The 288,358-nt window shown below is 47.5% G+C and overlaps 2 protein-coding genes across 3 annotated transcripts; one reads left to right on the top strand and one right to left on the bottom strand.

The window, feature by feature from the left end:
• The first annotated feature begins 96,466 nt into the window (after positions 1 to 96,466).
• Positions 96,467 to 211,491, top strand: ANKH (ANKH inorganic pyrophosphate transport regulator). The gene is made up of 12 exons (XM_066579195.1): positions 96,467 to 96,835; positions 157,079 to 157,295; positions 159,062 to 159,180; positions 159,363 to 159,446; positions 175,527 to 175,697; positions 178,629 to 178,763; positions 180,375 to 180,467; positions 181,929 to 182,024; positions 193,912 to 194,041; positions 203,096 to 203,219; positions 207,357 to 207,456; positions 208,896 to 211,491. The coding sequence occupies exons 1-12, from the start codon at positions 96,719 to 96,721 to the stop codon at positions 209,010 to 209,012; spliced, it is 1,503 nt and encodes a 500-aa protein (XP_066435292.1). The 5' UTR covers positions 96,467 to 96,718; the 3' UTR covers positions 209,013 to 211,491.
• Positions 211,492 to 222,094: 10,603 nt separating this feature from the next.
• On the bottom strand, positions 222,095 to 255,316 carry OTULIN (OTU deubiquitinase with linear linkage specificity). Of its 2 annotated transcripts, none has more exons than XM_066579193.1 (10): positions 255,229 to 255,316; positions 253,690 to 253,848; positions 252,286 to 252,513; positions 249,512 to 249,799; positions 247,130 to 247,215; positions 242,763 to 242,860; positions 235,550 to 235,693; positions 228,373 to 228,492; positions 224,304 to 224,570; positions 222,095 to 222,861 (listed from the first exon to the last, which is right to left on the bottom strand). In XM_066579193.1, exons 1-10 carry the CDS (start codon positions 255,231 to 255,233, stop codon positions 222,670 to 222,672), a joined length of 1,587 nt encoding a protein of 528 aa, XP_066435290.1. In that variant the 5' UTR covers positions 255,234 to 255,316; the 3' UTR covers positions 222,095 to 222,669. The 2 variants fall into 2 exon arrangements, with proteins under 2 accessions (XP_066435290.1, XP_066435291.1); XM_066579194.1 differs by lacking the exon at positions 255,229 to 255,316 and adding an exon at positions 254,057 to 254,764.
• Between the last annotated feature and the right edge of the window lie 33,042 nt (positions 255,317 to 288,358).

Here is a 288,358-nt window from a genome sequence, read left to right as displayed (position 1 = left end):
GCAGTTGGAATCCGACCCGGCCTTGGGCAGGAGACCTAAAAGTAAACAAGTCTGGGTCACTATAGATGCACAGTGCCCATTGCACATATACGCTCGTGTGACACCGGTCTCATGGATGCTTTCAGGGTCCCCAGTAGTGAGAAGACAAAGTTTGATGCCTCCGCTGCGGGTGCTCAGGGGTTTCTCCTGCCCCCCCCCCCCCCCCCCTCCTGCTGACCTACTCCCTTTAGCATTTCGGCCATGTTTGGATCACTGATCCATGTTGGATCTTCCCAACACTATCTGCAGTGATTATCAGTGGATTTCTAATGCGGACTTTCATTTCTTGCAGCCATCGATCAGGATATGGATTTCGCCTAGTCAATGGAGCCAAAAGTGCAATGTTTCTGGCATTTCCGCAGACCCTGTCACTTTTTCAAGGCTTTGGTGGCTCAGTTGTATGTTGCCAATCACATTTACTATAATCAATGCCAGAAACTTGTGTAGATTATAGCAAAGACCAACTACGGCTCGGACTGGTGTATGTAGGCTTTCATCTGCCGCGTAGAAGTGCTGGCAGATGTGACATGTATTATGAGGTTTGCGCCTCTTAATGTATTTGTCTCTCTTTATTCGGTTGCTGTGCTTACTTAGACCCCGTAGTATGTAGAGGTCACGGTAATATATTGCATGTGACTTGTAGGGAGAATTTATGTGTTTATCAAAGAGAAGGCACTCCCAGATCTCATGTAGAAGTCTGGGCCCAGGAGAAATACATATCACACCAGCCTTATTGCGGTATCAGATGATTTCTAATTTATTCTAAGGTGTGTGTGGTTTATATACCATAAATGACATCACAGGAAAAGTACATACCTCCAAGATTAATAATAATACATAATAGGCTGAAACTAAAATGATTAACATAAGTTACACCTTTTAAGGTGTAACTATAACATACAATGAGACCGTTATGAATTCAGTGAAAAGGAATGCAAGGGGGGGGGGGGGGGGTCTGTGAGACTCTTATCTGCTGTCTGTCTACCAGGCACTGGTATAGAAAAACTTTCGTTTAACCCCTTCACTACTTATACTAGCATTATGCTATATCCTTCTAGTCTACAATCTAATAGAGGAACAATTAACTGATACATTGATCTACAATTTTCTTAACATGACTACAACATAACGAATGGTAGACATAGCTGCTAGCTGTGTGTTTAGTTGAATTTCATTACGGGAGATGGAATAATACCTCCACAGTGCCACCTATTGGAAGGCAGTATTCCTTCAAGCCAAAGTTAGATCCTTTATACAAGCCTTGTAACAATGACTGGGAATTAAAAGCAAAGCTAGACTCATGTACAGACAGCTGTTTCAGGGTTTTTGCCCTTCATCAGTGTACAGTAGGAGTCTGGCTTTGCTAGTGAGAGGCCTGGGACGGGGGTCTTGACAATCAGGTTCAGAAAATCCCATATAAAATCCCAAATGAAAAATGTATCGTTTAGGGGCTTAAACCGATAGGCGCATGCACAAGCGGAGGGTGTTTTTTTAATTTTTTCGACTATTCAAAGTCCGCACTATTGCACTTGAGTTTGAAAGAAAAATGCGGGAAGATAGATCCTGCCCATCTTTCTCGCACGTAGGAAACTAGTCCTGTCGTTTCTCGCATAAGCGCAAAAGAACTGATGGCTTCACTTCTGGACAAAATCACAGGTGTCTGGAGACATTCTAAAAGGGTAATCTAGAATGTAAGAGATGTGTTACCAGAGGCAAAAAGTCACTTGTAAATCAGATGTAAATTTCACATGCAACTTCCTGCAATCCTAGCAGTGTTACTCCCCGCTCCGCTGGTCTCACATTGACTTTTAGCGTGTAGTCTTTGTGTAACTGAGCTGTATAGCCATGCCTGAAAAGACTGTGGCTCCCTATAGGCACCAGTAGTCGGACATACGGTATGTATGCTGATTTATTCAGCCTCCATTGATCTCTATATGTGGCGCCATGCCCTATCCAGGATGCCAGAAGATTTTGGAATTGGTGGGTTTGGAGTTCTATCACTGTAGAGCTCTGACCCCTATACTTACATGTAAATAATCAGCAGATAATATAGTATGTTAGGCTGCAAGGAGACAATGTCCATCTAGTTCAGCCTGCCCCCCCCCCCCCCCCCCTTCCTTGTTGATTCAGAGGAAGGCAAAAAACCCCAATGAGGCAGAAGCCAATTTAGCCCATTTGGGGTAAAAACATTCCTTCCTGACTCCATAATGGCAGTCAGAAAAATCCCTGGATCAACGCTTACATGAATGTATGCGTATCTGCACGCGCATGAGCATAGTGTTGTTGCAGAACAAACAATGTTCTTTTGCTGTATTTTGTGCACAGCAAACAAAGATGCACTGATTATAATGACTAATTAGTCTTAATGAGTTACAGATGTGTTCATTTTCCAGTGAAATTACGCAGTGTTATCTGCTATAGCCCATGTAATGTCTGGTAAACCATGCGAGACTGCAGCTGCAAGCAGAGAGGGGAGCGAAGACCATTGCGGAGAGGGGAGAGGTGAGTAGATCACCATTTGTTATCTTAATGCATGGAGAAGGGGCCATCCGGAGTTCATGCAACTTGAACAACTACTTTAAGACTTTCTGCTCAGGAAACCACCCGGCATGTAATAATAGTTCACCGCCCTTGATCATTCAATAGGAACCCTCATTGCTTCCTTCAGGGGTTAACATTACAACTGTTGTCCGGTTACTTTTTCAAACTTTAACCTGTGACCGACAGGAATGCAGAGAGAACAGAACCAGCAAAGGTGTTGTCAGATTGTCTGCATCCAGTCCTTCTGTAGTCTCTGGTCCGGTCCCCAGGTTCCTCTCTAATGACAGATCTACCCACGTGCAAGCAGTGGGGTCACCCTTCTTGGGGTGAGTGCTTCATGACAGGTCCAGTCCGGGATGTACAGGGGGTTCCATTCTGTCTGAAACATTAGTGTTGTCTCCTGTCACCTGTCTAGCTAAGAGTCTACCAACTCATAGTCCCCCCGCTAACACATCACTCTGACTGCCGTTGTGTCTAGTCCTCTATAGTTATTTTTGAAGTAATCACTTAAAGGGGTTCTGTCATCAGAAAAAAATCAATGCTTACTTGTTCCTTCTTACTGCATCTTCTCCTGGGTTCTGCCATTACCCCTGGTCACCTCACCTCCAGCCGTCCGATTCTTCTCCTTCCGATGACGAAGTGTCCATTGCTGGCATTCTCCTTTTCTGCAGGGCAATGTGTGCTACATCACTAATGCAGCATCCGAGGAGCGGGCCCATAGCCGAGGAAACAGTGGGGTAGAGAAGGACCTTGTCCTACCATCTCCTCCCCTGGGCGTAGCTCGGCACCCAACCACATTACTGCTGGGGAAGGTCACAGGGATAGTAACTGAGGGTTACCTTAAGTCCAGTTGTCAGTTGTGACGCCAACATTCCATCTCCAGGGCTGGATCTTGCGAATGAATAAAGTAGTCCAACACTAGAAAAGTATATTTGGGAACAAAACCGGGAACTGTCGATCTTGTCCATTTACTGAAACATTGAATAAAGTCACTAACAGTTGTATAACAGTTGCTGAACAGTTGTAGAAGTCACAGTTCACACTTATAACCTCTCGGTGGGACTCACAGGGTAATTGTACAATCCACAGTCCAAGTTATCTGTAGGCTCTATTACTCCTGGTACTCACTTTGTAACATCCCAGAGGGATGACCCTGGACACTTGACTAATGTGCAGAGCTGGAAGAGATAAGTGCTGGCTTGTCATGGTGGCACTTACCAGGCTCTGGTCCCAGAGGGATGACAACCAGCCAAGACCAGAGCAGGATCGCAGGCCACCTTCGACACCCCTAGGATAGGGAATGCCAATAAATAGGATGGGGGGAGTAGTAGTACTTATCACTTGTGACGCCACCATTCCCACACACCGGTATACTACGCGGCTGAAAAAGAACACAGAGACTTGTATACAGTACCTCGGGTCCTCAGGAATGGTTAGGGCCCTGTATAACTTTTACTGAATGAATTAACTTTACAAAACCGGTAGTCACGGAAATGCAGGTACAATTCACTTTAAGTAACAGCAGACTAAAGCTCTGAGGTAGGGAGGATACACAGGATGAAAACCGGTCCTACAGTCTATGTTATCTGTATATCACCATTCCTGGACTGGGAGCACTCCATAGGAGGAAGGTGGTAGGGCTCACTCCGCAGACACTCTGGCAGACAATTATTCAAATGAAGGCTCACACAATAAACACCCCACATGGCAGACGCGTGGGTGTGACTCAGTAGAGTACTTCTGTGCAGTGATCCTGACTTTGGACGTCCACACAGGAAAAGCCTGTAGTGTGAACTGTAACCTGTGCGATGGGTTCCTTGATACAGAATTATTGTGAGGCTCTCTTTCTCTGATGGTGGGACTCACTCCATTCACATCTGCACTTCAAACGCTACAGGATATCGCTCCTCTTCCTCCATCTTCACCTACATGGAAGCTGAAGGTGCTTCCATGTGGTTCTGTGTTAGCACTCTGTAGCAGACAAGATCTCCCTTCCCACTCGCAAGCACTCCTATTTATACCTTCACTTGTACCACATGACAAACTGATACATCTACATGCAGACTATGATTTTATTACTGTTAACCTCTCAGGTGCCGCAGCTGTGCAACACACACACTGGATATGACAGGACAGCTTTGCACAGTGCATCTACTTAGGACAAAACATGTATGACATTTATGGAGGGGATCAGGATGGTGTTCTGGGCCACTACAAGTTTCTCTCTCTCCACCGGCAACCACTCACATTCTCTTCTCTTCGCTTTAAAGCGGTCTCTCTCTCAGCACTCAATGGAAGCACTGAAGATTCCTGGGTTGAACGGGCCCAGGCTAAGCATAAGGAAGTCGCTTAGCCTCCTCCAAGCTCCACACACACCGATCTCCATCTGTGTGCTAACTGATTGACCAGACTCCTAGACTGGACTGGACTTTCTTGCCTTGCATTCTTGCACAACACATATACCAAGCATGACCACATGACCACAAGCGATACACAGAATACGATACATTTTCCAGACAGGACAGCACATACCAGACATTAATCCTTTCAGTCCTGCAGACATCCAATACACATAAATCTAATCCGTTCCACAAACAAGACACTGACAAGACATTGACCCAAGACAGATATGGAACATTATGGAGGGGCCCCACTAACTCTGGGCCACTACACTAGTTACGTAGTGTTCATAACTTAGCAGGGAGTGCCGAGCTATTTCTGAGACTGCACATGCACACTGTCTCTCTGCAATAGTATATGAACACTCGCAGCAAGACATTTTGCCTGTGCAGTCTTGGCAATAGATTGGCATTCCTCACTAGGCAGTGAATGATACATCAGAGTAAGTCCTGAAACAGCTAAGTAGTAATACTAATACAAACCTTTATTTGTATACCGCCAGATTATTCTGCAGCGCTTTCAAAAACATGGGGGAACACAGCGCCGCTTCAAGATTTGCTTCCTCCTCTGAAGCTCTTTATAGAGTAAAAAGAATAAATAGGCAAACACAATGTAGCGGGAGCTGATCCTGAGCAGACACCCCCCCCCTTTCAGTCCTGCAGACATCCAATACACATAAATCTAATCCGTTCCACAAACAAGACACTGACAAGACATTGACCCAAGACAGATATGGAACATTATGGAGGGGCCCCACTAACTCTGGGCCACTACACTAGTTACGTAGTGTTCATAACTTAGCAGGGAGTGCCGAGCTATTTCTGAGACTGCACATGCACACTGTCTCTCTGCAATAGTATATGAACACTCGCAGCAAGACATTTTGCCTGTGCAGTCTTGGCAATAGATTGGCATTCCTCACTAGGCAGTGAATGATACATCAGAGTAAGTCCTGAAACAGCTAAGTAGTAATACTAATACAAACCTTTATTTGTATACCGCCAGATTATTCTGCAGCGCTTTCAAAAACATGGGGGAACACAGCGCCGCTTCAAGATTTGCTTCCTCCTCTGAAGCTCTTTATAGAGTAAAAAGAATAAATAGGCAAACACAATGTAGCGGGAGCTGATCCTGAGCAGACCCCCCCCCCCCCCCCCCCCCCCGACTCTCATCCAGTCATCGACAAATGGGTGGGGTTTTCCCAACTCAGCAATAATCATCAAATTATTGTAAAAGTTACAATTGGGGTAGCAGTTATTTTATCTCACATTTACATGTGAACATAGAAAACCAGCTAAATGCTGAAGCTGGCAATTATCTTATCTTTGGCTGCAGAGTGAACACACATTCTGCTCGAGCCTCGCCCGGCCTCACCCTCCGCGGACTTCTGCTTTAGCAAGTCACAGTAATGAACCATGAAATCAAATAATGTGTAAACACTATAACAAGTTACTCTTTCACACGACCGTATGCATTTTTACACTCTGCTGCACAAAGTAAAAATAAAAAACGCATGAAAGAAAATAGCCGCGATCGAGTCCCGATCTTAATTAGCGTTTTGACGGTCATTCACAGCTGCTTGTGAAGGCAAAAAAATACGCTGCAGTGCGAAAATCCCTCGGTCTGCAGAAATCGTCGACATGACTGCTAATGCTTGAAGAGAGGCAGCTGTCTTCTTTTTCCAGCATTGGACGCAGCTAAATTCCTCCCCTTCCCCTCACTTTTTTTTCAGCTCCCATAGAAGTCCATGGGAGCTTCCAGCGTATCTTTCAGCAAAAGATAGGGCAAGACCTATCCTTTCATGCACCGTATAAAATCGGTTGCTGTTTTTGGTCGCCGATGTCCTGTTTTTCCGGGCGTGATTTCTTTTTTGGACACATCTTTAATAGCTGCATAAGGCCTTAGGCGAGATTCACATGGGACGGATTTGCTGCTTTTATTCTACGCAGATTTTCAGTCGATTTTCTGCGGGTACATTCTGCGAACAAAATCAGAGGCCGACCTGAGCTGAAGCACCGCGTTTATTATTGTGTGTTTTAAGCGTATCTTCTATCCGCATTTCCATGTTTGTATTTTGCGATTAATCGGATCTGCAATGTTTTTCTGCATCTAAATGCCAGCATGCGGAATCTGCAGCGGGTTTCACGATTTCTATTGAAGCCCACGGACCTACAACTACCGCAAAAAAAAACACGCGCCAAAATTGACATGCTGCGGATCGTACACCCACACTGCAAGAACATTTCTGCACTGCGTTCATGTGTAAATTTTCCGCTACGTGAGAATGACATTTTGCGGAACCACATTGACTTGTTTTGCACTGCAAACGCTGCAGATTTTTCGTGCGGCAGATCCGTGCGCAAGAAAAGCAGCAAATGCGCCCGTGTGAACCCATCCTAACATTTTCATCTGCATTCGTTGGCAGTCCTGGACAGCGATCTAAGGCTAACTTCACACGGGCGATGAATCACAGCCCGATATCGCCATCCATGTGAAGACAGCCTCACATCCCTTTTGGGAGGCAGGGAATCCCGCGGTGGAGGTTCGCGGAGTTTCTCCCATTGTTTGTGCACCTGGTGCGATGCGGTCGCCGGCCCCATTGTACACGAGAGCACGCACGAGATAGAATGTGCCGCAATTTGATTCACACATTGCATTGCGGTGCTAAGCGGGGAAACAAAGAATGGCTTTCATATTTGTGCGTCTCGCAACACACAAATCTTGCGTGATTTTCTTGCCCCGTGTGAAGCCGGCCTTAGCTTAATTCATCTACATTTGCACTGGGGGTTTCGCTTTCCTGCTCCGTTCAGAGAGCAGAAAAGTGAAATCTCTGCGGCTAGATGGTTCCGTCTCTGGCCGGGCCGACCCTTATCGACTATAATGGGGTTCGCTCACTTTTCATCCAGCTGGCCGGCCTTTGGAGGAAAGAAGAAGCGCTGCATCCGGTATTTTCAGCCGCCCCCGTGACGGAACCTCTAGATGGAGATTCCGGCGCCGATATGAAACCATCGTTGGTGGACCAAATTATCAGAAAGTATGGTGGAATGTAAGTATATATAATATCAGTAAACTCAGGAAAACCCTCTCTAAGTTGCTCTCTTTTCTTATCTCCGAGACGTTCCCTCGCTTGTTGCTTATTATTCGCTGCTGTTTACAGAAGTGCTGACCCCGATTCCAGTTCACCAAACATGTCAAAATATATTTTGGACATGAAAATAACAGGAAATGATCCGACTGGCACAAACTGCTGGATAATGGACTCGGTGGCAAGTGGGCTTGGGGCTAACCATCTGCAGATAATACATCACATCCTCCTGGACACATGAAAACCACAGCAGGAAGCCGCCTCCACGCTCAGCACCCGCCGGATATTTATAACCCTCTCTGCGGGCTGCGAGCAGAGAAAATACTATTGGTGTGACTCTGTTGAAATTGTAATGATACTCTATTCTACTAGTCTCACTTGTGGTTGGATGCGGGCCTGACAGCGACTGGGAGGTGAAGTCTGTTTTTGTCGCATGTAAAACAAACTTTAATATACTTTTTCTCATAGTTTGTATAAATCATAATTTTTGACAGTTATTACAGATATTTGGGGTGGCAAAATCTATCATGAATAAATCTACTAGGCTTCAGCTTCTACTGCATTTATATATACACTCATTGTCAAAATAATCCAGCCCCCAGGAGAAGCTGTAAAACCCGTCCTGCAGTTCCATCTCAAGCAGATCTGTAAGGGTGACTACCCACTACAGTTTTTTTTCACTGCAAAATTCGCAGCGTTTTTTTTCTGCAGGGGTCTATGGGACTTGTAATGTTAAAATCGCAATCGCGCAAAATTGCGATTTTGCGCAATCGCGATTTTAACATTACAAGTCCCATAGACCCCTGCAGAAAAAAACGCTGCGAATTTTGCAGTGAAAAAAAAACTGTAGTGGGTAGTCACCCAAAATGATGAGAGTTGTGGTGATTAAATGAACGGTCTTGTCACCGGAGGTCCTAAAAGTGGTTCCCCCCTTGGCCTGTAAAAGGCTCTTGGAGGATCCTTGTGTGTAGTGACCTCTTCTTCCGCTTGTAGAGCTTGTTGACAACTAGATGCCTCTACGACGCAGAGAAGAGATTTCACCCCGTTACCAGAATCTGAGAGGGGCGCATTATTGGGGTGTGAGAAACTGGATGGTCGTATAAATGAATTGTCCCCCAACTTGTGTTGGGACCAGTGAATGTGTGAGGGCACACAAGGCGACCGGGCTCAGGACGCCCCCTATAGACCACCAGTAGAGAGGAGCATCTGACCAGACTGTTGGGACGTGTTGGAACCACTGGATGTGTGAGGGCACACAAGGTGACCGGGCAGAGGATGCCGCTACAGACCACCAGTAGAGAGGAGCGTCTGACCAGACTGTTAGGAGGTGTTGAGACCAGTGGGTGTGAGGGCACACAAGGTGACTGGGCTTAGGGCGCCACCTACAGACCACCAGTAGAGAGGACCATCTGACCAGACTGTTAAGAGTGTTGGGACCAGTGGATGCATGAGGACACACAAGGTGACCGGGCTCAGGACACCCCCTACTGACCACCAGTAGAGAGGAGCAACTGTCTAACCTGTTAGGAGGTGTTGGGACCAGTAGATGGGGGTACACAAGGTGACCAGGCTCAGGACGCCCCCTACAGACCACCAGTAGAGAGGAGCATCTGACCAGACTGTTAGGAAGTGTTGGGACCAGTGGATGTGTGAGGGCACACAAGGTGACCGGGCTCAGGACCCCCCAACAGACCACCAGTAGAAAGGAGAGTCTGACCAGACTGTTAGGAGGTGTTGAGACCAGTGCATGTGTCAGGGCACATAAGGTGACCGGGCTCAGGATGCCCCCTACAGACCACCAGTAGAGAGGAGCGTCTGACCAGACTGTAAGGAGGTGTTGGGACCAGTGGATGGGGGCACACAAGGTGACCAGGCTCAGGATGCCCCCTACAGACCACCAGTAGAGAGTAGTGTCTGATCATCTAACAAGCACCAGCAGCTTCAACTGTTTAATTGTCTACCATCCAGAGAAAGGGGGCGCCATCGTTACACTCCTGTGGCTGTCGAAACATTTCCAGGTACGTGGCTGAAGGATATTTGGTTTCATGGTGCTTGTTATATGCACTGCCTCTGACAGCAGCTTCAGATCCCTAGTGATTAACCCTTTACATGTCACGGTCAGCACAACCATGGCATGTTAAAGGCTGACAGAGGGAAGGGGATATTTCTGTCACCCATTGGATACCCTCAATGTGATCGCGGCTCCTGAAGGGTTGGATATAGTCTCCGGATTTTCCAGCTACCATGGCCTATGAGGCATAGCCTCTGGCTGAGCCTCATAGGCTAACTGATGCACTATTATACTGATGCATAGTGGTGTATTAGAGGATTCATAAAAGATGCTGATAATCAAGTCCCCTAGTGGGACAAAATAATAAGTTGAGAAAGATTTAAAGAAAAAGACAAATGTAAAAAAAAAACCTTTACTCCTTACTATGTAAAAAAATACCAATACCAAAAAATCAGATATTAGGTATAGCTGCGTTCATAATGACCAAGAGAAGAAAATTAGCACATTATTTAATCTGCACAGTGCACACAATGAAAAAAAAAAAACAGGGCAAAAATAGTTAATTTTGGCCATCTTGTCTTGACAAAAAATGGAATGGAATGTGATCAAAATGTTGCATAGATCAAAAAATGGCACCATTAAAAAGTACAGCCTTGTTCTCCTATCATCCAAACATCGTATGACAGATAGGGCGGGCTTTCCCCAACTCAGCAATAATCATCAAATTATTGTAAAAGTTACAATTGGCGTTGCAGTTATATCATCTCCCATTTACATGTAAGCATAGAAGATCAGCTAAATGCTGAAGCTGGCAGTTCTATTATCTCAGGCTGCTGTAAACATATACAATTACTAAAGGCTGAAATTGGCAATTATCTTATCTTGGGCCTGCAGAATGAACATATATTCTGCTAGAGCCTCGCCCGGCCTCACCCTCCGCGGACTTCTGGTATTGACTGCTATTGGACGTACATGGACGTATATGAGTGTGAATTTGCGATCAATGTGCAAATGCCCGTGAGACGCCGACCAGAGGCGTGAATGCATTTATCCGCTCTAGTGCGCTGTGCATTTGTGCAATGGTATTGCATATTTGCATGCATGAGCATGTTTTACTCTACTGTATGGGAGCATGCTTGTGTGTTTTTGCGTGCACCAGGCATGTGTGCACAAAAAATACAGTAAAATACGCACAACTGTGTGCAAAACCCCCCACTAATTACACAAATATGTAGTGCAAATGCGAGCGTAAGTATGCTTTGGCCCATATGAAGCCAGCCTAAAACTAGTAGAAAGAAACTAAAGAAACGTTAGCTGCAGCGTCAGGTGTGACAATTGGATTGTCGTCTAGATTGTGCCAAATAGTCATACCTGATGCGGCTGTGTTTATGATCCCGCCGCGGTGACCACGATGGCACAACCTCTCAGAAATAACACAGCACTCTGGATTATAAACTGTTTCCCATGAACTCGGCCTTCTGGCTCTAATAAACTCTCCTGCCGGGAGATCTGTAACCACAGGAGGGGCGGCAGCTCTGCCCATGTAATAAGGAGTCGCCGGAGGAGGCGCCATATACAACTTAGTATTCACGTTCTTTAATAAAGGCTCTTCAATAAGGAAGACATCAAAAATGAGAGAAACAGAATGTTGTCATAAAGTAAAAAAGACCAAAACTGTTATTATGGAGATGAGAAACCAAACTGGGGGAATCCTGCCGGACAGCAAGGAGGTCATCTATGTATTTCCCGTACCAATGTACCTCATGCAGAAACCGGTAATGGGAGACATGCAGAAATAGAGATTAGCGAGGGACGAGGAGAATGATGAGCCCATGGGGAAACCACAGACCTGAAGACAAAAAGTTATTGTCAAACATAAAAAAATTGTCAGTAAGTAAAAATCTAACATCTACTCTTCTAGATCATCTGAATAGTTGCTATAAGTATCCAGATGATATCTGAGGGCATTAATGGCTCCACTGGGTGGAATAACTGCATAAGGAGAGGAAACATCTCGGGGCATCCGAGAATAGCCAGCAGACCGGTCTCGTTTATCTACAACCTGTAGGGCCTCGGTATCTGGAATGTAGCCAGGAATTCTGGTACCAATGGTTGTAGTAGATTATCAAGCCATATACTGAGAAGTTCATATAATGAGCCATTACTAGCTATAATTGGGTGTAAAGGAGGAAAGACACTTTTTATGAATTTTGGGTAATGCATGGAATACAGGACAGACTGGAGAGTCCACCAACCAATAATCATGTAGTTTTGGTTTAATATCCCTGAGGACAACCCTTCCTGGAGTAATTTGGATAAAGCCATTTTAGATGTTTCTGCTGGATCAATATTTAGAGACCGGTATGTGGAGGTGTCAGATAACAGCATAAGTACTTCACCTCCATATAACGCTTGGTCAAGTATCACAATAGAACTGCCCGACAGTCGTCCCATATAAACAGATCTTAATGTGGTACTATACAGTACACGGTGCAGGAGGCTGCGGAGCACTTATTGCACTTATTACAGCAGACAATCTAGTACCTTCCCAAGAAGCTTAACCCTTTCCAATCCAATTTGTATCCTGGTTTTCCTAGGGGGCTTACTCTTTTTCTGCCTTTATACAACAACACTATCTGCTGGCTAAAGCCAGTACTGCATGAGGTGACATGTTGGATAGACTCCGACAGCAGAGACGCTGGCAATATACAGTAAGAGAACCCCGACGGATGCCTTCCAACATCGGAGCTGTACAGCCTTAAATCATATTGTCTTCAGTCGTCAGACAGTGGATTGGAAAGGATTAAACCAGACAATGTTCGGTCAGTACTGCAGAATAAACTGTATTCTATAGCACTGGTTCAAAGGGGCTGTATAAAAATTTAAAATTATCCCCTACTACACAGGATAGGCTCTTCTACACTGGATGACCTGTTGTACACAGATGCCCAAGTGATAAATGTTCTTGTGCTTTTACACAGGAATGAGCATCACTGACTGAATATAGCGGAGCAGGTTGGGATCATTCCGGCCCACTTGCCTCCATTCACAGTAAGCAGGCAGTCATTCATACATATAGAAACTGAATGACGAATGACAAATTCTCATTTCTCATTCAATTGGGCCATGCATTTAGACTGAACGATAATCATTCATATTCCCACTGGATGTAGGAATCTTGTATTGGCTCATTAAAAAGGACATTACGAAAATACCACCATGCAGCGCTCAAATAACACCAAGATACGGTACCTAAATAAAAGCTCCATACACAAATGAATCTAATAACACTGTACAACAGTATTACAATATTAAGACATTGTATGGCAAGTAATATTAAGAAGTGTGAAGGTGCAAAGCCATCAGCAGGAACAGCTAATGCATCGTGTGTGCTCGCATAGGCCACACTCATAAGGCTAGTCCTGACTGTATGCACTCTTTGTAAAAACACTTACGCCCCCAGAAGAAATTGTCATTTTGCTGCAAAACTCGGCATGCAGTTCCATCTCAGGCAGATGTGGCTTCCAATGAACGTGCAACCTCAATAACATAAATAAAAGGCACAACCGTGCAAGGAAAACACAAAATAAATTGGGCAATTCTCTCCCTATACTCCCCTAGCCCAGGAGGGGGCCCTGCCTGCTCGGCAGACCGACCGCACTGATAAGTGCGAGTCTGCACTCATGCCTGGGCCACTGACCAGTCCCTATCTGGGAGCCCTAGCACAAAACAAAAGGAGAAACAAAACCAAACCAAACAGCCAAGAACTTAGCTTAGAATGGAGAGCTTCCACCACTCTGTGTTGCTCCGACACTGTCCAACATAGGACTGAAGTGATTGACCAGCACAGGGGTCAATGCTAACACAGTTTAAATAGCATCAGAGCTAGTCAGCACCAGGTGCTGAATGACATCACACTTGCCACTACCACACCCCTTAGCTCCGGGAGGAGCAAGGGCACACCCAAAACCTGGTCTGGCTTGCCAGCAGGGTGCAGGCCTCAGAATGGCTGCAACAGCAGATATGTAAATGGTTAGAGTTATGGCATAATTAGATGAACGGTCTTGCCAACTGAGTCCCTAAAGTACTTCCACCCTTAGCCTGTAGGGCACTTTACTCCATGTCTTAAGGACTTACTGGTGGTCTAGCTCTCAGCTCTGCACTGCCTCAGCTCCAGCCCTTTTATATGTCCAGGAGGGCACCAAAAACTTCCATGCTGGGTCTTCATAGTGGTGACACTCTAGCTAGCCGCTCACATAAGCAGCACTGGCCAGTCAGAGCAGCATGTAGTGTCTACCATCTTTCTTTGTCCAGGACTGGAGGATTGCTTTAGCGATTATGACCTATCCTCAGGACTGGTCATCAAAAGTTGATTAGTGGGGATCTGCACTCAGGATCCCTGCCAATAGCTAGGCCAACTGTCCGTGTGGAGAGAGTCAGAAGCAAACACAGCTGTGTTCACATTGCAGTGGCATGGGCTGGTAATGCAGGCACAGCTCCCTTTGAACCCCCACTGATCAACTATTGATGACCTATCCTGACTGATCAGCTCATTGCCAAAGGTCCCAAGTGGCGGATCCCTGCCGATCAACTACTGACGACCTATGCTGAGATACTGGAAAACCCCTTTAAGTCCTGGGAAACCCTATTTAAAGAGTTTTTACTACTTCAATGAGCTTCTGAAAGCTGGGATCCCCACTGAGATAGCAAAGAGATATCACCATCATGTACTAGTATCATTTGAGTTGCCAAGGGTAAGACCCAAAAAAATCAGTCCATTATTCATAGCCTGGTCATGTATGATTATTAACAGTTTAGGAAAACCCCTGTAAGTAGATGTCATTTAAAAAAATAGTATGAGCAGCTGATGACTGACTAATCCGTCTGTGTCTGTGTGGTCAATATCGTAAGGCTGTCACAAGGGCATTGCCAATATCTTGGAAAGCGTGACACAGTAGGGGGTAAAGTTTCCAAACAATGTCAGTCTGCAGTAATTTTCTGAGCCTACTAACTTAGTCATTAAATTAATGGAATATTTTTCTTTCTGCGGTCGCATTAACCTTGTTAAAAAATAGTGATGAGGAATATATAAAAAGAAGGAGATATTATTAGGACTGTCAAGAATCATGGCTAAGTGCATCTGTAGGAATAGAAGCTTCTCTGCACCTCTAAAGAAGGGGAGAAAAGTTCAAATACAGCTTCACATGTAAAACATCTCTTTGTGAGGATTGGGTGGAGCACAACCAGGTTGCAATCGGAACACCAAAATGGTAGGACGATGTGGGGGTGCAGGTGACAGTAGTGTTGGCGTCACCCAAGGGTCACGGTGGACAATATATATAGAAGTCCTATTCCCATGCAATGAGGAGTATAGCAAGAGGTGACATCAGGAGCACAGTGGGGAGGGGGTATCAATGGTTCTCACCAGGGACGTAGCTAAAGGCTCATGGGCCGTGGTTTATCTTGGGGCCCCCCAACTTTTCTTAACCCCTTAACGCAGAGACATAACTTGAAGCTCTTGGGCCCCAATGCAGAACCTGTAAAAGTGCCCTCAACTATAATGCTTCATTCATAGTAATGGGCTCCCTATATGGAGAAGAGAGGCCTTATGGGCCCCCTAAGGCTCTTGGGCGTGGGTGCAACTGCATCCCCTATAGTTACGCCACTGGGTAACACAGTAGATTGCATTGCAGAGTCCAGAAGCATTGTGGAAGGTGCTACTGAAGAGCGTAGAGTCCATGGAGTAAGGCAGTAAAGGTCCAGTAAAACTTCTGCCCATGTGAAGGGTCCTAATAGTGTCTGAGTCAAATGCTGGAGTTTGCACCTGGAGACTAAAGAAGAGTCAAAGAAACACATAGGGTGACCTAAGTAGCTGTTATTGTATGACCTATGTGCAAATACCAAACCTACCTCCAGCCAGAAGGACAAAGTTCAGAAGACGTCTTGTGTTGCAGTTCCCTTGCCCGGTATTGAAATACTCTTCCTGCATAAAAACACAGGTTTTTGCATTTCCTTGAATGACATTCTGCATTGCGGCTGGAGAAGCACCTGGTCACATTACATATTTACTGACTCATCAAACCTGACCGTTCTTGGAACGTCTTATATCTTCTGTAGGGCAGTTTTTCATTGGCAACTAAAGATAGTTAAAATGGGAATAAAGCTGCTGCGTGATACACAACATCACAATGCGGGGATCTGAATCCAGAACTGAAGACAATGGAAAGCAAGTAGGCATTGATCAAAATACTCCGTGCAGACTCTTGTAAGTCAAGTCTGGAACAATGTGTAGAAATTGTGTCTTTTCTAAAATTTCAGTCACTGCAAAACTCATTTGTGTGCAAGTGCTTTTTTCTTGCACACCATTAACTCCATGTGTGGATGTGCCCTAAAACCAAAACATAATATCGGGTATAAGAGAGAAACTTTACAGTCAGCAAGTAGGATCCGAAAAACGTTCACAGAACGATTGTTTGCCCAGGAAGACAAATGGTTAACTACTGAAAATATGTTTACAGAACACAAACTGGCCACATTGGATAGGTCTTTTAGGTCTTTTGGCCCTATTAAGGGACAAACACTCATTTTGTGTAGCAGTTGGTATGTTGCCAAATGTCATTGGTTACACATAGTTCATTATAAAGACAGCTCCTCCATAGGACAGATTGGCACTTAAGCCAGTTTATTGCAATGGTTCTCGGGTTGGTGAGCTCCGTGCTCAATCATAGCTCCCCCTCTCGTTCTGCACCCTTGGTCACTTTTGTGTCTCTAATGTCTCCGACCAATGTCTAGAAGCCTGGCCATAGTCCCCATGTACTTCAGTCACTCCTGTAATCTCAGGCCCTCTAGTAGCCACTACATTAGTCCAACTCCAAGGGTGTATGGTAGCAAGGGTACATGCCCATGAAAGCTCCGGCACCATTACCCCCCTTGGATACACACTGCATCACACCTCACTGAAGAAGCAGGTCTTTCGGCCGTCAGCTATCTCTCCTGATAACCCTATATACAAGCACCCTTGGCCGAATGTTGATGGGTCTTGTATGTTGTGAGGGGAGAAAGACGCTTCCAGTAACAAAATGATTGGACAGTTGAACTGCCGAATCCTTTTCTCACCCAACATCTGCTGCTGTGGAACAGTCAGGAGGCCACGAAACACAATAGATGCCTGTCCAGAACTACCAAGCTTGGTGGGTTTGAATGATCTAGATCTAATGTGTATGGCTACCCTAAATGTTGCAATCAAGAGAACAGGTGCATCAGGTGACTGTGTTAATCCCTTAGTAATCAGTTATATGTGCTTTTATGGTGGCCACTAAGGGGCCTTAGGCTAGGCAAAAATAAAAAAGTTTGGTACCGTGTTAGCCAGTAGAGCATTAGGCTAGGCCAACATGTTTTTACGACAGTAGAGAGTCGAATGACAGCTGGGCTTCTGCTCTAACTGCCTGGATCAGTTAAACCTCAGATTCTGATCATTTAACCCCTTAGATGCCACAATCAATGCTAACCACAGCATTTATGCAGATTCTGAGAGATGGGCTCCCATTCAGACTGATTGGGCTCCATGTGATGAAAGGGCACCAATCAGTTACCATGGCAGCCAGAGACCCAATAAAGGCCAACAGTTTTGCTATGAACTCAATATGATCTCATCTTCAAGTCCATTTACGTAAAAAAAAAAAATATTAATAACAAACAGATCCACATTTTCTATACAAAATCCTTTTTATGGGGAAATAAAAGAAATTACATACATATCGCCACATCTGTAATGACCTGAGTTATATAAATATGTTAGTTATGCCACACGATGAATGGCGTGAAAAGAAAAACAATGATAGAATTGTTGTTTTTCATCAATTGCCATTCAAAAAGTGCAATGAAAAGTGATCAAAAAGCCCCTCGTCCTCTAAAAATGTTACCAATGTAAACTGCAATTTACCCCTGTAAATGTAAGCCCTTCCACAGCTCCGTCGGCAGGAAAAATAGAAGTATTACGGCTCCTGCTGTGATGAGAAAAATAGTTTTGTAAAGTGTTTTTTTTATTGTGCAAAAGTAGTAAAAACCTAAATAATAACGTAAATTTGGTATCGCAGTAATCATACTGACCCACGGAATAAAGTTAAAAGTCACTTATATCATGTGGTAAAGAATAAAAAACATACCAGAATTGCTGTTTTTTGCTCCTTCTGACTTCCAAAAATGGAATTTAAAGTGATCAGAAATCTGCGCGTACCCCAAAAATGGTGCCAATAAAAATTATATCATGTCCCAAAAGAAAGCGCCAGGGCGCAGTCAGACGGGCGTTTTTTGCTGCGCATGTTACTTGCGTTTGCGATCCGCATCTATTAGAACCTATGATTTTTACAAGCGCACAAAAATGCTTCTCTTCGTCAATCCCATAGAGATGAAAGGAGCAGCAGCACAAACGTCCGTGGGCATGAGCCCTTAGAGCAGCGGTTCCCAAACTGTGCTCCACGGAGCCCTTGGGGTTCCGTGCGCAACAGTTAGGGCGTCCGTCGAGAACATACGGCAAGCGTGTCGGGAAGGGCCCACAGAGCCCTCTCTGCTGGCATGTGCGCCATCAGCCGCTCCCCACTGTAGTGATTACCGGCGGGGTGCCACAGCTTCCTGTTGGTAATCACACAGCGACGCTTATCCTGGTGCACACTCTGACGTCAGTGTGCAGCCCAGATCCTCCTCCTGAGTCCTCTCCTCCTTGGTTCTGCAGGAGAGGACAAGGGAAGAAATGTTCCAGGCTCACACAGTGATGTCAGTGTGCACCTGGGAGCAGCTCCAAAAAGAGGAGCGCTGAAGTATATGGGTTGGGGGGATATTATTACTGGGGCTACCTACACTGGGGTTAATATTACTGGGGCTAGCTACTGTGGGGTTAATATTACTAAACTCCGTGTGGACACTTACATGTGGTGTGGGATTTAATTTTGCGGCATGTTAATTTTAAATATAGCGTGAATCAATAGCCCACCCAGCACTCCAGCAAAATCCCTGTTTAGTTTTTTGGTTTTTTTTTAAACGGCCCTGTCCTATACAACGACAGAGGTAAAAATAATATGTTGTGATAAGCCACGCCCCTAACCCCTCCCTGACCACACCTCGGAGCTCCACAAGAAACTTTAGCTTCAAAATGGCTCCATGGCTGAAAAAGTTTGGAAACTACTGCTCTAGAGAAACAGTTGCAGAAGAGATCGATTGAACAGCAAACTTCCCCTCTCTTTGTTAGGGCTTTTACCCACTAGCGTTTTTTTTTTTTCGCTGCGCTTCTTTTCCCCAAATGTCAATGGGACTTTCTAATGTTAAAATCGCATCGCCCAAAAATTGCAAGCCTGTGATGAAGAATGCAGATGTGTCTGAGGACATGCAGCAAAATGCAGTGGACTAAGCCACACACTCTGTGCAGAAATATAGCATTGAGAAAGATGTAGCAACTTATATTCGGAAGGTCCTGGAACTTACTAGGCTCTGCAGAGGGAGCTCCTCACCCCCTTCCTCCTTAAAGAGCAGGGCCAGCACAGAGAGCAGCTAGTGCAGTAGCGCAAGCACGGAGTGGCGGTGCTGTAGACTATTGTATGACTAGCACAGGGACTGCTCTGGAGGAGAGCACAAAGAAGCCTGTGACCAGAGAACCATAGTAGCTGGAGCGACTGTGAGGTGCTACATGGACTACTGCCTGCATCTGCCCATGGACTGTAATGGAGAGTGCCAATGCTGTGGAGGCGCAACATGCCGCAAGCGAGAGTTTGAACTGTGCTACAAGGTCCACCGGACTGAGATCCGCAGGACGACAGTGAGGATTTCTTCAGCATCAGAATCATAAGTGAGGCCGGCCTCAATAAAGGCTGAATCGAGAGTGCACTCAGTGTGACTTTCCCGGATTAGCAGGCCTGCTAAGAGTGTAGTAGGACAAGTGAGGTTTGAACAACTGGTTCTAACTGTGGCTGGGATTTATTACTACACAGAGCCGGAGAACTTTAGGATAACATTATTTGGAGTTACTGCATATACCGAACCAGTGTGTCACTATTCATGATTTTGTATGATAAGGCCCCCTGTCCACGGGAGAGGCGATATTCCACCGCAGGGAAGAAGGGGGGAGAGTTGACAGGTCTCAGCAGTGATAGATAGGCTCACCGCGGAGAATTGCGGCATGCTGCAATTTAAATCCCAGGAGCAGAGAATCGCTATGATTCTCCGCTCATGGATGCCGGCGCTGTGCTTTCCAAAGCTTGGAAAGCTTTGCAGAGCGTCACCCGCTGGCGATTTATCACCCGCGGATCATCGCCCTTGGACAGGCAGCCTAAGTTGCGACGGACTGTTGGAACATTCTATATAGAAGAGTGGATTGCTTTATGATAGCTGTGTGATGTCAACGCAGATCTTATTCTATATGAAGCGCAGCATATTGTTATTCTTTATTACGCGTTCCATAATGGCTGCTGCACACTCGCGTTTCTCTTGCACTTTTTTTTATGCGATATCGCTGCGTTTTTTCCACGCGATTGTCAATGGGACTTTCTAATGTTGAAAACGCATCGCGAGTTTGTGCTTTGAGATTTATGCACAATGCGTTTTTAACATTAGAAAAATGCAGCGATATTGCGTGAAAAAAAAAACGCGCAAGAAAAACACAAGTGTGCAGGAGCCCTTAAAATAAAAGTTTCTATTTCTGTATCTCCCTTGTCCACATGTCCCACTGCAACACTCATCACATCTTCACATGTCAATGATACAAAACTCTTGAAAGTTCTAATTTTCAGACAAGGCACAGAACTTAAAGGGGTTGTCCCGCGAAACAAAGTTGGGTTATACACTTCTGTATGGCCATATTAATGCACTTTGTAATATACATCGTGCATTAAATATGAGCCATACAGAAGTTATTCACTTACCTGCTCCGTTGCTAGCGTCCCCGTCTCCATGGTGCCGTCTAATTTTCAGCGTCTAATCGCCCGATTAGACGCGCTTGCGCAGTCCGGTCTTCTCCCTTCTGAATGGGGCCGCTCGTGCTAGAGAGTGGCTCCTCGTAGCTCCGCCCCGTCACGTGTGCCGATTCCAGCCAATCAGGAGGCTGGAATCGGCAATGGACCGCACAGAAGACCTGCGGTCCACCGAGGGTGAAGATCCCGGCGGCCATCTTCGCAAGGTAAGTAAGAAGTCACCGGAGTGTGGGGATTCGGGTAAGTACTATCCGTTTTTTTTTTTTCAACACATGCATCGGGTTTGTCTCGCGCCGAACGGGGGGGCTATTGAAAAAAAAAAAAAATGTTTCGGCGCGGGACAACCCCTTTAAATAATCCCCTCACTGTGAATCACCTTCTGGTAATATGATAACCAATGTGATAACAAATCACTGTATTTGCCTGAAATTATATTTTTGTGCACAAAAATCACTCTAAGGACCCTGCTACTAGGAGTCTCCCTTCCTACCGACTGTCTGTTGTCAAGTGAAGTCCATCTCTAGTAACAGACACCAAGATAATATAAAATAAAGGTTTGGTCCGGAGTCACCAGTAGAGTAAAGTGTGATCGTTCTCAGTAAAAGAAACCAAGTAATCTTGTAGATATGAGACCTTTTAATGGCTCTAAAAAATACATGATGTTATAGCAAGCTTTCGGGATATTGCCTTCCTCAGGCTTATGAACGCCAAGATAGAATACAGGAACTAGGGGAATGTGTTGTCTCATGCTTCCAATAGAAGTCTATGAAAAGTAGAGGCAGGAGGAAGAAACTGCTGCAGAGCAAGAGACGTGGCTACAGTTAATAGTAAGTGATTTATTATTTCTAATAGCTACTAGAGATGAGCGAGCATACTCGCTAAGGACAATTACTCGATCGAGCATTGTCCTTAGCGAGTACCTGCCCGCTCGGAAGAAAAGTTTTGGCTGCCGTCACGGGGAAGCGGTGAGTTGCGGCAGAGAGCAGGGGGTGGCGGGGGGGAGAGAGGGAGAGAGAGATCTCCCCTCCGTTCCTTCCCTCTCCCCCCCCCCGCTGCTCCTCACCCGCCGCCAGCAGCCGAACCTTTTCTTCCGAGCGGGCAGGTACTCGCTAAGGGCAATGCTCGATCGAGTAATTGTCCTTAGCGAGTATGCTCGCTCATCTCTAATAGCTACTGAAATCATACCTACGCTGCTCAGCTTTTCACTAGAGTACTCTATAATGCTGTTATCTACATGTGTACGTGCTACAGAGGTGTAGAGAGCAGAATCTGCTGATTTCTCCTTGCGCAGTGTTAAAACGACATCACAACATCAGTCTGCTCTCACCAGCTCAGGGAAGACTGAAAATTACAGATACCATGTGCAGAGGGGGAAAAATTGGTGAAACAGAACGGATGTATCATGTTATTCTTCTTTCCTGTAGTCCTAACAGCAGCTACTATATATATTGGGTTTTATTCCCCTACCTCAAGGTTTGGACAGCTGACATGAAGTGTTAAAAACTAAAGACCAACTCTATAAAAAGGTCCTAAGCGTCTTTGCCATTGAGTATTTTTAAAGACCACATCAGGAAACAAATTCTTTGCTCTATTCAATTTCGCAATCAGGTCAAAAGGAAAACGGACCTAAACTGACTCCTCCTCATGAGAAGAAGAGAAACCCACTTCATAAATAACTTGTAGATCTTCCTCAGAAGGGCGTGAGGCTGTTTCTACTCCACATCTGCGACTTTGAGAAAATCCTTGGCATTGTAAGTCTTCATGGAGAACCTTCATAGATCTTCAAAGTCCTTTACCCTAGACATCATTTCCTGAGAAAAGGCAGAGGAAGTTGGAGCTAATTTACATCTCAACTCCTACAGAAGTGCAGCAAGAATAGAAGAAATGGTTATTCATATTATACATTCTATAAACCTAATGATGGGTTCTTGAGAAAAACACTAACTGCAGAGTTGATCCCCTGAGCTATCTGGCAAAGGTACATCACAATTTCTGCAAGACATATGAGGCCTTTTTGAAGTTCTCTTGCAGAACTCTTGCTGGTGGGAACCGTTGGGATCCTCACTAGACGTGATTCTAGAACCAAACAAATGGTCAGCAATTAATAGGCCTTAATACCCTTAATTTGTGCCCCGCACAGTAATATTTCCCCTTTGTGCCCCACAAACAAGGTAATAATGACCGCTTGCTGTTCCTGAAAAGTAATAATTTCCCTCCAGGCTCCTCCACTGTTATAGTTGCCCCTTCACCCACTCTTTTATAGTGGCCCCTCTTCAGCCCCACACTGTTATACTGGTCCCTCCATGCCCCCACTGTTACCATACAGCGCGGCACGGGGTCCCGCGGTCGGCGCGCGTCGCTCCGGCGTCGGCTCCAGCAGCCTGGAGCCCTGTGTCGAGGTTATCCCAGCAGCTTGGGACGGCCGGTGGGCGGCGGCATGGGCGTGTCCACCCGTAGGGTGCCGCCCGCACTCCTCCGTTCTTCTTATACAGCAGTGGGTGGAGTTGCCTCCTCCCACTCTCCGCCCGGGGGCGGAACCTTGTGGTTAAGAGACTGGCAGTGATGTGAGCTCACTGCCAGTTATTGGTTCTGCTTTCATCTAGTCAGTCTGTCTGCAGTTTACCTCAGCCAGTCCCTAGTTGTCTGTCAGCCCTGCTATCCTTTCTCAGCCTGTTTCTGTTGGTCCTGTTAGCTCCTAGTCTGGTCTGTCCCAGTCAGCACTAGTTGCTATTCAGGTCCTGTCTATCTGCCTGTGAGCTCCATCTCCAGCCCTGCTTGTACTTGTAAGTTTTGTTGGTTTGTTCCACCTGCCTCTTCTGTCGGCACTCTGTCCCCTGTTAGTAGTTCCATCTAGGCAGTCGCCAGGTCCCTAGCCAGTGCAGGGACTGCCGCCCAGTTGTCCGCCTGGGGTTAGCCAGGGCCGAGGCAAGTAGGCAGGGACAGTGGGGTGCAGGAGATCAGGGCACCCCAACTGGCGCTCGGGGGGCAGAGTGCCGTAACACCCACATTGTTATAACAACCCTATAGCTACACCACCGTTCCTCAGGCTGGCACAGAAACACAACATTCCAGCTTTAGCCTATACAAGATCTAATGCCTCACGTAACCCAACCAAGCCTGGTTGCACATTGGGATGAAGGCTCTCAGAGCCTCAACAGACCCTCCAGAATTGAATTCTCCCAAGGAGAACAGCACACTCAGCCCATTCCACTTCAATCACAGTTTATATGGAGCCCTGCAAGCTATATTTTTCCACTGGTAGACTTCCCTAGCACACTATTCCCAAGCAGAAGCAATTCCTTGGTGTACTTACCGTCTGCCCCTGTGACTTTCTCCAGGCCTTGCTAAGTTATATCATGATGACACCTTTCACCTTATAGATCTCCAGCCCACCACCTCTCTTCCAATGAATGATCTGCTCCAGCCTTCAGTCTACTGACTCAGACCCAATGAACAAACCTGCATTTCACTGATTTGCCATCGCAGGCCCAGGCCTTCAATTTGCACAGGCAACAGGTCTTTTAGGCACCTCACATGAACCATCTGCACCCTGTCCCTTGGGACCAAACCACAGTCTTTCATCAGCTCCTCTGTACTTCCTATCAGTTGCTGAATGCAGTATTCCAGCATCGCAGTGCCCATATGTATATATACTACCACATCGTATTGTTAGCTGCCAACTACATTGACAGGCCATGGTGGCGATAGCAAGAACCACAGCCCACTATCCTGGGCAACCCAAGACCCAAAGGTGTACAGTCAGGCACACCATCGCAACATAAGGACTCATTCGCGCAAGTGTTTTATTGCTGCTATTTCGTCCGTCATAAAACATCAGCCGAAAATCAAGACCGTGTGAAGCATTGGATTCTACTGCATGCCATCATGAGGTGTATATGTGTTAGGCAGGGCGCATGATCGTAGAATATTGTGCCCAGCTCAGCGCATTTTATGGTACTTTATTGCGCTGCTGAGATCGCTCACATCATCGCAGTCCCAGCAGAGCCATGTTTGAGTAGGGGCAGCCTACCTAGCAGGCGTGTCAGCTGACTTAGTAGGCCCAGGTGCTATTGTTTAGCCCTGCAAAATTGCAAAACTCCGTGTGTGATTTCATGCAGTTGGAGGCCCTCGGTGCGCAAATGCACCCGAAAATAGAGCATGTCGTGTTTTTTTCCGCCTCGGGAAAAATCTGCATGTGAAGGAACCCATTGAAGTCAATGGGTTCTATATGGGTCAATGGGTTCTCACATTGCGAGCGCAGATCTTGATTGAGACCACTCTAAGGGTTCCTTTAAAGTGAGACACACAGTCTTTTACCGCAAGGGGAGAGAATAATGTTTTCCCCCCTTATAGCTTCATAACCCCTAAATCAGCTCAGGTTTAGAAAACAATCTAAAAAATCCTCATAGGGAACTAGTTCTCCTAGATTATAAAGGGATTCGAATTCTGTAATGCAATCCTGATGTATTCCATATATGAACTTAAGAATTGACTGAACAACATCTTACATTTTTGACATGAATTTCCGACATAATGGACAAACTTACATAAGCAGTAAGTATGTAAATAATGAATCTATCATTTTGGATGGTGGTTTTGGCCGGTGAAGTATTTTCTGGTTGGACAGCTGTTACACCTTCAACAGGAACTCATAGTCATGTAGGCAGTCATCCAAACCTCAGGCAAGGAGGATTTCTCCTTGTGGTCAGACTAAATGAATGGCCATAAAAACAAATTGAATAATCATATGCAGAGGGAAGATAAATCCACACTTGCCATGACTCACAGTTGGTGGAAAATGGATCAACAAAAACATAGAGAAAAACGGGTGGAGAAGAGAGGGCGCTTTCTAAGGCAGGAGACTCAGGCTGGCCTTCCTGGAAATCAACATGAAAACACATGTATTCGCACCTGGTAGAGTTGCACAAAGTTTGGGCACAACTATATATAGTATATCTTGGTACTAAGAGCTGCAAACAGGACCTGTGATCCTCGAGCTACAGTATGTTGTTGACGACATTAGAGGCTCGTCCTGTGGTGCTTCACACAAATCCATCCCGAAGTGAGAAAATGACCATGTAGACAGCCCTGCTGGTGGAATTGTTGTGCTTGAAATTCCCTTATCGGCTCAAATGCAGTATAACGTGTTTTTAGCCTAAATATGGGCCTTAACACCCTTAAGGATGTGGGACTATTTTTAAAATTTTCTTCTTCTTTTGATTTTTGTTCTTTCCTCCCCACTAAAAAAAAATCATTCCATCAATGTAACTGTATGAGGGCTTGTTTTTTGCAGGACGAGTTGTATTTTTCATTGGTACTATTTAATATGCCATATAATGTACTGAAAAGCTTCAAAGTGGAGTAAAATGGAAAAAAACGCAATTTTGCCATCTTTGGTGGTTATTGTTTTTACTACATATGCACTGCAGTAAGGCCGTTTTCACACGGGTGAAAAAAATCGCACGACTTTCTCACGATGCAACAGTACTACAGATCGCATGTATGTGAAGCCGATGCTTTCCAATGGGTTCCTTCACATTAGCGATGTTTTGTCGGCTACTACATTGCGAGAATACAAAATTGCATCATGCTCTATACAGTTGAGATTTGCAAAGTTTTGTAGCCCATGTTTCCCTATGGAGCCTTCCCATATGTTGCATCACACGAAAACGCGGTTTTCGTGTGGTGTGATGCAACTTTCACAGCAGGACGTATTACTGTAAAAACCCTAAAATAAGCGCTAGCCACATATAAAAGAAAAAAAAATCACCTAAGTGGCGCGGTCCGGCTCCGCCACATGTCTCTTCTGCATCTCCGCCAGACTTGCTTGTAGTTTTCAGCAAGCGCTTCCTGGTTTGGAGGTTCAAAATCCCCGCCTCCAGGAAGTGCTGGTTTTGATTGGTTCTCGAGCGCCGTGGCTCAGCCAATTAGAGCCAGCACTCGATGAACCAATCACAGACATCACATTGAATGGCTGTGATTGGTTTATCAAGCACTGCAGTGATTGGCTGAGCCGCGGCGCTCGAGAACCAATGCGACAGCTTGCCGAATTCTGTATGGGCTGTCACTATAGCGGTGTGACCATGTGCATTTGTTAATCTGGGAGGTTTATTAGGGCTGTAAAAGATGTTATGCCAGGAGGAAGCCAGAGTGTGTTGGGTAGTGCTAGACTCAGACCAAGGAAAAATGAAAGTGAGAGAGTCATCCACTTGAGGAGGGTTGGTAGAGAGCATGTAGCTCGAGATTGGATGTCCTGAGGCCTGATGTGTAGCCTGATTAATTCCCATTTATAACATAATGAACTTAATGAGAGTGCGATATGTGGAGTCAGTGAAGAACGGCTCCTTGTGGACAGGCCAGCCTAAAGGAAAAACCTTCACTGTGTATGCACTGTGATTTGCATTAAAGTTGAGTTACTGTTTGATTGCGTCAAGTGTTGAGGATCAGTGTGAAGTGAAGATTACTGTGACCCAACAGAGAAAGAGGGTTATAGCAGCTCAAATGCTACTGATTCCTCAAGTGTGTTCTGGAATGTACAAACAATTGTTACGCAGCACATCAGTGGCGACCTCAGCTGCAGGACAGGCAGCCGGGGTAGGAAGAGAAGTCAGGAAACGGGGAATGAGACCAGAGTCCACAGCCGCAACCATAACCCCAGGTTCCAGGATATTTTCGGGGGGCAGTGACTCACATTCTGGCACCCTAAAACTCCGCGAGAGGGCATCAGCCTTGACATTCCCCTTAGGGATGGGCTTGTTTGAAATAAGCTCTATCCCACAATCCCACTCTCTGTGAGGAGGCAGGGTCTCTGACAGGCTTTTGGAAAACACATCCCGGGGGTCCGACAAGTATTCCAGAATGAGCGTGGTATCTACTGAGCAGAGAGGAAGGGGAGCAAGATGGCTCTGGCAGGATGGTCCCCAATGAGTCAGTTCCCGGGTGGTCCAATTGAATTGGGGGTTGTGCAACACCAACCACGGCATCCCTAGTACCATGTCTGCCGACATTTTCTCCATCACCAGGAATGATAGTTCTTCCGAGTGGGAATTCCCCACCGTGAACTGTAAGACTGGGGTCCTCCATCGTACCAAGCCCGTAGCAAGAAGGGTAGCATCAATGCTAGTAAAACGAATTGGCGCCACAAATTCAGCCATCAGGGGTCTAACAAAACGCATGCTTATCAGGTTAGCGGCTGCTCCGGAATCAATAAACGCCTGCCCGGGGTGGGAAAAGTTCCGGAATCTAACCTGACAAGGTACCAGAAGTTTAGGAGGTACCTGTAGTCCTAGGCGATCCTCTCTGCAATCGCCTAGGACTTGGAGTTCTTCCGCCGGTTCAGACTGTGAGCGCTGAGCTTCAGGGGGCAGGTTATCACCCGATGTCCAGCTTCCCCGCAGTAGAGGCAGAGACGATGCAATAAACGAATCCGGCGTCGCTCTTTGGGGTCCAGCGGGTCCACCTCCATTGGCTCGGGAACAGAGACTGGTACGGAGGAAGAGGGAACAGGAAAAACGACTTCCCTAACTCTACGGGCCAGTCTATCTTGCTTCCTAGTCCTGAGCCTCCTATCTGCCTCCACCGCTAGCTGCATAGCCTCCTTTAAGGACCCAGGAACGGAATGGGAAATCAACAGGTCTTTAACCGCGTCCGAGAGGCCCTGCAGAAAAACGTCTTTCAGAGCGCTAACGTTCCATGCTGTATCACCCGCAGAGCGTCTGAAGTTGGAGCAATAATCCTCCACACAAAGCGACCCCTGATACAATGCCAACAGCCGAGAAACCGCCAACCCCACTCGGTCCGGTTCATCAAAGATACCCCCGAGTTCCTGAAAAAAAGAGTCCACTGACTGTAGGCAGGGGGAACCCTCGGGAATGGAAAAAGCCCAGGTCTGGGCAGAGCCCTGCAGTAGGGACATTATAAGCCCGACCCTCAGGGCCTCCAACCCGGAAGAACGGGGACGCATCCGAAAAAACAAGCGACAAGCTTGTTGGAAAACGAAAAATTTGTTCCTCTCCCCAGAAAACACCTCGGGGAGAGGGCACTTGGGTTCTGGACTGGTTGAGGCGTTCGGCCCCTGCGACAACCCCCGCTGCTACTGGGCCGCCATGCGAGCGGATAAATCCTGGACCACCGGCACCAGGGCTTGCAGCTGGTTCGCCAGGGAGCTGATCGCCTCCATGGAAAAAACAGTTTAAAGGGCCAGTTATTATATTACGGCACTCGGACCCCCAAGCGCCAGATGGGGTGCCCTGAACTTACCGCACCCCACTGTCCCTGCCTACTTGCCTCGACCTGGCTAACCCCAGGCGGACAACTCGGCGGCGGTCCCTACTCTGGCTAGGGACCTGGCGGCTACCTAGATGGACCTAACTACCGGGGAACAGAGTGCCGACAAGGAAGGCAGATGGAATTACCAAACAGGAAAATGCTGAGCACTAGACAGAGCTAGGGAAAGGAAGCTGACGAGCAGTTTAGCAGACTGACTGGAGGGAACTGCAGACAGACCTAACCAGGAGCTGACAGAACCAATAACTGGCAGTGAGCTCAGATCACTGCCAGTCTTTTAACTACAAGGCTCCGCCCAGGGGCGGAGAGTGGGGGGAGGCAACTCCTCCCGCTGCTGATTAAGAAGGCTGGAGGAGTGCGGGCGGCACCCTACGGGCGGGCACGCCCACGCCGCCGGGAGAGCCCCGACCCCAGAGCTCCAGGACGCTGGCGCCGACGACGCCGACCGCGGGACCCCGCGCCGCCCTGCATGGTAACATCAATAGTGTCACCTAGAGTGAATCACAACCATCAAGCTTCTATGCCTTAGATGAGAGTTGTAACCACAGAGTGTATTGTCTACTGTGAAGCTGTGAACCGAGAGCAAGACAGGTGGTTTGGTCTCCGCAACCAGAAAGGATGCACACGGGGTGGTCAAGTTAAGAAAAATGTATTTACTACAGGTTAATAAAGGCAAGGTAATGGTAAAAGAACAGGAATAAGGACAAGCACAATACACAGTATAGTTTGAACAATTCAAGTTAGATTTCACAATATATTCCACGTTTACTATGTCCACCTCCACAGCACGGACACTGAAAGAACAATAGTCCCAAAACTATCCCTAACTGACCCTAACTTCACATTTGGGTGCGCACCCCTCTTACCAGTGGTCTGGGTGGACTGCTTACAGTTTGTAGAAGCGCGCGTTGGGGCCCAATGTCGTCCCTCTCTTGTACAGCGAAGTGTCCTCTCCTCACGGTTATCACAATATCCGAGGCAATAAAATCCTTCTCAGCAGGCAGGAAAACAAAATGGATGAAATGGGATCCAACAGCAAGTAGCTCAGCACACTGACAGTCCTGCAGAATCCATACCCGGGTGTGATATAAGCCAGGGTTATGCAGTTACCGTCCGGTACTCAACAGCACTGCCAGTCTATAACTTTGGTGGCAATGTCCACAGCCACAATATCAGTATTACTGGTTAGCCACTGGGCACAGTCCTTTCAGCATGGCTCCACTGAACATACTGTCTCTTTACACTCTGTCTGCCTCTGGACTGAATTACATACAGGTTAGCTGCACAGGACAGTCCTATAAGATCTCCACACACTCTCAATGCAGCACAGGCACTTGGTTCTCTCTCTGCAAAGATGGCTGCTGCTCTCTCTGTGTCGTCACATCCTGCTTCCTTCTCATACTGGGTCTGCAGACAGGCAGGCTGACCTCATAGGGGTGTGTCCCTCCAGCATCACATTCCCATTGCAGGGGCTGCTGACCAGAATCACAGAAACACATATACACTCAATTTTAACACAGTATAAACAAATGAAACTTGGCACATCATTGGGCTGTATATTAGGACAAGTATATGCACAGAAGCAGCACTCCTATTGCCATAAGGCTGGGACACAGTCTGTATATTACATATTCCCCCCCCCCCCCCACTTTAAGATTGGCAGTCCCTGCCAATGACTGAGTATCCAGAGGGTTGTACTTTTATGCGCAAAGTGGTAGTGTACTGTTGTATGGCAGGCCAAACAAACTCATCCTGCAAATACCGAACAGGGGGGGTGCCAGCATTTGTCCTAGTGGTCCGTCTGAGGACCTGTGAAATACTCTGGGGCACTTCAGCCATGGGCTGAGAAGTACTAGCAGGCTCCGCACCAGTGAGGGCACAGGCTGGAGGCTCAGTAGTCACCGGTGGAACATCCTCAGGAGCAAGGATCGGCCAGCAATCATCCTCATCGTCATAGGTCCATTCCACACCACCAGTCTCTGACTGCGGGACCTCGTTGATGTTGGCAGTTCTGGTACAATTTGTTTCTTTAGAATGACATAGGCGCAGCATATTTCTGTGAAGTACTCGAACACAATCAGCTCCTTCCTTCTGGACTTGGTACACTAGCCCATTGGCATACTTGCGGCAAACAACACAATATGGCACAGTCTCCCATCTGCTTTCCAACTTCCCTTGGGGCTTCTTGACACACACCAGAACCAGGTCACCTGGCTGCAATGGTGCTTCTTGCACTGGGGTCTTATCAGAATGAGAATGTTCTCATAGACGCTGCCGCACCAATCGATGGATCGTCTCAAGTCTCTGCCGATGTGCTCGTACCCAGGAGTTTGGATCCCTTGGAGGGAACCCATCCACATCAGTCAGCTGTAATTCTCCCATACTTCGCCCAGAACGCCCAAAGAAGAGAGTATAAGGGGAGTACCCCGTTGTAGAATGGACCTGATTATTATAGGCCCAGACCATCTCAGACAAGAACTGAGGCCATTGTAACTTCTTGTCTTCCTCCAGCGTCCGCAGCATCTGTAGCAGAGTTCTGTTGAATCTTTCACAGGCCCCGTTCCCTTGCGGATGGTATGGAGTTGTGTGCGACTTCTTTATTCCATAGATACGTTGAACTTCCTTCATTACATGGCCCTCAAAGCAGGCTCCCTAATCGGAGTGGATGCGTTGAGGACACCCATACACTCAAATGAAATCTTGACACAGAGCCCGAGCTGCTGACTTAGCTGTCTGGTCCTTGGTGGCGGTTACCACTGCAAATTTGGTGAAGTGGTCCACCATTACGAGGCAATACTGATGCCCGCTGTTGGATGGACCCACCATTAGATAGTCTATCATGACGATTTCCAAAGGTTCCTGGGTCACTATGGTTTGCAGGGGAGCCCTCTGTTCTATTGCCTTATGGATCTCACAAGTTCAACAGCTGCGGCATACTTCTTCAACCATTTGACGGAGACCATGGCAGTAAATCAGACGCTGTAACCAACTAAAGGTCTTCTCGTGACCAAAGTGACCATTCTTGTTATGAGCCTCCATCGCCAATGAGCGAGCCAGTTCACTAGGCACCACAATTTGGTATCGAACGTCGATTTCAGAAGGTAGATAAACCTTTCGGCATAGAACTCCATTTTTCATCTCCAACTTCTCCCACTAACTCAGAACTGATAATATCTCCCGTGTCAGTCGTTCTCTTTCCTCTCTATAGGGCTTCTTGCCTTCCTCAACAAACTTGATCATCCATGCCAGCCCCTCATGGGCCTGCTGCATCTGTGCCCATTCCTGTCTTGAGGGACCAAAGAAAGGAGCCACTTCAGTCCCTTCCATTTCACACTGGTTAGCGGTGGCCGAGGCCTGTGAAAATCTGCTGAAGTCAGGCACCTACACATGCTCTAACTCGTGATCCACATCTCCTGTGGGGGTCTGGGTAGTTACCCTAGAAAGTCCATCAGCTTTCTGGTTCTCTGTCTTGGACCGATACTTAATGTGATAATTGAACTTCGGGCTATCCACCTCTGCTCTAAAGCCCCAAGCTTGGCATTTTCCAGATGAGCTAATGGGTTGTTGTCAGTCAGTACTAAAACTTCAGCCCCAGTCAAGTATTCAGAGAATTTCTCAGTCATGGCCCATACTAGTGCCAACAGCTCCAACTTAAATGAACTATAATTCTCAGGATTTCTTTCAGAATCCCGCGAAGACCGGCTGGCGTATGCTATAACCCGCTCCTGGCCATCCTGAACCTGGGAAAGCACTGCTCCGAGACCATACAGGCTCGCATCCGTATATAGCTGGAACGGTAAGTGGTAATCAGCGTACGCCAAGATTGGGGTCGTTGTCAGAGCATCCTTCAATTCCCGGAAGGCTTTTTCCTGTTCAGTTCCCCATTTCACAGGCCGGTTCTTCGGACCACCGGATGTGCCCCGTAGGAGGGCATTTAGTGGTGCTGCTACCCTGGCAAAATCCTTAATAAATCGTCGATAGTAACCGGCTACTCCAAGAAACGCCCTCACTTCTCGCAGGGTAGTTGGTGTTGGCCAATCCTGAATAGCCGCTATCTTGTCCCTCGACGGTCTCACCCCTTCTCCTGATACGCGATGACCCAAGTAATCAATTTCAGATTGGAACAACCGACATTTGCTGGGTTTTAATTTGAGCCCGTGTTCCCGCAATCGTCGAAATACTTGACCCAGTTGGTAGAGATGGTCTTCAAAGGTTGCAGAATACACTATAATGTCATCCAAGTAGATGAGAGTGAACTCAAAGTTGAAGTCACCGAGACATTTCTCCATCAATCTCTGGAACGTTCCGGGTGCATTTGTCAGCCCGAAGGGCATCCGGTTAAATTCATATAGTCCCATGGGCAAGATGAAAGCTGTCTTCTCCTTGTCTTTCTCAGCCATCGGCACCTGCCAATACCCACTAGCCAGATCTAGTGAGGAGAAGTACCGAGCTCTCCCTAGCGCTGAGAGGGACTTCTCAATCCGGGGTAAGGGGTAGGAATCTCTCACGGTGCAGGCATTTAACTTCCGATAGTCTACACAAAACCGAAGAGACCCATCTTTTTTTTTTACTAACACCACTGGAGCTGCCCAGGGACTTTGGCTTTCTCGGATGATCCCACCTTGCAGCATCTTAGTCAACAGTTCTTTCACTTCCTGATACAACCGTGGAGGAATTTGTCGGTAGTGCTCTCTAATTGGAGGGGTGTCTCCTGTGGGAATCTCATGGCAGACCCCAGTTGTACATCCAAAATCTTCAGCGTAACGCGTGAAAGTGGCTCTGTTTTCCCACAACAGCTCATCTATCTTCTGGACCTGTTTTGGAGAACACGAATAAGTCTCCATCTTCATCTGTTCTCGAATTGCACAGCCATTCCATTCAGAGGAGGGACCCTCATCTTCTCCCATAGACACGGTTATGGTCCACTCATCTCTTTCAGCCGGCTTCAGATGCATCGGCGTTACCCCCTTTACTTCTTCCGGAGTTACATAGATGTTAGCCAGCATCCTTCCTGGTGTCAGATCTACACTCTGGTCCCGGGTGTTTACACATTGGAGTGGTACTTTCCCATTGCGAACTATTGCCAAGGAACGGCTACTAGCGGATCAACACCTCCTTCGGCTGCCGGCAGTGGTTCTACCAAGACAGCTATGCCTTCTAATTTCCGACAGGTGCCTACAGGCATGGACACTATCATCTCCCGACGGGGTGGCAGTGTAACTTTTGTATGCATAGGGACAGAAATTCGTGCCAGAGGACGCTGTGCATCCGAGCTTTCCTGTAAGCCACATATCCGGATCAGCCGCTGGAACGCTGCTCGAGTAGGCCGATGGGTGGTAGTTTGTTTCCAATTACCATGACCTTTCTTTACAAAGAGGATCTGATCCAATTCTTTTAGCACATTCATCCCCAAAATGACAGGGGTCTTTACTTCATGTGGCTCCTGTACCACCACAATGCCTTTCTTACCTAGATCTTGACCACATAACCGGACATTCATCCAGGTCACTCCCACTACTGGGACTGGTAACTGGTTGGCTGCGACCACTCGTACGAATGTATGGGGATCATATTTCACATGTTGTCGGAAGTACCGTTCATAACAATCTCTACTCAAAGTCGTTACTTGAGAACCCGTGTCAATCATCCCGATAACCGGAATACCCTCTAATTCCATGTGGATGACAGGACTTGCAGCAATTAGGTCATCATCACGGCATTTTCCCCACATAATCTCCTTCTCAGTCTCCCCTACTCCGTGCCCTACAGCAGCAGGGGACCTTAGTTTAACGGCAGTCTCTAATAAGCTTGTCGCTGGTCTGGACATCTGGCAGCAACGTGGCCCATCCGTCCACACTCCCAGCAGCGTATTTCCCGTCATTCTGGACATCGATTTGGGCCCCTTCGGTAAGCCCCTTCGGTTTCTCCTGAGCGCTGTACTAAATTATTGGGACCCCTTCAGTAGGTCCTGTTCTCATCCCTCCAGCGGGGTTGTGGGTGGTTCTTACCTTCTTGGTGTGGACGGCCCACTCCTTCATCTCTAGTTCTCTGGAAGTCTGCAATTCTCATAGAGTTTTCATCACAACAGGTTTGCAAGCGTTCCATTTGCTCTTGCAATTTCTGCATTACTGTTAGAATTTCTTTAGCTGGCACTCTTTCTACTGTTTCTAGGCTGGAGCTAGCCCCCTGCGACAAAGTGACTCCAACTGCGGTCTGGGGCTTTGGGACAATACTATTGGCACGTGAGATGGCCTCTACCTGCTCTCATGAAATTTAGCATTAGTCTCTCGTCCTGCATAGCAACAGTCAAACTACCGTCGCGAATCCCCAGAACAAACTGGTCACGGAGAGTCCGATCAGGGTTACAGAAGGCCGGTGAGCCTCTTTTCTTCCCTTGAATATCTCGGATCTGTTCTTGTAGGGCATTTGCATATTGGGGGAGACTTTCATTCTCCTGTTGCACTCTCTGGAAGAATCGAGCCTGCAGGGATCCCAGCAATGCTGTTTCTCCATAGATGGTTTCTAGAATCTGTACCACTTGCTCAAATGTCTGCCTTTGATCGAATGGCCTTAATATCACTGTGGTCTTAGCATCACCTTGTAACGTCAATATTGCTAGCTCTACTAGTACTTCTGGTGCGGTCTGGTACATTCACTGGACCATTCTTATCTGCTCCACCCACATACTCACAGACATATTATTGCCATCAAATTTAACTAACTGACTCACTATAGCCCCTGCTGGCATTCCTCCTCTGGCACCATCCCCTCTAACTGGTGCGTTGCCGTCCATTCTGGAAAGCGGATCCTGCCGACTAACGCCAATTTGTGAACCGAGAGCAAGGCAGGTGGTTTGGTCTCCGCAACCAAAAAGGATGCACACGAGGAGGTCAAGTTAAGAAAAATGTATCTACTACAGGTTAATAAAGGCAAGTAAATGGTAAAAGAACAGGAATAAGGACAAGCACAATACACAGTATAGTTGGAACAATTCAAGTTAGATTTCACAATATATTCCACGTTTACTATGTCCACCTCCACAGCACGGACACTGAAAGAACAATAGTCCCAAAACTATCCCTAACTGACCCTAACTTCACATTTGGGTGCGCACCCCTCTTACCAGTGGTCCGGGTGGACTGCTTACAGTGTGTAGAAGTGCGCGTTGGGGCCCAATGTCGTCCCTTTCTAGTATAGCGAAGCGTCCTCTCCTCACGGTTATCACAACATCCGAGGCAATAAGATCCTTCTCAGCAGGCAGGAAAACAAAATGGATGAAATGGGATCCAACAGCAAGTAGCTCAGCACACTGACAGTCCTGCAGAATCCATACACCCCGCTGTGATATAAGCCAGGGTTATGCAGTTACCGTTTGGTACTCAACAGCACTGCCAGTCTATAACTTTGGTGACAATGTCCACAGCCACAATGTCAGTATTACTGGTTAGCCACTGGGCACAGTCCTTTCAGCATGGCTCCACTGAACATTCTGTCTCTTTACACTCTGTCTGCCTCTGGACTGAATTACACACAGGTTAGCTGCACAGGAAAGTCCTATAAGATCTCCACACACTCTCCATGCAGCACAGACACTTGGTTCTCTCTCTGCAAAGATGGCTGCTGCTCTCTGTGTGTCGTCACATCCTGCTTCCTTCTCATACAGGCAGGCTGACCTCATAGGGGTGTGTCCCTCCAGCATCACATTCCCATTGCAGGGGCTGCTGACCAGAATCACAGAAACACATATACACTCAATTTTATGTTCAAATAAATTTTATTGCACATCGACAGCTTGGTCTCACTTGTAAATCACTTCAACCTTATCAAGACAAGCAGTGAAATAAACTTGGTACACCATTAGATATGTCTGCTTCAGAGTCTTATTATCGAGCAGAAGGTTAGCAGAGACGAGGGGACAGAAAACAGGGTATCATGGGGGATTAACGTTGCGCTTCCCCCAGTAATCCTAAAGCATCTGGTTTGCATTAACTCCTTGTTGAGTATTTTCCCCTTCTCCCTTCTCTGTCTTGGTCTATGTTGCAGGACTGGGACAGTCTCCAGTCTCGTCTCGTCCTGTATTTCTGATTTGGACCTTTCTTTTGCTGTCGACATTAGTTTTACTTATTCTATGACACACAGTGGGGGGGGGGGGGGAGTAGGGTAGGGAAGGAGGGAGGAGGAAAGAAGGGGACCGGGGGGGGGGGGGGAGAGGAGAGATGTGTGGAGTTAAAGGTAGGTATGGCCGCGTGTGTTACGCCCAGGGGGTCTTTCTTACGATCTCACTGATCTGTAGAGCCTTGCTCTATCCATTTTCTGAGATTGTCCGTTCCCCTGAACGCAACCCACGGCTGCCAAAGCTTGTAGTAGGCATCCCATAGTTTGGGCTCGTCTGCCCCCAGCTCGTCGAATCTCATGAGAGTATGTAATTCTTCCACCCACATGCCCCTGGTTGGGGCGGTGGCTGAGCGCCACAGTCTTGGAATGAGTCTTCTCATTGCTATTATAAAATGTTTTAATAGACTTGCTTTCGCCTCCCTCACGGAGCCCGGGAACAGTGAGAGCAGGGCAAGCTTGGGTGTCATCGTAATGTCCGAGTGATTGACTTGGTTGTACAGGGTTGTCACTTCTTTCCAGAGCTCGGCTACTGGCTGACATTCCCACCAAATATGTATCATGTTGCCTCTGCTCCCGCTGCATCTCCAGCATTCCGAGGAAACCTGGGGGAAGATCCTCTGCATTTGGTCAGGGGTTCTGTACCACCTTGAAACTATCTTATAGTTAAGGTCTTGAATTCTACCTGCCGTGGAGACCTTATGGGTCAGATTCCAGATCCTTCCCCAGTCCTCCTCTGTGAGGTTGTCCCCCAACTCCCGCTCCCAGGACTCCCTATACCTCAGGGCCTCGTCCCCCGTCTCCCGACCCAGCAGCATCTTGTATAGCTTAGAAATCATGTGCCTTTGGGTTGTGCCTGAAAGACATATTTGTTCAAACTCCGTAAGGGACGCTGTTAAATTCACTTTCGGCGTCAGCGAGCTCACAAAACCCCTTAACTGTAGGTATTGCAGCCAAAAACCTGGCTGTGGTGGAGCATGGTCTAGAATCTCTGTCAAAGATTTCAATCCTGACTCTGTCACTACGTCTCTTAATCTGGGGGTTGGTGTAGCCGGGAGGGACAGGAGACCCGTCCTATTTTTGGTGGTTTCAAATAAGGGATTTGCAGTAAGCGGTGTTAGCGGCCCGGGAACCGTGACCAGGCCGGTGCGAGACGCGAAGCCCGCCCATGTCGTAAACAATTGGAGACTGAAGGGGGAAATATTAGGAATATATTTTATCCACCTGGTTGGTATCCAGGGGGCTCCGTATAGGCCATCCGTCTCCCCCGCGTGCTCTATTTCCACCCATAGCCTTGAACTCCTGTTTTTAATAATGTCAAGGGCACAGTTTGCTATGTTGGCTTTATGGTATAACGAGAAGTCTGGTAGGCCCAGGCCTCCCTTTTCTTTTTCCCTCGTCAGTATGGAGTGGCGCAGTCGTGGTTTGCACCCCTTCCATACAAAGTTAATGATCAGGGATCTAATTTTTTTGAAAAATACTCTTGGGAGGCCTATTGGAATGGTTTGGCAAATGTATAGAAATCTGGGTAGCACGTCCATTTTTACCGCATTAATTCGCCCATTCCATGAGATGTAGAGGGGGTTCCATTTACCCAAATCCTTCTCCAGGCCCTCGACGAATGGGATGAAGTTTAATTTATAGGCTGCCGTAGGCTCTGCTGAAATATTTATTCCTAGATATTTTAAGTGCGAGTCGACCCACCGAAAGGGGAATACTGACTTCAGATGCGAGACCTCGGCCTGCGGGAGTGTTATGTTCAGGGCCTCTGATTTCTGTGCATTGATTTTGTAGTTATTAATTCTCCCGAATTTCTCGAATTCCTTTAAGAGCACAGGCATGCCGATTCGGGGGTTAGACAGGTATAGCAGCAGATCATCGGCGAATAATGCCATTTTATGTTCTGAGGTGCTAACCCTGAAGCCCTTTATTGAGTCGTTGCTGCGGATAGCGTTCGCTAGGGTCTCCATAGTAAGAATATAGAGAAAGGGGGAGAGGGGGCACCCCTGTCTCGTCCCGTTGCTCACTCTGAGCGTGCCGGACAACGTCCCGTTCACCCTGATTCTCGCGGTCGGGTCCTGATAAAGTGCCATGATCCACTGGAGCATCCGTGGGCCCAGTCCGATTTTCTCTAGTGTGGCAGAGAGGAAGGTCCAACTCACCCTGTCAAAAGCCTTCTCTGCATCGATCGACAGGAGGCATAGTGGGGTGTTAGTCGATTTGGCCCTAGCTATTAGGGACATTGTTTTGATAGTGTTGTCCCTTGCCTCTCTGCCAAACATCTTGAGATCGACGTTTATCAGTGAGATTGGCCTGTAACTCCCGCAGGCCGAGGGGTCCTTACCCGGTTTAAGTATAACTGTGATGTGGGCCTGCAGAGCCTGCTTGGGGAACGGGTGGCCTTTGTTTACCGCGTTAAATGCGTCTAAAACTATTGGGACAAGTTCTTCCGCAAATAATTTATAGAATCTGGCTGTATATCCATCTGGGCCCGGGCTCTTATTTACTTTCAGATTTTGGATTATATCAGTCAGTTCTGGGGATGTGAAGTCCTGCTCCAGGGCCTCGGCCTCTGTTGGTGCCAGGCTCTTAGGTGCATATTCAGAGAGGTAGGTATCAATCTCGTTTTTGAGGGTCTGATGTGGAGTATGTGTCTTTATCGGGATGTTGTAGAGTTTATCATAGAAGGATTTAAATTCCTCCAGTATATCCTTGGTGTTGTGTACTACTTGGCCTCTGGCGGATTGAATTTTAGGGATATATGTTTGGGGGGATATGCACTCAATTTTAACACAGTTTAAACAAATGAAACTTGGCACATCATTGGGCTGTATATTAGGACAAGTATATGCACAGAAGCAGCACTCCTATTGCCATAAGGCTGGGACACAGTCTGTATATTACAAAGCAACTAAAAGTACATTTTCTGCTTTGACTCATTTTGGGCTGCTACTTTAAAGGAACCATTAGCATAGCCATGCTACATATATTTATAACATGTTTATTTCATTCTATGGAGTGTTACAACTACAGTAGTAAGAAATACACATAGATTTTTTTTCACATTTTGTAACCCCTTCCCACCACCAAGCTCTTCACATGCAGTACATTCTAGATGCTGATGCCCTGTGCACCCAGAGTGTAGATCTGCAGTCCTACATTTAATGGCAGATTGAGTTGTATAGCATCCTGCCAAAAAAGAGATGAGGTTGAGTGTCAGCCTGACTTTTCCAAAGTGACCGGAAGCTGGAATAATGAGCTCCTTTTCACAAAAAGTGGGAATTGTGATTAGTACAGGGGCTTGAATGCAGCGAGCTTCCTTCCTACATTTGGCCCTTTTGATGAAAACTTGTGATGTCACAATAACATCACAGGTCCCCAACTGTTGTAAGAAGCGGATGCTGTGAAGACATGACTTGTGCTCATAGTGATTGTGTTCTAATGACTAACAACTATGAGATTACTATTATTTGAGAAATGTTTTCCCCACAGCAATGGGTATACAAAAATGAGTTAAATACTATAATTTAATAACTAAATAAGTTAAAATTGTAAAACAATTTTTTTTAAACGTACTTTCTGTCAAATGTATTCCCCTCCCCCATTGTATCTATTGTCTTTTGAAATTTTGGTTTAAGTGTTTTATTTGTCATCTACAATAATTTCAGGATTATTCTATTCGCTGTCTATAGACAGCAGCAATGGCCTGGCTGGTTCTCTCTTGTTTGTTTAAATGAGAACAATCTAGTTTTTTAGTCATTATTTGTGATCTAGGGTTGGCTACGTAGTATGGTCTCCTGGAGTAGAGGTGATTATGAGGAAACTAGACATTGGAGTGAAGATCGGAGAAAGAACCATCAACAGCTTGAGATATGCCGATGATACGTCAAGAAAACAAAGATCATGACCATTAACAATGAAGAAATTGAATCAGCTCAGGAATTCATCTTCCTTGGATTAAAAATTGACCGCGATGGTGAATCCACCCCAAAAAATCAGACGTAGAATCACATTGGGCCACTCTGCAATGGCTGGCATGAATAAGATCTGGAAGGGCAAAGATATCACTCTAACCACCAAAAGCAGACTAGTTAGAGCCATCATCTTTCCTATGACGATATATGGGTTCGAGAGTTGAACGCCAAGAAAGACCGACAGAAGAAGAATCGATGCATTCGAAATGTGGTGCTGGTGGAAAGTATTAAGAATATGATGGCCAGCCATGGTAACAAAGAGAGAAGTGCTGGATTGCATAAAGCCAAGGACATCGCTAGAAGTTAAAGTCACTAGTCTGACTTACTTTGGCCACATCCTGATTACAAACCCACAAGAGAAGTCAATAATGTTGGGAATGACCAATGAAACCAGAAGAAAGGGCCGCCAAAGAATACGCTGGCTCGATACCAATATGTGCATCCAGCAGTAAAAGAAGTCATGCTTGACAGGAAGCATGGAGAATGTTTGCCTATAGAGAGTCAGCGAGAGTCAGACACGACTAAATGGATAGTTTGATTGGAGTAGTAACTTCTATTTTGAGTTGTTCTGTTTATATCACCCAAGGCGACTTACAATCTTCAACTCTGACCATATGATCTTAGAATGGTTTCACATCTGCACTGGAACCTCTAGTTGGAGGTTCCATCGCAAATCCGCCACAAAATACCATTGAGCACTTTTTCTTTTGGTAAAATACCAGACATCCGAGCAGAAACCGAAGGGACCCCATTATAGTCAATGGGGTCTGTTTGGCGGTGTTCGACTCCGTCATAAGACGGATTCATTCAGCCAGGGAATTTCCCCTTTCCTGCTTCCCGAACAGAGCAGGAAAACAGAACCCCAATGTAGATGTGAAACCACCCTTTTTGTTTTTTCTATATTTTCTGAGAATTTATATGTTCCTTCTTTGGTATTAAAAACTGATAAACAGCTTAATTTAAAAAAAAATTACTTTCAATGGTAATTATATCTGTTGTCACTCATGGAAATGAGTAAAGGCAAAAAAACAATAAACGTAGAACTGTGACCACCTGCTTGAATACAGGTAAAAGATAAATACTATTAGTGGATCAATACTGTTCTTGTAACGCTCTCGGTGGTACTTAGGTGCAGCTAGTTATTTTGCAAACACAATTTACTAAGTCGCCATCGCTAAATCACTTGTTATTACTTTTTATGTATTGGTTCAGAGATTAAAGTTGTTATTCTAATAACAAGCTTATGCGAGCATGAGTAATGTACTGGAAAAGAACCTGCTAGAGGAGCAAGTACTAGACTTCAACATAAACAGTGCAGCGTTGACTTTGAGTTTGTCAGTGGGCAGACATGGACAACATCTCCATAATACACGATTTCACATGGTTAGAGTAGTTCTAGAAATATTCTAAACACACATAATAAAAACTAAAAGAAGTGAAGAAAAAAAACTAGACACCTATGTAAATTTATTTTTGCAGCATACTGTCTGCGGACTTACCGTCATATTTGCTCTTCATTCAAAAGGTAATTTAATTGAACAGGAACAATAACAATTTGACAGGGATACATTATATGATACTCATTTGGAAAAATGGTGTGAGTAGATGAAAGGTTTTGCCACCTGAAGCCCTGACAGTGGTTCCCCCTTTGGCCTATAATAGGCTCTCGGAGGCCCCTTGTGTGTAGTGACCTCTTCTTCCACTTGTGTAGAACTTGTTGACCACTAGACGCCTCTACGATGCAGAGAAGAGATTTCACCCCGTTACCAGAGTCTGATGCCCCCTTATTGGAATGTGAGAAACGGGATGGTCGTATCGATGAATTGTCCACCATGTTGGTTGTTCTGACTAGGCTGTTAGTAGATGCTGGGACTAGTGGATGTGTAAGAGCATGTACACGAGGAAACACCCACTGCTGGTGTGATGGTCTGGGGGGCCATTGCATATGACAATTGGTCCCCCCTAGTAGTAGTACGAGGGACAATGACAGCTCAGCAATATGTTTAGGACATCCTGCAGCCACGTGTTCCTCTCATGGGGGCTTCCAGGAGGCAGTAGGATAATGCTCAGCCGTACACACAAGGGGGTCACAGGAATGTCTCTATAACATTGTCACACTATCATGGCTGCCTGGTTGCCAGATTTATCACCAATAGAACATGTATGGGACCATCTTGGATGCCAACTTTAACAGCCTATGACTTTGCCGATCTAGAGGCTCAGTTACAGCAAATGCGGAGCGATATGCTGCAGGATATCATATGACCGGTGCCCTCACTATATTTCACAGTTCAAGAAACATTGTCCCATTTCTGTAGTGTAGTGGAGAATGGAGCCGCTGGTCTGTAGTGTAGTAGAGAATGGAGCCGCTCTTCTGTAGTGTACTGTAGAATGGAGCCGCTGGTCTGTAGTGTACTGTAGAATGGAGCTGCTGGTCTGTAGTGTAGTAGAGAATGGAGCCGCTCTTCTGTAGTGTACTGTAGAATGGAGCCGCTGGTCTGTAGTGTAGTAGAGAATGGAGCCGCTCTTCTGTAGTGTACTGTAGAATGGAGCCGCTGGTCTGTAGTGTACTGTAGAATGGAGCTGCTGGTCTGTAGTGTAATGGAGAATGGAGCTGCTGGTCTGTAGTGTACTAGAGAATGGAGCCACTAGTCTGTAGTGTACTAGAGAATGGAGCCGCTGGTCTATAGTGTACTAAAGAATGGAGCCGCTGGTCTATAGTGTGCTAGAGAATGGAGCCACTGGTCTGTAGTGTACTGGAGAATAGAGCCGCTGGTCTGTAGTGTAGTGGAGAATGGAGCAGCTGGTCTGTAGTATAGTAGAGAATTGAGCTGCTGGTCTGTAGTGTAGTTGAGAATTGAGCCGCTGGTCTGTAGTGTAGTAGAGAATTGAGCCGCTGGTCTGTAGTGTACTGGAGAATGGAGCCGCTGGTCTGTAGTGTACTTGTTACCATACAGCGCGGCGCGTCGCTCCGGCGTCGGCTCCGGCGGCCTGGAGCCCTGTGTCGAGGTTGTCCCAGCAGCTGTGGGCGGCGGCATGGGCGTGTCCGCCCGTAGGGTGCCGCCCGCCCTCCTCCGTTCTTCTTATACAGCAGTGGGCGGAGTTGTCTCCTCCCACTCTCCGCCCCTGGGCGGAACCTTGTGGTTAAAAGACTGGCAGTGAAGTGAGCTCATTGCCAGTTATTGGTTCTGCATGCACCTAGCCAGTCTGTCTGCGGTTCGCCTCAGCCAGTCCCTAGTTGTCGGTCAGCTCCCTCTGGTCCCCTATTACTCTGTCTGTTTGTGTTGGTTCTGCTAGCCTCTAATCTAGTCTGGCCCAGTCAGTACTAGTTGCTATCCAGCACCCTGCCAGTTTGCCTGTGAGTTCCATCTCCAGCCTTGTATGTTTTGTTGGTCTGATTCATCTGCCTCCTCTGTCGGCACTCTGTTCCCCCCATTAGGTAGTTTCCTGCTTGTCAGTCGCCAGGTCCCTAGCCAGGGCAGGGACCGCCGTCCAGTTGTCCGCCTGGGGTTAGCCAGGGCCGAGGCAAGTAGGCAGGGACAGTGGGGGTGCGGGAGATCAGGGCACCCCAACTGGCGCTCGGGGGGCAGAGTGCCGTAACATAATAACTGGCCTTTAAAATACTGTTTTTCTTTTCATGGCGGCGATCAGCGCCCTTGCAAACCAGCTGCAAGACCTGGTGCCGGTGATCCGGGATTTGTCAGCTCGCATGGTGGCCCAGGAGCAGTGGGCGTTGTCGCAGGAGCAGAATGCCGTTACCAGTCCCGAACCCAAGTGCCCTCTTCCCGAGGTGTTCTCTGGGGAGAGGAACAAGTTTTTCGTTTTTCAACAGGCGTGTCGCCTGTTTTTTCGGATGCGTCCCCGCTCATCCGGCTCGGAGGTCCAGAGGGTCGGGCTCATCATGTCCCTGCTGCGGGGCTCTGCCCAGACTTGGGCCTTTTCCATTCCCGAGGGTTCCCCCTCCCTGCATTCGGTGGACTCCTTTTTTCAGGAACTCGGGGGCATCTTCGATGAACCGGACAGAGTGGGGTTGGCGGTTTCACGGTTGCTGGCGCTGCATCAGGGGTCGCTTTGTGTGGAGGATTATTGCTCCAGTTTCAGACGCTATGCGGGTGATACTGCATGGAACGATAGCGCCCTGAAAGACGTTTTTATGCAAGGTCTCTCGGACGCGGTCAAAGAACTGTTGATCTCCCATCCCGTTCCCGGGTCCTTAAAGAAGGCTATGGAGTTAGCAGTGAAGGCAGATAGGAGGCTCAGGGCTGGGAAGCAAGATAGACCGACCCATAGAGTCAGGGAGGTCATTTGTCCTGTCCCCTCCCCGCCCGTACCAGTCTCTGTTCCCGAACCTATGGAACTGGACCTGCTGGACCCCGAGGAGCGACGCCGGATTCGGTTATTACATCATCTCTGTCTCTACTGCGGGAAAGCTGGACATCGGGTGATAACCTGCCCCCGGAGGCCTCAGCGTCCACAGTCTGAATCGGCAGAAAGACTTCCAGTCCTAGGCGATTGCAGGGAGGGTCGCCTAGGACCTCAGGTACGTCCTAGACTTCTGATACCCTGTCAGGTTACATTCCGGAACTTCTCCCGCCTAGGGCAGGCATTTATTGATTCCGGAGCAGCTGCTAACCTGATAAGCATGCGTCTCGTTGAGCCCCTGAGGGCTGAATTTGTGGCGCTAAAGACGCCAATTCGTTTTGCTAGCATTGATGCTACTCCTCTTGCTTCGGGCTTGGTACGATGGAGGACCCCAGTGTTACAACTCACGGTGGGGGGTCGCCATTCGGAAGGTCTATCGTTCCTGGTAATGGAGAAAATGTCGGTAGACATGATACTAGGGATGCCGTGGCTGGCGTTGCACAACCCCCAATTCGATTGGGCCACTGGGGAGCTAACCCAGTGGGGGCCATCCTGCCATAGCCATTACGCTTCCCTTCCTCCCTGCCCAGTCGATACCGCACTCAGTCCCCGAGGTCTCACTTACCTTCAAACCCCGTCCGCCCGCCCTGCTGCTGATGTCGCCACCGATGCCCTGCATAGGGGACGGAAGAAAGGGGTGGGGTCTCGTAGGCAGTTGCGTTGTGAGGAGAGTCTGTCGGTATTTGAGCCGTACAGGGTGGGACAGAAGGGGTACCGGTCCTCTGGAAATCGCAAAAGGAGGGGTCGCAGGGGGTTCCATAAGTCATTGTCGAAACCTGTTGTCTCTTCGGTGATGCCCACCTCCGGTCCCCCGCCGCCCACCCTGGTCTGTGATGAAGTTGAACACGAGGCTCAGGAGATCCCGGATTGTCGCCGGGGTACAGGAACCTTACAATATTTGGGGCCCCGGAAGAGTTTTTTGGAGTATGATAGCTCAGATGACAGTGATTTTAAAATTGGAGTTGCCTCATATTTTGAAGGCAGCGTCATTGGGAGCGAGGATGGGACAAGAGATAGTGGTGAACGTTCGGGCATTGACTCGGAAGACGACCTGAAACACGACGATATGTCAACGGTTGGTCCTGAAGAAGATGTAGAAAGGAGAGCCCCTGAAGGAAATGGGGCAGCCACAGGCTACCGAAGTCATGGACCTGAGGATCAGTCCATGGTGACCGCTCGGGAGGGTCACATTCTCGGGTTGGTACAGCGTTTTCGCAGCCGTTTTTTGGATAAGCCTGGTCGAGCTTCCGGGGGCCCGGAGGTCCCCCGTCAGAGGGGGGGTAATGTTACCATACAGCGCGGCGCGTCGCTCCGGCGGCCTGGAGCCCTGTGTCGAGGTTGTCCCAGCAGCTGTGGGCGGCGGCATGGGCGTGTCCGCCCGTAGGGTGCCGCCCGCCCTCCTCCGTTCTTCTTATACAGCAGTGGGCGGAGTTGTCTCCTCCCACTCTCCGCCCCTGGGCGGAACCTTGTGGTTAAAAGACTGGCAGTGAAGTGAGCTCATTGCCAGTTATTGGTTCTGCATGCACCTAGCCAGTCTGTCTGCGGTTCGCCTCAGCCAGTCCCTAGTTGTCGGTCAGCTCCCTCTGGTCCCCTATTACTCTGTCTGTTTGTGTTGGTTCTGCTAGCCTCTAATCTAGTCTGGCCCAGTCAGTACTAGTTGCTATCCAGCACCCTGCCAGTTTGCCTGTGAGTTCCATCTCCAGCCTTGTATGTTTTGTTGGTCTGATTCATCTGCCTCCTCTGTCGGCACTCTGTTCCCCCCATTAGGTAGTTTCCTGCTTGTCAGTCGCCAGGTCCCTAGCCAGGGCAGGGACCGCCGTCCAGTTGTCCGCCTGGGGTTAGCCAGGGCCGAGGCAAGTAGGCAGGGACAGTGGGGGTGCGGGAGATCAGGGCACCCCAACTGGCGCTCGGGGGGCAGAGTGCCGTAACAGTACTGGAGAATGGAGCCACTGGTCTATAGTGTAGTAGAGAATAAAGCTGCTGGTCTGTAGTGTAGTGGAGAATGGAGCCACTGGTCTGTAGTGTACTGGAGAATGGAGCTGCTAGTCTATATGTAGTGGCCCGGAGGGTCCTTCAGAATAGTCACACTAACATGTGTCCTGTTACGCCTGTCTATGCGCTTCCAATTGGCAAAGTAAAGGGTCGCAACTTGATTTTTTAATTCTAAGTGCAAAAGTAAGTGACCCCCAATTTTATGTAACTTCCCATCGTACAAGCGTGAAATTTGGCATGAGCATTCTATGGGTGCTACACAGGAAAAGTAAAGAGGTTGCAACTTGATTACTCAATTTTAAGTGCAAAAGTAAATGACCCCCCCTATGTAATGTACCTAATCAAATTCACTAACTTCCCAGTATCATAGAAGCGTGAAATTTGGCATGACTATTCTTTAGGTCCTACATAGGAAAAGTAAAGGGTCTCAACCTGATTATTCAATTCTAAGTACAAAAGTAAGCGCACCCCCCATGTTATGTACCTAATTTAATTCTCTAACTTCCCGGTGTTGTACAAATGTAAAATTTCACACGACCATTCTTTAAATCCTAAATAGAAAAAGTAAAGGGGTTGTAACTTGATTGTTGAATTCTTAGTGCAAAAGTAGTGCAAGGCAATTACCCTCTATACAATGCTGGTGCCGTCTGTTTCTTAGAGCTGACGTCCGCCCGCAACAGCTCCAATACGCCGCGTCACTCATCAGAGCTGTTAACTCTTTAAATGCCAGCGTCAATCCTGACAGCACCATTTAAATCCCCCGACCAATGTTCGGGGGTCCTGTACAGCCCCCCGGCAATAAGATCGCGAGTTACCATGCAGGTGTCATGGCAGCTGGGTGCCGTCTGAAAGGCCCCAGGGCTGCCATTGCAGAGTGCATATCAAGCCATGCTTGTGGGGTGGCTTCATGGAATGCCTGCCAGATCGCCGTATAATGTAATGCTATGACATTACATCATACTGCAGGACCAATCAAAGCATCGCAAGTTCTTGTTCCCACTGGGGACTAAAAAAAAGTGAAAATCAGTTTTAAAATGTTTTACTAATTCTTAAAAAAAATAAAAGGTAAAAAAAGTTTAAAAAAAAACCCTTTTGCCATCTATATATATAAAGACGAAAGCCCTCACTGACTGACTGACTCGCCACTATTTCTCCAACTTCCTGATGTTGTAGAAACATTAAATATGGTACAAGCATAGATTGTGTCATGAATAGGAAAAGTTAATGGGTCCCAACTCGATTATTCAATTCTAGCGCAAAAGAACTAGCGTCCAAATTTTACGTACGGAATCTAATTCTCTCACTTCCTGATGTCGTAGAAACTTGAAATTTGGCACAAGCAAAGATTATGTCCACAATAGGAAAAGTTAATGGGTCCCAACTCGATTATTCAATTCTGAGCGCAAAAGAACTAGCTTCCAAATTTTACGTACGGAATCTAATTCTCTCACTTCCCGATTCATAAAAACTTGAAATTTGGCACGGGCATTGATTATGTCATAAATAGGAAAAGTTAATGGGCCCCAACTCGATTATTCAATTCTAAGCACAAAAGAATTAGCGTCCAAATTTTAAGTACATAATCTAATTCTCTCCCTTTCCGATGTCATAGAAACTTGAAATTTGGCACGAGCATTGATTATGTCATACCTAGGAAAAGTTAATGGGTCCCAACTCGATTATTCAATTCTAAGCGCAAAAGAATTAGCGTCCAAATTATACGTATGGAATCTAATTCTCTCACTTCCTGATGTCATTTTATATGAAGGAAACGTCGCATGGTTACCTCCACATGGTGTTTCCTGGGTAACACAAAGAACCATGCAAAATGCTGAACATATTTTTTTCCTCTGTATCTCTAAAGTAACCACGACTTCATAAGATTTTCCCTGTGAACACCAGATAAACACCAGTACCAAATTAACTCGGACGAAGTCAGGTATATCAGCTAGTATTTATATAAGGGTGAAAGTCCTCATTGACTGACTAATTGACTGACTCTCCACTAATTCTCTAACTTCCTGGTGTCGTACAAGCGTGAAATTTGGCACAACAATTCTTTAGGTCCTAAATAGGAAAAGTAAAGGGGTCACAACTTGATTGTTCAAATCTAAGTGTAAAAGTAAGTGACCCCCTATGTTATGTAACTTCCCAGTGTCGTACAAACGTGAAATTTGGCACGACCATTCTTTAGGTCATACATAGGAAAAGTAAAGGTGTCACAACTTGATTATTCAATTCTAAGTGTAAAGTTAAGTGACTCTCTATGTTTTGTAACTACCCAGTTTCATACAAACGTGAAATTTGTCATGACCATTCTTTAAATCCTAAATAGGAAAAGTAAAGGGGTCGCCACTTGAATATTCAATTCTAAGTTGAAAAGTAAGTGACCCCCCCCCCCCCATGTTATGTACCTAATTTAATTCTCTAACTTCACGGTTTCGTACAAGCGGGAAATTTGGCACAACTGTTGTTTAGGTCCTAAATAGGAAAAGTAACGGGTCGATACTTGATTATTCACTTCTAAGTGCAAAAGTAAAGGCCCATTTACACGCAAAACAAATTATCAAACGATTGAAAGATTGACAGTTTTAGCGATCATTTCGCATGAAGTTTTAATGGACACTAATGTTCATTAACACGTTATAATTAGAGATGAGCGAGCACCAAAATGCTCGGGTGCTCGTTACTCGGGACGAAATTTTCGCGATGCTCGAGGGTTCGTTTCGAGTAACGAACCCCATTGAAGTCAATGGGCGACCCGAGCATTTTTGTATTTCGCCGATGCTCGCTAAGGTTTCCTTGTGTGAAAATCTGGGCAATTCAAGAAAGTGATGGGAACGACACAGCAACGGATGGGGCAGGCGAGGGGCTACATGTTGGGCTGCATCTCAAGTTCACAGGTCCCACTATTAAGCCACAATAGCGGCAAGAGTGGGCCCCCCCCTCCCAAAAACTTTTACTTCTGAAAAGCCCTCATTAGCATGGCATACCTTAGCTAAGCACCACACTACCTCCAACAAAGCACAATCACTGCCTGCATGACACTCCACTGCCACTTCTCCTGGGTTACATGCTGCCCAACCCCCCCCCCTCCCCCCCACAGCGCACACCAAAGTGTCCCTGCGCAGCCTTCAGCTGCCCTCATGCCACACCACCCTCATGTCTATTTAGAAGTGCGTCTGCCATGACGAGGAACCGCAGGCACACACTGCAGAGGGTTGGCACAGCTAGGCAGCGACCCTCTTTAAAAGGGGCGGGGCGATAGCCCACAATGCTGTACAGAAGCAATGAGAAATAGAATCCTGTGCCACCGCCATCAGGAGCTGCACACGTGGGCATAGCAATGGGGAACCTATGTGCCACACACTATTCATTCTGTCAAGGTGTCTGCATGCCCCAATCAGACCGCGGTTTTTAATTCATAGACACAGGCAGGTACAACTCCCTATTGTGAAGTCCCTGTGGACCCACAGCATGCGTGGCTCCCTGGAACCCACCGGCGGTACATAAAAATATCCCATTGCATTGCCCAACACAGCTGAGGTAGTAATGTCGTGCTTAATGCAGGTGGGCTTTGGCCCACACTGCATGCCCCAGTCAGACTGGGGTTCTTTACAAGTGGAAACAGATGCATTTATAATTCCCTGTGGACCCACAGCATGGGTGGGTGCCAGGAAGCCACCGGCGGTACATAGAAATATCCCATTGCATTGCCCAACACAGCTGAGGTAGTAATGTCGTGCTTAATACAGGTGGGCTTCGGCCCACACTGCATGCCCCAGTCAGACTGGGGTTCTTTACAAGTGGACAGATGTAGGTTAAACTCAGTGTGCACCTACAGCATGGGTGGCTCCCTGGAACCCACCGGCACAAAAATATCCCATTGCATTGCCCAACGCAGCGGATGTAACGTCAGCTGTAATGCAGGTGGGCTAAAAATTAATTTGATTACACTGTAGGCGAGGGCCCACAAAAATTGCTGTATCAACAGTACTAATGTACATCCAAAAAATTGGCCATGCCCAACCAAGATGGCAGGTGAAACCCATTAATCGCTTTGGTTAATGTGGCTTAAGTGGTAACTAGGCCTGGAGGCAGCCCAGTTTAACGAAAAATTGGTTCAAGTTAAAGTTTCAACGCTTTTAAGAGCATTGAAACATATAAAAATTGTTTAGAAAAATTATGAGTGAGCCTTGTGGCCCTAAGAAAAATTGCCCGTTCAGCGTGATTACGTGAGGTTTCAGGAGGAGGAGCAGGAGGAGGAGGAGGAATATTAGACACAGATTGATGAAGCAGAAATGTCCCCGTTTTGGATGGTGAGAGAGAACGTAGCTTCCATCCGCGGGTGCAGCCTATGTATTGCTTACGTATCGCTGCTGTCCGCTGGTGGAGAAGAGAAGTCTGGGGAAATCCAGGCTTTGTTCATCTTGATGAGTGTAAGCCTGTCGGCACTGTCGGTTGACAGGCGGGTACGCTTATCCGTGATGATTCCCCCAGCCACACTAAACACACTCTCTGACAAGACGCTAGCCGCAGGACAAGCAAGCACCTCCAGGGCATACAGCGCGAGTTCAGGCCACGTGTCCAGCTTCGACACCCAGTAGTTGTAGGGGGCAGAGGCGTCACGGAGGACGGTCGTGCGATCGGCTACGTACTCCCTCACCATCCTTTTACAGTGCTCCCGCCGACTCAGCCTTGACTGGGGAGCGGTGACACAGTCTTGCTGGGGAGCCATAAAGCTGGCAAAGGCCTTGGAGAATGTTCCCCTGCCTGCGCTGTACATGCTGCCTGATCTCAGCGCCTCCCCTGCTACCTGGCCCTCGGAACTGCGCCTTCTGCCACTAGCGCTGTCGGATGGGAAGTTTACCATCAGTTTGTCCACCAGCGCCCTGTGGTATAGCAACACTCTCGAACCCCTTTCCTCTTCGGGAATGAGAGTGGGAAGGTTCTCCTTATAGCGTGGGTCGAGCAGTGTGTACACCCAGTAATCCGTAGTGGCCAGAATGCGTGTAACGCGAGGGTCACGAGAAAGGCATCCTAACATGAAGTCAGCCATGTGTGCCAGGGTACCTGTATGCAACACATGGCTGTCTTCACTAGGAAGATCACTTTCAGGATCCTTCTCCTCCTCCTCTTCCTCCTCCTCAGGCCATACACGCTGAAAGGATGACAGCCCAGCAGCATGTGTACCCTCACCAGTGGGCCAAGCTGTCTCTTCCCCCTCCTCCTCATCCTCCTCATGCTCCTCCTCCTCAACGCGCTGAGATATAGACAGGAGGGTGCTCTGACTATCCAGCGACATACTGTCTTCCCCCTGCTCTGTTTCAGAGCGCAAAGCGTCTGCCTTTATGCTTTGCAGGGAACTTCTCAAGATGCATAGCAGAGGAATGGTGACGCTAATGATTGCAGCATCGCCGCTCACCACCTGGGTAGACTCCTCAAATTTTCCAAGGACCTGGCAGATGGCTGCCAACCAGGGCCACTCTTCTGTAAATAATTGAGGAGGCTGACTCCCACTGCGCCGCGCAAGTTGGAGTTGGTATTCCACTATAGCTCTACGCTGCTCATAGAGTCTGGCCAACATGTGGGGCATAGAGTTCCACTGTGTGGGCACGTCGCACAGCAGTCGGTGCACTGGCAGATTAAACCTATGTTGCAGTGTCCGCAGGGTGGCAGCGTGCGTGTGGGATTTGCGGAAATGTGCGCAGAGCTGGCGCACCTTTCCGAGCAGGTATGACAAGTGGGGGTAGCTTTTCAGAAAGCGCTGAACCACCAAATTAAACACATGGGCCAGGCATGGCACGTGCGTGAGGCTGCCGAGCTGCAGAGCCGCCACCAGCTTACGGCCGTTGTCACACACGACCATGCCCGGTTGGAGGCTCAGCGGCGCAAGCCAGTGGTCGGTCTGCTCTGTCAGACCCTGCAGCAGTTCGTGGGCCGTGTGCCTCTTCTCTCCTAAGCTGAGTAGTTTCAGCACGGCCTGCTGACGCTTGCCCACCGCTGTGCTGCCACGCCGCGTGACACCGACTGCTGGCGACGTGCTGCTGACACATCTTGATTGCGAGACAGAGGTTGCGTTGGAGGAGGAGGAGGAGGAAGGTGCTTTAGTGGAGGAAGCATACACCTCCGCAGATACCACCACCGAGCTGTGGCCCGCAATTCTGGGGGTGGGTAGGACGTGAGCGGTCCCAGGCTCTGACTCTGTCCCAGCCTCCACTAAATTCACCCAATGTGCCGTCAGGGAGATATAGTGGCCCTGCCCGCCTGTGCTTGTCCACGTGTCCGTTGTTAAGTGGACCTTGGCAGTAACCGCGTTGGTGAGGGCGCGTACAATGTTGTGGGAGACGTGGTCGTGCAGGCCTGGGACGGCACATCGGGAAAAGTAGTGGCGACTGGGAACCGAGTAGCACGGGGCAGCCGCCGCCATCATGCTTTTGAAAGCCTCCGTTTCCACAAGCCTATACGGCAGCATCTCTAGGCTGATCAATTTTGCAATGTGCACGTTTAACGCTTGAGCGTGCGGGTGCGTGGCGTCGTAGTTGCGCTTGCGCTCAAACTGTGGCACTAGCGACGTCTGGACGCTGCGCTGAGAGACATTGCTGGATGGGGCCGAGGACAGCGGAGGTGAGGGTGTGGGTGCAGGCCAGGAGACGGTAGTGCCTGTGTCCTCAGAGGGGGGTTGGATCTCAGTGGCAGGTTGGGGCACAGGGGGAGAGGCAGTGGTGCAAACCGGAGGCGGTGAATGGGCATCGTCCCACCTTGTGGGGTGCTTGGCCATCATATGCCTGCGCATGCTGTTGGTGGTGCCTCCCCAGCTGATCTTGGCGCGACAAAGGTTGCACACCACTGTTCGTCGGTCGTCAGGCGTCTCTGTGAAAAACTGCCACACCGTAGAGCACCTTGACCTCTGCAGGGTGGCATGGCGCGAGGGGGCGTTTTGGGAAACAGTTGGTGGATTATTCGGTCTGGCCCTGCCTCTACCCCTGGCCACTGCACTGGCTCGGCCTGTGCCCACACCCTCACTTGGCCCTCCGCGTCCTCGGCCGCGTCCACATCCTCTAGGCCTACCCCTACCCCTCAGCATGCTGTATTACCAGTGATTTGATTTCCCAGGCAGGAAAGAAATTGGCGCAAGGCTGCACTCAACCGTAGCTGGTTGCATCTGATTTTTGTACGTTGTCCACGCAGCACACACGTACACGGAGACCTTAGGACTGACACAGGCTGGCCAAATATAATTTTTTGTCCTTTTTAGCAAAGGGAAGCACCCACTGCGTATATTCAATGAACAAGAAGTTTAATATCTGTGGTGTGGCCCTCAAAAAGTGTCACACAACTATAGTGTAGCAGAGTTATTAACTCTAGCAGAGCAGGTATTTGCCAGTCAGGAAAGACAATGGCGCAAGCCTGCAGTAAAGCGTAGCTGGTTGCGTCTGATTTTTGTACGTTGTCCACGCAGCACACACGTACACGCAGACCTTAGGACTGACACAGGCAGGCCAAATATAATTTTTTGTCCTTTTTAGCAAAGGGAAGGACCCACTGCGTATATTCAATGAACAATAACTGTGTTGTGGCCCTGCCTACACAATTCTGTCCCTGTAGTATCAATGGAGGGTGCAATGCTCTGCACAGCCGGTTTTTAGAAAAAAAAAAATATGCAACACTGCTAACAGCAGCCAGCACAGTACTGCACACGCTTAAATTTGGCCCTAGAAAGGACCGTTGAGGTTCTTGAAGGCTACACTCACTCCTAACACTCTCCCTGCCTATACACTACTTCTGTCCCTAATACCGGGTGCAATGCTCTGCACTGCCGATTTTGAGAAAAAAAACAAAAAAAACACTGCTAGCAGCAGCCTGCACACAGGTAGATGTGGCCCTGAGAAGGACCGTTGGGGTTCTTGAAGCCTACACTGACTCCTAACGCTCTCCCTACAGCAGCACCAGCACGATAGTACTTTCCCTCAGCTAACTCACAAGGCATGTGTGGCGAGCCGCGGGAGGGGCCGACTTTTATACTCGGGTGACATCTGATCTCCCCAGCCACTCACAGCAGGGGGGTGGTATAGGGCTTGAACGTCACAGGGGGAAGTTGTAATGCCTTCCCTGTCTTTCAATTGGCCAGAAAAGCGCGCTAACGTCTCAGAGAGGAAACTGAAAGTAACCAGAACACCGCGTGGTGCTCGTTAAGAGTAACGAGCATCCCGAACACCCTAATATTCGCACGAATATCAAGCTCGGACGAGTATGTTCGCTCATCTCTAGTTATAATCTTGATTTGCATGTAAAAGGGCCTCAGGGAGTTGTTTGCAATTCACCGCATGTGGTCTGAGCTCTGCACACAGCTCCACTGTTCTGTAATCTCTGACTCATGTGGAGAATGCAGTGTGCGGTCCCTGCTATCTCCGTGCAGCTGAATGATGGATTTTAAACTCACCATCATTCAGCCGAGGAGTGAGTGATGGCAGCGTTTACACGCAACGATGATCGCTCATTTGCAGTCGTTTGATCAAATTTTGAGCGATAACCGTTGCATGTAAATGGGCCTTTAGTGACCCCCTATGTTATCTACCTAATCTAATTATCTAACTTCCCAGTGTTGTACTAAGGAGAATCTACCTCACCTCTATGTGTATATACTGAGAAGAATTTAACGCTCCTCTATGTGTATATACTGAAGAAAACCTACCTCACCTCTGTGTATATACTGAGGAGAATCTACCTCACCTCTGTGTATATACTGAGGAGAATCTACATCACCTCTATCTGTATATACTAAGAAGAATATAACTGAACTCTGTGTGTATACTGAGGAGGATGTACCTCACCTCTATGTGTATATACTGAAAATCTAAATGACCTCTGTGTATATACTGAGGAGAATCTACCTCACCTCTGTGTATATACTGAGGAGAATCTACCTCACCTCTGTGTATATACTGAGGAGAATCTACCTCACCTCTATCTGTATATATTAAGAAGAATATAACTGAACTCTGTGTGTATATACTGAGGGGAATCTACCTCACCTCTATGTGTATATACTGAGGAGAATCTACCTCACCTCTATGTGTATATACGGAGGAGAATCTACCTCACCTCTATGTGTATATACTGAAGAGAATCTACCTCACCTCTATCTGTATATACTAAGAAGAATATAACTGAACTCTGTGTGTATACTGAGGAGGATGTACCTCACCTCTATGTGTATATACTGAAAATCTAAATGACCTCTGTGTATATACTGAGGAGAATCTACCTCACCTCTGTGTATATACTGAGGAGAATCTACCTCACCTCTATCTGTATATATTAAGAAGAATATAACTGAACTCTGTGTGTATATACTGAGGAAAATCTACCTCACCTCTATGTGTATATACTGAGGAGACTCTAACTGACCTGTATATGCATATACTGAAATGCTGTAAAGTACATAAGGAAGCCGCCATGGACTGCAGGGATGGAGCCTTTAAGACTAAGAAGGGGCTGCAACCTCCAGTCTAGGGGTAAATTTGAATAGGGGTATTACCTTTAACCCCTTGAGTGGCACGCCCGGAAAATTTCCGGGACGAGCTCCACTGCCCATAGTGATATACCCCAGAAGATTTCCGGGCTATGTATCACTATGGGAGCTGCAGAGCACAATGCCACAAGCTGTGACAGTGTGCTCTGCCTGCACAGACCCAGAGAGAACAAAGCAAGGGCTTTGAAAAACCAGCAGAAGATATTGCCGATATGTCGGCAATCTCCTGGTTTGTTTACAGGTTGCCATAGAGACCATCGGCTTGTCAGAAGCAAGCGGATGGTCTCTGTGGCAGGGAGAGCTGGTTGTTAGCTGTCAGAGGACAGCTAGGTACTAGCTCTTACAGCAGAGATCAGAGAAAACCTCCGATCTCTGCTGTGTTAACCCTTTACATGCTGCAGTCTATGTGACTGCAGCATGTAAAGGGCTGTCACTGCAGCATGTAAAGGGCTGTCACCATCGGATCCCCGGAATGTGATCAGGGGTTCTGATGGGTCCCTGTGGAAGTCCCCTAAAGGGACAAAAAAAAAAATAAAAAATAAAAAAAAAAGTTAAAAAATTATAAAAAAAATAATAAAAACACTTGTCTCCCTTTACTTTGTAAAAAAATCAAAAATACAATCACACATGTGGTATCCATGCATCGTAATGACCCAGAGAAGGAAGTTAATACATTATTTAACCCCTTAATGACATGGCCCCTTTTTTTCTTTTTTCCCCATTTTTTTTCCCCTCACCCCTGTTTAAAAAATCACAACTTGTCCCGCAAAAAACAAGCCCTCACATGGCCATGTCAATGGAAAAATGAAAAAGTTATGGCTCTTGAGACGCAACTGCAAAATTAGTTGAAATTCAATGATTAGACCATTTTAAAAAACCTGCCCTGGTGGGCACGACAGGGTGGTAGGAAACCCGCCACTCAAGGGGTTAAGGGTAAAAAGTGAGGATAGTGGGAGTGGTGGCACATTCTGCAGAGGGACATCTGTACATGCAGTCTGAGGAGAATCTAACGCTCCTCTATGTGTATGCATATTTTATTTCTCAGTTCCTCTGAAGTAACCACGACTTCATAAGATTTTCTGCGGAAACAACAGGTAAACACCTGTACCAAGTTAACTCAGGTGAAGTCGGGGATATCAGCTATTAGATAAATATAACAGAAAGGGACTCACCACCAATAACGACCAAAGCCGTCGCCGTATGCGCCTTGTAATCCAAAACTATACAAGTTATATCTCAAAACGTTTGGAAAAAAATGAGGAACTCATTCCTGTACTTTATTTTAGTGTAAGTGTACTAATTTCAAAAGTCCACTGCTATAAATTAAAATCTTTCTCTTTAGCTTTTTACCCCTATTAAACCAAAAAAACTGGAAAAGAAATCTGTGAAAAAGATTTTTAAAAATAGCTCTATTTATCAAGGGAAAAAAAACACTGCAAAGGTTTGCTAGCTGAGAAAAAAATAAATCGGGCCGTAAAACCACCAGATGGGTAAAATCTCTAAAAAGTGTCAGGTCCTTTTGGATCGAAACACCCTAGTCATTAAAGGGTTAAATAAGGTTCTAAAGCTTTTTAAAGCCTTTTGTCTGTGGTTCATCTTCATTTGGGCTTAAAGTACTTGAAAGCTCTACTCATGCTTTGCATCTTGTCATTGCATTTATTACTTCCCTCTTCATCCAGGTCTCAATCGCTCTATGCATGATGGGGAGATATATTCTGATATTGACACGCCAGACGTCTAGAAAATGTCAAGTCTGCAATAAACTAGCTGTACTGTTTTCCCACTATTACTAATAGTTGTATAAGAGGAAGGCACTTCCATGTCCACCCCCATTTTGTGGTCGCTCTTGTTTTCTATGACTTCACCTTCTAAATAACTTTTGTTGACTTGGCTACATGGGTCTTCCTGACTGCATTACTATCTGTAGGAGTACCCGTGTCAAAGAAAAGCAAAGGAAGTCTTGTCCCCAGATCACCTCAAAGGCAATTTTAGATATAAGAATATTGGCATGGATGTTGCCTTTACATATTACGCTAGGCATGTCTCTTTGTTATTTAGCTCCTGGGGATCTTTCCTACATTAAGCTTTAAGAATTATTGCTGTGTAAACATGTGGGAATCTGAATTCAGGATGTTGCATGTAACTTGGATGGTTATAATTGATCATCTTCATCATAAGTCGTCACAAAACTGATTGAATTGGTGTGTCAGGACTCGAACCCAGGTACTCTTCCTGCTGAGATATTCAGGCTCTCTCGATAGCTCCTCTGCTGAATCCCATCCTTGTCCCCTGCTCCTGTTTACTTTATTAGCTCCACTTTGCTTCTTGTTTGAACTCACTATAAAAATCTTTCTTTGTCAGATTATTTTTCTCTCAGCATGTAATCAAGCTTCGCTACTTGCATGCTCCACTATACTATGATAGCTGTTCCTGTGTACCAACCTCTGGCTTTCCCTGACCACACTACCTGCCTGCTTCTTTATACTATGATAGTTGTTCCTGTGTACCAACCTCTGGCTTTCCCTGACCACACTACCTGCCTGCTCCTCTATACTACAGTATTTTTTATTGTGTGCTGACCTCTGGCTTGCCCTGACCATGCTACCTGCCTGCTCCTCTATATTACGATATCTGTTCCTGTGTACTGACCTCTGGCTTCCCCTGACCACGCTACCTGCCTGCTCCTCTATATTACAATAGCTGTTCCTGTGTGCCAACCTCTGGCTTCCCCTGACCACACTACCTGCCTGCACTGATTGCAACAAGAGGCTCCAAATCCGAACTGGACCATTACATGGTGTTTCACCAATAGTACTTTATGACTTTATGACTATGAATTTAAGAAATAACGATTTAATTAAAGGGGACGTGTAGCATTCTGGGACCCCCTGTATGTCCCAGAAAGGAGTGCCACTCAGTGAGCATGGCTCTGTCCTGGTGGACCTTCTGCTGTCTTGTTATTGCAGAATAGCCATTCATGTGGATGGCCATCCTATAATACTACATTTTCCATGCAGCAACCATTTCAGGGAAATGTCAGGCTGGCCACAGCTTTCCGTGGCAGAATCAGGTGTTTGCCGGGGTGCCATGAGTGGAACTGAGGGCAAGCAGCCCATCACCCCAAGCCCTGCATTCTCAAAGGGGTTTCATACAGTGACACAGAACAGCTATGAGGTTAAGATAATCAATAAGGCCGCCATCACACATCCTGTAGACGCTGAGGAATTTCTACGGAGATTCCACAACATCTACAGTACAAGACATGCGGGGCAGATTTCAGAAATCTTCACACGGTGTGGGAATTTCCATAAAGAATCCCACACTGCTTCCATACCTAAAAACGGGGCCAAATCCACACCGTTTAGGTATGGATCTAACCACCATAGAATTCCTGCGGAATTTGCGGGTATTGAGTTCTGAAATTACTTCTGGTATTCCGTTGCTCATAACCAACAAATATCTGTCAGCTAAAAGCTAATTCGCCCAATATCTTTCTCTGCCAACCCCAAGCCCATTTGTGTTTAGTGAGGGGAGAAAGCAAAAGACCAACACCTCTGACATTGGCTTATTTCCAAACCACAAAAGGATCAGGCAGTTGTAATCCAACTTCCTGATCCTTACCTTCTCTGACATCTGTCATTGGGACAGAATCAGTAGGCTGCAATATACATCAGATGATCGACTGGTCCTGCCAATTGAGTGATTCGACCCCTCTATATCTAATGTGTATGGCTACTCTTAACTTCAAGTTTTTTAGGAGTCCTTAATGTTGATAAGGACAAAGCTTCCACCATAGAAGAACTCCGACTAACTATATCATTGTTCTGCTTTATATACAGTTTTCTCATTGCAAACTTTTTCCTCCTCGGCAACAACCTGTTTAAAAATTAGCCAATCGTAATAAATGCTACATCAGTACGATCTGAGCTTCATTTAGGTTGGATTCCATCACTGCAGTCTTAGCTTTGTATTAAGATGTATAAATGTTTGCTTTCTTTACCTGCTATTAATTATTACAAAAGACTAAGATTGCAAGATGACAGAACGTTAACCACGGGGCTGCAATCTTCAAAGCAAAGTAGACAGTAAGAGGGAGAAAATGGCGCAATCTGACAAAGAGAACATTCGTCCCTTGCCGCTTTCTTTGAACTACAAATATTTAGCAGGAAGAAGAGACGAAGATTTCCCTCTCGAGTTGATTTTTAGTAAGATTCTTGATATTGCATTAGGAAGCAGGTTTTGTAACACCCCAGTCAACCATTCTCCCATTCCTCTCAACCAATTTGCTGGGTTTACATGTTCGAACCAAGATGCAGTGTTAGCTTGTATTAACTCTTTCAGCATCTCAATATGATTTTCATTTACCTGTTCTATATCATTGGCCTTAAAAAGTGACAGTAAGATTTCCCTACAATTACAGATACCCCTTTGATGGGCGTAAATTGAGGGTCCTTTTACACAGGAGAAATGGGTGATGCAACAAGACAACGACTCAAAGCACACAAGAAAGTCTACTAAAGAATGGTTGAAAGAGAAAATTTGTGTAGTGGTACTGCCAAATGAGAGTCCAGAACTTAAAGGTCTGAGTTATGGCTTATTGATAAGACCCCTTCTTCTGCATGAAGTAAATTAGACTTATACTCACCTCTCACTACCCCCCTTCTCCCTCCCCCCCCCCCCCGCTGTATCCCATGGCACTGCTGCGGGTCTCCCATCTGATGTCATTGTTACAGGCCTCCCCAGCCTGTTTATGGGACGTCAGAGGCGCTGCAGCCAATCAGAGAAGTCAGTACTCGATCGCTGAGCTCTTTTATTTTCATGTGACATCCCGTAAACCTGGCGGGACTGCAGCCTGTGAACAAACATGGGTGCAGAGGGCCGAGGATGAGTGCGGGGCAAAGCGGAAGTGGGGACAGGTGAGTAGAGGTCTATCTGTTATTTTACTGCATGCAAAAGGGGTTTTACTCTTCAGTTATAACTTGGGCAACCCCTTTAATCCTATTGAGATGCTATGGCACGACCTGCGGAGGATGTGCATGCAAGGCATCCCAGAAATATTCATGAAGTTAAAGACATTTGCAGGGAGGAATGGTCCCAAATTTCTTCTTGATATTCTATAAATCTTATTGCTGCTGAAGGGTGATCTACAGTTTATTAACCCTTAAGGCTGCCTTCACACTTGTGAGAAAATTACATGATTTTTTAGCGATGCTATAGTGCGATAATAATCTTTATTTGTATAGCGCCAACTTATTCCGCTCCATGATTTTTAATGGCTTCATTCCCATTTGCGATGTTTCCTGTCCTGCGATGTTGCGAGATTTGGAAATCTCTGCATTTCCTATCTTTCTGCGTTTTACGATTTTTTTTTTTTTTTTTTTTTTCTTGCCTATGTTTCCCTATGGTGTCTTTAATTTCATGCTCCGCAATTTACGAACTTGTGATGTTTGTGTGATGTGATCCATTTGTTAACATTAGCAACATCTGTTGTCATCTATTGGGTGAGAAAATCGCAAGCGGCAGCGATGCAAGATTATTTTCCCGGAAAAAGCATCACTCCCAGACATCGCATGAGCACATATGTGATATTGCCGCAATTTTCTAATGGCGATATCACACTCGCCAGTGTAAAGGAGCCCTTAAAGGGTACAGCCCTTTTCTTTATTTTTTTTTTCGGTTTTTCTTCTTCACTTTCAAAATCTCATAACATTTGTATTCTGCTGTTTACGTCGCTACAGGAGGGCTTGTTTCCTGCGGGACGAGTTGTACTTTTCAATGGTGCCATTTAATGTACTATATCATTTACTGGAAGACTGTAAAAAAAAGTGGAGTGAAATAGGAAAACAACGCAATTCAGCCATCTCTGGGGAGGGTTTTGTTTCTACTGCATAAACCCTGCGTTAAAAATGTCCTGATACCTTTATTCTACGGGTCAGTGCCATTACTGTGATACCAAGTTTATATAGTTTCACTTTTGCCATACTACTTTTAAAAACAAAATATCTTAGGGGAAAAAAAATGTAATTATTTTCTGCCGCCGCCTTCTAACCTCCTTAACATTTACGTTATTTCGTCAATATAGTGTCATGAGGCCTAATTTTTTTGCGGGATGTCTTGGAGTTTCTATTGGTACCATTTTAAAGTTCCTGTGACTTTTTGATCACTTTTTATTACGTTTTTTCTTGCAGATGGGGTGACCCAAAATGCATAATTCTGGCAAAAAAATCTTTGCTGATAACGTTCTCCGTTTTGGAAAAATAATGTGTCATTTTGATTCGTTGGGCGATTATGGACATGGTAATACCAAACATGCTTTTTTTAAAATTAATATGAGAAAAGGTGTTTTTTTTAAACTTTTTTCCCCCTTTTTACTTATTTTTACTGTCCCAATGGAGGACTTGAACTTCCAGTTGTTTGAGAGGCATTTAATAGGTCTGTATCATGCCTTCAAGGCTAGGGGCCTTCAGCAGGTAATCGATGCAGAAATCCAAAAGGGTTCCAAAAGGGTTCACTTAGTTTTTCTAGCAGCTGTATGATAAACTATATTTCAGGGAGCAGTTACATGTTTAATTACTCTGTTTCTTACATATAGTACACATCCATGAATTATTCCTGCCACATATTAGATGGAGCTGCAGCATGTATTATTGTCACAGAATGTTGTATTTGTGACAAAAATATCCAAAATGTCATACTATAATTGTAAACCGCCACGATGTTCGGAGTTTGCCAATCTGTGGTGCAGCTGTGAACTAAGAAACATGTCGTTTTGACCATATTCACTCTGGTTTACAGGCTAAGTATAATTGGTCACTTTGGTTTGGTTGGGATTCAACAATCATATATCATAAAAAAGCAGTTCCTGTCCTCAAAAACAGTGAGCTTAAAAAAGGCAGATTAAACATCCTGCTGCTTCCGTGTATAATCAGGCTGTGTAAATAAATTACTGCCCCCTCAGTCATAACTCGGCTTCCTTCCCACGGGGCAAAGACTCAACCTGCTGCCCTATCCCACTATGTAAACACCCCAGCCTAGCAGAGTGGCGTGCTGGCACCTTACGTTGGCATCTTATTCTAGATGTCTGGAATGTTGTACCCTAAATTCTAGCTCTTTAGTATTGCGAATATTGTAACTACCTGCAACCATATTTAATTGTGCTTTTTTTCATGGCAAAATGGTAATTTTACTTAAAGGCAGAGGCGTAACTATAGAGGATGCAGGGGATGCGGTTGCACCCGGGCCCAGGAGCCTTAGGAGGCCCATAAGGCCTCTCTTTTCCATATAGGGAGCCCAGTACTATGAATAAAGCATTATATTTGTGGCCCTGTTTCAGATCTTGCTTGGGGGCCCAGAAGCTTCAAGTTATGCCTCTGCTTAAAGGGGTTGTCTGGGGACTGCAGTAGTAAAATAAGAGTATTCACACTCACCCTTCCACTGCCGTCCCGCTGGCTCTCTGGTCCCCGCTGATCTTGACTTCCTGGTGGAAAGTGATGTGGATCCGATACTGGGTCATGTGAGCGCTGAAGGGAGCCACTGATTGACTGCATTGGTCATGTGGCCCTTTGGTCCGGGACGTCATCACCGACTCCCTGCACCAGGAAGTGAAGACCAGTGGGGACCGGAGAGACAACAAGATGGCAGTGCCGGGGGAACGTGGTAGGGTGAGTATGAATTCTGCTATTTTACTAATGCAGGCTGAAGAAGTTTTTGAACAAAACTATATCCCTGGATAACTCCTTTAAAGCCTTACTGGCATTGGAAGGAATCTGCAGCAGAATCTGGTCATGCTGTGGATATAATGAGTAAAATACACATTCTGGTAGAACTCCTCTGTCTAAATCCCCAACACAAATTGATATGCGGCAGATGATTTTTTAAATCTTGTCTACATGGCTTGTATCGTAAATGCTGCAGATTGTCTACAGCACTTACACCCCTTGGAAGGCATCCTAAGGGTATGTTCACATGTGGTGTGTATGCCGGGTATTTTCCATCACGGATTTGTGTGCTTATTACAATATAGATCAAGTCGATGGAATTTGACTTGGAGCTCAGCTCTTGGACCTCTCGAGTCGAAGGGGCGGCCCATGTCAGGCTCTCCTTGCCCGCAGCACCAAGAATGACAGCTCCTCTCCCTGCTTGTGTATAGGAAGATGGCTGCCAGTCTTGATGATTCGGGTGAGGAGAGTTCGGCACGGCCCGCCTCCTTGACTCAGAGCTCCATTCCAGATGAGCTCCCAGTCAAACTTCTAAGTATGTTTTTTTTCTGAAACGCTTCAGCATTTGAGAATAAAACAAACATGGGTCAATGGGCATACCTGTCCCGGGTTCATGCTGCCCGTGGTTGGGGTAGCATGAACCGGGTGACGGGTTCCCTCTAAATTATCATAATGCTTGAATGTCAAATGAACTTTTTCCACATCTGTGCATTCCCTATGGACCTACCCTAATACCAAGCACAACCCCTACTGAAAGTATGGAGCTGTGTGTGGTAATCAATGAAGGGGACCATATATAATTTGGACATTAAGGGTGGTTTCACACAGGCGAGAAAATCACGTATTTTCGCGTGATGCCATAGTCAGTAAAAAAGCCGACTATGAAACCAATGATCTTCAATGGTTTCCTTCCCATCTGCGATGTTTTCACTCATGCGACGCTGAAAGAACAAGAAATTGCGGCATGATCTATTCTTTCTGCGATGCGCGGGTTTTTATCTCCCGTGTTTCCCTATGGAGCCTCCGTTTTATCGCATCGCAACAAACTTACATTGCGATTTTAACATTAGAAAGTCCTATTGACTTTCGCAATACTTGTGCGTTTTCATCGCCTGATTGTATTACGGGCGGCAGCAATGCGACGCAAGACTATCCTAAAGAAAAAGCATTGCTGATGCCCAAAAATCGCAGGGACAAAGACGCAGTTTGCCGCGATTTCCTCCCAGCAACATCACAATCGCCCGTGAAAGTAGCATAAATGTTTTATATCTTCAAAAATGTTATAATTGTCCAAACCTGAGCAGCGCCAGCGTCTAAACCACAGATCCCAAGCTAACAGCAGCCGTATTGTACATGGTCGTGCGCCCACAAATACCATTCTTCAGTAATTTATAGCTGTAGGCTTTGAGAATGTCTTCTGAAGTATGTTAACAATAGAAGGGGTTAGCCTGAAGGTTCACAGGGTTTGAGGTCAGAGAAACTTCATGACTCTCGAACTCACATGGTCACTCAGTCCGTGTGTGATGTTTCCTCAACTTCATATCTGCCCCAAAGGATTTCTGCACATTCCGACTGTGCGATGTGATGTCACCATCTGACATTTTGAATGTAATTTTGCCGCCTATATGTGTTCTTTATAAAAGTGAGACAGGAAAAAATAACATAGATGGGACAAGCTGTAGTTTAACCCCTTCACAACCCAACCCATTTATGCCCTAAAAATTCAGATTTTTTTTTTCATTTTGCAATCTCCTTTTTTTCATAACTGTAATTTTTATTGAGTTTTTAAAGAAAATTCAGGTACAAACAGGAAAAGGAACACAAAGGTCCCAACAAGCAACAAATACTGACCAAGGGGTTCATAAGAATCTACTATTGAGGTAACTAAGCAAGAACATTTTTGCTGTACATGTAAGTGTTACGATCGTATGGGCAAACTAAGCATGGGGCCCACATGATCGTGACCAAGAGAGATGCACGCACATGGGTTTCAGACAACTGACCCTGTGCTACCGGGAGGAGGATGACATGGCCTTACCTAAGCGTGGAAATCGCCCCAATAAAGGGCGGCCCAGCGGTCTTCAGATCTGGGCCCTAGCTGCTCCTAGGAACCACGCACCAGAACAGGATACATACACATGCCACATGACAGGGACAGAAAAACAGGACACACAGAGCCAGAACACAGCATACAGCAGCCAAAATGCAACCACTAATAGCAGATAGTAAGCTATGTATAAATACTAGGTATAAGTTGACATTTTGATCAAAACCTGGAAGCTAGCAGGCCACTTCACGGCTCCTGACTATACCGCTAGTCCCTACACTGACCAGGAGTCCAGCAGCACCAGACACAGTTCACACCGCAACACACTAGGGTTAGCATCCCAGATACCCAACCACATTGAACAGGACAATTCACTCCTCATGTCTAGCGACCTGCTCAGACATACAGAACTTGACACTGTTCACACCATATACACCCTACAGGGCTATCCACACCTAATGTCTGGCCACCTGCCAAACACTGGACACCAGTCACACAGCAAGCTGCAACACAGAAGTAACATGACTGCTCACCCTGGACACCAGACAAACACTGACAGGAGCTGGGTTTATATGTAAGCAAAGACCCGGGGGATTGGCTAGCAGGAGATTACCACACCCAGCTAACACAATCATTCACCACCTGTGGGCTGTGCTGCTAGAGACCCTAGTACTACAGGTCTCAGCAGCACAACCTAACAGTAAGTCAATGAAATAATAGTTTCCTATACTGTGTTTCTCCCAAAATAAGACCCTGTCTTATATTATTTTTTGCCCCAAAAGTAGTGCTAGGTCTTATTTTTTGGGGATATCTTATTATACTTACCTTGGCTGAGCAGCAGCCGAAGAACCAATCACAGCCATCACGTTGTGGAGGCGGGATTTATGAATTGGCTGAGCTGCGGCATTGATTGGCCAATTCATAAACCCAGTCTCCACAATGCGATGCCTGTGACTGGTTATTCAACCGCTACTCAGCCAATCAATGCAGCGCTGAATTAAATAATCACAGCCATCGAATTGGTTAATCAAGCACTGCATCAATTAGCTGCGCAACGCTCAAGAACCAATCAGAGCCATCGCTTCCTGTAGATGGGATTTATGAATCCTGTAACCCAGAAGTGATCTTCTGTGGGCAACCGTGGACTGCAAAAAGCACGTTGAAGCTACGGAGAGTAGCGGGAGGGACCTGGACCGAGCCTGCTAGGTACTATATTTCTTTTTTTTTTAATGTAATGCAGCTGGGGCTTTTTTCCAGGGTGGGGCTTATATCCCAAGACTCCCCGAAAATCACAAAAGGTCAGGGTAGGGCTTATTTTCAGGGAAATGGTAGTAGTTTTTCATATCAAACCATTTTGCAATTTTAACAGCTATAAAATTTTGATTTTTACATTGATGTTCAAGGAAGAGATACCAATCTTTCCATTATACTTTTTCTCTATGTTGGTTCCACTCCAGGTTTTGGCGGATACAAAATACTGACCAAAATACTGTTGCATGACAGTGGCATTAGAACAGAACTCTCCAACTTTTTGCACCTTGTGAGCCACATTCAGTTTTAAGTGATTGTTGGTAGCGACATTCAGCTTTGAATAGTGGTCAGGAGCCACATTTAGCTTTGAGTGATGGTCAAGAGCCACATTCAGCTTTGAGTGATGGTCAAGAGCCACATTCAGCTTTGAGTGATGGTCAAGAGCCACATTCAGCTTTGAGTGATGGTCAAGAGCCACATTCAGCTTTGAGTGATGGTCAAGAGCCACATTCAGCTTTGAGTGATGGTCAAGAGCCACATTCAGCTTTGAGTGATGGTCAAGAGCCACATTCAGCTTTGAGTGATGGTCAGGAGCTACATTCAGCTTTGAGTCATAGCCGGGAGTCACATTCATCTTTGAGTGATGTTGAATAGCCATATTCAGTTTTGAGTGATGGTCGGGAGCCATATTCAGCTTAAAAAAAGAGAAGAAAAATGTTTAGGCTAGGGCTACATAATAACTTTGGCCACAACACATGTCACATGGCCAAAGACCACACTATGGACCACTATGCCCCACATCCTAATACAAGCTAGTGTGGTCATGTTGTGACTCACACGTTGACATGACCAAAGTTGATGGATTTCTTGCAACTATCGAGTCACAACAACTTGTGAGTTACAAAGCAACCACATTCACTTACATTAGGATGTGATGTAGCAGGGCTATGGAACAATCTTTGGCTGGGTGATATGGATCACGCCCCAAATCTCCATGCCTAAATGTGGAGAAACTAGAGATTGTGAAATTGAAAACATATGCTGATAAATATTTTAGCATGGAAATTGACCCTAGATTTATGCCATCTGAATTGCCACTGTTTGGTGCTGAGGATATGTCTGCAATAATGGAAATCACCCGTACATATGGTGATATGAGGAGCCGCACAGCAAGGGGTCGCAAGTCTCATTTAGCTCCCCAGCCACACGTTGGGGACCACTGCCTTAGGACTAAAGTAGATGTTGGTAACCAATTAACTCTCTTCTATATCTTTATTTTCTATGTAGTCTCTGCATACACAGTGCAAAATCCATTGAGATGTATTCATGTACTTCCTTTTATAGAGAAAGTGAAGTCTAATGCCTTTCTGTATGCCGTCTGCCCAAGCCCTGATAAGCACTGTGCTAGTCCTTAAATGAGACATTCTAAAATCCCTGTCCTTCTGAGCACAACATTAAATGGGTGTGTGACAAATGAATCAACAGTTCAATAAAATGTGTAGGACGTCGGGACGAGAAACAGGAAAGGTGGGGTTTCTGGAAAGTCTGAACGTAGGTAAAGAAAAGAAGGATTAGGAATTCAGAAGGATGCAAAATCAGACAGTTATCACAGAAGTTCAACACGATGACTTCCTGTAGTGTGTTGGATGGGAGCTTAGAAAACCTTCTATTAATATACTATGGTCTGGTGATGTCTGAAGGGTATTGTGGTCAGACTGAGATTTATCAATCATTATGTAATTACATCAATGAAGAGGCCACAGCTAAAATGGGAAAAACTAAGAGCAAGAGGTACGGCATATGCTCCTTCCCACTGGATAAAAGCTTTTTCACTTAACCCCTTAAGGACCAAGCGCTGTAAATATACAGCACTTGGTCCTGGGCTTTAATCCCACCGATCGCAGAAATACGGTGCAGGATTAAAGTTTCTGCTCCTGTAATCAAGCAGAAGCAAGTTGGGTTGTCAGTCACAGTTGAAGACCCAGAGGAGAAGGGAGAAGCATTTTTTAACCACTTCTGCCTTCTCCTTTCCCTGGTACATATGGTAGCACTCAATGAGAAGTGATAGTGGAAGTGTTCCTTACATGAGCTGGTGGTTCGAGGAATGGGCCCACAGCAGAGGAGATAGCAGGGGAAGATAAAAGCCTTGTCACAGGGTTCTACCATCTCCTCCCCGGGGGGTAGCTTGGGACCCGACAACGTTACTGCAGGGGAGGTCACAGGGAAAAGTAACCAGAGTTACCTGTAGTCTTCTTTGTCACACGTGACGCCACAATTCAATCCTCTGTGGTGAATCTTGATGAAAGAATAAAGTAGTACACACACAGGAAAAACGTTCTGGACAAAACTGGGAACGGTCGGTAATGTCTGTTTACTGTAACTTGATAACTTCAAATGACATCAACAGTCTGGCACAGATGCAACAAAATAAAGTTGTGCGACAGGGAGGATTCTCAGGGTATTCTGGATGATCCACAGTCCTAGTTATCTGTGTGACCCCACTCCCGGGGACTCTCTCTCTCTTACGCTCGTGTTACTTGTGCTTTCCTTTACCCATACAGTAGTCCTCCTTTCTCACAGTACTTAGTGGTATCACCAGTACATCCTGGGTAGACTAGGCCCAAAGGAATCGCTCTGCTTCCTCCATTCTCTGTACACACAGCCCAATCAATGTCTGTGTGGCTCACTTGCATACTCCCAGACTAACTCCAACTAACTACTGACTACTCCAGACTCTCCTGCACTGCACTTTGCAAACACATATACACAACACAGTCACATGACACACAAAGTGATACATTTTCCATAACCCAGAAATTAACCCATTCAATCCTGCAGAGATGCAATACACATAATCCAAATGAATACCACACATAAGACACTGACAAGACAATAGCACGAGACAGAAATATAACATTAACACTAACTCAGGGCCAATACAACGTGACCACTGGGATCCCCTGGCACAGCAGAGCTGCAGGGTCCTAGCAGACCCAGATCACCTCTGCCAGTGACTATTGTCACTACATGGAGATGTTTTCCCTGTAACTGGGGCTCCTATGGATGCCCCAGCTAAGGGAAAAAGTGTCAAATAATAAAAAAAAACATGTGAATGACCCATCTTATATGACGTCAGGGGTCATAGATGGTAAAAAAAAATTGTTATAAAAATAAGTAAGAAAAAATTGCAGAATAAAATAAAAAAATAAACATAAAAAAGAAAATGACCCACAGCCGATGCCAACCAAAACTGTCGCGGTATTTTACCTGTAATCCGAAACCATACGTATTATATATCAGAACATTCTAAAAAAAAAATGAGGAACCCATTCCCATGATTTATTTTAGCGTAAATATAATAATTTAAAAATAACATTTATAAATGTTAGAAAAATCATTCTTTTCAGCTTTTTATCCCCAATAAAACTAAAAAATAGGGGGAAAAAAGTCAGTGAAAAAGATATAAAACAAATAGCCCTATGTGTTACGGTAGCTAAAGGAAAAAAAATAGGGCAGTTAAACCACCAAATGGGTAAAATCCCTAAAAAGTGTCTGATCCTTAGGGCTTATTCAGACAGGCGTATATCGGTCTGGCAGGAGCTCAGTGCACTAGCTCCTATCCTGTCCCGGCTTCTCCCCTTGCAGAGAGGGGCAGCGTATATCGGCTGGGTGTGAAAACCTGACTGATATATGCCCGTCTGAATAAGCCCTTAATGTACAAAACAGCCTGTTCCTTAAGGGGTTAAAATACAATACATTTCTAGTAAAACTAGAAATGTAAAGTTTTTCAGTCTTCAATGTAAAGTTTTTCAGTCTTCTGCTGTTTTTCCTATTCAAACTTGCTGTACATGTTCATTGACAGCGGCTGACGGGAGAATTATTTTTCCAAGGCCCAATGCACACAATTCACGGCAGACGCAATGTAAAATGATTGTTCCACAAACACGAGCGGAAATCACTCACGGAGGAAGAATCTCTATTACTGTGCGGGACTTGCACAGAAGGCTTCCATTGCAGTCAATAGAAGCCATCCGTACCACAGCGATTCCAAAATGTCAATTTAGAAATCACCGCAGATCCGCGTCATTGCCGGCGCGATGGCGCATTATTCTCTGCACTGCGTGTGACAGCTGGAACCCTGCTGCAGCAGACCGGACTGACAGCTGAAAACCTGCAGCGGCGCTGTGCTGGTCGACAGCTATGGCGACGACCTGACTGACAGCTGTTGTTGGGCACCTGCTCTGGCGCTGTGCTGCTCGGCTCTGCTGAGGACTGACAGCAGCTGCTGTTTGTCCCCCCGCTCTGTGGCTTCTTGTGTCAGCGGACTCATGGACAGCAAGGACGCTTTCAGGACACTCCCGCTGCCAACCACCCAGCACTGCTTCCCCCTGGTATATTTGCAGCGATTGGGTTTGACGTGTGCCGGTGCCAGCCAAAAGAACCTGAGATGGGAATACCCCTTTAATAGTGATGCATACATATTGAGAGGAGTTGTCACATTAGCTCACACCCTTGAGAGAGAGCAAAAACCTGCTTTCCTACATGATTGCCCATTCATTTGCACTGCAGCAGCTGTTCATTATGAACTACTAATTAATTTTTTTTCCCTAAAGCATGTCTTTTTTGTCCCAAATGATTAAGCTGCTGGGTAGTCCTGAAGGCTGCTGGACCTCCGTCCCATTGTATGCGGATTACATTGCGCATCTCTGTCATTTACTTTAAAAGTATTTCTCCACTAAAATAAAAAGTTACTAGAAAAGTTTTGTCTTCTGCAAAGTAGTTGGATTTATTAAATTGGTATGCTAGGCTGAAAAAGACATATATCCATCCAGTACAGCCTATTACCCCCAATTCCAGAGGAAGGCAAAAAAAAACAATTTTTTCCTAATTTTAGGGGGAAAAAATTGCTGCCCGAGTCTAATCGGGCAGTCAGAATAATCCCCGGATCACCGACCCTTCTGAAGTAATCAGTGATATAACATGTAATATTGTATCACTCAAGAAGGCTGTCCAGGACCCCCTTGTACTCTTTTATCAAGTTCACCATCTCCACATCCTCAGGCAGAGGGTTCCATTGACTCACTGCTCTTACAGTAAAGAACCCCCTTCTACGTTGGTCCTCTAGATGTAGATGGCGCCCCCTTGTTACAGTCCTGGGTATAAATAGATGATGGGAGGGATCTCTCTATTGTCCACTGGTATATTGTACATAGTTACTATAGCGCCCCCTTGTTACAGTTCTGGGTATAATAGATAAGGGGAGAGATCTCTGTACTGACCCCTGATATATTTATACATATTTATTAGGTCGCCCCTCAGCCGTCTTTTTTCTAAACTAAATATTCCCAAGTTTGATAGCCTCTCTGGGTATTGTAGTCCGCCCATTCCATTTATTACTTTAGTTGCCCATCTTTGTACCCGCTCAAGCTCTGATATGTGTGCTTCTTGAATACCGGTGCCCAAAAATGTCAACAATATTTGATGTGTGGTCTGACCAGTGACTAGTGTAGTGGCCTGGAAATAGGCACTACATAGCACTGTTTAGTTATGGGGACCGGTAATGTAATAACCGGCCCTAGGGGTTTAATATGAGTCAGTTTATACAAGGTATGCAGGTAACCTAGCATTCAGTTAGGACGTTTTATCCAGCTGCACAAGATACAAAAAAAATGCATAGAGACTCAGGTGAGGCAGGAAGCCTAACAACCAGATATGCTGTGATTGGCTGCAGACAAACTGGTCAGGTAACAGAGCCAATAAATAGTCTGACAACGGGCAGGGAGACAGTGAGAGAGTGGCACCAGGCAGAGCAAGTGCCAGAGAGTAGGGGCAGAATAAAGAAAGTAAAGAGTAGTGAGAAAAGAGAGGTGCCAGGCAGGAGAGAAGTGAAAAGAGAGGTGCCAGGCAGAGAGAGAAGTGAAAAGAGAGGTGCCAGGCAGGGGAGAGAAGTGAAAAGAGAGATGCCAGGCAGAGGAGAGAAGTGAAAAGAGAGGTGCCAGGCAGGGGAGAGAAGTGAAGAGAGAGGTGCCAGGCAGGGGAGAGAAGTGAAAAGAGAGGTGCCAGGCAGTAGAGAAGTGAAAAGAGAGATGCCAGGCAGAGGAGAGAAGTGAAAAGAGAGGTGCCAGGCAGGGGAGAGAAGTGAAGAGAGAGGTGCCAGGCAGGGGAGAGAAGTGAAAAGAGAGGTGCCAGGCAGTAGAGAAGTGAAAAGAGAGATGCCAGGCAGAGGAGAGAAGTGAAAAGAGAGATGCCAGGCAGAGGAGAGAAGTGAAAAGAGAGGTGCCAGGCAGGGGAGAGAAGTGAAAAGAGAGGTGCCAGGCAGGGGAGAGAAGTGAAAAGAGAGGTGCCAGGCAGTAGAGAAGTGAAAAGAGAGATGCCAGGCAGAGGAGAGAAGTGAAAAGAGACAGAGATCAGCCGTGACAGATAGAGAAAGAGAGAAACAAGAGAAATCTGAGAAACTGTGAATAACTGAGGAGGAGCGACTGCTTTGACAGTGAATAGAGGGAAAATGAAAGAGATGTAAATATGAAGAGAAGGAGATAAAGAAATAAAGAGATGTAAGTACAAAGAGGGATAAAGAGAAGACATCCAGAGTAAGCTCCCAGTATATGATGAGTTGGACACAGGTGGCAACATTGTTGCAATATGTCTATCAGTTATTATGCACTGAATGTGATGAAGAAAACGACCTCATTAGAGATGAGCGAACGTACTCGTCCGAGCTTGATACTCGTTCGAGTATTAGGGTGTTCGAGATGCTCGTTACTCGAGACGAGTACCACGCGGTGTTCGAGTCACTTTCATTTTCTTCCCTGAGAAATTTGCGCGCTTTTCTGGCCAATAGAAAGACAGGGAAGGCATTACAACTTCCCCCTGCGACGTTCAAGCCCTATACCACCCCCCTGCAGTGAGTGGCTGGCGAGATCAGGTGTCACCCGAGTATAAAAATCTGCCCGCCCGCGGCTCGCCACAGATGCATTCTGACATAGTTCAGGGAAAGTGCTGCTGATGGTGGAGCTGCTATAGGGAGAGCGTTAGGAATGATTTTAGGCTTCAAGAACCCCAACGGTCCTTCTTAGGCCACAGAAATCGCAGATCGCACCAATGTGCGATCTGCGATTCCTGTTCTCTTCTCTATATGCGCTCAATGGGGCCTGCGGCAGCAGCGCCGACCCCATTGAGAACATATAGAAGACAAATCATTCTTCTCTGCCACAGCTGTAACAGCTGTGGCAGAGAAGAACGATGTTTGCCCATTGAATTCAATGACAATGATGTCATTGAATGGCTGTGATTGGCTGAAGGCACGTGTGTTTTCTGGAGGCGGGGATTTCAAGTCCTGCATCCAGAAAGCAATGCTCTGCCGGGGACCAGGAGGGAGCGACAGCCTGCAGCAGCACCGCAGAACGCTGGGGGAAGTGAGTAATGATTTTTATTGTTTACTCCGCTGTATTCCCGGCGTATAAGGTGACAGTTGGGGGGTCGTCTTATACGCCCCGTCGCCTTATACGCCGGTATATACGGTATATATTTTTATTTTTACACATTTCTGGATGAATTGCAGGGAAGGGCTTATATATTTAAGCCCTTCCCGACAATTCATCCCGCGCTCGCCGGCAGCCCATTGCTTTCAGTGGAACCTGCTGTATTGCCGGCTCCATTGAATTCAATGGGCTAACATCGCTCTTCTCTGCCACAGCTGTTACAGCTGTGGCAGAGGAGAACGATCTTTATGCTGACAGTGCGGGGGGGGGGGGGGGACCCACTCTTGCCACTATTGTGGCTTAAAGGGGTTGTCCCGCGGCAGCAAGTGGGGTTCAGCACTTCTGTATGGCCATATTAATGCACTTTGTAATGTACATTGTGCATTAATTATGAGCCATACAGAAGTTATAAAAAGTTTTTCACTTATCTGCTCCGCTGCTGGCGTCCTCGTCTCATCTGCTCCGCTGCTGGCGTCCTCGTCTCCATGGTTGCCGTCTAATTTTCGCCGTCTAAAATGGCCTAATGGCCAAATTAGACGCGCTTGCGCAGTCCAGGTCTTCTGCTCTTCTCTATCTGGCTCCGTGTAGCTCCGTGTAGCTCCGCCCCGTCACGTGCCGATTCCAGCCAATCAGGAGGCTGGAATCGGCAATGGACCGCACAGAAGAGCTGCGGTCCACGGAGGTAGAGGATCCCGGCTGCCATCTTCAGCCGGTAAGTATAGAAGTCACCAAAGCGCGGGGATTCAGGTAAGCGCTGTGCTGTTCTTTTTTTCAGTCCCTGCATCGGGGTTGTCTCGCGCCGAACGGGGGGGGGGGGGGGGGGTTGAAAAAAAAAAAACCCGTTTCGGCACGGGACAACCCCTTTAATAGTGGGACCTGGGAACTTGAGATGCAGCCCAACATGTAGCCCCTCGCCTGCCCTATCCGCTTCTGTGTCGTTCCCATCACTTTCTTGAATTGCCCCGATTTTCACAAATGAAAACCTTAGCGAGCATCGGCGATATACAAAAATGCTCGGGTCGCCCATTGACTTCAATGGAATTCGTTACTCGAAACGAACCCTCGAGCATCGCGAAAATTTCGTCCCGAGTAACGAGCACCCGAGCATTTTGGTGCTCGCTCATCTCTAGACCTCATCTCACTGCCTTATTTAATAATATTGTGGGTAGAACAATTTAAGCAAGATATCTGACTCTGTATTATTCCGCACCTCACCACTCACAACTACAAATTGTGCCCAAGGGCACTGACGTCCGAACAAGACAAATGACAATTAATTGCCAACCACAAATAATAATAAAAATTAGTGCTCACCATAGCGCTTTGTGGAGTCACAACACTAGTAAGGCCTCCTGCACACGGGCGGAAATTCTGCGGCGGGATTTCCCATAGGATTTCCGCCCGTGCTCGCTGCCATAGGATTGCATTAGATAACGCAATCCTATGCAGACAGCCGCGATTTGACCGCGTGAAAACTCACGCGGTAAACAAATCACAGCATGTCCTATTTCTGTGAGGCCCGCAAAGAAACGTCACTAGTGACATGCCGGCTCTGCTCTGCGCATGTGCCGGCTGTGCGGCAGCTGGCACATAGCAGAGCGGAGGAGACGGCTAGCAGGTGAGCCCCGGTGGTCACTGCAGGGGCACAGCTCGCATCCCACTGCGAGAATTCTCACAGCGGGATCTGACCCGGCCGTCTGCAGGAGGCCTAAAGAGGAAGAACAATGTTCTCATCATGCACCCCTAGACCTCTTCTAATACATCCCATGATCCTATTTGCCTTGGCAGCAGCTGCCTGACACTAGTTACTCCAGTTAAGCTTACAGTGCACTAAACTCCCCAAGTCCTTTTCCATGTCGGTGTTCCCCAGTGTTTTCCCATTTAATGTGTAATGGTGACATGTATTTAAATTGAAGACGGCCGTGAATTCCGCTAGAAAGCAGGTGTTTAAAAAAACCTCCAGTGCGAATATGCGGCGCGCTGGCCAGCGCTCCCGAACACATCCACAGTGAAGAAAACGAAGACCCGGACAGGTAAATAGAGGACCGCAGTGCCCTCGGCCGTGGGCACGGTCGGATGCACAATCTGATCCACCCGTGGACATGAGGCCTCAGTCTTCATTTATCACATCATGAATTGTATAAATATTTAACGTTGGGAAATAAAAATGTTTTTTGGCTTCTGTTCCTCTCAGTTTAGGACGCAATGGCTTCTGGGTAATTGTATTTTTTCAGTCTGGAGCGCAGCAATGGGAATCCCCCAAAGCAAAACTATAGCTTACAATGTATGACTCAACACTGGTCTTACCACAAGGTCCTGAAAAACAAATATAATGAACATGTGCAGCTTATTTCCTTATGGGAGGATGATGGTTGTATTTTATAAAGGTATATCATTTTCTGCGCAGTTTTTCTGAACTGTCATTTTTATTCACCATTCTGACTGCAAGCTTTTCATTATGATGCCATTTTCTTATTTCCTCCGTGCTGGGATTAATTACTGTAGCAGCATTAATAATTTAGCAGAATAGGGGTGTATTCAAATGGCGGAATCGGTTCGGAATTTTCCACGCCAAATTCAGTCTCTAGAATTGTCGTCAAGATCCAATGCGTTAGTTTGCATTATTGATTCCGCATTTCGTGCGCCCTCTATCCTTCTGTGTAAGCCCCGGCCGCATAGCGGGACGAAATGAAACCATTGATTTCAATGGTTTCGTTTTCACCAGTGTATTTGCGCATGCATGTGCATGTTTTACTGTACTTTTGCACACGTAGATCGTGTGCATTTGCACAAGCAAAAAATCACGCAAGCATGCTTTCATTCATCGAAATGGGCAATTAAGTTAATGAGTTCAATATATGCTATTTTCGGATAATAGAGCATGCTGTGCATTATTTGCGCAAATGAAATGTGCGTGAAAAATATGCGCCTGTGAATGAGTCGAGTATTGCATGCACAAGTTTTACACGCACAAGACGCTGCGCACATATGTTTGACGCTCGTGTGAATGAGCCCTTAGAGTTTCAGCTTTAGGCAGGATTCACACAAATGGATTTGCGAACGCATTACGCGGTGAATAGATTTAAATGGGTTCGTTCACATAATTGTATTTTGCACCTTTTTTTTAGCATACGAAAAAATACGCAGCGGGCTCTGCTTTCCTGCACGTTTCAACAAATTACACTAATTGCCCATATAAATGAATGGAATCATGGCGGCGTGTTTTAATTTGTGCGTGGAAAGAGTACAGTAAAACACGCACATGCGCAACGCCCAATGTGCAACTGCGTGCGTATATGTGTGCACGCCCATTTGACACCAACTTTGCAGCTGTATACCTTGCGTGAAAGCATCAGTTGTAGGGCCGCCGCAGGGTCATACACTGGGGTAAACTACTTCGCATTGCATTTTGCAAACCAGCTTTGCTTCTAATGGTAGAGTTGGAAGGGACCTCCAGGGTCATCGGGTCCAACTCCCTGCTCAGTGCGGGATCACTAAATCATCCCAGACAGATGTCTGTCCAGCCTGTTTTTGGCAGCAGCGAGGTACATTGGGGTGTTCACCTCCATGTGGCACTCACAGCGCTCTCTGGGTCACAATTCTCTTCTCCGCCTCGCTCCTTCTGCAGCTGACCTCTCACAGACACTTCATGGACTCCTTGACAGCTTACATGAACCCAGCCACCTCGTCCCTCTCACTTCTGTCTCGGATGGCGAAAGCATGCTCTTTTCTCCGCTTTTAACTCTGCCTTTTTTTCTTGGTCAAAGAGCATTTTTACTCTCTCCCTTTTTTAACACCTCTTTTGTCATCCCCGTCACCCATAGGAGAACCCTCCTTTTATCTGCTTTCCGTGTCTCACCGCTACACGCTGCTTTTCCACACCCTGCCCCCCTCAGAGCATGCGTTTTCTATTTCTGACATTCCAGCACACAGGTCATTCTCATACCTTTGCACACACACACAGGTCATTCTATACCTTCTCGCACACAGGTCATTCTTATACCTTCCATCACACAGGTCATTCTTATACCTTCCCGCACACACAGGTCATTCTTATACCTTCCAGCACACAGGTCATTCTCATACCTTCCCACACACACAGGCCATTCTTATACCTTCCCGCACACAGGTCACTCTTATACCTTCCCGCACACACAGGTCATTCTTATACCTTCCCACACACACAGGTCATTCTTATACCTTCCCGCACACAGGTCATTCTTATACCTTCCCGCACACAGGTCATTCTTATACCTTCCCGCACACACAGGTCATTCTTATACCTTCCCGCACACACAGGTCATTATTATACCTTCCTGCACACACAGGTCATTCTTATACCTTCCCACACACAGGTCATTCTTATACCTTCCCGCACACACAGGTGATTCTTATACCTTCCCGCACACACAGGTCATTCTTATACCTTTCCGCACACAGGTCATTCTTATACCTTCCCGCACACACAAGTCATTCTTATACCTTCCCCCACACACAGGTCATTCTTATACCTTCCTTCTTGGTCAAAGGGCATCTTTTCTCTCTACATTCTTTAACATGTCTTTTGTTATCCCAGTCACCCATAAAAGTATCCTCCTTTTATCTGCTTTCCGTATCTTACACTACAGTTCCACACCCTACCCCCCTAAGAGCATAGGTTTTTTTTAACTCTGACCTTCCATCACACAGGTCACTCTCATACCTTCCTGTGCACACAGGTCATAGGTCATTCTCATACCTTCCAGCACACATAGGGAACTCTCATACCTTCCCCCACACAGAGGTCAGTCTTATACCTTCTTAAACACACAGGTCATTCTTATACTTTTTCGCACACATAGGTCACTCTCATAACTTTTCGTACACACTGGTCACTCTCATACCTTCTAGCACACACAGGTCACTCTCATACCTTTCCGCACACACAGGCCACTCCTATCGCTTCCTGCACACACAAATCTTTCTCATACCTTCCTGCACACACAGGTCATTCTCATACCTTCCTGCACACACAGGTCACTCTTACACCTTCCCACACACAGGTCACTCTCATACCTTCCCATGCACACAGGTCACTCTCATACCTTCCTGCACGCACAGGCCACTCTTATATCTTACTGTGGACACAGGTCATTCTCATAACTTCCTGCACACACAGGTCATTCTTATTCCTTCCCGCACACACAGGTCACTCGCATACCTTTCCACATACACAGGTCACTCTCATACCTTTCTGCACACACAGGCCACTCTCATATCTTCCTGTGGACAAAGGTCATTCTCATACCTTCTTGCACACACAGGGCACTCTTATATCTTCCTGTGGACACAGGTCATTCTCATAACTTCCTGCACACACAGGTCATTCTTATTCCTTCCCACACACAGGTCACTCACATACCTTTCCATATACACAGGTCACTCTCATACCTTTCTGCACACACAGGCCACTCTCATATCTTCCTGTGAACACTGGTCATTCTCATACCTTCTTGCACACACAGGCCACTCTTATATCTTCCTGCACACACAGGTCACTCTTATATCTTCCTGCACACACAGGTCATTCTTATTCATGCCTGCACACAGGTCACTCTCATACCTTCACGTACACACAGATCATTTTCATACCTTCACGCATACACAGGTCATTCTCATACATTCCCGCGCACACAGGTCACTCTCATACCTTCCCACACACACAGGTCACTCTCATACCTTCCCACACACACAGGTCATTTTCGTACACAGGTCACTCTCATAGATTACTGTGTTCCAAGGCACAACAAGCACATTCAATGTTTTCTTAAAGGACTACAATATTGGTGTTAAACCCCTTAGTGACCACAGGTGGCCTATTTTATGCCTTAGGACTCGCAATTTCATGGGAAAAAGAAAAGATCTGGAACTACCTAGCCTACATGGCTTTTTAAATCGTGGTAAGCAAGTATCCCACGCCCACATGAAATGTCGCTGTGAGCGCAAAAAAGGAGACTAAAATGAGCTTAAAGTGCAAAGTTCAGGTGGGAAGCCGCTCTAAATGACAAAGTGATTTTTATCATCACATTTCAAAAACCATAACTTATTGCCACAGCCGTATGAGGGCTTGTTCTCCTGCATGTTTGAATGAATTATACGAATTGCCCATTTCAATGAATGGAATCATGGTTGCATGTTTTTTTGCATGTACAAATGCCCACGATTTTTGCGTGCAAAGAGTACAGCAAAAGAGGCACGTGCGCACGCAAATACGCAACGCCCAATGTGCAACTGTCAACGTAAATCTGTGCACGGCCGGGAGACACCATCCATGCAGCTGCATACCTTGCCTGAAAGCATCAGTTGTAGGGCTGCCGCAGGATCATACGGGGCGCTGGTGTAGACTACTTCAAGCTCCACATTGCATTTTGCAAACCCGCTTTGCTTCCCCCTTTTTTCGTAGAGTACTAGAATAGTAGAGTTGGAAGAAACCTCCACGGTCATCGGGTCCAACCCCCTGCTCAGTGCAGGATCACTAAATCATCCCAGACAGATGTCTGTCCAGCCTGTTTTTGGCAGCAGCGAGGTACATTGGGGTGTTCACCTCCATGTGGCACTCACAGCGCTCTCTGGGTCACAATTCTCTTCTCCGCCTCGCTCCTTCTGCAGCTGACCTCTCACAGACACTTCATGAACTCCTTGACAGCTTACATGAACCCAGCCACCTCGTCCCTCTCACTTCTGTCTCGGATGGCAAGAGTACTCTCTTCTCTCCGCTTTTTTTCATTCTTGGTCAAAAAACATTTTTTTCTCTCCCTTTTTTAACACCTCTTTTTTATCCCAGTCACCCATAGGAGAACCCTCTTTTTATCTGCTTTCCATGTTTCACCGCTACACGCTACTTTTCCACACCCTGCCCCCCTCAGAGCATGCGTTTTCTATATCTGACCCTCCATCACACAGGTCATTCTTATACCTTCCCGCACACACAGGTCATTCTTATACCTTCCCGCACTCACAGGTCATTCTTATACCTTCCCACACACACAGGTCATTCTTATACCTTCCCGCACACACAGGTCACTCTTATACCTTCCCACACACACAGGTCATTCTAATACCTTCCCACACACACAGGTCATTCTAATACCTTCCCACACACACAGGTCATTCCTATACCTTCCCGCACACACAGGTCATTCTTATACCTTCCCCCACACACAGGGCATTCTTCTACCTTCCCCCACACACAGGTCATTCTTATACCTTCCCCCACACACAGGCCATTCTTATACCTTCCCGCACACACAGGTCATTCTTATACCTTCCCGCACACACAGGTCATTCTTATACCTTCCCGCACACACAGGTCATTCTTATACCTTCCCGCACACACAGGCCATTCTTATACCTTCCCCCACACACAGGTCATTCTTATACCTTCCCGCACACACAGGTCATTCTTATACCTTCCTGCACACACAGGTCATTCTTATACCTTCCCGCACACACAGGTCATTCTTATACCTTCCCACACACACAGGTCACTCTTATACCTTCCCCCACACACAGGTCACTCTTATACCTTCCCGCACACACAGGTCATTCTTATACCTTCCCGCACACACAGGTCATTCTTATACCTTCCCCCACACACAGGTCATTGTTATAACTTCCATTACACAGGTCATTCTTATACCTTCCCCCACACACAGGCCATTATTATACCTTCCCCCACACACAGGGCATTCTTCTACCTTCCCCCACACACAGGTCATTCTTATACCTTCCCGCACACACAGGTCATTCTTATTCCTTCCCACACACACAGGCCATTCTTATACCTTCCCACACACACAGGTCATTCTTATACCTTCCCGCACACACAGGTCATTCTTATACCTTCCCACACACACAGGTAATTCTTATACCTTCCCGCGCACACAGGTAATTCTTATACCTTCCCGCACACACAGACCATTCTTATACCTTCCTGCACACACAGGTCATTCTTATACCTTGCTGCACAGACAGGTCATTCTTATACCTTCCTGCACACACAGATCATTCTTATTCCTTCCTGCACACACAGGTCATTCTTATACCTTCCCGCACACATAGGTCATTCTTATACCTTCCCACACACAGGTCATTCTTATACCGTCCCGCACACATAGGTCATTCTTATACCGTCCCACACACACAGATCATTCTTATTCCTTCCCGCACACACAGGTCATTCTTATGCCTTCCCGCACACACAGCTAAATTTGTAAAGTAACCAGGCAGCAGCTGATGATTTTTTATAAAGATAGAAAAAAACTTTTATTCCTCCATAAAAGTCAGACTGGCGACGTTTCGGTTTCCACTGAAACCTTTCTCAAGCTGCTGCCTGGTTACTTTACAAATTTAGCTGTGCTTGGTTTTTGGATCCGGACCACACCAGGCTCTTGCATGTTTCTCCCCATATCCACAACAGATGATTTTCTGGTGGAATCCGGAGTTAGTCTTTCAACTCTGGTGAGTGCTGTGGTTACATTAACTTCTTTTGGAATTTCCTGCACACACAGGTCATTCTTATACCTTCCCGCACACACAGGTCATTCTTATACCTTCCCGCACACACAGGTCATTCTTATGCCTTCCTGCACACACAGGTCATTCTTATACCTTCCCGCACACACAGGTCACTCTTATACCTTCCCGCACACACAGGTCATTCTTATACCTTCCCGCACACACAGGTCTTTCTTATACCTTCCCGCACACACAGGTCACTCTCATACTTTCCCGCACACACAGGTCATTTTTATGAGGTTGCGCATGGGCTGAGGAGAGTGAGCGGTTGCACACAGGCGGAGAAGAGTAAGCAGTTTCGCACGGACGGAGGAGAGTGAGCGGTTGTGCACAGGCGGTGGCGTGTTTGGAGTATGATCTAGTCTATATTCACTACTTCCAGAAGTAAATTGTAGATCCCTAATAGGATGAGCTCCATGCCTGATAATGTCGTCCAGTGTGCTACTTGTGCAATGTATGCAGTCCTTGATTAGCCGATCGAGGGTGCATACTGTTGGACAAGATGCGTGCTCATCGTACATTTGGAAACCCAAATCCTGGATCTAAATGAGCGACTGGCAACACTCAGATCCATTGACAACATGGAAAGGAGTTTGCTGCTTACTGAGCAGGCGCTCGCTGGGGTAGAGGTGGGGGAGGATGGTGGTACAGAAGAGCAGGGGGAGCAAGCAGTCAGCTAGGTGACAGATAGAAGGAGGGACAGAGGGAAAAGAACCAGGGAGGCTAGTCCTGAAGTGGTATAACCCAACAAGTTTGCAACATTGGCAGATGAGGGGATGCTATTTCAAAGCCAGCACCGCTGCAGCACGACATGCCCTCTGAACTCCATGGAGATGACTGCTGCAGTGAGATGGGGACGGGGAGTGCAGGGCAGGCTACACAGATCATGGTGGTGGGGGACTCAATTATAAGGGGGACAGATAGGGCAATCTGCCATTAAGACCGGGATCGTCAAACGGTGTGTTATCTTCCTGGTGCCCGAGTTTGACACATCGCAGATCGGATTGACATATTACTGGGAGGGGCTGGTGAGGATCCAGCGGTCATTGTGCACATTGGCACCAATGAATAAATTAGAGGTCAATGGAGGGCCCTCAAAAATGATTTCAGGGACTTAGGGTCCAAGCTTAGGGCGAGGACCTCCAGGGTAGTTTTCTCGGAAATACTACCTGCACTTAAAGCCACACTAGAAAGGCAGCAGGATCTTAGGGAGGTAAACAAGTGGCTCCAGAGTTGGTGTAAGAAGGAGGGATTTGGGTTCCTGGAGAACTGGGCTGACTTTGCTGTCGGCTACAGGCTCTACCGTAGGGATGGGCTGCATCTTAATGGGGAGGGTGCAGGTTGGTGGAGAACATGGTTAGAAGGCTGGAGGAGTGTTTAAACTAGGGACTGGCGGGGAGAACAAAAAGAGAAACAGGGGGGTAGACAGGGTAGATAGTGACCTGGGGCCAAGTAATGGGAATGTGGGTTGAGCAGGGGTTGGGGTTAGTATAGTTAGAACTGACAGAACAGCCAATAGTACCATTAGTAGCAAAATGAATTTAAAGAACAAAAACAGCCATAGAAATTGTATGGCAATGAATGCAAGAAGTCTGATTGGCAAAGTGGTCAAACTTGAAGCGAGAATGACTGATAAAAATTACGATATAGTGGGAATAACAGAAACATGGCTTGATGATAAGTGCGATTGGGCGGTGAATTTACAGGGTTACAATCTCTTCAGAAGAGATCAGGGGGAACAGAAAGGGGGAGGGGCGTGTATGTACTTTAAATCCTACCTAATGCTGAGCCTATGGGAAGATATAGGTGCAGGAGATGAACACATGGAATCTCTGTGGGTAGAAATACAGGGAGAAAAAAATAAAATACCGATAGGGGTTTTCTATAGACCACCAAAAGCAACAGAAGAAACTGAAAACTTATTATTAAGGCAGATAGAAGAGGTGTCAAACCGCAATGAAGTAATTATTATGGGGGACTTTAATTATCCGGATATAATATGGAAAAACGAAACCTGCAAATCTCACAAGGGTGATACGTTTTTGAGAATAATTAAAGATAACTACCTTAAACAACTGGTGCAGGAGCCAACTAGAGGGAGGCCCACTCGGGACTTATTATTAACTAACAAACCGGACCAAATAATGGGGGTGCAGGTTAAGGGACACTTGGGAAATAGTGACCACAATATAATTAATTTCCAGCTTTCATTCATTAAGTAACTATATTTTAACATCCCCCCCCACACAGGTCACTCTTATACCTTTTTGCACACACAAGTCACTCTCATATATTCCCCCACACAGGTCACTCTCATACATTCCCCCACACACATGTAATTCTCACACCTTCCCCCCCCCCCCCCCCACAGGTCATTCTCATACCTTCCCCCACACACAGGTCATTCTCATACCTTTCCCACACACACAGGTCATTCTCATACCTTCCTTCACACACAGGCCACTCTTATATCTTCCTGTGGACACAGGTCACTCTGATACCTTCCTGCACACACAGGTAATTCTCATACCTTTCCACATACACAGGTCACTCTCATACCTTACCACACACACAGGTCACTCTCATACCTTACCACACACACAGGTCACTCTCATACCTTCCTGCACACACAGGTCACTCTCATACCTTCCTGCACACACAGGTCACTCTCATACGTTCACCCACAAACAGGTCACTTGCATACCTTTCCACATACACTGGAAATTCTCATACCTTCCTGCACACACAGGTCATTCTCATACCTTCCTGCACACACAGGCAATTCTCATTCCTCCTCGCACACACAGGTCACTCTTATACCTTTCCACACACACAGGTCACTCGCATACCTTCCCACACACAGGTCATTCTCATACCTTTCCACACACAGGTCATTCTCATACCTTTCCGCACATGCAGGTCACTTTCATACTTTCCTGCACACACAGGTCACTCTTATACCTTCCTGCATACACAGGTCACTGTCATACCTTCCTGCACACAAGGTCACTGTCATACGTTCACCCACAAACAGGTCACTGGCATACCTTTCCACATACACTGGAAATTCTCACACCTTCTTGCACACACAGGCCACTCTTATATCTTCCTGTGGACACAGGTCATTCTCATACCTTCCTGCACACACAGGCAATTCTCATTCCTTCTTGCACACACAGGTCACTCTTATACCTTTCCACACACACAGGTCACTCTCATACCTTCCCACACACAGTCATTCACATACCTTCCCACACACAGTCATTCACATACCTTCCCACACACAGTCATTCTCATACCTTTCCACACATAGGTCACTCTCATACCTTTCCGCACACGCAGGTCACTTTCATACTTTCCTGCACACACAGGTCACTCTCATACCTTCCTGCACACACAGGTCACTCTCATACCTTTCCGCACACGCAGGTCACTTTCATACTTTTCTGCACACACAGGTCACTCTCCTACCTTCCCACACACACAGGTCATTTTCATACATTCCCACATACACAGGTCACTCTCTTAGATTGCTATGTTTCAAGGCACAACCGGCACGTTCAATATTTTCTAAAAGGACTAGAATATTGGTGTTAAACCCCTTAGTGACCACAGGTGGCCTATTTTATGCCTTAGGACTGGCAATTTCATGGGAAAAAGAACAGATCTGGAACTAACTAGCGTACATGGCTTTTTAAGCCATGTATCCCACGCCCATATGAAATGTCCTTGTCAGCGCAAAAAAGTACAGTAACATGAGCTAAAATGTGTGCGATAGTGCAAACTTCACGTGGGAGGCCGCCCTAAATGACAAAGTGAGTTTCATCATCACATTTCAAAAACCATAACTTATTGCCACAGCCGTATGAGGGCTTGTTTTTATTTGGGACAAGTTGTACTTTTTCATGGCACCACTCGGGGTTAAATATAATGTGTTATGGAACTTTTTTTTACATCTTTTGGGGGTGAGGCAGATGAAAAAAAGTGCAGAAATTCCACCATTGTTTTTGGGCTTTTATTGTTGCTTCGCTCACCATTTGGTAAAAATGACACAATAACTTTATCGGGATCTTCACGACTTCTGCAGTATCAAGTTTGCAATGAAAACATGTTTTTAAAGAAAAGCAATTGAATCTGCATCTCACGCATTCTAATACCCGTAACATCTTTATTTTCCTGCCGGCGGGGCCCTATGAGGTCTTGTTTTTTTTGGGAAGAGTGGTAGTTTTTATTGGTACCAGTTTGAGTAACATGGGACTCTTGGATTGCTTTTTATTTTTCTGAGTCAAACAAAAGAAAAATAACAATTCCAGGATTATTTTTTAAAACCCATTTTACGACGCTCAGCACGTAGATAAATACCTGATATTTCCATTGTCTGGGTCGGTATGAATGCGGTAATACCTGTTATGTGTTGCTTTTTTACTTTGGTATTTTAGCCATTTAAAACTTTTTGTTTGTGGGGAAGAATGCATATATCACTGCCTGTACTTTCAACACTACTGGTAGTTCCGTCAGTGCTAATAATCCCTCTAACGCTGTTATTATCATTACTGCTGATGCTCTTTATGCAGGGACTGCAATCACTCCATATACTTTCATCACTGCTGATACTGTGCAAGTACTCCCTCCAACACTGTTACAACTACACTTTGGAGCCTCCCAAGCTAGAGGCAGCCCAACAGGGTACTAGAGCCTCCATGCCCACCTGTCTCATATCTTATAACCAAGCTAGAGGCAGTACAACAGGGTACTAGAGCCTCCATGCCCACCTGTCTCATATCTTATAACCAAGCTAGAGACAGCCCAACAGGGTACTAGAGCCTCCATGCCCACCTGTCTCATATCTTATAACCAAGCTAGAGACAGCCCAACAGGGTACTAGAGCCTCCATGCCCACCTGTCTCATATCTTATAACCAAGCTAGAGACAGCCCAACGTATCAAATCTTGCATCCAGGATAGAAGCAGATGGTGTCTGTGTGGCTCACTTGCAGAACTCCAACCTCTCCTCTTGCAAGACAAGAACAGGACTCTCTTGCAAAACACCTTGCATACACATATATACAAAGCTTGATCACGTGACAAACAACACGCTACATTTTCCAGACATCTCACATACTAGACAGTTAACCCATTCAGTGCTGCAGCTATGCAATATGTAGTGTCCCAACGGGCACTACAAAACACACACATCACACAGTCTTGTCTTACCTGTCTGTATGCCATCCTTGGATACAGAAGGTGCCATCTGTGGGAGAGACCCTGTGTCTCCCCGCTTCTGCTCTAAGCAATGAGCTCGTCCCTGATTTCAGCTGGCTCATCATTGGCTGACAGACTGGTTTAAACTTACTGGTGCAAAGCCCAAGGGCAAGGAAGCAGCTCTATTAATCCCTATACAGGAGGAGAAGTTGAGAAAGTGCAGGAAGGAAAAGGAGAGGTGATAAATAGAAGAAGAAAGAGCAATTAGTCGTTCTCAGAGTTAGAAAGGAGGAGGACGTCAGACAGATAGAGTGAGCAGTGCAACACAGTTTTCCCCAAGGTCGAACGCGGTTAACACCCGTCCCCTTGGCATCCCACAGCAGAAGACGAGAAGACTCTCTCCGGGATCCACTTCTACAAAAATAGTCATAAATTTCCAGTGAAGTCAAAGCCGTGATCAGTCTTCTAGCTACTTATCCTTCTGCTTCAGTTATTCTTCAGTTCATCTAAATCAATTCTTCAGTCAAATCTACCAGTGGGTAAATTGTCTAGTTCGTTAATCTACAGTAAATATAACAGAGAGAGCGTTGAAGTTCAAGTGTCATCAATGCAACTGTACTTTGCCTGCTTGCTGCACCTGTATCCCTGTTCAACTACGTTTTCCCAAGTACTGTAATCCACTGTGGTCATTGCAAATTACCCAAATTAGTAAATCTGCTCACTCTCGGATTACAAAATAACTGGACTCGTCTCCGATATTTCTACAGCATATCATCCGGATTGTCCAATTGGAGTGTAGCGTCACCGCGACAAAGACTAGGCCTCTGGCCATACGCACAGTAAGTGTATTGGGGTGTTACACAATACACATCCCATTCATGCAACATGAAAGACACTGACAACACAGAGGCACAAGACAAATGCATGCATACGTTATGGAGGGGCCCTGGTAACTCTGGGCCACTACACTTGTACTGTTATCATTGCTGGTATTCCCGGTAGTGCGAGTTCTTCCTCCTGTGGTATAGCTGGTGCTCCCCTCCCTGGTACTTGCATCACTGCCTGCACTGCGATGTTATTTCTGTAAATAAGTGGAGTTTCATGGTTTCAGCACTCATTCGAAGGTCTAAGGATCTTCAAACATAAGCAGGAGTTTCTGGCAGTAAACAGAAAGTCACGGCAAACACTTCTAGCAAACTTCTTTGTTTCTTAAAGCAAACCCCTTTGTTGATCCTGACTTACTTTTCAAGGATGCATATTAAGTAAAGTGCAGTAATTAAGGTTGTGCAATCCGGCTGATGTCTTCACTGCTATAAGGACACATGTAGGTCTTTACGTGTAGAATAAGGCTGCTTTCACATGTTTGCTGATACTTTTGTTCGGAGGTTCTGTCCAGATCCGGTGCAGAATACCAGAAGACAAATCACTGCATGCAGCGCTTTTTCTTCTGGTACAATGCCGGACAGCCCAGCAAAAACCAAACGGACCCTGTTATAGTCAGTGGGGTCCATTCAGCGCTGTATGGTTCCGTCATAAGGGAACCCCGACACAGATGTGAAGGGGATGAAGCCCATCCGCACGCAGAGACCATGTGGTGCTCCGTCCAATCCTCACATCCACTGTATCCCAGCTTCCTCCAGTGCTGGTGCTTTCTTCACCAGTATTCACATCATTGCTGATAGTGTCCCGATCTTCCGGATTGCCTCTGATGTACTGTTATTTACTTGCCTTAGTCAGGTCTAGCCCGTATTCCCATGGGGGAGTGCGGTTACAATCCGTGAAAAACGGATTGATTTTTCTTGCAATTTTTCATGCATGAGTGTCATCTGTTTTTTTTTTGCACAGGGTAAAAAAATGGTAAAGTCCGCTGGTGCAAGCACTGAGTCATGGCTGACTACTAAGGTGAGATCACATGGTGATGTTCTCCTGGCAGACTGTTTTTGCAGGGTCATTTGCCATCGCCTTCCCAAGTACTCATTTTAGTGACCTCAGAAGGATGGAAGGCTGAGTCCAGCTTGAGCCGGCTACCTGAACCACGTGGGGATTGCACCTGCAACCTTCAGGTCATGAGTGAGAGCTTAGGACTTAACACTGCACCACACAATGTCCCAAATAATGTTCTCTATGTCCCAACCAACAGAAAACTCCCAAAAAAGGTCTTTGGAGTGCACATACACCATTTATTTTGCTATCTCCGCCCATGCTGAATCCTTTAATTATGAAATATCTCTGTCCGCCGCTGCAGCTAGTTCGAGTGCACAGGGCCACAGAAGGAGAAGGCGGCCTGAGACTGAATGGCTCTGCCCTGAGTCCCACTGCCATAGTGGTTGGGACTTGGCATTTCAGTGGGGCCTGGGCTGCCCTTGAGAGACCATTAAATGCCCTTGGGCAATGCTTTAAAATTAAAAAACAAGGATACTCCCCTCCACTGATGCCACTGTCTGTCCACTCTCCCCGGCCTTCCAGTGATTGGTCACATGCAGTCCAAGCACATGACCCGCTGTGGCCTACCTGACCTTAGTATGATTGAGGCCAGGGATTGACGGCAGCAGGCCATGTGGTTAGTCTGCATGGCAGCCAGGAGACCAGAGGAGAACCGAGTGGCAAGGAATGGAGTGGCAGAAGTGAGTATCCTTGTTTTATTATTTTGTAATATAAAAAACTGACATTATTACACTGCCGGGAATAAAAGGAGGCATTAATAGACTATGAGGGCATGAAAGATGGCCATTATTATACTGTAGGGCAGAAAAGGGGCATTATCACACTTTAGGGGCGTGGAACAGGGTATTATTACACTGCGGGGCATTAAATAGGACATTATTACAGTATGGGGGCATGAAAAGGGTCATTATTATACTGTAGGGCATGAAATTTGATATTATTACACTGTGGAGCCTGAAAGAGGGCATTATTACTCTGTATGAGCATGATGATTCAGTGGGGGTGTAAGGGGGCACTATTACTTTGTGGGTAACACTAAAATCAGCACTTACTATTTGGGGAGTACAGGGAGCACAAAAGGGGGATACTTTTACTGTTTGGGAAATTATGGATGCCATTATTACTGTCTGGGGTGCAGCGTCCCTTAGGGAGACCCTGGACACCTGACATACGTGGGGAGCTGGGAGGGTAAAGTGATGGCTTGTCACAGCAGCACTTACTAAACTACTTTCCTGGAGGGATACACGCAGTCAAGGCCAGAGTGGATACACGCAGTCAGGGCCAGAGTATTACTGGAGGCCACTGTAGACGTCCCTATGGTAGGGAATGCCGATAACATAGGAAAATGTGGGTTGTAGTTGTCACTGGTGACACCACCATTCCTACACACCTTCGGCGGGGAATAAATGCAGACAGAGACAGTCTTTGAGTATCACGGGCCCCTAGGAACGGTTAGGGTCCGGCACAAACCTTTACTTGCAAACCTGAAGAGATTACACAAGGCAGTTCACTTTAAGACTTTACAGTGCAGGCAAATGACTTTCCAACATAATAAAGACTATTTTCTTGCAGTACCTCCGCCCTGACTCAGAGACGTGTGGGTGTGACAGTATAAGGGTGTACCTCTACGCGGTGATCCTGGCTCTAGACGGCCACATAGGAAAATTAGACAGAGAGGTAGCACCTCTGCACTGGCCTTGTCAGAAGAAGTGGTTAGTTACAATTGCTCTCTCACTATTTGGAGACTGACTTCACTCACATCCAGAAACTATGGGAAATCTCTCCTCCTCTTCCATCTTCACCACAAGGAAGCTGAAGGTGCTTCCATGTGGCTCTGTGTTAGGTGGCAGACAAGGGGGAAGATCTGCTACCCCAGAAGATGGAACCCCTTTCCCGCTCTCAGTCACTCCTATTTATATCCTCTCTCATATCACATGACATGACAGACTTATACATTTACATGCAGACTTTGATTTTATTAAAGTTAACCTCTCAAGAGCCGCAGCGGTGCAACACACACTGGAAATGACAAGACAGATTATGTACAGTGCATCCACATAAGACCAACAAGTATGACGTTTATGGAGGGACCAGGATGATGTGCTGGGCCACTACAGATTCCCCCCTACTTAAGAATAAGCCGACCCGGATGCCTTGTAGTGGTGCAGTACACAGAAGGGCCTGCAGTGGGCTGCAGACAGGACTTCTGGTGCAAGGGTTAACACAAAGGGGTGGAGCAGGAACTAGAAAAGGGCCAGTTCCTGCCAGAATCAAGAGGGAGAGAGGACCAGTGCAGCAGAGCCAAGGTGCTGCAGGCTGGTGGCCTAACAAAGGGCAGAGTCCGACAGGGACGACAACCCTGGACTCATACCTGAGAGACAGCTCAGGGCAGCTGAAGGGGACGACAACCCTAACCTCAAGCACCCAGGTGGGGTGCTTATATGGACTCTGTTTTCGGTTGTATGCTGTTTGCTTTGAAATAAAGTCTGGCAGGAGCCAGAGATAAAGAAATCCAGGTGGCGCTGCTGTCACTGTGCCGGGAGGGGGAGCGGTGTAAGTGCAGGTCCTGCAGGGGGCGCTGCTGTCACCCTGTTAGGAGAGGGAGCGGTGTGAGTGCAGGTCCTGCAGGTGGTGCTACTGTCACCATGTTAGGAGGGTGAGCGGTGTGAGTGCAAGTCCTACAGGGGCCGCCTCGGTCACTGTTAGGAGGGTGAGCGGTGTGAGTGCAAGTCCTGCAGGTGCCGCCTCGGTCACTGTTAGGAGGGTGAGCGGTGTGAGTGCAGGTCCTGCAGGGGCCACCTCGGTCACTGTTAGGAGGGTGAGCGGTGTGAGTGCAAGTCCTACAGGGGCCGCCTCGGTCACTGTTAGGAGGGTGAGCGGTGTGAGTGCAAGTCCTGCAGGGGCCGCCTCGGTCACTGTTAGGAGGGTGAGCGGTGTGAGTGCAAGTCCTGCAGGGGCCGCCTCGGTCACTGTTAGGAGGGTGAGCGGTGTGAGTGCAAGTCCTGCAGGGGCCGCCTCGGTCACTGTTAGGAGGGTGAGCGGTGTGAGTGCAAGTCCTGCAGGGGCCGCCTCGGTCACTGTTAGGAGGGTGAGCGGTGTGAGTGCAAGTCCTGCAGGGGCCGCCTCGGTCACTGTTAGGAGGGTGAGCGGTGTGAGTGCAAGTCCTGCAGGGGCCGCCTCGGTCACTGTTAGGAGGGTGAGCGGTGTGAGTGCAAGTCCTGCAGGGGCCGCCTCGGTCACTGTTAGGAGGGTGAGCGGTGTGAGTGCAAGTCCTGCAGGGGCCGCCTCGGTCACTGTTAGGAGGGTGAGCGGTGTGAGTGCAAGTCCTGCAGGGGCCGCCTCGGTCACTGTTAGGAGGGTGAGCGGTGTGAGTGCAAGTCCTGCAGGGGCCGCCTCGGTCACTGTTAGGAGGGTGAGCGGTGTGAGTGCAAGTCCTGCAGGGGCCGCCTCGGTCACTGTTAGGAGGGTGAGCGGTGTGAGTGCAAGTCCTGCAGGGGCCGCCTCGGTCACTGTTAGGAGGGTGAGCGGTGTGAGTGCAAGTCCTGCAGGGGCCGCCTCGGTCACTGTTAGGAGGGTGAGCGGTGTGGGTGCAAGTCCTGCAGGTGGCGCTGCTGTCCCTGTGCAGGGAGGTGGACCGCTGTGAGCTCAGCATCCTGCAGGTGGCGCTGCTGTCTCCGTGTTAGGAGGGGGAGCGGTGTGAGTGCAGGTCCTGCAGGGGGCGCTCTTGTCACCGTATTAGGGGGAGCAGTGTGAGTGCAGGTCCTGCAGGGGGCGCTCTTGTCACCGTAATAGGGGGAGCGCTGTGAGTGCAGGTCCAGCAGGGGGCGCTCCTGTCACCGTAATAGGGGGAGCGCTGTGAGTGCAGGTCCAGCAGGGGGCGCTCCTGTCACCGTAATAGGGGGAGCGCTGTGAGTGCAGGTCCTGCGGGGGGCGCTCCTGTCACCGTAATAGGGGGAGCGCTGTGAGTGCAGGTCCTGCGGGGGGCGCTCCTGTCACCGTAATAGGGGGAGCGCTGTGAGTGCAGGTCCTGCGGGGGGCGCTCCTGTCACCGTAATAGGGGGAGCGGTGTGAGTGCAGGTCCTGCGGGGGGCGCTCCTGTCGCCGTATCAGGGGGAGCGGTGTGAGTGCAGGTCCTGCGGGGGGCGCTCCTGTCGCCGTATCAGGGGGAGCGGTGTGAGTGCAGGTCCTGCGGGGGGCGCTCCTGTCACCGTAATAGGGGGAGCGGTGTGAGTGCAGGTCCTGCGGGGGGCGCTCCTGTCGCCGTATCATGGGGAGCGGTGTGAGTGCAGGTCCTGCGGGGGGCGCTCCTGTCGCCGTATCATGGGGAGCGGTGTGAGTGCGGGTCCTGCGGGGGGGGGGGGTCCGCTCCTGTCGCTGTATCAGGGGGAGCGGTGTGAGTGCGGGTCCTGCTGGGGGCGCTGCTGTCGCCGTATTAGGGGGAGCGGTGTGAGTGCGGGTCCTGCGGGGGGCGCTCCTGTCACCGTATTAGGGGGAGCGGTGTGAGTGCAGGTCCTGCGGGGGGCGCTCCTGTCGTTGTATCAGGGGGAGCGGTGTGAGTGCGGGTCCTGCTGGGGGCGCTGCTGTCGCCGTATTAGGGGGAGCGGTGTGAGTGCGGGTCCTGCGGGGGGCGCTCCTGTCGCCGTATCATGGGGAGCGGTGTGAGTGCAGGTCCTGCGGGGGGCGCTCCTGTCACCGTATTAGGGGGAGCGGTGTGAGTGCAGGTCCTGCGGGGGGCGCTCCTGTCGCCGTATCATGGGGAGTGGTGTGAGTGCAGGTCCTGCGGGGGGCGCTCCTGTCCCCATGCAGGGAGGTGGACCGCTGTGAGTGCAGCGTCCTGCAGGTGGTGCTGCCGTCCCCGTGCCGGGAGGGGGAGCGGGTCCCCTGCAGTACACACATGCGGCCGCACGGGGTCCTCGCTGAGCAGGCCAGCAGGTGTGTCCTCATCAGTGATAACGGCGGGGGAGGAGAGCAGTGATCTCCGGCGGACAGTCCCGGCCGGTGCCCGTCGTCTGGTGATGGCAGCTGTCTGCGGCGGCCCTCCTCCTCCCGGCTGTGTGGGCGGGCGCGGACGCTCCTGATCTTGGCCCTTCCTGGCTGCAGCTCCACATGCGGACCGTTATCCTCGGGGGGTGCTGTGTGCTCCCGGCTTCCCGCTCCGCCATCGGATGTGCCTGCGCCCGACTACTATGGTGAAGCTCCCGGCGCTCACCCCCTACTGGCCGCTCATCCGCTTCCTCGTGCCGCTCGGCATCACCAACATCGCCATCGACTTCGGGGAGCAGGTAGGCTGCGGCGGCGGGGGTACCGTAGTCCTCCGACTAGAGGCGCCGGAGAAATGGCAGAGTGGAGGGGCTGCCGGGGGGACGGGTTAATAGCCGCTATCACACCCGGTGCCGCCGCTCACACTAGACACGGTGTCCATGCACAACACATACTACATACATACATACATGTGAACAGGCACATACACAGCCCTGCTACATAGCTCTACTACATACACACAGCGTTCACATACATGCATGTCCCCGGGGCACACACAGCTGTGCAACATACACACCTACAGCCCTGCTACATACGTGCAAACACACAAACTCCTACAGCTCTGCAGCATTTACATACGTACATACACACACACAGCTCTGCTACATACGTGCAAACACACAAACTCCTACAGCTCTGCAGCATTTACATACGTACACACACACAGCTCTGCTACATGCACACTTACATCACACACACAGCTCTGCTACATGCACACTTACATCACACACACACACTGCAGCTGCAATGTTAAAAACTGACTTATTACCACTAAGTCCCCCCTATCCAGGAGCATTAATACAGGACCCCCTGCAGCTCCTCCTGGTTACATGTATATGACATCTCCGGTCCTGCTGCTACTGTTGTCTGTCCCTGTGTGTACAGAGGAGCACCGGACCCCCCTCCCTGCCTCTGGATGATCAGGCAGCTGTCAGGGGGGTCTGGATCTGCCGCACCCCCCCCTCCCTGCCTCTGCATGATAAGGTGCAGATGCTAATTTAGTTTTTAATAAAATTTTAGTCTAAATGCTAATTCAGTCTTACTGAAAACTGTTCTATAGTTAGAAAAATCCAGCGTCATCAGTGACCCCACAAGGATGTACCCTTACAGATCAGCTGGGTACACAAGTGCCCCTGCCACCCTCACCAGCTTGTCCTGCTCTGCATGTTGTACTTCTGTCCTGTTAGAGTAGAAGTCGTCTGCTGATACCTGAAGGACCATCTCCCTGCAGCTGTCACCAGAAGTCTCTGGACTACTTTAACCCCTTAGTGACCGGCCTGGACCTAGTGGTTTTTATAGTCGTATGGCAAGAGTTGGAACTCGCTGACATAGTTGTGAGGGCTTCTGTTTTGTGACAAGTAGTATTTGCCGGCCGGTCTGTATAATGTGGGGTGAACTTGTTACACTGTTGGGGGGGGGGGGGGGATGGGAAAAACTCTCAGAAATTCCTCCATTGATGTTGGGTTTTGTTTTAACAGTTTTCACTATTTGGTAAAATAACAACTTTCTTATCTGATCAGTTCAATTATGGCTATGAGATTATATATATATAATTATTTTATTTTTTACACGTCTTTAGAGAAAAACGATAGAATCGGCATGGCGCCGTCCTCATTATTCCGCCGCGGAGCTCTGTGAGGACTTGTTGGTGGGAGGAGTTGTGGCTTCTGGTACTAGTTGGAGGAACATGTGACTTTTGGATGCTCTTTAGTATGTTTTTGGGGGGTGAACAAAAGAAAAACAACACTGGCGTTAGTTTCTACGACTTTTTACAGCGTTCACCGTGTGCGATGCCCAAATCTTTTCATCATGAACGCGGTAATGCCAGAGATGTCCTGCGATGTTTAAATTTTTTTTTTTTTGTGGAAAAATGTGCAATATTTTTTTTCTTCTTTTTCTTCCTTTAAATTAAAGTTTATTCAGCACTTATATTTTTTTAGCCCCTTGAGGACTTGCAGATGCAATTGTTACTTGTGTACTTCATTCTACTAAGCCTATGACAGCCATGTATTTAGACTCCGCAGGAGGCGGGGTCTAACAGCCTGACTTGCATGGCGGCCTTTGTTGGGCTTCCGGCTGCCACGGGAAGCCATTGGTAACTTGTAATCACGTTGTAGGGTGCTGATGGGTGATATTAACCCCCCCCCCCCCCTCTGCTGCTTACAGGCTGCAGTTACTGTTGATTGTGGCATGTAAGGGGTTAAACTGCCAGGATCTGAGGGTTCTCCTGTCCCAGCAGTTAGAGCAGGAGCCTGGCTGTCAGTCAGCCAAGTCACCACCATAAAGGCTGCCTGCAGACGGCCGGGTTGGATCCCGCTGCGAGAATTCTCACAGTAGGACCCGACCCAAGCCCCTGCAGGGACCAACGCGGCACTTGCCTCTTCGGCGGCTCCGGCTCTTTGACGTGTCAGCTGCCGGCCAGCCGGCTGGGGAGTGACATCTTCTGTTCGAGCCCCGCACAGAAATAGTGCATGCTGCGATTTGTCTTCCGTGCGGACAAATCGTCTGCCTAGGATTGCGTTTTCTAACACAATCCTATGGCAGCTTCCACGGGCGGAAATTCTGCAGGAAATCCCACCACGGAATTAGTGTGTGTGTGTGTGTGTGTGTGTGTGTGTGTGTGTGTCTGTGTATATATATATGTGTGTGTGTGTGTCCGTCCGTCCGTCCGTCCGTCCGTCCGTCCGTGTGTGTGTCCATATATATGTGTGTGTGTCCGTCCGTCCGTCCGTGTGTGTGTGTGTGTGTGTGTGTGTGTGTGCTTCTAGCCCACTAATGACTGCTGTAAAAAGGTGCATGGGTGGTCACGAAGGGGTTAACCGCCCCATCAGCTTGCGTCCGGTCAGTGACGGCAGTGTCCCCTCCTTCATGTAACGGTGTCCCTGCCTGACAGTATAATCTCCCTGGCACAGTCATGCTAAGTGTCTTCTGTGCCCTGGCTGATTATGCAACGCAGTATTATGTAAACCGTTGACTCGCTGCCACGAGCTGCGCTCAGCGTATGTGAGGGGGTCGGGCTGCCAGCCTCAGTCATGTGACGCCCTCCGGTGGGTCATGGATGACACGTGTTTACTGTACTAACATAGGTGCATCGGGCTTCTCCTCGCCACCATGATGTATAATCGGGCTCCTTCCTGCTTCTGGATGCTCGATGACAGATCTGTATATTTATAGGACATTCACAACTTGTGCAACAAAGTATCTGTTTGTAAACTTGTATTTGTCTCATCAGTCGATACATTTCCACAGACTCCGCAGCCCCGAGTGTCGCCCTTGGCAGAGGCTGGGCTCATATACTGGTCATCTGACTAGTCGCTCTGTCAGTCCACCCTAAGGCTGAATGTCCACGGGCGGGTCGGAGCCCGCAGCGGAATCCCCCCCACCTCCCCCGTGGCCGAGGCCAATTCTGTACCTGTCCGGGTCGTCTGTCTTCTGCTCTGCGGATGCGCTATTTTTCCAAACTCCTGCTCTCCCGTGGGATCCGCGGCTGGCTTCACTGTCGGCTGCGGATCGGACGACTTCCATCGCCCTCAGTGGGAGCCGTCGGTGCGGGATCCGCAGCAAAACGGAGCATGCTGCAAAAGGTCCGCTAAACAAATCCGCATGCTTTAATGCGTTTGCAGACGCCCATGAATCCCCATGGGCGGCTTGATTTCCGGATTGACCGCGCGGATTCTACAAATCAACCCCGCCCGTGGACATTGGGCCGTAGGTTGGTTTCACACGGGCGAAATCGCGACCTTTCCCCTGTTTGCTGAGCTTGAGCTCTGTTTTTTCTCGCCGCTCGGGATTTTCTCATGTTCCTTTCTAATGTTAAAAATGTATCACATGAAAATCGCACGTTCGTGCTTTGCGATGCGATAAACGGGCTCCATGGAGAAGCATGGGAGAGGATTAAAAAAGAAAAAAAGCTGAAAGCTAGGACATGCCGCGATTTAAAAAAATTTTTATTTTATTTTTTTTCTCTTCCTTGCAACATCGCCTGAATAAAAACATTGCAAATGTCAAGGAAACCATTGAAAATGATCAGTTTCAGAATTCTGCGCTTTTTGTCACACTCCCGATTTTTCGCGCCAGTACGAAGGAGCCCTTAATGCTTGTCTACATATTGCATTAGGATTTACCAGCCCGCTTCGTACAATGCCACTACCGCCCGTGTCTCACCTCTGAACCCGCCACAATCAGGGTTAACGCTAATGACGGCTGTTAACCCTATAAATGCCACAATTGATTTTGTGGTGTCCCGAATGGCTCCTGTGACATTTCACACAAGGGATGCGATGTTGCTGCAGAAAATCGCAGCTATATCGCGTCCGTGGTTTTTGCGATATCGCTGCGTTGTGTGTCGCTACAAAGTCACACGACTTTCTAGCGCTCTTTTGACGGATTTTCAGGGGTGGAGGGGCTTCGGATATGAGCGCTAGCCGCATACAAAATACGAATACATCACCTAACAGCCACTGCTCGCTCCGCCGCGTCTTCTCTGCAGGTACTTGCTTGCAGTTTTCTCTCAGCGCTTCCTGATCAGGGGTTCTAATTTCTTGGAGCGCTGGCTGTGATTGGTTCATCGAGTGCTGGCTGTGATTGGTTCATCGAGTGCTGGCTGTGATTGGTTCATCGAGTGCTGGCTGTGATTGGTTCATCGAGTGCTGGCTGTGATTGGTTCATCGAGTGCTGGCTGTGATTGGTTCATCGAGTGCTGGCTGTGATTGGTTCATCGAGTGCTGGCTGTGATTGGTTCATCGAGTGCTGGCTGTGATTGGTTCATCGAGTGCTGGCTGTGATTGGTTCATCGAGTGCTGGCTGTGATTGGTTCATCGAGTGCTGGCTGTGATTGGTTCATCGAGTGCTGGCTGTGATTGGTTCATCGAGTGCTGGCTGTGATTGGTTCATCGAGTGCTGGCTGTGATTGGTTCATCGAGTGCTGGCTGTGATTGGTTCATCGAGTGCTGGCTGTGATTGGTTCATCGAGTGCTGGCTGTGATTGGTTCATCGAGTGCTGGCTGTGATTGGTTCATCGAGTGCTGGCTGTGATTGGTTGATCGAGTGCTGGCTGTGATTGGTTGTTCGAGTGCTGGCTGTGATTGGTTGTTCGAGTGCTGGCTGTGATTGGTTCATCGAGTGCTGGCTGTGATTGGTTCATCGAGTGCTGGCTGTGATTAGTACCCGAGCACCTCGGCTTAGCCAATCACAGCCATTCAATGGATAACTGTGGTTGGGTTAAAGTGGGGAGGAAAAAACCCAAAAATGGAGAGAGAGGGCCTCGCCCTTAAAGGGAAAGCGCATCTGCAGGAGCCGCCCTCACACTAGTATCAGTGATTATCAGCCCAGTGTGTCTGGCAATAGGCCTCTATTTTAATTTGACTCTTCAGTGATTTGTTGACCCTGTAACGAACGCCCCGTTTACAATGGATGAGAATCCAACGCCATTCTTGTTTTACGTCATCGCCAGCTCGTTCCCGCCCGGGCGACGGGGGGAGACTGCGAGAGTCTCGTTTATTCAGTTGTTTGGTGTTTAACCTGAAGGATTATCACAGTTTTCTGTAAACGGAGCATTAGCATGAACCAGCCGACCACGGACACGATGTGACGAGGCCACCTCTCCGTTTTTGGAGGTCCTCAGAGTAGATCATCAGGATTTCAGGCTGTGAAACTTGTAAAAGTGGGGAACTTTTTAACCTCTCTACTCTGCGGCCTGTTCTACTAGCGGGGCGTAAAAGTGTAATCAGAAGGCCGCATGAGACGGCACGGATGTGCTCAGTGTGTCCAGAATCTGGCCCTTCCAACCCCCGGATCAGTGACCCTCAGTGCCTTGTGTCTTGGAACAGGAAACAATGGCATTGTTTGTTCTGAGTGGGAAAACGGCATTCAAGGAATCGTTGAAGTGACACCAATGGCGGATGGCGCCACAGCGTGACTTCTCAACACACAAGAACTTTGTTCAAAAAGAAAGCCCAACTATTAAGAACCAACAAAAGAGTCAAACTTGAGTTGAAAACTGAGTTTCTTACATGTTTTCCCTGCTGTTGGTCATCCACCCTGTAGAGGACGAGTTCTGCATTCTGTACGGATATGCTACATAGTATCTATACTGTATGGGGTCTTGATACATTTTAGTTACACAGTAGAGTGCGCTTTCACTGAGGCCCAATGTCCACGGACAGATCGGATTCAATGGCGGATGGGCCGTGGGAGAGCAAAAAAAAAACCCTCCACTGCGCATGTGCGCCAGCGCTTCTGCACTGAAGAAGGTAGAAGACCCGCAGTGCCCTCGGCCGCAGGCAGGGTCAGATTCGGCTGCGGGCTCCCGCATGCAGAACCTGATCTGCCCGTGGACATGAGGCCTTATGCTGCTTTTACAGCTATGTCGGGGAGCAGAAAAGGGGAATCCACCTGCCGCACGGATCCGTCTTATGATAGAACCGACCCCGTTGACTATCATGGGGTCTGTTCAGTTTCCGTTCAGCTGCCCAGCGTCTTATTGGAAGAACGTCCTGCGTGTAGCGCTATTCCTTCCGGTATTTTGTGCCAGATCTGTGACGGTAAGTTCCAACGCAGATGTGAATCCGGCCTAAGCTTACCCAACTGAAAGTGCCATCCCCACCTACCAAGAGAACAGTAGTCCTCTAACTTACCTTCTGCAGGCTGAGATCACATGCAGGAATGGAGAAATGGCCACACGTGTGCACGGCGTTCGCCATTGAAGTCTGGGAGCTGCGGAAACAGTCTAGCAAACCGGAACACTAAGGCTGTATTTATACGTATTTGCGCACAAACGAGGTACATTTGCTTGTGAATGCACATGGTACTATACTTTTTGCCCTGCAGGGCCAGTTCACACGTGGGCGTGACCGTGGATTAACCCTTTCCAATCCACTGTCTGACGTCTTAAGACATTATGATTTAAGGCTGTACAACTCCAATGTTGGAAGACGTCCATCGGGGTCCTCTTGCTGTATATTGCCAGCCGCTCTGCTGTCGGAGCCTATCTAACGTGTCACCTCATGCAGTACTGGTGCATATGGCGCCGTTGTAGAACGGCAGAAAAAGAGTAAGCCCCGTAGGAATACCGGAATACAAATTGGATTGGAAAGGGTTAAAGATTCTTAAGCATAATGAGGTCCAGATGTCGTGTGGGTTTTGCGCAGTGTATCACGCATCCACTTGCCTATTTGCACACCTCCCATAGACTTCTATGGGGGACTTTGCTGCGCAAAATGCAGAAGAATAGAGTAGGACCTACTTTTGTCCGTGAGACACGCTCATGGGAACAATCCCATTGAAATCCATGGGTTCTATACTGTGTTTTGCGCTCGCAGATTTTGCATGAAGTCGCCCTTACTAAGGAAACTTAGTTTTTAGTAGTCCAATTGAATAAAAAATAAAGAAATTTGGAGACATTGGGACTTGCGTGTTTTTGCAAAGATTTGACTTTAAGGCCTGGCAAAGTGTGCTAGGACTAGATTTAGTAACCTAGAGCCTTCCCCTTTATCAGCAATTGCCTCTAACAAATGTTTCCTGTGGCTTCAAATTAAGATTTGTACAATGGTTGAGGAGTTTGAGTTTATCAAAATTTCTGGGATGCCTTGCATTCATAGCTCTTATCAGGTCACACTACAGTATGTCCATAGGGTTAAGGTCAGGATGCTGATATGGCCATTCCAAAGCACAAATTCTTCTTGAGCTGACTGACCTCTGTGCCCTGGGTCACCAGCCGGGGGTCGTGAACTGCTGACCTTACATTCTGCTGTAAAATGTTTTGATACAATTTAGAATTTATTGTTCTGTCAATGATCAAAAGGTATTCGGGCCCTGAGGGAGCAACGCGCCCCGAGCCATGCTGCTCCTCCACCGTGAGTCACAGTTGGATTGAGGTTGTGTTGTTGGGTGGAGAATCCTTTGTTTTGGGCTGCTACTTAATAGTAAATTAACAATGGCTACTGGATCTTTAACACCTTAACTATGAATTTCTAAGCCACTAGTACTGGCCTCAAAAGGACGTAAATGCACATTCTGGAATGTCATTGGCCCGCCACAATGTACTCATGGAGGGCTGATGGGTTGCCATTGCAACCAGATGCCATTGCCTGGCATAGGATCCCTAGCAATAGCCACAATGCATTGCAGTACAGAGGTACTACAGTGTGTTTTCATAGTGATAATATGATCGTGGGTTCAAGTCCTCTACAGGGACAAGAAAAAAAAAAAGAGTACATAAATGCAAAGAAGCCAAAAATCCTTAGGTTCATTTTTCTTTTCAAACAAACTGGTTACCAATAAAACTACAGCTCGTCACGCAAAGAAACCATCAGCCACAGAGCTCCGTCCTGGTAAAGTGATGGAACTTTGAATGCAGCGATGCAAAAAAAAAAATAAAGAATAATGTAGAAAAGGGGCTTTATTTTGCAAAAGTCGAAACATTTAAAAAAAAACAACAAAAAAAAAAACATTTTGGTATTGTTGTAATCCGTACCAACCTACAGAAAAGTCATGTCATTTAGGCCCCCAGCACATGGGTGGAAATTACGCGGCAGGATTTCCCACAAATTTCCACCCGTCTATAGCAGAGCGCGCACACAGGAACCTGAAGAACCCCTTTTTTTTTTCGCATGCTGCGCTGTCTTGATCTGCGCTGTATAAATCCATCACCCGGCTCCACTTCTTCTAACCGCGCCATGCCTTGGTTTATGGCGTGTGGGCAGGTGACGGTTCACTTACGTTTAGTCACCAGATGCGCCGACGTCTCCATGTTGGCGTCCAGCAGTGCGCAAGGTTCTCTTTCCTCAAACAGAGCTTTATGCTAAAATGTCCCCACTGTCGGCTCATCGGCCCAGCATCCTTGTGGGACATCTGGGTGGTCTCGGGTGTGATGGGCTGCCATGTTTCTTCAGTTCTCTGCCAACATGGACACAGAAGATGATGCCGAACCGGCAAAAAAGCTCACACCTACATCCCCATTATGTAAGAACCCAACGCCATAAATATACGGCACGGGATGAAAGCTCCTGCATTATATCAGGAGCAGGTTGGGTTCTAGGCTGTCACAGCTGGCCGAGGACCCGGAGGTGAAGGGAGAAGCGGGGAAGCGTGCTCATCTGGTGACATGCCATTAAGGCTACCTTCGCACAGGTAAGCCCCGTATCGGGTTCAGAGACTCTCTTGCCGACCGTGCGTTTTTCACACCAATCTGAGGTTTTTCATTCACAAACTCCTCGCATGGCTTCTATGAAGTTGCGATCCTTTGGCGCATGTTTTACGGGGGTCAGAGGGTCACAAGTGTTTCATATTGTTTTCAATGGGAAACATCCCACCCCCAGGCCTGCGAGTGCTGTGTGACGTCTATTAAGGTCCCAAAGGGCGAGGCGTTCCGCGGGAGCACCCAGATATAGAACACTGCCATGTGAGTGACCACCGCTTATGTGAAGAAGGCCGTTCAAGAGAATTGCGATTATAGTCATCCGTCTCACAAGTCGTGGGATATCCTCAGCGGTGTGATGTGGCCTTAAGGCCAGGCTCACGCGGATGTATGATTACCGTGTATTAGGCGTGCGCTGCTTGCCCATGTCCTACGTGGGCGATCAGTTACATCACTCTACGTAGTTCTGATCACCTTAACATGTCGGAATTGTGTAATTCGCTAATTCGCAGTTTGATGCACAATAAGGCCCATTGTTCTCTGTGGTTACGTATATACATGCGCTCATCGCAGAGGCGCAGGAAATATAGACAAAAAGTGTACTGCGCACAACGGTGTGCGTGAGATACGTTGTCAGGTGCAGTACGGTTTTGCTGCCATGCATGGCAATAGGCCGGGTCACTGCAGCTGCACAGCGGTAAACGCCCAACACGACTAATCTACATTAGGAGGCTGGAATCGACACACGTGACGGGGCGGAGCTACGCGATGATGCGTAGAAGGGGGCGGAGCCAGAACGCCGCTGCTGCCGGACAGACCCAAAGGCAGAAGACCCTTCTGCGCAAGCGCGTCTAATCGGGCGATTAGACGCTGAAGTTAGACGGAGCCATGGCGACGGGGACGCCAGCGCAGGGAAGGTAAGTGAATAACTTCTGTATGGCTCATATTTAATGCACGATGTACATTACAAAGTGCATTAATATGGCCATATAGAAGTGCTGAACCCCACTTGCTTTCGCGAGACAACCCCTTTAAGAGCCCTCTAACCTCCATTAACTTCACATTAAAATGACCTTGGCCCGTTCCCTCTCAGAATCCATGAGGCCTTAGTCCCTCGGCCGGACACTCTTCTAATTGGCGCGGTGCGTCCTGTTAGCTGCTGTTGGGGAGCAGCGTCCTATGAGTATCTGTTATGTATGACCCAGAACGCCCTTAAAGGGGTTTTGCGGCACTAGGACTGGTCATCCACAGGTGAACCCTGAGGGTCCGCGCCTCGGGATCCCCACCAATTAGCGGATATTGAGTCTACTGTCATTGCGGTGACAGCTGTGATGTCATCACCAGTGAAGTCGGAAACAACCCCTTTGGGGGTCATTCACACGAGCCTCCTTGCAAGTTACGCCGTGGATAGAACCCGTTGATTTCAATGGGTTCCCTCACAGCTGCGTATTTTCACCCCACTTTCTTTGGAACACCCCAGGGTTTATACACACGGCGAGCATTCCTCGTTAGTAATCTGTGAAGTCGCCCAACGCCGTACGCCACTGATCTCTACATACCGCCAAACGTGATGTGCAGAGGCCGGCATCGCTCCCTGCGGCTCACTATTGACTCCTTAATTCAAACAAGCGAGGGCCGATTACTGCATCGATACATTTTTGGTCTTTTTAAAGAGAACCAGAGAAACTAATGCAAACGTATCGAGATCCTACAAACTGCGCGCCAATCATGTTGGCGCTGCGAGACGGTTTTACTTTATCGGAGAGCAGGCTGTGACTGCTCTGCTGTTATCGCACTTGTGGAGAAGCAAATATTGATTCAGGTGATCCCAAAATAGCCTGAAAACTGGCAAACTAAGGGGAAAAAAATGGAAATTTTGTTAATGTACCAAAACAGGTTTTTAGAAGAATGAAGATCGCTCAAGAAATGGAACGAGTGAAAGCGAATGATGACGTGCGTTCAGACCGCAAGATCAACGACCAAACCGTAGTCGTTTTCCGCAGGCGCAAACGCCATCATTGGCTCGCTCTCTAATCATTCGGGTTAACCGTCGCTCGTCCAGTCGCTCTCATCACCTATACGGCGAATGTGGTGATTGAACGCGCCAATGATCTATCCGCCTGTACAAACAGCGAACTCTGACATCGCTCGTTCAAACGATAAATCGGCTCATTTGAATGAAGCCGTAGTCCGCTCTCACATGAGTCTATGATTACCGCGTGCCATCAAATACACTGCCTCATGCAGTTCCACCCACATTTTGCGGGCAGGAATTGCACAATACGTGAGTGCAAAAAAACAAACCGCAGCAAGTTTTATTTTATTTTGCAGCATATTACGTGCAAGAGAAACCATTGTTCTCTATGAACATCTAATCAACGCAATTCATTCGCAATTGCGTACGGATGGTGTGCATATGCACTGCTGCGAAGCGACCGCGCAAGAAATTTAAACAAAAAGAACCCCGGTGGACTGCGCATGACGGCGTGCGTGAGATGCGCAGTACAAGTTTGCTGCCATAAACGGCGATAGGACAGGTGAACGGCGGCTCCATTGCGGTAAACTGCTGCATGACTCGCGCAGCATTTTACGCTTGCGGCCGTGTGAGCCGGCCGGAGTCTTCGGAGACTCGAGGCTGAAGTCACAGTCTTGGCTGCGGTATTCTGGTCAGTATTTTGCACTAATACTCGGAAACCAAATATGTGCGGCAGAGTACAAGGCTTCTTCACGAGACCGTATTCTAATCAGTATCTCCCATTAGATTTTGGAAGCGGGAACCGGGCGGGGGTCTAAAACTTGGAAGAGGTGTAAATCCTAGACTAGTAGAGTTGGATGGGACCTCCAGGGTCATCGGGTCTGACCCCCTGCTCAGTGCTGGATAGTCCTTATGTTATACCTTCTTGTGTTCCACTCCTAGTTTTAGCCCACTAAGGGTTCTTTCGGACCCTCCATCACTGATATCCACTAGGAAATGTGATGAAATAGCACAGCAAGCAGCACTGCTTCATCCTGTAAATTCCGGCTGGACTGCTGCCTGTAAATCAAACCGACCCCATTATAGTCCATCGGGGTCCATTCAGCGGCATTCGTTTTCATAAGACGGCACAGTTTTTCTGCTGTCCAATCGGAGCTGGACCTGATTTGTGGGAACATTAAAGCCCTCGTACATGGGCCAATGATTGGTCAAAAAAATATTTGTACATTTCTGATTGTTTTTCCTTTGTTCTTTTCCATTCTTTTGACCCTGCTTTGCCTCAAATCATAGAAAGGTTGTAGAGTTGGAAGGGTCCTCCAGGGTCATCTGGTCCAACCCCCTGCTCGGTGCAGGATCATTAAATCAAACTAACGACCACATGTCTGTAAGGCTGCATTCCCACGAACGTATATCGGCTCGGTTTTCACGCCGAGCCGATATACGTCGTCCTCATGTGCAGGGGGGGGGGGGGGGGGGGGAGATGGAAGAGCCAGGAGCAGGAACTGAGCTCCCGCCCCCTCTTTGCCTCCTCTCCGCCCCTTTGCACTATTTGCAATGGGGAGAGGCGGAACAGGGGTGGGGCTAATTCTTGGAACTTAGCCCCGCCTCCTTTCATTGCAAATAGTGCAGAGGAGTGGAGAGGGGGCGGGAGCTCAGTTCCTGCTCCTTTCTCCCCCCCCCCCCCCCCCCCCCCCTTCACATGAGGACGACATATATCGGCTCGGTGTGAAAACGGAGCTGATATACGTTCGTGGTAATGCAGCCTAAGTATGTGAGTGAGTGATTCTCGTTCTCCTACTCCCTGGCTATGGCATAGTTCCGCCCCTTAGTGCAGTTAAGGCAGGTCCTAACACGCTGAGAATACAGCTAAGCCATTATATGTCAGACACAACTCTGCGGTTCTGACAGGAGACACCGACCTACCACCACTACAGAGATCCAGCGGGCTGAAGGACTTGTGATGACATCACTGCTGTGAGAGGAGCCATTCTGGAGTTTGGTAGTACTGTATATTGGATAAGCCAGCAATACGTTCCAGGACCTGTGATGTCACTGTCATGTGATCACCTGTGTGGGTGTCACATGACCAGGGGCTCATCACTGTATCCAAGAGCTGTGTGTGTTGTGTGCAGTCAGCATAAATGTAGTAGAGCTGCGAGTGGCTGTTTGTCTAACGTGAGTGTAGTGTGTTTAGTCAGCATGGATGTATGTCATGTAGCACAGCTGTGTTTGTGGCGCACATGTCATGTAGCAGAGCCGGGTTTGCAACATGCGCATGTACTGTGGCACAACTGTGTCTGTCACGTTCATATAATGTATTAGAGCTGTTTGTACCATGTGCATGTCATGTACCAAAGCTGTGTCTGACACCCATGTCATGTAACAGAGCTGAGTTTGTAACATGTGCATGTACTGTGGCACAGCTGTGTGTGTGTGACGCGCATGTAGCAAAGCTGTGTGGTGCATTGCAGCACCAGAAACGCTGGTACTATAATTTCCTAATAATTACTAGTCATCCCAGACAAATGTCTATGCAGCCTTTGAAGACTTCCATTGAAGGAGAACTCCCCACCTCCCGTGGTAACCTCTCATTGGTCACTCTCGCTGTCTAATATCTAATCTGTGTCTCCTCCCTTTCAGTTTCATCCCATTGCTTCTAGTTTTTCCTTGTACAGATGAGAATAGGGCTGATCCCTCTGCACTGTGACAGCCCTTCAGATATATGTAGACAGCTCTTAAGTCTCTTCTCAGACTTTTTTGCAAGCTAAACATCCTTTAACAGTTCCTTCAATAGCGACCGGCGCCTGTGTTATGTGAATGGAGAGGGGCGGGGGAGCGAGAGGAGAGAGATCTCCTGCAGCCAGCTGTGCTAGCTCCACGGGTGCGCGGGGATACAGGGACGAGTGTCGGGCATCGTTTGCCTAACACTATTCCAGTGTAAATGGGCCTTAAGGAAGAGTAGAGGGGGATAATGACCTCACGTGATCTAGACTCTATGCTTCTCTTAATACATCCCAGAATTGTTTGCCTCTTTGGCTGCTGCATCACATTGTTGACTCATGTTCAGTCTATGATCTATAAGTAAATTAGATTAGTCTGGCATGACTTGTTTGTTACAAACCCATGCTGGCTCTGGTTAATTACTCCATTCTCATCCAAGTACTTGCATACATGCTATTTAATTATTTGTTCAAAGATCTTTTGTGGTATAGAAGTCAGGCTCACAGGCCTGTAGTTTCCTGGATCCACCTTCTTCCCTTTTTTTTTTTTTTTTGAAGATGGGGGACAACATTTGTCCTTCTCCAGTTTTCTGGTATTTCTCCTGTTCTCCAGGAATATTCACTCATTATGAGCTAGGACAGGGAGGCAGCAACTAGGTAAACAGGATCAATAAACAAGGCTATGGTATGCAGGGGAATTTGTTGAGAGGCCTGGATGGGTCAACAGGAAGAGCCACCGATCTGGGAGCAGGAGGTTGTGGGTTCAAGGGACGGTTGAGTCGTCTCCATACGCTTTAGAGAGTTGTCCAGCCCCCCCCATTATTGGCTGGTTGAGATGACCGAACACTCACTAGTTAGTGGGCTTGTAGTCAGAGGAAATTTTTATATCCTGCATATGTTTGAATGTGGATGTGATAGAATTATAGAAAGTCTCCACTGATGTAGAAATTTGTATGGACCTGTCCTTAAGGGGTTAAGCACAAAGCTGGTGAGCTATTGATTAATGTGGCGAGCAGGGTGAAGACTGGAAGCATGCAGCAGTAGTAATAAATCTATCCCAGCGCAAAAGCAGAGTTTAATTTGTGTGGATTATAATATAACATCCGGCTTCTTAAAAACTGCAGAATTGTATTCTGTGTAAAATCTGTTGCACTGTCCGACTCGCTCAGAAGCTCGGTTGGTTGGTAAACTTTGCTTCTAGTCAATAGAGCATCTCGAACTGTTGGCACCTAGCAGAACGGCCAGAGAAAAACTCTCAAAAATAACAGGTCCGACTCTATAAAGCTAAAGCCGGTAGTTTTCCACTCTGGAACAGACGCAAATTCCTGTTGGTGTTACATGAATGACGTGTAGAAGGTCTATATTCCCACCGACTGGATGATGACATGGATAAACATCGTGGGTAGATCTGGCCGGATTGTGTCACCGCGGAGGAGAGAGGTCACTTCAATAAACACTATTTCACCCGGAGTCTTTAATGCTTTTATGGAGTGTCTCGGGAGTTGTTAATCGTACAGATGTTACTGTGAATGGTTTCCGGTCGGTGAATTATGCATGTCTCCATTACACTACAACGGTAAGTGGCTCAGGACTGTTGTGGAAGCCTTTCTAGCGCCAGTCAATGACGAGTCTTCATTTCTTTTCATTGTATCTTATTGAGCGGCTTTAGCTTCTCCCTTTATATCCGCCTCTATGCCCTGGAAGTATGTGCTGTGTCACCGGACGGGTTTATACAGGTCCTAGCCTTCGGCTCCGCTCAGATTCCATCACTGGTTCGTCAACAACAAAAACCTGGATGTGAACTACATTTAACGTATCTAATCACAATACTGTAACTTCAAAGAAGGGAAAGTTTAGACTCTTCACTTAGATGTTAAAGGGCATCTCTTAGCATCCCTGCGGCTAAGTAGCATAGCAAGGGCACTGACATTGGCAACCAGAATCATACCTGCTCAGGTGTTCATACTTCATCATCAACTCCCCCAAATGGGCTTTGGCTATCGCCACACATCTTGACCACTCTTTATTAATGAACCGCCTATCGAACCACTCTAGTCTTATTTACATAGGGCACATGGCAATATCAAAAGCTTATTTTGGGGAGGTATGTATAGCATGTTCTTGTGCCAAGTGTTCCTGCTACTAGTTTAGTAGCTGCAGGCACGCTAACTGATATCTTTTTAGAGTACCCAAGTTTTCAACAAGCCTTCAAAATTTGCCAGATTCTCCTTAGCTGCTCATTTGCTGCTGTCTGCACCCTGTTTCATGTCTGTAAGTTTTGATTTTCAGATGGTCTTCCCTACTTTTCTGCTGCCCTGTTATTTGCAATCCACTTTAATGCAGGGGTCTGTAGCAAACCTAGTATTCTGCCAGTAGTTCACTGTCTTGCACTTCCATGCTGCATTGTATTGTCTGTGGTCCAGTTAGAAGGGGGGGGGGGGGGAGGGCAGCATCTAAATGCCTTTGCTCTTCCAGAGCCTACAGCCTCTGGGTACACAGAAGTGTCCCTGTGATGGTAGTTCCTTCACCCATCGCCATGGAAACGTCCTCGTTACTACAGAAGCCCTTTATTTAATGACAGAGTAGATTAAAGTCATCGCCCCTTTAAAACTAAATCTATCTACGTCCGCTGTGCCGTTAATGGCAATCTAGTGGTCAGTCCAAAAACTGATCCTCTCTAAGAACCTGCAGGAACGCTGCCATACATGCCTGGTATCAGCTGCTCTTATTATGAACTCTGTTCTATTGGATACAGAAATGTATAATTCTTAAAAAGGGACAAAAATGATGTGGAAATTGGAAGACTGGATATAACCTCAATAATGTTTCTTGCTATTTGTGTATTCTGCTATTGTAGTTACTTTTTTTAGTCCCAATTGAATCTAAGACTGGTCTTACACGGGTGCGGTCATGCAACACATGATGGCCATAGCCCATTAATTTGTATCGCACACAAAAAATTCTAGCATGTATTATCATGGCGCATATTACACACCGAAACACGCCAAGATGGTGCATGGGGATTGGCGGCACGTAGCAAGTACGCAGGTCATTGTATACTTGCTGCAAGCACCCTGGCACACACGGTTGTGTGAACCAGGCCTAAGGCCGCCTGCACTGCGGAGTCTGGAGTGGGTGTCGTCCTGATTCCGCAGCAGATACTGCCCATAGCATGCTGTGGCAAAACACGATTTCCTCTACATGAGCGGAAATCAATTGCACTTTTTTTTTTTTTTTCCCCCGGATAGGAAATCGCAGCATGCTGCTATTCTGTGTGGCTTCCGTGCGGATGGCTTCCATTGAAGTCAATGGAAGCCCTCTGCCCACGACCCTTCCACAGTCGTCATAGCGGAAAGGTTGCAGGATCTGCATCATCGCCTAGCAACGGTGCAGCATAATCTGTACTGCACATGTGAGCCGGCCGACACATCCGCAGCACAGATTATGAGGACTTCAGGGCAGGTACGCGGGGGTCACCAGCCAGGCACAAGGTCGGATTCAGCTACGGGATCCAGCATGCATTATCCGACGCAGCTGTGTGCAGGCGGCCTAAAGCTTAGGGCGTCTACACACGGACGGGGTGGACCCTGCATGCAGGATTCCCGCAGCGGAGCTCGGCCCGGTACTCAGCCTGTGACGCCAGCTTACCTGTGCGGTGTCTTCTCTGGTGCGAATGTGCCGGCTGGAGGATGCCACGCTGTCACTTTCGTGATGACGTCGCTCCCGTGGCCATTCTGCAATGATGATTGTTCCGACCATGCGTAGCTCTCACAAAATCACAGCAAGCTGCAACTTCTCGCCCATGAGTGGGAAAACTGCAATCGATTTACGCTCGTGGGCAGGAAATCAGGTTTTGCCATAGCATGCTATGGGCTGGATTTACTGCAGAATCCCGCTCCGGATTTCGCAGTGCACATCCGCCCCTGCGCAGGAGGCCGTACATCCTAGGTCCAATTTCAACATATATTAATATATTTTATGAAGTGCATTAGATGGTGGCCGGATGCCACGGCTCTTGAGTGAGATTTCCTTATTGCTACTTGGTTTGGCGGCATGTGCCCCTTACAATCTACTTTCACAGTTTTCCCGCTCATGTTCTAATGAGCTGAAGAGTCAGATCTTCCCCCTCAGTGCTGCCCGTGTTCCTGGTTGGCATGCATAGTGATTTTTCTTCTTCGCTGTAATCCCTTGCAGGCGGCGTAGCAAACCCTGCCCGCACCTGCGTACCTCAGCTGTCCTTTATGAACTGTAACTTCAGCGGCGTACTGCGCATGCGCCTTGTGGATCGTTACTCCCACTACGTCCGAGGTCAGGTGACTGTGGGAGGAACGATCCTCAAGTCACATGTGTAGTACACCGCTGAAGTCTCAGCCAGTAAGGGAGAGCTGAGGTGCGTGGGCCAGGTAGGCAACAGCGCCTGTGGGTATTACAGAGAAGAACGGGCGAGCCTGGCGTGGGGCTGAGGAAAAAAAAAAAAACGGACTCTTTTCAGCTCATTGGAATACAGCACAGGAAAACTTCTTTTTTTTTTTCCAAAGCAGATTGTAAAGGCATCGGGCCCGCATTACACAGCTAATTAGCGTTAATGAAATCGCTTCCAGGCTTCTTCTTGCCCCACGCTTTGACCCCGTTGCGTGATCTTTGGATGATTTTGGGGTCATTAGATTTGTGACTTCCTCACCACCGCCATATAATCATAACAGTTGAGTGTGATACATTGAGTGACCGTCAGGCGAGGTCACAGCTACTATGTTAAGTCTAGCGGCGCGGTTGTGCATCAGCCATTAGCGCCGCTAGGGATAGTCAAGCGATGCTGACCGACATTCATATCAAGCGCTGACCAGTCTGCTAGTTGCCATGTCCCCAAAACATGGGAGACCCGAGCTGTGAATAGAGAACAGTTCAAGCCAAATCCTCTGCTCGACAACGGTGAGCAGATAATCCTGCTTGTCTCTAGTAGGTCAACATCTCGCTATACGAAGTTCAAACTCTGGGATCCATTTACATTTATAACCCTTTTTTTAAAAAAAAAAAAGTTTTATGTTCCTGTATCGAAAACCGGGTCAATCTAGTTGTTAAAATGTGGTGACCGGTTCCCTTTAGGCCTCCTTCGCTGGTCCGTGTGATATCGCTGCTTCTTCTCGCGGCAATACCGCGGTTTTGTAGCACCACCTGTGAGGATTTTCAGGGGAGGCTTGAAATATAAGCCCTTCCCCGAAAATAAGCTGTAGCTGAGGAAGGAAAAACACATATATCACCTCTCCCCGTGCTGTCAGCCCGGCCGCATCTTTTTCCCAGGTCCCCAGCACTGATCATCTTCTCTTCTGGCCAGGAATTTAAAAAAATCCCTGCCTCCTGGAAGCGCTGGCTATGATTGGCTGACGCTTAACCAATTACTTGATGAATTGCTGTGATTGGTTCAGTCACAGCCAAAGTGTCAGCCAATCACAGCAGCCAGCGCTTCCCGGAGGTGGGGATTTTTGAATCCCTGGCCAGAATAGAAGATCATGATCAGTGCCAGGGACCCGGGGAGAAGATGCGGCCGGGCTGACAGCGCGGGAGAGGTGATGTATGAGTGTTTTTGTTTTGTTTTTTTCTGCAGTTAGGGCTTAGATTTATAGCTTTGACAGTAGCATTTGTTGTAAAAGTTGCATCGCACGAAAACCGTGTTTTCATGCGATGCAACAGAGAGGAAGGCTCCATAGGGAAACATGGGCTACAAAACTTCACGAGTCGCGGGCAGTACCTGCAAGGTTTTTGTGTTTTGTAGCATGGGTGTGAAGGAAACCATAGGAAAGCATGGGCTTCTTATACGTGTGATTTGTAGCAACGCTACAAAATTGCGAGACTTTGTCTCCCGTGTGAAGGAGGCCTTATGGAGAAGAGGGGTTGGTAGCATAATCCGGAAAGTATAGTTGATTACATTTACACGTCTTCAGATCCATCTTCTTGTTTACTCTGAATCTTCATTAGACTCATCGCCACAGTTTATTCTTAGTGAGTTGTACATGCGCGGCCTCCGAGCCATTAATCATGGATTCCTCCTACGATGGAACTGATGTGTCTGCTGCCCTCACACTTCCCGTGAGCGCCTCACTCCGGTGTGGCCTACACAGTTATCCCTCTTGTGTTGCTTGTTTATCCATCCTTTAAGTACATTGACTTTTTTGATCCATAACACTGAATGGATTTGTAATGCGGTTATAGATTTTTGGGAACTTGTTGATTCAGTATGAAGATGCCCGGCCTGGAACACGACACGGCATCTCTTTCCACTCCCGTCGGTCTCTGGGGTTTGTCTTGGCAAACCAAAAAACAAACTTGAGTTTCAGATCTGCAAACAGTTTCGTATGTTTCCCTGGCAGCCAGACTCGTTACGAGGAGAGTCTGAGTAATCTGCGCTGATACATTCATGTCGTAGAACCTCAATGATTTACCTGCAGATGGAAGCTGGTGGAACTCAAAATAATGTTTTTTTATATTTTTCTATAACTCAAACTTGCACCAAGGTAGGATGGGACAGAAGGAATAAATAGACGGGAGGGAGGATGGTCGAGGGTGACACTTGTTATTAGACATAACAGTGGAAGATTTTTAGTGTGGGTAGACCTGCATACGATGGCTGACTCATGTGGTTACAGTATGAGACATCAATCATTGGAGTCTAACCCAATAGTTATGGAAGACAAGGGATCAAAATTATGATACATTCCATGTCGGTACCTCAAAGTTCCATATTCCATTAGCCTACGAGTAGCCAACTTACAGACCGGCCCAGAGGCCAGTTTGATTTTTTTTTTTCTTTTTTTTAGTAGCCGGGCAAGATCTACAAGATGTAGTCAAACAGTGCCATCTCTTAATATTGGTTGTGGAAGCTTGCTCGACTAAGAAGGCATGGAGGCACTACATGGATGGTATGGGGTACGGGCCCCTGAACGGGAATTTCTGTTTTGTGTCGTGGGCCCTGTAACAGAGTGAAACCGAAGTTGAAGAATAGCATGGAATCCACTTACCGTGTGTGCTGTGGGACCGCTGATATAGCTGAAGTAAGGAAGCCTAAGTTCTGGTAGTATGGCCTATGCAGAACTGCACTCGAAGTTGCCGCCTCATGTTATGATGGGGCAGATCATCCAGGAAGTCATCCGCTATTGTCTGCAGGAGACTGGGGTACCGATCTGCGTTGGATCTACTTTGAGTGTGTTTTCGTGTCCTTCGGTTATGGCCGTGGTCCCACAGCACTTAGAGACTCTGTAAGCAGATTTCTGCTTAATTTTGCATATGGGTTATACTTCCTTATCTCTTACAAAGACCACAACATTGAAATCCATGTTGAAGTCCCCCAAGGGTCCGTGCTCCGTACCATCAAGTAGTAGAGCCATGACATTCCTATGTAAGTACACGATTTACTTCAATATAGAACACCAGTACTGAGAGATGGCGCTGGCTCAGTCTTCTTGACTCCCCCTGTATAGACACTGCCCTGGGTATCACCCGTGTAATTACCACCTCCATCATCTGTATGTAAAACGCTCATTGCTAATACTAAATAATACTATAAAGGTTTACTAACTTATTGTTTATAATCCATAATGTTGGCAAACTTGAAATCCTAATTATTTTATTGATGGCCAATACAGTGTTTCCCCGGAGGTAGGAGCCACCCTGAAAATAAGTCCTATCCTGATTTTCAGGGGAAGGGTGTGTGCTTGAAATATAAGCCCGACTCCAAAAATAAGCCCTAGCTACACAACACTAAAAAAACCAAAAAATACTTAGCAGCCGCCGTCTGGGTCCCTCTCACTGGTCTCCAGAGCTCCGGCACTCTTGCTTCAGTCCTCAGCAGCCAAAAGAACATTGGTTACGGAGTTTGTAAAACCTGCCTTCAGCATTGGCTGAGATGGGTTCTTCGAGCGCTGCACTGATTGGCTGAGGAATGAAACAAGAGCTCCGGAGACTAGCGGGAGGGACCTGGACGGCGCCTGCTAGGGAAGTATAACACGTCCCCTGAAAATAAGACCCCGTGCCTCTTTTGGGGCAAAAATTAATGACTGGGTCCTATTTTCAGGAAAACACGGTAGTAGTGGGTCTCTACTTTTTTTTGTACAAGGGCTCCTTCACATGGGCGTGGGATGACAGCGTAATATGCTGTCCCCAATCTGCCAGGGGCTTCCATATTGCTGCTCACATATATTGAGTGAAATTAGTGCGCAAGAAAGCTCCCACCTCTTCTGTCTCTATGCGTAATACATGCGCATACACACCTTGTAGCCCTCCACCAGTAATAGTGCGCCCCCGGTCCCCCATATGCTGTATGGTTAAAAAGTGTGTATGTATATGTTAGTACTGTATGTAAATTTGTATTTATTTTTTCTTCCCGCCTCCCTTGTTGTCTGCGCTGCTCTGTTCCGGCGGTCCTTTGTGACTTCTGCGCTGCACGATCATATAGCATGTGACTACACAACCAGAAGTTTTGGAGGACCACACCAGGAAAAAGCAGAGGAGGGAGTATACACTTAAAATGTGTTTAGAGGAGTCTAGATCTCGCTTACCCGTTATCTATATAGGTTGACGGAACACCTGCATATTAATGCGCATCTTTAGTAAAGTTTCCTCTTGCTGGTTACACTTTCATCTTCTAGGATAGGAGACGCGAGCCTCGGTAGCTTCTGCCTCGGACTGATCTGGGGAGCACAGTATTCCGCAGACTCTTCACTGGTTTCATTGCTATGGTAACGCTGATGGCAGAGAACGGCTCGGAGAATGTCATTGGAATTATAATCGAACATTAGAGCAAGTGTTCTAAAACTGTCTCTACCCCCTAAGGCTCCATGACCTACAGTTACATCATGGTGGTTCGGGGGTTTGTATGGAGCCGGATCGGGGGTTTGATCCTACTCCATACAATTTCTTTGACAGCTGACACCTCCCCGCAACGGCTGAGATCAGCACTCTCACGGATTGCAGTGTTATCCCTTTAAATGCCGAAAAAAGACTTTGGGGGTCCTGAACGGCACCCCCGTTTCATTTAGAGGCTTGGGTGAAAATTGTCTGCTAAAGGTGGAAAACCCATCTTTCGCAAGTCATTTTAATTTCACCGTATAGCCCGGCATCCTCCTAACCTGAATCGGGCCCAAAAGACTGGTATCTGTTTGCGTTAGGACTCATCCATCAGCATGGTCACCTGGATGTTGGTAGATGGGCCCACATGCTTTGATCAAAGTACCTTGCATTTTCATGTGGTTGGTATATACAAGATTCATGCGTTTCTTTCAAATATTACATGTGTATGAGTGCCGTGGCCATCTGTTTCTGCTTGTACCGTATTGGTTGATGTGCACTCATTTATTTGTTGGATGCGCAGACCTTGTATTTTTATTGCATTTGTGGAGCAATGGCCGCCTCCACTTTTGTCATGCACTCCTGAAGGCTTAGGCCCAAAGAGTTGTCTGCCGAAGTAGGAAACCATCTTTCCCAAGTGAGTCTAATTATGCCATACAGCCTGGTATCCTACTATCATTATGCATTTTGAGGCATCTATAAGTGTTAGGGCCCGTCCATAAGCGCAGCCATTTGGACGTGGTGGATGGGCCCACGTGCTTTGATCACAATATGTGCCTAGACCCTTGCATTATGATGTGGTTAGTATATACAATAGTTCCACAACTTTATTCAGATATTAGATGTGCATGAGTGCTGCGGCCACGTGGTTCTGCTTGTACTGTATTGTCGCCGCCATGATTTATGTACACCTCTGCATGCCATTTATTTGGATGTGCTGACCTATTTTCTGCCGCTCTGAGAGGTGCTGACAGATTGCATTTAAGCTGCTCTTTCTGATTTGTGATTTTATTGAAATGCCATAAATGACATCCGATCAGTAACGTGATGGTCAATCAAATACAGACTATGGCATTTGAAAACTGGTGCTAAGTATGTTGCGACAAATCCTAAATGACTGGATTGGGTGCTGCCTCTTGTGTAGCAGTTTGATAAGGCTGCCCCCACTAACCACCTGGAGTCTAATGACAATCCTGGGTAGGTCTTGTGTATAGACGGCGGTATATCTTACCTCCAGCACTGGATGATGGTTCTATCGGGACTGGGCATCACTGGGGAAAAAACGGACATGAAATCCAACTACGATATAAAAGAGTAACTCCGGGCAGAGAAAACCCTCCCGTACAAGCTGGGCGGTCCCTGGTCTTGGCGGTAGTTTACCGTATTATCGGAATGTGGTTTTTGTACAAAAATATTTGCTGCTGGAATTGACCTGAAAAGTGACAAAAGTGACAACCAATTCTTGCAGCCAGTAACGGGGCTGGGGTAGATGTCACTGCGTTGTCCCCATCCGTTATGACAGACGAGACAGTCTACGGCACAGAAGAAAACCTTCACCTAGGCAAAACTTAATTTAAAATATTTTCTTTAAATCACATTAACCCCTTAAAGGGGTTGTCTCATGAAAGCATGTGGGTCTATACACTTCTGTATGGCCATATTAATGCACTTTGTAATGTACATCGTGCATTAAATATGAGCCATACAGAAGTTATTCACTTACCTGCTCCGTTGCTGGCGTCCTCGTCTCCATGGCTCCGTCTAAAATCGCCTCTTCTGGCGATTTTAGACGCGCTTGCGCTGTGCGGTCTTCTGTCTTCTGAATGGGGCCGCTCGTGCCGGAGAGCGGCTCCTCGTAGCTCCGCCCCGTCACGTGTGCCGATTCCAGCCAATCAGGAGGCTGGAATCAGCAATGGACTGCACAGTGAAGATCCCGGCGGCCATCTTACTAAGGTAAGTAAGAAGAAGGAAGAAGTCGCCGCAGCGCGGGGATTCGGGTAAGTACTACCCGTTTTTTTTTTTTTTTAACACATGCATCGGGTTTGTCTCGCGCCGAACGGGGGGCCTATTGAATTAAAAAAAAAACCGTTTCGGCGTGAGACAACCCCTTTAAGGTTGTAGCTTTTTTTTTTTTCCTTCCAGTTTTTGTTTTTACCTTCTCGCTTAAAAAAAAAAAAAAAAAAAAAAAAGGAACTTTTTATTTTTCTGTTTGCACAGCCACACAAGGGCTTGTTTTTCTGTAGTATTTTTCAATACTACTACATGGAGTAAAATGGGGAAAACAAACTATTCTAATATATATATATATATAGTGGTAAACTTCCTTTTATTTTATTTTTTTTTAATTTAAACTTTTTTTTTTTTTTTTTACTTTAAAAATTAGCTTTTTCTTTTCCCTCATAAGTGACTTGGATTTGCGGTTGTTTGATTGCTCCTACAGTGTAATACCGCAGTATTACATTATAGCACATTTTGACAGGCAGTGTATGAAAACGTGCCATAGACACCTTTATAGGAATCTATGCCAGCCTTGGCGGGCGTTCAGAAGACCTTTCACTGCTATGCCAACCAAACAGCACCCCCGTGATCACATCGCAGAGTGGGGTGGGTGGAGCATTTCAGACTGATGAGTGAAAGAGGCATTTAGAGGGTTAACTACTGTGATCAACGTTAATGCTGATGGTGGGTGTGGATTATTGTAAACAGCGGGCACCTGCCTTGGGTATTGGTGTATCTTGATGCCACCAGGAAGTCCTGGTAGAGTCCAGACTGTCGGAGTGATGCCCCCTGTACCTGATTGGCTGCAGGCAGCACTCCCCTGCAGGTCCTGGCTGTTTTCCGGCGCCCCTGCATTGCCAGCATGGTGGTAAAGCGGTGCCCTTTCTCTGCTGCGGTCACTGAGCACCTTGCTCCCTCATTACTTTAAGCGCTGCTCTGCTCCTAGGAGGATCCTGATGTTCAGGCTGCTGACCTCCGCTGTTGAAAGGTTGTTACCGTCTGTAAGTGCTCCTGTGCTCTGACCTAGGTGCTGAACTGTGGGCCACCACGCTACCGCTGATCAGTGGCAGCGGTCTTCTGGTCCTCCGCTAAAGTGTAGGGTGCCGATCTCCCCACCACGCTACCGCCGGTCAGTGGCAGCGTACCTCTGGTTCTCTGTGTGAAGTGGTGTGTGCAGAACTCTCCAGCACTCTAATGGCGATACATGGCTGCGCTCCTCCGGTCCTCCGCGAGCTCTGCTCGACCGCTGCACACAGTGACGCAGCCAAGCATGTCACCCAGCAGAAGTGAATGGGGTAGGACAGCAGTGACTCGGGCCGCGGGTACGGAGAAGCCGCTTCCAGTGCAGACAGTAAGTAATGCAGGGCACATGGCATCTGAACATCTTGCTGCCGGGGGGTTAAACGCTGCATACACAGGCTCCTAAGACCTTCTATACTTGCGCCTATTCCCGGGTGTCACTCCTCCTGCAGCAGGTCTCCTGCTTGGGCTCCCCCGCGCAGTTAGTAAGGTGCCCAGCTCCTATGTCCTTCCAGGACCTTTGCTTCTTGACCCCATTAAAAAAAATAATAATAACTTACCGGTAAGGAAAGGTGTACAATAGTCCCGTTATTTTAACGGGGTCACTTTAAGAACTATAAGTAGTATCATGGCCTAAACCTCAAGGTGCGTTAAACCTTACGATGGAGTGCTGAGGTCACCCCTCTTAATCCCCTGAGGCCACATCATACCACAGAGTTGAGGTCTGAATCTTCCCAGGAGTCGGCAGTCTGCCAAAGTTACTCCGCTGCTTGAGCAGCAACAGGTAGCGCTGTCATGTTAAAGGACCACTGACCCGCTGTTAGAGTTGTATATCTGCAACAGCTATTAACCCCTTAGTGACTGCTCCAAAGTGTTTTTACATCCTGCTGTTGCAGGTCGTGTATGGAAGGAGATCGCACTGCGATCTCCCTCCATACATGTCTGCTGTTTCTTACAGCTGACACCCGCGGGCAACAGCCCCAACAAGCAGCGCGGCCGATCAAGGCTGTCAACCCTTTAAATGCCGCCGTCAATTTTGACAGCGGTATTTAAATCCCCCAAGCGATGTTCGGAGGTCCCGTACGGCCCCTCGTGATGAGATCATAGGTGGCTTGAACTTGCGATGCTTTGATCGCTCCTGCAGTATGATGTAATGCAATAGCGAGTGTCATGGCAGCTTTGGTAAGGCCCCAGAGCCGTCTTGGCAGTATGCATATCAAGCCATCCCAGTGGGGTGGCTTGATAGACTGCCTGTCGGATTGCAGTATGATGTAATGCTATTGCATTACATCATACTGCAGGAGCGATCAAAGTATTGTTAGTTGTGGTCCCCTGTTGGGACTAAAAGAAAATATAAGTATAAAGTTTTACTGTTAAGTTTTCATGGTTACTTGTATTATTTTTTTAATAAACAATCTTTTGCCGTATTTACATTAAAAATCTAAATAGTAAAACAAAAATACATATTTGGTATCGCCGCGTCCGTAAAAGTCTGATCTATCAAAGTAATGCATTATTTACCCCGCACAGTGAACATCGTCCAAAAAGAACGAATGCCAGAAATGCACTTTTTTGGTCACCCTGTCTCCAAGAAAAAAAGTAATAAAAAGCGATCAAATAGTTATATATATTCAAAAATGGCACCAACGGAAACTACAGGACGTACCGCACAAAACGAGCCCTCACACAACTGTCGACAGAAAAATAAGGTTATTGTGCGCAAAAGATGGAGAAAAAATTAAAAAAAATGAAATCTTTCAAAAAAAATAGTACAAATGCTACAGCAAAAAAAAAAAAAAAAAAAACTACATAAGTTTGGTATCTTAGTAATCCTACTGACATACAGAATAAAGTTATCAGGTCATTTTTGTTGCCGTTTGTGCGCCGTAGAAACAAGACGCACCGAAAGATGGCGAAATGTGTTTTTGTTTTTTGTTTTGTTTTCCATTTCTCTCCACTTTAAACTTTTTTAAAAGTTTGTAAACTATAAATATCGGAATTAATTGGAAACACAACAACAAAGCAACCTTGGCCCCTCCCAACAAATTACACATTTAATGTCTGAATAAAAATGCATCACTGTTACATATACTAACCTAAAATGCAGATTTCTTGATACATATTATGATCAAAACACGGGGGCCCATCCAACACCATTTAAAGCGGTTGGCCATTTTATAAAATACTAGATTGACCTGATCGCTACACGAACATAAAATGATAGGAGAAATACTTGTGAATGTTTAAAGAACTGTTTATTTTAATTGGCAAGGGCTTCAGGATAGACTACATTGTCAGTGCACCAACTTCCATCTCAGCATGAATCGGGGTATAGTTTGACTTAAGTTCTGTTTCTTGGTGACTCTGGAAAATGCTCCATACAACATTCCATGAATGAACGCAGGGCGCTGAAGGTAAACTCCAACATTGTTGAAGCCTGTCCCTGAGACTTGTTGATGGTAATCGTAAAGGCCAGTCAAAGTGGAAACGGTCTTCTCGAAAATACAAAGGGTAACGGTTTCAGGAGGTGTTTGATTTTTGGGATAATTGTTTCGCATCCTGCTTGTTCACCGGTTATAACGCTGCAGACCGGGCAATGACTTCGAATCTCTTTCCCACTTAACCGAGTTCCATTCATTAAGCCAGCGTTTTAGTTAAGGTTTCTAATCAGCATCATGATCGCTTCTAGTTAACTTGTGGGGTGGAAGGCGTGAGTGAATTCAGAAACTCAATTGGATAGTTGGCTGCTGCAGATGGATCATCAGACAATGGAATTAAAAGTAACTGAGTTGAGCCGCGGCTGATTCATAAATGCCGCCTCCACAATGCGCTGGTTATGATTGGTTCATCCGGCACTGTTCAGCCAATCACAGCCATCGTGGAGGTGGGATTTTTGAATTGGATGAGCCGCTGCAGTCTGGCGATAAGCCGCAGCTGTTCTTTCTGCTACGTTCTGGGCCAGAGGGGGTGTGTTGGGCAATAATGGGCAGGGCCTCAATGCCCTCTTCTATTCTCTTGCCCCGGGGTTGGCTGGAGCACATGGATGAGCCGCTGCAGTCTGGCGATAAGCCGCGGCTGTTCTTTTTGCTACGTTCTGGGCCAGAGGGGGTGTGTTGGGCAATGATGGGCAGGGCCTCAATGCCCTCTTCTATTCTCTTGCCCCGGGGTTGGCTGGAGCACATGGATGAGCCGCTGCAGTCTGGCGATGAGCTGCAGCTCAGCTAATTTATAGATGCTGCCTGGTGCTTGTTACTTTGTTGCTAGAAGCAGCTGCGTGTAATTGAGATGCGACTCCATCTTCTGCGCTTGTTGTTCAGCACTTCGCATGCAAGAGAATATCCAAATTATTTCCATTTCGCCCTCCAATACTGCAGCGAGGATGAAATCTGTTGGCTTTTGCAGGCAACCTTGCATACAATGTTATTGCTGCCTATTAGAGGAAGGCGAACGCAGACTGCCGGGTCAGATTCTGACTGCGCGATTCTCCAGCTGGATTTGACCCATACCCCTGGAGTGACCCCAGGCTTACCTTTCCAGCACCTTCGTTCTGCACTGCCGATGTGCCGTGCGGCGCTGCGTTGCGGTGGCAGGGGACGCCGTGCGGCGCTGAGTTGCGGTGGCAGGGGACGCCGTGCGGCTCTGAGTTGCGGTGGCAGGGGACGCCGTGCGGCTCTGAGTTGCGGTGGCAGGGGACGCCGTGCGGCGCTGAGTTGCGGTGGCAGGGGACGCCGTGCGGCGCTGAGTTGCGGTGGCAGGGGACGCCGTGCGGCGCTGAGTTGCGGTGGCGGGGAACGCCGTGCGGCGCTGAGTTGCGGTGGCGGGGGACGCCGTGCGGCGCTGAGTTGCGGTGGCGGGGGACGCCGTGCGGCGCTGCGTTGCGGTGGCAGGGGACGCCGTGCGGCGCTGAGTTGCGGTGGCAGGGGACGCCGTGCGGCGCTGCGTTGCGGTGGCAGGGGACGCCGTGCGGCGCTGCGTTGCGGTGGCAGGGGACGCCGTGCGGCGCTGCGTTGCGGTGGCAGGGGACGCCGTGCGGCGCTGCGTTGCGGTGGCAGGGGACGCCGTGCGGCGCTGCGTTGCGGTGGCAGGGGACGCGGCGCTGCGTTGCGGTGGCAGGGGACGCGGCGCTGCGTTGCGGTGGCAGGGGACGCGGCGCTGCGTTGCGGTGGCAGGGGACGCGGCGCTGCGTTGCGGTGGCAGGGGACGCGGCGCTGCGTTGCGGTGGCAGGGGACGCGGCGCTGCGTTGCGGTGGCAGGGGACGCGGCGCTGCGTTGCGGTGGCAGGGGACGCGGCGCTGCGTTGCGGTGGCAGGGGACGCGGCGCTGCGTTGCGGTGGCAGGGGACGCGGCGCTGCGTTGCGGTGGCAGGGGACGCGGCGCTGCGTTGCGGTGGCAGGGGACGCGGCGCTGCGTTGCGGTGGCAGGGGACGCGGCGCTGCGTTGCGGTGGCAGGGGACGCGGCGCTGCGTTGCGGTGGCAGGGGACGCGGCGCTGCGTTGCGGTGGCAGGGGACGCGGCGCTGCGTTGCGGTGGCAGGGGACGCGGCGCTGCGTTGCGGTGGCAGGGGACGCGGCGCTGCGTTGCGGTGGCAGGGGACGCGGCGCTGCGTTGCGGTGGCAGGGGACGCGGCGCTGCGTTGCGGTGGCAGGGGACGCGGCGCTGCGTTGCGGTGGCAGGGGACGCGGCGCTGCGTTGCGGTGGCAGGGGACGCGGCGCTGCGTTGCGGTGGCAGGGGACGCGGCGCTGCGTTGCGGTGGCAGGGGACGCGGCGCTGCGTTGCGGTGGCAGGGGACGCGGCGCTGCGTTGCGGTGGCAGGGGACGCGGCGCTGCGTTGCGGTGGCAGGGGACGCGGCGCTGCGTTGCGGTGGCAGGGGACGCGGCGCTGCGTTGCGGTGGCAGGGGACGCGGCGCTGCGTTGCGGTGGCAGGGGACGCGGCGCTGCGTTGCGGTGGCAGGGGACGCGGCGCTGCGTTGCGGTGGCAGGGGACGCGGCGCTGCGTTGCGGTGGCAGGGGACGCGGCGCTGCGTTGCGGTGGCAGGGGACGCGGCGCTGCGGTGGCAGGGGACGCGGCGTTGCGGTGGCAGGGGACGCGGCGCTGCGGTGGCAGGGGACGCGGCGCTGCGGTGGCAGGGGACGCGGCGTTGCGGTGGCAGGGGACGCGGCGCTGCGGTGGCAGGGGACGCGGCGCTGCGGTGGCAGGGGACGCGGCGCTGCGGTGGCAGGGGACGCGGCGCTGCGGTGGCAGGGGACGCGGCGCTGCGGTGGCAGGGGACGCGGCGCTGCGGTGGCAGGGGACGCGGCGCTGCGGTGGCAGGGGACGCGGCGCTGCGGTGGCAGGGGGCGCGGCGGTGGCAGGGGGCGCGGCGGTGCGGTGGCAGGGGACGCGGCGCTGCGGTGGCAGGGGACGCGGCGCTGCGGTGGCAGGGGACGCGGCGCTGCGGTGGCAGGGGACGCGGCGCTGCGGTGGCAGGGGACGCGGCGCTGCGGTGGCAGGGGACGCGGCGCTGCGGTGGCAGGGGACGCGGCGCTGCGGTGGCAGGGGACGCGGCGTTGCGGTGGCAGGGGACGCGGCGCTGCGGTGGCAGGGGACGCGGCGCTGCGGTGGCAGGGGACGCGGCGCTGCGGTGGCAGGGGACGCGGCGCTGCGGTGGCAGGGGACGCGGCGCTGCGGTGGCAGGGGACGCGGCGCTGCGGTGGCAGGGGACGCGGCGCTGCGGTGGCAGGGGACGCGGCGCTGCGGTGGCAGGGGGCGCGGCGGTGGCAGGGGGCGCGGCGGTGCGGTGGCAGGGGACGCGGCGCTGCGGTGGCAGGGGACGCGGCGCTGCGGTGGCAGGGGACGCGGCGCTGCGGTGGCAGGGGACGCGGCGCTGCGGTGGCAGGGGGCGCGGCGGCGGCAGGGGGCGCGGCGGCGGCAGGGGGCGCGGCGGCGGCAGGGGGCGCGGCGGCGGCAGGGGGCGCGGCGTTGCGGCGGCAGGGGGCGCGGCGTTGCGGCGGCAGGGGGCGCGGCGTTGCGGCGGCAGGGGGCGCGGCGTTGCGGCGGCAGGGGACGCGGCGTTGCGGCGGCAGGGGACGCGGCGTTGCGGCGGCAGGGGACGCGGCGTTGCGGCGGCAGGGGACGCGGCGGTGCGGCGGCAGGGGACGCGGCGGTGCGGCGGCAGGGGACGCGGCGCGGCGGTGCGGCGGCAGGGGACGCGGCGCGGCGGTGCGGCGGCAGGGGACGCGGCGCGGCGGTGCGGCGGCAGGGGACGCGGCGCGGCGGTGCGGCGGCAGGGGACGCGGCGCGGCGGTGCGGCGGCAGGGGACGCGGCGCTGCGGTGCGGCGGCAGGGGACGCGGCGCTGCGGTGCGGCGGCAGGGGACGCGGCGCTGCGGTGCGGCGGCAGGGGACGCGGCGCTGCGGTGCGGCGGCAGGGGACGCGGCGCTGCGGTGCGGCGGCAGGGGACGCGGCGCTGCGGCGGCAGGGGACGCGGCGCTGCGGCGGCAGGGGACGCGGCGGTGCGGCGGCAGGGGACGCGGCGGTGCGGCGGCAGGGGACGCGGCGCTGCGGCGGCAGGGGACGCGGCGCTGCGGCGGCAGGGGACGCGGCGCTGCGGCGGCAGGGGACGCGGCGCTGCGGCGGCAGGGGACGCGGCGCTGCGGCGGCAGGGGACGCGGCGCTGCGGCGGCAGGGGACGCGGCGCTGCGGCGGCAGGGGACGCGGCGCTGCGGCGGCAGGGGACGCGGCGCTGCGGCGGCAGGGGACGCGGCGCTGCGGCGGCAGGGGACGCGGCGCTGCGTTGCGGCGGCAGGGGACGCGGCGCGGCGGCGGCAGGGGGCGCGGCGCGGCGGCGGCAGGGGGCGCGGCGCGGCGGCGGCAGGGGGCGCGGCGCGGCGGCGGCAGGGGACGCGGCGGCGGCAGGGGACGCGGCGGCGGCAGGGGACGCGGCGGCGGCAGGGGACGCGGCGCGGCGGTGGCAGGGGACGCGGCGGTGGCGGTGGCAGGGGGCGCGGCGGTGGCAGGGGACGCGGCGGTGGCAGGGGACGCGGCGCGGCGGTGTGGTGGCAGGGGACGCCGTGCTGCGGTGGCAGGGGACGCCGTGCGGCGCTGCGTTGCGGTGGCAGGGGACGCCGTGTGGCATTAGGGGCCACTAGGGCTAGAGGGGCCGCTATGGGGGCCTGCTAGGACTGTCACTAGGACTATGCAGTATTACTATCAACCTGTTGCAGTCACCCCTGAGACTGATGTTGCCTTAGATGAAAATGAGTGACACCCGTGAATCCTACTCCGCTGAATCGCGCAGCCCGACTTCTCAGTCCTGTAAGCAGTGAAATATTGGCCGTTGATACGTAAGACATTTAATCTTATCTGCTGTCGATGATCTGTAATAACAGGATTACAATGCAGCGTCCTCCCCGCGCTGTGATTTATCGCTGTCGGCAGGGTGGCGGTTGTGCGCGGAGTCGTGCCGTCTCGCACCGCGGTTAATTTTAGCATTTTCCTGCGCCGGTGGGATGGATTTAATTAACCTTGATGAATGTAAAGGAATGCAGTGGCTCTCGTGTTGTAGGTCTGTGACGAGCGTAGACCGCGGTAGGCAGTCAGTGGGCTTGTATGGACTTAAACATGTGAACCCAGATTCCCATTCACTCCCCTAGAGAGTAGCCTTTAATGTTAGGCCTTATTCACGTGCGTGAGGCTCTACTGAAACAGAGTCGCTGCGGACGCGCACGTCGCCATATTGGAGCTGCTCCTCCATAATATTGTATCTGCAGACTGCGCACGTCGCCATATCGGAGCTGCTCCTCCATAATATTGAAGCTACTCCTCCGTAATGTTTTTTCCGCGAACCGCGCACGTCGTCGTATTGGAGCCGCTCCTCCGTAATATTGAAGCTACTCCTCCATAATGCTGTATCCGCGCACTGCGCACGTCGCCGTATTGGAGCCGTTCCTCCGTAATGCTGTATCCGCGCACGTCGCCGTATTGGAGCCGTTCCTCCGTAATGCTGTATCCGCGCACGTCGCCGTATTGGAGCCGCTCCTCCGTAATGCTGTATCCGCGCACTGCGCACGTCGCCGTATTGGATCCGCTCCTCCGTAATGCTGTATCTGCGCACTGCGCACATCGCCGTATTGGAACCGCTCCTCCGTAATGCTGTATCCGCGCACTGCGCACGTCGCCGTATTGGAGCCGCTCCTCCGTAATGCTGTATCCGCGCACTGCGCACGTCGCCGTATTGGAGCCGCTCCTCCGTAATGCTGTATCCGCGCACTGCGCACGTCGCCCTATTGGAGCTGCTCCTCCGTAATGCTGTATCCGCGCACTGCGCACGTCGCCGTATTGGAGCCGCTCCTCCGTAATGCTGTATCCGCGCACTGCGCACGTCGCCCTATTGGAGCTGCTCCTCCGTAATGCTGTATCCGCGCACTGCGCACGTCGCCGTATTGGAGCTGCTCCTCCGTAATGCTGTATCCGCGCACGTTGCCGTATTGGAGCCGCTCCTCCGTAATGCTGTATCCGCGCACGTTGCCGTATTGGAGCCGCTCCTCCGTAATGCTGTATCCGCGCACGTCGCCGTATTGGAGCCGCTCCTCCGTAATGCTGTATCCGCGCACGTCGCCGTATTGGAGCCGCTCCTCCGTAATGCTGTATCCGCACTCTGGCCACAATTTTTTTTTTTTTTCCTCACAGATTTTCTGGCGCTGTGACATCGGAGGTGTATGGACTTGTAGTAGACCCCCCGGCAGTCTGACCACCACATCGTGTGCAGGAGCTCCTACGCCATTTCTCACATAGCGGCCCTTACTAATGACTGTTTCTAAAGCTGCGCCAGAATTCAGGCGCACGGAGTTTTAGACAAAGTTACAAATAGTCTGTGCCTAAAAGAAAAAAAAGATCAAACAATCTTGGCAATTTTTTTTTTTTTTTTGCCTCAGTGGGCGTGGCTAGCGTCTGTCTTTTTCCAACACGTTTACGAAGCGTCCAACTACATGGATAGATTTTTGTTTTTATCCTGACTATGGTTAGATGATGCGGGGTGAACGTCTTTGAACAAAACCCATTTCTGAATGCAGACTGCTGCAGCTCTGCGCACGCAGCGGTGTTATGCTGGAGCCAAGGCATTTTATGGCACAAAATAACATGAACAGGGGGTCTTCATGGTTTTGCTCCCGTTTTGTGTTTAAAAAAAAAAAAAGAAATTAATCAGAATCAATCAGCGGTCTAATTATTGATTATTTTTCATACATGAAGCAGAGTTAAATTTGTGGCGCAAAATCATATTTTGGAATAAGGATTGATGCATTTTTGGCGTACAAAGCACAGATATCCAAAAATTGGCACATTGTTGGCGCACCTTTCCCATTTCTGGCTGCAGCGTCCATTGTCACATTGACAAGCCCGTGCGCCACATTTTCTAAATTTGGCACAATTTACGACTCAAGTTCAAAAAAGAATTGGCGCAATATACCCAATATTCATAGATAAGGCCAGTGTTCTTGTATTTCTATACTCTGGTAGCCGGACGTCTCGCTGTAGTAAGTATATAGCTATTTAGGGTTTTGTTGCCACTATAGCAGCGTGACCCAACTACTTCAACTAGAAGTCCGCTGGCTTGGGTCTACCGTCCGGTGAAGAACTGAACATCAACAGTAGCGATGTGAGATGACGGCGGTCACATGACTTCTCTGTATGACCACTTCCTTCAGCTGTCCAGGCTGCTCCCACTTCGGTGCAGGTGATGAACGCGGTCAGCACATGTACGGTTACAGCTAGTAGAGCCTCCTGTATCTGCGCCTGCGTTAGATGCGTTCAGCTGCACCGGCACGGAGGTGGAGGCTGCCTGATACAGCCACGTTACAGGGCTTGTAAGGACGAGGAGACCGGTCCAGTACTGTCGGGTCATGGAGAATTGTCAAGGAAAATGGCCCATCATACATAGCTACAACCTGTCCCAGGAGGTCTGGCCTGGGTAAAGGGCTTTTACGCGGGCCGATACATTTATTTGGATTCCTTCATCCAGCGGGAATGTGAGCGCTTATGGTTCGGTGTAAATGCATGTCGCGGCTCAGTTGCGCATCCGTTTGATTGCTGCTTGTTCAGCTTCTGCATGCATTCACTAGCGATGATTTTCCTGTGTAAAAGCAGGAACGATCGTTGCCGGGACGAGCTGTCGGGCATCTCTACGCCTTCACGTATTCCCTGTAAAAGGGCCTAAGGGCAGATCTTTGGAATTGGTTCCACTGTAGGGTTTAATTCCTAATTGCTGGGCTGCATCACTTTTTTTATCAGTTCCTGTTAATGATCGACCACAGAGAGCAACAGCTGCCTAATGTTCTCACCACCATCTCTAAACTAGCGCTTACGGTACGTGTAGAGGACGCCACCCTCCCATCCCAGCCTTTCTTATAAAGGTTGTCTTCATTTTAGGAACAATGCTGTACTCGGGCACATCCGTAAAGATGTCCTAAGGCCGCGTCACACAGGTATGTCACTCACTCAAATGAGGGGATAAAATCTGCAGCCGTCTGAGTTTTGCAGTTTGTCGTCTTCTATGGAAAAAACACTGTGCAAAAAAATATAAATACAATGGGCCCCTAGAAGGAGTTGTCATTTTGCTGCAAAACACAGGAAGTCTTATCATTACTCCTTACGGAGAGCCCCTAGAAGGTGCGTGAGGAGACTTATAAGGCCATTCATGCTTTTCTGGGAGAATACATACAAATAGGGAAGATGGAACAATACCTCTGCAGCGCCACCTATTGGAAGGCAGCATTCCTGCAAGTCAATGTACGACTCTTTATACAAGCCTTCTAACAATGACTGGGAATTATAAGCCAAAGCCAGAAAAACCATGCACAGGCAACTCTTTTAAGGCAATTGCCCCTCATCAGTGTGCAGTAGGTTTCTTGATTGGCTAGCGAGAGGCCAGTGATGTGGGCCAGGAAAGTTATAATCTCTCTCGGCATCTAGTTCCATCTCAGTCAGATATGTTAATGATGAACGATCTTGTTACCGGAGGCCCTAAAAGTTGTTACCCCCCCCCCCCCTCCCCACACCCACCCTATTGGCTTATAAGTGGCTTTCGGAGGCCCCTTGTTGGTAGTGACCTCTTCTTTGGCTTGTGTAGAGCTTGTTGACAACTAGATGCCTCTACGACGCAGAGAAGAGATTTCACCCCGTTACCAGAGTCTGAGAGGGGCGCATTATTGGGATGTGAGAAGTGGATTTGTGAGAGCACACAAGGTGACCGGGCTCAGGATGCCCCCTACAGACCACCAGTAGAGAGGAGCATCTAACCAGACTGTTAGCAGGTGTTGGGACTAGTGGATGTGTGAGGGCACACAAGGTGACTGGGCTTAGGACGCCCCCCTACAGACCACCAGTAGAGAGGAGCATCTGACCAGACTGTTAGGGGGTGTTGGGACCATCAGATGTGTGAGCACACAAGGTGACAGGGCTCGCACCTGGAGATGTCAGTGTGAGCGCCTCAATTCTGCCTTTGCCGTGGAGCGGCACCAGATAGGCACGGTGCAGCATCCGAGGAACAGGCCCACAGCCTAGGAGATGGCGGGGTAGATAAGGGCCTTGTCACAGTGGCGGTACCATCTCCTTCCCTGGGGGTGGGTAGTTCGGGACCTGTCCAAGTTACTGCTGGGGAAGGTCACAGGGAGAATGCAACTAGAGGTTACCTGCCATCTTGTCACTTGTGACATCACTGTTTCGTCCTCTGCGGTGAATCTCTGAAGTAAATAACTTAGTCCACACACAGGATTCTTACTGGACAAACTGAGAACGTTCGGTGATGTCCGTTTACTGTAACTTCAGCAAAGGTTCCATGTAGAACACTAGTTTGGCACAAATTACACTTCTAGAATGTGGGGTGACTGGGAGGACTTCTCGGGGTCATCCGGACAATCCACAGTCCCAGTTATCGGTGTGATCCTGCTCCCGGTGACTTTCTCCGTCCCAACATTCTAATGGTAAACACTCTGGTGCCTTTCTCTCTCAAGCAGCGGCCCTTATTTCTCTCTCACTCCGTGCTTAGTGGTAGCACCACCTCATCCTGGGTAGGGTAGACCCAGGCCAAGCAGAAGGGTATCGCTCAGCTTCTTCTATGCTTCACACACAGACCGATCAATGTGTGTGGGGTTCACTCGATTGCATTCTTGCTAACTGAGGCTGCCTGTCCACGAGCGTAGTGGTATTCCGCGGGAGCCGCCGCCCGGGAGCAGGAGCCGTCAGACGAATATCCGCAGTCAGCCTTATCTGATAGATGGGCTGACCATGGAGAATCACTGCAAGTCGCTGCATACTGCGATTTGCTGGCTGCGAGCGGAGAATCGCTATGATTCTCCACTCGTGGACAGTTGGGAAGTGCTCTCCATAGCAACGCTATGAAGAGCTTGAACTGTGTTTCCCGTGACCGAATTATCGCCGCGGGGAGCACAATTCAAACTCTCCCGTGGACAGGCAGTCTAACTCTCATTCTTTGTAAGCACTCCTTGCTACTTTTGCAGGAAGACTACGACTCTGCACTTTGCACAGACATGACAGTCACATGACACACAACAAGATACATTTTCCAGACCTAACCCAGACATTAACCCATTCAGTGCTGCAGAGATGCAATACACATACCAACTACACTCTACAATTAAGACACTGACAGGACAATGGCACGAGACAGATCTATAACATTATGGAGGGGCCCCACTAGTGCTGGGCCACTACTGTGGTATACAGTCCCCTAAAATCTGCTTTTGGGAGCTCTTAAACCCGTTGGTTTATGTTGTATAGACTTCCAACTTTCTGTACTTCATGGGGCATTGTTCTTGGCAATTATTAGTAGTGTTCGGTAAGATGGACCGTAGAACCTTCTTATATTCGGCTATTAGTGGACATACCGTGTCTTACGTGAGAAGACCGTTCTACAGACAGGATCTCTAGGACTGAAAGTCATTGTTTCGATACCAGTCTGCCTTCTGAGTGAAATGAATCCGTGCTAAGGAGACCTTTGCTCACAATGTCTGGGCTGGCACCCGGCCCTGGTTGGCATTGACCCAGATCGGGAGCTCGGTAGGATGAACGGAGCGGGTTAGTAGTGAATACAAGAGCAGGATGGTATTTTGAGAACCTTTGCTGTAATATTTAATAACTGTAGAGACCGCTGCCTCCTGATATCCCAGGCTTAGACGATCATGATACACAATGCACTCTCTGTACGGAGAACATTTACTTCTTTATGCTACCTGCTACATCAAGACGCTGGGAAACGCGAGGTATTCTGATAGTTGCTGGGTAACCCTGAAGGCTGCTGGCCTCCGTTCCATTGTGTGCGGATTACAGTCTGCACCTTTTTCATTAACTTGGACAGTATTTCTCAAATAAAAAGTTACTAGAGAAGTTTTGTCTTCTCTAAGGCCCCCTGTCCACGGCCGGCGAATCACACAGGCTTGAGCGGACTGAAGCTTTCCATAGCGTTGCTATGGAAAGCGCCTGTCCACGAGCGGAGAATCATCGCGATTCTCTGCTCGCGACCGGCAATTCGCAGCATGCTGTGAATTGCCCTGATTCTCCGCGGTCAGCCTACCTGTCAGATAGGCTCACCTGCGGAGAACCGTGTGCTGGCTCCTGCTCCCGGTCAGCGGCTTCCGTGGCAGAGCTCCCCGCGGGATACCACAACGCCTGTGGACAGGTGGCCTAAAGTAGTTGGATTTAGAGTGTTGGGCTGTAAAGACAAATGTCCATTCAGGTCAGCCTATTACCCCCCCCAATGTAAAAATAAAACCAATGAGGGAGAAGACTATTTTCCTCATGTAAGAGAAAAAATCCATCCTGACTCCAATCTTACAATTGAAATAATCCCCGGATCACCGACCCTTCTGAGTAATCGTTATATATTGAATTTGCCATCACCACTTCCTCAGGCAGAGAGTTCCACAGTCTCACTGCTCTTACAGTAAAGAACCCCCTTCTATTTTGGTGTAGAAACCTTCTTCGCTTTAGATGTAGAGGATGCTCCCTTGTTACAGTTCTGAAGTTGTGAGTGGTTGTCTCATCGGTGTCCTCACACGTGTCTGTGTTTGGCTCCTCCATATATCAGTCTGGCCTCTGCATGTTTGAGGGATATGTGGTGTATATGCCTACCCTCCTGTATCGGTACTATGGCCGCTTTCTGTGATTTTTATTTCTTTGGCTATTTGATAATTCCCTTTTCTGAGATTTTTTTTTTTCTTGTCACAGTCCGTGGTTTAATACATGATGGAAGAGATCTCTGTACTGACCCCTAATATATTATACATGGTTATTAGAGCGCCCCCTTGTTACAGTCCTCGGTATAATGGATGATGGGAGAGATCTCTGTAGTGACCCCTGATATATCTATACATAGTTATTAGAGCGCCCCCTTGTTACAGTCCTGGGTATAAATAGATGATGGTAGAGCTCTCTGTGCTGACCCCTGATATATCTATATAGTTATTAGAGCGCCCCCTTGTTACACTCCTGGGTATAAATAGATGATGGTTGGGATCTCTGTATTGTCCCCTGATATATTTATACATAGTTATTAGAGCGCCCCCTTGTTACACTCCTGGGTATAAATAGATGATGGTAGAGATCTCTGTACTGACCCCTGATACATCTATACATAGTTATTAGAGCGCCCCCTCGTTACAGTCCTGGTTATATTAGATGATGGGAGAGATCTCTGTATTGTCTCCTGATATAGTTATACATAGTTATTAGAATTGACAGCGGCATTGAAATCCCCCGAACGATGTTCAGGGGTCCCATACCCCCCCCCCCCCACATGAGATCGTAGGGAGCCATACAGGTGTCATGGTAGCCGGTCTCCTTCTGAAAGGCCCCAGGGCTGCCTTAGGAGACTGCCTATCAAGCCGTCCCCGTGGGGTGGCTTGATGGGCTTCCTGTCAGAATGCAGTATGATGTAATGGTATAGCATTACATCATACTGCAGGAGAGATCAAAGTATCGCTGGTTTTAGTCCCACAGGGGGGCTTAAAAAAGGGGGGAAAATAAGATCATTAAATGTTTTATTAATTTGAGAAAGGAAAAAAAAGTTAGTTTTTAACTCACCCCCCTTTCGCCAGATCTATAATAAAAAAAAAAAATCTAAGTCCTAAAAGAAAAATACATATTTGGCATGGCCGCATCTATAAAAGTCTAATCTATCATAGTAGCGCATTATTTACCCCGCACGGTGAACGTCATCCAAAAAAAAATGAACGCCAGAAAGGCACTTTTTCAGTTCCCGTCTCTCAGACAAAGTGCAATAAAAAGCGATCAAAAAGTTGCATGTATTCTGAATTGGTATAAATGTAAACTACAGGACATCCCGCAAAAAAATGAGCCCTCACACAACTACATCAACGGAAAAAAAAGGTTATTGTGCGCAGAAGATGGCGGCAGAAAATAATTTAGAATTAAATGTCTGAAAAAAATAGTACAGTAAAAAAAAACGAAGTTTGGTATGGTAGTAATCGTACCGACCCATAGAATAAAGTGATCAGGGCGTTTTTGTTGCAGTTTGTGCGCCGTAGAAACAAGATGCACTGAAAGATGGCTGAATGTCCTTTTTTTTTTTTTTTTTTTTTTTTCTCCTCATTTTACTCTACTTAAAATTTTTTTTTAAGTTTTTCAGTTCATTATATGGTGCATTAAGTAGCACCAAGGAAAAATACAACTCGTCCCACAAAAAACAAGCCCTCATACAGCGACGTCCATGGATGAATAAAGGAGTCATGTTTTGTTTTTTTTAAAGGGGGGGGAGGCGGGGGTATGAACAAATATATAAGGCGAAAAAAAAGGTCACGTCATTAAGGGGTTCAAGACTATCGGTGCGACCTATGCCCTTTAAAAGCCTTATCTGAGTGCGAGTACTGTATAATAGCTGCCCCCCTCCCCCCAATGACTTGTGGGATTATTTGTAGCACTTACACTTTTCAGCTATTTTATGTCACATCATGGTAGCGGCTGCCAGAATATTACCGCTAGCTCTGTGGTTGCATGAAAGTAGAGGATTTGGCGCTCTGGGTCAGAAAAGGGAAATTCTGACAAATTTAAGATATACTAAAAAAAATATATAATTCTGCAGTATTTTGGTGGTGTTTATTGTTACACTGCCGTTGATCGGCAGCGTATAGTCGCCATATTCCTGTTTCCTCCGGTGTTTACACGCAGCAGAGCGTTTGTCTGGAGTGTTTGCTGTCTATAGCTCGGGGTGCAGCGTGTGATGTTCTCGTGACAATGACTCATGGATCGGAGTGAAGAACCTCCATGGATGTAAGCAGCCCAAACCATTCTACACCGCAGTGATGGAAGAGGCGCACGACACCACACGATGGTTAAAGGTTCTGTTCACGCATTGTGGTTTTCTCGGTTTGCCTCTGCTAATCATATAGTAGTAAAAAGTGGTGCGCTGGGGCCGCGCTACTGGCGGCACACTGGGGCCCGGGGTCGCCCACTGACGGCGCGTGAACTGTCACTCTGACTAGCAGAACTTCAATGTGTAAAGTGGCCACAACATAAAAGTGGAGACCAGGAGTTAAGGTTGAACTGTCCTATTCCTGGTCTTTCCAACGGTCTCCCCCCTCCCTGCGGGTGGGCTCCCTGGGTTGTCGGACTGGATAGTTTGCAGGGTGCCCCAGATTTCTTAGAGATGCCCGGCCAGGAGATCTGTGCCAGGTAGTTGTCTTTCAAGTGGCATGAAAGGCGTAGATCTAATTCCAGAGATTTCTCAGCTTGCTAGCGTTCCTTGTAAGAGGGGTTCCCCACCGCGGGGATGGCCACATGCCAACCTTCTAGCAGGTAACAAGCGAAGCAGTGTCTACCACAAAAGCACAAGGCTGGCTTTGTAACGCAACGTCTCCGCGATCACAGAAGTTGGGTTTATATTGATTTTATCCGGGTCTCGGGTGGCGGGTTATGTAATTATTGTTCGATTGGCACCCGGCCAGGATCGGTCGTAAGAGCATTTGGGTCCTTTCATTGGCAAGAGGCCTGCAGGTCAGACCCCTCTAAATATTTGATGGCCTCTAATTGATTGTCCAATGTTGCCTTAGTGACCAAGCGATTTGTCATTGTTACATTGCAGGAGCCATAACGACAGCTGTATGAGGGCTTGTTTTTTGGGGGACAAGTTGTGTGTGTTTTTTTTTTTTTTTTGCACCACTCTAGGGGACATCTGATGGGTTGTAGAACTTGTACAAAATTTTGTTTAGGAGCAGAAGGAACCGCCGCTCCACGCCGGGAATTCAACCATTGTTTTGGGGTTTTGTTTTTATGGTGTTCACCATTCAGTGTAAATCTGAATCAGCGCCGTTACTGTGATACCAAGTTTATATAGATTTTTGTTTTACTACTTTTGAACAATAAGAACCCATTTTTAAAGAAAAACTATCAAATCCGCGTCTCCACATTCTAAGACCCGTAGCTCGTGTATTTCCCTGGCCACGGAGCTCGGTGAGGGCTTTTCTTTCTTTCCTTTCTTTCTTTCTTTCTTTCTTTCTTTCCTTCTTTCTTTTTCTTTCTTTCTTTCTTTCCTTCTTTCTTTTTCTTTCTTTCTTTCTTTCTTTCCTTTTTTTTTTTTTTTTTTTTTCACTTGAAATTAAACTTTATTTAACTTTCTTTTACTTTATTTGAAGTTCCTCGAGGGGACTTAAAGATTCGATTTGTTCGATCGCTGGGATAGCACACTGCATTCTACTAACCCTATGACATAAGCTTATTAGACTTGGTAGGAGGCAGAGTTTAACAGATTAAGTTACATGGCCACGAGAACCCATTAGTAGCTTGTGATCGCACTGTGGGGTGCTGATGGGTGACAGGAGTCCCTTTCCCGTCATCTGCTTTACATGCTGCTTTTGCTATTGATTGTGGCACATAAGGGGTTTTAACTGCCATGATCTGAGGTTTGTCCTGGCGGTTGGAGCAGGAGCCTGGCAGTCAGTTAAGTTGCTGCCTTAAAAAGATGTCTGTGCAGGTTTATAGCCTGTCAGTAAAAATGCCTAAGGGGTTAAGGTACCAGCCTACTCATTTAAAGGGCGTTAGTTGGCAGCTTAGACACTGCTGACCGCTCTGTGTAGGGGCTGCGAGCGGTTCTACAAGTTGTGTAGATCACTTTCGCCAACTAAAGTTGTTCAATCATGCGCCCCACTGCAAGTACCACGAGGGCAGGACTTCTCTCCGAAGTGCTCTCCATACTCTGCCAGCCATCATGGAGTAGCCATCTCGGCTACTCCGAGGTTAAGAGCCCGTGCCTACATGTGTGAGATATCAGTATTTTTTGACCCTCTTCCTCCTGTTCTACAGTCTCTGACCTCAGACCTGTTGGCTCACATGTCAGGAAGGTGTAGTAGAACCCCAGATCGGTGACCACATATATGCGGTGGTCAGCTGGTGACCAGTACAGTTCCAGAAGGAAGATGGGGGTGAAATCCTCACTGGTTCCCTAGAATTACTCAGCTATTAGCTATGTTACATTTCCATTTGACTAAGGCCCAAATGCCCACGGACGGAGTATCGCTGCAGTATTCACACCCAGACGCCTGCCACGAATTTTGCAGCAATGTCTGTAGACATGCTGTGTAAAAAAAAAAAAAAAAAAAAAAAGTTTCTCCCCTGCTCACGAACGGAAACTGCGTTCACCCCACCGGAAATCGCAGCATGTTCTACAATCACACGGGCAGCTTTCATTGCAGTCAATGGAAGCCATTCGTCCCTCGATATACCGCGCAGTGAGCACTGCAAAAGTATTGCGGGAATCCGCGTTATGGTCTGATTCCGCTGCGAGATTTCACAGTTGGAGTCCGACCAGGCCGCGGGCAGCAGCCCTAGAGGTCTCCTACTAGAGATGGATTTAACAGTTTGCTTTGCATACATTTAGATGGGTTTTCCCACCACTTGAAAATTGCTCCACAGCCCCTCTGTCCTTCCTGGCTGCTGCTGCTCAGGACATGTGACTGCTGCAGCCAATCACTGGCTATAGAAGGTCAAGTGTGTGGTCAGTGATTGGCTGCAGCAGTCACATGTCCTGAGCAGCAGCAGCCAGGAAGGTCAGAGAGGCTCTGAAGTTGTTTTAAGTCGTGGGAAAGCATCCCTGTGATAGAGACTGGTATACACTCATTGTACCGCCTCTAGCTTGGATACAAGATGTGAGGTGGGCTGCCATGGAGGCTCTAGTACCCTGTTGTACCGCCTCTAGCTTGGATACAAGATGTGATACAGGTGGGCATGATGGCTCTAGTACCCTGTTGTACTGCCTCTGGCTTGGATACCAGATGTGATACAGGTGGGCATGGAGGCTCTAGTACCCTGTTGTACCGCCTCTAGCTTGGATACAAGATGTGAGGTCGGCTGGCATAGAGGCTCTAGTACCCTGTTGTACCGCCTCTAGCTTGGATACAAGATGTGATACAGGTGGGCATGGAGGCTCTAGTACCCTGTTGTACCGCCTCTGGCTTGGATACAAGATGTGATACGGGCAGGCATGATGGCTCTAGTACCCTGTTGTACTGCCTCTAGCTTGGATGTAAGATGTGATACGGGCAGGCATGGAGGCTCTAGTACCCTGTTGTACCACCTCTTGCTTGAATACAAAATATGATACGGGCAGGCATGGAGGCTCTAGTACCCTGTTGTACTGCCTCTAGCTTGGATACAAGATGTGATACAGGTGGGCATGGAGGCTCTAGGACCCTGTTGTATTGCCTCTGGCTTGGATACCAGATGTGATACAGGTGGGCATGGAGGCTCTAGTACCCTGTTGTACCGCCTCTAGCTTGCATACAAGATGTGAGGTCGGCTGGCATAGAGGCTCTAGTACCCTGTTGTACCGCCTCTAGCTTGGATACAAGATGTGATACAGGTGGGCATGGAGGCTCTAGTACCCTGTTGTACCGCCTCTGGCTTGGATACAAGATGTGATACGGGCAGGCATGATGGCTCTAGTACCCTGTTGTACTGCCTCTAGCTTGGATGTAAGATGTGATACGGGCAGGCATGGAGGCTCTAGTACCCTGTTGTACCACCTCTTGCTTGAATACAAAATATGATACGGGCAGGCATGGAGGCTCTAGTACCCTGTTGTACCGCCTCTAGCTTGGATACAAGATGTGATACAGGTGGGCATGGAGGCTCTAGGACCCTGTTGTATTGCCTCTGGCTTGGATACCAGATGTGATACAGGTGGGCATGGAGGCTCTAGTACCCTGTTGTACCGCCTCTAGCTTGGATACAAGATGTGAGGTCGGCTGGCATAGAGGCTCTAGTACCCTGTTGTACCGCCTCTAGCTTGGATACAAGATGTGATACAGGTGGGCATGGAGGCTCTAGTACCCTGTTGTACTGCCTCTAGCTTGGATACAAGATGTGATACAGGTGGGCATGATGGCTCTAGTACCCTGTTGTACTGCCTCTGGCTTGGATACCAGATGTGATACAGGTGGGCATGGAGGCTCTAGTACCCTGTTGTACCGCCTCTAGCTTGGATACAAGATGTGAGTTCGGCTGGCATAGAGGCTCTAGTACCCTGTTGTACCGCCTCTAGCTTGGATACAAGATGTGATACGGGGAGGCATGGAGGCTCTAGTACCCTGTTGTACCACCTCTTGCTTGAATACAAAATATGATACGGGCAGGCATGGAGGCTCTAGTACCCTGTTGTATTGCCTCTGGCTTGGATACCAGATGTGATACAGGTGGGCATGGAGGCTCTAGTACCCTGTTGTACCGCCTCTAGCTTGGATACAAGATGTGAGGTCGGCTGGCATGGAGGCTCTAGTACCCTGTTGTACCGCCTCTGGCTTGGATACCAGATGTAATACAGGTGGGCATGGAGGCTCTAGTACCCTGTTGTACCGCCTCTAGCTTGGATACAAGATGTGATATAGGTAGGCATGGAGGCTCTAGTACCCTGTTGTACCACTTGCAGCTTAGATACAAGATGTGATACAGGCAGGCATGGAGGCTCTAGTACCCTGTTGTACTGCCTCTAGCTTGGATGTAAGATGTGATACGAGCGGACATGGAGGCTCTAGTATGCTGTTGTACTGCCTCTAGCTTGGATACAAGATGTGATACAGGTGGGCATGGAGGCTCTAGTACCCTGTTGTACCGCCTCTAGCTTGGATACAAGATGTGAGGTCGGCTGGCATGGAGGCTCTAGTACCCTGTTGTACCTCCTCTGGCTTGGATACCAGATGTAATACAGGTGGGCATGGAGGCTCTAGTACCCTGTTGTACCGCCTCTAGCTTGGATACAAGATGTGATATAGGTAGGCATGGAGGCTCTAGTACCCTGTTGTACCACTTGCAGCTTAGATACAAGATGTGATACAGGCAGGCATGGAGGCTCTAGTACCCTGTTGTACTGCCTCTAGCTTGGATGTAAGATGTGATACGGGCGGACATGGAGGCTCTAGTACCCTGTTGTACCACTTGCAGCTTAGATACAAGATGTGATACAGGCAGGCATGGAGGCTCTAGTACCCTGTTGTACTGCATCTAGCTTGGATGTAAGATGTGATACGGGCGGACATGGAGGCTCTAGTATGCTGCTGTACTGCCTCTAGATTGGATACAAGATGTGATACGGGGGGCATGGAGGCTCTAGTACCCTATTGTACTGCCTCTAGCTTGGATGTAAGATGTGATACGGGCGGACATGGAGGCTCTAGTATGCTGCTGTACTGCCTCTAGCTTGGATACAAGATGTGATACGGGTGGGCATGGAGGCTCTTGTACCCTGTTGTACCGCCTCTAGCTTGGATACAAGATGTGATATGGGTAGGCATGGAGGCTCTAGTACCCTGTTGTACCACCTCTGGCTTGGATACAGGAATTTAAATGCGACTTCCGCAGTCATCACCTGCATGGACGATCCATGGTATTCCACATCTATTGATAAAATAGAATGTTCGCATGTCCGCTCAGATGAGCAGATAGCAATTGCAATTTCCACAAGCGGACTTAAAATCGCAGCATGTTCTGTTTTTGTGCAGAATCAACAGACTGCTTCGGTTGAAGTCAATCTATATGCAATTGACCCGCTGTTAGGCCATCGGTACCGAGTCAGCACCCACTGACCGCGCTGGGGAAAAAAAAATATTTAGCAAGAAAAATCTGTACTGCGCATGACAGTGGACTTAGCAGCAATAGTTGCCCATCCCAGCAAGTCACCGTCCGCTGGGAGATCAGCATTGAAGGGTGATGATTTTTTTAATATAGTGGACCGTAGACAAAAAACAACCTAAATGGCTGCAGCGGGTTTGGGCACATAGAAGTGTTTTTTGTTTTTTTTCTGTTTTTTTTTTCCCAAGCATTCTAATTCCATACAATTGGAAGGTTCGTATAGTAAAAACGTACACAGGGATGGCGCTATCAGCCGACCGGTCCCGCGGCATTGTGGCGCCGTATTTTATATACACTAGCCTTATTACTATTTCCCTGCATTTTCCCACGGCGCTCTCCTGATGCTTCTTTTTTCCTTACATTTAGACTGGGAGGATGACGAATGAGTTGTGGACTTTGCTGACGCAGCGCTCACAAATATTACAATGAGTTATACCAGATTTTATTAATACATTTAAAAACAGTCCATCTGACGTGTTTCGAGGATAGACCCCCTTCTTCAGAAATGACAGAGGAGCACGCATTGTGTCAGTCCTCCTATCTGCGCTCCCCTCTAAACGGGGAATATTAACCCTATAAGCTGAAGGAGCCCGGCACTACCCCTTGCCTTGGCTTCTTACATTAAGGTCCAACTATAGGTGCAGGTTAATCACTTGACCTCTTGCTAGTGGGCACAGCCTCTTTGTAGTGGGCACAGCCTCTTTGTAGTGGGCACAGCCTTTTGTAATATAGACCTCCAACTTACTGCATGGACTGTTAAATTATAGCATGTTGCCCCCTTGCAGCCATCGCTGGGGGGACGCATACTGCATAATGTGGGGATGTTGCATGCAGAACGGCCTGCCATGATGTACTAAGCTGCTTCTAGTGGTCGGAGCGGGCAGCCGGATTACCATCCAGTAATTCCAGGTCTCTGCTGGGATTTGGAGCGCTTCATTAGGAAAAGGCTTCTGACTCCTATTAAGATGGATATGGATGTACTTGGGAATTAGTCGGCATGGAGCTCTGGACGCATCTACATGAAGAACACATGATGTGTTCTCAACTGCCCGTCTACTGTTCATCACGGAAGTGCTGATTTATTAATGAGCCTAATTGTGTTCACAAACTTGTCAAAGTTGTCGTCCCCCCCCCCCCAGTTTTTTTCCTTGAGTGGTGAGGTTGATAGCGAAAGTGTCTTATAAAAATATCATCCTATCTTGGCCGCTCTGCTGTGCAAATAGTGCCTCCCTGCAGCCCCAACTCTGTAAGACAAGACTTCTTTTGTTCCTGTGCCCCCAGCCTGAGTTCGCTTGGCATTGAATGGGCACAAATGCACCCGCAAGTTCTTTTATAGACCATCTTTATCATTGCTCTATTATTTTCCCATGCTACCTTTCCAAGTTATAATTATAGTTTAGAAGTTTGCTACATACATAGAGGATTACAAGAAGTAGTCCTGGTCATTTATGAGCTGCAGGTTAGCCACACCCACCCTACCATCCAGCCAATGATTGTCAGCTCTCTATGCAAGTCAGTAGGCAGTCAGCAGTCAATCAGTGGTGGAGAGTGGGCTTGGTAGACCTAGCCTGCAGCTCATGAATATTCAGGACTACTTCTTGTAATCCTCTGTGCATGTGTTGCCACTGATGAAAGGCATGTTTCTCCAAACCTCCTACACGGATCCACACAGCAGCCATATGACATTTATATGTGTGACTGTCACTACTTTGTACTGTCCTCAGTGAGGGGTGCAAAAAGATGGTGACCAAGTCTTTAAGGGTGCGTTCACATGGGCGAGTGTTGTCCAATCACGATGAAAAGGATTTCAATGTGTTTTCAGTCATATGAACAATGTTTCTGTCACAGTGATGCTGCGAGATTCAAAAATCGCTGCTTGTCTTGTTTTGTAGTGATTTTTTTTTTTTTTCTCATGAGGAATCGCCCGTTTATTCCTAAGGGGTCTTTTAAATGAATAAATCGCACTTGAATGCAACTATGGAAACTTTTGTAATCGCTTATGACTTTACACGCGTGAAGATTCCAAGTGCATACATGCAATACGGTTTTTCTTTTTTAAAGAAAAATGCGTTGCGCTCGCATCCAGAATAGTATGAAGGGCTTATTCACACCAACATATTTGCACAAAGTCATTCTGTCATTAAAAAAAAAAATTCTATACTCTCCTATTCTTCCCCTGTCAGTCTTCCTACAGCATCTTCTCCCGGGTTCTGCAGTCCTCCAGGTCACCTCACCTCCAGCCCACCGATGTCTGTCTGTTTTTTTTCCTTTCTTTTTCTTCTGGTGACTAAAGGCATTCTCTGGCATTCTCCTGTGAACAATCGTGGTGAGACACCGCACATTCACAGTCTCGGCAATAGCTCGGCATTCCTTGCTAAGCAGTGAATGCTACATCACTAGTGACCGGGTACACTGACCTGCAGGGAGAATGCAGAGATTGGACGCTTCATAACAGGAAAAAGAGGATCAGGCTGGTTGGAGGTGAGGGGACCTGGGGGCCTAGAGAAGATCCGATAAGATGACTGCCTGGTGGTGGTGGTGGTGGTGGTGGGTGTTATTTTTTTTGAGCATGATTGTTTGGTTTTTATTTTGCATGCCTAATATGCATATATAAAAGACGCAGTAAATACACGTACAGGCACATGCATAAACGCAACACCTATCGTTTAAATGTGCAGTGCAAATGCGCTTACGCCGTAAGCGATTGTAAGAGATTGCTCTGATTGGCTAAGCCAGCACTCGAGAACCAATCTGAGTCAGCGCTTGATGCACCAATCGCAGCCCCATTTATTCTGCCTGCTAGGTGAGGATTGATTCTTTTTTTTTTTTAAACCTCGTGTAGCCAGGGCATTTAACGCTGTCAAAAACGTGGCACCAAGTTGTTCCCCACTTTCAGCAGCGCTGAAAACGCTGTCCATTCATTTCAATGGGTGATGCAGAAGCGTTAAAAAAATCTGAAAAGCCCAAAAATAGAATGTGCACCCCTTTTCAGCGCTGCGATCGAGCTTGTAGTTGTCAGTTCTGTCTTGGCTCTGTGTGGTTTCAGGACTTCTCATACCAATCCGTAAAGCAATGTCCTTGGGCTTTAGCTGTGACCCTCAGATAGTGAAAGAAATTACTTGGCCAAACTGAGAAAAAATGCTGCAGTGAAGAACTCTTGTTATACATAAAGCTGGATATCTGGATAATTCCACTAACCCAAACTATACTTGTTAGGCCTCGTCCACATGGGCGACATGGCATCGCTGGTCCGTGCGACATCGCTGTGACTTATCGTGGTGATACCGCGGTTTTGTAGCACCACATGCGAGGATTTTCGGGGGAGGCTTGAAATTTAAGCCCTTCCCCGAAAACAAGCTGTAGCTGAAGAAGAAAAAAAAAAAAAAAACACACATACATCACCTGATCCCCCGCTGTCAGCCCGGCCGCATCTTGTTCCCGGCAGTGATCTTCTCTTCTGGCTGGGAATTCAAAAATTCCCACCTCCTGGAATAGCTGGCTGTGATTGGCTGTCGCTTAGCCAATCACAGCTAGCGCTCGATGAATGGCAGTGATTGAACCAATCACAGCCATTCATCGAGTGCTGGCTGTGATTAAGTGTCAGCCAATCACAGCCAGCACTCCATGAATGGCTGTGACTGGTTCAATCACTGCCATTAATCGAGCGCTGGCTGTGATTGGCTGATGCTTAGCCAATCACAGCCAGCGCTTCAAGGAGGTGGGGATTTTTGAATCCACGGCCAGAAGAGAAGATCACTGCCGGGGACCCCAGAAGAAGATACGGCCGGGCTGACAGCGGGGGGACAGGTGATGTATGAGCATTTTTTTTTTTTTTTTTTTGCAGCCAGGCTTAGATTAGGGCTTTGACAGTAGGATTTCCTACTGTCAGTTGCATCGCACGGAAATCGCGGTTTCATGCGATGCAACAGAGAGGAAGGCTCCATAGGGAAACATGGGCTACAAAACTTCACGAGTCGTGTGCATATCACCGGACCCGTGAGGTTTGTGTGTCGTTTTGTAGCATGCGACAAAACATCGCATGTGTGAAGTAGCCCATAGGAAAGCATGTGCTTCTCATACATGCGGTTTGTAGCAACACTACAAAATCGTGCGACTTTGTTGCTCGTGTGAACGAGGCCTTACTGAAACACAGTTGATCTGAAATGTAACAGATTAGAGATGTTCTTCCAATAGTCTGTAGTCTGCTTCAGTCATAGAGCCCCTAGAGCGAGCCGCCCTCTAGGAGTTGCTAAATGACCTAAAAACCATGTCCGCTGATCCTGATGAAGAATGGAGTCAACCTTGAGCCTGAACCATGCAGGGATTATTGAACTTGCAACCTTCAAGTCATGAGCGAGAGCTTAGGACTGCATTACTGCTGCCTTAACACTCTGTCACACACTGAAATATTGTGTCTTAATATGTTGTTAAGGCAGTAAATGTGGTTTAGAAGGTTTTATTCATACGGTAAACAGAATTGTCATCAAGTTGTTACAATGTAATCTATGCCGAACCTCTAACAGCGCTGCTAATGAGATTTCCTTATCACTAATTAGTTTTAGAATACTTGCTCGATACCTTCTACAATCTGTTTGGAGTTTTCCCATGCTGTATTGAAATGAGTTGAAGATACCTGTAGTTCGGCCCCCCCCCCCCACCCCTCCCGCTCAGTGCTGTGCCCATCTCGCCCTTGTTGATTGGCATGCATGCTGACTTCTCCGACGTTATCCCGCACAGGAGCTGTAGCAAAACCTTCTACTGGTTGTAAAGATGAGATGACTGGGAGTAACGATCCGCAAGGCGCATGCGCCGTATGCCGCTGAAGTTACAGCTAGTAATGGAGAGCCGAGGGGTGCGGGCAGGGTGTGCTACGGCGCCTGTGCAGGACTACAGCGAAGAAGAGAAATCCTTGCGCATGCCAATCAAGAACAGCGGTGAGCCTGGCGCAGCGCTGAGGGAAAATCTGGCTCTTTTCCTACGCTGTATTTTAATGAGCTGAAATCTTCATAAGTAGATTGTAAAGGTACCAGGACACGGCCGGCCAAACCAGAGGGCAATGAGGAAGTCTCATGAGCTGTTAAGGGGACTGCATTGTAAAAATGGGACAGGTTTCCTTTAAAATTGAAATTTATATGTAGAAATACTGAATTCTTGCTCCTATAAATAACGTATGTTGCCTTCGCTTAGGGTGATTTCACATCCGGTTGGGAAGCAGGAAAGGAAAATCCCAGCAGCCAGACACCCTACTGCCTATACCGGGGTCCGTCCGCTTTCTGCCCAGCTGCCCGGCTTTTCCATGCAGCACTTTTTCTTCCGGTATTTTGAGCCAGATCTGCGGCAGAACCTCCGACTGGGGGTCCAACGGTGATGTGAAACCAACATTATCCTGACAATAGGCTGGTATGACTTTGTCGGGATATGATGGGCAGATGGAGACTGTCCTTCAAGCAACATCTACCATCAAAAAGGGCCCGACATGGGCTAAAGTTATAAACTTCGTGAAAGTGAAACCGCATGCTGCCACTTTCAGAATTTATGTAGGGAGGACAGTTAAATCAGTCACCCTAATCTGACTGTAAGTGGTAAAATTGGGAGATAATCCAGCTGTTCCTGTACAAGGAGTATAGGGGAACACAATCGAGTGCCTCATCAGGCATCGGAGCCCTTGGAACAATCTGGAAAAATAGAGGGCTTTCCACTGCAGCTGGCGGGAAAACAAATTCTGAAGAGTAGCTGCCTTTTCTCAAAGTGCTGTCAGTTAAATATAGAGACCGAAAAGAGGTTTGTCCTAAGTGCAGTCCATACAGTGTTGACAGAGGCCGACGGGGAGAAGAGGGGGTCTGCATCCGACCAGCAAAAGTCAGTGTGCCGAATAAATGACAATAATTTAATGGGAAGGGGGGGGGGGGGTTGATTTAGCAGACCAAATATTGCAGCTATTTGGTTAAACGGAAAACAAGATCCTGGTATGAAGGTGGCAATGGTACTAGTGCAGTATGTCTCCACCAGGAGTATGGGTGTGGGCAGCCTTAGCGACAGGTCACGCCCAGAACTCTAAAGAGCCCCTGATTTGGTCCCCCACACACGCCTTCACAGGGTGAATGGGGAGGATTTAGGCTGCTGACTGTCCCTCCTTCACCTCAGGCTGTCTATCATTGTATAACCCAGAAGGATTATGGAGATAAAATGGTGACGGTGCTACTGCATCCCGGAGCACAGCTCACTGCCCTACAGAGAAAGTGACGCCGGGTCTTCTACAGAGGAACACTGCTCACTGCCACCTGTACAGCCGTTATGGAGAAGGGCAGGCGGCGAGCTCTTGTCTTTTTTTTTTTTTTTTTACTATTGTGTGAGACTGATGTAATGGAGCAGATGCTGGTGGTTTGCGGTGTGTGAGGCGTGGGCTGCCAGCGGTCATGGAATGGAGCAGTGTCGGGCTGCCAGAGGTCATGTAATGGAGCAGATGGTGGTGGTGTGCGGTGTGTGAGACGCGGGCTGCCAGCGGTCATGGAATGGAGCAGTGTCGGGCTGCCAGAGGTCATGTAATGGAGCAGATGGTGGTGATGTGCGGTGTGTGAGACACGGGCTGCCAGCGGTCATGGAATGGAGCAGTGTCGGGCTGCCAGAGGTCATGTAATGGAGCAGATGGTGGTGATGTGCGGTGTGTGAGACGCGGGCTGCCAGCGGTCATGTAATGGAGCAGTGTCGGGCTGCCAGAGGTCATGTAATGGAGAAGATGCTGGTGGTGTGAGATGTGGGCTGCTGATGGGCATGTAATGGTGCAGATTATAATGGAGCAGTATCCAATTGGGAGTTTTTTAAGACTTTAGGGTGTGACCTGTCGCTAAGCGCGGGCACACCCATACTTCCGGTGGAGACATACTGCACTAGTACCCTCATTCCGATAAAAGTTCATAATTTTGTCCAGTACAAAAAGAGAGGCAGAGATTCTTCTTTTGATGTAATTGCACAGCTTCTCTCTTAAACTGAAGCCCCAGGCTTTGCTGCGACCTGAAGATTTCCAAAGACTAGAAGAAAAACCTTTTATTGCCCAGTACCTGTCACAGCCAGTAAGGAAAAGCTGGAGACTCGGAGATTCGCACTACTATTGCCCCAAGTGCCCCGCAGCCCGACCTCCGCAGCCATCCATGTTTTCAGAGGTTTCACTCGCCCACATTATTAAAAAAAAACCTCATTTCTATGCGCCGTTCAGTTGTTTCCTCATCATCCACCTTATTTACTCGCTGGGAGGTCATTTTTATTCATTTCATGAATCCAGTTTTTTAGTTGCCTAGTATTATAAACTCATCTTCCGTAACAGCGGGAGATTGATGGTTGTTTTACGCCCTGCTGGCGACAAAGTAGTAAATTGGCATATCACTAGACACGACCGAAATGTTCCATCATGCAGATTTAAAATGTTACAAATTCCAATTTGCTTCCATATTTTTCCGTTTCATCATCTATTAACACCACATCTAAACCCTCAGTCCCACCATAAGCAGATGGATGTATGAAGAGGTCTAACTTTCCTAGTACCCCTTTCCATATGGGCCCTGCCATGTGTCCAGATGTAAGATTAGGGCCACAATTGGCACATTTCTGAGATCATAAGAAACGGGGGTGTCAATTTAGGCACAAATCCACTGGGAAAAAAATCGCTCATGTATCTGACTCCACTCAAATGAATGGGGTTATGTGTGATTTGTTTCTCGCAACGCACAGATCTCTCACGATTTTCTCAGCTGTGTAAAAGTGACAACAGGCTGCCTGTCCACAGGTGATATGTCACTGCGTTATCCGCAATGATGATCCGGCCGTGGGTAACGCAGTGAACGCTTTCCATAGGCTAACTATGGAAAGCGCAACACCGCTGTCCACGAGCAGAGAACCAGAGCGATTCTCGCGGGATTCAAATCGCGGCATGCTGCGATTCTCTGTAGTGAGCCTGTCAATTAGATAGGCTCATCGCAGAGACACGTCAGTGCTTCCCCCTCCTCCCCACGGTTGAATATTGCTAGCGATATTCCGTCATGGCCGTGGACAGGCAGCCTTAGGCCGGCTGTCCATGGGTGATGTGGTGTCCCGTGGCGAAGCTCCGCTGCCCGGGAGCAGGAACCGCTGCCGTATCTCCGCCGGTCAGCCCTATCTAATAGATAGGCTGACTGCGGAGAATTGGGGCACTTTGCAGCATGCAATGATTCTCCGCTCGTGGACAGGTGCCGGCGCTTTCCATAGCAATGCTTTGAGAAGCGTCGGCCGGCGTGATCCGCCGGCGAAATCACTGCCGTGGACAGGGGGCCTTAGTCTGACAAATGTAACAGAAGCTGTAGTTCAAAAGTCTGAAATCCGTCCCTATGGAAGCGCTAAGAAACTACAGTGGTTTTTACATGAAGGTACCAGTAAAGGGCACCAGTTATGGCGTAGGGTATTCTGGTATAATCGGTGCGTACAGCTGGGTCTCTGTACAATTGTAGCTAATGTCGTGTAGGGGAAGCCTGCAACTTTTAATTAATTTAAAGGGGACCAGTCAACAGCTAATAGCACTGTAGTCTGAGTTATGGTGCTCAGGAGGCCACCGCGGCATTCTTTATACTTGCCCACCTCCTGGTGCCCGCATTGTCTGCCCCAAAAGTCGGCTCATGGACCGGTTCATCAGACTCAAAGCTGTAGGATGTGTTTTTGCTCCCATAGAGGTGAATGGGAGCGCACGGACAGAGCCTGCAGCTTTGAGTCTGATGGCACAGTCCATGTGACAACATTTGGGGCAGACAATGCGTACAAGTGAAGAAGAAGAAGAAAAAAACTACCCGGGCCCCTGGGAACCTGCCCTATGAGCGCCATAACTTAGTTCATGCTGCTCATGGCTTTAGGATAGGCCACCAATACAATGAGTGGCCGGGAACTCGCATTGATTAGCAGAATTGTGCATCTAGGCCTGGGGTCCACAAGGTTCCAGCAAGCAGTGCTCTGTGACTTACACCACTCCCAGGAGCCACCATTAAACTGGTATTAATTTCTGAGACCTTTATTGCATATTAAATTAGACTACACCGGAGAGAGCTACATGTATAGATGGCGTCCTCCGACTCGTATATCCCTTCCCAGAGTGCCAAATCTGGGCCAAGGGACCCTCTGATATATGAAGGATCGCAGATTGGCTGTCTAGTGCGCAGTTAGTAGTTGCCCTTTTCCACTCCTCTCCCCAACATGAAGGCTACATATGAGCAGCCACGTGTAGACAAGTCTTGCTGTGTCAGTCCGGGACCACCCAGAATGGCATTCTGAGCCACACGTGGCCACCTGGATGCTGGTTGTACACCTCTCATCCGGCCTAGTGGCTCTGCCTGACCAACATGTGAACTGGTCATTTCATGGGCTTCCTGTGATTTATGGGTTACTCTTATTTGGTTGAACATTAATAGTTTAGAAGGGACATTAATTTACACTTCATCTGCATTAATTGTATCCGCTGGCGCTGAACCAGGCATTGTGCTAATAGCGCATTGTTGGAGTCGTTGAGGAACTCGCGGGCAGTCTTCACCGTGACACAAGGGGTCGTTGTGACCCAATTCAGGAGTTAGCCATTTCCTAAATAAAGTGCGTGTCGTCACACCGCTGGGTAATACGGGAGGAGAAAACCTCCCAACTCTTCTGTACGGGCCGGGGAACATTTGCATCTTCGGGCTTCTCTCGGTTCCGTTTCTCTGCTCCCCCATTGATTTCAGTGAGTTTTCAAAAACTTGTATTTTCCGTTTTGCTTCTGTTTCTTTGTATTTCTTTAACTGTAATGAATGGCGCGGTCCGCTGTGCTAGTTGTTCCAGTACAAAGCTGAAGGGAACCGAAGCAAAGTGAAAGCATTCAGGTGTTTAAAAAGTTTATGGTACATTAAATGCCATCAAAAAGTACAACTTATCCCCCCAAAAACAAGCGCTCGTATAACTATATTGATGGAAAAATGCGTTATGGCCCTTGGAAGGCAGGGATGAAAAACGAAAATGGCATCTTGGCTCTTTCTTCGGCATGGGAGCTCACAATCAGAGTGCCATGATGCCAGGAGTTTGGGAACGGGATGTTGGAGCCGCTGATTGTTGTAACAGCAGCCATCACCGAAAGACAGATGACTGCTGCAGACAAACAGCGGGACCACAGCGGGACTGCAGCGCTGGATCCCATTTAGCAGCAGAGGGGTAAGTACAGCTCTGCTTATTTTACTACAGACAGGCCTATTAAAGGCATGTTGTCTGGTAACCCCTTTAATATTGTATGGAGACATGGAAAGCCCAAAGCGAAGGGCAGTTGGTGAGGTAATTCTTCTATATCTGGTTCTGTATAGTAGATGCCCGCCTGTATGCTCAGTCTGGTTCCATATAACATATGCCCGCCTGTATGCTCAGTCTGGTTCCATATAACATGTGCCCGCCTGTATGCTCAGTCTGGTTCTGTATAGCAGGTGCCCGCCTGTATGCTCAGTCTGGTTCTGTATAGCAGGTGCCTGCCTGTGCGCGCTCAGTCTGGTTCCGTATAGCAGATGCCCGCCTGTGCGCGCCCAGTCTGGTTCCGTCGTAATAGCAGGTGCCCGCCTGTGCGCGCTCAGTCTGGTTCCGTCGTAATAGCAGGTGCCCGCCTGTGCGCGCTCAGTCTGGTTTTGTATAGCAGGTGCCCGCCTGTGCACGCTCAGTCTGGTTTTGTATAGCAGGTGCCCGCCTGTGCACGCTCAGTCTGGTTTTGTATAGCAGGTGCCCGCCTGTGCACGCTCAGTCTGGTTTTGTATAGCAGGTGCCCGCCTGTGCGCGCTCAGTCTGGTTCTGTATAGCAGGTGCCCGCCTGTGCGCGCTTAGTCTGGTTCTGTATAGCAGGTGCCCGCCTGTGCGCGCTCAGTCTGGTTCCGTATAGCAGGTGCCCGCCTGTGGGCTTGAACAATGATGCATAATAGATGGCTGAAGGTGTGATAAATCACAATACCAGAGGTATACTTTAACTATATAGGCGCATTCATTAGACACCTTGCACAGCCGCACTGATGATTGGTGAGAATCAGTATCCTTAACACATTTTCCTTTTAAAAAAAAAAAAAAAGTCAGACGAGCGGCATCCATTCTAATATATTTGGCATCCGTTCTAATATATTCGGCATCCGTTCTAATATATGCGGCATCCATTCTAATATATTCGGCATCCATTCTGGTATTCGGAAGGTGCTCAACAGTCAGAAGAAAATCAATCCTCGTCTTCCATTGTGCCGTCTGTCTAGACTCCCGTCATTGTTCTGTATGATGTGTTTCCTCCGGGATTGGAGTATTGTCTGTCTAGAATCCTCCATAGTGACAGGAGGTTTACTGACTGACGCGGTACGGAGTAATTATATCGCGTAGGCCGCACCGTTTAGTACTTGATGATAGATAGCGGCACATTTCAATGGGAAAGCAATTTCTTGGGCTCAGTTGATACGGTCGGATTGTGTTGCCTACATGACCGACGCAGCGACCGTGTTGTTGGGGGCTTTTGGCGCCCACTGAATTGCACATTTAGTCCACTTATTTTTATTTTCCGTAAGCTAAGTTATTTCGCCCCGTTACATACGGTGGTGAAAAGTGGACGGGCAGCACTTTTTTCCTTAAAAATGAGAAAAAGTCCTTAATTCACAGTCCCATCAGAAGTTGCACAACCTTTCCTGCTTCTCTTCAGGCCGCCCACACATGAACGGGTCGGATGCCCACATGCCGGAGCCCACAGCGGAATCCAACACTAACCGCTGCGGCATGCACGCGTACCTGGTACTCTTTTTCAGAATCTGGACACGGCGGCTTGCGGTCGGACATACACAGTACAGATTTTTTTATTATTTTTTTCTGTGCCGTCGCTAGGTGGTGGCACGGAATCTGCGACCTGTCAACAATATTAATTGCAGACGGGCCGCAGGTCAGATGGCTTCCATTGACTTCAGTGGAAGCTGTCCATGCGGGCACCGCACAAAAAGAGAATATGCTGCGGATTTTCCTCCACTCTCGCAAATTGCAATTTGTTTCCGCTTGTGTGCAGGAAGAAGCGATATGAACAGTATTTGCTCCGGTACCGCGGTGCAGTTGCCTGGTGCCAATTGCGCACTGCCAATCTGTTTGTGTACAGGCGGCTTTGGACAATTTGTACATTGGCGCACATTTTCTGCTTTAGGATGTAGTTAAAAGATGGGAGCGTTTGCGACACTTCTATGAAGAGTGCCGTATTTGCCGATCCACAATACCAGCAGTCTGCTAAGGCAGGGGTCCCCAACTCCAGTCCTCAGGGACCACCAACAGGTCATGTTTTCAGGATATCCTATGGTAAGAACACCTGTGGCAATGTCTGAGGCACTGACCATAATTGCATCACTTGTGCAACACTGAGGAAATCCTGAAAACATGACCTGTTGGCGGTCCCTGAGGACTGGAGTTGGGGAACACTGTGCTAAGGAGCGGCTGGACATGGTAGAATAAGTCACATGCTGCTGTAGACGCAGTGCGGTGACCGTAAAATAGGGACCATCATTCCATAATCGCCACTTTTCTAAATTTGGCATAAATCTCTTGATCTTCTAAGAATGGCGGACGTTCATTAAGTCCCGTCTGCCCGCTGCTCTCCATGCTCTACCGCTCAGCTCTGATGTCTGCTTTGCTGTCTTCACAGGCGTTAAATCGGGGGATCGCTGCGGTTAAAGAGGATGCCATCGAGATGCTGGCCAGCTATGGACTGGCATACTCCCTCATGAAGTTCTTCACGGGTCCTATGAGCGACTTCAAGAATGTAGGACTTGTGTTTGTGAACAGTAAGAAGGACCGACGGAAGGCCGTGCTGTGTATGGTGGTCGCTGGCGTCGTTGCCGCCGTCTTTCACACGCTCATCGGTATGTACTCTACACTTTTGCTGATAGACCGCTGCATCGCACGCCGCTAGAAGCGCAGGGATGGGGTAGTGAAAATTGGGCTTTCAAAAAGATTTTGACTCTCAGTCCTGGAACATACAAGGTGGCCACAAGAATGAGCCGAGCGCCGCACTGTTATGGAAGCTGGCCGACAGAAAATCCATAGCAACCAATCACAGCGCTGCTTTCATGTTACCTCAGCGGTATAATATATAACAACCAATCACGGCGCAGCTTTCATGTTACCTCAGCGGTATAGTATATAACAACCAATCACGGCGCAGCTTTCATGTTACCTCAGCGGTATAGTATATAACAACCAATCACAGCGCAGCTTTCATTGTACCTCAGCTGTGTAAGAAATGAGAGCTGTGCTGTGATTGGTTGCCATGGGCAACAAAGACAGATTTTGCTGTAGACGGCCTTCATGAATGTGGAGCCGGCCTAGTTTTGTGTGGCCCATCCTGTAGATGCTGTGGTGATGAGCGTGAGACCTGGTGTGTAGTTACATAAGGGCTCATATCCACCACCGTGTTTTCATTGCGTATCACGCCATGTGATACATGGTGAATGGAGTCAGTGAAAGTCCGTGGCCCTTCATTGCTCCATGCAGACCGGCGTGTCCATGCGCACCAGGAATAAACACACCCCGCTGTATCTCTCTGCCGGCAGGGTGTACGGCTGTGTAATGTGTAAACGGCTGCAGGGATACCCGCAGCGCTCTACACATACGCCCGCGGACACGAGCCTGTATACACACGAGGGCAGACATGTATAAATATTAGATATATTATCCTTACTGAGCTCAGCCCCCTCCAGTGCACACATGTCACACAGGACCCGCGGGCTGACGCCGGACCACCACCTCATCTTATGGGGCCTGCCGGCCGTGCAGCGAGCTAACACTCACTGCAGCAGTGCAGAGTCTGATGACCCCCGATCCCCGGAGTCCGCATGTGCCATCCTGTACACAGCACAGATGCCGAAGGGAAAGTCAGGGGGTCACAGACTCTGCACTGCCGCCGCGGGAGCCGAGCTGCAAGCTACCTAAGTGGAATGCCTGTAGGGATGCTGAATAAGCAGATGCCTATAGGGGGCGCTGTTACTACTGGGACTACTAATAGGGTCACTTATTACTACTGCGGCTAATATAGGGGACACCATTACTGCTGGAGCCACTTTGGGGGGCACTTTTACTACTGGGGCCACCAATATGGGGGACAGTGTTACTCCTGGGGCCACCAATATGGGGGACAGTGTTACTCCTGGGGCCACCAATATGGGGGACAGTGTTACTTCTGGGGCCACCAATATGGGGGACAGTGTTACTCCTGGGACCACCAATACGGGGGATAGTGTTACTCCTGGGGCCACCAATATGGGGGACACTGTTACTACTGGGGCCACTATGAAGGCAATCATAAGGCTGATGTGGCCCTTGGTGACAGTGCGTTTGACACCCCCCCGGTCGTTCACTGCTTTACATCTGGCATGCGGACAACGTACAGACTTGATGCACCCGTCGGTCTAGGGTCTGGTCATTGGATGTCATTACTATTACACGTTTTGTTTAGTCCTTCAGTACATACTATTACTTCTAGTCACTTTTTGAGGGTTCTCGTCTTAAAACACGAACCCTTTGCTGCTAGACGGTCCGACCACAACTACATAATGTCTGTCCTGAACCCTGTCCGTCTGTCCTGTTTCATGTTGGTCTGTTTCTTGTAATCTCTTCTCTGCCTTCGCAGCATACAGCGACCTGGGCTATTATATCATTAACAAGCTGCACCATGTGGACGAGTCTGTGGGGAGCAAAACCCGGAAGGCCTTCCTGTACCTGGCGGCGTTCCCCTTCATGGACGCCATGGTGAGCAATGTTGGATCCTATGAAGGACTATGTAATGAGTTCCGTTACATTGTAGCAGCCTTGAGATTGGCCGTACACCCGTGGAACATTCTGGCTTTAGATGATAAATATTGATCGTTTTGGGAGGACGTTTTGTGCGGTATTGTATCAATCTATGATCTAATGATTATTTTTTCTTGAAGGCTTGGACCCATGCCGGCATTCTACTGAAGCACAAATACAGCTTTCTGGTTGGATGTGCTTCCATCTCCGATGTCATAGCACAGGTGCGTATATGTCATAACATAGGTGTGATTACTATGTTTAGCTTCACTGTGATGTCATGCACAGTTCTGATGTCATCGGACAGGTGGTTGTCATATTGAACTCATTCCTAATGATCTAGCACCGATCTCTGATGTCATAGCAGAGATGAGGATGTTGTATTCAGGTCATCTCTGATGTCATAGCACATGCAAGTGTGTATTCAATTAAGGGCATTATTTATGTCATAGCTTAAAGCTTACCATACACCTTGGCTATTGGCCAAATGAGCAGATGAACTTGTACACATGCATGGGGCCAGGGTAGTAGGCCGCTGCCAGATGCCTCTTAGTGTGGCCAATTTTCCTTAAAATATTGGGATTATTGAAATGCAAGATGTCTAACCCATTTTTTTCCCCCGGCAACTGTTGTCAGATGACAGCACCATACACACCTAATAAGTCCTTGGGGGTGAGTGTCGACTGACAGCTGTTTAAGGTCTATAGACAACTTAAAGGGGTTTTCCAATTGCTTCACAGCCCCTCTGTCCTCCCTGGTTGCTGCTGGCTAGGACATGTGACTGCTGCAGCCAATCACTAACTACATCAGTGACATTCTTTAGCCAGTGATTGGCTGCAGCAACCAGGAAGGACAGAGGGGCTGTGAAGCTATTTTAATTGGTGTGAAACCCCTTTTAGGAGCCAACAGACCTCACCAGCAGTCTACTATTTCGAGAAGATCATTAGTTAATGAAGGTGTCCCCTTCTCGAAATTCAATTTGAAAGTGTTGTAGAACATGAAGTGACCGGCTGGGAGACTAAGATGCGGATGTGAAGCTGTTACATTTGTCATTTGTTGGAAAGCCTGGAAGTAAGGCTACATGATGGGTAGCGCAGGAGGTTCACCCCAAGGGCGGCTTCACACAGCATTTTTTGGTAAACACACTTGCAGATCTTAATGCAATTTTTTTGCGCCAAAGCCAGAAGTAGATTAAAAAAAAAAATTTGCAAAAACCCGCTTTGTGCACTTTGACCTTTGTCGTAAAAATATAAATAAAAAAAACAACCTACATATTTGGTGGTATTGCATCTCGCCACGCAAAAACAAGCCCTCATATGGCCATGTGGACAAAAAAATAGTTATGGCTCGTGAAGAGTGGAGATGAAAATCCCCCCTCAAATTATTGCGCACTTACGACCAAAATAGGCCGTGTCATTAAGGGGTTAAGATCAGCAATGGGACCTTGAGATTCAGACAGTGAGATGCATTGAGGCTGTTGGTTAGGATTACTTTCCTGGCTCTCCGCTGTACTTCCATTATCCATCCCCCACAGGGAGGTTGCTCAAAGACCGCTTCAACATAAGTGACACAATACTTTTCTTTCCTGCCTTCAGAACTGGCGTGAGTGGAGGTAGAACTAGTGCATGGGGATGGCTCGGGTATATTGCAACGGTGTGAGTAGAGATAGAACTAGTGCATGGGGATGGCTCAGGTATATTGTAACGGCGTGAGTAGAGATAGAACTAGTGCATGGGGATGGGCAGGGTACAGTACAACGGTGTGTATGCAGGTAGAACTAATGCATGGGTATGAGCAGAGTACAATGCAATGGCGTGAGTGGAGACAGAACTAGTGTATAGGAATGGCCAGGGTACAGTGCACTGGCGTGAGTGGAGATAGAACTAGTGCATGGGTATGAGCAGAGTACAGTGCAACAGCGTATGTGGAAAAAGAACTAGTGCATGGGGATGGCCAGGATACAGTGCAACAGCGTGTATGCAGGTAGAACTAGTGTATGGGCAGGGTACAGTGCAACGGTGTATATGCAGATAGAACTAGTGCATGGGGATGGCCAGGGTACAGTGCAATGGTGTGCATGGGGATGACCAGGGTATAGTGCAATGACTTTATGCAGATAGAACTAGTCCTTGAGGATGGGCAGGGTACAGTGCAACAATGTGTATGCAGATAGAACTAGTGCATGGGAATGGGCAGGGTACAGTGCAACGATGTGTATGCAGATAGAACTAGTGCATTGGGATGGGCAGGGTACAGTGAAATGGCGTGTATGCAAATAGAACTAGTGCATGGGAATGGGCAGGGTACAGTGCAACAATGTGTATGCAGATAGAACTAGTGCATTGGGATGGGCAGGGTACAGTGCAATTGTGTGCGTGCGTGTGCGCGCGCAGGTAGAACTAGTGCATGGAAATGGCCAGGGTACAGTGCAACGACATGTATGCAGGTAGAACTAGTGCATGGGGACGGGCAGGGTACAGTGCAACAGTGTGTGTGGGGATGGGCAGGATACATTGCAACGGTGTGTATGCAGATAGAACTAGTGCATGGGGATAGCCAGGTACAGTGCAACGACGTGTATGCAGGTGGTACTAGTGCATGGTGTTGGCCAGGTACAGTGCCACGACGTGTATGCAGATGGTACTAGTGCATGGGGATGGCCAGGTACAGTGCAACGACGTGTATGCAGATGGTACTAGTGCATGGGGTTGGCCAGGTACAGTGCAACATCTCTTCTGGGTTCACCATGGCTGCTTTGAATGTTCTTACTGAACACTTTCTGCACACTGGCTCCATATATAAATGGTGTGAGAGGTAGCCGTCCACCTTTACCATACAGAGGTATGGGAGCAGTATTATTTAATGAGGGGAAGGTCTGATGCGGTTAATGATTATCTTCATGGATCTTGTGTTAATCACTCTCACACTTCTTGCCTATCTTTATGGCCTCTGGCCGAAGTCCACCAACCTGTAGAAGAACTGCGGGAATCAATCAGTGTCTTTGGGCAGAAAAGAGTCAATACTTGCGCTGTGATTTTCATCTATCCCTCCCAGCCATAAATGGGAGGATTTTATTTTGCTCTTGATTAGATCACAATGAATATTTACAAGTCTGGTTATTATTAACCCCTTAGTAACAAGCCTATTTTTTTACCTTATGAGTCAGGTAATTTTCATTGTTGCCTTGCCAGAGCCATAACTCATTGACATAGCTCAGTGATTCCCAACCGGCGTGCCGCGGCTCCCAGGCTGCCGATCAGCCATCTGAAGTTAAATGGGTTTTCCATGCAGCGCCTACTGGGATACACCACTGTCTGAGTGGAAGCACTACTCCGACCCCTGTATAGTGGCCGGCTCTTGTAATTGCAGGCGCAACTCTCAATAAAATGAATGGGACCCCAGTCTGCAATTACAAGCACAGCTCCCATTGATTTCAATGAGAGCTGCGCCGGCCACTACAGGCGCACTACACGGGGATGGGCGCAGCGCTTCTGCTCCGACCCCTGTGTATCCCAGCAAATGCTGCCTAGAAAAGCCCTTTAGGCTCCGTTCACACCGAGCAGATTTGCCGTGGAATTTTCATATTGACCCTCCGCACAGACATTCAGCGGCATTTACAGTAGCCGCAACATTTATGAGAGTTTGAAAATAGCGTCTGGGAAAAAATCCTCACAAAACCCAGAATGTCGCTTTTTATCGCCATTTCCGCTGCAGAGTTCTCATCTTAATGGGGGGGGGGGGGTGAACTCCGCACACAAAATACGCGATAAAACCTATCTCAAAACCTGCGCCTAATGGTGCGGGTTTTGAGGCAGACTTTCTGCAGCAGATCGGCCCCACGGGCTCCGCCCTCAGTATGCCTACATGTAGCCCAAATTCTGTGGATTTTTCACAATGGAAAATTTCCACAGTATTTCCACAAAAAAAGTGTGGATTATGTCGCTAATCAGCTGCACTTCCGGAGCTGGCTTCAGAAGATGGCGCGCTCTTCCTCACCTCCAAAGTCTTTTTCTCTCTGCACTGACTTCACCGGGCGCCTGGTGGCTTCTAGTGAGTGCCGCGCCGCTGGTCAGGTGATGACTGGGTGCCTGGAATATCAGTGGTTAAATCACACATTGTGACAAGCCCTGCTTACACCCGCTTCTGGTAAATTTTCTACCAGGGTGCCCCAAAGCTGAAAAGGCTGGTTATTTTGACATAATTGTATTAAAGGTTGCTTTTTTGGGGGGAGGGGAGAGCAAGTTGTATCTTTCAGTGGCCCTCTCTGTGGTATATATAATGTGTTGTATGATGATTACTGTGATACCAGGTTTATACGGATGTCTTTCTTTTTACTACTTTTGCACAATACAAACAATTTCTGAGACCCAGAACCTCTTCATTTCTCTGCAGCGGGCTCTGCGAGGGCTTGTTTTTTGCAGGAAGTGTTGTAGTTTTTATCGGTTCCAGTTTGAGGTACGTTTGGCTTCTCGATTGCTTGGATTGCCATGCGTGATAAATAACTAAATCAAATTTTTGGGGTGTTTTATCTATTTAACCCCTTCCTGCTCCAGGGCGAAAGTTTACGTCCTGGCAGCGGGGTACTTTCCGCAACAGGGCATAAACTTAAGTCCGGCAGCGGGAGCCGGCTATCAGTGATAGCCAGCCTCCCACTGCAACAGCGGAGTTGCATTGGAGATGTGCCCCCCGCTGTTAACCCCTTCCCTGCCGCAATCTATGTAGATCGCTGCATGGGAAGGGTTCACAGAGGGAGTGCGCTTCCTCTGTGACGTTGTCAGGCTCTCGCAATATAATCACAGAGAGCCCAGCTAGTTGCCATAGCAACAAGATGCCAGATACTGGCGTCCTGTATTGCTAGTGCCTGTGATCGCTGCAATAAGCGATAAGGCAGTGCAGGACAAAAGTCCTGCAATGCCCTTATCACAGTGATCATCAGTGCTGCAGTGTAAGTCCCCCATAGGGACACAAATGGTATACAAAAAAAATGTAAAAAAAACAAACCTTTTTAGATGCTTTTTCTTACATTTGTCAAAAAAAAATGAAGCCCCACATATTTGATATCGGCGTGTCCGTAACAACGTGTATAATAAGTTGCACATGCTTTTTATCCTGCACGGCAAAAAGCGTAAAAAAAATGCTCAAAAACTGAGGCAAAATGCAAAATTTTAGCATTTTGCCTCCAAAAAAGCGCAAGAAGCGATCAAAAAAGCCATATGTACCCCAAAATGGTACCAATAAAAACTACAGCTCGTCTCGCAAAAAATAAGCCCTCACAGAGCGCCGTACACAGAAATTTAAAAGTCACAGAAAGGTAAAGTTATGGCTTTTGAAAATGGAGATGAAAATGTGCTAAAAACTGTTGCGTCCTTAAGCCCAAAATAGGCCATGTCCTTAAGGGGTTAATAAGCTTTTCATGGGGAAAAATGTAGATTTTTTTTTTCTTTCTCTTTTTGTATTGAACTTTTTTGAAGGGGCCTAGAAGATGCAATGGTTCGATTGCTAGGATAGTACACTGCATTACTTATGTAGGGCATTCTACTAAGCCTATGACAGCAGTTTGTTGGGCTGTTAGTACCTACCTCTGGCAGAGTCTGAGTTAGGCCGCCTGCACACGAGCGTTCCGGATTCCACTCGCGGATTTTCACGCGCGTATGGTACCTAAATGTGCTTGCGGATAGGTGCGGATGCGTGAAAAATCACGCGCGGATATACGCGGATGTGTGGCGGAAAAAAACGCGCAGAAAAATCCGGAATACACCCTTATTGTAAACCCAACCCCTAGAGAACTGCCCATTCCCTGGAAAACAGCTTAAAAACCAACACCCAGACTCCGTTCTGTCCCTCTTGCTTGTGTGAGCACCGTTAAATTATTCTGGCAACATGCTTTCACCCGGTGAGCAGATGTCTTTGTGGGCATGGTTGATCCATGTAACTTTTTTCGGACGTACTGCGGTAACGGAGGAGGAAGAGCCCCCCAGGAAAAAAAGGAGGTACTGGGTGCACCCTGGCTGGTGTCTGCTGGCTGCTCTCTGGTAGATGAGGGGACTGAAAGGACAGATCTGCAGTTGAAATGTGCCTGTGAAGCTCTGTGCTGTGTGTTGGGACGCCTCCTACCATGCCTACTTCCTGTAGTCATAGCAACCAGTGACTCCATCCGCAGCTGCACTCCAGATGTACTGCGTGAAAAAACGCACCCATTCACTTGTATTGGAGGCTTCACGCGCATGATCCGACCAAAATTAGAACAGGTCGCAGATTTTTTCACTCGCGTGAAAAAACGCGATACACATCCGTCCGTCTGGGGACAACTGCGGATCCTCATAGGAGTATATTGGCTGCGGTCTGGGGCGGATTATGTGCCTAAAATCACGCGCTTGAAATTCTGCTCGTGTGCAGGCACCCTTACATGGCAGACATGGAGGCCCATTAGGGAGGTCAGTAAGAAGGTGTCTTGTCTGTCACTAAGGGGTTAATGTGGCGTTTACATCCACATCCCTTCTTCTATCCTATCTGTTCCAGATTCACAAGGTCGGCCTATGTAGACAGATGAGTTGACCTCCGGCATGCCTGGCGCACACAGAGGAATGTAATCTTCTCCCCACTTGTTCACTTTTCTGTGAATTTTGGGTCTTGACCCTTTCAGTTCTTCCTGCCAGTATAGTGGTGGTTAGTAGTACTGAATCTAAGCCTCATCGATGGGCTCATTTTGCTGCCGGATCTGCCTGGTAGACTACAGTATTAACCTCTCACGTAGGCCATATGACTACTGGACTGCGAGGCGATATCACATGGGTGGTCACTGTGTCGGACCACAAGCCGTGAGCCAATGTGATCTGCCTTACTCATACTAGTGTGGAATAACCTCCGGAAACAGCATACAGAGGGCCTCTTCTCTAGCAGGAATGGACGCTTGTAGCCACCTAGACGGCACCTGTCTCTTCTCTGCATCAGGTGACCGTAGTCTCCCAACAGATGGAACTTGGAGTTCTGCTCTGGAGTTCAACATTACAAGACAATTGGGGACAGACATTCTGGATGGTGGCAGATCCCCGGCTGCTGGATGCATATAGTGGCACTGCGGGCACATTTGGCCTCCAGTTGGCATTTTGACTCTGTGTTGCTGGAGGTCACTGACCATAGATGAGCCTAGCGGTGGCTTTTATTAGGACTGACCTTCCCGCCAGTACACTGCTATATCCGTAGGCGCCACTTACCAGACATTGTGTTTTATGGAAGAGACCTATATGTACAGAGATGCTTCCTCTTGCCAATATTTGGGATTGTGTGACCGTTGTACCCTCCTGTCACCTTCATATCCAGATTTTGAAAAAGTCCGTCTTGGGAAGAGATTAAAGTTCTTCAAGGAGATTTCTAGTTGCATGTAAATAAATCGGGCTATGTTCACATTTGCGCTACAAGTTCTGTTCCTTTATGGCAGGATAACTGAATCCAGCAGCTGAACTGATCCATCTTATGATGGCAGCGGACAGAGCCCCTCGAACATGCGGGGTCCGTCTGGGGAAATGCTGGACCGCCGAGTGGAAACCAGAGTAAATGTTGTACCATGCTGCGCTGATCGCGGCGGATGTGATCTGTGAGAAATGGTCCTCTCCTTCCAAACCTGCACATCTATGATGTGATTATACGTGCTGCAGTGCTAAAGGGTTAAAATATAGATTTTTTTTTTATTTTTTTATTACAAAAGTCCATTTTCTTGCGTAGAAGATAATCAAACCAGCAAAAAAAAAAAACGAGTAGCCGCCCAAGACAGGTTGGATTACCTTGTAAGGGGGTTCGTAAAGTCTGGCCTTGCTTAGGGCGCCTGCAAGCGGCCAGAGTTACATAGTAGAATCCAGAGCGGGCATCCGCAGCAAATACCTGCCATAGCATCCTATGTAAAGCCGCTTCTGCCTGCCCACAAGCAGAAATCAATCGCGGGGGAAAAAAACTCGCAGCATGCTCTATTTTAAGACTGATTCCGCAATCATCATTGCAGGATCCGAGTCATCGCCTTGCAACGGCGCAGCATTATCTGGACTGTTCATGTGCACCGGAGTATCCGCAGTACAGAGAAGAATGCAGACAGGTATGCAGGGGTCACCGGCCGGCCCCGGGTCAGATTCCACTGCGGGATCCCACATGTGGACTTGGACCCGGCCGTGTGCAGGCGGCCTTATTGGACATATGAACACTGGTATCTGCCGAAGTGGCCTTCAGTAAGGAATCCGTTACCGGTGTATTGCGGTGTAGTATTTCCTAGCAGATATGTTATTGCACACCTTAGAATATCTGCCGGTGAGCCGCTTCCCAACAAATAAAGCTTTATACCTGATATTTATCATCACACTGACATTAGAGCGCAGTCTGCGGCTCGAGGCGTCCAACCACTGCGACATTTCCTGCAGCCGGTTCCTCCCGTTCTGTGGGCCACAGGAGCCGCTTCAGGGGTTACAGCTTCCCTCCCCCTCGGATTACCTTGTCTGTTCTCTGCTGTATTCAGTGACCCTGATTTTATCACTCCGGACATTGTCTGTTTGCCTTGAGGATACGATGACCAAGGTTTGTTGTTTTTTTGTTTTGCAATCAAACCAGAACAATTTCCGTAGCCCAACACAACTGATATATAAGTGGTGCCGCCGCCGCCGCCGCGCAACCGTCTCCCAATTATCCAAGCCCCGGAATACTAGTAGAATCAAAACACTTCACAGGAGAACGGAAGGTCAGCCGCCTGTGACCTCCAGCTGAAGAGGCCTTTGGTGATGCAACATGGCAATCGCCGAAAACACACAACTAAATTAACCCCTTAAGGATGCAGCACTTTTTTTTTTCTTTCATTTTCAGATTTTCCTCCCCAATTTTAACAAGTCCTAACTCTTGTATTTACCATCCCCGTAGATCTCAGTGGTACTACTTAATCTACAGAAAAATGTACAAATTTTTAAAAGTGAAATAAAAAACACGCCACAATTTTGCAGTCTTTAGAGTGGATCTTGTTTCTATGGTGAACACACTGCAGCAAAAATGACATCACTTTATTGGACGGGTCGGTACGATTACACTGAAACTTTTTATTGCTTTTTTTTTTTTCTTAGATCACTGTGCAGGATAAACAATGCGTTATTTTGATAGATGAGACTTCTATGGGTGCAGTAATGTTTGTTTTTGTATTTTTTTTTGTAAATATAGGAAAAGTTGGTTTAAACTTTTTTTTTTTTGCCATTTTCATAGAGCACTTTGAACTTTAACTCTTTTGCTCCCTTCTGTCAGTTTATCAAGCCTCACAGCAGGTATGGCTTTATGGGCGATCTGCAATGACAAACCTTCGGAAGGCCCCTAGCTGCCATGGCAACCAAACGGCCCCCTGTATTCTCACCGCGAGGGGGGCGTGTTGCTGACATCCAAAACTCTGATTGACGCATTTAAATGCCACTGTCTGAATCAATGACTGCATTTAAAGGGTTACCAACCACGATCAGCATAAGTGCTGATCACGACTAATGTGTGCATGTTGTATGGAGTGGAATCAACCCGACCGCCCTCCATACAAACTCCGAACCTTCATGATGTAACTGGACTTCACGGAGCATTAAGGGGTCCTCGGGGAGCTGTTGCTCCTGCTGACATTCTGTTTAGTAAATACTTGTGTTCCCTGTAAAACAACAATTCTGGAGCACCTTTCTTATAACTCTGTCTTGTGCCGCTTTCACATCTGCGCTGGACTCTCCGTTTGGAAGTGCCGTCGCAGAGTCGGCACAAAATACCGTTAAAAAAAAAACGCTGCAGGCAACACTTTTGCCCGGTAAAATGGCAGATGGCTGCGCGGAAAGCGATCTGACCCCATTGGATACCATAGAGTCCGTTCGACCAGGGGATTCCTCTTTCATGCTCCCTGAAAGTAGCAGGAGCCCCTGACTTAGATGTGAAGCAGTCTAAGACCAGAACATGTGGTTCTCTCTGGCAGCAGAGCTTCTCTTGAAGTTCTGTAGTTTAATTGGTTCCCGTTTGAGGTATCGGTGAGCTATGGATTGCTTTCTAGGAGGTGAATAAAAAAAAAAAAAAAACAATTCCTGCATTTCTTTTGAAGTTACTTTTACAGCGTTCACAATGTACGATAAGTAACACAATAATATTGTCCGGGTGTTCTAAATACTAAGTGTTGTGTTTTTATTTTGTGTGTTTTTTTTTTTTTTTTGCTGGATGTTTCTTTTAATTTAACCTTTTTATTGAACTTTTTTTTTACGCTATTTTTTTTTTTTTAGTCCCTCAAACGTGTAATCTTTCGCTCGTTAGGATAGTACACTGCCTTACTTGTAGTGCATTCTACTAATCAGTAGCATATTAGACTCTGCCAGAGGCGGGGCCTAATCGGCTGAGTTACATGGCAGACATGGAGGCCTTCAATTGGTACTTTGCAATCGCACTGCAGGACACCGATGGGTGACAGAAGGAGCCCCCTCACCCTGTCAGACTGCTGATTCTTTTCCTGGTTGTTAAAGCTGGAGCCTGGCATTCAGTAGTTCGCTAAACCACCGCCTTTAAAAAGATGTACGTGCAGGTTTAACCCCCTTCAGTGGCAGGCTTATTATTACCATGTCATGCCTCACAGGGCAGGTTTTTTAAATGAGTCAACCATGCATTAAAACCCAGAACATTTCAGATGACCGCTCATTGCTCTGCACATTTCAGCACTAGAGCTGTCCACGGAAATCTTTCGGGGTTTAACTGCATGGTCAGTGCAGCAAGCCCTGGAGATTTTCCGGGTGTGCCACTAAAGGGGTTAAAGCTCATTAGTGACTACAGTAAAAAGGCATATTGGTGGTCACAAAGGGGTTAAGGTTTGCCTGGACATGGCGTATGGGCTGACACTGAATTGATCAAATTGCATAAGGCATGCAGAGTTCTTAGTGCAGAGTTAGTATAAATGATAGTTGGGCAGTTTTCTGCAGGTGTTGGTGGTGTGGGGGCTGAAGCTCATGGTCGTTACTGTATGTCATTGTGCACCTTCACACTTTAAAAGAGTCTGCAAATGCAAGAGATACATTGTTTTCTATGTATGCAGTGTAGGGACACACCCCTTTGACATGAAGAATGGTAACACCTGGTTGTCAATTTATTCCTACATTTGTAGGAGGCATAAGAGGAGCAGCACAACAGGTCTAAGAAGAAATGCTTCAGATTTGTTCTTTTATAGGGAATACAACCATTTACTGAAGTCGAGACACGTGTGACAAGTCCTCGAACTGAAGGATGGGTGAAAGTACAGAATATTTATGTTTGTAAATAGTAGATTCCTGATCTTTACCCTATCGAGATGTTGTGGCCTGAAGAGGGCTGTGCACGCAAGACACCCCAGAAATATCAATGAAATGAAATGCATTTGTACGGAGGGATTGTCCAATGTTCCTCCCCGCGTTATGCAAATGTTATTTGCAACTACAGAAAATGTTTGTGGGAGGTGACTGGTGCTGAGAGAGGGGCTCTAGGGTATTAAATTCAAGGGTTCACTTACTTTTTCCCCCTTATACTTGCTCAGCTCAATAAGACCTGACTAGTACAACTGTTGGTTACTAATTTAGTTCAGTGCTTTCAAAATCCCAAATTTTATTGCTTTCAACGAGATTTTTTTTTTTTTTTTGTAGTACAGCAAAAAAACAAACCTAAAATTTGGATTGTTGCAATCATGCAGACCCGCAGAATGAAGTTGTACAAACGATGCTCCACCCCCAGCCCAAGATGGCGGAATTGTTTTTTGTTTTTTTGTGCTGAAGGCTTGTGTCCGAACCTTCTGTGCTGCTATGGGTCCGAGGGAGGCCACTTCCTACCACAGCATGTCCTGCTCACGGGTTATTCAGGATTTGCACTAGCCTGTTGTCTAACAATGTCCAGTGATATTCGTGACCGTTGATCTACTACCCTTTTCTAGAAGCTCCCTGACAAATCGCGTCTATGAACATATGCCATGCACCTTACAACACCAGGGTGCAGTCCCTTCTAGGACCGCTCCAGTCCCCTGTGCACAATCCATATTGGGGTAATCTCCTCTTTTCACAAGTACCACTTCAACTTTATCTTGGAACAGCAGCACAAATTTCAACTTGACTTTAAACTTTTGGACTTCTTTGGGTCTAGTTGGCTTCTGCACCGTTCCTTATGTGGGAGGAGAATAACTAGAGATGCTGTTTTTTGGTTCAGTCTTGACTGCTTTGGTCACCTTGTAGACGCCATCCCTTCATATTCTGATTCTAAACTAGTTGATGGGCTACCAGTCCTAATATGATGCTGAGCTTGTTGTGGGACTGTGTGCAGCCGCTGGCTTGGTCTGTTGGAGTCTTCAGCCTCTGCTGCTCTCGGTTTTTAATTGAGTGATCCTGCTGAGAGATTCCAACACATCTTGGGGTGGCTTCACACCGGTGTTGGGGAATGCGCTTTCCTCTTCCATTCGGGGAGCAGGAGAGGGGCATCCCTGCGGCCAAACAGCTCCATCTCTGGATGGAACCAAACCACGCTGGATGGACCTATTCACTATAAAGGTGTCCATTTACTTTCCACCCGGCTGCCTGGCGTTTTTCTTTTGATATTTTGAACCGGATCGGTGACGGAAGCTCCGACTAGGAGGTTCCAACGCAGATGTGAAGCCGGCCGTACTTGCTTCAATTTAATAGTTGCACTGTAAAATCCCGTAAGCACCAAGTATAAAGCTGGACATACACCTACCATGTACCCAAACCCGCTGACTTTGATGGGATAAGATGACACTTTTGTGAGAGACCGACAGTGTTGGAGTTTAACGTGCCCGCTCCTTTGTTCTGTGATGGAGATAAGCAGCTGCCAAAGTAGTCTGGCAAAGAGACACTCTGCATCAGGAGGAGAAGCTGTCCATTAATACTACTGCCATTGCTCTCACTTACGGCGCGTGGAAAGGGTTTTCTGATTATGCAGTTCCCTTTTAGCCTCTGAAATGTTACCTTATATCCATATAGAGAGAAACCATTTACAGAATCCTCAGTATGTGACTCACTAGGATGCCACAAGGCCTCTGGGTTCTTCTATCTAATGAAAGCTAGGACCTATCATTAACATTATTTTCTAAACTTTGGATAAACTGGTTTTACCCTGAAGTAGCCGATGGCTATTTAGTTCCAGCTTTAGATAATTGAATTCACTCCACCTAGAAGTTTATTGTTGTTTGGCTGCAGAACCCGTCCTGCGGTTCCATCTTGGGCAGATATACAAATGATGAGAGTTGTGGTGATTAGATGGACGGTCTTGTCACCTCAGGCCCTAAAAGTGGTTCCCCCCATGGCCTATAAGAGGCTCTCGGAGGCTCCTTGTGTGTAGTGACCTCTTCTGCTTGTGTAGAGCTTGTTGACCACTAGACGCCTTTACGACGCAGAGAAGAGATTTCACCCGGTTACCAGAGGGGGGCGCATTATTGGGATGGGAGAAGCTGGATGGTCGTATCCATGGATTGTCCCCCACCAAGCCATTCTGTCCAAACTTTTAGGGGGTGTTGGATCCAGGGTATGGGGGGAACACAAGGTGACCGGGCTCAGGACCTCCTACAGACCACCAGTAGAGAAGAGCGTCTGACCAGACTGTTAGGTGTTGGGACCAGTGGCTATGTGAGAGCACACAAGGTGACTGGGCTCAGTACGCCCCCTACAGACCACCAGTAGAGAGGAGCATCTGACCAGACTGTTAGGAGGTGTTGGGACCAGTGGATGTGTGAGGGCACAAAAGGCGACCGGGCTCAGGACCCCCTACAGACCACCAGTAGAGAGGAGCGTCTGACCAGACTGTTAGGTGTTGGGACCAGTGGCTATGTGAGGGCACACAAGGTGACCGGACTCAGGACGCCCCCTACAGACCACCAGTAGAGAAGAGCATGTGATCATTCGACAAGCTTCAGCAGCTCCAACTGTTTTGTCTGCCATGCAGAGACGGGGCACCATCGTTACACCCCTGTGTCTGTCGGAAGCATTTCCAGGCGCTTGGCTGAGGTACATTTGGTCTCGTGGGCCCCAAGGAAGATTAACAGAACCACGCAGAAATGCAAATACATTCACTGCAGTGTCAGGCCGCGCTTCGGAGCTCAATACAAATCCAAATGTAGAAGGACCACGGCGCTCTGCTATTGCAGTAAATAAGGCCGGGTTGACATCTGGGCTGCATCCTCGGGTCGGAGGTTCCGTCGCAGATCTGGCACCAAATACCAGAAGGGATAGTCCTGCACGCAGCGCTTTTTCTTTCAGGAAAGTGCAATGCAGCTAAGCGGAAATTAAACAGCCGGTTATAGTGAATGGTGTCCGCTCGGCGCGGTTTGGTTCTATCATAAGACGGACCCGTTTGGTCCGGGGATTCCCCTTACCTGCTCCCCGAACAGAGCAGGAAAACTGAACTCAGAAGTGAAAGCTGCCTAAATTGTTTCCTTTAATCATCAAACTATGATCATCGGAGCTGTTAACCCTTTAAATGCCACTGTCAATTCTGAATCCCCTGAACCAATGTTTCTAGGTCTCGCGATGAGATCACAGGGGGCCGCATGGCTGTCATTGCAGTCGGGCCTTTTGAAAGGCCCCAGGGCTGTCATGGCATAATTCCTATCGAGCCATCTCTGTGGGGTGGCTTGATGGACTGCTTGTCCGATCGCAGTATGATGTAATGCTGTGGCATAATATCATACAACAGGAGCGATCAAAGCATCGCAAGTTGTGGGCCCCTGTGGGGACTAAAGTAAGGAGTAGATCAATAAAGTTTTACTAATTATTAGAAGAAAAAAAGTAATTAAAAAAAAAAAACTAAAAAGAAACCTTTTACCATATTTACAATGGAATATAAATAAAACAAAAATGCATACTTGGTATCGCTGCGTCCATAAAAGTCCGATCTGTAATGCATTATTTACCGCGCACAGTGAAGGTGGGCAGAAAAAAATAAAGAACTCCAGAAATGCGTGGTCATGGGGGTCAGAGTGCAGAAACGGGAAGAGTTCCTTTTGTACTTCTTGTAAAGTAAAAAAAAAAAAAAGAAATCTGCTGAGTGCGTGGATTTTACGGTTACTTCTGCGCTTGGATCCTTTGCTATCCTGGGCCCAGGCTGCTTTCTAGCTGATTAAGTGGGTTGTCTGGGACCTTAACAAGTGCTGACCTCCCTCCGAGGGCCCACCGTTGGGCCAACAGTGCGGATCGCGGTCCATATTGCAGCAGCCTGGTTCAGTAACGCAGTGCGGTCTGTGCCTGCCGTAATACAGCCGGTGTGAGCCGCAGCAGGTAAAACCACCTCATATAGTGCAATATGGGCAATATAAAAGCTGCTGTTAAAACCTTTTTGCATATCTTATGTCGCCTGACGGGTCCACCTAAAACTGGTTTAGCTACCGTTTACATGTAAATGTTATGGTCCTTTTATTGGATGTTGACAAACTTTATACATGCACTCTTAATTACTGGTTAGCTCACTTGCATATACAGTGACACCTCGCTCAGTCGACTATCCAAAACTGCCCTAAAAAGGGCTCATCTGGGGTTGTCTTCTCACAGCTGATGGCCAGTTAGTATAATATATGGTGGAACGTGTAAAGGGGTTTACCAGGCAGTGTCGCTGTCATTGGCGGGATACACCGGGGTTGGAGTGGAAGCCGCTGCTCCGTCCTCTGTGTAGTGGCCGCTGCTTGTAATTGCAGGTGCACCTCTCATTGAAATCAATGGGAACCCAGCCTGCAATCACAAGCACAGCTCCCATTGATTTTAAAGAGGGCCGTATCTGCAATTTTGAGCGCCGGACACTACATCTGGGTTGCAGCAGCAGCTTCTACACCAAACCCAGTGTAGTCAGCACTGACAGCCGACGCTGCATGGAAAACCCCTCTAAGATCTATTAAAGGAAACTTTAGTGTGGATAAGAGGGTAGTCTTTAGGAGAGGATTCACTGTACCGGTTTCTCATGGACTATCTAAATGAATGATGAGAAACGATTTGCATGGCACATACTACAAAGACCTAGCGTGCCACCGTCAGCCAGAAGGATCTACAGGACGATGAAGTCCAATTCTTGGTTGATCAGCCTGATGAAGGGGGCTTCTGTGCTCTGACACTTGCAAGCCTACTTGTTCTGGTCGGCCAATAAAGGGGTCGCCCCTGTAATACTTTAGTACTTACCAGCTTAGTAAATCTATGGCGTGCCACGGGGGTTTAGACCTTGCTGTACACAATGGGGTGTGCGTACATTGTCACAAGGGCGGGTACATAATCCCTGCATGTCTGTGCCTCCGTAATAATGCTGCTTTTTATCTTCCTCCTTTCTAGGTGGTGTTTGTCGCCATCCTGCTACACAGTCACTTGGAGTGTCGGGAGCCGCTGCTCATCCCCATCCTCTCCTTATATATAGGGGCGCTCGTCCGCTGCACCACATTGTGCTTGGGATACTATAAGAACATACATGATAAGATTCCGGAGAGCAGCGGCCCAGAGCTGGGGGTAAGTAGGAAGACTCTAAAATACTTAGGACTGAAAGTAGGTGACCTGCTGAGTCCAAGTGTCATGCTTACCTCCCCATCATCCCCCGGTGTGAGAGCTGGAAGCTGCAGTGTATTGAGCCGCTGCTAAGTAGTCCGCCCATTATAAAATTAGAACAGGCAGACTACTTAGCAGCGGCGCTCAATGGATTGATCAGCGGCTTTCAACGCTCACACAGGGTGAATGACTGAGGTAAGTATAACACATCTCCAGACTCAGAGGGTCACCTACCTTCAGACATAAGTTTGGATCATAAGACTAAAAGTAGGTGACAGGTTCCCTTTAAGGAATAACTGCGCCGTCTGCCATCACCTGGACCTCCAACTCGCAGAATAAGATCATGGAGAATGACTAAAGGCAATCTCCGGAAACTTGTACCTATTCATTAGGAAGCCCTTAAGAACTCCTAATGAATATTTTTTGCCACTGCCGAATGCCAGGCTCAAGCTGGAGCAGGTTCACTCGGATGGACGTCTGCCAGCTAGTGATGCCAACTGAAGGGCTGTGGGCGCTGATGTGATACATGACACCGCCACTTCTCATTCCCAGAAGAGGAGATGGCTACTAGTTATCAGCCCTGGATTGCAAGGAGGAAGGAATGACTTTGCAGAACTTTAACCCCTTAGGGACACGGCTCTTATTTTTTTCTTCCATTTTTGGTTTTTCGTCCTCCTTTTTTAAATAACGTTCCATTTTCCCATTTCCATAGTTACATGAGGCCGTGTTTGCGGGATGAGTTGTATTTTTCATTGGTGCCATTTATTGGAAAACATCTAAAAATTAATGTAGTAAATTAATTTCTAAGGGGAGTAAAATGGAAATAAATACAATTCTGCGATTTTAGGGGGTGGAAGGTCTTGTATCTGCGGGGTACACACTGCAGCAAAAATGACCTAACTTTATTCGGTGGGTCAGTACTACTATAGTGATCCCGATCCATATAAACCTCACACACCAGGACATAAATGTACACCCTGTGGTGTTACGGGGTTAAAGTGTCTCCACATAATTCTGTTTTTCAGCTGCGCAGTCCGCCTCTTGAGTAGTCTATTGATATAGCTCTAAAGACCCCTTCCCCCGGGACCACCGCGGTGGTGACACTCTAGTAGATGGAGGGAACTCTCCTACACAGACTCGCGGCCTAATTGCATTAATTGTCTTGATTTGGGCATTGGAATATGAAACGGTGTTGCCATCGCCCCTCATCGCTTATCTCCTGGTATTGCAGTCCCTTACACGCTAAGTCACTTATGATCTGTAATTAGTTTTTGCATAAACATTATCGAAAAAGTACATTTTATTAATATTGTACATTTTTAACACTTTTTTTCCTTGAAGTAGACCACCACCAAATAATTCCGTTTTTGTCTGCATTTAGCACATTTCTACTACAAGGATGCGTTCTGCTTGACTAGAGGGCTTGGCTTTAGGCTATGGCATCGCTAGGGTTGTAGGATATCCCGGACCGTGGCTTCCCTGTGCTGCGGAATCCCGGCGGAAATCTCACGGTTTGGCCGCAGCGAAAAACCCCAACATTTCCGCCGTGAAAAGCGCTGCTTCAGAACCGGCGGCACTGAGCCGCGGGTGTTGAAGCGGCCCGGCAGCTCGCTCTTCCACTGCGGGCGGCACTCCCATAGAGGAGAGCGCGGCCGCAGCAGAGGAAGAAAAAGAATGCGCATGCTGCGGCCAGCTAATCCGCGCCGCAGTGCCGGCTTTGCCACGGCGGATTTGCCATCCCGTGTGGACGAGATTTCTGAGAAATCTCGTCCACATGGCTGGCTAATCCCGGGATTAGCGGCCACAGGCGCAAATCCGCCCCGTGGGAACCCAGCTTTAGAAGTAAAAGCTGCTTTAAATAACCAGTTTTCTTCCTGTGTATTACCCAGCATACCTCACTCCATAAACACGTAAATAAAGCTTAGAGAGGGTCACCATCTTTCGCCCTCTCACGGATTACAGTGATTGACCTGCTTTGTGGATCTGTGCAGGAGTTTGGGAGAAACTTGATTTATCCGGCATGAATCGCCCAATAGAATCAGTGGGCCTTTAGCAGCGTGTCTTACGTGGGCACATATATATATATATTCGTGTGAAGGAGACCGTACGGCTTTCCATACCCAATTGGAGAGGTGGGGTCTCATTCACTTCTGTTGTATAGCAGCTTCCATGACTACTCCTTGCCATTGACATGAGCTGCCTGGGGATCTACTCAGTAACCGCCGCTGTTAGACAGTACAACAAAGGGGTCATTGCGGCCGCAGTAACTCTGCTGTGTAGACGGGGCAGCTGGGTGGGGAACCTAAGTTTTTGTGTTTTTTTTCCTCTAAGCATGAGATCAATTAAAGCCAATTCCACAATTAGCGCACACTTAATGGAACTCTGCTGTCCTGTTTTGTGGCTGGATCTTGTAGCAGCTGCATGTAGAGACGAGCGGACGCTGCTTTATTCCCATCTGTTTAATGACAGCGGTCGTCTGCTCCAGCATCTGCACAATTACATGTATTTTGTGTTTGACAGTTTCTGTGAAGGCCTTTAAGTGGTTTTGCAGACAGCGCCGGCTGTCAGTGGTGGGCTATGCCAGGATCTGAGTGTAAGCCACTGCTCCGACCCCTGTATAGTGGCCACCGCTTGGAATTGCAGGCTGGGGTCCCATTGATTTCAATAAGAGCTGCGCCTGCAAGTACATTGGCCGGCCACTACACAAGACTGAGCCGCGGCTTCTGTTCCGACCCTGGCTTAGCCAGTCACTGTCAGCCAGTACTGCCTGGAAAACCCCTTTAAGACTGGACATAGCTGTGTTGTGAGTGTTGTCTCGGGGGTGATTCCATTTACTGTTGTACCCCTCCGCTACCTGCGTATTCTAACAGGATGTGTTTCTCTTTTGCGCTGCAGGGAGACGCCACAATAAGAAAGATGCTGAGTTTTTGGTGGCCGTTGGCGCTAATATTGGCTACTCAGCGGATCAGCAGGCCCATCGTTAATCTCTTTGTGTCACGTGATCTCGGTGGTAGCGCCGCAGCAACTGAGGTGAGTCCGGCCTCTAAGGCGCACTCGCTGGTCATCCACGACATAAACCACCTATTAGCTGGTGACACTGGTGCGTGTCATGGGTGGGTTGTATCCGGCTGTAAGGGAAGAGTCAGTACTTAAAGGTGATGTGTTGGAAGAAAAATGGGCAAGTATGGTCATAGTGAATTCCCATCAGTCCCCCTAACCTGGAGAGTGTAGGCCGACACGAACTGGCGCAGTGCAATCCTATTGGTGTGTAGCTGAAGCCATTGATGAACTACCCCGATTGAAGTGAATGGGAGAGAGCTGTACCACGATGCGAGGCCACTGCAGAACGGGTGGTGTGTTGGGACCACCACTCACAAGTTTCTTCATATCACGTGATCAGTTGAAGCCCCACCGATCTCCAATTGTTGACCGGTCCTTACAATAGCTCATCAATAGCTTTAGTCTGGAAAGTGCTCTCTTACATGACTATCTTCCACTTCTTTATTATCAAACATTTTACGTCATCCCTTTCGGTCCCCGTAGCTGTGATGTGGAGGGCTGCAGCTCCGTTCTCCGTGACCCTTCCTCTATACGGTCTTACTCCACCAGACTGTACGCCAAGTAATGTGTCCTTAGCTCATACATCAGGACATGCGTGTTCTAACTCGGTACCTATGTGTTCTCTGCTTGTCGGAGGAGAAGGAAGCCATCACACTTCTTCAGTAGGTCCTCACTGGCGTTGGGGCGCATTTTTTTATGTACGTTACGTTGAATCTCCATTGGTTTGCAGTGGGGCATTCAGACCTTCGTTTTTGACGTGCACGAGAAAAAAAAAGTAATGTCCCGTTTTCATCGTATTATGGACAGAAATATCCGACTCTAGTCCATGGGACCGCTCCAATACGCAGTGAATACCGATGCTACATCCGCATTCACGGTGTATCTGCATATAAAATCAATGGGATCCGCTTCCTTTTTTATTTCCTTAGTGAAAAACGGAGAATCTTAAGCACATCTCTCTATGGGCCGTGTGACTACGGCTTGAAAAGGTGTTCCGGTGATGGAATGTTTTGGTTTTTTTTTAGTTTTCACCCATCCGCATATCTCTGCAACATTCACATACAGCTCTGCTACATGTGCACACAGGTCTACTGCATACATGTACACACCTGCATTTGACATGTTAAACACTGACTTATTACCACTAAGTCCCCCCATGCAGGTGTAGTAATGCATGACCCTCCTCCTGGTCACATGGTTATGACCTCTCCAGTCCTACCACTGCTATGGTGTGTCCCTGTGTGTACAGAGGAGCATTGGCACCCCGTGGGGAATATGTGAGGGATCTGCTGGAGGGGATGGGGCAGGAGAGGGAGGACTGTGCAGCCCGGTGTGTAGGGCTGCAGCGTTCTCCCCATGATCATTAGGGTGGCGGTCAGGGAGGTCTGGATTTGTCAAAGCTCCCCGCCTCTGGATGATAAGACGGGGGGTGTCTGGGTCTGTCTGACCCCCCTTACTGAAAACTGTATCTTATAGTCAGAAAATTCCAGTATACGACCACTTGGTGGTAGAATGTAAATCTCAGAGCTGCTTCACGTGTGGTGTAGTAAATTAATCATTGTCCATCTTTTTCACTTCCAGGCAGTGGCCATTCTCACTGCTACCTACCCTGTTGGACATATGCCATACGGCTGGCTGACAGAGCTGCGAGCGGTCTATCCTGCCTTTGACAAGGTAATATCGGATTTTCCAAATCTCATCCGCACTTCTGTTTGGAGTCTCTTCGCTGTGATATGTGCTTACATTTTATATCGTATAGATTAAATTTCAGTATTTTTTTTCTTTTCTAAGACCGCTCCAAATGTAGATGGTAGAACGAATTAATTTATCTTGGGGTCCTTTTACACAACTTATGGGGCGTATATGCCCCATCAGGTCGCCCGAGCGATACTGGTTTCTGTGCTTTTACACAGTAATGAGCATTGCTCAGTGAATTGGGGTGGAACAGACTGGGAATCATTCCGACCGTCCGCTTCCATTCACAAGTGGGCTACTCGTTTACCCGGACTGATCCGTCGTTTCGTTTTCTGCAAGAAAACAGAAACAAATGAGAAGAGAACGCATTCTCGTTGGTCGTTCAGTCGAGGCGTGCCTTCACAGTGAACGATTTATCGGCCCGTGTGAAAGGGCCCTCGGGTTTGCCTTGCATTGTTCTTTGGTGCATGTCCCAATCTAGCAGAGAGCAATGCAATCTGGGATGCCTGGCAATTATTGATGGATCTCTGAGACATACCTGGCAGAAAAATGTTGATCTGTGGATGGCTGGAACCAATTCCCCCCCCCCCCCCCCCCCATTTCTACTTGTTTTCCTATAACAGAAGATAGTGTCAAATGGATCTAAAGTTACCTAAACTTTTTTATTCAAGTTTGAAAAAGAGGCTGCTTTGGTATGTCTGCCCCACTGAGACCCTGCCTAGGTTACTGCATGCCTGTATATCTGTTTGCCCCACATTAAAGGGGTTGTCCCGCGCCCCCCCCGTTCGGCGCGAGACAACCCCGATGCAGGGACCTAAAGAAAGCTTACTGGAGCGCTTACCTTAATCCCTGCGCTCCGGTGACTTCTATACTTACCGGTGAAGATGGCCGCCGGGATCCTGTTCCTCCGTGGACCGCAGCTCTTCTGTGCGGTCCATTGCCGATTCCAGCCTCCTGATTGGCTGGAATCGGCACGTGACGGGGCGGAGCTACACAGAGCCCCATAGAGAACAGGAGAAGACCCGGACTGCGCAAGCGCGGCTAATTTGGCCATCGGAGGGCGAAAATTAGTCGGCACCATGGAGACGAGGACGCCAGCAACGGAGCAGGTAAGTATAAAACTTTTTATAACTTCTGTATGGCTCATAATTAATGCACAATGTATATTACAAAGTGCATTATTATGGCCATACAGAAGTGTATAGACCCACTTGCTGCCGCGGGACAACCCGTTTAAGTGTATATGTCGGTATGCCAGAGTCCAAGCAGAGCTCATGTCTGCGTTGTAGCTGAACCTCCGGGCCCCTGCCTGCCTCTCCTGTACACAAGCATAGAATATACTTGCCCTGATTGTGTTGGGCCCTCCAAGCCCAAGAACGGTCATGTCTGTATTAAGGATGTATTATGCTATTATCTATATTTTTCTTCTGTCTCTTCTAGAGTAACCCAAGCAATAAAATGGTTAGCAGTACGAGTTCGGTGACCAAAACCCATATCAAGAACTTCACTTTTGTCTGCATGGCTCTTTCACTAACGGTAAGGAGATTTGCTTTTTTGGACTCCCTTAGAAGAAGACTCGGAAACGAGCTGTCATTTTGTCTCCTGAGGGCTTATTCACACGTCCGTATATCGGCCATGTTTTCACACCCGGCCGATATACAGTGTTCCTTTCTGCAGGGGAAGGAGGCCGGCCGGGAGCAGTGCACGGAGCTTCCACCGCTCTCTGCCCCTTGCCACTATTTGCAATGGGAGAGGGACGGGGTGGAACTTGGCTCCGCCCCAATCCCGTCCCTCCCACTGCAAACAGTCGCAAGGGGCGTAAGCTGAGTGCACTGCTCCCGGCCCAACTGACCTCCTTCTGCAGAAAGGGATACCATATATCGTCTGGGCGTGAAAACCCAGACGATATACAGACGTGTGAATAAGCCCTGAAACTGCGAGACCGGTATGCTACAATGTAACAAACTCGCATGCTCAAACCTACGCAGAAACGTTACAGCGGCCTCACTTCCCCGTCGGAATTTACATTTCTTTCAGTTGCTTCTCAAGATCTGTTTTTAAACAAGCAGATTTGTCGAGTGAACAATCGATGTCAGGATTCGCTTGGCCAGCCTGTTTATACAGACAGATACATTGTTGCGTCGTTCAGCTTGTTGCAGAAGTGATGAGCGGGACCGAACGATCGGTGTTTAAACCAAGCGATTTATTGAACGAGTCAACTGGGTTATTATGGCTGTGGAACAATTATCGTTTATTTTCACTTGTTTGAGGTATTTTTTGAACAATAATCATTCGTGTAAAAGGGCCTTTAGTGACATGAAATCTGCTGCTCTGCGCATGATCGTACACGTCAGAGGAGCAGTTTGGCCAGTAGTCCTCAATCCCCTTCTCTTACAATGGCTTAATGATTGCTTCCCCGCTACAGACTACAGCGCTCCGCAAGCCGCACTCTAGATCCTGACTATTGCCGTCCGTAGACAGATGGGTTTGGACAGTTTGGCTCATTAGCACATAGTGAGGTTCTTGGTACTCAGCCTCACCGGCACATTGACTCCAAGTAGTAGTCCTTGTAAGAGGCAGATGAAACTGAAGAGGCCATTCATAGCAGATTGTGTATTGTGCTACGTATAATCATGTCTTCTCTGATGCAATCAGATTGGTGGCGGATTAAGCTTAAGATGGGCCCCGGGGCCGCTCACAGCGCTTATTTTCTGGTAAAACATTAAGCAGTCGTAACCATTTGGTAAAAATGTTTGTATGGATGTAGAGCAGATTTCACTCCTTCAGTTGATGGGGTGATAAGTGCTGGTGATCCATACTAAAATCCACTTCAAGATCTGCACCAAGTAAGTGGATTTTGGTGTAGATTTGCTGCAGTTTTTCTGCTGGATAAATGTGGGAATTTACTTCACTCCCCCCAAAAATTAAAAATATTCTCTAAAACGACCTTTATAATGTGGCGGGTTGACATGCCGCGGCTCGGCTTTAGTACATCTCTGAATAGAATTGTTACCATATAATGTTCTCGAATACCAACTCGACACAGTGATGGTGATTACAGTGCAGTTACCTCCAGTGATGATGGCTGACGGCGTCTCTTTTTGGAGTCATCCATATTCCGTTTTTATTTGCTCTGCGCCTAGACAATCATTGAAACTTCCTCTAAACCCAACTTGCCTCTACACACACCTTATCTGGCTGCTGCAACCTTATCAACTTTTCAGTGTCTCCCTATACACTACTTATTAAGTGATTGCCCCTCTGTGGCCCCATGTTATTAATAGCGATTGCCCCTCTGTGGCCCCACGTTATTAATAGCGATTGCCCCTCTGTGGCCCCACGTTATTAATAGCGATTGCCCCTCTGTGGCCCCACGTTATTAATAGTGATTGCCCCTCTGTGGCCCCACGTTATTAATAGCGATTGCCCCTCTGTGGCCCCACGTTATTAATAGCGATTGCCCCTCTGTGGCCCCACGTTATTAATAGCGATTGCCCCTCTGTGGCCCCACGTTATTAATAGCGATTGCCCCTCTGTGGCCCCACGTTATTAATAGCGATTGCCCCTCTGTGGCCCCACGTTATTAATAGCGATTGCCCCTCTGTGGCCCCAGGTTATTAATAGCGATTGCCCCTCTGTGGCCCCACGTTATTAATAGCGATTGCCCCTCTGTGGCCCCACGTTATTAATAGCGATTGCCCCTCTGTGGCCCCACGTTATTAATAGCGATTGCCCCTCTGTGGCCCCAGGTTATTAATAGCGATTGCCCCTCTGTGGCCCCACGTTATTAATAGCGATTGCCCCTCTGTGGCCCCACGTTATTAATAGCGATTGCCCCTCTGTGGCCCCACGTTATTAATAGCGATTGCCCCTCTGTGGCCCCACGTTATTAATAGCGATTGCCCCTCTGTGGCCCCACGTTATTAATAGCGATTGCCCCTCTGTGGCCCCAGGTTATTATTAGCGATTGCCCCTCTGTGGCCCCACGTCATTATTAGCGATTGCCCCTCTGTGGCCCCACGTCATTATTAGCGATTGCCCCTCTGTGGCCCCACGTCATTATTAGCGATTGCCCCTCTGTGGCCCCACGTCATTAATAGCGATTGCCCCTCTGTGGCCCCACGTCATTAATAGCGATTGCCCCTCTGTGGCCCCACGTCATTAATAGCGATTGCCCCTCTGTGGCCCCACGTTATTAATAGCGATTGCCCCTCTGTGGCCCCACGTTATTAATAGCGATTGCCCCTCTGTGGCCCCAGGTTATTATTAGCGATTGCCCCTCTGTGGCCCCAGGTTATTATTAGCGATTGCCCCTCTGTGGCCCCACGTCATTATTAGCGATTGCCCCTCTGTGGCCCCACGTCATTATTAGCGATTGCCCCTCTGTGGCCCCACGTCATTATTAGCGATTGCCCCTCTGTGGCCCCACGTCATTATTAGCGATTGCCCCTCTGTGGCCCCACGTCATTATTAGCGATTGCCCCTCTGTGGCCCCACGTCATTATTAGCGATTGCCCCTCTGTGGCCCCACGTCATTAATAGCGATTGCCCCTCTGTGGCCCCACGTCTTTAATAGCGATTGCCCCTCTGTGGCCCCACGTCATTAATAGCGATTGCCCCTCTGTGGCCCCACGTCATTAATAGCGATTGCCCCTCTGTGGCCCCACGTCATTAATAGCGATTGCCCCTCTGTGGCCCCACGTTAATAATAGCGATTGCCCCTCCGTGGCCCCACGTTATTAATAGCGATTGCCCCTCTGTGGCCCCACGTTATTATTAGCGATTGCCCCTCTGTGGCCCCACGTTATTATTAGCGATTGCCCCTCTGTGGCCCCACGTCATTATTAGCGATTGCCCCTCTGTGGCCCCACGTCATTATTAGCGATTGCCCCTCTGTGGCCCCACGTCATTATTAGCGATTGCCCCTCTGTGGCCCCACGTCATTATTAGCGATTGCCCCTCTGTGGCCCCACGTCATTATTAGCGATTGCCCCTCTGTGGCCCCACGTCATTATTAGCGATTGCCCCTCTGTGGCCCCACGTCATTATTAGCGATTGCCCCTCTGTGGCCCCACGTCATTATTAGCGATTGCCCCTCTGTGGCCCCACGTTAATAATACGGACCTGCTGTTTGGCACAACTTAGTGATAAGACCCCTCTGTGGAGCCTCAGGCCCAGGGCGGCCGCCTCCATCATTATCTGTCATTGAATCAGATAACGTATGAAAGAATATTAGTGAGCTCTCAGATATAAACAATTTAATGCAATGTGGCTCCGACTTTCAGCCCCTGGCGATCTAGTTTACTACAGAGCGACCCCATTCAAATGAATTATTTAATTCATTCATGTTTTGCCCATGTATTCCACTCTGCAGCGTTCAGGCCTCCAGCATGTGAATGGGAGCCTATGGCTCTGTCTGGCCCGTGTGCCGCGAGCCTATGGCTCTGTCTGGCCCGCGTGCCGCGAGCCTATGGCTCTGTCTGGCCCGCGTGCCGCGAGCCTATGGCTCTGTCTGGCCCGCGTGCCGCGAGCCTATGGCTCTGTCTGGCCCGCGTGCCGCGAGCCTATGGCTCTGTCTGGCCCGCGTGCCGCGAGCCTATGGCTCTGTCTGGCCCGCGTGCCGCGAGCCTATGGCTCTGTCTGGCCCGCGTGCCGCGAGCCTATGGCTCTGTCTGGCCCGCGTGCCGCGAGCCTATGGCTCTGTCTGGCCCGCGTGCCGCGAGCCTATGGCTCTGTCTGGCCCGCGTGCCGCGAGCCTATGGCTCTGTCTGGCCCGCGTGCCGCGAGCCTATGGCTCTGTCTGGCCCGCGTGCCGCGAGCCTATGGCTCTGTCTGGCCCGCGTGCCGCGAGCCTATGGCTCTGTCTGGCCCGCGTGCCGCGAGCCTATGGCTCTGTCTGGCCCGCGTGCCGCGAGCCTATGGCTCTGCCTGGCCCGCGTGCCGCGAGCCTATGGCTCTGCCTGGCCCGCGTGCCGCGAGCCTATGGCTCTGCCTGGCCCGCGTGCCGCGGGGGGGGGGGGGGGGCGGGCCTATGGGTCTGTGTGGCCCGTGTGCCGGGAGCTCTCCCTGCTGATGTATTAGTTGTACTTTGTCTAAGATTACATTCACACTGCGTTTGCAAACCATATGGAAACAGTCGACCTTTTGGCCTCTGTGAATGAAGCTTATCTCCAGCGCTTGTATGTCAGTAGGGCGGGCTGCTGAATCACTATGGAAGAACTGCTGAAAAAGCCCGTTGGAGTCAACTGACCCGACACCCTGCTTTGTTTAGTAATTCACTGACCTACTGACATGGAAGTATAAAGAGTCAGCTGAGGACGGATGGAACGAGGAAGGGAACCTCTGCGCACTGTTCTGCAAGTCTCCTAGCACTAGAAGCCTGTGGAGGTACTCGGTAAAAAAAGGAAGGCTATGAAGTCTTAGAGTCTCACTTCAGGACAGCTGATATAGCGGTGTGCCCACAGCCGGGGTACAACCGGCCCCTCTGCTGCCTGAGGGGGAATGTCAGTATTCTCCCCCATGACTGAGGACAGCCATTTTTCCTGAGCGGACTAGTCTTCTCGTCCTATGCGAGCGGACAAGTAGACCTCCAGGCACATGCAGCGGCGGCTTGGGCAGCACACATTAGGGGAGCAGCGGGTAAAGGAAGAATACGTGCCCCGACTCGGTGTTCCAGCTTCTTTGACTCTGTAGGTTTTTGTGGCCCGTAGCTGACCGATTCTCTTTAGTGCAGCGTTCACATCTGCTCATGTCTCAGGACAGAGCTCCATGCCGATGTTACCTTTTACGGATCTTAGTGCTTTGCTATCACGGTAGATCACAATAGAATTGAGTGTATATAACGTTGACCTTTGGCGCGCCAACGGTAATGCGTTGAACAGTGATTGGCCGCAGCGATCAGGTGCTTCGATCTGCCCATTTCTCTAGAAGCTGGTGACGGGGCGGTGTAAGCCGCTCAGCTCCACTTTGGGGTCTGAGGAGAGTATGAACTATTTTCTTATTTTAGAACTGACCCAGCTGCTGGCAAACTTTCTATACTTGTGATAAAACTGCTTTAGGGCTCCCGCACCCTTTTTTTTTTTCACGCGATTGTCAATGGGACGTTCTAATGTTAAAAACGCATCACAGAAAAATCGCAAATCACAAACTTGCGATGCGCTTTTTAACATTAGAAAGTCCCATTTGACAATCGCATAATAAAACCACAAGTGTGTTGGAGCCCTAAAGAATAGAATTTTCACACGACTAGTCCGCCAGAATATTATATCACACCACAGAAAATATTGTGCGGTTTGCCTGATAACAGCCGAGTAAAATCCCATTGGACTCCTAAGTATACATCCCCCACATTAATGTGGCTGCGGCTCCCATGCGGCTTCTCAGTGAACCTCTGTGTAAATACCTTACTTTCTGAAAGGAGAAAAAAAAAGGCAATATTGTTGTCAGACACGAGCGTTCCCGACCCTAGAAAGTGACATTTTTACTAATCAAGATCAACCTGTTTTTCTTGAGAAGATTGTCAGCAATGCTGAAGGAATTTTCCAAACTAAACATTCATGTCGTGTGGATAAGATGTGTACAGACCCTCCTCAATCCAGAAGAAGGATCCGTAGAGTGTGGGGTTGGTTATTGCCAAACTAGTAGGGCGCCCAGATGGTGACTGCAGTCTACACACACATATATATATATATTCTCCAGGCTCAGGAAAAAAGGAGTCAGCTATATAGAGTACATGGAATACTTGGGGTAAACACACGTGGAGGTCCCTTTGCACGTCGCTCCATTGACCTACTTTTGTAGACGTGCCGGAATTTTTCAAAAGATTCCACAGGATTTTCTTAGTGCATCTATAGTCTGCAGGATACAGAAGTAAGCCGCATCACTCGCATGTATCCGTCTGCCAATCAGATCGATAGTGTTTATCCTATAGCTACAACCCTTTATACATTACAATAGTCAGTATGGTGACCGGTGGGGCTGCACGTAGTGTAGCGTCGCTGCCAATAGAAAAAGAAATGGTGAGAGGCTCGCAGTTTTCCCATCATACCCGATATGTTTCTCTCTACGGTTTGTACCAGTCAGTGGGTATAGACAGATGGTCCACGGAAAACTAGTCTGGCACCGTACTCTTATCAAAGCTGTTTAACAAAAGCCGCAGGGCATCATAAATCATTTATCAGGGGTATACTCTATCTAGTTCATATAACCCATACATATAATAAGTCCCTCCTATAATATACCAAACAGAAGACAATCACACTGGGGTGCGGGATTTATAATAAAAAAAATAAAGTACATATTTAATTAAATATAGAAAAGTCATGCATGCAAATATAAAAACCGCTCCAACTGTTCTATTGTCCGCCATCGTTACACCCCTCTATCTATCAGAACTATTTCCACATTTCCAGACACTTGGGCAGAAGGACATTTGGTCTCTCGGCCCCCATTAGATGTCTTGCCTTTAGCAACCACCCACTGTCACCTCCGCTTGCAGTGGTGGTGTGAACGATGAAGCTGGACGCTATGGAGGGGAACCGGGTTGTCTTCAGCAATGAATCCAGGTGTAGTTTGGGCACTGATGATGGCCGTGTTCATGTCTGGAGACCTCGGGGTGAGCGCTTCAATCCAGTCTTTGCTGTGGGTTGGCACACTGCCCCCTGCTGGTGTGATGGTATGGGCAGCCATTGCATATAACAGTCGGTCCCCCCTAGTAGTGGTACGAGGGACAATGACAGCTCAGCGATATGTTCAGGACATCCCGCAGCCACATGTGTTCCTCTTATTGCGGCTTCCAGCAAGATAATGCTCGGCCGCACACACAAGGGGGTCACAGGAGCCCCCACAACATTGTTACACTTCTGTGGCTGCCCGATCGCAAGATATATTACTACTAGAACATCGTTGGGACCATCTGGATGTCTACTTTTACAGCCTATGAGTTTGCACTCATCTAGAGGCTTAGTTACAGCAAATGTGGACTTATATGCTGTAAGATACCATACAGAACCTGTATGGCTCCCTGCCTGCCTGTATCACATCTTGTATCCAAGCTAGACGTGGTACAACAGGGTACTAGAGCCTCCATGCTCACCTGCATCACATCTTGTATCCAAGCTAGAGGCGGTACAACAGGGTACTAGAGCCTCCATGCCCACCCATATCACATCTTGTATCCAAGCTAGAGGCAGTACAACAGGGTACTAGAGTCTCCATGCCCCCCATATCACATCTTGTATCCAAGCTAGTGGTGGTACAGCTGGACATGGAGGCTCTAGTACCCTGTTGTACCACATCTTGTATCCAAGCTAGAGGCAGTACAACAGGGTACTAGAACCTCCATGCCCGTCTATCACATCTTGTATCCAAGGTAGAGGCGGTACAACAGGGTACTGGAGCCTCCCTACAAGGGGTCAGTTCTCCACAATACACTCTCCTTTTGCTCTGATACTGTGATCCCCTATATCAGTGTTACAATCTCACACAGTGTGATGCATCCGACGACTTCCAGCGGAGGGAGGTTACTGACAATAAGTGTATTTTGCATTTCACAATTTGCAGAAACCTTTCCAGTGCAGATAGGGTAATTGGCATGTAGAATGTGCGGTACGATGTGACAGGGCCGTGTGTGCGGACAAGTAATGTGACACACTGATGACTACACATCCAAAGTATGTGTCATCTGACATGGAGAATAGCATGGCGTGACTTCTGTCCGGCTGCTTCTCTGCCCTCAGCACTGTGCCAACCCAGCTCTGTGCTGAATAGATGAGTCACGAGACGCACTGCCTAACGAGCCGAGTGACAGCTGAATGATCGGCTCTGCCATGTATGTATGGATGTACTGCCCCGCTAAACATCCGGGTTATACGAAGCGTGGGAACAGATTGGGCTTCCTTGTAAATAACAGTCACCAACTTCAGTACTGATTTTATACTTCACTCCTGAATGATGTCTGCCATTAACGAGAGAGGAGAGCTGCTGCAGAGAACGGCTGCGGCTCAGTGTGAGCGAGCATCACATGCCACATGAATGGGCTACAGGTGTGCCGCTGGAATGGGATTGGTTGCTCCGGCATCACCTGCACGGTCAGCACTTTCTTTCATAGCGGGGGTCATAGTTTCACAGGATAACCAGCTGTCCGGATTGTCGTATAGCAAGCAAGTCCTGCCTTACAACGGGGAAGAGTTTTGTTGCAACCACAAGTCCAAAAAAGTTGGGATAGTCTGCAAAATGTAAAAAAGAATGCAATAATTTGGAAATCTCATCTACCCATGTTTTATCCACAGTAGAACACAGAAGATATCAGAGGGGGAAGGGAGACCTCTTTCAATGTAATTAAAATTTGTAACTAAAACTTATTTCAGAAATTGGCAGCAACACATCTCAAAAAAGCTGACCAGGACCGGCCGTGCCCACCATTGTGCAGCATCATCTCTTCTGTTTACAACAGTCTGTAAACGTCTGGGAGGTGAGGAGACCAAGTGCTGGAGTTTGGGGAGAGGAATAGAGTCCCATTCTTATGTGATGTGGTAGTCTATATGCTGGATGGTCGCTCTCCTCTTGAGTCCGCAGGACACGGCAACCACGTCTTCCATTTTGCCTCAGTCCGTTTTAAATAAGCTTTGGCCCAGTGAAGATGCCGGCGTTTCTGGATTCTGCTGATATACGGCATCTTCTTCGTATGATACAGCTGTAACGTGTATTTGTGGATTACACAGCGAGCGGTGTCCACGGATTTCTGGAAGTAGTCCACGGCCCATGCGGTGATTTGCATTATAGTGAGTGGGGAATGTTTAAACTTAACGAGAAGTGAACAAGCCACCGATTTGTATGTCGGCTGAAACTGAACGACTAATGAAGTGCACAGTTCTTGTTAGTCGTTCAGTCGATGGCTCACGTTTAGACGTAATGATCGCTCAGTTTCATTCGTTTGCGCCAGTTTTTAGTGACACTCATTGTGTAAACTGGCCATTATTCTTCCAGCCTTTTGTTAATCCTGTCCCAACTTTTATGAGATGTGTTGCGGCCATCAATTTCTTAATGAGCTAATTTTGTTTTTAATGAAATGGCAAAATCTCCCCCTTCTGATGTTTTCTTCACAACAGAACATAGAAAACATATGTTTACATTAGATTTCCAAATCATTGCATTTTTTTTAACCTTTTTGCATTTTCTACAGCGTCCCAACTTTTTTGGAATGGAGTTTAGAGATCGGAGTCGCAGAAGTTTTGATGATAAAACGCCTTTTACAATTTTCATTGTATAAAATGATACACTGTAGCTGCAAGTTGGAGGATTGGCACAGTGCCAACATTCCGAGTGGATGGTCTGACTTACGGACATGGAGGGACTGTTAATGAGGCCATTGTTGACTGAGGGTTTTTAGATGTACAGCAGAATATGCTTCATAATGGTCTGGTTCACTTCCACAGCGTAGTGCTACTATGTAGGAGGGTTCGTTGCCGGGACCTCGCTGTGCATGCCCTCCTTTCAGCGTCCCTTAATTCATATATAGATCCATGACTACTTTCAGCTACAGTTATGATGGTGAATGAATTGAATGGTGATTTAACCCAATTGACACCTACTATTTTGGGTATGCCTTCTGCTGACTTTTGGTCTACTCAACTTCCTGAATTTGGGTTTCCATCTTCCTGGTTCCTTTCATCTCCAGCAGATGGTATTTTCAGAAACCTCCCCCATTTTCAAGCATAGAAGAATAAAAGACTGTAGATTATTAGAAGAACATGGTTGCTTTCTTCCAGGAACCGCTCCACTCTTGGCCATGGCATGTGTTTGGTAGTTCAGTTTAGTTCCATACAAGCCCATGGACAACAGCGGTGTTTATAGAAGGAAGCAGGCATGTTCTTCTAATTCTCTACAGCCGCTTTCATACTTTGCTGCTGGTTTCTATTGTTTCCGGCACAGAAGTATAAGTTGGGTAAAGGTGAGGATGTCACGGAATACTAAAGGGCTTTTAGGAGGCAGAGGATGGGGAACAAGCTTGTGTCCTTCCAATAATGTACCTATGTGAACGTGCTGTCGAACACCTGACAAACGTGCAAGCGCTGGTCTGTTGGGTAATCACATCTGTCATGTGGCACCAAAAATTATCACTGTCGGCAATGCATGTCACCACGTAAACATGGAATGTGCTGGCAACGGTGATGAAATTCTGTAGAGGATGACCAATCGTATGAACAGTCATTTGTTGCCAACACATTCTTAATCATCCGTGTGAAGACTAGTTAAAGAAGCGCCTATCTCATTGGTGCCCTTCATCTAGAACAGGGGCGTCAAACTCCTTTTCACCGAGGGCCACATCAGCCTTATGGGTGCCTTCAAAGGGCCGATTGTAATTATAAGACAGTATAGTAATAGTGACCCCAATAGTGGCCACAGTAGTAATAGGATCCCCAAAGTGGCCCCAGTAGTAAGTGACCCCAGTCATAATAGTGACCCCAATAGTGGCCACAGTAATAGGGTCCCCAAAGTGGCCCCAGTAGTAAGTGACCACAGTCATAATAGTGACCCCCAATAGTGGCCACAGTAATAGGGTCCCCAAAGTGGCCCCAGTAGTAAGTGACCCCAGTCATAATAGTGAACCCAGTAGTAAGTGACTCCAGTAGTAAGAGTGACCCCCATAGTGGCCCCAGTAATAATGACCCCCTTAGTGGGCACAGTAGTGATGGTGACCCCCACCCACCCCACCCAATAGTGTCCACAGTAGTAATAGGGTTCCCAAAGTGGCCCCAGTAGTAAGTGACCCCAGTCATAATAGTGAACCCAGTAGTAAGTGACTCCAGTAGTAAGTGACCCCCCCCCCCCCCCCATAGTGGCCCCAGTAATAACCACGACCCCCTTAGTGGGCCCAGTAGTAAGCGACCCCACTAATTAGTGGCTCAAATAATAAAAGTGGCCCCAGTAGTGATTGAGTCTCTCATTGTGATCTCAGTGGTGATAGTGACCCTCATCGTGGCCCCAGTAGTAACAGTGACCACCACGGTAGTACCAGTAGTAATTGTGGCCCCAGTAGTAATAGTGACCTCCATATCAGCTTCAGTAGTTCCTACAGACATTCCACTCACTCCTGAGCCTCTAACCGTTGACCTCTCCCCTCGGCATCTGCACTGTGTACACACAGACTCGAGGGGGGAGAGGTCCGCAATCGGACTCTGCGCCGCCGCCAGGCCGAAGCTGCAGGCTGTGTGAGTGGACTGTGTATCTGGTTGTTGCACAGCTGGCGGGCCACATAAAATGAGGTGTCAGACCTTGTGTTTGACACGTGTGATCTAGATTATAGCTACATGTAAAGACCCTTACAAATCTATGAATACAACTTGGATTGAATAGAATTCCATTACGAAGTATCAAAAGTTGTAAGATTTGGATGACTTACGGATGTTCTCTCTGCCCCCAGCTGTGTTTTGTGATGTTCTGGACTCCAAATGTATCGGAGAAGATACTTGTCGACATAATCGGAGTAGATTTTGCATTTGCGGAGCTTTGTGTGATTCCTTTGAGGATATTCTCCTTCTTCCCTGTACCAGGTAAGTGATGCACATTCAGCTCGGGGTAGACTCATACCCCGCACATCTCTCCGACCGTCGCATTTTGCGTAAGTCCATGTTCTTCCTGCTGAAATATCCCCATCCAGAAGCCCCAGCCACAAGCCTGCCGTATGTGATCGGGTACCCAGATGTAACCAGCGGTCTTGTTTCTGTCTTCATAATTTTAAAACTAGCCCCATTTTTCCCCAAGGGTGTGATAATGATTATCAATATAATGTAATATGATCTATTGTTGCTTATGGCGATGTGCATGTTTTGGTGTTCTTTTTTTTTTAAACTTCTATTTTAATTGAGTCCTTTAACCCCTTGAGTGGCACGCCCGGAAAATTTCCGGGACGAGCTCCACTGCTCATAGCGATACAGCCCGGAAGATTTCCGGGCTATGTATCACTATGGGAGCTGCAGAGCACAATGCCACAAGCTGTGACAGTGTGCTCTGCCTGCACAGACCCACAGAGATCAAAGCAAGGGCTTTGAAAAACCAGCAGAAGATTTTGCCGATGTGCCGGCAACCTCCTGGTTTGTTTACAGGTTGCCATAGAGACCATCGGCATGTCGGAAGCTAGCCGATGGTCTCTGTGGCAGGGAGAGCTGGTTGTTAGCTGTCAGAGGACAGCTAGGTACTAGCTCTTACAGCAGAGATCAGAGAAAACCTCCGATCTCTGCTGTGTTAACCCTTTACATGCTGCAGTCTATGTGACTGCAGCATGTAAAGAGCTGTCACTGCAGCATGTAAAGGGCTGTCACCATCGGACCCCCGGAATGTGATCAGGGGTCCTGATGGGTCCCTGTGGAAGTCCCCTAAAGGGACAAAAAAAATAAAAATAAAAAGTTAAAAAATTATAAAAAAAATAATCACTTGTCTCCCTTTACTTTGTAAAAAATCAAAAATACAATCACACATGTGGTATCCATGCGTCGTAATGGCCCAGAGAAGGAAGTTAATGCATTATTTAACCCCTTAATGACATGGCCCCTTTTTTTCTTTTTTCCCCATTTCTTTTTTTCTTCCCCCCTGTTTAAAAAACCACAACTTGTCCCGCAAAAAACAAGCCCTTATATGGCCATGTCAATGGAAAAATGAAAAACTTATGGCTCTTGAGACGCAACTGCAAAATTAGTTGAAATGCAATGATTAGACCATTTTAAAAAACCTGCCCTGGTGGGCACGAGAGGGTGGTAGGAAACCTGCCACTCAAGGGGTTAAATAAAGATGACACGTATGTCCCTTGATAAAAGGATAACTCCAGTATTTTACATCATGGGGACACGTCAGAAGGTAACACCAGCGGCAGTCTGAGATCTTGGACTCCTTCAACGGTAGAGGTCCGTTTGCAATGGCAGATTTTCAGGCCTGGACTTTCCTACTAACGCTTGTTTGCCCAATAGTTGGGCTTTAACCCTTTCCAATCCAATTTGCATCCTGGTTTTCATAGGGGGCTTACTACTTTTCTGCCATTATACAACGGGGCTATCTGCTGGCTAAAGCCAGTACTGCATGAGGTGATACCTTGGATAGGCTCTGACAGCAGAGAGGCTGGCAATATACAGTAAGAGAACCACCGATGGATTTTCTTCCAACATCGGAGCTGTACAGCCTTAAAGCATAATGTCTTCAGACGGCAGATAGTGGATTGGAAAGGGTTAAACGTTTAGAAGGATAATGATCAGCCGACAGAAGCACGCCTGTTCATTGGCTGATCATGTAGAAGGATGATCAGCTGACAAAAGCACGCCTGTTCATTGGCTGATCATGTAGAAGGATGAATGATCAGCTGACTAAAGCACGCCTGTTCATTGGCTGGCCATGTAGAAGGATGATCGATCAGCTGACAGAAGCACGCCTGCTCATTGGCTGATCATGTAGAAGGATGATCGATCAGCTGACAAAAGCACGCCTGTTCATTGGCTGATCATGTAGAAGGATGATCAGCTGACACACGCACGCCTGTTCATTGGCTGATCATGTAGAAGGATGAACGATCAGCCGACAGAAGCACGCCTGTTCATTGGCTGATCATGTAGAAGGATGAACGATCAGCCGACAGAAGCACGCCTGTTCATTGGCTGATCATGTAGAAGGATGAACGATCAGCTGACAAAAGCACGCCTGTTCATTGGCTGATCATGTAGGAGGATGAATGATCAGCTGACAAAAGCATGCCTGTTCATTGGCTGATCATGTAGAAGGATGAATGATCAGCTGACAAAAGCACGCCTGTTCATTCGCTGATCATGTAGAAGGATGAATGATCAGCTGACAAAAGCACGCCTGTTCATTGGCTGATCATGTAGAAGGATAATCAGCTGACAAAAGCACGCCTGTTCATTGGCTGGCCATGTAGAAGGATGAACGATCAGCTGACAGAAGCACGCCTGTTCATTGGCTGGTCATGTAGAAGGATGAACGATCAGCTGACAAAAGCACGCCTGTTCATTGGCTGGCCATGTAGAAGGATGAACGATCAGCTGACAGAAGCACGCCTGTTCATTGGCTGATCATGTAGAAGGATGATCGATCAGCTGACAAAAGCACGCCTGTTCATTGGCTGATCATGTCGAAGGATGAATGATCAGCCGACAGAAGCACGCCTGTTCATTGGCTGATCATGTCGAAGGATGAATGATCAGCTGACAAAAGCACGCCTGTTAATTGGCTGGCCATGTAGAAGAATGAACGATCAGCTGACAGAAGCACGCCTGTTCATTGGCTGATCATGTAGAAGGATGATCGATCAGCTGACAAAAGCACGCCTGTTCATTGGCTGATCATGTAGAAGGATGATCGATCAGCTGACAGAAGCACGCCTGTTCATTGGCTGATCATGTAGAAGGATGAATGATCAGCTGACAGAAGCACGCCTGTTCATTGGCTGATCATGTCGAAGGATGAATGATCAGCTGACAAAAGCACGCCTGTTCATTGGCTGATCATGTCGAAGGATGATCGATCAGCTGACAGAAGCACGCCTGTTCATTGGCTGATCATGTCGAAGGATGAATGATCAGCTGACAAAAGCACGCCTGTTCATTGGCTGATCATGTCGAAGGATGATCGATCAGCTGACAGAAGCACGCCTGTTCATTGGCTGATCATGTCGAAGGATGATCGATCAGCTGACAAAAGCACGCCTGTTCATTGGCTGATCATGTAGAAGGATGATCAGCTGACAAACGCACGCCTGTTCATTGGCTGATCATGTAGAAGGATGAACGATCAGCTGACAAAAGCACGCCTGTTCATTGGCTGATCATGTAGAAGGATGAACAATCAGCTGACAAAAGCACGCCTGTTCATTGGCTGATCATGTCGAAGGATGAATGATCAGCTGACAAAAGCACGCCTGTTCATTGGCTGATCATGTCGAAGGATGAATGATCAGCTGACAAAAGCACGCCTGTTCATTGGCTGATCATGTCGAAGGATGAATGATCAGCTGACAAAAGCACGCCTGTTCATTGGCTGATCATGTCGTAGGATGAACGATCAGCTGACAAAAGCACGCCTGCTCATTGGCTGATCATGTCGAAGGATGAACGATCAGCTGACAAAAGCACGCCTGCTCATTGGCTGATTATGTAGAAGGATGAATGATCAGCTGACAAAAGCATGCCTGTTCATTGGCTGATCATGTAGAAGGATGAACGATCAGCTGACAAAAGCACGCCTGTTCATTGGCTGATCATGTAGGAGGATGAATGATCAGCTGACAAATGCACGCCTGTTCATTGGCTGATCATGTCGAAGGATGAATGATCAGCTGACAAAAGCACGCCTGCTCATTGGCTGATCATGTCGAAGGATGAATGATCAGCTGACAAAAGCACGCCTGTTCATTGGCTGATCATGTAGAAGGATGATCGATCAGCTGACAAAAGCACGCCTGTTCATTGGCTGATCATGTAGAAGGATGATCGATCAGCTGACAAAAGCACGCCTGTTCATTGGCTGATCATGTAGAAGGATGATCGATCAGCTGACAGAAGCACGCCTGTTCATTGGCTGATCATGTCGAAGGATGAATGATCAGCTGACAAAAGCACGCCTGTTCATTGGCTGATCATGTAGAAGGATGATCGATCAGCTGACAAAAGCACGCCTGTTCATTGGCTGATCATGTAGAAGGATGATCGATCAGCTGACAAAAGCACGCCTGTTCATTGGCTGATCATGTAGAAGGATGATCGATCAGCTGACAGAAGCACGCCTGTTCATTGGCTGATCATGTAGAAGGATGAACGATCAGCTGACAAAAGCACGCCTGTTCATTGGCTGATCATGTAGGAGGATGAATGATCAGCTGACAAAAGCATGCCTGTTCATTGGCTGATCATGTCGAAGGATGAATGATCAGCTGACAAAAGCACGCCTGTTCATTGGCTGATCATGTAGAAGGATGAATGATCAGCTGACAAAAGCACGCCTGTTCATTGGCTGATCATGTAGAAGGATGATCGATCAGCTTACAAAAGCACGCCTGTTCATTGGCTGATCATGTAGAAGGATGATCGATCAGCTGACAAAAGCACGCCTGTTCATTGGCTGATCATGTAGAAGGATGATCGATCAGCTGACAAAAGCACGCCTGTTCATTGGCTGATCATGTAGAAGGATGAATGATTAGCCGACAAAAGCACGCCTGTTCATTGGCTGATCATGTAGAAGGATGATCAGCTGACAAACGCACGCCTGCTCATTGGCTGATTATGTAGAAGGATGAATGATCAGCTGACAGAAGCACGCCTGTTCATTGGCTGATCATGTCGAAGGATGAATGATCAGCTGACAAACGCACGCCTGTTCATTGGCTGATCATGTAGAAGGATGATCGATCAGCTGACAGAAGCACACCTGTTCATTGGCTGATCATGTAGAAGGATGAATGATCAGCTGACAAAAGCACGCCTGTTCATTGGCTGATCATGTAGAAGGCTGATCGATCAGCTGACAAAAGCACGCCTGTTCATTGGCTGATCATGTAGAAGGATGAATGATCAGCTGACAAAAGCACGCCTGTTCATTGGCTGATCATGTAGAAGGATGATCGATCAGTTGACAGAAGCACACCTGTTCATTGGCTGATCATGTAGAAGGATGAATGATCAGCTGACAAAAGCACGCCTGTTCATTGGCTGATCATGTAGAAGGCTGATCGATCAGCTGACAAAAGCACGCCTGTTCATTGGCTGATCATGTAGAAGGATGAATGATCAGCTGACAAAAGCACGCCTGTTCATTGGCTGATCATGTCGAAGGATGAATGATCAGCTGACAAAAGCACGCCTGTTCATTGGCTGGCCATGTAGAAGGATGAACGATCAGCTGACCGAAGCACGCCTGTTCATTGGCTGATCATGTAGAAGGATGATCGATCAGCTGACAGAAGCACGCCTGTTCATTGGCTGATCATGTCGAAGGATGAATGATCAGCTGACAAAAGCACGCCTGTTCATTGGCTGATCATGTCGAAGGATGAATGATCAGCTGACAAAAGCACGCCTGTTCATTGGCTGATCATGTCGAAGGATGAATGATCAGCTGACAAAAGCACGCCTGTTCATTGGCTGATCATGTCGTAGGATGAACGATCAGCTGACAAAAGCACGCCTGCTCATTGGCTGATCATGTCGAAGGATGAACGATCAGCTGACAAAAGCACGCCTGCTCATTGGCTGATTATGTAGAAGGATGAATGATCAGCTGACAAAAGCATGCCTGTTCATTGGCTGATCATGTAGAAGGATGAACGATCAGCTGACAAAAGCACGCCTGTTCATTGGCTGATCATGTAGGAGGATGAATGATCAGCTGACAAATGCACGCCTGTTCATTGGCTGATCATGTCGAAGGATGAATGATCAGCTGACAAAAGCACGCCTGCTCATTGGCTGATCATGTCGAAGGATGAATGATCAGCTGACAAAAGCACGCCTGTTCATTGGCTGATCATGTAGAAGGATGATCGATCAGCTGACAAAAGCACGCCTGTTCATTGGCTGATCATGTAGAAGGATGATCGATCAGCTGACAAAAGCACGCCTGTTCATTGGCTGATCATGTAGAAGGATGATCGATCAGCTGACAGAAGCACGCCTGTTCATTGGCTGATCATGTCGAAGGATGAATGATCAGCTGACAAAAGCACGCCTGTTCATTGGCTGATCATGTAGAAGGATGATCGATCAGCTGACAAAAGCACGCCTGTTCATTGGCTGATCATGTAGAAGGATGATCGATCAGCTGACAAAAGCACGCCTGTTCATTGGCTGATCATGTAGAAGGATGATCGATCAGCTGACAGAAGCACGCCTGTTCATTGGCTGATCATGTAGAAGGATGAACGATCAGCTGACAAAAGCACGCCTGTTCATTGGCTGATCATGTAGGAGGATGAATGATCAGCTGACAAAAGCATGCCTGTTCATTGGCTGATCATGTCGAAGGATGAATGATCAGCTGACAAAAGCACGCCTGTTCATTGGCTGATCATGTAGAAGGATGAATGATCAGCTGACAAAAGCACGCCTGTTCATTGGCTGATCATGTAGAAGGATGATCGATCAGCTTACAAAAGCACGCCTGTTCATTGGCTGATCATGTAGAAGGATGATCGATCAGCTGACAAAAGCACGCCTGTTCATTGGCTGATCATGTAGAAGGATGATCGATCAGCTGACAAAAGCACGCCTGTTCATTGGCTGATCATGTAGAAGGATGAATGATTAGCCGACAAAAGCACGCCTGTTCATTGGCTGATCATGTAGAAGGATGATCAGCTGACAAACGCACGCCTGCTCATTGGCTGATTATGTAGAAGGATGAATGATCAGCTGACAGAAGCACGCCTGTTCATTGGCTGATCATGTCGAAGGATGAATGATCAGCTGACAAACGCACGCCTGTTCATTGGCTGATCATGTAGAAGGATGATCGATCAGCTGACAGAAGCACACCTGTTCATTGGCTGATCATGTAGAAGGATGAATGATCAGCTGACAAAAGCACGCCTGTTCATTGGCTGATCATGTAGAAGGCTGATCGATCAGCTGACAAAAGCACGCCTGTTCATTGGCTGATCATGTAGAAGGATGAATGATCAGCTGACAAAAGCACGCCTGTTCATTGGCTGATCATGTAGAAGGATGATCGATCAGTTGACAGAAGCACACCTGTTCATTGGCTGATCATGTAGAAGGATGAATGATCAGCTGACAAAAGCACGCCTGTTCATTGGCTGATCATGTAGAAGGCTGATCGATCAGCTGACAAAAGCACGCCTGTTCATTGGCTGATCATGTAGAAGGATGAATGATCAGCTGACAAAAGCACGCCTGTTCATTGGCTGATCATGTCGAAGGATGAATGATCAGCTGACAAAAGCACGCCTGTTCATTGGCTGGCCATGTAGAAGGATGAACGATCAGCTGACCGAAGCACGCCTGTTCATTGGCTGATCATGTAGAAGGATGATCGATCAGCTGACAGAAGCACGCCTGTTCATTGGCTGATCATGTAGAAGGATGATCGATCAGTTGACAGAAGCACGCCTGTTCATTGGCTGATCATGTAGAAGGATGAATGATCAGCTGACAAAAGCACGCCTGTTCATTGGCTGATCATGTAGAAGGATGATCGATCAGCTGACAAAAGCACGCCTGTTCATTGGCTGATCATGTAGAAGGATGAATGATCAGCTGACAAACGCACGCCTGTTCATTGGCTGATCATGTAGAAGGATGAACGATCAGCTGACAAAAGCATGCCTGTTCATTGGCTGGCCATGTAGAAGGATGAACGATCAGCTGACAGAAGCACGCCTGTTCATTGGCTGATCATGTAGAAGGATGATCGATCAGCTGACAGAAGCACGCCTGTTCATTGGCTGATCATGTAGAAGGATGAATGATCAGCTGACAAAAGCACGCCTGTTCATTGGCTGATCATGTAGAAGGATGATCGATCAGCTGACAAACGCACGCCTGTTCATTGGCTGATCATGTAGAAGGATGAACGATCAGCTGACAAAAGCATGCCTGTTCATTGGCTGGCCATGTAGAAGGATGAACGATCAGCTGACAAAAGCACGCCTGTTCATTGGCTGATCATGTCGAAGGATGAATGATCAGCTGACAAACGCACACCTGCTCATTGGCTGGTCATGTAGTTTTGGTGAGCATAAAATTGCTGAGTGATCGGCTCCAGGTCTTCCGTTGTAAACTGGTAGAGGTGCGGGCGATCATTGACAGCTGTACGGGGATGAACAATGGTGTTAAGGATTGGTCGTCCTCATAGAGCACAAGATCTGTGCCACTCACAGGTTGTACGGGGTGTTGCAGCCGAGTCCCATTCACTTCAATGGAGATAGGTTTTAATACCGGACACAACCCTGTTGGTGCAGTTTCTGGCAACCCCCCCCAAAAGAAAAATCCAACATCCATAAAATCGTTGCTTTATTGGTTAATTGCCAGTGATCGGTCTCCCATTCTGTACTTGATTATTTTTGTGTATCGGTTGTATATTTCTTCTTCACCTGAGCCGGTGCGCCATGTTTTTATGCTGTCACTAAGAGCTGTAGTGACGGCTTGAAACACATCCGTGTTGCGCTATTGTAGTTTTTTTTCCTGCTGGGATTTCAATAAAGTCTCAATAAAGCTGTGATTTTATGGACGCCGGATCCTTGCTGTCTTCTGCGGTTTATTCCGGTCCCGTCCGTGCGTTCAGATAGTGACCCGGTTAATTTCCTTTGTGTGGGTCATACTAAATATATTACAAGGTTTCCCTATTTTTCTGTACAGCTTGGGCCTGTTTTGAGGAACTTGTCCAATTGTGGATCAGACACTATAACGTATGCCATTTGTTTTAGTATACCAATTAGCATAGTATGTTTAAAGCCTAATTATGTGATGCAGAAGTCACTTGTCTGGTAAGGGCTGCAGTTTGTTTCTAAGAATGATCCTGCAGTTAGACTTCTCAGATCTTCTCCATGTGCCTTCACTACATTGTATCACCCTGTCCTCCTCTCCTCCATGTAGTTACTGTGCGGGCCCACCTAACTGGATGGCTGATGACACTCAAGAAGACGTTTGTGCTGGCACCAAGCTCCGTGTTGAGAATAATCGTCCTCATCTCTAGTCTTATTGTCTTGCCTTATCTCGGGTAAGTTTCTTCTTTGTATAACAGCATGGAAAACTCTGACCTTGATTACTGGATTACACCCCCTCCCATCAGTGCGAGCCAATTAATGGTACTGTTAAAGGATATCTTCTTGGTTCTCTACAGCCTGTACTGTATGATAGCTGGTAGCCCTCCCTTTAGCACGTAGGCATAGAAGTCCTGTAGCGGGACCCTCACTGTGCAGCTTGATTGGCATTTACCAGAGAGCACCACAATTGGCAGTTCTGCCATTGGCACCCCGTTCTCTTCATAGATGAGCAGGTTCACACTGAGCACATGTGACAGGCATGAACAAGTTTGGAGATGCTGCGGTAAACTTTATGCTGCCTGCAACATCACCCAGCATATCCTACCCATGTATGTATATACAAAAATGATAAAAAAAACGTTCCGCCCCTAGAAGTAGTTGTCATTTGGCTGCAGAACTCGTCATGCAGTTGCATCTCAAGCAGATACACAAATGATTAGATTTGTGGTGATTAGATTTGTGGTGATTAGATGGACGGTCACCGGAGGCCCTAAAAGAGACTCTCGGAGGCTCCTTGTGTGTAGTGACCTCTTCCGCTTGTGTAGAGCTTGTTGACCACTAGACGCCTCTATGATGCAGAGACGAGACGTCACCCCGTTACTAGAGTCTGAGAGGGGCGCATTATTGGGATGTGAGAAGATGGATGGGTTGTATCCATAAATTGTTCTGACCAGACTGTTAGGAGGTGTTGGAACCAGTGGATGTGTGGGGGCACACAAGGTGACCAGGCTCAGGACGCCCCCTATAGACCACCAGTAGAGAGTAGCGTCTGACCAGACTGTTAGGAGGTGCTTGGACCAGTGGATGAGGGCACACAAGGTGACCGGGCTCAGGACCCCCTACAGACCACCAGTAGAGAGGAGCGTCTGACCAGACTGTTAGGGGGTGTTGGGACTAGTGGATGTGTGAGGGCACACAAGGTGACCGGGCTCAGGACCCCCTACAGACCACCAGTAGAGAGGAGCGTCTGACCAGACTGTTAGAAGGTGTTGGGACCAGTGGATGTGTGAGGCACACAAGGTGACCTGGCTCAGGATGCCCCCTACAGGCCACCAGTAGAGAGGAGCATCTGACCAGACTGTTAAGAGGTGCTGGGACCAGTGGATGTGTGAGGGCACACAAGGTGACCGGGCTCAGGACCCCCTACAGACTACCAGTAGAGAGGAGCGTCTGACCAGACTGTTAGGAGGTGTTGGGACTAGTGGATGTGTGAGGGCACACAAGGTGACCGGGCTCAGGACGCCCCCTACAGACCACCAGTAGAGAGGAGCGTCTGACCAGACTGTTAGGAGGTGTTGGGACCAGTGGATGGGTGATGGCACACAAGGTGACCTGGCTCAGGACGCCCCCTACAGACCACCAGTAGAGAGGAGCATCTGACCAGACTGTTAAGAGGTGCTGGGACCAGTGGATGTGTGAGGGCACACAAGGTGACAGGGCTCAGAATGCCCTCGACAGACCAACAATGCAGAGGATCGTCCGACAAACCTCAGCAGCTCCAACTGTTTTGTTGTCTTTCACCCAGAGACAGGTGGCACCATCATTGCAGGCTGCTGTGTCTGTCGGAACCATTTCCAGACACTTTGCTGAAGGACAGTGATCTCACAGCTGCCATTATGTGTATTGTCTTTGACACCCGCTGTTACCTACGTTTGCAGTGATGTCTTGAATGAATAAACTGGACGCTACGGAACGGGACTGGGTTGTCTTCAGGAATTAATCCAGGTTTAGTTTCGGTGCTGACGACTGCAGTGTTTGTCTCGAGACCTCAGGGGTGAGCGCCTTAATCCTGCCTTTGCTGTGGGGTGGCACACTGCCCCGTGCTGGTGTGATAGTCTGGGGGGCCATGGCATATGACAATCAGTCCCCCCTAGTAGTGGTACGAGGGAGAATGACAGCTCAGCGATATGTTCAGGACGTCCCGCAGCCACATGTGTTCCTCTTATGACGGCTTCCAGCAGGATAATGCTCGGCCGCACAGACAAGGGGGTCACAGGAGCCCCCACAACATTGTCACACTTCTGTGGCGCCTGGTCACAAGATTTATCACCAACAGAACATGTATGGGACCATCTGGAACACCAGCTTCGACAGCCTACGGGTGTGCGTGATCTAGGGGCTCTATTATTGCAAATGCGGAGTGATGTGCCTCCATGTCTGCCCATATCACATCTTGTATCCAAGCTAGAGGTGGTACAACAGGATGCTAGAGCCTCTATGCCTGTCTGTATCACATATTTTATCCAAGCTAGAGGCGGTACAACAGGGTACTTGAGCCTCCAAGCCCACCAGTATCACATCTTGTATCCAAGCTAGAGGCGGTACAACAGGGTACTAGAGCCTCCATGCCTCTCCGTATCACATCTTGTATCCAAGCTAGAGGTGGTAGTACAGGGTACTAGAGCCCCCATTCCCGCCCCATATCACATCTTGTATCCAAGCTAGAGGCGGTACAACAGGGTACTAGAGCCTCCATGCCTGCCTGTATCACATCTTGTATCCAAGCTAGAGGCGGTACAACAGGGTACTAGAGCCTCCCTACAAGGGGTCTGTTCTCCACAATAAATGGTCCTTTTGCTCTGATAGTGTAATCACATATTTCTATCTGCTTTACAATCACACACTTGTTTACAATGGCCATTAGTATTTCTTCATACATGTGTTTATGTATTTATATGTATTGTGTATTTGTATAATGTCCATCTTCTATCTGGCTGTGACCAGTTTCCTTCCATAGTGCACACTGTTGCATATAGATCAGCAGTGCCCATCGGTGCCGCCGCTCTGCCCATCGGTTGTAGAGGCTTGTCTAAAGAGTTGGCTTTTGCACGGAGCAGGAATATTTCAGTTGACTGTCCCATTGCTGAAATCTTCTAGATCGCTCGCTCAACGGCCGGTCAACAAGAGCGTTAATGTCAATGTGCGAGAGTACTCTGCATTTACTGGAAATGGACTCAGTTGCATGATTGTTGTCCGCAGACAATGGGCATTGTGCATGAAGCACTAGAGGCTGTTTGATGAACACGCAGAACTGAACACTTATTTACTGGGAGCATAAATGATCTGTTTACCAGTAACCCTTCTCTCTAAGCGCCACTCATCAATGACCATTAGCAGGTAGTGAGGGAGCATGGAGACGCACTAACTGATGTTGCAGAGGATTTCAGGGTGGTCCTCTGAGGAAGCCTTCTCTCTTGTACTTTGGGGGTCTTTCTAGACTGGTGGTTTCTACTTTAATTTAGGGCGGTTTTACATGCAGCAGATTTAATAGCCTACACTGACTGCCATTTAAGGATCCGGTGGAAGATGATGCTGTTGGTCGGTACATTTACGGGGATACAAAATATTATACTTTGGGGGTTTTCTTCTTTTTTTGCTGCCCTGCTCAAAATATTTTCCCCAAAGAGATTTTATTTTCTGACAGCCCTAACTTTTTTTTATTTTTAGTTTTCCATCAACATCTCTGAGGGCTCGTTTGTTACAAGACATCCCGTTTCTATTGGTGCCAGTTTGGAATACATGCGGCTTTTTGATCACTTTTTTTTATTTCTTGAAAAGCGAAATTCTGTGTTTTTTCTTTTTCTGATGATCACTGTGCAGGATAAATAATGCCTTCGTTTAATAGACCGTACATTTATGGGTGAAGCAATACCTAATGAGAAAAGGAGCGACAAACTTTTATTACCCTTTTGTCAATAATTAATCAAACGTTTTCTTAACTGATTCCAATAGGGGACTAACCAACAGCTGATTGCGCCTGTTGCGGGTGGGTGTCGGCTGTCAGACAGCTGACATCCGCATTGCATGCATGTGGGCTCAAACTCCGATCCTGCTTTATACAAACTCGGACCTCCATGACCCCAACTGTATGTCATGGAGCGTTAAGGGGTTAATATCACTCGTCACAATGCAGATATTTAATGGGAAACCAGAGCTACGAGGATAGCATTGCCTCTTAATGGGATCCATTCTCCTTGATGTTGCTTTAGTCCCCGGACTCCCGGCCATGTAGCGGGTCAGACGCTCGTCTGCAGGATATCTGATGAATTTAGCTTTTGTATGTAATTCTTCATTCTGCTTGTTCTGCGCAGGGTTCACGGAGCCACGTTAGGAGTGGGATCCCTTCTTGCAGGCTTCGTTGGAGAATCCACCATGGTGGCTATCGCATCTTGCTATGTATATCGAAAACAGGTATTGGCATGCATCTCCCTAATGAGTAGTAATAAGGAGTCCCAATCGGTAGGGTCATATTGGGGTATATCGTCACTCGTAGTGCGGAACTATAAGGTTTCCGTCTCTGCCTCAATGGCTCGTTACTCTTCTATTCGCACTTTATAGAAAAAGGCATTTGTTTTAATGGGTAATGTTACCTATAAGTTGGATCTAGGAGCTTCAGTAGGGTTTTCACAATCCTATCCTAGTTGACGAATGTGCTAGGTCCTCATAAGGACTAAATCCTTATATAACGGAATGTAATTTAGGGCTGAGAGCTACTTGTGCAGGTTATGCATTCATCTAAATGGAGCTCTTGGGGACCTTTTACACGGGATGACTTGTTGGGCTCAAATGTCCGAGAGGTCGTCCAGCGATAATCGTTCCTAGGCTTTAACATAGGAACGAGCACTGGCTTAACTATAGGGGACGTGGTTGCACCAGGACACAGCCATGGGGGGAAGGGGGGGGGGCACATAAGGCTTCCCTTCTTTACATAAGGAGCCCAGTACTATGAATAAAGCATTATAGTTGGGGCCCTCTTACAGGTTTTGTATTGGGGCCCAGTAGCTTCAAGTTATGCCTCTGTGTTAAAAGGTTAAGAGACGTTAGGGGCCCCAAGATAAACTTTTGCACCCGGGCCTTTATCTACGCCCCTGGGAACAAGCATTGTGTAGTAAATGGAGCTGGAATGGGTCAGGGATCTTCTGGCCACGCACCTCCATTCACAGTGAACAGGCGACCGTTCATAGGTTTACACGGGTTCAGTTTTCTGCAGCATAAACTGTTGGGGAACCTAACCAATTCCCGTCTGTCGTTCAGTCGAGGCGTGCATGTACAGCGGGAATCTGAATTATGTACCGGCCCGTGTAAAAGGGTCTTTCTATAATCGGTTTCCATCTAAGCTATGGAAGTTCCCTGTACTTCTCTGATAAGTATGCTGTAATGCAGAGTCACAAACTCTATAACTGCTATATATTTGTAAGCCGTTAGCAGGGGCCTCACAAAATAGTAGAATGACATTGTAAAGGCAAAAAAAGGAATTTAACTAAAAATTGATAAAATGTAGCGCTAGCTGAAGAGGAGCACAAATGCCTTATAAACTCTATATGATGCAAGGAACGATCCACCTATGTTTTATTAGCGCTCCACTGCCACTAATAGAGGGGTGAGGGGTGGGGAATGGGGGGGGGGGGGGGGGCAAAGTTGGTACCCCCTACCAACCCCTTTCCTCCCTTCCTCTCTGACACTGATATCTGTCAACGTGGACAAGAGTTGTTGCATTCTTGCTTCCGGAGAGCAGTACTAATACCCCCGTACGTTAATTTTAGACGGCGTACTCGTAGCATTACCATAAATTGCCGCCAGAATCTCGCCTGGTAAAGGTTACTTCTAACGTCTTCCATCTGTCACCCTAGAAAAAGAAGAAGAATGAGGCTGAGACGGCGGTGGAAGGAGAAGACTCGGCCATGACTGACATGCCTCAGAGTGAGGAGTTAACAGACATTGTGGAGATGAAGGAAGATGGCGAATGATATCGGCTGCCCCTCCGCATCTCTTGGTCTCCAAACATTTTTTATTTTCTTTATATGGAAACCTGATTTCCGAAGGCTCCAGTGTTTAGCATACTGGGTATGCTTCCTACAGACGGGGCCCGGCGGAGGCTCACCGCTTTACAGGTACCATGCGTTTGTCTTCCCATAGCATGGACCGGCAGTCAGCAGCATCCTACCGGATAGACTTTGGACATTGACTACATTGAGCTTCATTGGACTATTCCCATTTGTCAACCAAAGCACTAATGTCTGTCTCTGCTGGTAACGAAGCCGCTGTCCCATTTACTAGGTTTTTCTAACCAACCAATGTTTAATTCTGTAGGAATACGGAAGTTCAGTTCTGTGTTCTTACATCTCGTCAACCAACTTTCAGCTCAAAAAGGGATTTATTCTTAGAAACGAGCTACAAAAGCACATAACAACATGGCGACCGCACAAAACGGGAGGAACGTGCTTTTATACCACACTTCGGTCATGAACGCGTCCGCAATATCTTTGTATTTGGATGGAATGCTTACTTTCAGCTTTTAAAAATGTTTGAGAACTTAAACTTAATTCAAAGTGTAACTTTTAGCGACCTTCACGATCCAAATCTACCATTTTTGGAATTACTTTGCTTTAACTTATTGGGTCCTAGTTTAACTTATAAAGTGTATTCTTCATCTCTGTACAGCTGACTTCACAATTCTACTTGTTGCTCCTCTGCATCCATCTATGGTATATCTATACTTCACAAACCATGGACTTAATATACATGATGGTGGAAAAATCGGTTGCCCAACAGATACGTTCCCCCTCCCCCCACAAACCTGGCTGTTGGACGTTGCCAAATATAACAAGCTGGTGGGTTCATCGTGTCGGCTGGTTTGGATTGGGGTATCTTTAGGATCGGCTCTTACGTTGGCAGTTTTACCCAAGAGCGTGCCGTGCCTTGAAAAGAACTGGTGGTCACAAGGATACCGCGACATTGTTTGTTGCGTTGGCAGTATAGATCTATAGGATCACATAATCTGCACTCGGTATTAAAGTGACCATTCAGTCCTGGACAAATAAAAATGGCCGAACCGCTTCTCTGACTACCTGATGTAGACTGGACACCGTTCCAGAGCCCGCTCTATATTCTGGCACAAACAAAGATGGCCGAACCAATTCTCGGACTACCTAATGCGTTGGGAGTCTAAAAGACAACACTACACTCTGACAGGCCGGTGCTGCTCCATGTAGACATCACTGGTCAATCAAAGCAGCATGTAGTGTCTTAAGGGCGCTTTACACGGGGTGACCATCGCTTGAATCCTTGCCGGCTACAGCTAATTTGGACAATAATCATCCTGTGTAACGAGACAGCAGAAATCGCTCATGGTTTTTGTTTGTTTTTTTGTTTTTTAATTCTTAGCAGAGCTAAAAACCAAGGAATTGTCAGGCTGTGTAAATGGGAGACACTCAATGTTTGGGCGACTCCTGTTTACGGTGAATGGAGGTGGGCCACTGAAATGATCCCGGTCCGCTCTGCCTCCATTCACTTGAACGACTATTGCTCCTATGTAAGCACAGAAGTGGTAGCCGGGCGGTAGTCCGTGGGATGCCTGTCCAGCACTTATGGACCCAACAGTCGTCCGGTGTAAAGGGACCTTTAGACTAACGATGCGTACTAATCTACGGTGTGCATCAGGGACTCAAAGCAACGTTACAGACAAAGATGGCTGAACTGCTTCTCTAACTTGTGAACAAACTGGCAAGAGCCTGATGTATTCTCCATCAGTCTCTTCTCTATGTAGCAAGACTCATTCACAATGGCTTGGGATGGCCTCACGCTGCCCGATAACCGCCATAGTCTGGATAATTGCTGCTGTTCCCTGTGTCACACCTTATGTCTTTGAAGACCATAGTGGGAGATGCTTGTGTAGCTCTCTTGGCTTAGTCCAAATCTGTGCCACAGATAGTTTTTCAAGCACCGCTCTCTTGGCCTTCTACATCACTGGCCTCAGTAGATTTTCCCACACAGAGTGGAATGATGTCAGTCAGACTGTCCAATCAACTCACCCAACGCCAGCACCAGCCACCAAAAAACAATGACCAACATTTTAACCCTTTCCAATCCACTGTCTGACGCCTGAAGACATTATGATTTAAGGCTGTACAGCTCTGATGTTGGAAGCCATCCGTCGGGGTTCTCTTACTGTATATTGCCAGCGCCTCTGCTGTTAAAGCCAGTACTCCCCCGAGGTGACACATTGGATAGGCTCTAACCAGCAGATAGCGCCGTTGAATAACGTCAGAAAAAGTGTAAGCCCCCTAGGAAAACCAGGGTACAAATTAGATTGGAAAGGGTTAAAGAGTAGAGATGAGCGAGCATACTCGATAAGGCAAACTACTCGAGCGAGTAGTGCCTTATTCGAGTACCTGCCTGCTCGTCTCTAAAGATTCGGCTGCCGGTGCGGGTGACAGGTGAGTTGCGGCGGTGAGTGGGGGGGGGGGAGGGGGGGAGGGGGGAGGGAGAGAGAGAGAGAGATCTCACCGCCCCCTGCCGACACCCGAATCTTTAGAGACGAGCGGGCAGGTACTTGCATAAGGCACTACTCGCTCGAGTAGTTTGCCTTATCGAGTATGCTCGCTCATCTCTATTACAGAGCGTACACTCATCTCATGCATGAAAGTGACAACAAGAAAAACCCGGTAAACTCGGCCCTCTCACAAACACACGTTATATCGGTGGAAGGAAATAAGTGTCCGTCAGCTCCATGTTATGCCAGGTATGCTGGAGATCAGAAGGTAAAAACCAACTAGTCCAATAACTCGTTGGCTGGATCAGCTGATAATCTTCGAGTCTCATGTTTGTGCCCCGTTACGGCTGTCCTATTAATGTTCCAATATTGTTTTCTTTGTGGTTCGTATTCCCATCCAATTTCAATTTAGTTAAACCATATTGGATGTAAGAACAGGAATGACATCACATGTGAGGAAATCCTGAAAACCGGACCTCTTGGGCGTCCCTGAGGACTGGAGTTGAGAAACAGTGGCCGCTAACTGCCATCTGAGATACCAGAATAAGCTATAATGTGGCAACAGAATTTGAATTTTTGGATTGTTTTTTCGTTAACACCAAAGAAGAAAAATTCTGTCGTGAAAATTAACCCTTTCCAATCCACTGCCTGACATCTAAAGACATTCTGTGATTGAAGGCTGTACAGCTACGATGTCGGAAGACATCCGGCAGGGTATTCTTACTGTAGATTACTGGCCGCTCTGTTGTCAGGGGTCTCTCTAGCCTGTCCCATACCACAGTACTGACTCTAGCCAGCAGATGGCACCATTGTATAATGGCAGAAAGGGAAAGCCCCCTAGGAAACCCTGAATCCAAAATTGTATTAACCTTTTGCAATCCAAAGTTTCTATAGATTTACACATTATTTTACGTACATTTTACTGGATGTTCTTCATATTTCTTCATGAGAATTTTATTTCCCATTGAATGCCAAATAAAGTTTGTAAAAAAAAACAAAAAAACTTTTTAACAACGCCCTAAAAATGTAACAAAATTAGCAAAGTCATCTTGACCTTCGTGTAACTAGTGCAGACAGAATCTGGAAGGGAAGCTCTTGGTCACCAAGCAGATAGATAGCATTTTGGATGGGAGACTCTACCGGAGGTCCGTACGGTGTTAGACGTCTGTAGACCGGATACACAGTAATGTCCGCTCTTCTGTCAAGACCTTTAGCATCTAGAACACTAAAGGGATTTTTTTCTTCCTTGGATGAGCTTGTTCCTTGCTGTTACAATAAGGCATTAGTGTACATTTTCGGGGCAGCGCTTTTATACTCCACTTGTTTATTATCCAGTCATACATTATAGTATACTATTTATTCTGCTCCATAAGTTATTTTTTTTGTGTTCTGGTCAATCATACAGTAAGTACTGCATGTCTTTGGGCTCGTACCGTAGTTTAGCACTTTAAGTTATGTGATGACAACATCATTGTAACTGGAGAAGTTGTACATATTTCTTAAAGCGATGCAATACCTAATTTCTTTGTATTACTTTATTTTTCCTCACAAAGTGGCCAGACGTGTGTGTGGTATAAAATCACACGTGGCGGCACTATGTATCAAACTGTTGTACATACAACCAGCCAATCGGAACGCTTTACATTTTTCCATAGTGTTTGGATGCAAAGCTGAACTCTGGCCGGTGGCGTTGGACAGCGAGGCTCGTTTCTCTCTGGTCAGCCGCCACACTCGGCCCGTCGTTCACCAACTCCAATGTATCTAGGCTCTACTTATTCTGTGTTGATGTTAGATGTGATCTGTATAAAATTGTTCTTTCCGATGGCGCCTCATCCGCCCTCCGGCTGTATAGAACTCAATCTCTTTCTGGACACAGAAGACAAAATGGAATATTTTTTTTAATATTTTTTCCTCTGGGTACTTGACTAGAAATATAATCGATGGTATTTTTGAATATTTGTGAATATATTTAAAATGTGTGTGGAGTTATGGCTGAAAAATCAACTTTTACAAGTGTAAAGAAAACAAAGAAATGTATCTGAATGCGTTTGGCGCCAGATCTACCGCCGGCAGGTGAGAAGACGACCGCAAGAGTGGGATGACTTGTGTAGAAATTAAAGGGAATACAATTAAACATTTAAACTGAGAATGAAGCCTTGTGGTTTATTGTATGAGCGTGTAATCATTCTGTAGATCAGGGGCACACGATATTCTCACCCGAGGGCCACCATGTCAACTGTACCACTTCAGAAGGCGATAAAACTTAGGATAAAACTTGGGACGTGAAACTCGGCCCAATATTGTGCCGGGCGATGTGCGATTTCCCTGCAGATTCCAGGCTGTTTTGTATTAAAAAACATCTCACATCACTTTGGGGAGGTACCGATCCTCTGCGACTCTGTAAAACAATGGGAAACACTTCGCTGTGGCATTCAATGGGAAACGTTGCATCGCACTCAGGTGCGCCTAGAACGTGGTGCAATGCTGCTGCCCACCCCATTGAAAACAATGGGCAATGCGATGCAAAAATAATACATGCTGTGATTTGATCCGACAATCGCTCCATTCAATCTGCCTCGCTGCAGAGGGTGCAGCATGCACACACTGACTGCTCTAGGAATAGTTGGGGGGTCTTGGTCCAGAGACCCCCACCCATCTGACATCTATCCCCTTCCTTATCATGGCTCACAGTTGGGATGAGGTTTTGGTGTGCGGTGTTGTTGGCTCCAATGCACAATGTTGAGGCAAATAAGTTCCACTTTTCTATAAGACCGGGTGCAATGGGTGTTTTTACACAGAGTGGCTTTTTAGTGGGAAGGTTCCAGAAACACTATTCTTGTTCAGTGTCTTTTGTTCATGAGCGGTTTAATAGACCGTTTTGGGTTCTTTCTCCCTTTCTGAATTTGCTGTTGTATTTCTGAGTGGTGATAAAGAGACTCAGTCGCCATCCTTTTTGCACCCCGTCCCACTGTGTAGAGTGATGTGTCTGCTGCGTGGATCTGTGCTGGAGTTTTGGAGAAACTTGCTTTTTAAGCAGTGGCAGTACATGCATGGAGGACCACAGGAAGTAGTCCTGGATATTCATGAGCTGCAGGCTAGCTGCCCTCCAGCCAATAGCTGACCGCTGCCTGCCTATTACTGGGGGGTAGTGAGGGAGCTGCCAATCATTGGCTGGAGGGTGAGGTGGGTGTGGCATCTGCACTGCATACAGTCTGCAGTTTATGAATATGCAGGACTACTGTGTCTGGCTGCTACTAATTAAATGCAAGTTTTCTCAAACTCCTGCCCAGATCCCCACAGCAGACATATCCCTGTTAGAGGTACTACCTTTGTTTTTGCAGCTCTCACTGAGAACCTTAGTGGCAGTCTCTTTAACAGAACACCCAATCAAGGAGAGCTGTAAGTGTGATGTGATGCTCACCCAGGTCTTTAGGTAGGCCCCCTGCACACGGGTGGAAATTCTGCAGCGGCATTTCCCGCAGAATTTCCGCCCCTGGACGCCTGCTTAGGAGTGCATTGCAAAACGCAATCCGACGCAGACGGCCGCAATTTTGTCTGTGTGAATATACATGCGGGAAAACAAACCGCGGCATGCTTTATTGCTGTGCGGGTCTCGCAGAGGTCAGCACATAAATGTCTCTCCCGGCTCTGCTCTGCGCATGCGCCGGCACATCAACAAGCTGGAGCCGCGGGAGAGGTGAGCGCCGCACTGGTCTCTGCAGGGGCTCGAGTTGGGTCTCGCTGTGAGAATTCTCGCAGCGGGATTCGACCTGGCTGTCTGCAGGCAGCCAGCTTTCTGCAGCTTCATCTCTCTAGAACAGAACTTCTGGAAGTTGTTTGCATTAAGGATCATACTAACTAATCTTTCTAGGGGAGAACAGACTTGTGAGGAACCAGGCTTTGTGTGCCTTTGTTTAATGGTAAAGTACATATAAATCACACTTTCAATTTAATCATCTTCAAAGTGTACCTATGACCTTGCAGAATAAGAGTGCGTTCATGTCGGCAGTGGTTTTCAGCTCCAAATGAGACAAAGACCTGTTTATGCTTTTGTTTTGTTTTTTTAACCTATTAATTTCAATGGGTTTTCAAAGAACAAAAAAATGAAGGAACGCTTTCAATTTGTTACCTTTTTTTAAATTCGGGTAAATGGCGCCGCCTGCAGCAGAGATGGAGAGCCCTGGTACTGCTTCCAGACAAGCAGAATGTTTCCACAAGACGCACTGACATGCGGATAAAATGTAACCTTTATTTCACAATGCCTGCTGCGCAGGAGATGCATCATAACCGCAGCGCTACATCCGGAAACCAAATCACTCTGCAACTTAATATATTCACAATATTCCCACAGCTATTATGAACACATTAAGCCGACGTGATCCGGCATACAATGACGGCGGCTGCCTCCTATCTGTATCAAGGCTTCAGACAACAAGTGAGGACTGAGAAGTAAGTCTAAGCACTTTGTAATGAAGGTTAAACATAATAAATGGCGAGTTCAGTAATTGTTCCGAGAAACTTGGACCGATATTGCATTCTTAAAATCTGCGACTTGTACCTGCAAATGTGATGCATTTTGCAAGAAAAACATGGCCGCTCTGTGTTGCACACTATTCACATGTGTGGAGGAGAAAATCACACGCACTTCTAATTGTTAAAGTTGTAAAATTCTCATGCCGGCGAGTGATGGGAGTGTTGGATACTGAGCCACATAACAGGAGAATGCTTGGTCTGGGTGAGAAGGTGTGTAACTTACTGCTATGGAGAGTTAAACTAACACTAAACTGTTTATATAAATGGTAAAAACATTAATACTGAGTGTTGGCCCTTTAATAAATGTAGGGAAAAAAATTGTAGTGTCTGATGATAAAGCAAATGTATTCAATAACTTTCTCTAGTGTATTCACAGAGGAAAATAAGTGTCAGATGAGATGCAGAGTGAGGGCTCGTTCAGACGAGCGTGTTTGGGTGCATGCATACGCACGCACAAAAACACGCTTGTATTTACAACACTGCATTCCCTATGGTGTGTGCACATGTCCGTACTTTGCAGGTGCGTGCCTGCAAATATAGGACATGCGTGCACCATAGGGAATGCACGCATTGTTTTAAATCCCCAGCTGCTGATAGATCAGCTGTTCAGCAACACAGTGCAGGGGATAGCAGGAGAAGACGTGGCTGTGCCCCGGCAGCTGAAGGGAGGTGAGTACCTATTTTTTTCTTTGTTTTACTATTTTAAAAGGCTTTTCAGGGAAGGGCTTATGAAGCCCTTCCCTGCAAAGCCACTAACAGCTGTCGGGGCTCAGCGGAGACTTCTGCCGCTGTCCCCGGCTCTGTAGCGCTGCTGAGCTATCAGCAGCTGGGGATTTAAAATCCTCTCCTGCTGGTAGCTCTGATTGTGATTGGCTGAAGCAATTCAGCCAACCCCAATCAGAGCTACCAGCAGGCGGGGATTTTAAATCCTCGGCTGCTGATAGCTCAGAACTACAGAGCCGGGGACAGCGGCAGAAGTCGTGGCTGAGCCCAGGCAGCTGAAGGGAGGTGAGAATTTTTTTTTTTTTTTTTTTTTAACTATTTTAAATGGCTTTTCAGGGAAGGGCTTATGAAGCCCTTCCCTGAAAAGCCATTGACAGGATTCCGGCAGCAGGATTCTCTACCGCAGCTGTCATGTGTGACAGCTGCGGTTGAGAATTGAAGAATTCCTTTTGCTGCATCTGCCACAGATGTGGCAGATGTAGCAGCAGGGAATTCTTTTAACTAGCGGGGTTGAAGGATACATCTGCCGCATGCGGTAGATGTGTTCTTCATGCCCGCGGGGGTCACAGCAGCGGCGGAGAGGTACATTTTTTTTAATTCTTTTTTTGTTTTGCACTAAAATGTTTCTTTTTCAGGGAAGGGCTTATATGTAAAGCCCTTCCCTGGAAAAGAATGCAGGGGACCGGCAGAGCATTGTTTTCAATGGAGCCGCCGGCAGCAGCCGTGGTTCCATTGACAACAAGCACGTAGCTGTGTTCACGCGTGCTTTTGCTCGTACCTAGGTGCAGATGTATGTACGCACCTAAGTACACACCAAAACACGCTCGTCTGAACGAGCCCTGAGGAAGTAAACTCTCCACTAAATGTCGCCAGTCTAACTCAGGAAGAAGTGCAGAGCCGCCTTTAAAAGATTAAATTAGACAAATCGCCAGGTCCTGATTGCATACACACCCGGGTTTTAAGTAATGTGATACACAAACCCTGATATTTAAGGACGCCATAGTGTCTATTCCATTGGTTTGGCGTATAGCAAATGTGTTGTAGGTAGAGATGAGCGAGCGTACTCGGAAAAGCACTACTCGCTCGAGTAATGTGCTTTATCCGAGTATCGCTGTGCTCGGGTCTGAAGATTCGGGTGCCGCTGAGGCTGACAGGTGAGTCGCAGCAGAGAGCGGGCGGGACAGAGGGAGAGAAAGATCTTACCTCCGTTCCTCCCCGCTCTCCCCTGCAGCTCCCCGCGCCGTGTCGGCACCCGAATCTTCAGGGACGAGCACAGCGATACTCGGATAAAGCAAATTACTCGAGCGAGTAGTGCTTATCCGAGTACGCTCGCTCATCTCTAGTTGTAGGTATTCAAAAAGGGGGTAAAAAAAACAAAAACCTGACACTACATGCCAGTAAGTCTTGCTTCTATTGAAAGTAGAATTTTGAAGGGTTTCTAAAGGTCCATTTACACGGGACGAGAGTCGGGCAAACAATGCCCCACACTCGTCCATGCTTCTGCACAGAAGCTGGCAGAGCTGTCTGCTCATGGAGCGGCCAGAGGGGGACGGGCCGGGCCGGGGCAGGGCAGGAGCTTTCTCTCCTCTCGCTCCCCCGCCCCCCTTTATTGAGATACACAGCGGCCGTTCACTACTGAACGATGAGCTCATCATTTATGCAGCATACAAGGTCAGCGCTGAGCTCATCGTTCGATTTCAACAGCGGACATTCAGTAGTGAACACCCAAAAAGCAGTCAAAATCTACACTGTCTATTTTGAAACAACCCTGCCCATTTCTGCTACATGTAAACATACACCGGTGGTAATAGGGGCCCCCCACGGCGTCTCCCACCGATCATAGGGACACCCCACAGCGGCTGCCCCACCCACCTCTGAGACTCACATACTTACCCCTCCGCCTGGTGGAAGCTCCACTCCTTGGCAATGATACCGGTGTACACTGCGATGTCAGTGTGCTGCCAGACTCCTACTCCCGCAGAACCTAAGAGGAGCTATTGCAGTGAGTGAATGAATGCGGCAGGGGAGCCGTGGCCCCTGCCGTATTTACGAACGTGGTGAGCGCCCTATGGCGGCGCGTTCCGGTAGGGAGGGCTCTGCATGCCGCCTCTGGCACGCGTGCCATAGGTTCACCAACACTGTTCTAGACGCTCCTTGGCGTCCGCCACTACCAATATATCATCTAGATATGGTATGATCAAGATTGATTTCCCCCCCCCCCCCCCCCTTCCAGCTGGTTACTAGTTCCCCCCCATAATTTTGGTGGAGATGCAGGGAGCAGGGGATATCCCGAATGGGAAACAGGAAATGGTTGGTCTTTCCCCTCATGCATAATGCAAACCTTAGATACCCTTTAGGTCTATTGACGCCATGAACGCTCCCTTCTTTATTAGCTTTGTAACTGAATTTATCAACTCAATCTTAAGTTTTCTGTATTTTATATGGATATTCAAAGGTTTCATGTTGATTATCATTCGTGATTTTCCGTATAGTGTCTTTACTGAATAAACAGGAGCAATGGCCCCCTGGTCCTTGAGAGACCGGTATAGAGAGCCTCGTGTGGTGCAGAGTGTAAGCTCTCGCATACGACCTGAAGGTTGCAAGTTTGATCCCCGCAAGAATCAGGTAGCCGGCTCAAGGTTGACTCAGCCTTCCATCCTTCTGAGGTCGGTAAAATGAGAACCCAGCTTGGTGGGGGGTAATAAATAATAATTACCTGAAAGCGCTGCGGAATAAGTTGGCGCTATACAAATACCATGATTTGATTTTTTTTTATTACTGCCCCCCCTATTGTAGTAGTTCTCTTACTACTCATTTGACTGGCTGAGCCGAGCCTGGCATTAATACATTTTCTCTCTGGTGGGACACTAATTCTAACTGGTAGCCATGTTTTAGGATCCTAGGAATCTAGGTATCCCTGCCGATATGGGCCCACCCACTCGCAAAGGCCCTTAGACTCACTCCCACAGCATGGCATCAAGGCCTAGAGACCTCCCCTGGTGAGGGTGAAAGAGAAAAGCCTCCTCCCTCTCGGGGTAGCTCCAACAGGGCTGCTCCACGTTTAATGTGGTCATCAGTAACTCTACAATATCCTCGGGGTTAAATAACCCCCAACAACAAGGAACTAGAAACACAATAAATGGATATACTTCCCATACATACATTTTATGCAGCAACTTTTTACCCAATGGGCTCCTTCTGCCCCCTGCTGCGGTAGTAGTTACATCCAATACTGGAGTACTCATTGTGTGAGGTATTGCAGATTGAATCCTGCGGTGTCCAGAGAACGCTTTCTCCAACATGACGTCCACTTTGGCTTCTCTCAAATGCCTTTATATTTTTTCTGTTTGCCGCTAAGCCACGCCCCCCACCATTGCATGGGTCACATGGTCCCTGCAGGCTCAGCAATAGTCATTAATACAAAACTGTGTAAAGAAATTATCTACATGAGAGAGGACGCAAGGAGTGTGCGAGAGGAGAAGTTGGGGCGGAAAAGTGCCAAAGGAGGTTTAACACTGATAAATATAAGGTTCTGCACAGGGGCAGGAAATACATGTCAGCATTACACACCAAATGGGAAACCACTGGGGACACCGACATGGGAAAGGACTGGGGGAGTTTAGCTAACTGCAAGCTTAACTGGAGCAACCCGTGTCAGACAGCTGCTGCCAAGGCAAATAGGATCATTGGGGGGGGGGGGGGGGGGGTTGGGGGATCAGAAGAGATCTAGAGGCGAATGACGAGAAGCTTGTTCTTCCTCTTTACAAGTCACTGGTCAGACCACACATGGAGTATTTTTAGGCACTGGTACTCAAGAAGGACGTATCAGAGCTTGAGCGGGTACAAAGGTGGCAACTAAAGTAATAAATGGAAAGGGCGGACTACAATACCCAGAGAGGTGATCAAAATTGGGGTTATTTAGCTGAAAGAAAAAAAAAAAAGGGAAACTGAGGGGAGATGTAATAACTATGTATAAACATATCAGATACTCATATCACCATAGGACTAGTACATGCAGGAGGCCAGAGGATGGCGGCAGGGATGTCACAAGCCTGCATGCTGCCTGAAGTGTAAAGTGCGCCCTCCACGTCCGCAAAACAACCCTCCAACATACAAGATACCCAACACATGTGAACCATTGAGACTTGTCTGAAGTGACAGTAATAGTGGCCCCAGCACTGGCCCCAGTAGTATCAGTCACCCCCTTAATGGCCCCAGTAGTAACTGTGGTCCTGGATCTCCAGCGGGGCGGCAGCTCAGTAGGCGTTTTACTCACTCCATCCACATCTCTGGTCCGCTGAGCCTGGGGCCCCTGCCCCCTCCCCCGGCGTCCTTGCTCTGTACAGGCACCATGGAAGGTCAGGGGTGACAGACCGGTGGAGCAGAGCTGTGGACTGAGTAAATGAATGCCTGTCAGGTTGCCGCCCAGCTGGCGGTTATTTTCTTACCAGTCTTTAATATGGCTGGTAATTATATTTACCAGCCAAGTGGCAACCTGCCACCAAGTCCCACATGGCCTCATGGGAATAACACTTAAAATACAGTCTGAAACTGGTCTAAACTGTCCGAGTAAAGATCACACATCTATAGGGTATAAAACACGAAGGAACACACTACTTAAATAACACAAACTTTATTAACCATTCCCGGGTCGGTATGAGGAGCCGTCAAGGGGTCTCATCTATGAACACTAACGAACACCGTTGCCCACAGCCCAACACTCCCGCTCCCATTTTCCAGAGCGGATATGAATATGGAAGAAGCAATTTGATTAGCTGCTCTTAATTGTCCTAAATTTTGTATATTATGGGGCAAATTTACTAAATCCTCCAGACCAGTCAGACGGCGGAACCTCACAGTCCTAAAAAGTATCCCGTGCGTTACAGCGACTGCGCTGAATGATAGATCTGAGCAGCTTTCCTCGTCTAGTCAGACTTTATACCTCCTATTAGTTAGCTTACTTTTGACAGACCCTGCAACGAAATTACGCATTTTGGCAGCAAGAGTCCCATGGCAGGCCACGCCCATCTCCAAAGCCATACCCACTTTTCACAGTTGGCAAAAAGTGTCTAACATGCATGGCACCGCCTCCCTCATATGTTAAACGGTTTCCTGCTGCATTTTCAGCAGTAGGTATGCTCCTATGTCCTTTCATAGTCAGCCATGGGGAAGGTTGGTGTGTATGGAGGGAGTTTGAAGTAAAAAAAACAAGAGGTTTTCTTTTTTTTTCCTTTTCCGCATGGCGGCACTTCATTGATCACAAACTATAGCCACATAATCCAAACAATAGAATAATGGAAGTACTTTTCTCGTAATAAAGGACTTTTTATTATCAGTTTGTACCCTTTGCGCTCGGACTTCCAGCTTACATGGCCTGACGCTGGCCTACTCGTATGCCCGCCACACTGTGCGCTCCCACCAGGGTTGTGTGCCACAGGCCCGCCATCGTCTGGAAAGCAACATGGTCCTTTAATAATGAAGAGTAAAACTAATGGAGTATCTACAAAGCACAACACGGCCGTATCCACTACACTTCACATCCACCGCGCTCGCTCCAGCTGCAGGCGTCTCCGCTCTTCGTGAAAGGCATCCAGAATGCAAAGCGTTTGCCCAGAACTTTGTAACAACTTCCATCGATGCTGTTTCGCGGTTACACATTTGGGTTTAAAAAAAAAAAAAAAAAAACTCCAAAAAACCCACAAGCATCCCAAGCGCCTTGCGATTCCAATACCTGCTCCTCGGGCTTCGTCATGGTTGTAGCCAAGAGCAGAGAAAGCTGCAATATCCCCACGTACGGGATACCGCATGAGCTCTATATCTACAGTCCAACCATACATCCCAGCAGTAGTAACTACCGTCATCCTAGGGGTTAATGTTCATAAACTGGTCTCCTCGCATACCCTAACTGGAACGTTGTAATGGCGATCGTCCTCCGTTATGAGCGTTACCACCGGCCAGTCAGCCTGGTCATCGGGATAGTGCGTAATAAACTCATCGGTTCCGTATTTGTATAATCTATATACCTTGATGGTGTGCTGCAAGGCGTATCCAAGGAGGAACATCTCCACCTAACGAGAGACAAAATATTAGTGAGTAACCCAAATGCTGAGTGTAATACTCCCAGACACCTGGGGAGGGCGATAGGGGTCCCTTCCTATATTATATAGGGGCATCGTGTAGAATTACATATGTATAATGCAGGATACAGACAGTTCCTACTCACAGAACTGAGACTCCAACCCAGTTTTTGGCCTTGGATAGAAGACACCATTCCAGTGACCCCATGAAGTGCAGCCTAGATGCTCTTTGTCTTCTTAAATATTTCCTACTACCGCGTTTCCCTGAAAAAACCCTGTCTTACATTAATTTTTGCCCCAAAAGAGGCACTAGGTCTTATTTTTGAGGGATGTCTTATCATACTTACCTAACAGACTCGGTCCAGGTCCTCCCGCAGCTCTCCGGAGCTCCAGCATGCTTGCTGGAGTTCTCGGCCACCAACAGAAAATCGCTTCCTGGTTTCCGGCTCCAGGAAGTGATGGCTGTGATTGGCTGAGTAGCGTTTGAGAACCAATTACAGCCAGTGTGTTGTGGAGGCGGGATTTATGCATTGGCTGAGCAGCAGCATTGATTGGCCAATTCCTAAATCCCACCTCCACAACATGATGGCTGTGATTGGTTCTCGAGGGCTGCATTGATTGGTTCTCAAGTGCTGCTCAGCCAATCACAGCCATCACTTCCTGGAGGCAGGATTTATGAATCCCGTAACCAGGATGCGATCTTCTGTGGGCGGCCGAGGACTGCAGCAAGCTCACTGGAGCTCTGGAAAGCAGCGGGAGGACCAGGACCGAGCCTGCTAGGTAACGTATGGCACTTTTTAAAAAAATGTAATGCAGCTAGGGCTTATTTTCAGGGCAAAGCTTATATTTCAAGCCTCAGAAAAAAATTAAAGGTTAGTGCTTATTTTCAGGGTAGGTCTTATTTTCGGGTAAACAGGGGACTTATTGATCTCAGTCATAAGCAAAGGTTGACCTGCAAGATCATTCAGCTCTGTCAATTGTTGGCAATAACCGCTCCCTAGAAAAGAAATGAAAAAAGAGGGTGGAGCAAGACCCAGTGAGGGTGGTGGAATATTTAAGGAGTACAAAGAGCTTTCAATGATGGAGTATTTTGAATGGTGGAGGTGCTGCCAACCAGATGAAGCTCCACCAGTGTGGGCGTTAGTGTAGCGAAAAAGGATGTGAAAAGAACTGGTATGGAGGCGCAACCCTCTAAGCTACTAGAAGATGTAGATCAAAGTCCAATGTGTGATGGTGAAAGCACTTCTTTTTTATTATTTTTTCACAAATTAAAAACCAGCTGGTGCTTTCACCATCACACATTGGACCTTGATCTACATCTTCTAGTAGCTTAGAGGGTTGCGCCTCCATACCAGTTCTTTTCACATCCTTTTCGCTCCCTAGAAAGGGATTTCAAAAAGTGAGACTACAAGGTGTCTTGTTGGGGAACATACCTGCTCCAGTCCTCCGGAGTGCCCCACGTGATTTAAGTGATTCTTCAGAAACTCACAAGGATTATTAGAGGTGTTCCTCGCAAATAATAGCCATGAGAAGACAGGAACCTCCTCGCCATCTTCACTGGCGTTAAATAAGTCTATAGCGGTTTTCAGCATCAGGAACTTCACTGCCTCGTACAGGTAGTACTCCTCCTCAGTCTGGAAGATCTCATCACACGAGGCTTGCTTCTTGTCTGGGCTCTGGATTTTACTCAATTCGCACCACTGGATTAAAAAAAATAATTAAAGAAAATATAAGAAAACATTACTGCATTTATGGTAAAGCTAACGGAAAACAAGAAGGGCGGAGACACAAGCTGCGAGGCCGGAAGAATAAGAGGATCCAAGTCTCCTCTCATCTCGGTCACACGAGAAGCTCATACCGCCTCCAAGCCTCAATAGTGTAGCGGTTCCTGACGGATGGTGTGACCGCCGGGTACAGGGCAGAGCGAGGCATGCAGTCATTCCACAGACTACATTACAGTTTATCACCTCTTATGTATTAGCTTTGATTTCTGGAAATAAAAATGTAAAATGAAAGGTTGGCTTTAATTCGACATCAGTGGAAAGTACTCAGCGGCGGCACAGAACCGGCCATGAATGTATAAGGCACTCAGAGCCTGCAGATGCTTTCACATTTTGATATGTTGAGGTCTTATCCAAATTTTAAAAAAAACAAAAACAAAAAAAAACAAAACAGTTTTTCCACATAATGGCAAGGAAAAAGAAATTTTTGTAAAGAGTTTCTTTCCATTTACTTTTTGATTGTTTTCCTTAAACACGGTTACAGTTTTAGGGACAAAATATAAATTAGATACAACACAGAACCACAGAATCCTTACCAAACTAAACCAAAAGAAGAAAAAAAATACAAAAAGAAGACGCGCAGCTTATCCAGACTTAAAGGGGTTGTCCGGCCATAAACATTACATCTCATTACTTCTGTTTGCACATTTCCATGCACTTTGTAATGTACATTGTGCATGGAAAATGTTGCAAAAAGAAGTAATTCACTTACCTTTAGTGATGCCCCCCCTGTGTTGCCCCTCGGTTGTCCCAGGTTACGACAAGAAATCGTCTGGATTTCTTGTCGGGCCGGCAGCAGCTCTCGTCGGCACGGGAACGCGTCTCTTCCCCTCCGCGCATGCGCAGTCCTTCGTTCTTCCGCCGGGACCGCGCTCTTTCCCTAATCATTGCAGGGGACGCGCGCCGCCGGTCGGCGCATGCGCAGTACACTCACTTCCTGGTTTCAGATACCAGTGGAGTGAGTGTCTGCCTGCCGCTGGCATATTAGCACTTTCTGCTTAGGTTAAGCAGCGCTGCTGATTAGAGCCACCTGATTGGTGCACGCTGTGTAGTCACGTGGTGCCGAAGAGCCAATCAGGTGGCTCTAATCAGCAGCGCTGCTTAACCTAAGCAGAAAGTGCTAATATGCCTGCCGCTGCTGCTGGAAGAAGAGCCAAGAACACACCATCGGGAGCGCGCACGTCGGAGCATATACTGTGGTGCACCATGGGAGAAGTCCCGCGGTGCACCATAGAAGACGACCCCCGGCGCCATCTTTGAAGAGAATTTTTACAAAGAAGATAAAAAGCTAGTTCAGGTAAGCGGAAAGGGCTACTTAAATGGGGGTTTAGTGTGTATTTTATTCGCTTGTATTTGCAGGTTGTATCTCCAAAAAAAAAATTAACTTCATCTGGCGGACAACTCCTTTAATGACGGATTTTCTTTTTCTGCCTGATGAAGAAGAAGAGTCTTTACAATATGGTTCTTGGTGTAAGTGGTGGATAAGCCAAGAGATCCACCAGGATTGGAAATCCAAGAGTCTCGTTCCATCAGAAGTGGATGTTCATACAAACAGTGCGTAGAAATCCTGCTGATGGAAGCTTTAAGAGATGGGAAGTGGGGACCTCCAAGTACCGGCAATACGTAGTAATGCCGATAGGAAGACGAGGAGAGAATCTTCTCAGATCCGCCGAATATCTGTCTATCCCCAAGGCAGACAAAGCGCGGCTGGGACAGATACACGCGGAGCTCACGGCCCCTTTTACACGAGACGCATTGTTCAAAATTGGCAATTTGAAGGCTAATCTTCCCGTGTAAACGCATGCAACGACTGAATGAGAATTGTTCAATCCCTCAGTTTGTGCATGCAGAAAACCGAATGACGTTCAGTGTAAACAGCAGTCATTCACTTCTGAAGGCCAGTCTGCTTACTGTGAATGGAGGGGGGCATGGGGTGGGGGCGCTCGGGATGAGTGGCGGGCAGCGTTCGCCTGACAACTCGTAGTACGGAATGTCCAAAAAGGCCATTAGTGATTGTTGGAATAAGGTTGCATATTGATAGCCACCAGAAGTGGATAATGGGACATTCCCAAAATACATGAATGAAGGCGCCCTGCTGCCAACAAGTACTCTCCGCTTCAGGTAAGATTGCTGACCATTAAAAAAAAAAGGTAAAGCATCTCAAAGGTTTTAGATACACGGAGCGGCTCTGAGGGACCTCTGATGGCCGTAAACCTCCGTTCTAAAGAGAATTCCCCGTTCTCAATGAAGTAAATGACTCTTAGAGGGCCCGGCCATTAACACTTATATCCTTTTAACCTTTTTCAGCTACATCTTAGGTGAATTAAGGAGAAGCTCCTGGGTCTGACGAGGAAGTCAGAATTGTGTAGAAGAAACCGATTTCAGCTCTAATACCCAAGTATTTGTAGAGATATGAGAGTTGGACATAAATCATGAAAGGGTCAGAAAGATGGCGAATATTAGGCCAAGCATCACTACCGACCTCAGAGGAGTTCCACAACATCTAATGGAAAATTACAATTTGACTTAGAACTTGGGTTTGAGGAATGAATCAATGAAGGCCGTGCCAGTAGGGAGGCTCTCGGCGTTGGGTACTGAGGAAGAGCCATGGAAGGGTCTAATGTAGACAAATATGAGCAGAGGGAAACTTTCCCCACTAAATCCCGTTTAGTAGAAGGCCAGCTGATCCCACATTTGGGGATATCTATGACTAAGGGTACCTGTTCACCGACGGTAAACCGCCAACGAATCACACCCTCTGAAGCTTTCCATAGCACTGCGGCAGGCAATTCGCAGCATGCTGCGTTTGGAATGTAGATTTTCACAAATGTAAGCAGAGTCCTCAATCTCCCTTCAGAGCCCATTACTTCCTGAATTACTTAGAATGGGACCATATTTTAATAGCAATTAACACCCAGATATTTTTTCTCAGTTGGCCATAAAAAATGTGGTGAAAAGCGATACGGGAAAACAAAGAACGTCTGAGATGGAATGGCATCTTTCCACACCGGCTCTAAACCATTTGTATGTAGACAGGTTTTACAGCCCATCTAATATATAGAATCCTCCAGGCGTTTTCTTGCCCCACACTTTGACCCCGTTGCGTGACCTTTGGATGATTTTGGTGTCATTAGATTTGTGACTTCCTCACCACCGCCATATAATCATAACGGTTGAGTGTGATACATTGAGGGACCGTCAGGCGAGGTCACAGCTACTATGTTAAGTCTAGCGGCGCGGTTGTGCTTCAGCCATTAGCGCCGCTAGGGAGTCAAGCGATGCTAAACGACGTTCATATCAAGCGCTGACCAGTCTGATAGTTGCCATGTCCCCAAAACATGGGAGACCCGAGCCGCGGACAGTGGAAGTTAGTGCACTAACAATGTAGTTTATCCTTAGGTCCTTGCCAATTAAAATCATCAGTTCTTAAATCATTTACAGCAACTCTTCTAGACAGTTTATGTTGGCGTAGCGATCATCGGGTCAATCTAGTAGATTCTAAAGCCTCTATTTGTTTCTCATACTGTGTTCAAAACGAGACAATTGGTGATATATGATGTATATTGCTTTATGTATAGACTGAATATGGAGCAAAGGAAGGGTCTGTACGCTGTAACAAGAGCCCATACATATATACCTCAGCTATAACCGATTGGCTAGGCGCTACGGCTCGAGCAGTGGATGATAAGTGAATGACACAGGACACCAAACAGTAACGTACCTTCTCCTTCAGCAGCTCCAGGCACTCCTTGATCCGCACCCACGTCTTCTTGTTTCCGTACGAATGCCAAAATCTCCACAATTTAATCCAGTCGTATTTCTTAACGAACTTTTCAGGCAACTAAGAATAAATTGTAACAGATACAATAGAAGTTTGGAAAATGGCCTTATTGTTGTGGAGCAACTAACAAAAAACTTATTCTACAACCTCCCAGACATTAGTCCCTGCCAGGAATAAGCATTCAGAGGAGTTTACCACAATCCTCATTCTGACCGCCTCTGGCGCGGCTCCCGCTCCTCTAGCTGCGCCCAATGCGCCTTTCTGTCCTTGGGTTGAGTCTGAATTGCTGCCAACGACATCCAGATGGCACCTCGGTGGAACCATAGGCTCCATTACCCTTAGAGACCACATCAGTTTCCATTCCTTTCCGATATTTTAGCTGGACAGAGCAGCGCAGTGAACTCTATTCTTTCAGCACAAAGCGCTCTCAGCCTGCGTAACGCAAAGCCCATCGCTCAGATACGGGCAGAAACCTCTTCACATCGCTATATCCCATACGTAGCCATAACCCCGTGTCCGGCCATCATGGCTCGCTCATGCTCTGGTCAGCCAGTCATTCGGATGACCAGCATGTAACACTACAGGTAATCACAGAGCTTCTAAGGCACGGCCACCGCAATCAGTTCAGCACTGGGACAGCGCCAATGTAAAACAGGAGGCTAGAGAGACCAACAACCGCCACATCTCTAAAGGCTGGGACTGGATAAACCTCCGATCGTAGCCGCTTGTCATTTAACCCTTTATATGCTGCAGTCAATGCAACTGCAGCATGCAAAAAACTGAAAACGCAGGGGGCTCCGTCAATTACCCAATTGGACTCTTGCATTGGGATCGAGATGGGTTGCTATGAGACCCGGAGGCTTGATGATAGTCTCCAGGTCTGCTCTCCTAGTGGCCTATTGATGTGACATTCCCAATAGAATTAGGCCATTTTTAATTCTGCATCAAAATAGGCACGAAGGCGGGTGGATTTTGGTGCAGAACGTTCTGTGTGTTGCAGTGCCTCCTGTGGCCAAATTCCACCGGTGTAAAAGATCCCTGAGGGTCCCTGTGCACTGAGAATCCCAGCTGCAGGAAGTCCACACATGTCACAGCAATTTTCCAGGTTTCATTGGTGCTTGATATTGTTTCTAGTTGCAAGTAAAGGCCCATTTACATGCAAAGAATCTTTCAAAGGACTGAAAGATTTAGCGATCTATTTGCATAAAGTGTTAATGGCCATTAACACTTTATCATCTTCATTTGCATGTAAAAGAGCATCCAGGAGCCTTTTGCAGAGCTCAGCATGTTTAATCACATGCCCAGCTGTGCACACAGCTCCATTGTTCTGTCTGCTGAAGGCAGATTACAATGCTATCTGCCGACTCCCATGGAGACAACAGCGTGCCGTTTACGGAGAGATTTAGACATTTTTTTCCTAAATCGCTGCATTCAAAGTGCTATAACTTTATTTTTCTATGTACAAATCTCTATGAGGGCTTATTTTTTGAGATAGTAGTTTTTATTGGTACCATTTTGGGGAAAAGAGGCTTTTTTGATCCCTTTTACTGCATTTTTTGGAAGGCAAAATGCTAAAAAGTAGCATTTCGCCTCAGTTTTTTTTACGCTTTTTGCCGTGCAGGATAAAAAGCGTTTCATTTATTGTACCGGTCTTTACGGACACGACGATACCAAATATGTGGGATTTTTTTTAATACAAATATGAAAAAAAGCATAAAAAGGTTTTTTTTTTTTACATTTTTATTGTTTGTACATTATTTTGATTTTTTTTTTTTTTTTTTTTTTTACACCATTTGTGTCCCTTTGGAGGGACTTACTGTAGCTCTGATGATCGCTGTATAAGCTATAAGGCATTGAAGGACAGAAGTCCTGCAATGTCTTATCGTAGCGAATACAGGCTCTGGAAATACAGGACGCCGATATCTACTTAGATCGCGGCAAGGAAGGGGGTTAACAGCGGGAGGCAGGCTATCGGTGACAGCCGGCCCCCGCTGCCGAATAGCGCAAGATCTGCTATGATATCGCGCTATCCCTATGACATAAGGGTACAACATTTTGCGGGAAGTACCCCGCTCCCATGACGTACCCTCTCGTCATGGGGAGGGAAGGGGTTAAATTCAAATCAAAAAGGACTCGTCATTAAACTCCACCCATCATTCAGTACAATTATTTTTACTACTTTTTGACACTTAGTGAGATCCAGAACACGGCAAGCAGCAGCAATGTAGAAGATACAAAGCAAGCAGTGTGCACACCGCCATCTAGTGTCCCCCTTATGTATGACAAATATTGCTGCAGTGACTATTCATAAGGTTTCAGTCAAAGTTACTGATTTAGGGAAACGTTTCTTGTTTTGTACATTATTTGAGAGAACATGAATTGTTCACGATTCTTAGGGACGTTAAATGAATTGTGCAAGTGCCTTTATGTCCCAGTAGTGAACGTCTAAACGATGATACACTGCAATACAGAAGCGTTACAGTGTATTTTATCATTTATTTTCACTCTATAGTCAAGACAGAGGTTATTTTTCATTTAGTGGAACTCTTAGCAAAATCAATCTGGAGGGTTCTGTAACGTCTCAAGGAGACAGGAAGGTTTCTGCACCGACGTACCCGTAGGATGCGGCTCCTTACTGGAAGAGCAACCAGACTATGGAGCTTTCCACCTGCGGATCCTTTTTTTCTTATACAATATTACAGGTTCTCGTCCTCCGATCACTGGAGCCGGGTTATTGATCCAGGAATTCATTCTGATTGTCCGATTTGGAGTGGAGAAGGATCTTCCCCCAATATGAGGACAGTTGGCTTCCCCCTCATTGGTTTTATCTTCCTTCTTTGATCATCATAGCAGAATAGGCTAAACTGCATGAATGCGGTCTTATCAGCCGTTGGCTACATTCACACGGGCGGGCGTAATATTGCCCTTATCAAGGTGCGCTTTACCTGCGGATGCGCGGCGGTTTTCATGCATCGCTCCTGTGACATCCCGATCCTCAGGCCGGTGTTTCCCACATGATAGAGGATTGCAAGTCTTTCCCACTTGATTTCAATTGGAAACATGGCATTGCACTCGTCTGCACATCACACAGCATGCAGGTGCCATGCAATAGCTTTATAGTCATACGGAGAGCAATGGGCGACGCATTCCAAGGAACGCAGAAAGAAAATTAGTACATGCAATTTTTTGCCTCCTAGCATCGCTCAGGTGTAAGAATGGCGTTCATATTCGCGCTCGTGTAGCCTAGAGGCTCATTCACTTTCCTCCCCTTTTTATTTTTGGACACAACGCAAGATTGTTTTATGGTTCTGCTTTACGTTGCAGATCCACTCAGATACTCCGTTTTAGAGTTTTCTTGTCCAACTCCAGATAAGTATGGAGGTTGGACAATCTGGCGGCGGCCCCCGGTAATGAGCTGTAAGGCAGCTCTAAACTCACATAAAAGGAGTTCGATATGTGAAGACAGAAATCCCATCATCTTACTAACAGAACTCAAATCAGAAGACGCTGAAAACACAAGCAGAATGTGGGCTAAATGCTTGGAATTGTTGGGCTGAATGGACAAAAGAAGGGGCTGCCGAGTGCATTCTAGTCCGTCGGAGGGACTCCAGAGGGCAGAAGTAAATGCTGAACTTTATCAAACTTTACACTTTATTTTAGTGTGGAAGAAACTACTTATAAGACGCCCCTCTCACGTCTGTACGTTTATACTTAAGGAGAATATGGAGGACTTACTAGGATTTGGGCCCTTGTAAAGCAACAGCCCATGTGACACCTCGCTAGGAGGGTCGGCACCTTCTGGTACCTACAGCATTGTCTGTGCTGCGTCCCCCGTCATACATAAGCCTACTGATTAGACTGAGGAGCTGAAAGCCTGCATACAACCCTTAGGTGCGGCCCGCCGGAGGGGTGATGGTGACACTTAGGGTACTTAGAATGTGTTGTAAACCTTATGGAAGAGATGACAGGAAAACACAATTCAGCAGAATTACAGCCATACGAAGTTTATAGATGATGTTGTGTTACTACTTTTGCGCACTAAACACTTACCTCCCCCCCCGTGTCGGAGCATCACGGGACCCACAGCATTTTTTTATTTTTTTCATCAACACATACAAGCATGTATTTTTGGTGGGACGCCCGGAGTTTATATGGTCGCCTTTTTGCCCTCCACTCTGGGAGATCAAAGTAGCAAGAAAAGAGTTGGTCTTTTTACCCCCCAGTGTGCCCTGTGCCGCACAGATTACTTTTTACCTTCATTCTATGGAGGAATACAATTATAGCGCGACTACATTTATAAAGTTTTTTTTTCTTTTCTTTTATTACTTTTACACAATAAAAACACTTCTTTAAAAGAAAAAAAAAATTGAACTTTAATTGCCACATTCCAAGACTCTTATTTCCCTGCCAACGGAGCAGTCAGGGTGGCTTCACACGAGCGCGTTTGTGCGTACATAGGCGCACTCCCATGTACGTGCAAAAACAGGCGTGAATGCAGGTCTGTGCATTGCCTTCAATGGAGCCACGGTCGCTGCAGACTGCTCAATTGAAGACAATGGTCTGCCGACACCCCTGAATTGTTTTTCAGGGAAGGGCTTTACATATAAGCCCTTCCCTGAAAAACAAGGATTTTAGTGTAAAAAACAAACAAACACTTACCTCTCCCCCGCTGCCATGTCCCCGCGGGGATGAAGAACACATCTGCCGCATGCAACAGACGTTTCCTTCATCCCCGCAGGGAATAAAGAATTCCCTACCACAGCTGTCCCAGATGAATTCATGAATGGGTGAGTGAGTGCTGCCTCTGATTGGCTGAGCGCAGGGACCAACCAGTGGCAGCTCTCAGCTGTCAATCAATAGCTAAGAGCTGCCTGATTGGCTGAGCACTGTGACCAATCAGAGGCAGCCCATTCAGCAGGCGGGGATTCTAAATCCCCACCTGCTGAATACTACTCACAGCAGTGCAGAGAGAAGAGCTGGCTGGACACTGCTGAGCCCTGGCAGCTGAAGAAAGGTATAGATTTTTTTTTAATTTTTATCATCATTTTTTCTTGTTTTTCAGGGAAGGGCTTATATTTAAAGCCATTCCCTGCAAAACAATTACTGGATGCCGGCAGCAAGATCCCCTAGTAGGGAATTCTTTATTCCCCGCAGGGATGAAGAATTCCTTTGCTGCATATATCACAGATTTGGCAGGTGCAGCAGGGAATTCTTTCCTCATGGGGATGAAGGAAACATCCGTCGCATGCGGCAGATGTGTTCTTCATCTCTGTGGGGACACAGCAGCGGCAGACAGGTAAGTATATATTTTTCTATTTACACTAAAATTCTTGTTTTTCAGGGAAGGGCTTATATGTAAAGCCCTTCCCTGAAAAATAATTTAAGGGTGCAAGCAGACCATTGCCTTCAATGGAGCCACCGGCAGCAGCAGCGGCTCCATTGAAAACAAAGTGTGCATTCCCTGTGGTGCACGCATGTCCTATCTTTGCAGGCGCACACCTGTACAACACAGACATGTGAACACACCATAGGGAATGAATTGGTTCTAATAGAAGCGTGTTTTTGTGAGTGCGTTTGTACACATATGCACACGCTCGTGTGAAGCCACCCTCAGGTATTGCATTTTATTTTTTTTTACAAAGCAGACCAAACAGTATTTTTTTTTTTTTTTTTACACTGTTACCCATGTGCATTTTTAACAATATTCTTTAGTCCCTGAAGAGGACTTTAATTAGGATGTGGTAGTTTGATTGCTAGTATAGCACACTGCGTTATAGAAGTAGTGCAGTATACCATGCCTGTGACAGCAGTCTATTAGACTTTGCCACAGCCAGTGTGGGAAATGGACGTGCAATAGGTAACAGACAGTCCCCTACTCCCTTTCACCTGCTTACGCTTTTCATTGTGGCATGGAAGGGGTTAAACCGTTAAGCAGATTTCTCTGCTCCCAGCCATTAGAGCAGGATCCCCGCTGTCAGCTAATCACCCGACCTGCTCCTGCCAAACCTGTATATGGACGATGGCATGGGCTTAACTTCCAGGTCCATGCAGCATATATTTACAGAGCTCAGTAACAAACAGGTTATATAATAGCACACGGCCCTCACGGACGGACATCCTAGTTTACACTACATTCACGCAGCAGAATCCTCGATGGATTTTTTTTCAAACAAATCCCACTTCATGGATTTTAAATCCAGAGATCTGTGTTGTATAAGAAGCAACGGGCATACTTCTCCAAGGCCGGGCTCACCGGAACGTAAGTGTGTCATGGAGTGCTTTACCATTGTGGAGTCGGCCTACCGCTATCTATGGCAGCATATCTCACACACGCCGTCATGCGCAGGCTGCCTGTTTGTTTTTTTTTAAATTCCCACTGTAATCACTTTGCCATGGTGCGTATAAATGCCACACACAATGTGATTGCATAGGTATAGCATTGGTTACGTGCCAATGGAGAACAAATACGTGGTAAAATAGAGCATGCTGCGTCCCTTCTGCCCGCGTATTACACGCAATGATTATTCACAAGTCTGAATGGATGAAAATCAAGTTCTTTTATTGACTCTTCACCCCTTATTAGGCGCACGTGTGAGTCCAGCCTTATAGAGAGGTCTGACACATCTCGGGCTACAGACGATACTTCCATCCTGAAGGGGCTTTTTAACCGTCCAATGGTATTAAAGATCCCAGGACAGCGCTATATAAATGACTGTAGGCAGTTTAGCCGGGCCCGTTAATACACACATGCCTAAGGCCGCCCTCACACGGGAGTTTGGCAAAACGCAGCAGTTTTGAGCGCAACACTTTGATGTGATTTCTTTTAGCACTCCCCATCACTGATGAGGTGCACTAGACGCCAAAAAATAGAACAGACCCTGCTCGAAAATCACAGCACTGGAAAGCGCCGCGTTGGAGTGCCTGCCTGAGAGGAGTCATTGAAGACAATGGGAGCGTTAGACTGCGGCGCTGAAAACACCACGGTAATCGCAGAAAAAAGCGCCTGTGAGAGGGAGGGCTAAGTCTGCGGAGAGACGCATTGTATGTTGCTGACCTGACAAAGCATTATCTAGCTACCACTAACCGCACGAGAGCGTTAGGACATTCTGGTACGTACTTCAGTAAGATCGCCGTCGACCATCCACCGTGGCAGCTTGGACATCTGACTAAGGCACTGGAATAAAGTAGCTCTTAAGGCACAGTAATTGTCTCCCCTCACACGTCTTATGGAGCCGAAGTAGTGAGACATTTCTTCGTAGCCCTAGAAGTAACAAACATGGAGAGTTAACGGTACTGCATAATAAAGAAACTCCCACCCAAATATAAGACGGTTAGAGGGATTATGTGCCGACGCCGTACATGCAATATACTTTATTAAAAGCCTCGCTTATGGAAACAGTCTAAGAGATTTAAAAAAAAAAAAAAAAAATAAACATTCCTTGTTGCCCATAGCAACCAAAGTGCCGGCTTTATTTTACTGGAGTAATTTCGTGCCATGTTAGAATCCTTCTGAATGTTACCAGAACCCATGAAGTAGTCCTCACAGCACCAAACTTGAAATCCATTACGCTGGTAAAAACAACGGATGTGAATTCTTCATGTGGACCCTGCACTGGGCGGTGGCACCTACATGTGATCCACTGACTGTGCACCGGGCGGTGGCACCTACATGTGATCCACTGACTGTGCACCGGGCGGTGGCACCTACATGTGATCCACTGACTGTGCACCGGGCGGTGGCACCTACATGTGATCCACTGACTGTGCACCGGGCGGTGGCACCTACATGTGATCCACTGACTGTGCATCGGGCGGTGGCACCTACATGTGATCCACTGACTGTGCACCGGGCGGTGGCACCTACATGTGATCCACTGACTGTGCACCGGGCGGTGGCACCTACATGTGATCCACTGACTGGGGGACTCAGCGTTCTGCGGAGGATTAAGGTGCCAGATCCACGTTGGAAAAGCCCAATGTGGCTCTGCACTTTGTGTACTGCGTGACCGAGGCCGCAGCCAGCCGCACATGTGATGACATCACCACGCTTCGTGTATATCTCCTGCTTGTGGGACCTCCTATAGACTCAACGTGCGGCTATTTCCCTTCGCTCCGTCCTCGAGTTCCAGGAGGTCACAGATGCCCGTTCCATCCTCGGTCTCTGGAGGGATTGTGGTTGACATGCAGGGCAGCAGCAGGATAATGCCGCGATTATACGGAACTATTACCTTGGTCTACAAAAAACAACTATTTGTCTGTTACTGGAGCACAATTCTTCCCTGGATCCAGATCTCATGTCAGAATCTCTGTTTTCATGTGATAATGGTTTCTGTAAATGCTTGCGTCGGTGTATGAAGCTATTATATGTATCTGGCAGAGCGGCACGCTCCTGCTTCAAGAGTTCCAAAAAAACTGTCAGTTCACAAAGAAATCAAAGATATAAGCAGCAACAGAGTAAAGAGAAGTGAAGAAACCGAAAAAGATATTCTTCCAGACTTCCTGCAGTACTTTGCCTCGGGAACGTCTCTCCGTAAGGGCCAGCAGTAGCCGGACAACATTGCGGCATTCCATTTGCTTTGATAATGCTTTTCCATTTGAGAAATGTCCGGTGGAGCCGCTCTCCACGTTCATCACTAACGGCGCCAAAGTTATCCGGGAAGAAGTTCAAATACAGGGGCGACTGTGTGTGGGGAGGGTGCTATTACTATGGGAGGTTACATCCCTTACGGTGGTATGATCTCACTAGGTGTGTGGGGAGGGTGCCATTACTATGGGGGTCACTGTGTGTGGTGGGGATGCTATTACAATGGGAGGTTACATCCCTTACGGTGGTATGATCTCACTAGGTGTGTGGTGGGGATGCTATTACTACGGAAAAAACTTCCTTCACCCCTTTTTTCATCGAGGGGGATGAAGGAAACATGGCAGCGGCAGACAGGTAAATGAGAGAGAGATTATATACACACACACACACACACACTTTTTTTACACTAAAATTCTTGTTTTTCAGGGAAAAGCTTATCTGTAAAGCTCTTCCCTGAAAAACAATTGCGGGGGGCCAGCAGACCACTGTCTTCAATGGAGCCGCCGGCAGCAGCTGCGGCTCCATGGAAGAAAATGCCTGCATTCCCTATGATGCACGCATGTCCTATCTTTGCAGGCACACACTTGCAAATACGGACATGTGCACACACCATAGGGAATGCATTGCTTGTAATAGAAGCATGTTTTTGTGCGTGCGTATGCACAAAAAAAAAACAAAAAAAAACCAGGCTGGTGTGAAGCCACCCTAAGGCTGTACATTAGTAGGGCTGCGTTCCACATGGCTTTTGTATGGCACTTTTACAGCTATTTTTATGCGCATGTCGACTGCACGTATAATTGAGGAACGCTGCGGTTTAGGCCACATGGCAGACGCAGCTGAAGAACAGGATTTATGCATTTGATTCTCAGTAGAATTTCTTACGTGCATTTGACATTCCCTTACAAAAACCATAGAAACTCCATATAAAAGCCACGTGGAAAGAGCCTAAAGTGGGCCAATCAATTAATTCCTGGAAGAATAATGAATAAAAAACTAAATAAAAACCCCCCTGATCTGCATCAAAACCCGTTGGGAATAAACAGTAGTTACCCCAGACAGCCAGTTAGATCTCCCTCCGTTTTCAGAGGCCCTTTGAAAAACAAAAGCAGCAATACAATTTGTTTCCATGGGCCCCTACCCCGCTACCCCGCTGTGCACTGGTACTGATAGGTCTCCCCAATGTATGACTTTCTCCAACATAAACCATCATTTATTGGTCCTTCAATACCCCAATATCCCATGAAGGACAATTACGTCAATGAAGCTGTACAGCATTGGAAACTGATGGTGCTATATAAAGATTATCACAACATATTCCGCAGCGCTTAGCATTACAGGGGAAATCAGACAAGACCACGGTTACATGAAGTAATCAATTGATGGAAACAATAGGGGTGCGGGTCCTGCTCCAACGAGCCTACATACTACAAGTAATGGGGGGGATACAGAAGGTAAAGGGCTGGAGATGTACACGGTATGGTGGGGTGGAGAGTGAGGGGTGATATACACAGACAATGGTCAGGCCATATAGCGGCGGAATCGGGATGACTGCAGGTGCCGGTTGATTACAGCTAGCAGGGACAGGGAGCATGTTATCAGGCGGAGTACAGAAGGGTTTGTTTAGGGAATGCGGTATGCCTCCCTGAAGAGGTGCGTTTTTAGAGCAGGCCTGAAGTTCTGCGAGTCCTGGATTGCCCGGGTATCCTTTGGTAGTGCGTTCCAGAGGACTAGTGCTGCTCTGGAGAAGTCTTGGAGGCGGGAATGAAAAGTTCGAATTAAAGGGGCGCTCTGTCTGGTTTCATTAGCAGAGCGGAGGGTGCGGGCTGGGTGATGGATTGAGATGAGGGAGGCGATATAGGGGGGCGCTGCGCTGTGGAGGGCTTTGTGGATGAAGGTAGCGAGTTTAAATTGAATTCTGTATTTAACGGGCAGCCATTGCAGTGACCGGCACAGGGCAGAGGCGTCCGAGTAGCGGCTGGACAGGAATATCAGCCGGGCTGTCGCATTCAGGATGGATTGGAGAGGGTAGAGTCTGGTGCAGGGGAGGCCGATCAGTAATAATAGAGCCGAGAGTGAATGAGGGCAACAGTAAGCGTTTTTAGCGTGTCCACGGTATGAAAGGGGTGGATTCATGCAATGTTCTTGAGGTGCAGCTGACATGTTCAGGCAAGAGATTGGATGTAGGGGGTGAAGGAGAGATCTGGCAGCGGGCGTGCTGTCTGAGTTATGGTGGTGCCACACACAGATGGAGATGTCAGGAGGAGGTCGGTTAGTGGAGGGTGGAAATACCAGTAAGTCAGTTTTTGAGAGGTTCAGTTTTAGGTAGAGAGAGGACATGGTGTTGGACACAGCAGACAGGCAGTCAGTGAGAAGAGGAGGGGGCCGAGGACCGAGCCCTGGGGGAAGAGGAGAGGAGTTAGAGCCAGCAAAGCAGACACTGAAGGAGCGGTTGGATAGGTAGGAGGAGAACCAGGAGAGAGCAGTGTCCTTTAGTCCAATGGAGCGAAGCATAGTGAGGAGAGGTTTGTGATCGACAGTGTCGAATGCTGCAGAGGTTGAGGGGGGGGGGGGGGGGGGATCAGTAGGGAGTAGGCGTCTCTCGATTTGGCCGTCAGGAGGTCGTTTAACACTTTATTCAGGGCGGTTTCTGTCGAGTGTAGGGGGCGGAAGCCAGACTGTAGGGGGTCAAGAAGAGAGTTTTCTGAGACATAGGTTATAAGGCGAGATTAAACCAGGCGTTCTAGTAATTTGGAGATGAAGAGGAGGTTTGAGATGGGTCGGTAGTTGGCAGCATCGGTCAAGTCAAGAGTCGGTTTCTTTAGCAGTGGGGAGATGATAGCGTGTTTGAATGAGGAGGGGAAAATGACAGAGGTCAGAGAAAGATTGAATATAGTGGTGAGATGAGAGATGACCACCGGGGACGTGGATCTGAGGTGTGAGGGAAGAGGGTCAATAGCACAGGTGGTGGGGTGAGCCGAGGAGAGCAGTCTGGAGACTTCTTCCTCTGTTGCTGGTCTAAGTACAGACAGTGAGCAGGAGCTAGATGCAGTACTGACAAGACTAGGGTCAGGGCCGGTCTGGGATTGGGAGGTGATTTCCCGCTGGAGTCTTTTAGGGTTATGGGATAGTGAGGAGATGAGAGGTAAAGTAGACTTGTTTGGCGTAGTGGAAGGCGAGGTTGTAGGTTCTGAGCATGAATTTAAAGCGGAGAAAGTCTGCGGACTTTTGAGACTCTCCACAGCCGTTCAGCACACCTAGAGCACCACCGGATGAAGCGTGTTTGAGGCGTGAGCCAGGGTTGCCACGGTCTATATTGGATGGCTTGGGTTATGGGGGGCACCGCTTCATCCAATACATGATTGAGAGTGGTGTTGTACTATGCGCCAGCCAGGTTGGGGAAGGAGAGGAGAGAGATAGGGGACAGAGAAGACTGTAGAGACTCAGCTAAATTTTTGGTGTGAATGGCCTGAAGGTTCCTGTAGGTACGGTAGGTAGGTGGGTCTAGAGAGATGTTAGGGAGCGTGACAGAGCGAGAGGAGGTTATGGTCCGAGAGCGGGAGGGGAGTTAGTGACGTTGGAAGCAGAGCAGAGACGGAGGAAGACCAGATCCAGAGTATTGCCATCCCTGTGAGTGGGAGAGGCTGTGAGTTGTGAGAGACCAAGGGAGGAGGGGAGCGAAAGAAGCCGAGAGGCAGATGGGAAGATGGGGTCGTTAGTGGGGATGTTAAAGTCTCCTAGGATGAGGGTTGGGATTTCACAGGAGAGGAAGTGGTGGAGCCAGGCGGCAAAGTGGTCCAAAAACAAGTGAAGAGCACCTGGGGGCGGTAGATAACTGCTACTTGCATGGACAGTGGGGGGAAAAGCTGTAGGGCATGTACCTCAAATAATGGCAAAGTAAGTGAGGGTACCAGGGGGGGTGGGGGGAATGACCTGGAAAGTGCATTATGGGGAGAGAAGAGCACCTACTCCTCCCCCTCGTCTGTCTTCCAGTCTTGGGGTATGGTAGAAGCACAGGCCATTGTAAGACAAAGCAGCAGGGGAGGCCGTGTCAGACTGCTGCATCCATGTTTCTGTTAGAGCGAGCAGGTTTAGGGATTTAGCAGTGAAAAAGTCATAGATGGCGGGGAATTTATTGCATGTGACTGGCAATTCCAGAGCGCACATTGAAAGGAAATGGGAGAGGATATGCATGGGCTAGAAGGGTGTCTCAGTGGGGCATGTGGGGAGTAATAGTTAGGGGCTCTAGAGGGTGGGCCAGGTTCGGGAGAGATGTCCCCCTGCTGCTAGTAGCAGCAATATAGGGAGGGTGAGCAGGTGGTTAGGGGATTTATGAGGGTGATTGTTGTGTTTTACTGTGGCTTCAGGGGGTTTGAGACGTTTAAGGAAAGTAAAGAGTGCGTGCGATCTGTGCGTAGGTGAAGAAAGGAGAGAGGATCTGATGTGGATAGAATGCCCTAGAGGTGGGCACTGGATGTAGATTTGATAGAAAACAGTGGAGATAAGAAAGAGAGACTATGATAATATGATATATAAGAGAAAATGATAATACATCATTGTGATGGCACGGGCACAAGAACTGTTCACACCATCCCTTGTGGGTACCAGCTGCATTATACAGTCATCACCCTGCTCTAATAACAGAGATCACACAGATTCTGGACCATTTAACTTCTGATCGCAGCATCTAAATGGTTAGTCAGAGGAAGTATGCACCCATTAGGCCCTCACGCTGAGAAGTATACCGTGTTTCCCCAAAAGTAGGACCTACCCTGAAAACAAGCTCTATCCTGATTAGCCCTAGCTACACAACATTTAAAAAAAAAAAAAAAACACAGAAAAGCAATACTTCCCCTAGTAGGCGCCACCTGGGGTCCCTCCCACTTGTCTCCGGCGCTCTTGCTTCAGTCCTCAGCAGCCGACAGAACATTGCTTCTGGTAATGAAGTTCATAAACCCTGCCTTCAGCAAACGATGACTGATTGCCTCCAGCAAACGATGGCTCTGATTGGCTTAGCCACGGTGCTGGAGAACCAGAGTTTACGAACTTCATTACTAGGAAGCAATGTTCTGTCGGCTGCTGAAGACTAAAGCAAGAGTGCCGGAGCTCCGGAGACCAGCGGGAGGGACCTGGACGGCGCCTGCTAGGCAAGTATAAGACATCCCCCGAAAATAGGACCCTGTGCCTCTTCTGTGGCAAAAATTAACATAAGACATGGTGTTATTTTCAGAGAAACACGCTAACACACTGCAACACAGAAGTATTAACCAACTTCACACAAAGGGAAAATGGTGCAGATTTTCTACAATGTAAAATCCGCACCAAAATTCATGGTATTTGCACGTCACAATTCATACCCTTGGCGTGGATTTTAGTGCGGATCCACAGCAGACTTCACCACTTCTATATTTTGGGTCATCATCACTCTCATCCCGAAAGTGAAGTTCAGCAGGGACCGGAGAGCCGGCTACACAGTAGTGAAAGGGAGAGGGGGGGGGGGGGGCGTGAGTAGGTATGTATTCTGCCATTTTAATACTGCAGGCTGAGAAAAGGTTTGCGTAATGTCTCCCCGGATAACTCCTTTAAGGGGTTAAAAATACTTACTGTAAAATGAAAGAAAGTTGGCTTTTATACCACTGCGTGCTAAGCCGCTCGATAATGGGAACAAAATGGCCTCGTCAGCACTCAGTTATTACATAACCTGTATGAACACTCGGGCCATGAGAGACCAGTTGTAAGCACATCATACCTGCATCATTTTCCTCGCCACTGTCGTCTTCCCTCTCCATTCCCTTTGGCAATATTCTATAATGTCGACTTCTGGTCCCACTCCTAACTTCAGGTCATCTGGAATAAATATTGTAGACGTTTGTACCGGTTACTGTAATATGTGACAATATACATCGGCCATCAATATCTGACCCAGCATACCATATAAACGCAAACACATTAAAGGGGTTGTCCAGGAAAACACTCTTACATGAGCCGACCGAGTAATGCAACTGTAGGTGGAGCAATAAGGTTGTCAAGGTAACGGACCAGTATCATGCACAGGTCCCATTAATTAGAATGGGACCTGGGCACAATATTTTACCGCCTCGGCAACCCAACCGTCCAGTGAACAATTGTGCAGACCGAGCGCTAGGGTATCCCTGATCAAGCAGTTTAAGTGGTCTCAAAAATACCACTACAGTAGATGTCTCTATAGAAAGTGCCTGGAAAGTCTCATCACAGGGTCATAAAGGGTTAAAAAGCTGGTGGATAAAGACTTGCTACTGCGCCCTCACAAACTGGATGTTAGGGTGCGGATCTGTACTTCTGTCCGAGAAGGATGTGCAGCTCATAGCAGGATACACAAGAGGAGATAAAAGGATGAAACCAGACAGCACTACATTCTGGAATGGTCACACCTCAATTGGGGCCTTAATTATTGAGGATTTTTTTTCTAAGGCCGGCTGTCCACGGGCGAGGTGTCACTGTAAGAGCCGCGGCAAAAAAAAAAAAAAAAAAAAAAAAAAAAACACACACACGCAGAGCTCGCATTACACGCTTTCCATTGGATAACTATAAAAAGCGCAGCCTACCGCACATAAGCGGAGAATCATAGCGATTTTCTGCTCACCTTATTAAATTGCAGCATGCCGCGATTCTCTGCGGTGAACCCATCATTAATACAGGCTCATCACAGAGACCTTTCAGTGCTCCCCCCTCCTCCCCGCGGCAGAATATTGCTGCAGATATTCCATCGTGGCCATGGGCAGGCGGCCTTAGAGCTTCTACCCACTAGCGGGTTTTTTTTTATGCTGCAATAGCTGTGCTTTTTTTTTCCGACGGTGCTTTCTAATCTTAAAAATTGCAAGTTTGTGCTTTTGCGATTTTTGTACAATGCGATTTTAACATTAGAAAGTCTCATTTAAAAAAAAAAATGCACCAATATTGCAACGTTAAAAAAAAACAAAAAAAACGCTAGTGGGTAGAAGCCCTTAATCCTCGCATAACAAGACGCATCCCCCCCCCCCCCATTGACATAGCGGCGAGAGCTTGTTTACTGTGGAACGTGTTGTATATTGTAACCATCATTACGAGGTACATAAGTGATACCTTGGGTTAAGAGTGCCTCAACTTACAAGATTTTTGACTTAAAGGAGTTGTCCGGCCACACAGGGTAAAAATTTTTATAATGCTGCTGCTTCCCTTTCAGTAAGGATAGTAACAGACAGCATACAGGGGCTCAAACCGGCAGGCAGATCAGCTGCAATGTCAGTTTATTACCTTAGACTGATCTTCTCTGCAGTTTTCAAAGATGGCGCCTCTGTGCTGCCTTCTCACATGCCCTGCGCCCCCCCCCTCTTCTGTGTGCGCGCTCCCGATGGTAGTAAGACATGAAAAGGCAGGATTTCCCTCAGCTCACGTCCTAGCCCCGCCCACAACACGCCCACCTCTATTGAACTGCTCTACAGTCTCTCCCCGCCCAGGCCCCGCCCCCTGCTAAAGCAAAGTAAAACATTTCCCCACACACACATGCCCTCATAGTGCCCCTCTCACAATGACCCCCCCCCACACTTCTGTCAGCCGGGTCAATGCACACACACATCACTGCACCCCCCCCCCCCTTCCCCTGCACACATCCATCCATCCATCGATCTCTCCCACTCCACACACCCCCCCTTCCCCCGGGACTTCTGTCAGCCGGTCCATGCACATACACAAACATCACTCCATCGATCTTTCCCACTCCACCCCCCCCCCCCTTCCCCCGGGACTTCTGACAGCCGGTCCGTGCACACCACACACACATCACTGCACCCCCCCCCCCCCCCCCGTGCACACATCCATCCATCCATCTCTCCAACATTTCTCCCCTTCTCCCCTTTCACATACTTTTAAAGTCCCGCCGGTGTCTTCTTGGCTCTTGTCCAAGCAGCAGCGGCAGGCAGTCACTCACTCCGCTCTGGTATATGAAACCAGGAAGTGAGTGTACTGCGCATGCGCCGACCGGCGGCGCGCGTCCCCTGCGATGATGAGGTAAAGAGCGCGGTCCCGGCAGAAGAAAGAAGGACTGCGCATGCGCGGAAGGGAAGAGGAGCGTTCCAGCGCCGACGAGAGCTGCTGCCGGCCCGACAAGAAATACAGAAGATTTCTTGTCGTAACCTGGGACGACCAAGGGTCAACACAGGGGGGGGGCACCCCTAAAGGTAAGTCCAAAACTTCTGTTTGCTTCATTTTCCATGCACAATGTATATTACAAAGTGCATGGAAATGGGCAAACAGAAGTAATGAGCTATGATGTTTCTGGCCGGACAACCCCTTTAAGAGCAAAAACTTGGGTTAAGAGCCTTTCTGTCAATGGGGCCGCCGCTGCCGGGGCTCAGGCGTGTCTAGCCACCGCTTGTTCTCCCTTCATTTTTAATCCCTGCCTGCTGAAAAGTTTCAGAGCACTGCAGGAAGAACAAGCGGCAGCTAGACGTGCCTGAGCCCCGGCAGACGGGTGAGTATATACCTTTTTTTTTTTACTGCAGCTAGGGATGATTTCAGGGAAGGCTTATATGTAAAAGCCCTTCCCCCGAAAATCACTGCAGGGATGCCAGCATACTACTGCTTTCAATGGGGCAACGCCATCCCTATTGAAATCAGTGGGCGAGCTTCACGATCCGGAACGGATTAATGGCTTTACCATTCTTTTCAATAGGGAAACTGGTTTTGAGATAAGAGTGTTTTAGGTTAACAGCTCCATCACGAAACAAAATAAACTCTTAACCCAAGGCACCACTGTATTTTGTATAACCCACACGGTTTTTGTGGAAGGTGAAAAAAATGTAAACAGCAATTTTACCACCGAATTCTTCGCTTTTTTTTCCCCACATAGGACAAAACGCGATACAGGTTTTGTATCCCAGTAGACACAATTACGCCCATACAAATTTATGCAGTTTCTGTGCAATAAAAGACAAACTTTCTATGAACCACAGGCTATGATGGCCTGTGGTTCATAGCCTGTGGTTCACCATCAGAGCCACAGGCCCTCTCTCTATCTATACACTGTTATTTTTTATCTTCTTGCGGTGTTGTGGCTAATCAGGGTTAGGGATCTAGGACATTTAGCTTATCGTAGACCTAGGTATCCATCAGAGCTCCTTGAACTATGTTCTACCTAATTAGTACTATAGACCTAGGGATTCAGGGCCATTAGCCCTTCTTAGACTATATGTTGGGGACACTATTAAGCTATCAACTAATATCTCCTCCATATTTGAGCACTACAATATATGTTCATATAATAGGTCACTACCATAATTTGAGAAAGGGGGTACTGATCGAGATACATCAGTCCTCAATCTCGAATTTTAGGGTGAGCCATTACTTTGCTCTCCCCTAGTCCTTGATCCTCAAATATTCAACTTCGTCTATAGAAGCCATTCCTTCTATGTTCTTCAAGATAAGACTCTTGACGTCGGACTAGAGTGGACACATCATAAACTCACTCAGCACTTGTTATCTTTTATCACTTTGTCTAGCTTAGACAAGGGATATTTGTAATCCATCTCTAGAGCTATTAAAGTGATGCTCTAAATAGTCAGTTATATAAACTCCTGACAGAGTGGGGGAACGCGTCGAGCCTTTGAATTGCGGTCCCTGTGACTCACCATCTTTCTCATACCACCAATTGTACAGTTACACCATGAGCACTTAATTTGTTAAACTGACTGTCGTTGTCACCTATTGGGATACACAAACTCATCTGACCATCTCTGGTACACCAGAGTATCTAAAAAGTGTACGCCTGTACCCCTTGTCTTTACGTCAGATTTGTTTGTCAGCCCATATATGTTATTTTAAAAGAGTCTAAATAAAAAGTTTTAGTCTATATCTGTGAAGGGCTCTGCTTGTAGTTTACATATAGACTTTTCCGCCTCTGACTCGTCTACGAAGGGGAAGTTCTGCTGATGAAGAAAGGACAGGTTGACATTCTGTGTGGACAGAACTACATCCTACGACTTCCTCATCAGTTATGTAAGGACGACGGAAGCTCCGAGAAGCGTCTACTGGACACACTAGGCTGAGGACAACAGATGTCTGAAGAAACTATAGGAAGGAGGACAGTTACAGAAGCCGTACCTGATGTGCTTTTTTCAGTTGTTGCAATGCCTTTTTGGATTTTCTCTTTTTCGATTTCTTCTTCATCTCGATAAATGTCCTCATCACTAATCAGAGAATTGGGTACAGACAGATTACAAGGATATCACAAAGCAGAAAGGATTGCACAAGTCTGCAAAGAGAGTCATGTACCAGGCTAACTTTGCCATGCAGGAGGAATGTAAAGGGGTTGTGCCAAAATATAAAGTTATCCCCCATTACTGTGGATTTGAGATAACGTTATAAGCAATGGGGATCAGACTGCTAGAACCCCCACCAATTCCAAGAAGAGGGTTCCCAACAGTCCCCGTATGAAGAACTGGTCGCACATGCATGATGCCACTCCATTCATGTCATAGACCGCCGCAGTGTATGAGTGATTAGCAATCTCCAGTGCTGTCGATGAAATAAATGGAGTGGCATTACGTATGTGCAACTGCCGCCTTATATATATGGTGATAATCGCACAACCCTTCATTCTTGGGATCTGTGGGGGTCCCGGTGGTCAGACTCCCACTGATTATTAAGTCATCCACCATTAAATGGATCGGGAATAACTTTAGATTTTAACACAACCCCTTTAAAACTTATAAAGCAGCCCTAAATATTCTCACGTTACCTTTAACTACTTTTAACACCTTAACAACTAATTACTTACATGTACGTCATGCCTGCTCCATACATGGCAGATGCCGGCTGCACTAACACGAAAACTGGCAGTTTAACCACTTAGTTGCTGCGGTCAATGTTGACCACTGCATCTAAGCCACTTGAAGGGGGCTGGGGCTCCTCCGTCAACCCATCTGTCCGCCCCCTGTAATCAAGTGGTGACAATGGGTCGACATGATAGTCTGGGACCTGGCAGGATGTTTACAGGCGGCAGGGGTTGTGCCAAGGTATACTGAAGCCTATTAGGCCTGTGGCAGGGATTAATAAGCTGGCACTGATGGGTACAATACACTGCAATGAATATAAATGCAAAGAGTAACACTGCAGCTTACCAATCCATGAAGATCCGGATCTCAACATGACGGTGCACGGAGAAAACACCCAGCCGGCAGGAAAGCTTCATTATAATGGATTCCGGCATTTGTAAATAAAAGCACTCCTTAATTATATCATGCTAAAAAATGAACAGATAAGCCAAGCGTTGGGGGTTGTAACAGGATATAATGCGGGAGTCTTCTTGGATACGGGTGCTGGAATCCATTATATCGCAACAATGCACTGCAGTATAGAACTATGGGAGCATATTGTATGAGAGAGCTCTTGAACTCTCATACAATCTCCCCGTTCAAGTCCTCTAATGGGACTGAAGGCAAAAAAAAAAAAGGTTTACCAAAGTTTTGAAAAGTCCAAAATAGACCCTTATAACATTGTTCACATAAAACAATCTAAACAATAAAACCCTAAGCCTAATTGGTATCGCTGCATTCGTAAAAGTTCGAGCGAATACAATATCTCATTATTTATCCTGCACAGTGAATGTCATAAGAGAAAATAGAATACATAATACCAAAACTGAGCCCCTCAACCCCTGGTCTCCCAATAGAATTTAAATTATAAAAGGGATCAAAAAGTTGTGTGAATCCCAAAATGGTACAAATAGGAAGTACAGTCACCCCACAGAGACAAGAAAACAAGCCTTCAGAATATACCAAGAAAAAGCCTTTTTGTTTTGCGTTGGTTTTACAAAAAAGTTTAAGTATTTTAGGATAAAGCATAAAAACCCTGTAAATTCTGCATCACCGTGTTGACCCTCATAATAAAGTTACTTTTACCCAGAACACATGAGTGCAGCTGTGTTTTCTCTTCCATTTTACCTAACTTAAAAATTTGCGCAATACATCGTATATTACACAGCACCATTAAAGACCATGGATGTTCTGAAAAAAGCAAGGGGAGTCTGATAGATCCAGACATCCCTGACCGATCCCGAGGCAGGGGAGTCTGACCAAGGCAGACATCCCTGACCGCTGCCTTATCATCCAGAGGCAGGGGGGGTCAGATAGATCGTTCTGATAGAGGTGTTAAATCAGTGTGAACTATTTTTTCCTATTTTCTGCTGTCTATAAGTGTGGTGCGTTTTATAGTCCAAAAAAATACTGTATGTTTTTGTGGGCTTCTTGGAAACTTTTGGGCTTCTGACAGCAGTTCTGTGGACATGTTCTTATTCTGTACGTGTGTTATTAGAATGGTTTCCAATGAGGGCCCACTGTGTAGTACTATGAATAAGCATGAAAGCTGTAGACACCATCAGATGTACTTCAATACCCTCACGCTGCCTAGTTGTACATCAACTTTGAACCACTTTTTGTTTTCCAGACTCAACACGGTGTGAGGTGGGACCAGTTCAGTACTCACGTGTCCAGAGACGACTCCTTCTGCACGGCGCACACTTGGCCTGCCACCTTCTTGGATTCAGATCTTTGGCTGGCCAGGGAACTACAGATCCCATCAGTCACATCTTTAGGTGATGTCTCTACAGCGTCAGGTCTGTCCTCCGGTGACGGATCACTTGGCGGCTGCTCCGGTTTGTTTTTCACACAGTCTCCCATTATGCTATAGCCCTCACAAGCATGTAAAGCTTCTGGGACATCTTCTGGTTGCTTTTGTTCAGTAACTGAAGGAACATCACTTACATCTTCACCCCTGAGAAGACAAAGTAGTGTGTGTAAGCGGGAGTGTATATGTGTATATGTGCCCACTGTATTCTTCATATAACCTTATAATACATGAGAAATGGCCGAGATGCTGCAATCCAAATGATCAAGCTCTTCCCCCTGGTGCCGAGACCGGACTCCACGCATCTCACCATATAGGTCTCCAAGCAGAGAAAAGCTGCAGCTTTTGCACCAATGAGTGAGCCGGGGATCTGAAAGCTCACAGCACGCACAGATTTACTGATTTTTTTCGGCCATGTATGCATGAAGATTTGAATCCCTCATCGTACTGCCAGTCCTCATGGATGGGCCTTAAATCACACAATTCTATTCCTTGCACTCAAGCATAAGAAGTGAACCTCTAGCTTAAAGCCACTTTGAGTTTTTTAGTAGCTGCCAAGAGCGTGCTCAGTTAGACAAAATGCAAATAAAGAAGATGGAACAATACCTCTGTAGCGCCACCTATTGGAAGGCAGAATTCCTGCGAGCAAATATCAGGCTCTTTATACAGGTCTGTAGTGCTAAGATTGGGAATTGAAAGCCAAGATAACCATACACAGACAGCTGTTTCAGGGTGTTTGCCCCTTATTCGTGTGCAGCAGATTTCTGGCTTGGCTAGTGACAGGCCCATGATGTGGGTCGGGAGGGGTAGAATCACTTCTTAAGAAGAACACCTAAAACAGCGTTCCCCAACTCCAGTCCTCAGGGACACCCAACAGGTCACGTTTTCCTCAGTATTGCACAGGTGATGTAATTAATGTCAGTACCTCAGACATTGCCACAGGTGTTCTTACGATAGAATATCCTGAAAACATGACCTGTTGGGGTCCCTGAGGACTGGAGTAGGGAAACGGACCTAGAAGGTGGGCGAGGAGACTTACAAGGCCAGGCAAGCTCCTCTGGGAAATATATGCATATAGGCAAAACGGAACAATACGTCTGCAGCGCCACCTATTGGATGGCAGCATTCCTGCTAGTCAATGTTGCCTTCCAATAGATGGCGCTGCTGAAGCATTCTTCCATCTTCTTTATTTGCATATTTCCCAGAGGAGCATGGATGGTCTTATAAGTCTCCTCACACCTTCTAGGTGCTCTCCCTAAGGAGTGATGATACCTCTTTCGACTCACATCATAGGCCACTTGCTATCCAAGCCAGAATCCTACTGCACACTGATGAGAAGCAAACACCCCGAAACAGCTGTCTGTGTATGGAGTCTGGCTTTTAATTCCCAGCCATTGTTATAATGACCTGTATAAAGTGTCTGACATGGACTTGCAGGAATGCTGCCATCTTACTCTCGATACGATCTATAATACATCTAATACTGACACCAATTAGCTCTCCACTAGAATGGGGCATTCTCTACATTGTAATATCATATTTGTGGTTCTATATCAATTGTAGACAAAATATTAATGTCTGCAGTGAGTGCACACGCCTGAGACACTGAGAAATCTAGGGATTGCTCCTATAACCATATATGCGGTGCTCCCCTCCCCCGGTTTTCTTTTATCTGCCGTTTTCAATCATATATCATAAAGATTGGACCGACAGATTTTCTGGGTGTTTTTGTTTAACCGAGCATGCTTTTGGTTTTTGCAGTTTTTCAGTCTTCTTATACTTCTATGAACTATATGGTCATCGTTACCTACATTTCCTCTAAGTGTCTCGTTTGCTCATCTGAGCATGCTCCTGGTCTTATCCGCATCGGTTCTGTGATGTCAATCAAGGAGTATTAGACAATCCATTGGATCGTGGAAGGTTTTTATGGGACTCCAGCTCAGTCAGCCAATAAAAGAGTTGTCAGTCCTGCGCTGCCTTACTATTGCCCTACATCATAGCCCTGATGACGCCGATCATGGTGAAACATGGTTTTTTTTAATTTTTTTTTTTGGGGGGGGGGGGGGGGGGTGGGATAGGAATATGTTCATGTTTCTAGTTCAGGGTTGTTGTTTGGCCCGTAAGATATTACTGTACTGTGATAGCTAGAATGGCTTTATACAGAGGTGGATTCATCCACCACTCTCCTATTACTTATATAGCCAGGCGGGCTCGCTTAGCTTTAGCCAGTTGGTCCCACTATGGTACCACCTGCAACATACATGTCCTAAGGTGACGCATCGCCTTAGCGTATTTGGACCGCCGGCTCCCGTATTTTTTATTGTCTTAGAGCTTTGACAGACATGTAATGAAGATTTATCATTTTATTTTTGTTTTGGACAGGTGCCAAGAAAATCAGACCCCCTCAAAGATGGTGAAAAATACAATGCATCTGCAGAAACCAAGTCCTCAGGTAGCCAGACAGAAAAATAAAAAGTTAGTTTTTTGTTTTTTTTTTAAGTGAGGAGGAAAAACAAAAACAAAAGTGAACAAAATAAAAAGGGGTGCACATCCTTAAGGGGTTAAAGTGACTAAAAATCTAGTTGAAGGAAAAAAAAATAATACTGTGACAAATAGAAGATGCATCTTGGTACCCAGAAGTAGTCACCACAGGCTGGGGATCCGGGAACAACCTGGACCTCTTACTGCATTCAGATAGGTTTCCAGAGTCCGCCTTCCCGTCGGCCGCATTACTCCACTCTCCCGACGATCTCTTCGTGATCGGATCCACGTAGACACAACTCGCAGGTTTCAGCGCCATTACTCCTTCAGTCTGGTTAGCGCAGAGTTCTCCAGAATCCAGAAAATCAGGGAGCTTTTCTCTAAAAGGGAAGGAACAGAGAGTTGTCTTAGTGCTAGATATTTTATACAGACCGGTTACTATCTACCGGGAGCCACGACACACCAACACATCACCAAGTGCCTTGTTTCCCCGAAAATAAGACACTGTCTTATTTATTTGGCCCAAAAGAGGCGCTGGGTCTTGTTTTTAGGACAGGATGTATTATGCTTACCTAGCAGGCTCAGTCTAGGTCACTCCTGCTGCTGAGTTGTGGCATTGATTGACCAATTCATAAATCCCGCCTCCACAACACGATGGCTGTGATTGGCTCTTCGACCGCAGCTTAGCCAATCTATGCAGCGCTCGATGAACCAATCATAGTCATCACATTGGTTCTTGAGCGCTGCTCATCTAATTAATGCAGAGCTCGGTGAACCAATCAGAGTCATCGCTTCCTGGAGGCGGGATTCATGAATCCTGTAACCAGGAAGTGATCTTCTGTGGGCGGCTGAGGACTGCAAGAAGCGTGTTGGAGCTCCGGAGAGCAGCGGGAGGGAACGAGCCTGCTAGGTAATGCAGCTGGGGCTTATTTTCACACCACCCATGCGCCAGGCACCGCCTGTCTAACCATTCTGCACAAGCAGCACCAACTAGCGGTGACGTCACTTCCGCGTGTGCTCGCTCAAATGACAATCGGCTTGTGTAAAAGGTTCATTAGCCTACTGGGCTCAGAGCTGCTGACAGATTCCCTTTAACTGTATTGTGTGTGGCCATGTATCGGTCAGTCCGTCCACTACAGTGTGGTTACTGGGCTCCATAAGTCCATCCACAGAGCAGTGCCCACCCTGCTACAGGCCGGTCCGTTTACTCTAGTGAAGATACTGAGTCTGTTGGTCCATCCATAGAGCAGTACCCACCCCGCTACAGGCCGGTCCGTCTACTCTAGTGAAGATACTGAGTCTGTTGGTCCATCCACAGAGCAGTGCCCACCCTGCTACAGGCCGGTCCGTCCCCTCTAGTGTGGTTACTGGGCTCCATTAATCCATCCACAGAGCAGTACCCACCCCGCTACAGGCCGGTCTGTAGTAAAACATGGCAGCTGCCCAGTCCAGCCTCTTACCTTCTTTACTGCACATGCCACACTTCATATTTACTATAGCAGCATTATTACATAGTGCTATAATGCTGATGGATACACAGGCGGTCCAGAACTCACCCATCCTCTATCTCATCGCTGTCTTCAGGCAGTAAGGTCCGTCTCCTGGTGTAGAGGGACAGCTCTGCAGTGCAGTTCAGGAACTCGGGCTCCAGCTCTTGTGCGCTCTCCGCAGGACCTTCCACTTCCTCTTTCACGGCCGAGTCCGGCTCATCGCTGCTGTAATGGAAACACGAGCACAAATGTGCCATCACACTCAGTGGAAACAGCGAGGAAATCACTCAGCTGAGCAGTCTGCCGTGACGACAGGAAGACGGCGGCTCATCAGACACAGAGGCTACATCTGAAGGACTACAACCATCCAGGGAGGGGCGCTGTAACACCGGGGCGGCCACAGCACCGAAGTCCGTCCAAGTGGATATCCTACCTGACAAGAAGGGCAAAACACGAGCGACTGCTTCACGGGGCGGCCGGAGAGGAACAGGAGCAGAAGAGGAAGTGCCTGCTGAGGACAACCTCCCTGCAGGTCACTAGTAGAGGGATCGTCAGGTCAGGAGCTTCCTGCAGCAACGGCAGAGGATGAGACCCCAACACGGCTCACACATCACACGAGGGGCTCGGAGTCCAGCTGTGCGCCCCGCTGGTGACCCTCCCCAATACGCATCCGGGAGAGTGAAGGAAAATTCCAAAATGCTCGCCTTCCAATGCCGCGTTATACTGCGGATGATCTGCGATTCAAGTCCCTTTGTGTGAGACCGGCCTGAGCAAAGGGTGGGGGACCAGATGCTTTTGGCAGGACCTACGTACAGGACCTACCACGGAGCCGTCTGCGGTGAGGACCCTCACACTCGGGGAGAGAGAACTGCGCAAAAAGTTTTACGGAGGGGTGAAAAAAGTTTTGCAAAGTAAAAACCTTTCAGAAGTAGGAGGAGCGTCAATGGGGTCTTCGGCAATTGAGGCCACGCCCACACGTGGCATCCGCAAACCACCACGATTCTCATCGCAGTATTTTGCCACCGTTTTCGGACGCAGCGCCGCAGAGAACCCGTTTAGCAGTTATTACCGCCGAAAACAAAGCTGCATCCTAACACGAGCGTCTGCATGCGACTCACCACATCACATGACTGCAAGGGCCCCACGGCTGTATACAGGGTGAAGGGGGACCTCACGGCTGTATGCAGAGGTGAAGGGGGGCCTCAGCAACTACAAGTACCGTAACCCGCCCCAGACAGCAACTACAAGTACCGTAACCCGGGCCCCCCAGACAGCCCGGGCCCCCGACAGCCAGAGCCCCCGACACTTATAGCGCAGGTGAGGCAGCGTCATACTTCCCGCTGTGTCCCCCAGCATAGTCAGCACCTACAGCAGCATGACTCCAGCGGGGAGGGGGGATGGGGGGTAGTGTCACACGGCAGGTGTGACACCGGCTCGGGAGGGTAGGGGGCGCCGCAAGTACTAATGCACTCCATGTCGCCTCCACCATAGCTCGGCATAAGCTGCTGACAGTCTCCCTGTAAAGCTATTAGTAGAGGCTACCAGTAAACCAGCCCGCCACTGTAGCCGGCACCTCCGCCCGCCGTCCCCGCACTCCTACTGTACCTCATCCGACCGCCGCAGACAAACACCTCAGCGCAGCCACTACCGGAAGCTGTGGACTAAACGCTGCACTTCCCGACCTCCTCCGCCCCGCCCAGTCTGGGTCTGAGAGCCAATCACCGCGCCGTGTACCCAAAGCAAATCAGCTATCAGTCACGCTTAACTGACCAATCAGGACGCGTCTCGCTTCTGGTGCTCAGCACACGGCAGCAGGTGAGAGGCGGCTGATGATTGGCTGGGAGTGCACGGGCGGCTTCTTGATGGGGCAACAGTATATTGCGGGGCTGGCGGCAAGTGCCGGAGAGCATATTTTTAATATTCCACAGCACTTCTGCTCGACCCAACCCAAACAACCAATCACTGTGAATCACCCAACCCAAACAACCAATCACTGTGAATCACCCAACCCAAACACCCAATCGCTCTGAATTAGCCAACGCAAACAACCAATCACTGTGAATCACCCAAGCCAAGCAACCAATCACTCTGAATTAGCCAACGCAAACAACCAATCACTCTGAATCAGCCAACCCAAACACCCAATCAGGTTGTGAATCGAGCAGAAGTGTTGTGGAATAAAATAATTTGCTGTCCAAGAAGCCGGGAGACATATTAACGTATTCCACAAGGCTTCTACTCGATTCACAACATGATTGGTTGTTTGGTGAAGCCTCCAATCCAAACAACCAATCACTGCGAATCAGCCAACCCAAGTAACCAATCAGGTTGTTGGAATTGTGAAACAGCCAACTTAAAAAACCAATCAGGTTGCAAATCGAGTAGAAGGTCTTGTGGAATAAGTTAAGATGCAGCCGGGAGTCACCTGCTGAGGGAGAGCGAGGCGACATACAACCTGCAGACTACTGCAGGGAGAACCCCAGCTTAACCCCTTAGTGACCGCAGTACTGCTGACTGACAGCCAGGCTCCTGCTCCTTAACTCCTTACCTGCCACAATTACCCTAGTAGTAACTACAGACTGTCACCCATCAGTATCCCGAAGTGCGATCGCAAAGTCCCAACAGGTCCCCAGGGCAGCCCACAGAGTGTAGTAGGCACTGCCCCAGACTTAGTAGCCTGCAGTATGTATGTACTGCAGTGTACCGTCCAAGCCGGCCAATAAAAGTTCAATAAAGTTTAATTTAAAGAAAAAAATTCAGTAAAAAAAAAAAAAAAATTATATATATATATATTCATTTTTTTTTAATTTAAAGGCCGCACATAAGCGGTATTACTGCGTTCATAACGACCAGACAATGAAAAAATTGTGTTTTCTGTCACACATGGTGAACGCCAGAAAAAATAATTAGCGTTTTTTGTTTTTTTTTTAAACATTGTGATAACGCTGTTTTTTTCAATGGGACTTTCTAATGTTAAAATTGTAAGTTTGCGCTTTTGTGATTTTTGTGCGATTTTAACATTAGAAAGTCCCATTTGGAAAAACGCAGCGATAAAGAAAACTCCAGCGGGCAGAAGCCCCAACACTAGAATCGCTGGTTCTGTCTTTTTTGCCTCCCAAACAACGAGCCCCACTGAGCCCCAAGCCGGGAACATAACATAAGTCATCCTCGCAGCGGGGATCGGGCCCCTGTGGGTGAGCTGCGGGGCCCCAGAGGGAAGAGACCTGCATATAATCCAGGAGTCCTTTATAAACACCCAGCACTTCTGTGAAAAATCAACTTTTCATTTCATCATCTCACATGAAGTTGAGCCGTTCTCCTAATAGAGTCATATATACGCGGTGGCGGTATCGCTCATCGCATCGCAGTGCGGGAAGAGATTGCGCCATGTGCTACCTGTGGGCGTCCCTTGGGACACATCGCCCACTGTTGTCATTGCGCACCGCTGCGAGGCAGGGTCTTCTACTGGAAACAATGGCAAACACTTGTTGGTCCTCTGATGGAGCTGAGATCCGCGCCGGAGAATCGCGGCCTCACCGAGGCGATGGGGGGCATTTTTTACAGAGAAACGCCTTCCATCCGCCGGCACCTCACACGAGCGCCATATTGTAGGAAGCCTTAAGAAAGGGAATTTTAAAAACTTAGTTTTAAAAGCAATACTTCCCAATCAAACAATACGAATCACATGATATGTAAATATATCACTATGAGTGTCAGAAGAGAGGACAGGAACCAAAACACCCCCACCCATATTCCCCCTCAGTAAGGGCTCCTTCACACGGGCGATGTGATGGCGGCCAAAAGTCACATGAACAGGAGGCAGCCGCGACCAAGTCATGGCTGCATCTTTCGTTTTTCACCCGTGCAGACGGCCGGATGCGGTGTGTATACTCCCTAAACTCCCTCCCCCTCTGCACCCCTTGCGACTGGCAGCAAAGGGAGGGAGCGTGTTAAACTCCCACCCCTTGCTGGCAAAGGGGAGGGAACGATGCAGGAGCTAGTGTGCTAATCTCCCGGCTCATCCCTTTAGGCCGCCTGCAGACGGCCGGGTCGGATCCGGCAGCAAGAATTCTCGCCACGGGACCCGACCCGAGCGCCTGCAGAGAGCAGCGCGTACTCACCCTCACCCCGCAGCTCCGGGTCTTTCATGTGCCGGCTGCCGGGCAGCCAGCGAATGCGCAGAGCGGAGCCAGCGGCCGGTGAGTGACGTTTCTGTGCGGGGAGATTTCGCGGCTAAACCACGGCCGTCTGCATAGGATTGCGTTTGTTAACGCAATCCTATGCAGGCTTCCAGCGCCAGAAATCCCGCCGTGGAATTTCCGCCCGTCTGCAGGCGGCCTTACTGGCAGCCGCCAAGGGGCAGAGAGGGGGAGGGAGTTTAGCAAAGCTGCTATTAAACTCCCTCTCACCTCCCTTTTCTGGCAGCTTCTGTAGGAGTCTATGGGACCGACTGCCGTTTTCTGGCCATAAGACGGGTCCAGACCTATCCCTTTTTTATTGGAACCCAACGCTTCAGATGGGCGCAATTTTCGTCTGTTGTTTTATCGCGCAAAATTGCCATGATAAAACGCCCGTGTGAGTAAAGCCTTAGGGTGAATGCACACGGGCGCATGTGAAGTGGGGAATCCGGATTTGGTGATTACCTCTGGATTCAGCAGCAAATACCGCCTATAGCATGTAATGCAAAAGTGATTCTTCATGCACACGAGCCGAAACTAATCGCGGTTTCCGCTCATGGATGAAAACCCGCAGCGAGCTCTATTTTCCTGCGGATTCCGCACAGATAGCCTCCATTGTAGGCAATAGAAACCGTGTGGCCTGTGGATTCCACAGGAATTAAAAAAAAAAAATTGTACTGTGCATGTCCGACAGTGAGCCGTGCGGGCCATCCGTAGTACAGAAGAAGAAGATACAGGTACGCGCGGACGCCAGCCGGGCACAGGGTCGGATTCCGCTGCGGGCCCCTGCATGCAGAATCCAACCCGCCAGTGTGTCGGCCTCTCTCTGTCCCCTCCATGGTTAACCCTTTCAGTTCTGTCTCATCAGTGTCCTCACATGTGTTAATGCCCTTTTACACACAACGATTATTGCTCAAAATTTGTTCAAACGGCTGAAAATGAGCGACAATCATCACAGTAAACATGGGCAGTCATGCACTATTCATTCAATTATCATTTGCTAAGGTTTTTAGGCTGGCATAAATGGCTTTGTTTTGCTTTGCATATTCAATTAGTGCAATGTTTACTCAGCCACAAGGAGAACAATGGAATGTGCCGACCAGATGTTTGCTCAGCTGGGAGAACTATTATAGTAGGAAATCCTACTGTTTCCCCTAAAATAAGCCCTAGCTGCATAAAAAAAACTCAATACATCACCTCAGAGGCTCTCTCTGCTCAGCCGCACTTCTCCGGCAGTTCCACTGCACTTGTCTGTAGTCTTCTGTCAGCGCCATTCAATGCGATGGCTGTGATTGGTTCACTGAGCGCTGCACTGATAGTCTGAGCTGTGGCGCTCGAGATCCAATCAGAACCAGCGCTTCCTGGAGGTGAGGTTTTTGAAACCCCTGACAGGGAGGCGCTGTCTGAAGACTGCAGTAGTAAAATAAAAATATATACATAAAAAAGAAAATGACCCACAGCCGACACCAACCAAAACTGTCGCAGTATGCGCCCTATATTCCAAAACTATGCAAATTAAATATCAAAACATCCAAAACTAAATGAGAAACCCGTCCCCCAACTTTATTTTAGTGTAAGTATACTATTTTTTTAAAAAGTGTAAAAAAAAATTTTTGCTTTTTACCCCCCAAAAAAGAAAAAAATTGTGCAACTGTCGTTGTCTTCTTTCTTCTGTACTGCGGATGGTCCGGACGGCTTGCTGACGGACATGCGCAGTACAGATTTTCCCATGACCTTTTTTCGCAACGTTAATGGCGGACGGGCCGCGGGTTAGACAGCTTTGATTGACTTCCATGGAAGTCGTCCGAGTGGAATCCGCTCAAAAATAGAGCATGCTGCGATGTTTCTGCCGCTCGTGTGCAGGAAGAATCACTTTTCCATAGCATGCTATGGAACGTATTTCCTGCGGAACCCAGAGACGGATGCCCACTTCAGATTCCGCAATGTAAATCCAGTGGTGTGCAGGCGGCCTTAAGGGGTTATAATATCTCTTAGCACCTCATTTGGAGCAGCACTTTTTATGTATTTCCCGTACATTTATCTGAATGTTTGCACGAGGCTAGAGGGTTAGCAGAATTCAACTGACAGCTGGGCTCACACGCAGGCAGACCCAGAGCTGCTATATCTGCATATTACTTAAAGGGACCCTGCACCCCTTTACAGCACCATAAACCAAGTAGGTCACGTGAAGCCGAGTGATGTATTTTCTCATACTCGCCCACTCCGTGGTTTGAGCGACGTTACCCGGTGAAGAGCGTGCGGCACGCGGAAATCTGACTCTTTGCAGATTGCCATGCACACTCCTAAATAAGTCTATGATAGAACGTATACACACAGCAATCTGAAAATACATCCTGTCACCTCCCCTAACAACAACATGGGATGACAGGTGCATATTAAATAGAACCTGTCTGGCAATGTGAAGTAGGGGAGGAGGCATCAAGAAGCAACACATGATGCCACATTCTAAAGAGATTCAAATACAGTTGCAAAACAAAGTCATTGAAATCTACCAGCCTAAAAAGGGCTAAAAAGCCATCGCTAAGGCTGTGGGACTCCAGTGAACCGCAGTGAGAGCCATTATTCACAAATGGAGACATCTTGGGACAGTGGTGAACCTTCCCAGGATTGGCGACCCTACTGAAATGTCACCAAGAGCGCACCAACGACTCGCCCAGAGGGTTACAAAGAGCCTACATGAACATCTAAAGAACTGCAGGCCTCAGTTAAGGTCAAGGTACACAATTCCACAGTACGAAAGACACTGGTCAAAAATTGTATTCATGGGAGAGCTGCAAGGCACAAAGAACGGTTGACCATAAAGAACACTTAAAGTTGCCTTGCATTTCAAGGTGATCCCCAAGACTTTTGGGATATTATCCGATGGACTGAAGAGTCCCTTCACCCTCATGCTGCCCAGTTGGTATGATGTATTTGTGCTGATGTGCTGTGTTTGGTTTTCACCAATCTTGGCACTGGGCATTATGTCCAAACATCTCCACTTTGGTCTTGTCTGTACAAAGGACATTGGGAGAGATCTATAAAACTGTCTTTGTTGTCCCATAGCAGCCTATCACAGCTCGGTTTTCATTTCCTCATAGTGCTCTTGAAAATTGAAGACTGCTTTGGATTGGGTGCTGTGGGCAGTTTTAGGTAGTTTTCATAAATCTACTCCATTGTTCCAGAAGTTTTGTGGTCATGGTTTTTACTCTTGTGAAGCATGTCAGCTTCTCTTAAGACCGTTGCTGATATTTTTCCTCCTTGGGATTGTGTTAACACAAGTCTGAATGCTCCAGACCAGCAAAAACTGCCCAAACTTCTGTTTTTATAGAGGTGGTCACACTAAGTGATGATCAAGTGCATTTGATTAGCAGCACCTGGCTGCTACTTACCCTGTTAATTCCTATGAAGGCATTGAAGGTATACCTAATGTTTCACACACTGCTTCTGCATTTTGGTCCAGTTTTTGTAAAATAAATAATGACAAAGTATAATTTTTCACATATTGTTCATCTGAGGTTGCATTTGTCTAAGTTTAAAGGGGTTTCTGTGGAAAATAGGATGGATGACCTATCCATCAGCTGAGGACCTGAGGATAGGTCATCAATAGTATTTTCCACAGAACCCCCCTTAAAGACCTTTAAAGGACCAGATGTGTTTTTTTAATGTCCTGATAGAGAATATACCTTGTTTTTCTCATGACTATACACTGAAGATAGCTGCACACATGCATGACCACTTCTCTTCCTCATCTACCTCTTTCAGAAGTGCCACACAGGGTTTGGCAAACCCTTTTCTGTCCCCCCCTGGAGGTCTTGGAGATGGCCACACATTTCTAGGTACCCAGTATTTATCCTTCCCTGCTCCCGGGTTACGCGTTATTCCTCTGACATGAAAAATTCATGCTTGCAGCCACCAAACACAGACCAGTATGTCTATGACAAGATGGTTTGGGCCACACAGAATGGCATCACGGATGTGGCCCCCACACACCACAGGTTGTGCGCCGCTGCATCTTCTATATATATAAAATTGAATGTATGTCTGTGTGTGTGTGTGTCTGTCTGTTTGTCCTTTATGCGCTACTACACAATTCATCCGATCGCCATGAAACTTTGGGAAGTTGTTGAGTGCACCCCTGGGAAGATTATAGGCATAGTACAACTATCCTATGATAAATGGTGCGCGTGCGAGCGTCGTCGACAGTTACGACCCCCCCCCCACATAGATCGTTCGATTTCCATCATTGCCACTAATTCTCTCACTTCCCGATGTTGTAGAAACATGAAATTTGGCACGAGCATTGCTTATGTCATAAATAGGAAAAGCTAATGGGTCCCAACTCAATTATTCAATTCCATGCGCCAAAGAATTAGCTTCCAAATTTTACGTACGGAATGTAATTTTCTCACTTCCCAATGTCATAGAAACTTCAAATTTGGCATGAGCATTGATTATGTCATAAATAGGAAAAGCTAATGGGTCCCAACTCGATTATTCAATTCTATGCGCCAAAGAATTAGCATCCAAATTTTACGAACGGAATCTAATTTTCTCACATAGAAACTTGAAATTTGGCACGGGCATTGAATATGTCATAAATAGGAAACGCTAATGGGTCCCAACTCGATTATTCAATTCTAAGCGCAAAACAATTAGCGTCCAAATTTTACGAACGGAATCTAATTCTCTCACTTCCTGATATATAAATGAATGTATGTCTGTCTGTCTGTCCTTTATGCATTACTACACCATTCATCCAATCGCCATGAGACTTTGGGAAGTTGCTGAGTACACTCCTGGGAAGATTACTGGCATAGCACAACTATCCTACGATAGGTGCCGCGCGTACGAGCATCGTCGACAGTTATGCCCCCCAGACAAAGATCATTTGATTTCCATCTCAAGCACAAAAGCAAAAGGCATTACGAGCAACGGGATGAGTGTTCAACCAGAAAATGATGCATCCGCCCAACATATCACAAGACAATAGCTGGATATTGAGAATGCTGAGGTAAAATGAAAGCTGTGCTGTGATTGGTTGCTATTTCTTATACTGCTGAGGTAACATGAAAGCTGTGCTGTGATTGGTTGCTATTTCTTATACTGCTGAGGTAACATGAAAGCTGTGCTGTGATTGGTTGCTATATATAATACCGCAGAGGTAACATGAAAGCTGCGCTGTGATTGGTTGCTATATATTATACCGCTGAGGTAACATGAAAGCTGCGCTGTGATTGGTTGCTATATATAATACCGCAGAGGTAACATGAAAGCTGCGCTGTGATTGGTTGCTATTTTTTATATTGCTGAGGCAGAATAAAAGTTGCGCTGTGATTGGTTGTTATTTCTCTTACTGCTGACGTAACATGAAAGCTGCGCTGTGATTGGTTGTTATATTTATTACTGCTAAGGTAACATGAAAGCTGTGCTGTGATTGGTTGTTATATATTATACCACTGAGGTAACATGAAAGCTGCACTGTGATTGGTTGTTATCTAGATATATAAAAACGAATGAATGTATGTCTGCCTGTCTTCGCAGCAACACGCGAGGGGTAAGCTAGTCTAATATAAAAAAGCCTACTGGCTTTTTCTTGCACCACACTTTGGCCCCTCTGCCTGACATTTGGTGGCTGATTTTGGTGTCATTGGGTTAGTTACACGATCAACACCGCTGTAAAATCATAAAATTTGAGTTTAACACATTCTGTGACCTGTTAGGCGAGTTAAAAGTTACAATGTAAGTCTATGGCTGGTGCGCTGCTGTGCTTTAGGCGTGCGTTGGAGAGCGTGAAGCATTGCTAAGCGATGTTGATAGGAAGCCTTGGACGGCGAAGATGCAAAGTGGCATGGGCGGCAAGAGAGATGGCGAAGTGGCATGGTGAGAGAGAGGGAGGAGGTGGTGGGTGAGAGAGAAGCGGCATGGAGGGGCTAGGGATAGAGAAGTGGCATGGAGGAGAGAGGGAGAGAAGCAGCATGGAGAGAGACGTGGCATAGAAAGAGGGGGGGAGAGAAGCAGCATGAAGAGGAGGGAGAGAGAAGCGGCATGAAAAGAGGGTGTGGGAGACAGAATCGGCATGGAAGGAGATGGAGAAGGAGAAGCAACATAGAGGGAGAGGGGGTAGAGAGAGAAGTGGCATGAAGAGAGTGGGAGAGAGAAGTGGCATGGAGAGGGAGAGAGAAGTGGCATGGAGAGAGAGGGAGTATACACCCTCAAGTGAAGGTATGCAGGTACAGCATACACCCTCAGGTGAAGCTATGCAGGTACAGTATACACCCTCAGGTGCAGGAACAGCTTATACCGCAGGTACAGTATACACCCTCAGACACAGGTATGCAAGTACAGTATACACCATCAGGTGCAGGTACAGTATACACCATCAGGTGCAGGTACAGTATACACCCTCAGAGGAAGGTATGCAGGTACAGTATACACCCTCAGAGGAAGGTACAGATGTAGCAAACATTAACTTGACATGTAACACCTTATCATAACAACTATCAGGAAACGCCAGCGTGCTACAAGCTATATGCCTACGGTTTTACTTTAGCCGTTGGGTTTCAGTTCTGGGCTAAATATGTATTTATTTACAAAAATTGCATCCGTAATAATAGAAACAAGAAAATAAAACTTACCTTCTGCAGTTGGAGTTCTCTGATGGCAATCCCAACCGAAAGGAGTCGCACACAATCCATTCAGCTGGTTTGGTTTTTCTTTTCGCACAACAGGGGAACATTCTAGTCCTTCGTACCCTTTTCCCATCACTTTTAGGCCAGCAGAAGTGATTGCAGACGGAGCACAAGCATCCCATGCTTCCTCCTGAGGGTCTGCAGGGTTAGTTCTTGTACTTAGCAGTATCCAGCAGGCCACATTGCTGTACCGTTAGGCCTTTGGTGTCAGTCTGTAAAGATACATTAGCTGTCACAATCTAGCCAACAGTTCTAAAGACAATGTATGACATCATATGGGAATATTGGGGCCGGGCTGCAGGGAGAGGACGGACGCGTTCTCTCTGTCTCACAAAAAGTCTCTTTGGTGAAATGGAAGAGGATTTTTTTTTATTTGGCCACAAACCTCCCAAGCTCCTGGCTCGTATGATCTGGAGGCAACGGGCGCGGACATTCATTCCCTATATCCTCTCTAGCTCTGGGATTCAACTTCATCTCCCAAACCAGATTGCAGAAGCATTTGGGGACTATTATGAATCCTTATATAATCTTCAGAGACCCCTATCAGATTCCCAGACAGCAGTCGCTGGAGAAAACCTTCCTAATCTGGTAACATCTGGAATGGGACATATTTCTAGAGAGTCTTTATCAGTACTTGAATTACCTGTCACTACGGAGAGGCTTTCAAGGGCATTAAGGGCGTCTCATCAGGGATGGCTCCGGGATTTCATAGTTTACCTTTGCAGTATTTATAAAAAAATTGTGATATCCCATCTACACACTTCTTGATGGCATTTCGCTCACTGACCTCTAGAGATTCGTTACTGGGAGATTTTTTTGTTTGAGACGAGTTGTATTTTGTAACGGTCCCGCTTTGGGGTACATCTAATGTATTGTAGAACTTTCATTACATTTTTTGGAGGGGAGATGGAAAAAAACAACTAGAAATTTAGTTTTTGGGTATTGTCTGTACACCTTCCCTTGTGCAAATGAGAATACGGCTGATCCCTCTGTAAGCCTTGTCTCAGAGGCTCTACCATCTCCCACCCAGAGGGTAACCAAGGACGCATCCAAGGGGCAGAGGGCAGGCTATTAAAGGGGGTTAACCTTGTGTGGTTTACTCTGGTTGCTTTGTCACGGGTGACGCCAACGTTCCGTCCTCCGCGGTGACTTCTCGATGTTGGAAATAAAAGTCCACCCGCAAGGTTGAAAGTTGAAGGCAGAACCGGAAATGGACTGTAAAGCCGTTTACTGGAACACAACTTGAAATACAATCCAACACAGTCTACAATTGACATCCACTGGCAGGGTACTTAGTGCAGGAGGACACGTGGTATGACAGGGAAGAAACACGGGAGGACAGAGTGACTTGCACAGGCCAAGTTATCTGTGGATCCCTGGTCTCGGACACTGTCTTACCAGCACACCGACTCTCTACCGGTACACACTCATGGAATTGAAGAACGCACCCAGCACTGCACAGCGGGAACTCGCACTTCTTGTGAATTCTTGCTTTCGCTTAATCTTCCAGGAGGGGAAGAATAAGGGGTCCAAACCACTCGTTTGCTAGCCTCTCCGCCTCTTCCATATTGACCACACACAGACTGAAAGTATCTGTGTGCAGACCGGCTCCTCTCAGGATAGACCAAACGACCATCAGACAAGAAAAGACTCACTCATGCACCTTGCATCCGCATATATAAAACAAGGTCACATGACATACAAAGAGATACTTTTCCAGACATACCCAGACAATAACCCATTCAGTGCTGCAGCTATGCAATACATATCATATTCACTCACATGGAACACATTGACAATACACATAAGCACAGGACTACATAGACCTATAGACTATAAGTGGGACTACGGAAGAAAAGCAATATCACTAAGTGGGGATGCAAAGGAGGTTCTATTATTAACCCCTTAGTGACCACACTTTTTTGCTTTTTTACATTTTCGTTTTTTCCTCCGCCCTTTTAAAAAATCGTAACTCCTTTATTTATCCTTCGATTTCGCTGTATGAGGACTTGTTTTTTGCGGGACGAGTTGTATTTTTCAATGGTTCTATTTAATGTACCATATGATGTACTGAAAAACTTTAAAAAAATTATTAGTGGAGAAAAATGGAAAACATCTCCTGGGGGACCACAACTACCGGTAGTAATGCTTAGATCACTCCTGAGGTATGTGCTATAGCATTACATCATACTGTGATCTGACAGGCAGTCTATCAAGCCACCCCATGGGGATGGCTTGATAGGCATTCTGCCATGACAGCTCTGGGGCCACACGGCTCTCCTGATCTCACCACAAGGGGGGTGGGCATAGTAGTTTTAGGAGGGCTAATCTTTTGCAAGATATACTGTAGTTTGCATTGGTTTGAAATACACATGACTTTTTGATCGCTTTTTATTGCATGTTTTCTGGGAGTCAAGGTGACCAAAAAAGTTCATTTCTGGCATTATTTTTTTTTCCGCCGACGTTCATTTTACAGTCTAAATAATTCCTTACTTTGATAGATCGGACTTTTACGGTCGCTGTGATATCAAATATGTATCTTTGTTTTACGATTTTGATTTTTTTTATTATAGATATGACAAAAGGGGGGGAGATTTAACCCCTTAATGACGCGGCCCCTTTTTCTTTTTCCATTTTCGTTTTTTCCTCCCCCCTTCAAAAAAATCGTAACTCCTTTATTTATCCATCGCCATCGCTGTATGAGGGCTTGTTGCTTTTTGCAGGACGAGTTGTAGTTTTCAATGGTGCTATTTAAAGTACCATATAATGTAATGAAAAACTTTAAAAAAATTCTAAGTGGAGTAAAATGAAAAAAAAAAACGACATTCCGCCATCTTATAGTGCGTCTTGTTTCTACGGCGCACAAACGGCAACAAAAGCAACACAATAACTTTATTCTATGGGTCGGTACGATTACTACGATACCAAACTTGTATAGGTTTTTCTTCCTATACTACTCTTATTTTTTCAAAGACATTTAATTTCTTTCAATTATTTTCTGCGGTCATTTTGTGCGCGCGATAACTTTTTTAATTTCCATCGACGTAGTTGAGCAAGGGCTCATTTTTTGCAGGATGTCCTGTAGTTTCCGATAGTATCAATTTGGAGTATATACGACTTTTTGATCACTTTTTATTGCGTTTTTTCTGGGAGACAGGGTAACTAAAAAAGTGCATTTCTGGCGTTCTTTATTGTTTTTTCGGACGACGTTCACCGTGTGGGAAAAATAATGCACTATTTTGATAGATCAGACTTTTACGGATGCGGTGATACCAAATACATATTTTTATTTTATAATTTAGATTTTTTAATAATAGATATGGCAAAAGGGGGGTGATTTAAACTTTTATACCTTTTTTTTCTCTACAATTAAAAAAACTTTATTGATGTTTTTTTAACTTTACTTTACCCCTAGGGGACTTTAACATGCGATGCTTTGATCGCTCCTGCAGTATGACGTAATGCTATAGCATTACGTCATACTGCAATTTAACAGGCAGTCTATCAAGCCACCCCACGGGGATGGCTTGATAGGCAGTCTGGTAAGGCAGCCCTGGGGCCTTTCATTAGGCCCCCGGCTGCCATGACAAATGCACGGCTCCCCTGATCTCACTGCGGGGGAGGCCGTGCGGAACCCCTGAACATCCTTTTTTGGGATTTAAATGCTGCTGTCAGAATTGACAGCGGCATTTAAATGGTTAATAGCCGCAAGCGGCCAATAGCGGCTATTGCCCGCGGGTGTCAGCTGACGCCCGCACTGTATGAAGAGAGGTTGCCACGCAACCTCTCTTCATATATACCCTGCCGCTCCATGACGTACCGGTAGGTCATGGAGCTGGAAGAGGTTAAACTTTTATTACTTTATTTTTTACAATGAGTAAAACTTTATTGATTTTATTTTTACTTTTTTTTTTCAGCCCGCCCTAGAGGACCACAACATGCGATGCTTTGATCGCTCCTGCAGTATGATGTAATGGGGATGGCTTGATAGGCAATCTGCTAAGACAGCCCTGGGGCCTTTCAGAAGGCTCCCAGCTGCCATGACACCTGAATGGTTCCCTGTGATCTCATCGCGGGGGGCCGTACGGGACCCTCGAACACCCTCGAATATAAATGCCGCTGCCAGAATTTTTTATTTTGTCATCTACAGAGCTGTGTAAGGGCTTGATTTTTGCGGGATGGAGTTGACATTTGTACCATTTTGGGATCATACGACTTTTTGATCACTTATTTCTTCATTTTTTGTAAGGCAGGATTATTTTTGGCATGGTTCTTGTAGACCCTCGGCATCCACTACTACTGTATGTGTTCTTTCATAGTCTGTACACATAAGCGCTTCTTTTCCAGTCCCACAAAGTGGAATGTTTGAGCTTAATCTCGGCTACCACAACAAACAATCTGTAAAGGGCGGAAGTATAATATGCACTTTACATGGATTTAGGAGATCCTGTACCTATATTTAGGGGCATTCTATTTGTGATCTGTCAGCCTAGGGAGGTGCCGAGGAGGAACAACATGCTTGTAGAAGTGCAAATAAACATTCGTGTTTCCAAACCTCCGACTTAAACGGGCTCCATCCCAACTAGATAGCGGCTCCCGGGAATGAAGCTTCCCTGGAAGCTCTGTAGGGCCACTCCTGTCCCCCGCAGGAAGATGCTGCATATTAATAGCAGAAGTGCATTTTTTGTAACACTTTTCATGAAATTATGCAGAAGTGAAATATTAAAAAGAAACAGTTTAATTCGCAAATGACTAAATACAAGCAACCTGAAGCGGCATCCTTAATACTTCTCTCTCCCCCGTTTGCTTCTAATAATGCTTTCACCTGGGCCATTCATACTCGATTGGGTTTTATAGTCATGTCCTTTATTTCGTGATCATGGGACCAGGCTTTCAACAATCTCTCATAGGGTGGCTTCACATCTGTGTCATGGCCTCCGGCCCGAGAGTCCGTCGCAGATCCAGCTGAACATGCCAGAAGAAAAAGAGCTGCATTCAGCCCAAGAAGCGGGCAGCTGGGTGGAAAGCGGGCGGATCCCACTAGAGTCAATGAAGCCCACCCGCTGCAGTTTCCAATGCAGCGTTTTGTGAATTCATGTGTGAGAGTGGCCTAACTTTGTTGATTCTGCTGCATTAATTCTGCATTAATTGTGTTTTTAAGGATGTAACAAAAGTTCTCTCTTTTGGGTTCATGTCTGTGTAGTGGCCCAGAGTTAGTGGGGCCCCTCCATAAGGTTGAACGTGTTTGTCTTGCGCAGTTGTATTGTCAGTGTCTTCTATGATGTATGCATTTGCTGTGTATTGCACCTCTGCAAAACTGAATGGGTTAATGTCTGGATTATGTCTGAGAAATGTATCTTGTTGTGTGTCATGTGACCTTGTGTTATGTATGTGTTTGGAAGGTGGATGCAAGGGAGTCTAGGTGGCTTCTTGCAAAAGTGAGCGTGAGAATAGGAGTTTGTGAGAGTCTGCCCACACACAGCCACTACCTTATCAGCTTGTGTGTGGACGTATAGAAGAAGCTGAGCGATTTCCTGATGTGTGGCCCGGGATTACTCTGCATGGGATGTAGCGGTGCTACCACTAAGTACCAGGTGAGAAGAGGGATCGTTGTTTGACGTGTTCTGGCACAAGAAGCGTGAGTGTGTGCAGTTAGAGAGATGGAGAGAGAGAAAGAGAGTTGTCAGGAGTGGGATCACAGATAACTCGACTGTGGATTGTCCGGATTTCCCCGTGTATCCTCGCTGTAACACCTTCTCTTGCTGTATCTGTGCCAATCTACTGTTGGACTGTTTTCCAAGTTATAGTAAATGGACATTACTGACCATTCCTAGTTTCTCCATAAAGTTTATCCCTGTGTGTGGACTATTTTATTCCATCATCGAGATTCACCACAGAGGATGGAACAGTGGCGTCACGAGTGACAGGAAGACTACAGGTAACCTCCACTTACTTTTCCCTGTGACCTCCCCTAGCAGTAACTTCGTTGGGTCCCGAGGTACCCTAAGGGGAGGAGATGGTACCGCCACTGTGATAAGCATAATCTTATCTCTCCCCGCCATCTCCTCGGCTGTGGGCCCGCTCCTCGGACGCTGCATCTGAGCTATTGTTCAGCCGTGAAAGCACGCCTATTGTGGATTCATTGGACATGTGTATCGCACTTTTTGCCGTGTGGCAAGGACCTAATTTTGCATAAAAATGCAATTGCCATTCAGAAACCACTCATTGAGCTGATCAAACAGGTGAGTCTCAATCTCACTCTGATAACAGAATGTATCCATCACTCCTTTTACAACATACTGATGACCTAGACCCTTTACTGAGATGACACTGCAGATCAATTTGTCCAGATGTTTAACTTTTTTTGGTAACGCAGTTCTCTGGGGAATCTCTTCCCAGCTTCCATGGGTCAATGATGGAAACGGTCCTCGGTTTATTTCAATCATTGACTCGTCAGAGAAGCACATTCTTTCCCAATCTTTGAAACTCCAATTATTAAACTTCTTGGCCCAAGTAAACCGTTTTTCCTTCATTTCTGGAGTCAAAGGCTCCAAAGCTGCTTGTTCCTTGATCTACAAGTTTGGCTGCAACTTACATTAACACCCCTTTTTTCATTTGTAGCTTCAGAGACTTCGAACCTACCATTTGATTCTTTCGGTTGGTGATTGATTTCCTTCCACAGCGTCCATTTCTGTTCATCGACAAGTCCTGATCCAATCCAGTCGCTTTTTTTTATCCAGGACACCACTAATTGATTTATGAATAATTTTCTACCTATTTCAGATTGTGTCATTTAAGTGTTTTGAAGAAATACCTCCGTTTTACCTCATTTACAAAGTGGAATACCTTACTTTCTGCCCATTTTTGCAAAACCTGCAACAACTTGGCAACAATGTAAACAGTGGATTACCAGATGAGACAAGAGGCAAACCCTGTGTATGTGTAATAGCTAGAGATGAGCGAGCGTACTCGGAAAAGCACTACTCGCTCGAGTAATTTGCTTTATCCGAGTATCGCTGTGCTCGTCCCTGAAGATTCGGGTGCCGGCACGGAGCGGGGAGCTGCAGGGGAGAGCGGGGAGGAACGGAGGTAAGATCTTTCTCTCCCTCTCTCCCGCCCGCTCTCCCCTGCTCCCCGCTGCGACTCACCTGTCAGCCGCAGCGGCACCCGAATCTTCAGGGACGAGCACAGCGATACTCGGATAAAGCAAATTACTCGAGCGAGTAGTGCTTTTCCGAGTACGCTCACTCATCTCTAGTAATAGCCTCTATGGATAGACTGTACAGTAAGTAACGGCGCCTGTCACAACACCAATAGAATTTCAACCCAAAACACTTTTACAACAAAAATACAGCTAAAACCTACTGGGCTTCACTGATCAAGACCGTCCAATAGAGGAAAACTGCCTTTGTAGCCCATAGCAGCCAACTGAAGCTCAGATTTCATTTCTGAAACTTCTGTAGTCAAATGGAAGCTGTGATGTGATTGATTGCTATGGGCAACAAATGAGGCCCACTGTACAGCAATACAAAATCTAGGAGTATACGGCTCTAATTGCCAAAGGCAAAAAATCCCCATAGGTAATATCCCCTAAAATATAATCTAAGTACTTTAGTATTCAAAAGAGACAAAGACGAATTGAATGATATTTAAACCTTTCCAATCCAATTTTGGATTCAGGGTTTCCTAAAAGGCTTTCTCTTTTTGCTGTTATACAACGGTGCCATCTGCTGGCTAAAGCCAGTGTGTGTGTGCGCCAGAGAGGCTCCAACAGCAGAGTGGCTGGCAACAGATGGTAGGAATACCCTGTCGGACGTCCTCTTTCATTGGAGCTGTACAAGCTTCAATCAGAATGTAGGAAGACATCAGACAGTGGACTAGACAGGGTTAAAATAAAGAGGCAATTGGTGGTGGCAGTGCAATGTGACCAGCAGTCATCAGTCAGTATCATGTGTGTAACTGTGCATAAACACACTAATACATAGGCCTGGATGGCCAACTTCCAAAAGCTGATGTGGGAATTATTAGGTCAGCACTAGAGATGAGCGAGCACGCTCGGTATAGGCAGATACTCGAGCGAGCATCGTAACTGCATACTCGTCCGAGCAAATGCGGGGGGGTGCTGGGGGTGAGCGGGGGGGGGGGGGGTGAGAGAGATCTCCCCCTCCCCCACACTCCCCTCCGCCACCCCCCCCCCAGTCAGCACCATCAAAACCCTATTAAAATCTAACCTATAGCCCCCCCACCTATTGGTTATGCATAAGTCGAGGTCAGGGCAGTCGGGGTCCTCTCACAACTAAATTGCTCCAGGAAAATTCCTGAGTGCAAAACACATTCAAGAGAACCCAATGCTTTCAATGGGCTCATTCACAGCACAGCGTAATCCCAGCGCGCAAAGAGATGGATTATCTATTTTGTGTGTAATTAGACAGGCATGTTTGGTCTTCTGAATGGGCGAGCCAGTGGCAGGGTAACCTTAAGCTTTAAGCCTTTAGTTAAATGTTGTGGCTCCGTGACTTCGCCCTTAGGTCCACAGGGCTCCTCCATCAAAGCAGCTTGTGAGCGGCTGTAATAGAGGTACCCTGGGCAGATTGTGTGATGAGTTGCTACAGCTGCACTGTGACCTAAATTATGTGACCCATTACTGCTTTTTTGCATTTATTTTGTGAAGCAGAGCAACATGTACCCCATTTTCATATATCAGGTATATGACCATGAAACAGAACCGCCCGAGCTAAGTGCGGCAAAGAAAAAACAGGAAGGCAAAGCTTTACATCTGCAGTCGCGGACCAGATCGTTGCTGAAATTTGTCACATCTTTCTATTCGGCATCAACATCAAGTGTTCAGAGGAATCAAACATACCTCTTGGACAAAAACTGAAACGGATAACCAGGAAAGGTAAGCCCCTGAACCTCTTACTACAGAGAAAGTGAAGGAGTTACACTAGAAGGAGTTACACTAGAAGGAGTTACATTAGAAGGAGTTACATTAGAAGGAGTTAGATTAGAAGGAGTTACATTAGAAGGAGTTACATTGGAAGGAGTTACATTAGGAGTTACATTAGGAGTTACATTGGAAGGAGTTACATTGGAAGGAGTTACATTGGAAGGAGTTACATTGGAAGGAGTTACATTGGAAGGAGTTACATTGGAAGGAGTTACATTGGAAGGAGTTACATTAGAAGGAGTTACATTGGAAGGAGTTACACTAGAAGGAGTTACATTAGAAGGAGTTACATTAGAAGGAGTTACATTGGAAGGAGTTACATTAGGAGTTACACTAGAAGGCGTTACATTGGAAGGAGTTACATTGGAAGGAGTTACATTAGAAGGAGTTACATTAGAAGGAGTTACATTGGAAGGAGTTACATTGGAAGGAGTTACATTAGAAGGAGTTACATTAGAAGGAGTTACATTAGAAGGAGTTACATTAGAAGGAGTTACATTGGAAGGAGTTACATTGGAAGGAGTTACATTAGAAGGAGTTACATTAGAAGGAGTTACATTGGAAGGAGTTACATTAGGAGTTACATTAGGAGGAGTTACATTAGAAGGAGTTACATTAGAAGGAGTTACATTGGAAGGAGTTACACTAGAAGGAGTTACATTGGAAGGAGTTACATTGGAAGGAGTTACATTGGAAGGAGTTACACTAGAAGGAGTTACATTAGAAGGAGTTACATTAGAAGGAGTTACATTGGAAGGAGTTACATTGGAAGGAGTTACATTGGAAGGAGTTACATTAGGAGTTACACTAGAAGGAGCTACATTAGAAGGAGTTACATTAGAAGGAGTTACATTGGAAGGAGTTACATTGGAAGGAGTTACATTGGAAGGAGTTACATTGGAAGGAGTTACATTGGAAGGAGTTACATTAGAAGGAGTTACATTGGAAGGAGTTACATTAGAAGGAGTTACATTGGAAGGAGTTACATTAGGAGTTACATTAGAAGGAGTTACATTGGAAGGAGTTACATTAGAAGGAGTTACATTAGAAGAAGTTAGATTAGAAGGAGATGATACTGTAGATGAGAAGGGGAACAAATAAGTAATAATACTTTGTATACTGATATACCTGATTGGCCTTTTCCAGATCGTCTAAGAGTTGATTTAATTAAAGGGGTAGTGAAGTGTATGAGAACAAAGATGGGCCATTTCATACAGTTACAAGATCAAGTGATAAAATAAAGGGTTCTGTCCGCCAACTAACGTCTGATTGGTTCTATATCCGTCTACCATATACTGAGAGCCTCGGTGGCCTACTCTACAAAACTTGGATTGTTTTTGTTGTAGGCTTTTCGGCACTGCTAAAAATTTGAATACTAATCCATCAAGGTTTATGACTGGTTTTCAATCTTGGTGCAAAACTCATCCAAAAGTCATGAAAACTCTGAGCAACGTTTAACTTGTTTTGAAAAATGGAAAACTCTACAAGCAAGTCTAATTACTGACAAAACGATGGATCGAGTTAGGCAGACTGCTGCAGAAACAGAAAAAAGGAAATGGAGGGATATTTTGAAATGGAGGGATATTTAGATGTAGCATTATTTTTGGCTCAACAGAATTAACCATTCCGTGGCCGCAAAGAGCAAATGGTATCGGGAAACAGAGGAAATATTCTACAGCTCGTATCAAAGTATGATCCGGTGCTAAGAGAACACACAATCAAACTAGAGGAGGGAGGTCAGTCGCAGACAGGCAAAACACTTACAAGCTGTCTGTCCCCTACCACACAAAACGAGATTATCACACTTCTAACGAGAGCGCTAAGGAAAAGATTTTGTTTGATATTAAGGAAGCAAGATATTACAGCATTATATTTGACAGTACAGCAACATGAAGTCCAAGTAAATGGATAGCAGCCCAACCAGCATCAATACCATAGGTAGAAATGGAAGAATAAATGCTCCACGATCCTATAAGTCATGTCCAGACTTGAAGACCCTCAATGAGAATTCCAAACAAACAGCAGGATGGAACTTTTTATCCAAATTTAGAAAGAATCTTTATTTCTCAGCAGTACAGAGCTGCAACATTTCGACCTATTGTCAGGTCTTTATCAAGCATGACATCTCACACAGTGATCAGATGTGTGAAATAATTCCATCTGTTCATATTGAGAATAAAGAAGTAGAAGTAAAGGAGTCATTTTTAGGCTATGTTCAGCTAACTGGAAAGAAAGCCCTTGACATAACAGAGAACACTATAAAGGCAATTGAACAGGATGGGCTGGATACCAGATTGCGTCGAGGTCAGGGGTATGACAATGCCTCTACAACGGCTGGAGTGCACTCTGGAGTCCGGGCAAGGATTTGTAAACTTAATCCTGAAGCATTATTTGTTCCTTGTACAAATCACACTCATGTAAATCGCATTCTTTTGCAACTGTTTCACAATATGTGACCTTTTTTGGGACCTTAGAAAGTCTGTACTTCTTTTTCTCAGTTTCCGCGCACCGACGGATGATCCTTGTAACTAACGTTGGAGTTACAGTCAAGAGACTTTCAGATACAAGATGGAGTGCTCGCTACGAAGCTGTTAACCTGTACATGCTAATTTCAAGAAGATTGTTGACGTCATCTAAGAACTTTGTGATCCCAGAGAAACTGCCCAGAATAGAGGAGCAGTGCAAACGCTTTTGCCAGCAGTATGTGATTTTTCTTTTTTATGCTTTTTGTATTTCTGGGGTAATGTCTTAGAAGAAGTAAACCGCGCTCAAAAATACCTACAGATCGTTGGAATCCATTTTGAGAAGTGCGTTATTAAAATGAGAAGCCTGAAGGACTTTTTGAATGACCAAAGAAATGAGATCATGGAGAAAGCACTGCAGTTTGCAACGAAGACTTGTGAGGAGATGGACATTCCTTTAGTGAAAGGAAGAACCGTCAGAAAGAAGAAAATGATGCCTGGAGAACAGGCTGTAGAATAAGCACTCACGTTAAATGAAGAATTGAAAAGATCGATGTTGGAGTGCATTGACTGGTTCTATCAAGACATCGACAGTCATTGCATAGACATGGAAAGTATGTTGGCTCGGTTTGCAGTTCTCGAGCCCAAGAATCTCATCACAACTTCAGAAGATGACCTTCCATAGTTGATACAAAACTTAGTCGTGAACTATGATGAACTTTCTGAAGATGGTGTCCTTAGAGAAATTCCACGACTAAGAAGACATCTGCCGAAGTTTCAAAAGGTGATTCTCTGGATTGGTCTTCTTTAAGATTTTTAGAGTTTGTTGTTGATGTGAACTTTCAGATTCTGTACCAAATCTGACTTTAGCCCTAAGATTCTTGTTACCATTATGTGTTTCAGTAGCATCGTGTATGAGGAGTTTTTTTTAATTGATCAAGCACTATCTTAGGTCCACTATGAGTCCGGCTCGGCTCTCTGGCTTAGCCATCTTGTCAATTGATTACAAAATTTGCAGAGAACAAAGTTAGGAGACGAAAGGTTTTAAGTGTTTATGCCGGCAACGTTAAGTAAATAAACCAGACAATTACACCTGCACCTGTAAGTATCTTATTTTTCCTTCTTTAAATAATTTCAGAATTGGAGGACGGGGGGGGGGGGGGGTTGGGGGGGGGGGCTGGGGGTGCATGACAAACAAAATTTCTTCACTGGGTACCACCTGACCTTGCTACTAGAGATGAGCGAGCATACTCGCTAAGGCAAACTACTCGAGCGAGTAGTGCCTTATTCGAGTACCTGCCCGCTCGTCTCTAAAGATTCGGCTGCCGGCAGGGATCGGCGGGGAAGAGCGGGGAAGAACGGACGGGAGATCTCTCTCTTACTCTCTCCCCCCGCTCACTCCCGCAACTCACCCCCGCCGGCACCCGAATATTTAGAGACGAGCGGGCAGGTACTCACATACGGCACTACTCGCTCGAGTAGTTTGCCTTAGGCCTCATGTCCACGGGGAAAATCAGATCCGCTGCATATTCTCCATGGAGAATCTGCAGCGGGTCCCTCCTGCCCCGCGGACATGAGCGCTGAAAAGGAGAATAAATAAGAATTAACTCACCTCCCATCCGCTCCTGCTCCACCAGGGACACTGGTACTATAATTTCCTGCACAACTCAGCAGTCCTGACAGAACACATTGACCTACCGCTACGACAGAGATCCAGCGGGCTGAAGGACCTGTGGTGACGTCACTGCTTTGGGAGGAGCCAAACTGTGTTTGTCTTGTGTAATCAAGCTACTGTGTGATATGTGGGGTGTAGTAGAGCTGTGTGTGGGCATGTACTATGTAGCAGAGCTGTGTGTGTGTGATGTGTGGGGTGTAGTAGAGTTGTGTGTGTGCATGTACCATGTATTAGAGCTGTGTGTGTGCATGTACCATGTAGCAGAGCTGTGAGTGTGCATGTACCATGTAGCAGAGCTGTAAGTGTGATGTGTGAGGTGTAGTAGAGCTGTGTGTGTGCATGTACCATGTAGCAGAGCTGTGTGTGTGCATGTACCATGTAGCAGAGCTGTAAGTGTGATGTGTGGGGTGTAGTAGAGCTGTGTGTGTGCATGCACCATGTAGCAGAGCTGTGTGGTGCATTGCCCCACCAGAAACATTGGTACTATAATTTCCTACACAACTCAGCAGTCCTGACAGAACACACTAACCTGCCACCACCACAGAGATCTGGCGGGCTGAAGGACCTGTGATGATGTCACTGCTGTGGGAGGAGCCAAGTTTGTATTTTGTGGTAATCAAGCTACTGTGAGTGTGATGTGCCTCCAGAAACACTGATACTATAATGTCCTAATAAGTACTAGTGACTCATATACATTACAAAGTAAACAGAGTAGTAAAGTGACAACTGGGAATAGAAACCAGATATGGATTACTCTTTACCGTCTTATAAAATGGATAGAACCCATGTCAAACGGAACCCAAATTTTGTATCTTTGGTCTCCTTTTGGCTCGTTACTATTGATGATTCCATCACCGTTAGCATTTCTGAACCATCTTTGTGTATTCAGAAAGAACCCCATGACAGAAGCCATGAATGTAGTCTGAAATGCAAAGTGAACCTGGGTGAACACCAGTATGTTAATCAGGACCCACAAGTACCTGTAGCAAGTAAGGCCGTGCTCACACGAGTGTGTCTTGCAGTGTGTAGGCTGCGTGATATCCGTGCGCGGCACGCAGTGACATTGGGTACTGGCTGTGTGCCGCTCATCGCCATGTACTATCTTGGCGTGTATGCTCGTGTAATACGTTCAAAGATAGGACATGCTGTGATTTTTCTTGTGCGTGTATTTTGCGCAAGACGTGTGTGATTGGTACAGCATATTATGCACAAGACCCGCACACAGAATACGCTGTACCGACACGTGTGAGCCAGGCCCAAGTGTAAGTAGCCGAGCCAGTTATAATGTCCGGCATCAACTGTCCGAGGCTTTATTCACACTGGCATTTTATTAATAAAACATCGCCCGAAAATTGCAGCGATCTGAGGCATCGGACTCCAATGCATTTGTTGAGCTGGGCGATTTTCCGGCATGTAAAATCGTCCGGCTGGAAAAGATAGCCAATATGCTGGTCTTGCTCTATCCTTTGGCTGCAATCAATCGGCAGCTCCCATAGAAACCTATGGGAGCTGTCAGCAAGGGGAGGAGAAGAGAAAATAGCACAACTAGCACTACTAAACTCCTCTTACTCTGTCTTGCTCCATTTACTGGCTGATCACAGCAATAGAAGCTCCCATAGAAGCCTATGGGAGCTGCCGGCAAGGGAGTGGGGAGGGAGTTTAGCACGACTAATGCTGCTAAACTCCCTCCCCTTTGCTAGCAGCTCCCATAGGCTTCTATAGGAGCTTCTATTGCCGCGATCAGCCATCAAAGTGAGGGGGAGACAGCTTAGCATCGCTATACACTCTCCTCCCGTCCGATGGAAATTCCGAGCTGCGGAGTGTATACGATGCACATGGCTGTGTGAACGGGTGAGAAAACGTGAGATTTAGCCATGACTTGGTCACGGCTTTCTCTTGTTCGTGTGATCTTCGACCGCGATGCGGGCGGACGAAAATAGCAATGCCCGTGTGAATAAAGCCTAAGGCCTTAAACAGATGGGCATGATTCCGTCTGGCTATGCGGCCGTGATAATCACGTCTGCATAACGGCACAAAGCGAAACGTTGACTTCAATGGTTTCGTTTTCACTAGAGCGATTCTCACCCATTAATAGTACAGGCAGGAAAGATACGGCAGGACTTATCTTCCCGCCTGTTTCTTCAAACTCACGGGGAATAGCGTGAAGTTTGAAACATAGAAAAAACTTTTTTGACCTCATTTATGCGCAACTACACTCTGTAGCGGCGAGCGCAGTTGTGCATGAACCCACCTGAAGAAGGCGTTCACATGTACCGGATTTGCTGTGGATTTCGTCGCAGATTTTGGTGCAGATCTGCAGCGGATTTCAGTTGAAAGGGTGAATCTGCTGTAGATCTGCGACAAATCAGAAAGGTGTGAACGCATCCTACTAAAGACATGAATACAGGGAGAGGAGAAGACTTGGAATCGCTGTTATAGCAGCTGTGTAGCGTGTTGAGCAATATGGATATGACATGGTGTATCAGGCTGAATAAAGCATAAGGCGTCCCGGAGGCTAAGATCCTGAAATCATTGATAAAACCTCTATATACAATCTCTGTAGACTAATACACTGCAGTACCCTCCACACTTGTACATGAAGTACGACGGTCAGGGCATGGGAGTTGGAGTCTTCCTACAGCCACAGCTACGATATTCATGTACAGCATAAAACCCCAACCTCTAGCATTAATCCAGCCGGTTGGTTTAGCTTTTACTATGTTTCTTGTATGTGTGATCTGCTCCAGGTACATATGTGTACCATTACCAGGTGATGGGTCCAACCTGCTGACTTTATTACACACATGACAATCTCACATAAAGTTATAAAACTTTTACCTCTAGAAAGCGGATCTGTGCGTCCCCCGTGCCATCCGGCTTCATGCATTCTCCAGGATAGACCGTATGCCCAGTGTGATGTTACTAGGCTATTCTAGACAATGCGTCTGACATTTGGCAACAATGGCCAGCTTATCTCTGACAATGAGCGCTCCTGTTTAGTGGCTGCTTGGAAAAGAAAATCCATGTCCTATTTATATACATATTAGACAGCGCACTAAAAATATAGAGTTAGAGGGGTGTTTTTGAAGTAGCCTGGACCCCGGTGTGAAATATGTAACGGGGCGTTCCCAGCCTTATAGTACTGCTGCCCATCAGTGTGGTAAAGGGGCTTTTGATCCTCCATTAAATAAACCAGAGTAAGCAGAAAGTTCCAGCGCTCCAGGCAGAGGTGTAACTAATACGCTGTGGGGAATTGCGGCAGACAGATGTAGTCACCAGTTTCTTAAGCTCCGCAAAATAGTACCTAGGTATATCCAGGAGACTGAAAAATGGATAGAATGTTTGGTAGAATGTCCATCTTTAGTACATTGATCCTACTAAACCCTGAAAGCGGGAGTTTTTGCCAATTCTTTAATTCTGTCTCAGGGAGGGGAATGAAGGGTGGATAGTTTAATTGGAAGGTTCATTTAGGGTTGGCCGAGTGTTAAATTCAAAGTATTGTATAGATGAACCCTGCCATTTAAAGAGGAGAAGTTCCCGGAGTCCCACTTCACCTAGTGGAATAGAAAAGTTTAATTTTTCGGACTTTTGTCTGTTAATTTTTAAATGACTTCTCCTACTACCGTGTTTTCCCCGAAAATAAGACAGTGTCTTATATTAATTTCTGTTCAAAAAGGTGTAACTTTTTTACATGCATAGCCGCCTGGACACTATTTAAATTGACTTTTTAAATTAACTGTTAGCAGGGCTTAATTTTGGAGTAGGGCTTATATTTCAAGCATCCTCAAAAAGCCTGAAAAATCATTTTGCATCCTCAAAAATTCGGGAAAATCATGCTGTGTCTTATTTTCAGGGAATGTCTTATTTTCAGGGAAACAGGGTATATTCATGTAAAAGCATGGGGATGTTTATTCTCAGGGATGTGATGTAGAGCAACGTGTCAGCTGCGTATAATAGATGCTTGATAAAGGCTGATGTTTCAGCCGAAACGCGTTGCACCTTGTGAATAAAGAACCTTTTCTCGTCATAACTTGGACAAGATTTATTTCTACGAGCTGACCTGGATTTTCAGGGGTGTCAATTGCACTGACACCCCTGCTAAGTAAGTTCTTTCTGCCTTCTCATTCCACCTATCCGATTACTGGAGCACGGGAGGGGGGGGGGGGGGTTCTAATTTACTGTCTACTGCCTTTGCTGCCTCTGGTATACATTCTACCTAGAGTCACCCTGCGATGCTCTCCCCCATTGGGATGTCATTTAGACCAGCGATCAGGATCCCTTGATGACACCATAGCTCCGACCGTGGATATTACTGCCTGCCAGGATCATTAGACGCACCGTGACCTTACACAGGGTCCGGTACGTCTGGGGTGAGTCCAATTGGATTTCCCTTTCCTCCTCTTTCTACTTCTCTTTACTCTGCCATTTTCTCCACCTCACATTGGAGCGCTAATCTCATTCTTCTACTTAGCTGCGTATAATGCTAGTTTTTGGGTCTGGTCCCCAAGGTGAATCCTTCTAATGGAAGGGTTGTTGTTGATGGCGTTCGCCAGGGACTCCATCACCAATAGATACAAATAGGGAGAAAGAGGCACAAGCCTGTTGTGTTCCATTTTTACTTTGGAAGGGGGGTGATGGTTATCATTCACTCGCACCCGCGCCAAAGGTTACATTTAGATTACACATGCAGAACTGGTTTCCAGCATAAGAGAGAACAGAATGCGTAAAGACTGGCATGGAGACACCTACAGCCTAATGCTTAAAAGGGTTGCACCAAAACTGTAAGTTATCCCCTATAGACAGCCGGCGCTTTACTTGCCATTTTGGTACAACCGCTCTAATTCACGGCTCATTCAGTCAATACATTATTCAAGCTCCAACTCAGCTGTACGCCAAATTACAGCTCGGAGAACCTGTATCACGGCCCCCAGCATACTTGTGTATTTTGGCCCTTGCGCTGTCTGTGTTAAGCCAAGGACTCCACGCTGCCCCTTATATCTACAAGGCTACATGGATGTTTATTCACATGGACTGATGGTCTGCATGAAGAACTCATGACATGTCCGATTCGTGTCCATCTGCTGCATTCACGCGGGTGAGTGCGATCTCGAGCAGAGAAACTCAGCCTGATATCGTGCTTGCCAATGTGTTTTTCACACCGATGCAAGACATATTTGATTAGAGATGCCTTGCATCGCTTCTGTGACATTGCAATCCTCCAGCATCTGTTACACGCACATCAGAGGATCACATGTGCTTCCTATTGATTTCAATGGTAAACATCACATCACAAGTACAGCCCCCGGTATGCACAAAACTCACATAAGAGTCTCATCCTTGTGAATGTAGTATCATTGTGATTTTCAGAAACACTTCCAATAGATTTCAAATGTAAAAGCACATCGCCCTCGTATGCGAGTCGCATGGCGTGTGAGGGCGATGCAAAGAAAAAAATATAAGATCCCATATGAAATAATGGGTGATTCCTTATGAGAAATCACCCAAAAATAAGGCATACAGGGATTTTGAATCTCACAGCAATGTGTTAATAAAGTGCGAGTTCTGTCCATATTGCCATCGGACAGAACCCACGGGTGAAACTTTCTCAGACAACATATAGGATATGCCAAAGCATATCCGTGTGCAGAATCCGTGTATATTGGACAGCACATGGTCAAGTGACTGTCTGCTCTCAAATGCAGGTTGCGCCCTAGTTTATCGAGTGCAATTTGCATTAGCATTAGCATTATGTCTGGAGCTCACCTACCCTACAGCATTATAACAACGTAACCTTTTTAGCATAACTGCCGCGCCATTTCTTGTTTTTATTTTATTCACTTGAAGCCTTTGTGCAACCGATGCTCATTAGCATTCTTCTCCATGTAACAAATAAAGGTTATGTTTTACCTATTTCTATAAATCCCTTTTAATGCATTATGTCAGTGAAATCTGTAATACTGCAGTGCCATCTTGTGGAATATTTTGGGTATTACAGACTATTTCGTAACTGGCATGCCAATCTGCTCAATACAAGATCTAAAACTCTATAAATCTTACTTTACTTTGGTATTTTCTGCTCCGGACTTTGTATGGTTCTCCCTATCACACCTCTTCATGTATTTAGCGCATCTCCAGCTCCTCCCTGCGCCTTCTGCTAAAGGTACGCCAGCAGGGCTTGTGCAAAAACCTGCGACTTTATATGCCAGTTTTCTGCAGCCTTTTATCAATGTCCCCCTTTGTATGTAATCATACAAGAGGTTTATAATGTCATCCTTCTGACTGAGGTGCGGGTAGGGCTGCCACCCAACCGGTATTCTGCCTGCCAGGCCAGTGCCTGTATTTTTTTTTTTAACCGGCCAGGTTACAGGCCAGTATTTTCTAGTTCTTTCTGGAAACGGGGCTTGAATTCACCGCCTCCAGCAAAGATAATACTCTGATTGGCTAGCCAGTGCTGGCGTCAGCCAATGAAGGCTGGTGTTGGGTTAACCAATCACAGCCATTCAATGACGTCATTGAATGGCTGTGATTGGTTAACCAAAAGCCGGCTTCTAATGAGGGATTATGGGCAGACTACATCCCCCACAAACCCCTGCAGCCTCAGTTGCTATGGATATAGCAGTACTCAGTCTGGAAGTTGTACTTGGTTGTTGCACACCTGTGTGGAGACTCCAATAAATGACACCTCACAAATTTACACATACATAGCTCATGAGATGACAGGACCTGTGATGATGTCACTGTCATGTGATCAGTCACATGGTCTCTGAGCTGAATGAGGGATTAAGGGCGGACTACATCCCCCACAAACCCGTTCAGCCTCAGTTGCTATGGATACAGCAGTACTCAGTCTAGCAGTTTGTAGCTGCTTGTGGGACAGCTGAACACCTGTGTGGAGACCCCAATAAATGACACATCACAAATATCCATGTACATAGCTGGCCGTGCATACTGACCAACAACATTGAAGCATTGTCCTTCTCCACTATCTTCATATCTCCTGAACCTGATATCATGTCATCTCAAGAGGTAATGCCACCAACACAAGTCCAGCCTTCATCTAATTGTCAACTGTTGTCCAGTGTTGGAACAAAGTGTCGCTGTTGTGCAAACATGTCCACACAGAGGGTTCAACGCCACCATGAAGCTAATGCAGCTTACATGACACAGTGACCAGCCACGATGTCACCTCAGCCACCAGGTGAAGTTAGTAAAACACATGCAGCTCATATGCGAAAGCAATATAGCAGAGCTGTGTGTGTGTGACGTGCATGTAGCAGAGCTGTGTGTATGTGACGTGCATGTAGCAGAGCTGTGTGTGTGACATGCATGTAAGAGAGCTGTGTGGTGCATTGCACCACCAGAAACACTGGTACTATGTTTTCCTAATAATTACTAGTTCTCCTTTTACATATAATGAGAATTTCACGATTCCTGTTTGCCCGAGCAAACGAGATGGTGATGTCATCATCAACTCGTTTGCTCTTGGGCAGACTGTTTAGACAGGCAAATCATCATTGCGAATCATGAACTTCTCGTTCAGTGTCTCACATTCCTGAGGCAATAAGCGGACGACTAGTTTTATGCCGGCTTTAAACTAAATGACGAATGAGAAGCGCATGATTCTTGTTCGTTGTTCCATCATTGGCTCACGTTTAAACTGAATGATTGTTCACTTTAGTTGATTTGAATGATTTTTGGAACAATAATTGAGAAAGATGGGAGGTGGAAGGACAGGGCACGGAATCTGCAGCCATAATTCAAAAAGAACAAATATACAGTACAAATTGAATTCTAGACTGGTAGAGTTGTAAGGGACCTCCAGGGTCATCGGGTCCAACCCCCTGTTCAGTGCAGGATCACTAAATCATCCCAAACAGATGTCTGTCCGGCCTCTAAAGACTTCCATTGAAGGAGAACTCTCCACCTCCCGTGGTAACCTGTTTCACTCATTGATCACCCTCACTGTCTAATATCTAATCTGTATCTCCTCCTTTTCACCTTCATCCCATATAGAAGTAATAGCAAGCCAGCCGCTGGCAACAAAACTTTTTAATCAATAATAAACTCCACAAAATGTAACCTACACCCTACAGAGGAAGTGTTCATGTCTGACTTGTCATCGGGCTTTTACCCACATGGCACATGAAATGAGAGAACCTAAATAAATTCCCACAATATAATACACATGCCAACAAAATGAAACCTCCAGTGACAGCAAATCCCCAGTGTCATGTCTCACCGCTCGTATCGGAGGATCAGGACATCACGGCGTGAGCACTGGCTCATCTGATCCTCACGCTGATGCACGCCCATTGTCATCTCAGCACTGAACATCATCAGGGACACTACTCTGCTGGTGTGTGGATAGATTGGTTGGCTGCAAGGTTTGTATCCCTACGAGCCGATCAGCGTTAGTTTGTATACATTTATTCTGGCTCCTCCTTACAGAGGACGCCGGTTATACTCTCAGTTTGAAGGTGTATCGGTCCAGCTGGAGGCTCTCAGTTCAGTCCAGTGTCTCCGTTCACATAAGTCTGTCTGGTGATAGATATTATCTGGGGTATTATTACATCTTATCTCCTGGATATTTGTGGTTCTTATACTTGTTTAACATCTAACTGTAGCCACATTCCCTGTTGTCAGCTAGGGGGAGCCAGAGTCGCCCCAGAGTCATTGGCTCACATTTAAACTGAATGATCGGGTCCAACCTCCTGACGTGGGGTTGCCCTCATCAGGGCAAGTGCTCCGCTTTTATGTAGGGTCTCCTCATAGCTGTAGGTTGAAGTCATTCCCTCTATTCCCCATTTTTATATATTGTTTTGTGTTATTCGTGTTTTTACTTTGTGTGTATATTCGTTCTTTACGGACCTAAAATTATGTCCAGCTCAGACGTAACAACCAGATTATGAAAAAAAAAATGCTTTTATCTCTCTTTAAATTTTCAATCATTCTTAGAAACTCAAAAGTGGCCCGCCTCCACTGTGGTAACACTATGTTTCTGAAGGTCTCATGACTGAGACACTATTTTGCTTGCTCTTGTCCACATGAGTAACACAAATGGAATAACCCACCAAACCCAAAAAATTGGAACCATCACAGTTTTGTTGGAGGTGGAAGGCTAGGGAGTTTATTTGCAAACCTAATTTGAAAGTTCACAAATATAGAAATAGGTCTCATTGCAAGCCAGCCGTAATTGGAAACCCAATTTCTTAAACTATGATAAACAATGCTAAACCCGAAAATGTAGCCCACACTACTAAAAAGACGGAGTAATCATGTCCCACCCATCATTCATCCTTCTTGACATTGACAGAAGACCAGTTCAGTGTCATAAGGTCCTGGACAAACTACCACACCATGTGTTGGATCATCTCTGACCAAACCAGCTGGACTGGACCCCAGCAACAATCCTACCAGGTTCTTCTTCATGATCATTATAATCCCTCTGGGGGATCTTCCCCAAATAATTTCTTTCCACATGGAGGGTAAGGATCTTGGGGGCGCACAACAATTCAGCAGTCCTCCCTAACTTGGATACCATGCTGCTTGAACTTCTTCACCGAATATCTGAACCAACATGAATCCAATACTTCTTTGGATGGAGAAGCCCAGTTGTCCAACATTTTCCGTCATTGTGGCCTTCTTCTGCACCTAAAAGATTAGCGTGGCCTATTATCCAGGCAGAGACCAGTGGAGCACTTGAAATAACAACCAAGACAAAATAGATAAAGAAACTGCTCATGCTCCACCATATTTTGTGCTATGATTAATTCGAGGCAGGAGTCCACACTCTACTGGCCGCATGCAGTAAAATGCTTGTAACCTCCGGTCTTCCAACAGTCATGTTTCAGAATCTTCTTGAGCCCCAGTTGTGGCCCCAACCCTAAAGAATGGGTCCTAAAGTCTGTGACTATGCCACTCAGATAAATGGGTGCATTTTCTAACATTCATTAAAAATTGGAACTGGGTGAGGGGTGATCCATTGTTTTGAATGAACAGCAGGTCTGAAATTGCTAAGGTCCAATGTGTCTGATACTGAGAAATGTTGCTTCTGGACAACTGACTGACTTCTCTTCCACATTGGTCAGTCCTGGACCATTTTAGTCATTTGTACACCTGATTGGGTTCCCTGGTTATGTACTTGATCACTGTGCACCCGAGTGTCAATTTATTGGCACTAACCAGTTGAGGCCTTAAGGACTTCCTCTGCGGACCCCTGACGTACAGCAACTGTCACCAAACCCGCCTCTTGAAATTCCTTCCGAACTCTTCTAATAAGCTTTCTTAATGTTGTGGGCACCAAAGAGTGCTGAAACAGATCTGACATCATGGATTAACAATGTTTCTCCTGTGGGTTCTTCCTCGGGGCTTCCAAATCTACCCTACTTAAAGCAGAATAGAGCATCAGTTTCACTATTTCAAACCCATGGCCCATGACATATCTTGAATTTTTAAATGGAGGCATTGTAAAACTAGCATGCTGTCATCAGCGGGCAGCACAGAAAGTGGGAGGGCTGTCTTCACTCCCAGTGAAATACAGCAGACAGCGCTTGAAAATCACGGTGTTAGAAAATTCCGTGTTCGGGCGCAGGACTGCGAGTTCCCGTTGAAATCAATGGGCGCATTGTACCGTGATTAGCGCAGCGTTCATAGCAGTGCAGTAATTGGGGTGAAAAGCGCATGTGTGAGAGCGGCCTGAGGGGGGCGTTCACATAATGCGGAAACAACTATGTATAGGAAATTTATTTTTTTTAGCTTTTTACCTCCCATTAACCCCTGAA

Source organism: Eleutherodactylus coqui, chromosome 9 (assembly GCF_035609145.1).
Source record: "Eleutherodactylus coqui strain aEleCoq1 chromosome 9, aEleCoq1.hap1, whole genome shotgun sequence".
NCBI classification, from domain to species: Eukaryota; Metazoa; Chordata; class Amphibia; order Anura; family Eleutherodactylidae; genus Eleutherodactylus; species Eleutherodactylus coqui.
Note: the sequence above shows the minus strand (reverse complement) of the source record. Positions and strands in the feature narration are given on the sequence as shown.

Excerpts from the sequence above, each read along its gene's own strand:
- ANKH (XM_066579195.1), top strand. The coding sequence starts at position 96,719 with ATGTGCCTGCGCCCGACTACTATGGTGAAGCTCCCGGCGCTCACCCCC. Across the intron at positions 159,447-175,526 it reads TCTCCGATGTCATAGCACAG|GTGGTGTTTGTCGCCATCCT; the intron begins GTGCGTATATGT and ends CCTCCTTTCTAG. Across the intron at positions 207,457-208,895 it reads GCTATGTATATCGAAAACAG|AAAAAGAAGAAGAATGAGGC; the intron begins GTATTGGCATGC and ends CTGTCACCCTAG.
- OTULIN (XM_066579193.1), bottom strand. Across the intron at positions 235,694-242,762 it reads TGGCGAGGAAAATGATGCAG|GGCTACGAAGAAATGTCTCA; the intron begins GTATGATGTGCT and ends TGTTACTTCTAG. Across the intron at positions 222,862-224,303 it reads ACTCCGGAGGACTGGAGCAG|GTGGAGATGTTCCTCCTTGG; the intron begins GTATGTTCCCCA and ends GTCTCTCGTTAG.